Source organism: Hemicordylus capensis, chromosome 3 (assembly GCF_027244095.1).
Source record: "Hemicordylus capensis ecotype Gifberg chromosome 3, rHemCap1.1.pri, whole genome shotgun sequence".
Lineage (NCBI taxonomy): Eukaryota > Metazoa > Chordata > Lepidosauria > Squamata > Cordylidae > Hemicordylus > Hemicordylus capensis.
The window spans coordinates 4,880,778-5,122,849 of NC_069659.1; the positions used below are offsets into that span (position 1 = coordinate 4,880,778).

The 242,072-nt window shown below is 47.0% G+C and overlaps 5 protein-coding genes across 5 annotated transcripts; 3 read left to right on the forward strand and 2 right to left on the reverse strand.

The window, feature by feature from the left end:
* Positions 1–4,187: 4,187 nt before the first annotated feature.
* On the reverse strand, positions 4,188–51,423 carry CHRDL2 (chordin like 2). The gene is made up of 11 exons (XM_053309944.1): positions 51,172–51,423; positions 35,613–35,725; positions 34,415–34,508; positions 31,571–31,716; positions 26,540–26,633; positions 24,219–24,271; positions 21,668–21,833; positions 19,370–19,564; positions 16,645–16,812; positions 10,333–10,425; positions 4,188–7,278 (listed from the first exon to the last, which is right to left on the reverse strand). The coding sequence occupies exons 1-11, from the start codon at positions 51,245–51,247 to the stop codon at positions 7,199–7,201; spliced, it is 1,278 nt and encodes a 425-aa protein (XP_053165919.1). The 5' UTR covers positions 51,248–51,423; the 3' UTR covers positions 4,188–7,198.
* A 19,046-nt stretch (positions 51,424–70,469) lies between these two features.
* Positions 70,470–117,605, forward strand: RNF169 (ring finger protein 169). Its single transcript, XM_053310290.1, has 6 exons — positions 70,470–70,931; positions 89,988–90,064; positions 99,091–99,234; positions 112,458–112,570; positions 113,073–113,169; positions 114,311–117,605. The coding sequence occupies exons 1-6, from the start codon at positions 70,559–70,561 to the stop codon at positions 115,502–115,504; spliced, it is 1,998 nt and encodes a 665-aa protein (XP_053166265.1). The 5' UTR covers positions 70,470–70,558; the 3' UTR covers positions 115,505–117,605.
* Positions 117,606–126,584: 8,979 nt separating this feature from the next.
* On the reverse strand, positions 126,585–180,918 carry XRRA1 (X-ray radiation resistance associated 1). The gene is made up of 18 exons (XM_053307439.1): positions 180,905–180,918; positions 170,919–171,030; positions 166,232–166,389; positions 158,913–158,984; positions 158,385–158,457; positions 157,438–157,535; positions 152,180–152,313; positions 150,778–150,876; positions 148,819–149,048; positions 147,948–147,982; positions 146,533–146,643; positions 137,781–137,874; positions 137,003–137,121; positions 134,224–135,957; positions 132,002–132,167; positions 129,894–130,009; positions 129,065–129,170; positions 126,585–127,671 (listed from the first exon to the last, which is right to left on the reverse strand). The coding sequence occupies exons 2-18, from the start codon at positions 171,013–171,015 to the stop codon at positions 127,499–127,501; spliced, it is 3,615 nt and encodes a 1,204-aa protein (XP_053163414.1). The 5' UTR covers positions 171,016–171,030; positions 180,905–180,918; the 3' UTR covers positions 126,585–127,498.
* SPCS2 (signal peptidase complex subunit 2) lies at positions 180,919–203,676 on the forward strand. Its single transcript, XM_053307440.1, has 5 exons — positions 180,919–181,206; positions 185,836–185,919; positions 188,890–189,049; positions 199,766–199,901; positions 202,712–203,676. Exons 1-5 carry the CDS (start codon positions 180,934–180,936, stop codon positions 202,896–202,898), a joined length of 840 nt encoding a protein of 279 aa, XP_053163415.1. The 5' UTR covers positions 180,919–180,933; the 3' UTR covers positions 202,899–203,676.
* An 8,430-nt stretch (positions 203,677–212,106) lies between these two features.
* NEU3 (neuraminidase 3) lies at positions 212,107–224,016 on the forward strand. The gene is made up of 3 exons (XM_053310903.1): positions 212,107–212,176; positions 217,547–217,769; positions 222,975–224,016. The coding sequence occupies exons 2-3, from the start codon at positions 217,563–217,565 to the stop codon at positions 223,995–223,997; spliced, it is 1,230 nt and encodes a 409-aa protein (XP_053166878.1). The 5' UTR covers positions 212,107–212,176; positions 217,547–217,562; the 3' UTR covers positions 223,998–224,016.
* Positions 224,017–242,072: the final 18,056 nt, after the last annotated feature.

Consider the following 242,072-nt stretch of genomic DNA (forward strand, 5'->3'; position numbering starts at 1 on the left):
AACAAATCAACCCAGAATTTTCACTCTAGGCACAAATGACCAGGCTCATATTTTGGACACATTATGCAAAAACTCAGCTCCCTTGAGAAGTCCATAATGCTGGGGAAAGTGGAAGGAAAGAGAAGAAGAGGATGACCAGCGGCAAGGTGGATCGCATCGATTACGACAACAATGAATGCAACACTGAGAGACATTAAAGGCCAAGTTGAAGACAGATCATCCTGGAAAGAATCTGTCTATGTGGTCGCTAAGAGTTGACACCGACTTGACAGCACTTAACCAATCAATTAATCAATCAATCAGGGAGATTGGAGAGAAGCAGAATGAATTATTTCTGTTGGTCTTCAGTGCAGGAGATGCCGGACTACAGATCTCTGCTCCCAATCTGTTTTTTTCAAGGACTTCTGAAAACCCGAGTCAAAAAGAACTGGCAGCCGGCAGGGGATTAAGGTCTAGTACTATGGACCAGTTAAACCTTCACAGGTTACCAGGTGTTGATGGCATCCACCTGAAAGCCCTTAAAAGAATTTGTGGGAAACGGCTGGTTTTCTAACAAAAGCCTGCAAGTTGTCCCTAAAACCAGACTCTTTGTGAAGACTGGAACATCGCTAACATGAAACCAGTGTTTAAAAAGAGATTGGGGGTGGGGGCAGGAAATGTCAAGCCAGTTTGTGCATCATCTGCTTTGTGTAAACTGATGGAAAGTATTATTAAAGATACATACTACTCAAGGCACCATAGCTGGCTGGAGCACTCTGCGTGCAGCTGTTTCTGTGTAACCACCACTGATGGTGTCATGCAACAGCGTTGTTCCACTTTGGGGCAAAGTTGCATAAGTTCAGGTGCCAATGGGTGTGGCACTGTGTTCCACGGACGCTGCAGCACGGATAGTGCTCCAATTGCCCTCTTTGCATTGCACAGTGTGTGAGCCACAGTTATTAAGCACACAGAAGAACAAGTCTTGCAAAGGACGAATCAACACGGCCTCTCCAAAAGGAAGTCCTGCCTCACTGACCTTGTAGAATTCTTTGAGAGTATCACAAACAAATGGATACGGGTGATTCTATAGGAAGTATAAATCTGGACTTCCAAAAAGCTTTTGGCCTGATTTTGGCAAAGGGCTAGGCTGTGCATAAGAACTGCCAGGATCCGTGTGGATTCCGGCAGTGCCTCTGGGGCAAACCCTCCAAACAAGCCGGCCAGTTAGCTGAGGTTTAGGACACACTCACACCCTTAACCCCCTCTAACTGCCCATGGGTCAGCACCGGCTGCTTTCAGTTAGCGCTGAGACACTGCAGGGCTCCCCGCCAGCGCCAGGGTGTGTCTTCCCCACAATGCACCGTGCATTTGTGCAGTGCATTGTGGGATTTGGGGGGGGGGGCTGGGATGATGTGTCCTGGCCCCCAAATCTCTGCCCTGCCTGGGGCAGCCAGTGACCATCTGAGCGCACGATCAGCAACCCAGCAAGGACTGAGCAATTGTCTGTGTGGAAGGTGTGTTTAAGCAGCCTTCCTTGCCCCCTGCCCAGTAGCTCTCTCGTGGGATTGGGAGAAGGGCCTATCGTGTTGAACGTGTAGTTTAGAGTTTCATTTTTGTGTGCTTTTCCTCCCTAAACAACAGTGGTCAGGGGGTTGTCATCTCAGGATGGTCGTCGTGGCACCTGGGAGCAGGGCATTCACATCTTTGCTCCCAACAAAATTGGTGGTTGTTCCCCACCCTCCCCCGTGCACAGTCATGGGATAAGAAGATGGGTTTCCTTATGGACAGGCAAATGGTTAAAGGACAGGAACCAGAGCATAGGAATAAAATGACCATTTTCATGATGGAGGGAAGTAAGATCACGTCATCATGATCTGTACTTGAGATTGGAGCTTTTCAACTTGTTCGCAGATTATTTGGACTTAGTGGTGAGCAGTGAAGGAACCAAGTGAGAAGATGCAGAGATGCTCTCACCCCTGGATTTTGGGCCAAAGTCCAGGACCTCCCTGGGGCCCCCCGAATAGAGGTGCACCTAGATAATTTTGGAGCCTGGACTTAAAGTTAACCTGGACCTAAAGTTAAAGTTAACCCCTGCTAATTTGGCAAAGAGGCACCTTTTAACATGGTGATTCTCTTTACTGAGCAGGGGGAGAGTAACTGGCCCTCTCCACCCCCAGCACAGTACCTCCAGTGACTGTTGCTGGTGTCTATCTTATGTTTCTTTTTAGATTGTGAGCCCTTTGGGGACAGGGATCCATCTTATTTATTTATTTATTATTTTTCTATGTAAATGGCCCTGAGCCATATTTGGAAGGGCAGTATAGAAATTGAATAAATAAATAAACAAATAAAACAAAATAAAATAAAATAAAGGCTTTTGAAGGCCCCCCTCCCCTGCAAATTAAGCATCATCATGCTTGGCTGGTCAACCACACCGCTCAGGACAGACTAAAAAGGATTTGGGGGGGCCCAGGGGCTGTGGAGGCCCCGGACTTCTGCCCTGAAGTCCAGGGATAAGAGCACCTCTGGTCCCCAATCCAATATGGTCTGTCCTGGGTGGTGTGGTCTCTGGGCCACACCGCAGGCCTGTGCTGTGTCAGGCAGCTGAGTGTGATTTTGACCTGCGCGGGTGCTTTAGAGACAGAGTGGGGAGTGGGGAAAGAAATTCGTGGGATGGGAATATGTTAAGTTGCATGATGGAATGTTTCTTCTAATGCATATTTGCACAAATATACCTGATTTATATTCAAATAGGCTTATTGCAAGATAACTGTTTTTCTTAGATTAGTTTTTCACTTTTCCAAGTATATGTGAAAAAATTAAACATTTATTATTCCTATTTTTTAAATCCATGCTGTGAGAGGTTTTTTAAAAATTCTATGGGGCCTCAAGCTTCACATAGCTTAGGGCCTCAGCATGACTTTAATCCAGCCTTGGATGAGGCCAAACTATTCAGGGTAGTGAAAACCAAAATGGATTGTGAGGAGCTCCAAAAGGATCTCTCCAAACTGGGTGACAAAATGGCAAATGTGGTTGAGGGGAAGCAAAATGTAAAGTGGTGCACATTGGGCAAAATGCAAGTCCATCTGTACAGCAATGGAATCTGAACTGAGAGAGACGAATCAAGAGAGATCTCGGGGCCGTGGCAGAGAGCTCAGTTATAACTCTGAGTCAGAGTGCCACAAGCAGCTGTGGTGAAAAGGGCAAATTCCATGCTAGGGATGATTAGGAAAGGAATTGGAAATAAAATGTCTGATATCATCATGCTTTTTTTAATGAATCTGTGATGTGGCTGGTTAGGTCAATCCTGTATACGGTTCTGGTCATCCCAGCTCAAAAAAGAAATTGTAGATCTAGAAAAGGAGTGGGGAGGAATCCAAGGGATGAAAGGGTTCAGGCATCTTCCCTTCAAGGAAAGGCTAACCCATCGGGGGCTTTTTAGTTTAGACAGAAGGTGATAAAAGGGGAGACAGGATGGAAGTTTATAACAGGCTGCATGATGATGTGGAGAAAGTGGATAGGGAGGCATTGTTTACCTTCTCCCATAATCTTAGAATTCAGAGTGATGCAACTGATTGGCAACCGATGATGCAATTGACTGGGAGTAGATTCAGGGCAGACCTGGGTCATAGGAACATAGGAAGCTGCCATATACTGAGTCAGATCATAGGTCCATCTTGCTCAGCATTGTCTACACAGACTGGCAGTGGCTGGTCCCCAGATGTTGTTGGACTACAACTCTCATCAACCCCCCAGCTGTCAACCATTGTGACTGGGGATGATGGGAATTGTAGTCCAACAACATCTGGGGATCCACAGGTGGGAAAACTTGATGTAGTGCAGGCCTGCACAACTATGGCCCTCCTGCAAATGTTGGCCTACAACTCCCATAATCACTGGCTTTTGGCCACTGTTGCTGGGGACGATGGCAGGTATAGTCCAAAAACAGCTGGGAGGGGCAAGGTTGAGCAGGCCTGGTATAGTGGCTAGCATGCTAGACTTGAATCAGGGCTCCCACTCAGCCATGAAACTCACTGGTTGACTTTGAGCCTGTCACTCTCTCTCAGCCAAACGTGTTACTTGTGGCTCTGATGCAGGGGAAATTTGGCTATTGTCATGTGCACTACCCAGAAGATCTGGACAGAAGAATGAAATAAACATGTGGTATCAAGGAACGGAAAAAGGAAGACGGGAGAACCAAGTTTGGCTTCAGAAACCACTTTATTCCAATCTATCAGACTGAGATATGCATCTCCAAATAAATAGATTTAGGCAAACAACACCCCCAATTAAAACAAGGATATATACATGGATTGATCTACCACACACACACACACACACACACACACACACAGACACAACGCTCTTTCCAAAGGGTGTGAGTGCAGGTGCTATCAGCACACCCTCTTCTTGTATCAATGGAGAAAATGGTTCTTTGGAAGATGCATCCCTCATGTTAACTATAGTACAGTAGATATGAAGTGAGATACACAGATATGCCATAGCAAGGCGCTAAATCACTACCTCAGCGCATGGTTTAGATTCTCGGTGTCGTGCAACCATTTTGCTGCCAGGGGCTCCGTCACTGCAGACAGAGGTGAGTGGGGAAACACGTTTCTCCCCAAACTCGCAGAACATCAATGTGGAAAGAGCGGCCAGTTGCTCCCTTCCTTACTCGCTGCCTGAAGGGGCTAGGACATGTTCCATGTGCCTCCTGGGTGTCGTGGCTGGTAGTGGTCATGCCTCAGTTTTGGCCATCACCTTTGTGTACAGCGCATGTATGTCTAGTTGCCCTTGTGCTGGATCATAAACAAACCATAAACAAACCAGAAGGCAGGCAACATTGGAGTCCAGGCAGCCACCAGAAGCTACGGACAAAGTTACCAGCAAAGGCAGCTTGAAATCTGATGATTTTTCTACACAGACAGAAAAACAGTGATGTGTGGATTGCCATGCACAGCTATGCATATGCAGTTTGCACACCAGTTGGGAAGGATATCGGTCAGGTCGGAAGCAGCCCGGGAGACAGAGGCTAAATTGGCAGGTTAGAGATGGTTGGGGGGGGGGGGGTGGCGGCAGCAGTGGGAGGGGGTGTCAGTGGTATAGGGAGGCCAGCAGCAGCCCCAGTTCAGCCCACCACAAACGGCCCCCCAGCCACGGCCCCTGCGTCTGATGTCAGGTGCAGGGGGCATGATTTCGCTAGCAAACGGGGCCACACACCCAGTTTGCAAGCAAATTCCAGCCCGCACCACATTCGCAGCATAGCCAAGAGCGGCTCTCCCGGCTTTAAAAGGCAGGGAGACGTGTTCCCAGCCAGGCTGGGAAGCCGGTGTGGGCTAAGTTTCTCAAAAACGGAGCCGCTGTGGGGGCGTGGCTGGGGTACGAGGCAGAGCCTCTGAGCATGGCGGCCCGGGTTCTTTGAACCCTTCCGTGCAGTCGTGGCTCTGCCCCTGGGTGGAGTGCTGAAAGCCAGGCTCTACACATCCGAGGCAGGAAGCAGATAATCCACACATCGCTTGCAGGTGTATATTGAAAGGAAGGGGGAGGTAAATTCTGACTGGGTTCTGATGAGCCTCATGGGAGCTCCAGCTCCTGAGTTTGGTCAGATGCTGCACCCAAGGGTCCCCTCCAGCCCCCACGAGTGGGTTTTTGGAGTCCAGCTCCCCAAGTCCCAGTGGGCATGCTGAAGCTACTGTTCTCTGAGTCCCAGCCTCTCGCTTTCACCAGTGTTTAACCACCTTGGTTACAAAAATGACAGCTAAAGGATACTATGGAGAGAATCATGTACAGCAATGCCAAATGTGCTTAAGATAAAAACGTGATAGTGCAAAAGAACTGATTAATACAAACCAGAAAAAGAAAAAAAGGGGGGGAACCCCACCCCCATGCTCTTAACCCATTGCTCTTGAAATGTCAAAGAGCTTTCGCCCCAGGAACATTTCCCCTCTGAAACGTGTCATTAGCGAATTTGGAATGGTGGCAAAAGAACATCCGGGTCCAGGTGTTCTCAAACGTGGTTGCTCAGATGTTGTTGGACTCTGTCTCCTAGGGGGCTGTTTGCTTGCAGGCTGCAGCATCTCCAGGTAGGGCTGGGAAGAAAGACCCCTGCCTGAAATCCTGGAGGGTCACTGCCAGTCAGTGTAGACAATATTGAGCTAGATGAACCAAGGGCTTGACTCAGTAAAAAGCAGCTCCCTGTGTATTCTCCTCAGCCAGGCCATCCATTGTGGCTGGGGATGATGGGAGTCGTAGTCCAACAACATCTGGGGACCCATGTTTGGGGCAGAGGTGCACCTAGATGATTTTGGAGCCTGGACCTAAAGGCCTTTGTAGGGTGGCCCCCCACCCTACAAATTAAGCATCATCAGCTGGGTGATCACACCACCTGGGACAGACTGAAGAGGATTTGGGGGGCCCCAGGGGCTGTGTGTGGAGGCCCTGGACTTTGGCCCCGAAGCCCAGGGGTAAGAGAGCCTCTGGACTGGGGACCCCGCCGGTTCTAGTCAATGCGAGTTTTACATTCAGATTAGGGATACCAAAAATTAGGAAATGCAGCTTGTCAAAGCAGCCAGCTCTGCTAGACCCAAATCTAGTCCCCAAATTTGAATCATGAGGGCTGTCTATTTTTTAATTCTGAGGTTGAAGTTATCGGATTATAAAGCAACTACCCTACTAAGGAGCTCTCCTCTGCAAGCCCCCCTGAAATGGATGGGGGCTGCCTATCAGCTCAGCAGGAAGAATTTCCCTGTGAATTGTGCCCACAGTCTGAAAGCCTGAGATGGCATCGAGAGACTAGAGCAATACAGAAATCCGGCCCTCCTTCCATTTCGGTTTGTCCCTCATCAGCCCAGAATGGATGGCTTATTGGCAGAATAAAGATTTATCTGGAATCTTTCTGATGCTCTCCATAGGAAAACACAGTTTCATTCCCCCACCCCCCACATGAAAGGAGACCTGAAGCATTTGTCTGGTCTTCTCCTCCTTAACAAGACACAGCCAAAATAGCAATCCATTCCTTCTTGCAGTGTTGGGAAAACCTGGTTTGGCAGCAGGTATTAGAAGTGTGCATTCAAGTGGCCGTATTGTTGTTATCGGTGGTTTATGGGAGTTTTCATAAAGCTGGTGCTGGATCGTCTTTCCTGTGATAGTTTATTTGATATTGCAGCTTTTTCAGTATATATTAATATCAATATACTTTTCTTTCTTTCTTCTTTTCTTTTTACAAGTTCTTGGTTTCTTTGTCTGGACTCTCGGTGATCTTTGCTTCTGGCCCTTGCACCAGAAACATGTTCCAGTAAGCTAGAAGAAGACAGAATAACTATTCATCACTCATGATTCCCATGAAATGTATGCCCTATAAGGACAATAAACTATTTATAGAATACTATCCCTCCACCCACCGAAACGTCGCTAGCAAAAAAGAAGAGATCACATCTTGTGGCACTTCAAAAACTAATTCATTGCAATGAGAGTTTTTGTAAGCAAGAAGCTCCTTCTTCAGACAGATCTTTTAAAAAAAAATAACCTATTTCCCCACCACCACTATAGGAAAGACAAGCTGGAGAGGTATTGTCAGTAGAAAACAGATTCAGTACAGATAAAATGCACGCTTCATACAGTGCATAATTCACTTGTGGAACTGCCTGCCACAAGATGTTGTGATAGCCACTACCCCCAATGGCTTAAAGGCAATTAGATACAATCATGGAGGCGGAGAGGTCTATCAATAAGCTGCTTGCCAAGGAAACCTTCAGATTCAGAGGCAATATAAGTTTACTGGTCGTGTGTGGGGGGTAGGTGGGGGTGATGTAGAGCAAATTGCAGGCCATAGTCATTGTCTTCATTCCCTGGTGGGCTTTCCAGAAGCATCTGGCTGGCTATAAAAGGGATGCTGAAATAGATGGACTTTGGCCTGATCCAGCAGAGATCTTCTTATGTTCTAAAGCCACATTTTCAGGACAGAGATAAAGGGAGACCCTCTGTGTCTTTAGACTCCATGTTTTAAAAATTACAAGAAACTACGCCACTTCCTATCACTTGCACACATCATGCCCAGACTTATGGCCTCATTTGCAGCACTGAATGTGCAAATGTGTCCACACCCACGCTCTGTAATATTGCTTCTCAGAAGGGGACGTCAGACCTGTACGCAGCATTCTAAATGTGGCCTGACTGTGGACCTCTATAATGGCACATTAAATACCTGCCACTTTGTGTTAATGTGTAAGGAAGGCGCATCAAAGCAAGCCTGACTCCCTTACCGGTCATACAGAACTGGGCTTCTCAAACTTGGGTCCCCAGATATTGTTAGACTACAACTCCCATCAGCCCCAGCTGTAATGGTTGAAAGACACTTAAACAATTCCAGGTTGGCCTTGCTTTACCACCACCACCACCCCGCCCCTGAAGAAAGTGTGCCCTGTCCTTCTAGGTTCTGGTAACTGGTTTGCAAACTGACAGGAACACACAAGTAACTATTTTCAATATTTGGGGCAGAGGGGAGGAGAGGGGGGTTCCCCTCCATCCCTGTATCATCATCATTTTCTCAGAATGCCAGATGGATAAGTGTGTTAGGCACCAAAGAGCTGCTCAGACTTTGGAAAAGGCGCCTTGTGAGGGGCGTGGGTGGATTCATCACCCTGTGTTCCCTTTCAGCAAAAGGCAAGCAGACGTCACTGCCTCTAGAAGAAGTTCTGCTGTAAGGTGCGGGTGGGGGGACCTAATTTTTTTCAGCAGCTGACAAAGCAGATCACAGAAGTAATTGCGAGGGCAAGGCAGGGTATTTGCACCTTGTGAAGTCTGCAAAGGGCAGTTTGTTTAAAGCATGTTCCACACACCTTTCCAGGACTTGTCAGGCTGGGAAACCTCAGGGTGCGTTGGGAAGGTGGCAAGCGGGCCAAACTGGAGGCAGAGGGCAGGGGGAGAATACCTCCCCCCCATCGCCAAAAAGCCCCAAAAAACCATTTCTGCAATCGCATTCACATGAACAGAGCCAAGTATTTCTGCAAGAGTTACTCACATACACCTTATATATGTGAGTAAGTTCCTGAGTTCCTCCCCACAAGGAGGGTGAGATCTTCTGAAGTCGTTCTCTTGGTGGGCATGGGGGCAACCTCAGGAGGGGTGACAGAAACCTTTTTGGTCACAGTTGGCTCTATCTACACTTATGGTTCAGGGGTTCCCAACCTTGGATGCCTGGATGTTGTTGGACTACAACTCCCATCATCACCAGGCTATTGAGGCTGGAGATAACGGGAGTTGTAGTACAACAACATCTGGGGACCCAAAGTTGGGAACCCCTGTTATATACCAGTTGGTTTCCCCCAAAGAATCTTGGGAATTGTAGTCTGGGGAAGACTCTGACTACTTCCTCAGTGGGGAATCCTAAGCTCTAATGTTATTTTATTCTATTTATTGCATTTTTGCACTGCCAAATCATAAAATCTCATGGCAGTTTGCAATAAAACCATAATTAAGAACAAAAAGAATTGAGACCATTAAATTCAATTAAACAATTAAAAACTATTAAAACGAAACCTCAGCCAGAAACCTGGTTGGTGTGTGTTAAGGCCTTTCTCAAAGCTGCCAGAGAGGTTGAGGCTCTTCTTACAGCAGGGAGGGGGCACATTCCGTAGCTCAGGAGCAGCTATAAAGGAGACCCGACCCTGAGTCACCACCTGACCAGCCAGTGGTAACTGCAGGCAGACCTCCCCAGATGACCTTAATAAGTGGTGAAGAAGAATGCATCCTCTTAAATGCTTTCTTTGTTTCGAGAAAGTGAGAAAGACTTCTATTTATCCACATGCCCCCTCTTAGTCACCTTTTTTCCTAAACTAAAAAGCCCCAAAGGTTCCCTGAGGTGCTAGTTTTCTACATGCCAGGAGTTACCTCACACTGGGGACCATTCAGGCATGTAATCCCCCCACCTGCAGTCTGAAGTGGGCTGCAGATCACGACTCTTTTTACAAACAGCCTCCATACTGTGCTGTTAATCAGGTTAACTACTGTACCACAAAGTGAAAAAGTGTTTTGTTTTGTTTTGTTTTGTTTTGAATAGCCTCCCAGCCATTAGGAAAGCAAAGCATTTCAGTCAGCTTGCTGTTTTGCACTTTATTGCCTTGGAAAAGTGCGGTTTGTTTACATTGGCCCTGCGATTCCAGCTTCTCTTTCCTGCTGCAAGGAGGGGAAACATTCAAGATGATTTTGTGAAAGATTTTCTTTCCTTCTCATCCCAAGGAGTTAACAACATCTTTACAAAACTCTTTTGCTGTCTGGGGTCAGATATCAGCAAAGCCTGAAATGGACACAAGCCGGTTACAATTGTTTTGAAAGCTCCAGTTGTATTAATTATACCTTCATTTGTCCTGGAGACCAGCCGAAAGTGCTGCACTTCTTGCCTGAACTCCTGCTTCTTGACCTTCTTGATCTGAATCAGATGGAATATCCCTAAAAACAGACAAACGCCTCTTGTCATGCATAATTTAGCAAATGATGCTCGAAAACCCCCAAGGATCAAAACAGGGAGCAGCACCTAGACGACGGCAGTCATGACTACATCCCATTGAAATGAATGGGACTTAAGGCAGTCGTGAGACTAACCCGAACCATTAGATTTAGATTTCACTGGGGCTTAGTCATGACTAACTAGTCATGACTAATTCCACATGCTTGGAAACTAACTAGTCATGACTAACTAAGCTGCCCAAGGATTACAATCCAGTGCCCCTCGGGGTACAGCCTGGGGTTTCCAAGCATGGGGTGAGCATGGAAGCAAAGAGCCAGACCACATTATCTGTTGTTTACCAACCCCCCTTTTACACGGCCATTTATTCAGCAAGAGGAGTCAAGGGCCCCCAATAATTAGAGGCTCTTTTCTTCACTTGCTTCCATACTTGAGCATTGTCAACAAGCTGGAAATTGAGCAGAGACTGACCGTGGGGTGGGCCCAAACCGGCTCATCCAGGGCTCACAGTATTCTGTTAACGGAGGCCTGCACAATTTGTGACCCGCCAATCACGCCAGCCTTGGATGGTGGCATCCTCTATAATAAAAGCCCTGGGTGTGCGCCCGTGTCTCTGTGCCCGTGTCTCCCTTGGCCGTCAGAACATCCGAGGGAGATATGACCGCAGGCACCAGGTGGCCATGTTGGCTCCCGTCCGGGTGGAGAAGAAGCGGTGGCCGGGGAGAAGCGGCCGCTGCGAAGCCGGGCAGAGGAAAGAGGCAGCGGGGGAAGCTGGCCGAGGCGGCGGCCGAGGCGGCAGCGGAGCCACGGCCTCGGCCAGAGGATGCGGTGCGGCCAAGGCGGCAGCGGAGCCGTGGCCGGGGCCTGGCCGCACCACCGAAGCCGGGCGGGGGGAAGAGGCGGCGGGGGAAGCCGGGTGAGGTGGCGGCGGAGCTGCGGCCGAGGCCTGGCGCCGCCGCCAAAGCCAGGCGGGGGGAAGAGGACCCCCCACCCGAAACCACTGCGGAGGACCCCACCACCACCGCGAAGGCCAACTGTGGAGGCCCCACCACCACGGAGGCCCCCCCACCCAAAACCACCGTGGGAGGCGGAAGGCCTGGGCAGGAGGAGGCGGTGTGGGAGGGCGGAGAAGGCAACTAGCGCCCATTTTTTTTAACGGGCTGAAAAATACTAGTGAGGAATAGAACAGTTGGGCTGCCGGCTGTCGTGACCCATACTATCAGCTACAACTTGGACCCTGATGCAGAGAGAGAGAGTCGAGAAGGCCAGGAGCACAGGCCACAGAGGTGCTGGATCAGGGCATTGACACTAAACCAGAGCGTGACAGCCAGGGCCATCCTGAGCCAAGCCTCCCAAAGGCTGCAGCCCTGAGCTGGACACCCCCAAGGTGGGGGGGCTCATCGTTCTCTGCCTCACAAAGACTGCTCACCAGTAGGCAATGTATCCTGCTGAGGATAGGAGAGAGATAGAGGAGGAGTATATAAGACGGAGGCTGCTAAGAGGAGGATCCCCAGCTATGGTTGGACTACATTTCCCATCACTCACAATGTGCCACAATGTGGCAGGGCGAGTCATGGGAGATGTAGCCCAAGAGCCTCAGGAGAGCCTCAGCTTGGTCATCATCCCTGCCAAAAGGGCTCAGCTGGAGGCTGGAGCAAGTCGTCTGCCTCCTGGGACCTGTCCAGGGTCCTGAAAGGCCTATGCTGGACCAACCTTCCTTCCTGATTCCAAGTGGACAGGGAGTCACTGCCCAGGGGTCTCCTACGCTTGCTCTTTGCTCCAGAGTGCTGTTGCTCCTGCTTCCTCCAAACCCCTCTGTGGAATTTGGAGGAAGTCAGGGGGCAGACATTTGCCTGGGGCCGCTAAAACAAGGAGCAGCCAAGCTTCTGGTGAGGCATAATCCGTGGCTGGTGAACTGCATTCAGTACGGTGGGCCATAAGCTAAGCATAATGTGTGATTCCAGTCCTCGAGCACTCCTAACATCTCTGGCTATGAGGTGTAAAAAAGGGCCCACCACATTTTCCTCCTCAAAGTGCAGGAGAATCTGTCCAAGAGCAGGTCTTTGAGATTTGCTGTGAATCCTCTCCCCAAATCTTTTGGGGGCCCTCACTACTGGCACCTGAAATGTTGCCCCTGGTTTTACAGTCTTGTATGAAGTCACCTTAAGTGGCGCAGTGGAGAAATGCTTGACTAACAAGCAGAAGGTTGCCGGTTCGAATCCCTGCTGGTACTCTATCGGGCAGCAGCAATATAGGAAGATGCTGAGGGGCATCATCTCATGCTGTGTAGGAGGAGGCAATGGTAAACCCCTCCTGTATTCTACCAAAGACAACCACAGGGCTCGGTGGGCACCAGGAGTCGAAATCGACTTGATGGCACACTTTACCTTTACTTTATTAAGGTATATTGGTCTGAATCAATGGCCAAATCCTAAATTAATGTTTCTGCTCCCAGCCAACTATCCACTCCTGTCTTCACTGATGGACTATAAGGCTTGAGTCTGATAGACACAGGTAGAGGATGAAGTGGAAGGAGAGTCCTGAGATGGTAAAAAGGAAGCTGTTTCAGGATGGAGGGGAGGAGATGCATTTTTGAATGTTCCTCATGTTACAGGAAAAACAACCTGCAAGCAGAAAGCTAGCAACACAGGCAAAGGCTTGGGCTGGAGCCTTTCTCCCTAACATGCTAGTTTTCTAGTTGCAGGGAGATTTCAAATGGAGAGAAATGACAAAATTGCAAAAATGACACCCCACCCAGAGGTGCACCTAGGTAATTTTTGAGCCTGGATCTAAAGGTCTTTGGAGCCTACCCCCTGTCTCCCGCCCCCACTGCAAGTTAAGCACCATTTTTTAACATGTACTGTAGGTTCTTGAGGGCATAGCCCACACCACCCAGGACAGACTAAAGAGGATTGGGGGGGCAGGGTGTGTGGAGGCCCTGGACCTTGGCCCCAAAGTCCAGGGGTAAGAGCGCCTCTGACCCCACCGTCTGCAAACTGAATTGGTACCTTCCAGCCTGCCACCCCTTGCTGCTGCATTAGACCAAGCTTCAGCCTCCAAGATATGACTGGAAATGAACTTATGAGGTTACCAAGTGAAGAATTTGAGGCTCTGCTTTACCGTAACACAAAGCATGTCCGTGTCCAGCCCAGCCTTGGCCAGGTCATCCCCTCTTCCCCACCCTGCCTCTTCCTCAAGTAGCCTTTTGCAAACTTTTCTCTGCCTGGCCCACCTCCTTTTCCACAGCCCTGGCCAACACTGCTACATATTTCATCTGTCCCAGCAGACGCAGCAGCCTAGTTTTGGGTTTCTTTTAATCCCCCAACGTTCTGAAAGTTTGCACAAGCCGGAAATATAAAAATACTTGTCTGCAAGCTCCGTTTGTGCCAGCACTGTAACACAAGCAGGCCATCCGAGTCCATTGTTTAAAAGAAGGAGAGCAGAAACAGAGTCCGAGTGGCAGAGATGACTTTTCTGGCGGATTCTGGGCTTGCACATCAGCAAGGAGCCGCGGAGCTTCTTCCTATGAAACTGCCTCCCACCGAGTCAGACCTCACTCAGCACTGTCTGCACTGACCGGCAGCGGCTCCCCTAAGTTTCAGACAGGGGTCTTTCCCGGCCTTGGCTGGAGATGCTGCCAGGGACTGAGCCTGAGACCTTCTGCATGCCAAGCCCTCTTCATCACTAAGCTGTGGTCCCGCATTTTATATTCCACCCTTAGCACAGGAAGCTGCCATCTGCTGAGCCAGGCCCTTGGTCCATCTAACTCACGATTGTCTGCACGGACTGGCAGCAGCTCTCATAAGTTTCAGACAGGGGTCTTTCCCAGCCCTATCAGCAGATGCCTTCTGCCTGCAAAGCAGATGCTCTGCCACTGAGTGATGGCCCCCGTCCCCAAAGATCAAGAGAAGAGGGTGGTAGTAGGAGTGCAGCATGTAGGTACTGGAATCAACGTTGCGCACAAACCCCACTTGTGGCCCCGGTGATGACCCAGGCTGGTCGCCCATGGGACCAGGCACAGGCAGGCAGATCAAGGTCTGCTGGTCGATCTCTGGGTGATAGACAGCAGAGTGGCAAGAGTTTTTGACACAGGAACACAGCAAGCTGCCATATACTGAGTCCGACCTTTGGTCCACCTAGCTCATCTCCTATTAGTCTTTGGCTGTTGTGGCAAGGGATGATGGCAATTGTAGTCCAACATAATCTTGGAACTCAAGATCAAGAAACCCTGGTGTATCAACTCCAGCATTCTGTCTCCAAGAGTGTCTCACCTCTGTTAGCTCACAAGCAAGGTGATGGCTCTCCTCCCTTAGAAACATAGGAAGCTGCCATATACTGAGTCAGACCATTGGGCTACCTAGCTCAGTTTTGTCTACACTGACTGGCAGCAGTTTCTCCAAGGTTGCAGGCAGGAGTCTCTCTCAGCCCTATCTTGAAGTTGCTGCCAGGGAGGGAACTTGGAACCTAGTTGCTCTTCCCAGAGCATCTTCATCTCCGGAGGGGAATATTTTGCAGTGCTCATACTTCTAGTCTCCCATTCATATGCAACCAGGGTGGACCCTGCTTAGCTAAGGGGACAAGTCATGCTTGCTACCACCAGACCAGCTCTCCTCTGGCTCTGAACTATTTTGCAAAAGCAACATCCAAAAGGACCATTCGATGAACATGTTAAAAAAATGGGGTCGCAAATCTACTCTAATCTAAGAACTATTACTGGTCAAAAGAGATGAGGAGCTGGGTGACCTGGTTTGCCTGTCGGGAAAGGATCTGCTATTAAAGCGAGTGATTTATGAGGCCGTCATAAAAGCTGTGAGAGGCGACTCTCCCTCTGTTTGAATGGAATCCTAGCAAGAGGAGGATTCTCGGCTGCGGAGCGAAAGAGGAGAGGCTGCGTCCTGGGCAAAGGGTTGGCTCCTCTTCCCCTGCCTTGGATGAGGTTGGAGCTCAGCCCACACTAGATGAAGAGGAAGCCCACCTCAGCCCTTCCAAGCCCAGCCTTGAAACAATGGGTTGGAGCCCAGCTGTGCCTTCTGTGAAGGAAGGAACAAGGTCTACACATTCGCAACAGGTTTCCGTAGGAAGCTGGCCGGGTCGATCTAGCTCAGGATTGCCTGTACCAACTCCTCTCCTTTGAGAGGAGAGCAGGTCTTGTGGTCGCAAGCATGACTTGTCCCGTTAGCTAAGCAGGGTCCACCCTGGTTGCATATGAATGGGAGACTAAACGTGTGAGCACTGGAAGAGATTCCCCTCAGCAGGGGATGGAGCCGCTCTGGGAAGAGCAGAAGGTTCCAAGTTCCATCTTCAAGCTAGGGCTGGGAGAGACTCCTGCCTGCAACCTTGAAAAAGCCTTGGCCAGTCTGTGAAGACAACACTGAGCCAGATAGACCAATTGTCTGACTCAGTATATGGCAGCTTCCTAGCTTCCTAGGTTCCTAACTAGCTGTGGCTCTCCAGGGTCCAAGGCAGGGGTCTTTCTCAGCCCTTCATGGAGACGCTACCAGGGACTCAGCCGGGAACCTTCTGCATGCAAAGCATGCGGTCTGCTACCAAGCTACACTCCTTTCCCACTCCCTCTTCCCTCTGCAGCCCCTTGTGCCTTGAGGGTTGGGCAGTCCTCAGGAGCAGGTTTTCAGGGGGCACACGGGCTGCAGAGGGAGGCGGGGGGTCAGTGAAAAGCATCCTTCCCCCGTGTGCAAGTGGAACTTCTGTTTATGGGAGCTCCTACCCCCGTGACCCTAAATTCTCACTGAGAGAAGACTGGCCAAACATAGGTCAAGCTCTGCCTCCAAGAGAGCTCTGAACACCTGGGGCTATTTAGTCTAGAAAAAAGACCAACCAACGGAAGTACTTTTTCACACAACACATAATCCACTTGTGGAATCCTCTGCCACAAGATGTGGTGACAGCCAACAACCGGGATGGCTTTAAGAGGGGTTAGGATGACTTCATGGAGGAGAGGCCTATCAACAGCTACTCATCGGAGGGCTACAGGCCACCTCCAGCCTCAAAGGCAGGATGCCTCTGAGTACCAGTTGCAGGGCAACTGCCTGTGGCTTCCAGCAGCAACTGGTGGGCCACTGTGTGAAACAAGATGCTTGACTAGATGGGCCTCCTTGGGCCTGATCCAGCAGGGCAGCTCTTAAGTTCTTATGCTCTTATGATGTTCTGTTAAAGGCTCCCACAACACCTGGAGAAGGACTCACCTTTCACTAGTTTCCAAATGTAGATTTCCACATCTTCAGAGGATTCCCTCTCTATCGCAATTTTCCTCAGGTTGTCTTTTGGGTACTCGGAGCTGGACGGCACAAACATGTAGACAGACACTCCGCATCTGGTAGTGTCGACTTCGTCGGTCGGCTGCACCCTGTCCTCTAAAGGTACACACAACAGTATTGGTGGCTTCCCAGAAACACAATTACATTGGTCTCAGTGAAGCAGAGCAGCGGGAGGCACATAATCCATCCATCCATCCATTAATCACATTTATATTCCACCTCATATAAATGTCCGAAGGTGGTTTACAAATAAACAATAAAACCAGAATGAAAACCAGACATTTAAACAGTTAATTTTTTAAAAGCATTAAAACAAATTAAAAACAACCATTAAACAGCATTAACAGTAACCATAAAAAACTAACTTACAGCTGATCGAAGGCTTGATGAAATAAATGCATTTTGAGCACTCTTTTAAAACCCGCTAGAGCCGGTTTGAATCCCCGCTGGTATGTTCCCCAGACTATGGGAAACACCTCTATCGGGCAGCAGCGATATAGGAAGATGCTGAAAGGCATCATCTCATACTGCACAGGAGATGGCCATGGTCAACCCCTCCTGTATTCTGCCAAAGACAACCACAGGGCTCTGTGGGTGCCAAGAGTTGACACCAATCAACAGCACCGTTTACTTTATTTTTGAGACGGGGAAGCTCTTACAACCACAGGGAGCCTGTTCCAAAGCCTCGGGGTAGCTATAGAAAAGGCCCTGTCCTGAGTCATCACCAGATGAGTGGGGCGGGGGGCAGCCACAGGTGGACTTCTGCAGAAAATCTTAATAAGTGGTGGGCGTCCTGAAGAAGGGGGTACTCTCTTAAATACCATAGGCCTAAGCTATTTAGAGCTTTACAGGTTATCATCTATCGGTAATCAGACTTGTTAAAATGCACAGAGCTTTTTGGTTAGCAAAATTAATAGCTAACAGAGGGTCATAGGAGAGGGAATCACTTTAGGGGATCACTTTATAAAGTGATGTCCAAGGTGGAGAAAGTAGATAGAGAGAAGTTTCCCCCCTCTCACACGGCACTAGAACTTGGGGTCATCCAATGAATTTGGTTGGCAGGAGATTCAGGAGAGACCCAAGAAAGGTTCTTCTTTAAACAGGGCATAATCCAGGAGTACTCAATTTTGGCCCCCAGATGTCGTTGAACTACAAATCCCATCATCCTCAGCCACAATAGCTTTCAGGAACTGTAGCCCAACAACATCTGGCAACCCAAGGGTAAGGACCCTTGGCATAATTAGTCTGGAAACTGCAGTTGGTACAGAATGTGACAGCCAGGTTGGTCTCTCTGGGTCATCTTGGAGAGACGACATTACTCCTGTGTTGAAAGAACAACACTGGCTGCCGATACATTTCCGGGCAAAATACAAGGTGGTTGGTTATAACCCAAGCCCTAAATAGTTTCGGCCCTGGGTATTTAAGAGAACGTCAACTTCACCATGAGTTTCACTACCCACTGAGATCATCTGGAGAGGTTCACCTGCAGTTGCCACCAGCTTGTTGTCTCTGTTGCTGCCCCTAGGCACCAGAAGGTGCTCCCTGCTGAAAAAAGAACCTCCCCATCTCTGACAACTTTAAAAAAAGTCTCCAAAGACTTGTTTTTCCCCCCACCCAAGCTTTTAAAGTCCAAGCTAGACTGTGGTTTTAAATTGTTTTAAGGTCTTCGTTTTTAAATCTGTTTGATGTTGTTGTAAACCACCCAGAGACTGAAGTGTGGGGCAGTCTACAAATTTGAAAAATAAACAATTTACGGAGTTTACTGCCAGAAGATGTGGTGAGGTCACTAGCTTAGATTGCTAAAAAGGGATTAGACAAATTCATAGGAACATAGGAAGCTGCCATATACTGAGTCAGACCATTGGTCTATCTAGCTCAGTATTGTCTTCACAGATGCCAGCGGCTTCTCCAAGGTTGCAGGCAGGAATCTCTCTCAGCCCTATCTCGGAGATGCTGCCAGGGAGGGAACTTGGAACCTTCTGCTCTTCCCAGAGAGGCCCCATCCTCTGAAGAGAATATCTTACAGTGCTCACACTTCCAGTTTCCCTTTCACATGCAACCAGGGCAGACCCTGCTTAGCTATGGGGACAAGTCATGCTTGCTACCACAAGACCAGCTCTCCTCTCCTTTAGTTCACAGAGACAAGCAGTGTTCCCTCTAACAAAGATTCCCAGATGTTGTTCATTACAACGCCCAGCATCCCTAATTGCAGTGGCCTTTGGCTGGGGATTATGGGAGTTGTAGTCAACAACATCTGGGAATCCCTGTTAGAGGGGACACTGGAGACAAGTCCCATCAGCAGCTATTACCCATGATAGCTCAGTATTTCCTGTCCTGACTGGCTCTTGGGTAGAGATCTTCCCCATCACTTGCTACCTGATCCTTTGCTGGAGATGCCAGGGATTGAAAATGGGATCCTCCACATGGAAAGCACAGGGTCTACCACCGATCTATGGTCCTCCCATACTTACAGTGCAGCGAAAGACACTTTCTGCATCTAGAATCCACAGGTTATCAAGAGCCGCATCCCTTCCCATGTGAGAACATGTTCCATCCTGTGCCGAAGCAGCCAGGCATAGCTTCTGTTCTTCTTGACAGATCACTGTTTCTGCCGTGCTGAGTTTCATAACATAAAGATCAAAAAATAAATTACCTGGGCATATTTTACAGCATTTCCCTTCTACATTTTCAGGCTCCGCACAAGGGTACTCTTTGGGACAGGTAATCTTCTGGCAGTCCTGGCTCCCATCCCTGCAGGTGCACAGGATGCAAGGCAGGGGCACAAAGTAGCGGAGCGTGGGGTGCCACACGTCTCCGTGGGAGTAGGTCTTCCCATTGTACACGCACGCTGGAGGGAGAGAAAGGAAGGCCAGGCTGAAATGGCAGCAATCAAGGACGAGGGTTCAGAGAGTCCAAGACAGGTTTGGCAAGTTCATGAGCACAGACTCAGTTACAGTCAGTGGGACTTGGAGGGTAGGGAAGAAAGCAGCTTTCAGTTTTTAAAAAAGGTCAAGTTGCTAGTCCTTAAGATTAAAGGATAACTTCAGACAGGAATGCCTTTGAACTTTTCAACCCAGAAGCATACAGTTCTTCCTTGAGCTACACAGTCTTGTGACACTTTAAAGCCTAACACACTTATTTTAGCATAAGGTTTCATGGACTGGAGCCCATTTCATCAGATGCGTGGGGTGTGATCTGCAGTTGGCAGGTGTATATATAGAAGAGGACAGAGAATGGGAAAGAGGGGGAAACAACTGTAAACCGTGGAATCAAATGACTATGGAATGTAAGAGGTACCGTGTGTGGCAATTCTGGGTAAAGCTTAAATGTGGGAGGGAGGTACAGTGATGATTCACAAGAGCAGCCATAAGAGTAGCCACAGCAGCCTTCTAGAAACACAATTTGCTAATTAAGAAAAATGGATTGACATTTTGTTCAAAAATCTCAGGATAGTGAATCCCAGGCTGGATGCTGAGGCTGCAGCAACACACTGGGCCAATTTCAATGGCATCTGGAACCTTGTTTAAAGTTTGGTTTGCCACAATGTCCCCTCCCTTACCCATGCAAACCTCAGAAGAATTCTACATCAGATTTCAGTTAGAAATAAACCGAGGTTGGCTTTTATGTCCTATCCAATCGATCTTGGTTTATTCTAACCAACATCCCTAAAATAAACCAAGATATGAACCCGAGATTTGAAGTGGATTTCATATCTTGGTTTGTGTTAGGGAAGTTGATTAGAATAAACCAAGTTTGTTTGGTTCAGACATCACAACCAATCTTGGCTTGTTTCTAACCTAAATCAGAAGAGGAATATAGCCTATTCAGCCATTATGTTCAACAAGTGTGCACAGTGGGCGCAGGTACAGATCTGTACGCAAAATATACAGTTATTCACACATTATGAGGAAAACAGGTACAGAAAGAAGTATACTTCTTATCTGTACTACATATTTGAGGTTCCTGGCCCCAGGTTCACTGAACACAGGTACAATCATTGACACCAAAACATGTACAAGTATACACACATCTGTGCATTCATACAACGTAGCAGGGCAGTTTAAATAATTGACCTTAGGGTAGGAGAAGCCTTCTACCCTAATGTGGAAGCTCTGTGCACTCCCAGTTTCTGATTGTATGTCAGGTAAAAATAAGTTCCCTCCCTGGCAGCATCTCCAAGATAGGGCTGAGAGAGATTCCTGCCTGCAACCTTGGAGAAGCCGCTGCCAGTCTGTGAAGACAATACTGAGCTAGATGGACCAATGGTCTGACTCAGTATATGGCAGTTTCCTGTGTTTCCTAAGGTCAGAGGCAGGGAGCTTGATCGTGAGGTCAGCCCCAGCTGGGTAGGGCCATTCTTCTTCCTACCTCCTGAAATTGGGGATGGAACCCGGGTAGGGCCTGCTGGTTCTACCAGCTGGGGCTTAGCTCACAATCAAGCTCCCAGACTAGGGTTGCCAACTGTCCCTCATTATGCAGGATGTCCCTCATTTCAGGGATGAAATGTCGGTCCATATAGGGACAGCATTTGACCCTCATTTATCTAATAGCATATAATTCAGTTACATAGATGTCAATGATACTCAGGCTCTTGGTTACCACTGCAAACACCTCCCAGCCCCCCCGCCAGCCCCCCCCCCCCGCCAATAAAACTTGTGTCCCTCATTCTGGCCATGAAATGTTGGCAACCCTATCCCAGCCTCTGTCCTTGGTTTTAGCTGACATACGGCCGAAAACCAGGAACACACAGATCTCCCCCACACACCACCCCCTTCCCACACCCCTTTGCAATGGAGAAATGGTGCCCAGGGTTTGGAAATGCAACTTGGCCGTACAACATGAAATCCCAGCTTGAATTCTATATCCGCACGGTGAGCCTGTCAGTACAAGGAAGGTTTACGCGCCCCTCCCAGGAGAGACGGAGCCCTGCCTGTCCGAAGCCACAGGGTACCTTTTTTCTGCTTCTCTTTCAGGATGATTTTGACTGTTGTGCCGCCTCTCCCAGTCTGCTTGATGCTTTTAGGGAGGAACTCCAGCGAAGCACCAGTCGGCGCGTCAGCCACCGCCAGCGATCCTCTGCTGCTGATTCCCGCTGCACACTGGGACTGGGAGTGCCTCTGGAGAGCCAATACCGAGGAGAGACGCCGTCAGTCCAAAAGTTCACTTCTCAGGCCTGCTCGGCTTCAGCCCTCCTGCAGATGTTGGCCTACAACTCCCATAATCCCTGGCTGTTGGCTACTGGGTCTAGGGATTATGGGATTTGCAGTCCCAAAGCTGCTGGGTGGCGGTGGTGGGGGCTAAGTTGAGCAGGCCTGGTTTAGAATGATACCCTTCAGTTAAATCGGCAGATCTCATCCTTGAGCCCCCAGATGTTGTTGCTGGACTCCAGCTCCCGTCACCCCTTGCCAGAATGTCCTTTGGGCATTGTGGCTGGGGGTGATGGGAGCTGAGGGGAGCTGTAGCCCAACAAGGGCTGGGGACTCAAGACTGGGAACCCCTTGGTTGAATGAACAGGAAGTGTTCATAGCCCCACGTGCTGACCTGCTGACCTCGCTCAGACACCGGTGCCAGGCACCTGCTACTCCTGCCAGCTGCTGTTCCCCCAGCCCGGGCACCCATACTCCCTCATGGTACCACTCTTGCATGCTGGGATCGTCAGATCAGCCCTCCGGCCGAGAACTTAAAGAGTTGCAATTGCCACGTTGTACTGTGTGCATTCTCCACCGCCAGGAACGGCTACCCCTACAGTGTTTGGCAATGGCGCCACTACACAAGAGCATGTGGGCCGACACAGCCAATCAGATGCCACACTGCAAATGGAATGATGTGCCGGGATGTCACATGACATCACCAAGCTTCAGCCAATCAAATCATGTGAGTCAACAAGTGTCATATGTTCTGCAGCCAATGGCATGTAGTAATATAATTATGTGTGACATGCTGATAGCATTACAACTGAATGAAGTGCTGAAGAAAGCTGGACCAAGAGGACATTCCCTGCCCCCCTTTTTTGTTCATCTGAATGTCAATGTGTGGGTAACTGAGGCAAGGTCACCCCTAATATGAACACTTGAAGCTTCTACCGAGTTAGGCCATTGGTTCATCTCATTCGGGGGTGGCCAACCTGAGGCTCCCCAGCTGTTGCTGGACTACAACTCCCATAATCCCCTACTACAGTGATCATTGTGGTGGGAGATTATGGGAGTTGTAGTCCAACAGCAGCTGGAGAGCCTCAGGTCGGCCACTCCTGATCAAGCCCAATATTGTCTATTCTGACTGCCACAAGACTAGCTTAGATGACTTTAATAAGGAGTTAGACACACTTATTGCAAAGTAGAGATCTCTCAGTGGCTATTAGGCATATAATAAGTCCAACACAGAAATAAGCATGCCTAAGCCCATTAATTTCAGTGGGTTAGGCATGGTTTACAATCCATTGGATGGTGACCCTGGTGTTTTATTCCCACTCTTTCTGTTAGGAACATAGGAAGCTGCCATATACTGAGTCAGACTATTGGTCCATCTAGCTCAGTACTGTCTACTCAGACTGGCAGTGACTTCTCCAAGGTTGCAGGCAAGAGTCTCTCTCAGTCCTATCTTGGTGATGCCAGGGAGGGAACTTGGGACCTAGATGCTCTTCCCAGAGATTCTCCATCCCCTAAATCAGGGATTCTCAACATTGGGTCCCCAGATGTTATTGGACTTCAACTCCCATAATCCCCAACCAAAGGCCGCTGGGGCTGGGGATTATGGGAGTTGAAGTCCAAAAACATCTGGGGACCCAACGTTGAGAACCCCTGCCCTAAGGGATGGTGCTTCCAGTGCTCACACATCAAGTCTCCCATTCAAATGCAACCAGGGCAGACCCTGCTTAGCTAAGGGGACAAGTCATGCTTGCTACCATAAGACCAGCTCTCCTCTCTGTTCCCTGTTCCTGCTCTCTATTCCTGCTCCCTATTCCTTCCTTTTCTTATTTAGTGAATAATGAAGAAGGGAAGGGAAAGGAAAGAAGTGGGAAGGGGTTATGTTTCTGCACTGTATTGTGAAATCAGATCTCCAGATGTTTCCAGCAGGTTGTATGTATCTATGTTCCAATCTCTTCTTCCCATGCTGCCAGGAGACAAGCTGCATTTTTAGTGAATGGTGGCTTGTCTCTTTAGCAGTGGAAACTGCTCCAGTGACAGACAGCAAGACTTCAGCTGTACACAGAGGTTTCTGCTCAGCACCTTATGCTCCCCACATATCCATTTCTTGGCTCCTGGACAACAAATTTAGGCTCAGGGTCTCAAATAAACTTATTTTTTTTCTCCTTTTGTCCTGTCACTAAGATCAGTTTTAAGTGCCTGTGACCTCTGAACATAACACTTGAGATTATGTGCTTGTGTGATTGATACTGAAGTTCGAAACTCAGACATGTTTGTGAATGTCAGACTTTTTTAAAAAAGAAAGAAAAGAAATCTGGTTTTTAAAAAGTACTACTAGTAGTGGTGGTGGTCACTTACAACACCTCTGTTTAACTGCAGGGGCTCTTCTGTCAATGTTTCATAGGAACTATCTGCAAAAAGAAAAAAAAGAATAATACTTAACATTTGTATAGTGCTTTGGGGTGTTCAGAGCACTTCATCTTGTTGCAATCTTTACATTCCTATAAAGAAAGTGAGCTTTTATCCCCCTGTTGTGGCATGCCTACCAAGTGAGTTCATGGCAAAAGTAAGACTGCTGTTGGCCGGGGTGTCTTGGTAAGCTGCCGCCTCCCTCACCGTCTCCATGGCATGCAGAGCATACAGAACCACTCGATTTTCCTACTCACTATGATCTCTCCTGACTTGATGGTGGCGAAGGCAGAAGCCACAGTTACAGCTCCTGCTGAGCTCCCTCGTCTCCTGCTCTTCCTGTTTTTCAAAAGGCAGGAGGTGGGGAATGGAGCAGCAGGAAGTACAGACTCCACACACCACTGCCCGGTCAGGTAGGGGCAGGGGAACGCAGTGTGGTGGATAGCAGAGGCAGGCACAGGGTGGACAGCAGAGGTGGATAGTAGAGATGGCACCGGGTGCTGTTTCCACCAATCTGCCGCCTGAGGTGGCTAGCATACCAGGCCTCATTGGTAGGCTGGCCCTGGTGAGATTCAAACCAGGGAAGTCCTGATGATTTGCTGCTCAGTCATTCTTAGCTGCTGTATCTTGCCCCCATAGTCTAAAGTCTATAGAAGACCTAGCATGTATCATTATCCAGTGCCCACTGTATATGAAAGAGGGAATTACATCTGCAATTATCTCTTAAAGAAGTAGATAAGGATGACGGCCAGTAAAGCAGTGATCTATTTGCTGTTCGGACAAGGCAAATGCATACCATATTTACCCGAACAGAAGGCGACTCTGAATTTAAGATGATGCCTTAAAAGAGAGATTAAAACAAGTTATACCTGTATTTACCCCAATCAGAGAGGACTCCCAATTTAAGATGACCTCCCCCCCCCGTAATATTTAACAGGGGGAAAACTGAGTGTGGAGGGGACCTCGGTTAAATATGGTAACTTCAGACTGCTCATTTTCTATAGTGATCATGGTTAGAGAGAACCTTATGAAGCAAAATGCTGTGGCTTGTTGGGGGGAAATCTGAAGTTTCAGTTTCAGTTTCTTAATTTTTATTCAGGTTTGTGTGGCATTATTCTGCTTGTATGTTGTGTTGTGTAATTTGTTTTCATTGGATTTTACTGCATTTTATTATTGTTTTGCTATGTACTTAAGATTAAGGCAAATAAAATCTATATTTATTTATTAGAAAGATTTATAAAGTCTTATTTATTCCATACCTATCATAGCCACTACACTGGACATGACAGAGATGAGGATGGGAATTTCCCATGCCAGGCAAATATGGCATTCACTCCAGGGCAGGGTTCCCAACCTGCGGTACTCCAGATGTTGCTGAACTACAACTCCCATCATCCTCAGCCACAATAAATTGTAGCTGGGGATGCTGGGAGTTGTAGTGTAGCAGCATCTGGAATACCACTGGTTGAGAAATCCAACTCCAGGTGCTCACAGGAAATGACTGTGTCCTGTTTCTTTATTCTATACAGACCAGGGGGGAAAGGCATCGAACACCCTTAAGGGAGAGAAGATCATTCCTTCCCTGTCCCAAAACCTGCTGTCCCCTTGAGGAAGACACCACTGGGTGCCCATCAAACTGCAAGGGGGAGAAACATTTATTTTCCCCAAGGAAAATATCATTCATTCATCAATCAAACAATTTAAAACCACAAGTCTGGTCAAGAAGCTTGGGCGAATAGATGTTTCTTTAAAGGCTTTTAAAAAGTTGTCAGAGATGGGGAGGCTTTTATTTCAGCACGGAGCGCATTCCAGAGTCTCGGGGTGGCAACAGAGAAGGCCCGTCCCTTCATAGCCTCCAGATGAGCTGGTGGCAACTACAGACGAACCTCTCCAGATGATCCCAATGGGCAGTGAGGCTCATAGTGAAGACGGCGTTCTCTTACATACCCAGGGGCAGAGAGCTTTATAGGTTATAACCAGCACCTTGTATTTTGCCCGGAAACTTATTGGCAGCCAGTGTGGCTTTCTTAGCAATATGGTCTCTCCGAGATGACCCACAGACCAACCTGGCTGCTTCATTCTGGACCAGCTGCAAATAGCTTGAGCTGGTACTGGAAACACAACCAAGGATAGCAAAAGGAAGTTTTAGATGAGATCTTCTGGAAATGGGTCCTCTAGATAAACGGCAGGGGATTTCTCCATATTTCCAATCCATTGCAAGGTGCATGGGGTGTGTGTGCATGTGTGGGGAGGAATGGGCCCCTGTTTACCTCTGCAGACTTGGCAGCAAGAGTCTGGTCTTGTTTGCTGGGGGGCACACAACAGCTCCGGGCAGGTCACCAATCCGCAGTAAATCTGTCCTTCCTGTGAAACACAAGAAGTCCCGGCACATCATCAGAGGTGACAACCTCCCAACTAGCAGAGAGATTCTCTTGCTAAAGGCACTCCACCTGCTCCAAAGGGGAGATTCAGAAAATAGGTCCAGCACACGGGTGCCCCTCAGAAATGTCACAGCATGGACCTAAACTAAAAAGTATGTGGGTTGCACCATTTTACTGTTCCGGATCACCCCCTCTGCAAAGAATCCTGGGAATTGTAGTTTGGTGGAAATGTTAAGGATTTTCCACTAGGAGGTACCCTAGTGTTCCCCTCAGAACTTCAGTTCCCAGGCTGACGGGGGAGAGAGAATGACCATTAGCACCAAGCTGCACATTACATGAACAACATGTTTGGCCTTGTCATTCTTAACATGAGAACATAAGCACAGCTCTGCTGGATCAGGCCCAAGGAAGCCCATCTAGTCCAGCATCCTGTTTCACACAGTGGCCCAGCAGATGCCTCTGGGGAGCCCACAGGCATGAGGTATGTGCATGCCCTCTCTCCTGCTGTGCTCCCCTTCAACTGGTATTAAGAGGCATCTTGCCTCTGAGGCTGGAGGTGGCCCACAACCACCAGACTAGTAGCCACTGATAGACCTGTCTCCATGAATTGGTCTAAGCCGCTTTTAAAGCCATCCAGCCTAATGGCCATCACCACATCCCATGGTGATGGCTCAATAACCCCTGGTAGGTAATTGAGCAAAGAGGTTGACACTTTCAACAAGCTATGTACCACGATCCCAAGACTTCTCTTCTGGTCAGTCACTGACAGCTCAGACCCCATCAGCGTAGATGTGAAGTTGGAGTGTTTTGCCCCAATATGTATCACTTTACACTGGCTTACATTGAAGCACATTTGCCATTTTGTTGCCCACTCCCCCAATTTGGAGATATCCTTTTGGAGCACCTCACAATCTGTTTTGGATTTCACTTCCCTAAATAGTTTGGTGTCATCTGCAAATTTGGCCACCTCACTGCTTATGCCAACTTCTAGATCATTTATTTATTTGTTTGTTTGTTTATTTCATTTTATATCCCGCTCTTCCTCCAAGGAGCCCAGAGCGGTGTACTACATGCTTAGGTTTTACACCACACTGGCTCTGGTCCCAGTACAGATCCCTAAGGGAACCCACTTCTTTCTTCCCTCCATTGTGAAAACTCTCCATTTATTCCTACACCTGTCCTTCAACCAGTTACCGATCCACACACGAACCTGTCCTCTTATCCTATGACTGCTAAGTTTTCTCAAGAGTCTTTGATGAGGAACTTTGTCAAAAGCTTTTTGGAAGTCCAAGTATACGATGTCAACCAGATCACCTTGATCCAGATGCCTGTTGACACTCTCAAAGAACTCCAAATGGTTGGTGAGGCAAGCTTTAGCTTTGCAGAAGCCATGCTGGTTCACTCCCAGCAGGGCCTGTTCTTCTATGTGCTTTTATCTTTGAGAATGTTTTCCATCAATTTGCTCAGCACAGACATTAAGCTAACTGGCCTGTAATATCTTGGATCCCCCCAGATCCTTTTTTGAAAAATTGCGTTACATTTATCCTCTGGTTCAGAGCCTGATTGTAGGGTTGAGTTACATATTTTTGTAAAGAGGTAGGCGATTTCACATTTGAAACTCATGAAGGGCTCTCGGGTGGATACTCTCTGGCCCTGGTGATTTGTTAATTTTTAATTTTTCCATATGTTAATTTTGAATGTCATCTCTTGTCACCTCTATTTCACTCAGTTCTTTAGTCTCCGTCCCCAAAAAGCCTGGTTCAGGAACAGGTATATGCTTGGTATCCTCTGCTGGGAAGATAGATGCAAAAAGCTTCATTAGCTTCTCTGCAGTGTCCATATACTTCTAAATAATCCCTTTCACTCCTTCATCATCTAACAGACCAACCACCAACCTGGCAGGTTTCCTGCTTCTGATGTGATTAAATAATTTTTTGTTATTCCTCTTGATGCTTTTAGCTAAATGTTCCTCAAATTCTCTTTTCACCTTCCTTATTGTCTCCTTGCATTTCTTTTGTCAGAGCTTGTGTTCCTTTCTGTTCTCTTCATTTGGGCAGGCCTTCTAATTTCAGAAGGAATTCTTCTTCCCCTTTATAGCTTTCTTGACTTTACTTGTTAGCCATGCTGGCATCCATCTAGACTTGGCAATACCTTTCCTCCTTTTTGGTATACATTCTAACTGGGCTTCTAGTATTGTGTTTGCACACAGCTCTCTGGCATCTCCAGGTAGGACTGAGAAAGACCTCTGTCTGAAACTCCAGAAAGCTGCTGCCACTTTGATGGACCAATGGTCCACTTTGATGGACCAATGGTCTGACTCAGCATAAGGCAGCTTTCTGTGCAACTCTGCCATGCATGTGGCAGGCAGTGCCCAGCAGCAGAGACCCCAGCTGATGACATCAGCAACAGAGGCTCTAGGAGTTATCCTCGGCTGCACATCTGAATGACCAGAAGGCTGAACTCCTGTCTGTCGCAGGAGAACCTCCCCCACCTAGGTCAACAGTCTTGCCAACTCTAATACATTTTCCAGGATGTTTTTATTTGGAAGGTTTAAACCCCTCCTTTATAAAAATAATTTCCAAAGAGCTTACAAAGACAAGACCAATTAAATAAATTACTTAGGATTTGAACCTAGGACTTTTCTACATGTAAAGCATGTGCGATGCCAGTGTTCATCCAGATCAGAAAGCAGAGGAGAAGCATTTGTAATGCAGATGAGCACTCTGATCAATGCAGGTTTTATGTTTGTATTACAAAACAAAGCAAGGCTGGGAAATGAGCCACTAGGGTTGCGCATTTTGTATTTTTTTCTGTTTCAATTTGTACCAAATCCGAATCAACCCCATTTTGTATTTTGTCCTAAATTAAGCCTTCCGAATCATCCCAGTTTTGTTTTGTATCCAAATTAATCTGAATCTGAATCTGAATTAATTCAGATTTAAAAATTGGTCACATGGTCAAAAGAGTGGGTGGGGGTTATAGTGCTTAATGAGTGGAAGCTACCACAAACATTTCAAAGGAATTGGGCAAATTGCTGATTTTTGGTGAATTTTTGAAGTTTGCGCGTCTTTCAGTTTTTCCCCATAAGGTATGATGGAGGTTGCAGGAAAAGTATAGCTTCGCGTGGGCAGGGGGTGGTGGTGGCTCAGAGTGGAGTGTGGTTGGTGGTAGTGCCCAGTTGGTACAAGGAAGCTACCACAATTTTTTCAGAGGAATTTGGCAAAGGGCTGATTTTTAAAGAATTAATGAAGTTACGCATCTTTCAGATTTTCCTCATATGGTATAATGGAGGTTTCTGCAGTCCCATAACTCCACTTGAGGGGCACTGGGGTGGCCCAGAGCAAGTGGTGGTGTAGTATACATAGGGTGCCAACCACACATATGGGTTGCCAACCCATGAAGTACAGGGTTTTGTTGTTCTAGAAATGTTCTGAGAGTAGATTCTCTAGAAGCATATGAGAGTGGATTCATGGTTTTTCATTAAAAATCTCATTTGCTACCAGAGAATCTAAACTCAACACCTCAGAAACAACAAAGCCCAGTACCCCAATGGGTTAGCAATCAAGGGGGGTGGTTGGCACCCTCTGTGCACTACACCACCATTCGCTTCAGGCCATCCCAGTGCCCCCCAGGTGGAGTTATGGGGCTGCTGAAACCTCCATTATTCCCTATGGGGGGGAAATCTTAAAGACGCGTAAACCTCAAAAATTCCAAAGAAATCAGCCCTTTGCCCTATTTGGAATCTGAGTGCACCACCCTTGGGGCACTGCCACCCAATCCACTGTTTTGCCTCTGACGCCCCCCATGAACAAGTTGAAAGAGTGAAGAGAATGATGAACAACGACACTTAATTTTTTGGCACAGTTATTTGAGAATTTTGCAGCGGGTGTTAGCCTGTCCCTGTGGCACTGTGGCACTAGCACAGTCCCTGTCTCTGTGGCACTAGCACAGCAGCACAACCCATTTGTGGATTCAAGCAATCTTTCAATAGAAACACTCCCTCCCCATTGAACAGTGACCATAGGTCACTTGAGATAGCAAGATAGATCAATGAACTGCCTTGATACTATGGAAGAGCTTCAAATGTTCATTTAACTGAAGTGGAGTGAGCTGTAGCCCACCAAATTACATTGTGGCCTAAATTACATTAGACTGCTCAGCTTGGGCAACAAAACTTAGATGCCACTATAACTCATAAAAATCAGAAGAAAAACAAAATAGCTCTTCAAAAGACCCCTGAACAAGTCAAGAGATTCTTTCTAAACCTTTGGAAAGAAAAACCTGTGTAATTTCAGAACTTTCCTAACCAGCTTCTCAAAAAGCTTCTCCACACAATTTATACCATGGCTTTTAGCAAGAGCTTTGGAATTGTATTGAGCTCCCAAAGATATTTGGGTATTTCTGTCTCAAAATGCTGTCTTCCAAATCCCTTTGCAAGGTCAGTTTGCATTTCAATCACACTGAATACAACACATATGTAACTAAACCATTCAAGCTCAAAAGCTTTTTGCATATCTTATCTTCTGCTAATCACTCAGTGCCTCAGCTGGAGTGGAGAGAGTCAGAGAAGTCAATTTTAATTGCAATGCTTTCCCAAAGAACAAAGCATTCTGTCCAAAACACAGTCATTTCGATTGGGAAACAAAAATAGCTATTGGCTATTTTTATTAGCTAAAATAGCTGTAGCTATTTCTCTTTGGTTTAGATCTAGAAATCACACCTCTGCAACATTCCAGATGGTCTGCAGTGCTCTGGAGCAACTCCTGCTGATTTGCTCTAGGATTTCTCTTTGGTTTAGATCTAGAAATCACACCTCTGCAACATTCCAGATGGTCTGCAGCGCTCAGGAGCAACTCCTGCTGATTTGAATGGAAATAGTGCAGGAGAACTTTCTAGTGGGTTATGCCCTGAGTCTCTTACCGAGCAGCTGCACTGGGTGCATTGGTTTGGCTGCCTGGAAGGGAAAAGTTCGTTGTTGGTGAAAATGTCGCCGTCTTGGTACATTGTCCCGTTGTACTGGCAGGAGAAATTGACAGCAGTCTGGGATCCAGCTGGAACATGAAGTTCTGCCAAGGAAGAGGAGGAGAAAGCATAGAGAATGACCTGGATCTAGACTCCCTTTTCCACAGCAGTTTGCCCAGGAGGGTCCAGAGCTCTCTGGTGGGCCAGCCGCATGCTTTCTATGTTCTGCTTTCAAGGTCCCATAACCAGGTTGCATAATTAATTAAGGGAATTCGTGACCACAAGATATGGTGATGATGGTAAGTAGCTTAGATGGCTTTAACAGGGAATTAGATAAATATGCGGGAGTTGAGAGATTATAGGCCTGTTCACACAACCATCAATATCAGGGTAGGGGGACTTGTACCCTGGTTTGCTTGGTTGTGTGAACTCACAAAAATCCCCCCAACCCAGGGGGAGATTTTTAACCAAGGTAGGAGGAGAGGAGAGCTCTTCTACCTTACTTTTCTGGTTATTTGGATCCACTTACCATTTCTATCAGCAGCCGGCCTGAAACAATAGACAGCTGTGGCTACAGAGGCTGCCATCTGTGAACATACCATGCTGCAAAGCACACTTTATGATCCTATAGTGCAGCGGCTTCAACAGGGATCCGTGGACAAAGGTCAGCGACTGATTTTCCAATCTACTGGCAGTGCAAAGCATGCTGGGATGGCCTGGAAGGCCTTCAGTAGGCTTGCAGCTCCCAGTGTCAGCAATGGAAGCCTCTCCTGGCTTATGTGTTTCCTCAGTTTGTTGACCCAAATGGAGGTTCTGATCATCTGTTGCTACTAAGGAAAGAGTGCTCTAACCCCTCAATCCATCGTCATATGGCTGTGTGAAATGCCTTTCACATGGCCATATGATGATGGTTAACCTCATGGTAAAGTGGTGCATTTCAAGGGGAAATGCTTGACTAATAAGCAGAAGGTTGCCGGTTCGAATCCCCACTGCTACTATATCGGGCAGCAGCGATATAGGAAGATGCTGTAAGGCATCATCTCATACTATGTGGGAGGAGGCAACAGTAAACCCCTCCTGTATTCTACCAAAGAAAACCACAGGGCTCTGTGGTCACCATGAGTCGAAATTGACTTGATGGCACACTTTACTTTTAATCTCACTTTGTTCCTGTTCAGCACCCCTCACATCTCTTCTTTGTTGCTGAAAGTCACACATCCACCAGCAGACGGGGATAGCATGCAACACCGTCCTAGGCATGTTTATAGGTGTACGTGATGGGTGAACTGGAAATGTGACTGCCGCCATAGTGCCTGGCTCGGCCCTAAAGCACATTACCATCCAAGCCTCTGCCCCCCAGAAGGCAAAATAGGGAAAGAGCTTCAATCAGGCATAGGTAACGCCCCCCCCCCCAAATGGACAGTTAGAGCAAATGTATAAATGCTACATTATTGCCCCTGTTGTCAATTTCATGTGGTGACCATTCTGTGTACTTCTGTTTGCAATCGCCAGGAAGGCTGCAAGGACACAGAGGGACTGCTCACACAGGCAGGCAAGACCAGGCGAAGGTTTTGCCAGTGCATGTGAACGGCGGCAGTGTGGCGGCAAAACCACGTAGGGAGCCTGCTGCTTAGCCCGGGTTAAGGGTGCGATGGCCCATGCTTAGTGCTGGGCTTAGTGCTTGTGTGTCAGTGCTCTGCACAACACCTACATGCAGGTACCCTCCCGGCCAGTGCTGGGAGGATCCCTATAATGCACCGTGTTATAGGAGTTCTGGGGGCTGGGGCAGGGCATCCCAGCCCCCGACCCTCCCCATTGCCAGCAGCAGCCGAGAACTGTGTGGGTGGGCCATCCACCCATCCAGGAAGGAGCCCTCAATTGTCTGCCAGGGAGGTAAGCATTTTAAGGCTTCCTCCCCTGCAGATTGAAGCCCTTTCTCACTGATTGTGAGAAAGGGCTCAGTGTTACATAGGATGCTGCCTTTTCCTAGTCAGACCATTGGTCCATCTAGCTCAGTACTGCTCACTCTAGCTGTCTGCAAATGTCTGCAGCTCTCCAGAGTTTCGGATAGGCATTTCCCAGTCTTACCTGAAGACCCCAGGGATTAAGCTGGGGGCTTTCTGCATGCAAAACAGAAGCTCAGCCTTGGAAGCTAGTCCTTCCCCTAAGGAATCAGGTGCTGGAATGGAAACTAGTTAGACCTTCAGCTCATGGTGTGATACATTCACACCCCGATTGTGTTGCAACATGAAAAGCATGCTGATTCATCTGGCTTAGCCCCTGACAGTAACTAAATATACCATGAGCGGAGGAAGGAGATGCTACTAGTTTATCTATTTATGTCCCTTGGGTAGAACAGCCGTTCCCATCCTTGGGTCCCCAGATATCGTTGGCCTACAACTCCCAGCATCCCCTGTCACAATGGCCAAAGGTCATTGTGGCTTGAGTTGAGTTGTTGAGTTGTGAGCCCCTGGTGGCGCAGTGGTAAAACTGCCGCCCTGTAACCAGAAGGTTACAAGTTCGATCCTGACCAGGGGCTCAAGGTTGACTCAGCCTTCCATCCTTCCGAGGTCGGTAAAATGAGTACCCAGAATGTTGGGGGCAATATGCTAAATCATTGTAAACCGCTTAGAGAGCTCCAGCTATAGAGCGGTATATAAATGTAAGTGCTATTGCTATAGTGCTAGTGCTATTGTGATGGAAGCTGTAGTCCAACACCTGGGGACCCCAGGATGGGAACCCCTTGAGTAGGAAAAATAGAAACATAGAAAAAAACAGGGAGAGGCCTTCAAATGGGCTTACCTGGGCACTTGGGGCAGCACTGCTGAGGCTCACTGATGGGATTTGGGCACTGAAGAACGGGGCACTTGATGCGGCTGCAGCTTACGTTGGTATCCTGGGTGCAAAGAGGACAAGCATCAGTCACAATGAAAACCTCAGGCCCATTTACACGTTATGTTCGACATTTGCAGAAGTGTACAGTGTATAAAGGTACAGATCGGTAGGCAAGTACAGTCATTCACATGTTATTTTGAATGCAGGTACAGAAGTACACTTCCTATCTGTACCATGCATTTGAAGGGCCTGCATCCAAGTTCACTATTAAAACGAACACAGGTGCAGTCATTCACACAAACACATACATGGGTGCACAATCATCTGTACACTCGTACAGCATAATGTCTGGATCAGGCTCTTTTCTTTACTTCTGATTTGACCTGTTTTTCTTGCATCAAAACCAATTCCATCCAATTCTGCTTTCTGACATGTAATGGACTTCCCAAGAGTCTCCGCTTTTTCAAAAAGAAAAACAAGTATCACTGTGTCTAATAAGCATATTTCTCTTTATAAGCATATGAATTTTATACTGATTGGTCCATGGGAAATGTTCAAATGGGAAAAGAGGGCTGGGGGAGGGTTAAAAACAAATCACTCAGCATGTAAGCCATTGTAATTTCAATTTATTGATACTTGGTTGAATAAAACATTAATTAAAAAAAAAAGAAAAGAAAAATGAGTTGCCTAGACATTATCATTACAGAAGTCTGGAAACATCTCTGTGCCTTTCCCGACCCCCTCCACACCCCTGTCTTTTGCCAAATAAATAAATAAATAAATAAATCTTAGTACATTATTTTCCACCCTGAATAATGCCAGCAGACTAAGGCTGCAATACTATGCGCCTTTACATGGAAGTAAATCCCATGAAATACAGTAGGACTTACTTATGAGGGAACGTGCACAGGTCAGCACATATGCTGGAGTACATCCCAGTCAGCTGGGTGCCATATATAAAGAGATCCAAAGATTATCCTCTTTGGTTACAGAGAGTTGGTCAAGGTGACCCTTTGGGTGTTTTTCAGTCTTATGATTCCACAGACAATCACCGTCTAGTTTTGTCACTCAGTTTATTAATGCTTATAATATCCCATTGGAGATCCTGATAAAGGGATTGGGAAGTGATTGCTGTCACCAAACAATTAAGAGCTTCAAGAGATACCTCAGAACAGGTGCATCGGATGCAGTACATGACCCCTTGAGGCTCCAGGTAAGGGTGCCAGCTCTCTCCTGCTTTGTATTTCTTGCCATTAAACATACAGGAGGCATCTGGACCTGGAAATCAACACAGGAAGGTTATACAAGATACGGCCGTGTGTGTGAAAGGAGAGCAATAAGCTGAACTTCAAAGTGGTACCCTAAAATGAATTATCTGTTGCTCAGCACAGGGGAGCAGGCATGTCAGCTTTCAATGAGAATCAATGAGAATCATGAGAGCTAAAGTTGAGATTATCACAAGTCCAGATGACTATGTAGAATCTATATTCTCTAATGATAATTTACACCTGCTTAATAAGGTGGCAAACAAAATATGACCATGTTTCCTCATCCTCGTTCTCCTGCCTACAAGGGTGAACAGAAGGTAGTTGGCAATGCACCAGTGGGCCATTGATTGCTGGGATGCTTACAAAGCATGCAGGACAAAGTACATCTTGGTCAAAGCCAGCAACACATATCTTGTGTTTACATATACTTTGAGGTCATTCACACAGTCAAAAACTGTGTTCTACCCAGGTTTGGGAGCTGTGTGTGCTTCCAATTTCCGGTTGTGTGGAAGCAAGGTAGAAGGAAAACCTGGGAAGAAGTGATTGTGTGGAAGCAAGGTAGGGAAAAATGCTACCCAGGTCCTCCCCCCAGCTTGTTTCCACACCATCACTTCTACCCAGGTTTTCCTCCTACCTTGCTTCCACACAAGCAAAAATTGGGAGCACACACAGCTCCCAAAACTGGGTAGAACGCAATTTTTGACTGTGTGAGTGACCTCTTTGTATACTTCTTATACTCAGGATTACTTAACAGAGATTAGTCATGTCTAGACTGTTAAGAGATGCTGAGCATCAACTCTGGCTTTCTGTGCTGGGTGTTTGAGAATAAAAATGAAAAGATCTTTCAAGCTGATGCCAGCCTGAGCCTACACCTGCCATAGCCTTCTCCAGCTTTGGGACTCACACAGATCAGTGAAAGATGCCCATCTGCAGTTGCGAAGACAAATTACACCCATGTTTCTCAGCAAGCAAATATGTGTTTCCTCTCAGGGTGTGCCCTGCCTTCACATTCGTCAGGTGTGCATGCCTCACATTCTGTGAGCTTAGGTCTGGGCTGGCAGCTTCCACAGCCCACCAAAGAACTTTCACATGCTCCACCTCCAGGTTCAGGTTTCCAGGAAAACACCTGTTTTGATCAGGGCTGTAAACGTCCCTATTCCACAGACAGATCAAGCAGCTAAAGCTTTTAGCTCAATGGCTTTCCAGACTCTTCCAGGGAACCCTAAAGATTAAAGGGGCTCCTTCCTCAATTGGGAAGATCAATCATGGCAGACAAACGTCCTTGAAATAATCTGTCAAGCCCCAGTTGGGTAGGACAATTGTTCTGCCTACTTTGTTCAGAAGCAGCTGGGGACGGAATCTGGGATCTGGGTAAAGCATCCTCATCCCACCCAGCTGGGGCCTGGCAGACAATCAATCTCCCACCTCCAACCTTGCTTTAATCTAACACACGATCTCAAAATGGGAGCGCTTCCTGCATATGTGAGCTGACCTACTAGATTTCCATGGCAGAAGCAGCCATTGGATTAGCTATAGGAACATAGGAACCTAGGAAGCTGCCATATACTGAGTCAGACCATTGGTCCATCTAGCTCAGTATTGTCTTCACAGACTAGCAGCGGCTTCTCCAAGGTTGCAGGCAGGAATATCTCTCAGCCCTATCTTGGAGATGCCAGAGCACTGCAACATCCTCCCTTCTCCTGCTTATTCTTTGTTGAGGTGGGATGGATCATCCACATGACTAATCCAGGAAGGAATAAACAACAGCAGTTCGGCGGTGGGAGGGGAGGCAGAAACAGCAGCAATCAGCACTGGAAAAAGGTGGGATGCATTTCTGGAGGCGGGAGGGGTTCTGCACCACCACCATGGCTGGTCCTTAGCTGTAAACAGTAACCGGAGGATATCTGGCCCATCTCTAGAGTTCACTGGTACACTGAGAAATGCTCGCCTCTCTGTCAAGCAGACTTATTCTTACCCTCCTGAGACACTCGTCAAGAAACAAGCTTTATATTCTACCCTCAGTGGCAGCATTGTTAGCAGCCACCCCAAATCCCATGAAAACACAACCTGATGCTGGGTTAAGCCATGCTGCCTTTAAAGGATGGGGAGGCAATGCTTCTGAATGTACTCGGACCTCTTCCAGCCCATGGCTGTTGCTCCGCCAAATAAGCCAGCCTGCCAGTCCACAAGGCCCTTTGCACCACCACCCTTGCGTCAGTCTGCTGGAAACCCTTGAGAAGGCAGAATGGACATATGATGGGGGGAAACTGATGGATTCCCATTGAGAAGGATTCATCATCCAACAGAGGAATAGAAAGACAAGATTTCTGATATTTTTTTGAAGTACAACTGAACTTTGGGGACACTTGAAAAAGCACACTGAAACAGTGAACGTTACCGGAAAGCTGTTGTGTTTCTATAGTTTACATTATTATACGGTTCTACCACCTTAAATGGTGCAGCGGGGAAATGCTTGACTAACAAGCAGAAGGTTGCCGGTTCGAATCCCCGCTGCTATTATATTGGGCAGCAGCAATATAGGAAGATGCTGAAAGGCATCATCTCAGGCTGTGCGGGAGGTGGCCATGGGAAATCCCTCCTGTATTCTACCAAAGACAAGCACAGGGCTCTGTGGGCGCCAGGAGTTGAAATCGACTTGATGGCACACTTTTCTTACTTTATTGTTCTTATGCATATATTGCTGTAGAGGTTTTGTCATTACATTTCATCTGTATCTTTGATTCATCTATATCACTATATATCTTTGATTGTCTCACTTTCCATATAATTTATATTCATATATTTAGTGATTTCTGGTTACATTATTAGGATCTGTTTTTTCGTTTCATGTACTATATTTCAGATCTTTTATGTTGATTTGTTGTTGTTCATAAAAACTGCTAGTCTCCCGGCTTCTCCAGTGAGTTATTTCTTGGGGGGGGGGCGGTTTCCCCTGCACTGCTTTCAAAGCTTTCAATGGCCGATGGCAAAAGCCATAACCTATGGGCCCCCTCTGCATGGCACAGCTTTGCTAAGCTAAGAGGAGCAACCTCCATGTGGGCTGGCTCCAATAATCCGTCTGCACCATTCTTTCTTTCATCGCCAGGACCTTGGCTTGCTTCCAGCCCTACCAAGCAAATCTGACTCATGCCTGTGAAGCAGCCAGAGACGGAGCTGGAAAAGATCAGGAGCCGGCGTAGAGGCTCGTTCTGTTGCTCTGAACCGTACAGGCTTGGACTGGCCCACAGGGCAACAGGGCACATCCCCGGTGCGCCCCGCCTACTGGGCACCCCTGCACCCCGGCGCACTCGGCAGCAGTGAATACTCCCACTCTTAATGACCCGTTCTGCTCAAAACCCGGCACCCTCCCCACATACATTCCAACGCCCTCTCAGTGCCCCCAGACCAGTCCTGGAACTGTACATTCTCCAGCCTCTGTCAGAACGGAATAGTCACCCTTGCTTTATGGTGGCTGGAGGCAGGGGCCAGCCACACTTTTCGCGGGGAGTGTCTGGGAGGGCACATGGCTTGGTAGGCGAGGGCCTGCCGTGCATGCAGAAGGCCCCTGGTTCTATCCTCAGCATGCCTAGGAACATAGGAACATAGGGAACTGCCATATACTGAGTCAGACCATTGGTCTATCTAGCTCAGTATTGTCTTCACAGACTGGCAGCGGCTTCTCCAGGGTTGCAGGCAGGAATCTCTCTCAGCCCTATCTTGGAGATACTTCCAGGGAGGGAACTTGGAACCTAGAGGCTCTTCCCAGAGCAGCTCCATCCCCTACTAAGGGGAATATCTTCCAGTGCTCACACATCAAGTCTCCCTTTCATATGCAACCAGGGCAGACCATGCTTAGCTATGGGGACAAGTCATGCTTGCTACCACAAGACCACCTCTCCTCTCCTAGTCCCAAGGAGCTCAGACAGCACTGGGCTGCACAGAACTGGACTGGCAGACTTGCATGTCTGAGCAGTTTACAATAAAGCAATACCAAAAAAAAAGGGGGGGGGAGAAGAAGGTTAAACATTACAATAATTTAAAATTAAAATTTTAAAATAATTAATTAATACATAAATAAGATGGTCACCTGTCCCCAAAGGGCTCACAATCTAAAAAGAAACATAAGGTAGACACCAGCAACAGCCACTGGAGGGATGCTGTGCTGGGGTTGGATAGAGCCAGTTGCTCTCCCTATGCTAAATATAAGAGCAGCGCCACTTTGAAAGGTGCCTCTTTGCTCCGTTAGCAGGGTTATACTAACGGAGTTAGGGTGGACTGTTATGTAGCCTGAGCCTAGTCATGTTTACTTGGGGGAAGTCCCAATGTGTTCAAAGGAACTTACTCCCAGGTAAGTGTGCACAGGATGGCAGCCATATAACTTGATCCTACACATGTTACTGAGAAGTAAAGTCCCGTTGAGTTCAATGGGGCCTTCCATATGCCTCAGCTAGAAAGATCAGTTATGCTATGAGCACGGGCACGAGGGTAATTAACCCATTAACCAGAGGTCTGGGAAAATGTGAGAAATTGATGACTGCCCAAGTTTGCCCCTGAAAGTGGAAATGAAAGGCTTGCCATGATCGCGTCCTAGATGGACCTGACGCTAGTGACGGGGCGTATTGGTGGGCGGGTCAGTGGTTTCTCATGATGTGCTCAGTTAATAAATAACCCATTGGTACAAACATCACATAAGCTGTCTTTTAGGAGTTCATGATATGTCGTCAATGTATGATTAAGATCCATATGTAATTAAGAATAGTTATGAGGTTATATTATTAATGTACAGTATATAATACAGTATACATCCTTTAGTCAGACGAAAAGGTTAAGGTTTAAAGATAAATGCATGTTTTAGTTATAAAAGGAAAGGTTGTGCCGTTGAGTCAGTGTCGACTCCTGGTGACCACAGAGCCAAGTATTTTTCTTGGTAGGATACAGGAGGGGTTTCCCATTGCCTCCTCCTGCGAAGTATGAGATGATGCCTTTCAGCACCTGCCTATGTCGCTGCTGCCCGATAGAGGAGATTCCCATATTCTGGGAAACACACCAGCAGGGATTTGGACCAACAGCCTCCTGTTCTCTAGTCAGGTTGCATCCCCGCTGCGCCATTAGGTGGCTGTTAGGGGTAAACAAATGTACAAAATATAGCATATGTTCTTTGGTCAGACTAATAGGTTAATATTTAAAGATATATGCATGCCTTAGCAACGACCTTAGCTGGTCTGGTGAATGTGAACTGGTCTTGTGAATAAAGGTCCTACTTTGGTGGAATTATCTTCCTTCCAAAATCATACGGTGGGAAACAGCCCACAGCATCACCAGGGCTTCATGCCGCTGGACATTTCTTCAGAACTACAATGGAGACAGTATACTGGGTTACATGGATTGTTGGTCTGAACTTGCAGGGAGATCCTTATGGATCCTGGAGAAGAGGCAGGGATCAATCAGCATTGGGCTGGCCACATCTGTACAACAATTCTCAATGCTACATAAAAATCAATCATGTTAAGGTCATTTATTCACTCTGTAACTCCTGCCTAGACCCTCAAACCCTCTTAAAATTTGTCTGCCGCTTATGAACTGGCAACCAGCATATTAACAGGTGCAACAGCTGTACAGCTGTGTGTAAGAGAGACCCCTACTGGCTCAAAGAGGAACTACCGTATTGGCAGCTTTTCAAATTTCGCCTTGATCTGAAGCACAAAGGGGCGTTTTCACTCATTACATTCAAACCACTGTAATTAAACGTAAATTGTCTTTTGCACTCACCACGTGTGTAATTTGAATGCAATACTTGGTACTGGACATAATGTACTCTGATGTGAAAAACAACACTCTTCTGTTGGTTTTTTTTACTCCACACAAACAACACCTGGGGTTCGCAAATAACACAGAGCTGCTTTCTGCTTTCTGAATTCTGTCGGACTCCAAAGAAAACAGGTCACAAACACCTCATCTTTCTGGCAGCCAGCTTAACTACCTCCATGCTGGTTGAAAAACTGGCTATCAAAATTAGAGTTTTGTAACAAAGTTAACACTTAGTACGGTTGCAATGAAGGCCTTGGAAAGGATATTTAGATGTTGTGACGTGTCTACACATACAAAGATTAGAATCGTTTGGACAATGGTTTTCCTCGTGACACTCTATGGATGTGAAAGTTGGACTTTGAAGAAGCAAGCAAGAAAAAGCATTTACACTTTTGAACTTGGGTGCTGGAGAAGACTTTTGAGGAGACCATGGACAGCCAGGAATTCAAACAAATGGATCACAGAACAAATCAATCCAGAATTTTCACTCGAGGCACAAATGACCAGACTCAAACTATCATATTTTGGACACATTATGCAAAAACCCAACTCCCTTGAGAAGTCCATAATGCTGGGGAAAGTTGAAGGAAAGAGAAGAAGAGGACGACCAGCAGCAAGGTGGATGGACTCAATTACGAAAGTAATGAATGCACCACTGAGAGACCTTCAAGGCCAAGGTGAAGGCCGATCATCCTGGAGAGAATCTATCTATGTGGTTGCTAAGAGTTGACACCGACTTGACGGCACTTAATCAATCAATCAACAACGTTAGAGTTCTTATTTGGGTCTTATTTCTCTCAAACTTGGGTCCCTCAATGTTGCTGGACTAGAAATGCAACAGTTCCAGCTGTTCAGGGAATGATGGTAGTTGTAGTCCAACAACATCCAGGCACCCAAGTTTGAGAAACCCGGGCTAAATCCATTTTTAAACATGTGTTTTAGTTAGTGAGAGCCACCTAATGGCACAGCGGGAAATGACTTGACTAGCAAGCCAGAGGTTGCCAGTTCGAATCCCCGCTGGTATGTTCCCCAGACTATGGGAAACACCTATATTGGGCAGCAGCGATATAGGAAGATGCTGAAAGGCATCATCTCACACTGCACGGGAGATGGCAATGGTAAACCCCTCCTGTATTCTACCAAAGACAACCGCAGGGCTCTGTGGTCGCCAGGAGTCGACACCGACTCAATAGCATACTTTACTCTAGGCAAGGCCAGCTACAAGCCATACCTGTGCCAAAGAAGTAACCCATGCACATTTCCCTAGCTAGATGGGAAATGCCCATGTAAGTGAGTGCTGCAAATGCAATTTCCCACTCTGATCCAATATATAGCCTTTTTAAAAAGTGACATGAAATTCCACCCATCAGCTGTTCAGGAGGATAGGGGCTGGATTCAACCTTCTCCCTTCCCCACTGAACAGCTGATCAGCAGGATGTCAGCTTTTTAACAAGGGTTATGTGTGTGCTCTGTTGACCCAGCTTTCAGTTTAGGGAATTTTTAAAATAAGTGTCATTCAGTACTGTATTTCTAAGGAGGTCTTGAAAAAGTCTAACCGGAATGCTGACATTTTAACTGAACAGGACATTTGTCAGAAATTTCGCTTTGCTCTATTTGATATGTTCTGGTTTTCCTGAGCAGCAACAGTTGAGCTACAAGACCAGAAGTTCACCTCTTCTGTTTCGCTCGGCTTCCCCAGGTCTACAAGGGTTGCAAAGTTCATGTTCCGGAAGAGAGGGTTTCTCCTAAGCCTCCGGCACTGCTCCATTGACAGCAATGGAGCCAATGCTGACGCCAGCTAGATGTTCAGAGTCTTTTCCCTGAGGAAAGGAGGCGTTCTTTCTACCTACCCTCTTGGAGGAAGTACCTAATTTGCGTATGGCGCAATGACTTTGCTTCCCTCATCTTCATGTGTCAACCTCTGGCCTCCCTTCCCCCCATATTGTGCCCATCCAATGGTAAATCTTGAGGCTGGAAGGAGGTGGTCAAGTTCTGAGATGGTCAAATGGACAACAGTACCACTATATCATATGTTTGAATGCTCCTTTGCCTTACAAAAAATTCCAAGTAAAACAAAACAATAACAACAACATCAAGCAGAGTAAGGAGCTGGAGAGAACATTTCACCTTGATTCCCTAGTCTTTCTTTGCAGAGTAGAGCATTCTAAATTGGCAACCCTCACCTGTAGCCTGAAGTGGGTTAGGGTTAGGGTTTGGAGTCAGGCACCTTTGGAGTCAGGTGGTTAATTGATCAATCGATCGATTGATTAAAGTGGTACAGTCCATAAACTAGGCCAAAGACCCCAGGGAAAGAGCTAGGCCCTGAGTACGTCACCTAGCACATGCTTTGAGTCAATCAGGCTTATTCAACTTCACAACCCACAAACTAGCTTATGCGCCAAGCTAAACACAGTCCACACAAGCCATGTCCAATAAACCTGTTTGCGGGTCCAATGAACCTGACACATTGGGTGGGCTTGGGGATTCCTACTTGTGGTAATAATAAAGCCTTGCTGAGAAGATGCTAAAAGGACACTCAGCTCAGACTCTATGCAGAACAGAGCCCATTGGTGGCATTCCACACTTTGGCAGGAGAAGGAGAGGCAGTGAGGCCTTTCCATTTGGCCTGCTGAAACCAATTGTGTTGCAAACTGTGTGTGTGAGCTGCCCCATTGCCATACCTGGGCTTTGGGTGGTCTGAAAGAGATTGAGAGAGAAGCCATGAGTCATTCTGAAGTTCAGAGGCCTGTGTATGGGTATATTCAAGATTAATTGTAAGACGTGAACAATTGTTGTATAATAAACAGAAGTGGATGTAGTCCTGGATAATAATCGCATGTAGTCTGAAACTTGGGAGAGGGGTGATTACCCCCCCCCCCACACACACACACTCTAATCAGTGACCTTGTTAATCACCTTGGAGAGAGAGAAATACTTTGTGCTTCTATGCAGGGCTTTTTGAGTGTGTGAAGTGCTCCATATGTATAATCTTGATGTAAGGGGTTCCCAACCTTGGTCCCCAGATGGGATGGCAGTTGTGCTCCAGCAACATCTGGAGACCCAGGATTGAGAACCCCTGGGCTAAAGGGAGCCCATTAGCCCCTGTCAAAGTCCTCAGTGTTGTTTGCAGCTTAAATGCAAGATCAAAGTAACGGAAGCCATGGTGTTCTCACTTGGAAAGAGTAACTGACAGAAACATCGCCCAGAGATGGCGATCCCTCCGCATTTCCTATACCACCCCCCACCCCCATTCTCTTTCTGGAGTAGGAAAGGCAGTGTACCAACTCGAGGCTCTCAGGAATATCTGACTATATTTATGCTGGTGTACAGTGAGTAAGGAGGAGACTGGGCCACTGGCCATCCTAGTTGCTAGCCAAAACCAGCAGCACTTGCCTGAGAAAACATCTGTTTTGGGGAAAGCAGTTGGAAGGGCCAATTCTGCAGTACTGATACAGAGATCTCATCCCAGCCATTCTGAAGATGATGTGTTCTGGTATATTCCCCTAGATGCTTGACCAGTCCCCATGAAATGCCTTTTAATATTAACCCATTGGTCCGGCGGTTGGTGGGTGACCCACAACTGGGCTTCTGTACAAACTAAGCTGAACTGCAGGGGTGGTACTACCCACTGGCTTTGCTGTTCTCCTTATTTTTAGGGGCTGCCTTTCAAAAGTTTGAGCAAAACAGAGAGAGGAGGAAGAGGAGGAGGAAGAGAGACTCATGATCACCACTTGTGCAGGGCTTTTGGAGGGTGCAAAGCACTTCACCGGTATTATCTTGATGCCATATAATATAGGTATGATTATCCTCATCTTGCAGCGAAGGAAGAGAAGCTTGCTGAGGGTCTCAGAGTAAGTGCATGGCAGAGGCAAGATTCAAACAAGGGAAGCTCTGATTTCTCATAGGCCACTATGTTCCACCATCTCCCAGAAGAAAACTGGAGAGAATTATGGACAGGTATGGTAACAAGAAATAAAACAAAACTAGATCCCATGTTTTAGACTGGGCTCCAAAATGAGCCCAACGTCTGAAATTATTGAAACGAATGCTGTAACACAGGGGATGCCAACTGTGGGTCTCCAGATGATCACTGTGTGCCTGAGGATAATGGGAGTTGTAGTCCAACAACATCTGGTGTCCCAAGATTGAGAACCCCTGCTTTAACAGATGACCCTCTGGCTTTACTGGCAAGGACAAGTTCACAATATGAGATAAGATACAACAAATTAAAAGCCAGATAATAAAGCTAGAGCTATAGCAAACTGCCCATGAAAATATATCAACGCAACTGCACCTGGGGATCAAAACTGTCAAAGGCTGCCATACGCCCATATGTCTTTCACAAAACAAATCTTCCTCTCTGTTGCTGTATTGTATGAATTGCAAGAATCTGTTGCTGTATTGTATGGGCCAGGACAAATGAAAAAAGGACAAATGAAATCAACTCCAGGGATAACGCCTGGTAACCTCTGGCTTCATTAAGGCTCTGAGCCACAGAATATGAATTTCTGATCGTCGCAGGGTAACATCTATGCATTATTGATACTTGTCTCTTTTGCCTAACCGGGGATGGCGGGCGGTGGGGAGTTAGGGAGAAGCATTTTTACTACCACAAAGGGAAAGGTTTAAAAAGCTATTTTCCACGACAAACTGCAGTCTCAGTGGCTGAATGACATGTTTTCTTAAAGACCTCCAAAAGAACGATGTAATGTGTAGTTCCACCCTCAGGTGCATGTTTCAATAAACTGCCAACTTTTTGAACCCACCCTGCTCCTGTGCATTCAAGAGCGGCTTAAAATGAACAGATTAGCAGATGATTAATGAAAAGCTTCACTTTTTGGCGTCTCCCAAACTGCTTCTTTTAAGACACAAGAGCAGACTAGGCTGCTTATTTCTGGTCAGCTGGCAACTTTGCTCCAGCCAAAACCCCTGGAAGAACTGTGGCCTCGGGGCTGGGTTCAAGGCCAAGAGAGTTAAGCAGATTAAATGTGTCGTCTAGACGTTACCTACTCCACTTTCCCCTTGCACCTGCCACCATACAAAAAGTCCCAGCTTCTTCCACAACTGATTTGCCCGGCAGAGAACACCGTGTGCCAATGAAACAAGTTTCCACAGAGCTCACCCATTTGCATGCATCTCTAAGTAGCTGGCAAGGTCTGTGCCTTTTGGAAGGAAACATCGGCATGGCATGCACGCTTGTCTGCCAGTAAATATGGCATAATCTCTCTGAACATGGGAGCTGATCTGTTTCAGTCAAGGCTTATTCAGTCATAGGCAGGTGGGCAGCATGGCTCACTGTGGATGGTAAAATGAACTCGGCGGCACTTACTCTTGCATGAGAGTTGGCTGCAATATTATTTTAAAGTATAACAGTTGTCTTGGCACTTCCTGCTGCTCTCTCACTTGGGAAGATTCAGGAAGGTGTGGTGATGGTTCCCACCCTTTAATTAAGCTTAGGGGTGACGCGGGAGATTCAGACCAGCCTTAGTGACTGTAACAACAGAACCAGGAGTGGAGGATCTTCTGATTCATTCATGCAAGGGTGATCTTGTCAGGTGGCTTCACTAGAAGCAGCTGTGTGGTCCTTTCTGGACAGTTGTCTCGAAGCCAGAGATTTTGGGCTCCGGACAGTGACGTGGGGCAAGCCACTTCCATGCTTTCAGCCTCTGTTCCCAAGAGAAGGAGTTTACAATCTACTTCATAAGATCGAAACGTTCTGTGCAAATCTTAATAGAGCTAGAATAGAAGTTTAATGTGCTCCTGCATCGGTTGTTAACTGACTTGACACCTCTCTCTCTCTCTCTCTCTCTCTCTCTCTCTCTCTCTCTCTCTCTCTCTCTTCTCTCTCTCTCTCTCTCTCAGCTTTCCCAGACAGCAGGCTATAACACGGGTTTGCTGAGAGGCTTTACTGCCAGTTCAAAGTTGCCCCCGCAAAAAAGACCGATGCATAAAGTGGATTTTTTTTTAACCCTGGATATAAATTGGACTACACTCTAAGGCACAATGAAAAACTCGAATTGTGTCTGGAGAGATCCCCAATTGCTCACAGGGACTTTGAGGTAAATTTGGCCAATATATGAATGCATCCCTGGAGGAGATGCGAACTAAAAGCTGGGTGTGAAAACTTCCTGCTGACTGGGCTAAGAAGCATCTTTGAAAGCAGTGACTTTCCTGTATTGAGCAGAGGGAGAGCAAATGCCCTTATTCCAACCCAGCACAGCATCCCTCCACTGGCTGTTACGGGCATCTAGTTGTTTCTTTTTAGAATGTCATCCCTTTGGGGATAGGGAATCATTTTCTTATCTTTACTATTTTTGCTACATGTGAACCACTTCAAAAACTTTTATGTTGAAAACCAATATCATCATCATCATCATCATCATCAAACAAGGGAAGGTCTCATTTTTGCAGCCCAGGAACAATCACTATGAACAAATGCTATAAAAGCAAAAATTGATAAGACCCAGAAAGACAGTAAGTGTTGATTATGCAAGGAAGCGGAGGAGACGGTTGAGCACCTTGTAAGTTGTTGTAAGAAGATTGCGCAGACTGATTATAAAGAAAGACACAATAAAGTTGCTGCGATGATCCACTGGAACTTTTGCAAGAATTACAAACTGCCAGCAAGCAAGAATTGGTGGAATCATCCGATTGAGAAGGTCACAGAAAATGAAGAGGCAAAAATCCTGCGAGACTTTCAAATACAAACTGAGAGGCATTTAGCGCACAACATGCCAGATCTGACAGTCATCAAGAAGAATCGGGTTCTGATAATTGATATCACAATCCCAGAGGATAGACGAGTCAATGAAAAACAACTGGAGAAAATAACTAGATACAAGGACCTTCAGATTGAAACTGAGCAGCTCTGGGAAAAGAAAACAATAGTGGTGCCAACAGTTGTTGGTGCCCTTGGTGCAGTACCAAAAGAAATGAACACCATCTTGACACCTTGGGCATCAAGAAAATTACAACACATCAGCCACAGAAGGCCACACTACTTGGGAAAGCACGAATACTACGATGCTATTTTTAAGTTTTCTTTAGTTATCCTAGACCCTTGGAAAGGGCCCGATAATCAAAGTACCAAATCCAGTCAATAACATCTGGTAGACTGTGTGTAAATAGCAATAATAATAATAATAATATCCAAATAAACAAATGGACAGAGATGAATATATGTAGGCAATTCTTTATAAAAAGAAGCATATACCTTGGTTTGTGCCTGTTTACCTTCACTCATGATGTACAGGGGTTGGCTGGGATTCTGAACATTATGTGTTTGTTTCTTTGCTTATTTGATTTACAACATGCTTTTTGGGTCTGACCCATCGCCTGCAAGCTCTGAACTCAGTTCAAGAGGTCCTAGGTGCTAGGGTGGGAGTTGTACTCCAGCAACATCTGGAGACCCAGGTTTGAGAACTCCGGGGCTAAAGGGAGCCCTTTAGCCCCAGACAAAGTCAACACTTTGCAGCTTAAACTCAAGACCAAAATAACGGAAGCTTCCATGGTGTTCTCAATTGGAAAGGGTAACTGACAGAAACATCCCCCAGACCAGGGCTGCTCAACTTCGGCTCTCCTGCAGATGGTGGCCCACAGCTCCCATAATCCCTGGCTATTGGCCACTGTGGCTGGGGATTATGGGAGTTGTAGCCCCAAAACAGCTGGGGGGTGCAAGGTTGAGCAGACCTACGTGCTCAAGCCTTGGTAGAACCGAGGCTTGCTTCACATGCAGAAAGCCTCAGGTACAATTTCAAGCACCTCCACTTTTAAAGGGCTCTTCTCAGATAGCTAGAAGATAGAAGATAGATCTTCTTGTTTCAAGTTAAATAAATAAATAAATAAATAAATAAATAAATAAATAATAGCAGAAGGGGAGCCACAGACAGCAATGGGCTTGATGGCGAAAGAGCTCTTGGCAGTATAGGGCAGTTTCATAGGAAAATGGAGAGGGGTTTTCATCTTCCAATGCAAATCCCCCACATTCAGCCAAATAATCTTCATTTTTTATACCCCGCTCTTCCTCCAAGGAGCCCAGAGCGGTGTACTACATACTTAAGTTTCTCCTCACAACAACCCTGTGAAGTAGGTGAGGCTGAGAGAGAGAAGTGACTGGCCCAGAGTCGCCCAGCTAGTTTCATGGCTGAATGGGGATTTGAACTCGGGTCTCCCCATTCCTAGTCCAGCACTCTAACCACTACACCACGCTGGCTATTCTTTGGTAGAATGCAGGAGGGGTTTACCATTGCCATCTCCCACGCACTATGAAATAATGCCTTTCAGCATCTTCCTATATCATTGCTGCCCAATATAGGTGTTTACCAGCAGGGATTCGAACCGGCAACTTCTAGCTTGCTAGTCAAGTCATTTCCCCACTGTGCCATTAGGTGGCCTCAGAGGCATATGAACCTGAGAGTAAATCTCATAGATGTCAGTGAAATTTACTTCCAAATAAACATGCATAAAGGATTGGACACATGGTTGCTCCAAAGGAAGAGAAACAATCCCCCTATAGGGCAAGGGTTCCCAACCTTAGGTCCCCAGATGTTGTGGGACTTCAACTCCCATAATCCCCTGCTACTATGTTTGAAGGATGATGGGAGTTGTAGTACCACAGCATCTAGGGACTCAAGGTTGGAAATCCCTCTCCTATAGGAGAGATGAGAGAAGCAAAGTTTCTTGACCACAGTGGGTAGGAGCTCCAGAGAAAGCTGCAGAATAATCATTTCACAGCTAGTGAGGTCTCTTCCCCCCTCAGGTGTTCCTGGAAATCCCTAGAGGGCTACAGAAAACTATTTCACTACACCTCTTACCACCCTCTCTAACCACTTATTAGCAGAGCTATTCCACTGATAAAGCTACCAGGGTGAAAGAGATCGCCCCAGGCTGGGCTGGTCATCTGCATCGGGCTCTGCATCCGAAATCGACATCACTAACATTGGGCTTTAGATCTAGGAAGCTTAGATTGACATTGGGCAAGCCACTACCTGCCACCGTTCCTCCTACCCGCCACCTCTGCCACTAAAATGAGATGGCCATTACTATGCATGAAATGAGCAGCCCATGTTAGCACGCAGACCTGTTTTAGACGTGAGCTACCCTCTCATCCTCATGGAGTTGAGGGTGAGATTTTTAAAAAGATGATTTGACCAAGGCTGTTAATTAAAAATGGACAACGGAGCAAGCCTTAAAAACCCACATGCCAGTCGCAGGGCTGTCAATGGTGTCATGTTCATGACAGAGCTGTTGTGAGTCAAGGAGTGGAATACCTGTTGTTGCCAATTTAGGGTACAGTGCAGCAGCGGGGATATCTCCAGGGCAGTCCACCCTGCAATGAATGAGACCCGCATAAAAGTATTCATTCAAGCAGGTCTCACATCAGAGATGTCCTTGCTGAATTGTGGAATACTACAGAAATAAGACTGGGTATAGCTCAAGAGGTAATCCTTGCAGTCTCATCCATCAAGACAGTAATTCCACTGTATCTACTAATCTTTCTGCTGGGTTCAGAAGTCTAACTATATTAAGAACAATAACATTACTTGGGTAACCCAAAGTGACTCCCAGCTTTCCCTCCCTGCAGGCACTCCATCCTTCCAGTCCATCCACTTCCATCTTTCCATCATTCTTTCTATTCCGATTACTTACTGGCATCAGTTTCCAAAGTCAGATAAAAAAGCAATAATCCCAGGACTAAAATCATCTCTCGGACTTCTGCAATCATTCTTCCACTCAAGATGTGTGATGACAGAAGAGAAGGAGAGGTGGGGGGGGAAAGAATACGATTCCCAGACTTTTCTCTCTGGAGTGCCCAAGAGCTGATGTCTGAGAAGCCAGAGTGTCAGCCTTTAAAGAGGTCCACTTGTCCACCCGTTTGGGGAGCACACAGCTGGATCTCTAGAGGCGTCCTCCCACCCAGCCTGAAGCCAGAGCTCTCCAGAGACGCCTCCTGTAGGGAAAGTCAAGAACCAGGTTGCAATTTTTTAAAATCAGCCTTTTAACATCTCTCTCTCCCCCCACCCCACCCCTCCTTCCTAAGTTTTTATAAGCAAAGCAGCAGGAGGGGCTGAACATGGAAAAACTTTAACCCCTCTTTCCCTGGGATCTTTTCATCTCGTTCCTTCTTGCTTCTAAAAAAAAAAAGTTGTATTAATTAAGTGCCAGTCTTAAGAGCATTTCTTTCCTCCAACAATATTCTTATATTAATTCAATACCCATATTTATTGAGGGAATTAGTACACCTGCATCCTACCTTTTCTTTGAGAGCTCAAAACTGAGATGGCACAGGAACGTAAGAAGCGCCTTGCTGGGTCAGACCAAAGCATCCATGAAGTCCAGCATCCTGTTTCCAGCCCTCCGTGAACTCCACAAGCAGGTCATGGAGGCGACAGCACTCCCTTGCTGTTGCCTCTCCCTAGCAATTAGTATTCAGAGGTAGACTGCCTCAGACAGGAAGGCTCCATTCAGCAAATAAGGATTAATCGCCACTGTCAGAGCTCTCCTCTACTAATTTGTCTAATCCCCTGTACTTGCATAACAATGTAAAAAGAGCTCTGCTAGATCAGACTGGGAGGGTCTCTCTAGCCCAGTATCCTGTTTCTGAGAGTGGCTAGCAGGATGCTCTCTACTGCCTCCCTATCCCTCATCCAAATGGTGGCATGAATAGGAGTATCTCTCCTCTGAACCTGAAAGTCCCATTTATCTATCATGGTTAATACTCACTGATGATATTGATGATTGTTCCCAAAGCAGTTTTCATAGAAACACACAAACAAAATGGCTCCGTGTCCCCAAAGGGCTCACAATCTAAAAGAGAAACATAAGACAGACACCAGCAACGGTCACAGGAGGGATGCTGTGCTGGGGATGGAGAGGGCCAGTTGCTCTCCCCCTGCTAAATATAAGGAGAATCGCCATGTTAAAAAGGTGCCTCTTTGCCCAGTGAGCAGGGGTTCACGGAGCAAGCAAGCATAGCACAGGGAAGCCTCTTGCCCTCCTGTCCTGCTTCAGGCTCAGACTGGCCCACAGGGCAACAGGGCATAGTCCCGGTGCGCCCCACCCGCGGGGTGCCCCTGTGCCCCAACTCCCACCCTTAATTACCCATTCTGCTCAAAAACCGGCGCCCTCCCCACAAACATCCCACCACCCTCTCAGGGCCCCCAGTCCGGCCCTGTCCTGCTTATGAGCCACCTGGAGGCCTCTGGCAGGCTACTGCTGGCCAACATGGACCCAGCTTGGTCTGATCCAGCAGACACCACTTATATTCTGAGGAGGCTTCTCCTTGATGGGAGAAATAGGCAGTATTGGTGCCCCCCCCCCCCATATCATGGTACAAGAACAAGCCTTGCATTATAATGCTTAATCACTGCCATGAATGAAGTTGCTGGCAATTAAGATACTGGCATGCCACTTTGCTTGCCGCTCATTGCTCTTATGAAGGGAAAATGGTATGTGCCATAACCTGTCTTCTGCCTCCTTTCTTTGCAGTTGCTGGATGGTAACTAGACCCGCAGCTTTTCACGAGGCCAAGTCAAGCTTGCCTTCGCCTCACACCGCAGCTGAGGCTGGTTCTGCAACAATGCGGCTCTTTTGACAGTGAACCTGTTTGTTTTGAGGAGATCGCTATCAATCTTGAACCCAGGGCAATTCTGGCAGCCCTTCCCAATTTCTTCTCCCTCCGGCTGTACTACTTGCCTAATAGTGCTTGCCTGGCATCCACGAGCCCTAATTTGGACCAAGTTAAAGGATGTGGGAGGCCCTCAGGGGAGCATTAATGAAATTGTGGAACAGGCAAGTCTACACCCTGACCTGCTGCCCCAGTGGCCATCACTTGCCCCAGGGGCCATCACTTGCCCCAGGGGCCATCACTTGCCCCAGGGGCCATCACTTGCCCTATGCAACCCCATTTTAGCCACTGGGTTTCTTTATGATAACTAACAATGCATGCACATATCATAAGGAACAGGCTAGAAGTTTTAGTGGATTTAACTAGTAGAATAATTCATTAAAGTTTTCGTTGACTAACTGCTAGGGACTGATTTTAACTGGTGGCAGCTAATTTTAATATTAATCAGTGATGGTCTATTTTAACCAGTGAGGGCAGATTCTAATTGATGGGGTGTCAGCTTAACTTTGTGGGGGAGCTATTTTGATGCTGGTATGTTTTTGTAAAGGGGAATGGGGGGGGGGGAATATGGATCTCCTTTTTGGATTTCCCTCACAGTCCTGACTTGTTTCCCACTTTTAATTTCATTACAAAAATAGCAGATTAATATATACATACAATATAGAACACACTATTCTCTCTGCTTCCTTTTTTTAAGCAGTCTTCCTGACTATTCCTCAGGCTGACAGCACCTCTGCAAAGTGTTGCTGAGACAAGCCAGCAGCCGTGACTGAACTGTTCTCCCATCAAGCATGGATTCCTACAGTATAAGTTCTGGATGGGGTTCTGGATGGGGTCATGCTCCCCTGGAAGAAACAGGTATGCAGTCTGGGGGTGCTTCCGGATCTGAACCTCTCCCTGGTGTCCCAGGTTGAGGCAGTGGCCAGAGGTGCTTTTTATCAGCTTCAGTGGATACGCCAGCTACGTCTGTTTCTTGAGATGAATGACCTCAAAACGGTGGTACATCTGCTGGTAACTTCTAGGCTGGATTACGACAATGCACTCTATGTGGGGCTGCCTTTGTATGTAGTCTGGAAACTAAAGTTGGTTCAGAATGCAGCAGCTAGGTTGGTCTCTGGGTCATCTCGGAGAGACCATATTGCTCCTTTGTTGAAAGAACTACACTGGCTGCCGATATGTTTCTGGGCAAAATACAAGGTGCTGGTTATCCTCTATAATAAATGGCTTGAGCGTGATCCCGTGTCTTTCTTCGGCCCATGTCTTTCTTGGCCGTTCTGGGCATGCGCGGAGCGCATGCCCAGAACAGCTGAGAAAGATACGGCCGCAGGGACACGGGCGGCCACGTTGGCAAACTACGGGGAGGGAGACGCTGGGATCGGGGAGGGCAGAGGCAGCGGCGGTGGGTCCAGCCCAGCCGCCGCCGAAGCCGGGCGGGAGGAGGCGCCGCCGCCTCGGCCAGAGAACATAGTACGGCTGAGCAGCCGCGAGACTGGGCCCGCTGGCGGCGGGGGAACTGAGCCCGCTGGCGGCCGCTGGCGGGGAGACTGGCCCTGCTGGTGGCGGTGGCCGCTGCAGGGCGACTGGGGTCAATGGCGGCGGAGGTGGGGAGAGGATTGGGCCTGGCCTGCTGGTGGCCGCCGCCGCCACGGCGGGCTGGGCCCACTGGCGGTGGCGGCCACACTCGGCCCCGCCAGAGACGGAGGGAACGGGAGGTGAGGGGGGGAAACGCTAGCGCCCGTTATTTTAACGGGCTAAAAAACACTAGTTAACTATAAAGCTCTAAACAGCTTAAGCCCTGGTTATTTAAGAGAACATCTTCTTCACCATGAGCCCCACGTCCTGTTAACATCATCCGGAGAGGTTCATCTGTGGTTGCCACCAGCTCATTTGGCGGCTACTCGGGGACAGGTCTTCTCTGTGGCTGCCCCTGGACTTTGGAATGTGCTCCCTGTTGAAATAAGAGCCTCCCCATCTCTGGCAACTTTTAAAAAGGCGCTGAAGACACATTTATTCACCCAGGCTTTTAATTAGATTTATGGTTTTAAATTTTGAATGTTGGTTTTAAATGATTTAAATGTTTAAATGATTTCAATTGTTCAATTTAGTTTTGATTTTAATTGTTAAGTGATTTTAATTGTTTTTGTTTTGAAGATGTAAACCACCCTGAGCCATTTTTGGAAGGGTGGTATATAAATCAAATCAAATCAAATCAAATCAAATCAATCAATCAATCAATCAATCAATGTGTTTTAACTTTTGTTAACCTTGGAATTGTTTTTAATGAAAGGCAGTATATAAATCTAACAAGAATAAACAAACAAACAAACAAACAAATAAATAAATAAATAAGAAAGAGAGAACTGCAATGCATTGTGGGGTGTGGTTGATCCAAGCTCCTCCCCTTCCCCAGTCACTTCCCCAACACAACCATACTGTCAGAGAAAGCATCCCACCCTTGGGTCCCCAGCTGTTTTTGAACTGTAACTCCCATCATTCCCAGCCACAATGGTTGAAGGCAAGTGTGGCTGTAGGTATAGGTGATGGAAGCTGTAGTCCAGTCACATCTGGAGACCCAAGGTTGAGAAGAAGCCCTACTGAAAGACATACCACACAGACAAATTGATGGTATAGGTCAGGGGTGGGGAACCTTGGCCCTCCAGCTGTTGTTGAGCTACAACTCCCATCATCCCCAGCCACAATTATGGCTGGGGATGGTGGGAGTTGTAGATCAAAAACAGCTGGAGGGCCAAGGTTCCCCACCGCTGGTATAGGTGGTCACAGGCTGTCTAAGGCAGGGATGGGCAGTTTTGAGGTTTGCAGGATTGCTTTGTTTCCATTTCAGTGGCTAGTAGTCAGAGACGATGGGAGCTGTGGGCCAACATCTGCAGGATGTTGGACATCTGCAGGTCTAAGTTGTGCAGCCCTGATCTAGCACAAAACTAGCAGAATATGACAAACAATGTCATATTCCCTAGTCGACAGAAGCTTATGCTGCAAGACATTTGATAGTTTTTAAAGAATGACAGGGCTCTTTCTTCGTTGCGTTTGTTGCAACAGACTAAAACATCTGCCCTTCCAGAAGTTGTTACTGGGAGTCAGAAGTCCTTGCCAATCCACTGTACATCACTCAGGGACATACCAGTAGATTCTGATCCAACTTCTGCCCACCCCAGATCTCAGCTATGCCATGGGTGAGAGGGAAGCCATGACATAGGTGGTTTTTTCATATGCAATAAAAGAGAGTGTGTGTGTGTGTGTGTGTGTGTGTGTGTGATCTTAGCCTCTCTCTGCAAGTGAAATAAACCTTACACTGTGACAAAGCACATTATTGATATAACAGCCAACTGCTTGATTTGGTTAACAAGACTAACATGTAATTTCCCCTACATGGGCAGACCTAAATATATTAATATACTTAAATGACCTATTGTTTGGAGGCGGTTTCAGCCTCATGAGGGTTGGTGACATCACTTCACCATCAAAGGAATTCTTCCCTTGATGAGGAAAAAGTCATGCCTGATTCATGGGCAGTTTGACTAACCAGCACGAGACTACCTTGCTTGTAACATCCTGTCCGGCTGGGTGGGAGGCAGTCTTGTTTTCTTAGCTAACTTGGGCTGAGATGACTATAATGTTCAAGGGAGTAACCCTAACTCCTAAGAGACTTGTGACACACACACCCTAAGGCTAACACAAACACATTTATTACAGCATAAGCTTTCGTGAACTAAAGCCAACTTTATCAGATGTATGAAGTGTTATCCTCCAGTGGCAGGTATATTTATGAATCTAAACAAAATAATTGTAGAAAGTGAGGCTGGTTTTCTTTCTCTCTGCACCCCATCTACCTACGTATAGGCCAACCAAGGATAACGCTTCCGGCACCTGATGAAGTGGACTCTAGTCCACAAAAGCTTAAAAGTAAAGTGTGCCATTGAGTCAGTGTCGACTCCGGTCGCCCACAGAGCCCTGTGGTTTTTCTTTGGTAGAATACAGGAGGGGTTGACCATTGCCTCCTCCCACGCAGTATGAGAAGATGCCTTTCAGCATCTTCCTATATTGCTGCTGCCCGATATAGGTGTTTCCCATAGTCCCATAGTCTGGGAAACATATCAGCAGGAATTCAAACTGGCAACCTCTGGCTTGCTAATCAAGTCATTTCCCCATTTATGCTATAATAAATAAGTCAGTCTTTAAGGTGTCACAAGAGACTATGCTGATTCTCACAACACGAGCTGCTACTCCAAGCAGCTTGTGTCATCTGGAGCACCTAGAGCCCTCCACTCCTGAATGCTTGAGATCTGGGTAGCCCAGTTTTTCTACCCAGGGTTTTAACGAGGTAAAACTTTGGGTTTTCTACCCTGGGTTTTACCTATGGTTCATTTTACCTAGGTAGGAGATTATGTCATGAGCAACCTAACAGGCACAGCTTGGAAACCAGACCAGTCCGTAATAGTCGTAGCAACACCACTTTACAGTCCTTATGCCAATTTTTGTTTGCTGTTGGTAGGTTATTTTGTGTTTTACCTTTTAGTAGTATTGAAAGGAAAGGTCCTCAGTGTAAGTTCTTTGTACAGGTTTGTGATTTATATGGCTTAATTTCCAGACCTGATAAAGGATTATCTCAAGTAAATGCTACATAGAACTGCAGCCAGTTCTATACAGTTTATTCCAAGTTATTCCAAACAGCTTTGCAGTTTATTCCTTAATGAACTCATTGGGGCTTACTCCCAAGTAACTGCTGTGTGCACAGGATTGCAGTCCAAGGGCATATCGCAGAAATGTTTAGATTGTGAGAAAGGGAGAAAGAAAGCTTGCTTTTTAATAATAATTTTAAAGAAATATCCATGTGCATATTTGCGAGAAGAAAGGAAATACATTGTGGTATTTTCAAGGGGTGTGAAATGTGTGTATGCAAGTACTACCTGCAATGCCTACCTGACACTCACTAAGAACCACTAAGGGCTGGATTCCTTCACTCACAACGAAGGGATGAATTTAGCACTAAATTAGCAATAAATTGCCAACTGCCAAATGTTGGTGTGAATGATGGAGATTTTGTTTGAGACAAGTAAACAGCTTTACAGATGGAGAAAACCATGGGCTGGTTCTTTCTAATTTAGAGTTGGACCTGCTACTATTAGTCCCACCTATGGTTACCCCCGGCTCCCTCCTCTCCCCTTTGCCCCCTCAGCCCCAAGAAGCAGCAGTCGCCACTGGTCTATTGCAAGCTTTGGAATCTTGGACGGTACAAAAGTTAATGAACACCAAAAGATCCCATTATATCCAGAGCAAGTTTTGCCCAGGGACCATTGTGATACTCTACTGGTGTCAAGGGGGTGGGGAAAGTCTTCTGCGATTTGTCAGATACAGCACAAGCCATAAAGTGCCTAACTACATTTTCAATGTGTTTGACTCTACCTGGCCACCAAAAACGTTCTCTGATTCGCCTTTAGTCAAGCTCAAGCCCAGTTGACCTTCATCAGCAATTTTGATCACTTTTGCTTGTAAGGAGGTTGGCACCACCAAATGACCAGTCCTCAGCACCAGCTCATTGAGAAGAGACAGCTCACTCGCTATGTGCATGTATGGTTGAAGATGTTCCGGTACATTGTTTTTGCATGGCCATCTATTAATTATGTAAAGTTTAAGTTCAGTAAGCACTTGATCAGCACTGAGAGCTGCTTTCTATTCAGAAGAGGTGATCACTCCATGAGTGGATGAAGCTATTTGTGCAATTACTACTCCTTCATTCTCTTTTTCTGTGATCTCCTCTTGGCCTGGATGCAGAAGTCGAGATAAACCATTTGCAGTTGTATTCTGAATACCTGGTAGATATTCCACCTGGAAATCAAAGTCCATAAGTCTGGTGACCCATTTGGCTATTCTTGGGATCACTCGACTCGATCCCCGAGTAGTAAATAAAGCAGATACAGGTTTATGGTCTGACAGTAAAGTGAATGTTCTGTCCCACAAGTAAGTCCTTAAGTTCCTCACCACCCAGAATCATGCTAGATCTTCTTTTTCAATTACAGAATACATCTTCTCTGGAGCAGTAAGCATTCTGGAAGCAAAGGCAACTGTAACTTTCCGTTCCCCATTTCTGCTGGGTCAAGACAGCACCCAAACCATATTCAGAAGCATCAGTGGTTACAATAGTGTGCCTGTTGGTGTCAAAAGGTGAGAGCAGGCCTTTCAGCAATGGCTGATTTGATAGCCTGAGAACTAGCCTTGCGGGATGCATCCCAGTTAAATGCTACATTATTTTTAAAAAGAAGATGCAATACAGCAACTTTTGAGGGAAATTGTCTAACAAATTTAGAGTAATATTCACACAATCCTAAAAGTGATCGAAGTGCACCCTTGTTGTGTGGCTCTGGTGCTTCCTGAATAGCTTTCACTGTCTGTTTTGGGACGTACGCCACTCTGAGATACTGAGGCTATTCTCACGCGCAGTGGAAACTGAGCGAAGGAAGCCCTTCCACTGCGTGTGAGAACCATCGAGAACCACACGGTTCCTGGCGGCATGGTGGCAAACCCTCTTGGGTAGCCTGCTGCTTAACCCAGGTTTTGGGCACAAGAGCACCCGAAAAGTGGGTTAACTGCTTGTGTGTCTCCACGGCACAGCTCCGCAGCGCGCTGACTCACAAATAGCCTCTCAACAGGGAGGCTACAACCAGCCTCCTGGTGTCGGGGGCTCCCCAAAAGGCACCACGCTCTTGCATGGTGCCTTATGGGACTTCTGGGGGCCAGTAGGCCCCCGAACCCCACCGTCCCAACCAGCTCCGTGATGGTATTCAACCAGCTCCGCGCTGGTACTCAGCTGGGCGGCTGATTGAACCACCCAAAAAGGGCTAGGCAATCGTCTGTGGGGAGAGCTGGTTAAGACCCTCTTTCGGCTCTACACATGGACCATTGTGTGTCCCCAGTATGTCACTGAGTGTGTGCGGAACCAACATTTTTCTGCAGAGACGTGCTGTCAGAGTTTTCTTAAGACTTCTGTAAGTTTAGCATCATGCTTCTCAATAGTTTTGCCTCCAGGCTCAACTATTGCAATGCGTTCTACGTGGGGCTGCCTTTGTACATGGTTCAGAAACTTCAGTTAGTTCAAATTGCGGCAGCTAAATTGCTCTCCGGGGCAACCCAGAGAGACCATATTATGCCTGTTTTAAAACAGTTGCATTGGCTACTGATATGTTTCAGGGCAAAATACAAAGTGCTGTTTATTACCTTTAAAGCCCTGAACAACTTGGGTCCAGGCTATCTTATGATCCTCATCGGACATTGAAGTCATCTGGAGAGGTCCGTCTCCAGTTATCACCAGTGCTCCTGGTGGCAACTCGGAACTGGGCCCTCTCTGTAGCTGATCCTGGCATATGGAATGTACTCCCGGGAGACAGCCGCAGTTTGGGCTCACTGTTGGCCTTTAAGAGAGCCCTAAAGACTTACTTTTTGGCCTGTCCTTCCAAGGTTTTTAAATTGTTTTTAAGTATTTTAATTGGTTTTAAATTGTGTTAAGATTATTTTTAGATTGTTTTAAGTAGTGTGTTTTAAATAATGTTTGTTTTTATGTTTTTTAAACTAGTTGTACTCCACCCAGAGCCTCTGGATGGGGGTGGGGTTTATAAATGTAATACATACATACATACACTAAAATGTCATCCTGAAAGTAAGTGATGCTATCCATAGTCCCCAAAAATTGCATGCATCATTCTTTGAAATACCGAAGCTGTAGGGGCTAATCCAAAGGACAGACTTTTGAATTGAAAAAGACTCTCTGGGGTAATGAAGGCTGTGTAATTTGATGATAGGCCAAAGACAAGTCCAAAGCTGTGAACACTGAGGCCTCTTCCAGAGTAAGCAGCATTCATTGATATTTCATAATGGATGACCCAATAAAACAATGCTATGGGTACGTTCCTCACTTTGTGTTGTACAGGTATTGCATTTGCCTTCATCTGAATGTTATGTTTGAAATGTATGGCAGTGCCAGGAGTACCAGTAAAAACATCAGATAAATCAGCAGTCATATCAGCATATGGATGCTCCATCATGTGTAATACAGGTTCCGTGCTATTTGGGTCTAACACTATCCAAAGATCTTTCTGATATTTCTAGCCCAATATTGAGACTCCTTTTTGTGACATATACATTTCCTCTTCTGCAGGAAGTCCTTTGTACTCAAGGGCAGTAGTGAAAAATCAATTTGTGGAAATAGGGGAACCTCTATATCCCCATGGATGGATGTCTGAAGGCTGCGGGTGCAGATCTGATGTAGTAAGGAGTTTCTTGTAAAGTAGATGAGAAATGACAGCGTACACAGAACCAGAATCAGCCATCATCTGCACTTTTTGGCCGTTAGGTTTTCCTTGACAATGTAGAGAAGTAGGCTCTGAGTTTGCCACGCTTAAAACACTGTCAGGAAGTGGTTCATCTGCCTCATCCTTACCATATGGTGAAGCAGTAATGGAGCGGACAGCAGACTTGCAAACTTTAGCAAAGTGTCCTATTTTCTTGCACCTATTGCAAGTGACCTTCCATTCAGGACAGTCAGCAAAATTGGCTTTGGGGGCTGTAGCAGCTCATCCTTTCTTGTGTTGCACTTTCTGGGGCAGTGCCATATGAGAAGATTGGGAATAGAAGGATTTAGACTGGATTTCAGGAAGTTGGTTTGGGGGTACCAAAGAGAGTGATTTGGCACAGTGAGAAGCATTTTCTACCCTCCCAGCCATCTCTATAACTTTATCTGAGGTAGATTTCTGCTCCAGGAGCAGTTTTTCACACCATTTGAAACAGTTAGTTTTCATAACAATCTGATCCCTGATTATTTCATCAGCAAAGTTGGCAAACTCACACATTACACTTAAGGCACACAATGTTGTGACATACTGATCAATAAATTCAACAGGCAGCTGGATCCATAACAGAGCTTGTAAGGTTCAGCAATCACATTCAAAGTAGGGTTGAACTAATCTAAGGCTTGTAGAGTAGATTCATAAGGGTTGGCATCCCCTTCCAAGTTGGTAGAAAATGACAAATGAGTATATATTCTTTGGCCTTCAGGGCCCAGGCAGTGAAGCAATATAGCCTTCTGCTTTGCTGGAGTAAAATCAGGGGTCTGTATAGTGACTTATTGAGGAGGCAATTGCAGAAATAGGACCTCTATTGTTTCCAGAGAAGAGGTTCTCCTGAGGTGGACACAAAAAAGGTGGTGGTGGGTTATGAGCCATGCTGCAGTGGGCATTCAATGAACAACAGAGTCCAGGACTGACAAGGAAAAAGTAGCTTCAGGGGTTGTGCAGGTCAGTAAGCTAGAGAAACAATCCGCAGCAGCAATAGTAGAATGCAGCAGTTCGGAATGTAGACCTAGTAATAAAATGAAATGAAGTTGCAGGCACATTCACAAGCTTTGCAGGCTCACATGCTTAGCTGGTTCAAAACCTCATTGCCAAATGTTTTATAAGCTGCCTCGCTCATATACACAAAGTAATCATATATAGATTTAACTAAGAGTGTATTCAGAAACAATTCCATTTTCCCACACTCTCTGCAGGATACCCACTTGGACAAACTTCTAATCAACAAAACAAAAAGGACTGCTAGACGGAATACAACTTTTTGTCACTCAAAAGATATTGATCTTGTCAGTCATTGCAGATTATCTTGCAATTCATTTCAAACTCTGATTCATCCCTAGCAAAAATGTGTATTTTGGGAGATTTAATTCGGCTATTGTTAGTCCAGGATACTTTACTGAGCAAATAAAGTTGATTATTTTGCATTGCAGAAGTGTTGTCTTATATATGTGATGCGTGTGTACTAGTGCTAGCTCAGGCAATATCAGCTATGTTACCCCTCAATTCAGTATCTGACCATCTTAACCCAAATCACACACCATTGTACTTTGTGGTGTTAATTAACCTGGTATAACCACCACACTTGGTTATTCCAGATTACTCAGAGGCCCAGCTCTCACAGAAGTCTGGGCTATACCACTTCAGGCTGCAGCTGGAGATTCACATGACTGAAAGCTACTCCGATAAAAAAGATCCCTGCATATAAACTCTAGCATGTCAAGGAGAAGGCTAGACTAGAACTCATCCTCCTACTCTCCAGTGCAGAAGGGCATTTTGTATGACGGAGCATTCAGTCATGTGAGCCTCAATAATCTGCAGAGAGATGTGGTACAACCCAGACACAGGTATACCTCCTCAGTAAGAGCTAGGCCACAATCACAAGCGCAGATTAGAAGATACTGTACACTTCATCTTCACCCATAATCAGCATGCTTTAGAATGGAGGGGACCCTTTCACTTTCCTCACTCACCTTGACTGTGAATGTTACAGGGAGGCTAAAATTAAGTTATTATAGAGTAACAAAAATCTCATTATGTGATCTCCAGTCCTTTCTATCAGAGATCAATTCACACTGCAGCAGAAGGCCGCTTATCTCTGTGCCACAGGGACCTCTACTGGCGAGCAATGCTTGAATGAATTCAGTCTGATGAGGATTTGCCTTCACTTGAGTAAATTAAAATATACACTAGCTGGAGAAATCAGATTCTCCACTCTCTTCAGCAACTCATTGAACTTTTTTTGCACATTGCGGCAAAAAAACACCAACTTCACATATACGCTGATGGGATCTGAACTGTCGATGACTGACCAGGAGAGAGATCTTGGGGTTTTGGTGGACAGTTCATCAAAAGTGTTGACTCAGTGAGTGGCAGCTGTGAAAAAAGCTAATTCCATGCTAGGGATCATTAGGAAGGGGATTGAAAATAAAAATGCTAATATTATAATGCCCTTATACCAATCTATGGTGTGGCCACATCCGAGTACTGCATACAGCTTTGGTCTTAAGAAGGATATTGTAGACCTGGAAAAGGTGCAGACGAGGACAACCAATATGACATATAAATGTTATATAAAAGTGTTATCACATGATGAGAAGAGCCTGCATTTACCAAGCTAAAGACAACTTTAATCTTCAGCACTGAGCTCTAGTCAATACCTGCTCTCACCCAGGACTTGTTCAAACAACATATAGATGTGCAAATCATCCCACTGTGACATTATGGTATTTCAAGAAAAGGTATCGTGAGAATCAGGCCTTGGAATCATGGTGGTTCGCGGGGCGGTGGGGGCGGGAAATGAGGGACATAGAAGGGGCAAAGTGTATTGGGGGGGTGTTTTGCCCCCTCTCACCACTACGTTTCCCATTAATGCACCCAACCTAAACTTATTTTCTCTGAAGGAAAGTAAATTGAGGGAAAGCACAGGTGCAGATAACCTATAAAAGTTGAATCTGATGAAATTCTGCATTGGAAAGGCTTAAGAATAGCCTCAAGGCATCACTTTGAAGAATAACCTTTCTATTGCCAGTATTGACAATGTTGCTTAGGTGTTCATTAACTATACTGCTCCTTAATTGGAGACACAAAAATGTTCATTCACAGCCAACAACTTTCCTTTAGTTAGGGACCCCTTCCCAGAAATTGGAAGCAAGCTACTAGCCTCTGGAGAGCACTTTCCCCGCCTTGGGAGCCATCCAAACTTTTGAGTAGGGCCACTGGATGGAATCCAGCACATACTGGGTGGAATCCAGCCCATTTAGGAAGACCCTTAAGATGCACCTGTTTTCCCAAGTTTTTAACTGAAATTAATTTTAAACTGTTTGTTTTTCTCTTATGAAATTGTTTTTACTTTGTTTTGTGAAATTTTAACCGTTTTTACTCTTTTAAATTGTGTTTTAAATTTTGTACACACCTAGAGATGCACATATCAGGTGGTATAAAAATATGATAATAAATACAATAAAATAAGAATTTCCCAATGCTATAACCCAACAGAAATCAAGGAGAGTTTTACATATACTGTTTAGCTACACACTAGATCAATGATCTTCACTATTTTTCAAGCCAGGGCCACTTGGGCAAAACACTCCATTTTTAAAAAAAAAAACTCATTTTATATCCCGTTCTTCCTCCAAGGAGCCCAGAGCGGTGTACTACATACTTAAGTTTCTCCTCACAACAACCCTGTGAAGTAGGTTAGGCTGAGAGAGAAGTGACTAGCCCAGAGTCACCCAGCTAGTTTCATGGCTGAATGGAGATTTGAACTCAGGTCTCCCCAGTACTAGTCCAGCACTCTAACCACTACACCACACTGGCTCCAATGTGTGTGCCATTTCCCACTGTGCTGACCTCTGAGCAATACTGCACTTTTCTTGGTGCTGGGAGGGCCCATTAAAAGGGACAGAGCCCTCTGTTAAGAGCTCTAGGAGGAAAGAGGTAGGAAGGGCTACACTTCCCAGCACTCTGTGCATGCCTTCCAAGATGGTCCCGGGACTCAAGAAGGATCCGTTTCCCCTCTGGCACTGGACAAAGTACAGCACTATCACAGGGGGGATGGTTGGCTCTGCAGGTTGCCAGGGGGACAGTGCAGAATATTCAGCTTTTGGCCTTCAACAATTAAGTCAGGGGGGTGCACACTGGGTTGATGAGGGCTGCATCAGTGAAGAATACTGCACTAGATTTTGAATGCCAATAATGAGGGTTAGTGAAGGTCTGATGTTGGTGAAGGAGCTGGAGTTGATGAGTGCGCAGAGCATCCATGGGGCTGAAAGATGCTATTCAGGCTTGCTCTGACTTGAGAAGTCAATTTGAAGGGAGTGGCGTGCAAGACCTAGATAGATATTGCCAGCTTTAGCCTATAAAGTTGAGCCTGTCCTGCTACAAACACACTATTGACTCCAACAACCATGGGAGAATCAAAGTTTCTTCCTCTTGAAGGCAAGGCGTATAACTTCCAGAGTATGACTTTGAAGAAAGCCAATGTGGCTGCACAAAACATGTAGTGATGAGTTGGGGATAAGAAACTGAAGGAAGGGCCGATCACCAAGGACAAGCAGCCCAGATGTGTCAGGAGAGCTAAAGCTCTAAACAAGACAAGGCAGGTAAGGGATGCAAAGAATGATAAAAAGGGCTTTTTCAGTTATGCTTGCTGTAAGAGGAAGAAGAAGGGGAAAGTAGGATTGCCCACTGCTTGGTAAGGATGAGAACAGAGAAGGAAGACAGAGAACAAGAGAGAACAGGAGAGACAGAGAAGGAAGAACGGTTCAGTTCCTATTTTGCCTCTGTCTTCTCCCAAAAAGGTAACTTACTGTGTGCAGCTTCACCAAAATAGCATGAATGTAGGGTCAGGAAGGATTGCAGAGCAGTTCAAGACTGATAAGAAGTTGTTCAGGAAATACCTGTCTACCTTAAATCAGGGGTTCCCAGGGGGTTCCAGATGTTTCTGAACCACAACTCCTATCATCTCCAGCTGTAGTCCAGCAACATCTGGTGGAGTACCACAGGTTAGGAAAGGAAAGGAAAGGAAAGGAAAGGAAAAAGGAAAGGAAAGGAAAGGAAAGGTTGTGCCATCAAGTCAGTGTCGACTTCTGGTCACCACAGAGCCATGGTTTTTCTTGGTAGAATACAGGAGAGGTTTACCATTGCCTCCTCCCATGCGATATGAGATGATGCCTTTCAGCAACTTCCTATATCGTTGCTGCCTGATATAGGAGTTTCCCATATTCTGGGAAACACACCAGCAGGGATTCGAACCAACAGCTTCCTGCTCTCTAGGCAGGTTGCTTCCCCGCTGTGCCATTAGGAACCCCTGCCTTAAATCAATTCAGGTCTTTAGGTCTGGATAAATTGTATTCCAGAATATTAAAAAAATTGCTGAGATACTCTCAGAAACTCTATCTTCTTTGACATATCCTGGAAAACAGATAAGCTGCCACGAGATTTGAGACAGGCTGATGTTGTCCCAATTTTCAAAAGTGGGGTGGAGGGGTAGGGGGCGCAGGATCCAGGAAACAATAGATCAATCAGCCTGACTTCAATACCAGAGAAGATGTTAGAACATATTATAAAGCAGTCGGTCTGCAATCATCCTAATAACAGTGCAGTCATTAGTAGAAGCCAACATGGATATGTCAAGAAAAATTGCTGCCAGACTAGTTTTGTTTTGTTTTTTAAATCAGGTTACTAACTTAGTGGGTTGTGGGAATATTGTGAATGCAATTTATCTTGATTTCAGCAAAGCATCTTACAAAGTTCCCCATGATACGTTGGTTTGCAAACTGGTCATATGGGCTACATTTATTTATTTATTTGATTTGATTTGATTTGATTTGATTTCTATACCGCCCTTCCAAAAATGGCTCAGGGCTATTTACATAGAAATAAATAAATAAATAAATAAGATGGATCCCTGTCCCCAAAGGGCTCACAATGTAAAAAGAAACACAAGATAGACACCAGCAAGTCACTGGAGGTAATGTGCTGGGAGTGGATAGGGCCAGTTACTCTCCCCCTGCTAAATAAAGAGAATCACCATGGTAAAAGGTGCCTCTTTGCCAGGTAGCAGGGGTTTACTCTGCTAACTTACCATTAGCATTACATGATGGTAATTCCATGAGGTGCATTCACAACCGGTTGGAAAATCATACTCAAGTTGTGCTTGGCGGTGGGGGGCAGGATACCTGACTCGGTTGTACCTCCAAGTTCCCTTCCAGCTCTGAAATTCTATAAGGTTGTTAATACGTTTGGATTGGAGTGAGCAGGGGAAGGCAGACTCCTGCTTATCTTCCCACCACACTATCGGCACTTCTTCCTGAGTGGTGCCCATATGACCCCTGCCAGGCACACCAATGCAGGGGCTGGAGAAAAGAGCATCCCAGCCTCCAGGAACACCACAATATGCCGCACATTCAGCACAGCGCATTGTGACCATTCTAGAGGCTGGCAAGCTCTTTCCCCTGGCCTATATAGTAGCACGGACTGCTGGCAGCCGGGACAGGACTGCCAGCGGTTTGTTCTGCCACACAACTGGGCAGTGGGATAGGAAGGTGCGCATGCACCCTTCTACCTTACTTTTAGCCCAGGTAGGAAAACCCAGGCTACCTGGCAGGAGAGGATCGGTCATGTTCCTGGCACTCCACATGACCAGTCCTAGCCTGGTAGAGATGTGCAAGCCCAAATAGGGCTGGTCATGTGAACTGCCCTTATGATTCTATGTGTGAACTGCTGGAAATTCTCTGTGGTGAGAGAATCCCTTTCTCATTATAGCAGAGTGCACAGAGGCACAACACAGCGGAATTTACTTAGGCATGTGTGTATCCTGAGAGTAAAGTAACTTGGAGCCAATTCATAGTTTCAAATTAATATAAAAGGCATTTATTAAGGAACTCCATTCTAGATAGGAAAGTGAGGAGTTAGGATCTCTAATCTATCTATCTAGCTGGATGCAGATGGATTCTGCATCCTCTCTGCACATATGGTACAGGGAGAGAGGCTTGCCATGTTGCAAGGTAGAAAGACAGGTAGGAAGAGAGAAAGGAAGGAAGTTGAATCCCTGAGAGTAGCAATCTACATTTCAAAGGGATAGCATAAGAGCAGTGGAGAAGGGATGACCAATGTCTTGACCCTCTAGCCCTCTGACTCACTAGTCTGTCCTCCACTGTCTGAGACAAGAGACAGCGCAAAGTCCTTCAACTTCCAACATGAACATGATCTTGGTACAAAGATCCCCCAGCCCTCTAACCTGCTAAGTTTGAAGCAGGGGGGAAAGCCCCAAACCAGCAAGCTTTTCAATGAAACGCTGGCTGGGAAGGAAAATGGTGTCTCGTGCTCCTGGCTGGCGAACTAACCATCTGGCTCGCCAGCTGGTGAACTCAACTGGCTGTGGGCAGAGGTGCACCTAGGTAATTTTGGAGCCTGGACTGAAAGACCTTTGGAGGGCCCCCCTCCCCTGCAAATTAAGCATCATCATGCTCTACCAGGCAACCACAACACCTGGGACAGACTAAGGAGGATTTGGGGGGGGGAAGGGACTGTGAAGGCCCTGGACTTTGGCCCCAAATTCCAGGGGTAAGAGCACCTCTGGCTGTGGGAGGATCTGGAACAAAGGGGTACCCTGGGTGAGGGGGCTCGGCGGGCCCCCTGACCCTGGTGGCCGAGGGATGCTTGTCCTCCCTTGCTCCATTGCCCCCACATCCCTGCTGTCAAGCATTTCTTCTTGATGTCATTGATTGTTATCTGCGATTGTCTTGTGTGCTTGACTTGTGAGGACTTAAATTGTTCAATGTTGAAATCAATATTGGAAAATTATTGCGGGTAAAGATCTCTAGGAACATCTTCAGCCAAAGCGGGGAACCCAATATGTAAACCCAAGTGGTTTATGCTATACAGTGCCGACGTCCAGAGTGCCCAGTGCAATATGTAGGCAAAACATCCACAGACCTGAGGACACGTTTCAGGAACCACAAGTGTCCACCATCTTAATAAAGAAATTGGAGCCATTTCTTTCTATGGGTCTGAACATTTCCACTCAGGCAACCATAATCTCACAGATAGAGAACTATTTCCTGAATGTGCAACATTCACATCTTGAGACGCTGCACAAAGAACTGATTTTTTGAACGGATAGGCTCAAGACCCTCATACCTCGTTGACCGAACTTGGAGGACATGTCATGTTCACCTGCAACATTTTCCCATCATTCTTTTCCTGTCACCTGCCCTGGAGCTCTGCTAACAGCATTCTTAACAGCCACCTTGTGAGCTGTTTTTTGAAAAAATCCATCGGTCGCTTATGAAGGCCTAAGCCAAAACATTCAACTTAGATTTGGTTTCCTCTTACTCATTTATTATTTTATTTATTTTATTTTATTTTATTTCTAAACATTCAACTTAGATTTGGTTTCCTCTTATTCATTTATTATTTTTTATTTATCTATCATATTTATGATAGTATATATATCTCTATCTCTCTGCAGTGTATATAATCCAATTTACAATATAAAAATAAAACAAAAACACTTTCACAGAACAAAAACAACCTACAGAGTAAAACAAGACAATTTTTAAAAACATATTTATTTAACATATTTCACTGAGTAAAATAACGAAACACTTTGAAATTAATTTTAATGAAAAGCCTGAGAGAAAACTGGTATGTCTTAAAAGAGACTTTTAAAAAGACCCTCTGTTGTCAGTCTTATTTTTGTTACACACACATTTTGTACAGCATTTTGTGTATTCAAACATAGGAAAGAAAGTCAGTTTTTATTACGTAACGTAATGGGGGGGAAACAAATCAAAGCAAGTGAGCGGGAGAATTGGAAACAGAGAGAGGGCGGGGGTGGCGCTGATTAATATTCAGGAGGTAGAAAGGCGGGCTCCTCAGAAGGGGCGTGGCCTGGCGCGCGCCTGCCTTATATAAGGAGGCGGTGAGAGGGCGGGGCGCCCAAAGTGGCGTCACCCCCGGGATCGAAAAAGGCGCGCTCTGCCCGCCCAAACGCCTGTTGGCGCGCGGTTGAAGCAGCGGCGAAGACGCCGGCGGCTTATGAATATGGATGAGGTGGGCGTGGCCGGAGCCCGGTTTGTTTCCCTCCTTCCCTTCACGCCGTGACAAAATGGCGGCGGCCGCGGCAGCAGCCACCGCACGGCTCGGCGTCCGGGCCGCAGTGTCGCCGCTCCTTCGCCGAGGCCGGGGGAGGAGGCGGCAGCAGCAGCAGCAGCAGAGCCGGAGCGGGGCTGAAGAAAAAGAGGCGGTGGAGCCCGGAGTGCCGGAGGGCGGCCCCTGCCGATGTTCCTGCCCTCAGGGCCCCGGCCGCCCACTCTGCCGCAGCCGCCCGGACAGCCTCGCCTCTGCTTGGCCGGCGTCAGGAGCGGGGCCGCCTCCTCCTCCACCACCACCACCGCCGCCGTCCACCCAGGCAGAGCGAGGTGCGGCGCCGGCGGCGCTTGAAGGCGTGACACGTATCGTGTGAATGAGTCCGGGTTAGCGGGCGCGCGCGAGAAACATGCGCGCCTCTCGTCTGGGGGTGCTTCGTGGCGCGCTGTGTGTCTCCTTAAAGAAGAGGAGAGTGCAGGCCGGGCTCTGAAACTGCACGTGTGCAGGGGCTAACACGGATGTATGTGTGTGCTTTTGACAGGCGCGGGCGGCGCGGCCAACTGCGATGTGCGCGTGGTCCACGGAGCCCACCCATTGGCTGCTTGGAGTGGGAGGGGGCGTGACAAGGGCGTGCGTGTTCCCTTGGTCTTGTAGGGCTCTGCCCAGGGCTGTGCCTGCTGTTGGCTGGTTGGCGGCTGTGGGCGGCTGTGCGCGCTGCGCTGTGGAGGGAGCCCCCTGGTCTGGAGCCTAACTGAGACCTGTCTTGCAGTCAAGTGTCCTGGCTTGCTTTAAGAAGACCTGTTTCTTTGAAGGATAAGATTGGTGTAGTCATAAGAACACAAGAACAGCCCCGGTGGATCAGGCCCAAGGAGGCCCTTCTAGTCCAGCAACCTGTCTCACACAGTGGCCCACCAGATGCCACTGGAAGCCACAGAGGGCATGCCCTCTCTCCTGCCGTTACTCCCCTGCAACTGGTACTCGGAGGCATCCTGCCTTTGAGGCTGGAGGTGGCCTATAGCCCTCTGACTAGTGGCCGATGATAGACCTCCATTAAGTGATCCAAACCCCTCGTCAAGCCGTCCAGGTTGTCGGCTGTCACCACATCTTGTGGCAGAGAATTCCACAAGTGGATTATGTGTTGTGTGAAAAAGTACTTCCATTTATTGATTCTAGACCTCCTGGCAATCAATTTCATGGAGTGACCCCTGGTTCTAGTGTTGTGTGAGAGGGAAAATAATTTCTCTTTCTCCACACCATGCATGGTTTTATAGACCTCTATCATGTCTCCCCGCAGTCGTCTTTTTTCTAAACTGAAAAGCCCCAGGTGTAGGCTTGCCTCATAAGAAAGGTGCTCTAGGACCCTGGTCATAGGAACAGAGCAGGCTGCTTTCTACGCATTGGTCCATCTAGCTCAGTTTTGTCTACACCAGGGCTGCTAAGCTTTGGTCCTCCAGCTGTTCTTGGACTACAGTTCCCATTATTCCCAGCCACAGTGGCCTATAGTCGGGGATGATGGGAGTTGTAGGCCAACATCTGCAGGAGGGCCAAAGGTGAGCAGTCTTCCACAGAGACTGGCAGCGGCTTCTCCAAAGAGTCTCTTTGAGCCCTACTTGAGGATGCCAGAGAGGGAACCTGGGACCTTCTACAGCCCCATCCTGTAAGGGGTATATTTTTGTGTTCACACATACTCTTATTCAAATGCAAGGGGACAATTCATACTTGCTACCACAAAACCAACTTTCCTCCTTCTGTATGTTTACTCAGAAGTAAATCCCACTGTGTTTGATGGCCCTTCCTACTAAGTACAATTCTAGCTAGGATGCGATTCTGCCAGGGGTGGAAGCGGGGCAGCTGTCTGTGTGCATGCTACCTTGTAGGTGCATTAAGCAGGTGTGTTTTAGATATCCATCAGCTGTTTGCAAACACGTTAGGTGGGGATTGGTGCATTTCTGTTTGACACTTCCTTGAACAAACCTTTTGTTTTACCTCCACATAATGTTGGGAAAGCCTTGAGTTGGCCTGTGCATTGGCATCACATAAAATCATAGAAGTCGAAAGCCAGATGGGACCTTGGAGGCCTTGTCCAGCCCCCTGCTCAATACAAGCAATTTCCTGCTACAACAGTAATTTCAGTAGTTTCATAACACTGAAGCATGCACATATTTGTTGATGACCATTGAAAGCATTTGAAATGCAATGTTTTGAGAGAAAATGAGTGTAAGAGAGGGACATATGTGGTAATGAATGTGCTGGCAAGCACTAAGTGTGTGATTATTGCAGAGAGTTGGCTGCTATGTGTAACACTTTTCTTGGGAGGTAAGGTATGTGAGATACCTGAGATTGATAGTTTGCAGGGTAATAGAAATTTTGCATTAGAAACATTGCGTGTTGACAAGCACTGTGGGTGGCTCTGGCCTTGGTCTCAATGAGGTGGTTAACCCATTAGGCTACTCCAAGCTGCTTACATAACTTACATAAGAAGGAAAGGTACTACCAAGACCAGGAGAATGCCATCATGGCTAGCAGGTAATGGAGAGGAGAGTTGGTCTTGTGGTAGCAAGCATGACTTGTCCCCATAGCTAAGCAGCGTCTGCCCTGGTTGCATATTAATGGGAGACTTGATGTGTGAGCACTGCAAGATATTTCCCTCAGGGGATGAAGCTGCTCTGGGAAGAACAGAAGGTTTCAAGTTCCCTCCCTGGCTTCTCCAAGATAGGGCCGAGGGGGATTCCTGCCTGCAATCTTGGAGAAGCCACTGCCAGTTTTTGAAGATAATACTGAGCTGGATAGACCAATGGTCTGACTCAGGAAACTGCCATATACTATGTTCCTATGTCAAGTCAAGGAAGCTATAAAGGGGAAGAAGACTTCCTTCTGAAATTGGAAGGAAGAGAACAGAAAAGAACACAAACTCTGGCAAAAGAAATGCAAGGTGACCATAAGGGAGGTGAAAAGAGAGTTTAAGGAACATTTAGCTAAAAGCATCAAGGGGAATAACAAACTTCTTTAAACACGTCAGAAGCAGGAAACACGCCAGGGACACGGTTGGACCGTTAGATGATGAGGGAGTGAAAGGGATTATTAAGGAGGATCTGGAGGTTGCAGAGAAGCTAAATGAATTATTTGCACCTGTCTTCACAGCAGAGGATACTAAGCATATACCTGTTCCTGAACTGGGCTTCTCGGGGACAGAGGCTAAAGAACTGAGATAGAGGTGACGAGATGATCTAAACAGTCTGAAAAAGTTAAAAACTGGTATATCGCCGGGGCCAGACAGCATCCATCCAAGAGTCCTTAAAGAACTCAAATGTGAAATGGCTTATCCCTACAATCAGGCTCTGTATCGGAGGAATGGAAAGTACCCAATGTGACACTGATTTTACAGACTGGTTAGCTTAATGTCTGTTCCAGGCAAATTGATGGAAAGCATTCTCAAATTGTAAAGCACATAGAAGAGCAGGCTCTGCTGAGGGAGAAGCAGCATGGTTTCTGTGAAGGTAAATCTTCCTTCGCCAACCTTTTGGAGTTCTTTGAGAGTGTCAACAGGTGTGAGGATAAAGGTGATCTGGTTGACATAGTGTACCTGGACTTCCAAAAGGCTTTTGACAAAGTTCCTCATCAAAGACTCTTGAGAAAACTTAGCTGTCATCGGATAAGGGGACAGGTTCGTGTGTGGATTGGTAACTGATTGAAAGACAAGAAACAGAGTAGGTATAAATGGAGAGTTATCACAACGGATGGAAGTAAGAAGTGGAGTCCCCCAGAGATCTGGACTGGAACTGGTGCTCTTTCATTTATTCATAAATGATCTAGTAGTTGGGGTAAGCAGTGGTGGAGAGCTTGTTGAAAGTGTTGACTCAATGTACAGCAGCAGTGGTAAAAGGCCAATTCCATGCTAGAGATCCTTAGGAAGGGGATTGGAAATAAAACTGCTAATATTATAATGCTCTTATACAAAACTATGGTGCAGCCACACTTGGAGAACTGCGTACTAGGGATGTGCACAGAGCGGGAGGGGTGGCTTTAAGGGTGGGGGAGGATGCACTCCTTTGCCATGTTTCGCCTGCCGGCTCATGATTCCCTAAAAGCCCGTCAGTGTGGCAGCACACCTCCCTGCCGCCCCGTTCCTACGTTGTCCAGAAGTAGTAGCTGCGAATGTGAAGCTGTTACTTCCGGACTTCTGAATGAGGTGGCAGGGAGGTACACTGCTGCCCCGACGGGCTTTTAAGGAATCGTGCTTTCCTTCTTTAGGTATGGTGCCCAGAACTGTACACAGTAAGGATGTGCACGATCCAGTTCAGAGGCCCTTTTACAGGCCTCTGAACCACTTTGAACCCTGGCCAGCTTGAGGGTTCAACGGTGGGGTTGGTGGTGGCTTTAAGGGCAGGAGAGGATGCACTTACCCCCCACCACTGTGTTTCCCTACTGGCACACTATTCCCTAAAAGCCCGTCAGGGTGGCAGTCTACCTGAACAGGGTGGCAGGTAGGTACACTGCCACTCCGACTGGCTTTTAGGGAATCGTGCGCCAGTGGGGAAACGCAGTGTTGGGGGGGTTAAGTGCATCCTGCCCCGCTGTTAAAAACACCACCACCGTCAAACCCTCAAGCCGGCCAGGGTTCAAACCGGTTCGGAGGCCCTTAAAAGGGCCTCCGTACTGGTTCATGTACATCCTTACTGCATACTGTTCTGGGCACCATACCTGAAGAAGGGCAGTGTAGGGGGAAGTGCAGAAGAGAGCAACCAAGATGATCAGGGGACTAGAGCATCTTCCTTATGATCATCTTGTCTTCCTTTATCATGCATGATTAATAGAGAAATTTTTCTCCCTCTCACAACACTAGAACCAGGAGTCATCCCATGAAATTGATTGCCAAGAAATTTGGGGACAACAAAAGGAAGTACTCTTTCACACAACACCTTGTGAACCGCCCTGAGCCATTTTGGAAGGGCGGTATACAAATCAAACAAACAAACAAACAAACATAATCGACTTGTAGAATTCTGTGCCACAAGATGTGGTGACAGCCAACAACCTGGATGGCTTGAAGAGGGGTTTGGATAACTTCATAGAGGAGAGGTCTATCAATGGCTACTCGTCTGAGGGCTATAGGCCACCTCCAGCCTCAGGCAGAATGCTTCTGCATCAGGATGCCTCTGAATACCAGTTGCAGGGGAGTAAAAGCAGGAGAGAGGGCATGCCCTTAGCTCCTGCCTGTGGGCTTCCCACCGGCACCTTGTGGGCCACTGTGAAACAGGATGCTGGACTAGGTGGGCCTTGGGCCTGATCCAACAGGACTGTTCTTATGTTATGCTTGTGTGCATAAAAATTGTCCGCTACAGAGAAAACTAGCATGTCGGGCAGAAGGCTCAAACTTCAGGCATATACATGCTTTCACTGTACTGCCCTTACTATGCGTTTCCTTAGTTTGTGACAGAGCAATGACTATAAATCTAACAGCTGCTTGAGTGGAAGACTCTGATTTTTATTGTGAATGTTTGAGGCAGGCTTTGAGTTATGGTGATGGTGCTAGAGGAATAAGAAAAAATAGTCTTGTTTTATTTTTAGTCTCAAAGCTCAACAAATATATTGTGGTGCAAAGAAAAACAGGAGGTATGCATGTGCTACTTGTGTTTGTATGTATAAGGTGTGAAGTGCTGCAGTGTGCTTGGGTGTGACAATTGCAGATATTTTAAAAAGCCATCTGTACTGCTGATGGTGTGAGAACACAGTATGACTAGAATAGCATGATGCCACCTAGTATGAGTGAGGCTGTGTTTGTAAGAGGACAAGAAGTCAGGTGTGTGATGCAGACACAGTTGCATTTTTCTAACTTTACTAACTACCTGTTCTTAAATACCTTTTTCGGAATGATTACCACCCTCTATTCTTGTACACTGAATCACTGGCGGAGTCACAATTGTCAAATGATACACAAACATGCCTGGAAAGAAGATGGACAACTGTCCTTTTGAATATGCAAAAGGATTATGAAAAGTGTATTTAAAAGTAATTGATCATGTGTGGGTGATGCTCGGGGCTCAGTGTATGGGCGAGTGTAGTCATTTAGTGTGGAACTGTACCATGAAGTACATGTTCTGGGGATACTGGGTTCAGACGCAGGTGGAGTGTCAGCTGTTCTACTTGTATTGGCAATAAGTCTTGCCCTGCAATCCTAAGCAGACCAGAAGGTAACTGGAAGACTGCTGTGGGGTAAGGAGTTTTCTATCTGGCTGTTTCACTCCACTTTCCTTCTGAGTGGGAAAAGGGTCTGACTGATGCCTTTCTGTGCTTTCCCCCTTTTCTGTGCAGCCTATTTGTTGTTTTGAGCTCACTCTTAATTGTGTGTTTGATCATCTACACCTGGCCAAACTGCTCAATTGGTTGAGGGTGAGAGACACACCCATTGGGCTTTTGATCTGTTGGCCTTTATTAGAGTGGGCTGCAGCCGCTGGTGCAGGCGGCCTCTGAAGCCGACTGCCAAAGGGGCCTGGCCTTTGGTGGCGGCCTTCGGGGGTGTGAATGAGAGCTGGGGCTGACTTATTAACTTGAACGGCTGGAAGGAAGACTCTTGCTCACTTCATTGTTACCTAGTATTTAGTTAAGCCTGGTACAGATATGTGTTTTGGTCTGAACAGAGATGGGGAGGTGGGGGATGACCCTGGGGCAGCTATACCGGCAGGTGCTGGGGAATCAACGAAGATAAGGCGTTGGTAGGCCAGCAAGCTGTTATACGGAAGGGAATTAAGAAATTTAATTGCTATTTTCCCTTCGAGCAGGCCTACCACCTCCTTGATTCTGGAGAGCAATGCCACCCACCCACAGAACCTCACCTTATTACTCTGTAATGCCAGGTCGGTTCAAAATAAATCTGAGGTAGTCCATGACTTAATTATGGATGAAGGAGCTGACCTGGTATGTATTACAGAGACACGGTCGGGAGAGGCTAGTGGTCCAGTTTGGTCCCAGCTTCTCCCAGAGGGTTACTCCATGGTAGAACAGGTGAGAGGATGTAGTCGGGGAGGTGGGGTGGCTGTGGTCTATATAAATACCATCTCCCTTTCTGTCAGGAATTTGATCTATACTGAATGTGTGTACCTAAGCCTAGGGACCAGGGATAGACTGGGACTTAATGCTGGTGTACTGATCACCCTGCTGCCCAGTGGAGTCCTTAACTGAGCTGACAGACCTGGTTGCTGAATTGGCACTGGAGTCACCCAGGTTTTTGGTGGTGGGGGACTTTAATGTTCGTGTTGGGACCGGGTTGTCGGGGGTGGCTCAAGAGTTCATAGCGACCATGACGACTGTGGGCCTATCCCAATTGGTCTTGGGTCTGACACATGATGCTGGTCACATGCTCGATTTGATCTTTTGCTCCGATCAGGGAAGTGTTCCGTGGTTGGAGACTCCTGTCATTTCCCCATTGTTATGGACGGATCACCATCTGGTAGAACTTACAGCCTCGATCCACCTCTGCAGGGGTGAAGGACCTATTAGATTGGTCTGCCCAATCTAATAGGGCAGACCAATCCAATAGGATTCCAAGATTCCTTGGAGGGGTTTAGGGTTGGCTCTGCTAATGATTCTGTCGATATTCTGGTTCAAAGATGGAATAATGAACTCACTAGAGCAGTAGACACAATAGCTCCTAGGTATCCTCTCTGACTTGCTTTAAAGACAGCCCCATGGTATTTGGATATACTATGGGAACTGAAGCAGCGAGGTAGATGATTAGAGCGCAAGTGGAGGAAGACTCGGCTGGAGTCTGATCGGGCACAACACAGAGCACATTTGAAGACCTGTGCTCTGGCAGTATGGGTGGCAAAGAAGCAGTTCTTTTCTGCCCACATTGCTTCTGCAAATTCAAGTCCAGCTGAGTTGTCTAGGGTTGTGAGGAGGCTATTATGTACCCCCTCCCCCTTGAATTTAAACTTGGAACCATCAGTCACTCACTGTGACGTCTTTAACGACATTTTTGCGGATAAAATCTCTCAGATTCGGGCTGAGCTGGATTCCACCGTTAACCCAGAGTATACTGTTGAGGTGTCCAGCAACTCCTCTTATGAGATTAGATTTTTATCATTTTCAGTTTGTGACTCCTGAGGAAGTGGACAAACTGCTTTGGACTGTGTGTCTTACAATCTGTTCTCTTGACCCTTTCCCAGCTTGGCTTATCACATCTGATAATCATATTATCAGAGAGGGTCTGGTAAATGTTATAAATGCTTCTCTGAGGGAGGGCAGGATTCCTCCTTGTCTTAAGGAGACTATTAGACCACTTTTGAAGAAAGCTACACTGGATCCTGCAGAGTTAGCTAATTACAGACCTGTTTCTAATCTTTCATGGTTGGGCAAGGTGGTTGAGTGGACAGTGGCCTCTCAGCTCCAGGCAGTTTTGGATGATGAAGTTTATTTAGACCTATTTCAAACTGGCTTTCATGTGGGCTATGGGAGCGAGACTGCCTTGGTCGGCCTGATGTATGATCTCCAACTGGCTATCAACAGTGGCAGTGTGACTCTGCTGATCCTTTTGGATCTCTCTGTGGCTTTTGATACCATTGGCTATGGTATCCTTCTGGACCGCCTGAGGGAGGTGGAATTGGGTGGCACTGTTTTAAAGTGGTTCCGCTCCTACCTCTCTAGCAGATTCCAGATGGTGCCGCTTGGAGACTGTTATTCCACAAAGCGAGAACTGAAGTGTGGAGTTCCTCAAGGCTCCATACTGTTGCCAATGCTTTTTAACATCTACATGAAACCACTGGGAGAGATCATCAGGAGGTTTGGTGTAGGGTGTTAGCAATATGCTGATGATACCCAGATTTACTTTTCCATGCTGACCTCATCGGAAAATGGTGTATCCCTAAATGCTTGCCTGGAGGGAGTAATGGGCTGGATGAGGAATAACAAACTGAAGTTGAATCAAAATAAGACAGCGGTACTGACGGGGGGCGGGGGGTTAGGACCCAAGAGATGGTTTAGATCTGCCTGTTCTGGATGAGGTTACACTCCCCCTGAAAGATCAGGTACGTAGCTTTGGAGTGCTGCTAGACCCAAAGCTCTCCCTGGTTTCTCAGGTGGAGGTAGAGGTGGTGGCCAGGAGCACCTTTTATCGGCTTTGGTTGATACATCAGCTACATCCATTTCTAGAGGTGAATGACTTTAAAACAGTGGTACATATGCTGGTTAACCTCCAGGCTTGACTACTGTAATGCACTCTATGTGGGGCTGCCTTTGTACGTAGTCCAGAAACTACAATTGGTACAGAATGCGGCAGCCAGATTGGTCTCTGGGACAGCACGAAGGGACCACATAACACCGGATTTAAAAGAACTGTACTGGCTGCCAATATGTTTCTGGGTGAAATACAAAGTGCTGGTTATTACCTATAAAGCCCTTAATGGCTTAGGTCCAGGCTATTTAAGAGAGTGCCTCCTTTGTCATAAACCCTGCCACCTGTTACGATCTTCTGGAGAGGTCCCGTTATGGTTGCTACTAGCTCATTTGTGGCGACCCAGGACCGGGCTTTCTCTGTAGCTTCCCAGGGCTTTGGAATAAGCTTCCTGCTGAAATAAGAGCATCTCCTTCTCTGTTTTCAGAAAGACCCTCCTGTTCTCTCAAGCTTTTTATGAAAAATAAATTTTAATAATTTTAAAAACTTGTTTTAATAATTTTATTCTATTTTTATTATCATGTATTTTAATCTGTGTTGACTTTTAAATATTTTAAAATTTGTACACTGCCTAGAGATACACATATCAGATGGTATAAAGATATGATAGATAAGTAGAGGGAATAAAACTCATTGAACATAGTGGGACTTAACTTCTGGGACAAAACCTATACAGCAATTGCATGGTTAGTAGCATGGTTAGAGAAAGGCGGGGGGGGCGGGGGCGGGGGGCGAGAAAGGCGGCGGCAGGTGGCGGCTTGACTAGACTTCCACAAGGACACCCTACAACTCTAGGGAGAGGTCTTTCTGTGGTGGCATCCCATGTATGGAATAGGCTCATCTGGTATTGCCACTTTGTTCTTTTAGATACCAGGTGAAGGCCTTTCTGTTCAAAATCTCATTTTTAAAAGCCTGAGTGGTTTTTTAAATTCTGTATTATATTTTTAGTTGGATATTTTAATTGTGATGTAAACAGCCTGGAGATCAATTTGTTACAGAGTGGCTAAGAAAGTTTATTATGTATTATTAAACTCTGATTGTGCCTCTGATTGGCTGTAAAGGTTGTTAATAACTCAATGTTCTGCCACTTCTCTTTTCCCTTACCTGTCTAAGCTGGATCTCTATTAAACAACTTGTTTCTATTTTGCCTGGTTTGTGTTTCGAGGAGGTTCCAGTTTGTTGTTTCTTGCCACAGGGAGGCTTGTGCCACAGAATGTATGGTGCCATGGTCTAGATAGCATGGCACTATGCAATTCTGCTAACTGCCACCCTGCAAAGCTTTTCATCGCTGGAAGTGTTTCAATGCAACTAATTCTAGGCTTCCTTCATAAAGTGATAATTTTGTTGTGAGTCTGGTCTGTTGCACAACTACTGGAAAGAACTGAAGAATGAGTAGCTTCATGTTGTCTGGAGAATCTGGGTACTATATTGGGCAGCAGCGATATAGGAAGATGCTGAAAGGCATCATCTCATACTGCGTGGGAGGAGGCAATGGCAAACCCCTCCTGTATTCTACCAAAGACAACCACGGAGCTCTGTGGGCACCAGGAGTTGAAATCGACTTGATGGCACATCTTACCTTTATAGTACCCCAAATTTACTGATGGGGACTCTTGATAATTGATTACACTTCCGTTTATATCCTTTCAACACTGCTATGCAGGTGGCCCTCATTATCCACGGTTCTGTTATCTGTGGTTTCATGTATCTACAGTTGGGACCTCGTTATCCACGGTATGGTGGTTTCACGTATCCATGGTTTTTGGCATGTGGTTTTGTCCTTATATGGTCGTGTTTTTCCTGCATATGCTTGTGGATTGTGAAAGGAGTTTGGAGGAAAGCTTTGGTCTGCATGTTTGGTGCTTCAAAAATACATTAAGAGCATTTGGTATCCTTGGGTAGCCATTGGGAGACTTTAGGAGCTTTTTGAGCCTTTTTGGATATATTTCTGTGGAGCTTTGGGGAGCTGTTCCTTGAGACATTCCTATGGTGCTTTCTAGAGGACCCTCTTGCAGCATTGTGCAGCCCTGGTAAGATGCTGATTATCACTCATCAAAATTGAAATTAAATTAAGTTTTATCTTAATTTAAAAAATCAAATTAAAAAATCAATTTTAATCTTGATTAATTATGGTACAGTACTTTACTGTATAACTGTAGTTAAACATTCAATTGACTTTAAGTATCCATTAAAATTGCTTTTAAATACTGTAAAATGATTTCAAATAGTACATAGTATCCATAGAAAATTGCTTTTGAGTAGTACAGTACGGTATCCATTAAAATTGATTTTAAGTATATTACTGTATTTTATCAATGGGAGGTTGCCTTGCAAAATTACTGTACTGTACAGCATTGTACACTTTTCCCTTCCTTCACAGCCAAAATGAGCAAGCACACAGCTGAGGGGACTGGCAAAAGGTCTCGCAAAGTGTGCCTTTGAGCAAGAAGGTGAAGCTGCTGGACATGTTGGCTCATGGGGACAGCATGGCATCCATTGCATCCCGTTATAGCATCAGTAAGTCCATTGTCCACTCCCTCAAGAAAAGTGAAGCCATGTGAATGTGGTGTCTGGCATATCTCTGAGTCTTAAGGTGGTGGTCTGTCCATGCAATCCCCACATGGAATGGATGGAAAAGGCTCTCAGTTTGTGGATAGAGGTCCAAGCTTGGAGGAAGTGAACCAGTCATTTGAGAGAAAGCACTGAGGCTCTACAAGTGACTTGTGGCAGAAGGTGGTCAAGCAACAGAAACATCCGCAGGCACTGAGTGTGGTTTCCAGGCAAGCAAGGACTGGTTTGAAAGATTCAAGCACCGCTACAGCCTCTACAATGTCAAGCTAGTAGGGGAAGTAGCATCGGCGAACCATGAGGTGGCACAAGAGCTGGTTTTGTGGTAGAAAGCATGAATTGTCCCCTTTGCTAAGCAGGGCCTGCCCTGGTTGCATTTGAATGGGAGACTACATGTGTGTGCACTATGAGATATTCCCCTTAGGGGATGGTGCCGCTCTGGGAAGAACACCTGTGTCCTTGCATGCAGAAGGTTCCAAGTTCCCTCCATGGCATCTCCAGATAGGGCTGAGAGAGACTCTTGCCTATAATCTTGGAGAAGCTGCTGCCAGTCTAGATAGACAAGACTGAGCTGGATGTCTGATTTGGTATAAGGCAGCTTCCTGTATTCACAAAGTTTTCCAGTGGAGTTCCAGCACCTGATTGAGCCTGGAGGGTATAGGTCTGAGTAGTTCTTGAATACTAATGAGACAGCCTGTTCTAGAAGCAGATGCCAACCCACTCCATCAGCAAAGAAGAAAACTGCTACAGGTTTAAGGCAGCCAAGGACCGCCTGACTCTGCTGGTATGTGACAGTGCTTCAAGGGATTGCCTGATGAAGTGCAGAACCCTTGTGCCTTGAAAGGGAAGAATAAAAGCCACCTTCCCAACTTCTGGAAAGCCAACAGAGCAGGGTGACTGCAGTGCTTTTCTCTGACTGGGTCAACAACTGCTTTTGGCATGAGGTGCAGAGATATTTGGCCTACAGAATCTTCCTGGTGCTTGACAGTGCCTCTGGCCATCTTGAGACCCTGCAATTTGCACACCTGAACCTGGAGATTGCTGCACAACACCACCTCCTTGATTCAACCAATGGATCAAGGTCTGATCATGACTTTCAAGTCGTACTACACTCTCGCACCTTCAGGAGGATGTTGGATCTCATGGAAGCTGATCTATCAACAATTGCTGGAGGAGCTATAGCATTGCAGACTGAATTGAGAACATTGCAGCATCCCTTGCAGAGATCAGATTCCACCCATGGAATGCATTATGGAAAGGGTTGTGGCCTAGGGCAGTCACCTTTTCATCTGCTTCACCTGTTCCTTCAGCTGATGAAATGAAGCGGATCACCATTCTTGCATGCACTGTTGGCGGAGAAGGCCTGGAAGACATCGAGCCACATGAGGTGGAGGAACTCCTCCAATCCCAGCAGGAGTCATTGGCAGAGGAAGAATTGGAGGACATCATCTAGGCAGCTCCTGAGAGTGAGGAAGAAGAGGAGAAAGAGGAAGAGATGCTTCCCAAGTTCTTCACCACAATGGGGCTGCCTGAGATTCTGCAGCTGGGGGCTGCCTTCGCTGACAAAGTCTTTGAACTTGATCCCCTGATTGAGCACAGCATCCATTTCAAAAGGCTACTGGGGGCTGCTTTGTAACCCTGTTTTTCAGACACCTACCGGGCTCTGCAAAGCAAGGGGAAGCAAAGGACCATCACCAGCTACTTTGAAAAAGTAACTGCACCCACCACCACAGCTGTAGAGAACAGAAAGTCACACCTCCACTTTTCATGGCTTCACGGAGGAAGAGGATGATAATGACAATGCCGGCAGCAGGTCTGCCTCTGCAGGGCCTGCTTCTGCTACCATCCTGATCTGTACTCCAAACAGAAGAGTGGAGATAGAATGCTGCAAACTCCATCAGTGGAGTGAAGAAACTCCCCAGTGTGTGTTTACTTGAACTGGAGTCAATTCTGTGCTGCCTCTTTGGCCAGCCTACAAACCAGTCAGGCCAGTGGTTGGTGCTACTAAGTGTTGGACCGACTTTGGGCTGGGGAAACTTCACAATTACATGTTACTGGAGGAGCTGAGGCCACTCCTGGAGCATCTGGAGAGTGAGGGAGCTGAGGTGGCCAAGGTACAGTGCTGTGGTGATTGGCTAGTAAGGAACTTAAACTTAAGGGCCTCCTCTGGAGAGAATTCCTACTGGTGGGGCTTTGGAACAGATAAAATTCAGTTGGAGTTAACGGACAGATTCAGATAGGGCTGGAAGGAGACTGAGATAGGGAAGGTTAGGACTAGAGAGAGGATCTCTCTTTAGGACTCAGGTTGGTGGGTAGATTATACACACCTGAGAAAAGCCCTGCAAATCAAGCTTGACTAACATCTTGTGAATTCTGAGTGTGTTTGGTTTAATAAACAGGGAGGTTGTGTCCAAGGAAAGGGGTTGAAAGTCTAAAGCTTGTTTTACCTTAGTAGATACCTCAGTATCTTTACAGTAAAGCCTTTGTTGACACACTAATACAATCTTATGTAAGTACCAGAGTTTTGAATGCCAGATTGAAATATAAGAAGCGGTGTACTGCACTGTTCCCTTTAAGGCATGTGCACATGCCTGCACTCACAAGTTTCTGTCAGCTCAGTTAATTTTAGGTTTAATCAGGAAGGCCCCATTCTGAATGCATGTGTGCACACACTGCCTTGATACTCCCACCCAGAACAAAACTCATTCCGCACACAGATGAAATAATTAGAACACTGGTGTACTGACTAGCAAATAACTACAAAGGTTGTTGCTTTGTTTCAGGAAACCATTATGTTTGTGAAGCTATTGTACCACAATAAAATAGTTTTCTTTAGTTTAGAACTCTAAAACTGTTTCAACTGTGTCTACTTCTCCTCATGTTACCACTCGGGTGAAATACCAAAGTTAGTGCTGGAAACCCATATTAGGATTTAATTAGGAGTTGCGAAACTCCAATAGAAAACCGAAAGTTTTTCTGGGGAAACCTCATGATTACACATTGCTGGAGAGTGGGAGAGCTGAGATGGCCAAGGTACGGTGCTGGGCTCCCACTTTATTTCTGCCTTTCCCTTGCTTTTATGAAGATTTTTTTCAGGTTATTTTCCAGGGCTCCAGAACCTAATCCCCCAATTCCCATTGACTTAAGGTGTCATTCACGGTTTAATTACCCACAGTTGTAGGTTGGAATGGAACTTCTGCAAATGACGGCTACCTGCATTGTGATTTGCCCCACAAGCTACCCCTTCGCCACTCTTTGACCTCTCGCCAAAACCTGGGATGCACACATTGAAGGGTGGTTAGTGCCTGAGAGGCTCCACACTGGTTTTCTTCGCTTGTTGAATCCCTGGAGGTAGAAATACCTTGTGCACACCAGAATCAGTTAGTTGCATAATTGTCTAATAGCTTTCTACTTGTTGTTAGAAATCTTTTTGTTTGGAGAAATTGTCTTTTTGGGTTGTTTTTGTTTTGTTTGCTTGGTGGTTGTGTTGGAAGAAACTTGAATGGGGAAAAGAATTCCTGCCATTGTTTTGCTCCCTACCTAAATTAGTCTTAGTAAATGAAAAGATGGTTTCATTCTATGTCAAGATTGGACCTAATTCTGCAGTCATGGGACACAAGCATTTTTAAAGGTCATTAGCTTCTTCAAAGGGAGAACTGAGTCTTGTTTGGTCATTCTGGAAAACCCAGTCTTGTAGATGAGAAACTGGTTGGCAATTCTCACTTGGCCAACCATTGTGGCAGGTTCATGAAGTCCAGTGCTGAGTCGCTTTGGAGGCAGGTCTGTCTTGGTGACTGTTGAACCTCAGGGCAACCTTACAAATTGGCCACAAAAGCTGCTAGCCTGGTTTCAGTCATCACAACTTGCTACAAAGAAAACCTAACCTGTGTAGAAAATTAGGGAGAATGTGTTTTGTAACAATGTAGGTTCCTTGGGAGGAATTCCTTAGGTAGTCTCCATTAATCATGGCCACCCAAACATACTGGGCAGCATCCAGGCTAAGTTAGTCATGACTACATTCCATTGAAACTAATGGAATTTCCATTAGTTAGTTAGTTAAAATATTTATACCCTTTCCCTCCAGTGCAATATTGCTCGCGGCGGCTTACAACAATAAGATAGGCACAGATAAAAGTAATAGAATTATTATTATTATTATTATTATTTTAAAAAAATCAATTAAAAACAATTATTAGGTTCATATTAAAACTGAAAAGTATAAAAAGCTAAAGAACCTACCAGATATAACAAAATAATATTTAAAAGCCTCCTTTAAAAGGTGTGTTTTAAGATGTTTTTAAAAACACTGAGGGAGGGCGCATGGCGAAGCTCTTCAGGGAGGGCGTTCCAAGCCAAGGGGCCACAACTGAAATGGCTCATTGATTGCAGTAGCACTTAGCCATGACAGACTAATCTGTAGGGGTGTGCAATTCGGATTTTCGGTGTTTTGATTCGGATCCGAATCAAAACACCCCCGATTCATTTTGTATCCGAATCTGGCCCTTCCGAATCACCCCCGATTAGATTAGGATCCGAATCCGAATCTATTCGGATTTTAAAAAACGGGTCCTGGGGCCAAAAGAGTGGGGTGGGGTGGTAGTACCTAATGGGTGGAAGCTACCACCCAAATTGCAGAGGGATTGGCCAAAGGGCTGACTTTGGGTGAATTGTTGAAGTTTATGTGTCTTTAAGGTTTCCCCCCATTAGGTATAATGGAGGGTGTATCGCTTCACGTCAGGGGGAAAGGGGTGGCCTAGAGCAGTGTGGGGTTGGTGGTAGTGCCAGGTAGGGGCAAGGAAGCTACCTGAATTTTTTCAAAGGATTTGGGCAGAGGGCTGATTTTTGGTGAATTGTTGAAGTTTACGCGTCTTTAAGGTTTTTCCTCATAAGGTATAATGGAGCTTTCAGCAGCCCCATAAGTGCAATTGGGGGGTGATGGGATGGCCCAGAGCGAGTGGTGGTGTAGTGCACATAGGGTGCCAACCACCCCCATGGGTTTGATTCATTTGATTCGAATCACGGGGGTGATTCGTTTTGGCTCCGAAAAATTTCGGAGGGCTAGAAGGGTGATTCGGTTCGGATCCGAATCACCCAAAATTGGCTGTTTCGGGTACAGATCGTTCTGTACCCGAAACGTTTCGCACATCCCTACTAATCTGGATGTTGTTCACTGTCTCACTTTTTGCTCATCCCCTTCTCCAAGGGATAAGAGGTTCACTGTTCGCTTGCTTTTGTAGGGGGAAGAGAGCACGTATGTACTTGTGCTGTCTTTCTGCAAAATCCTCTTTATATACATATCTTCAGGTAGAGAAGGAATCATGAGCATAGCCCACCTAATCAACCAGAATTGCTGCCATGGGCCTCTATCTTTCATAACTAAAGTTCAACTAAGCAGCTGCCTTAGTCTCGGATGCTTCTCGATTGGCAGGAAGTTATGCATACCATGTGTATCATGAGTGGTGGAGATGTGTGTTTTGTGAAGGTATCTTAAGTTCATAACATCTCTTCCAGATCCCTCAACTTTCTTAACATGTGTTTACTGAGTTCACTTGTTGGACTCTGAGTCAGCAGTTGCATGTTTTGGTTCATCCCCCAAAGAGCAACTGAGTCAGACCAGTATTATATAGACCAGTATTAGACTGGGATTAGTGAGAACATTCCCTACTTAGCCACATGCTTCTTTTATTTTAAAATAACCATTCCCATGTCACCTTGGAATGGGTCCAGTATTACTTAAATACTGTGTGTGGAATGTTTCCTTAAAGCTGACTAGGGGTTGCACAAAATTTGGAATAGATATCCTGTCCTCTTCAGGCTCACACAAGAGGCAAAGGTGGATCTTGCCTCACCAACCTTTTGGAGTTCTTTGAGAGTGTCAACAAGTGTGTGGATCAAGGTGATCCAGTTGACATAGTCTACCTGGACTTCTAAAAAGCTTTTGACAAAGTTCCTCATCAAAGACTCCTGAGGAAACTTAGCAGTCATGGGATAAGGGGACAAGTACCTGTGTGGATTGCTAACTGGTTGAAGGACAGGAAACAGAGGGTAGGTATAAATGGAGAGTTTTCACAATGGAGGGAAGTAAGAAGTGGGGTCCCCCAGGGATCTGTACTGGGACCGGTGCTTTTTAATCTATTCATAAATGATCTAGAAGCAGGAGTAAGCAGCGAGGTGGCCAAATTTGCAGATGATACCAAACTCTTCCGGGTTGTGAGGAGCTCCAAAAGGATCTCTCCAAACTGGGGGAGTGGGCGACAAAACTGCAAATGCGGTTCAATGTTAGCAAGTGTAAGGTGATGCACATTGGGACGAAAAACCCCAACTTCAAGTATACGTTGATGGGATCTGAGCTGTTGGTGACTGACCAGGAGAAGGATCTTGGGGTCGTGGTGGACAGTTCATTGAAAGTGTCGACTCAATGTGCAGCAGCTGTGAAAAGGGCCAATTCCATGCTAGGGATCATTAGGAAGGTGGTTGAAAATAAAACTACTAATATTTTAATGTCCTTACACAAAACTGTGGTTCAGCCACACTTGAAGTACTGCATACAGTTCTGGTCACCACATCTAAAGGACACTGTAGAACTGGTGCAGAAGACGGCAACCAAGATGATCAGGGGCCTAGAGCACTTTCCTTATGAGGCAAGGCTACACCACCTGGGGCTATTTAATTTAGCAAAAAGATGACTGCGAGGAGACATGATAGAGACATGAAATCATGCATGGTGTAGAGAAAGTAGATAGATGTTTCCCACCCCCCTCCCCCACAACACTAGAACCAGGGATCATCCATGAAATTGATTGCCAAGAAATTTAGGACTAACAAACTGATGTACTCTTTCACACAATGCTTCATCAATTTGTGGAATTCTCTGCCACAAGATGTGACAGCCAACCACCTGGATGGCTTTAAGAGGGGTTTGGATAACTTCATGGGCTACTCATCGGAGGGCTATAGGCCGCCTCCGGCCTCAGAGGCAGGATGTCTCTGAGTACCAGTTGCAGAAGAGAGGGCATGCCCTCAACTCCTGGATATAGGCTTCCAGCTGCCTCTGGTGGGCCACTGTGTGAAACAGGATGCTGGACTATATGGGCCTCCTTGGGCCTGATCCAGCAGGGCTGTTCTTATGTTATTAGATAACCACTTCTGCAGTAAAAACAAAGTTTGATTGCTTTCAGATTGCTTTCAAGTTCTCTAAAAGATTTCTCTCATCCCAGAGAGTAACTTGCCCAGGCATGTATTTTACAGAAGTGGGTATGACTTTTGGAGCTTCTCTTAGTTGATTTACTAGAGATGGCACTGGAGGTAGAAAAACATCTTGCTACTGGATTTAGTGCTGCTGAAGGGCAACTATTGTAGCCCTTCTGAAACTAGCTTGGGAACTTCAATTTTCATGAGAGGCCAAGGGCTGCTTTGTGGACTGCTACTTTCACATGCAGCTGTCATGTGGAGCTGCATGCAGCTTTCAAGTACTTCCCTGGAGCAGGTATTTGTACGTGTCTGTGTGTGTGTGTGTGTGTGTGTGTGTGTTTGTATGTTTTCCTGGTGTACTGTACTAATAATCGTCCTGCTTTCTACATTTATGTTGCACTTTTGTACATGTTCAAAGTGCTGAACAAAGGTGTGTGTTTCTCTCTCTCTCTCTCTGCAGACTTTGTATTCAGAGCACCCATCACATTAAGCAAGCCTGGAGAGCTTCATGAGGAATACAGAAGTCGTCTGCGAAAGGTATGGTGTTGTATACTATTAAATCATTACTGCCACACTGTCTTCTAGAGCTGCAGCTCTCAACGTCTAAAGCAGTTGCTAGTGGCAGCTACTACATGTGTTCAGTATGTATTTGGCTACCTGCTGGAAGCAAGGGTCCACAAATTTGATGCTTGGCTTACGAAGTATGAGTCTCGGCTCCCCCCCCCCAATACCCCTTCCCACTTGAGTCCACATGCCCTACAACTTCCCAATCATATAAGCATTGCTGCTGCTGGCCCCAGCTGAAGCATACTCTCAAGATGCACACCCAGGTGTCTACAGCTGCGAACTTTCATTCCACCATGAGACTAAAGTTAAAGTGTGCCATCAAGTCGATTTCTACTGCTGGCGCCCATAGAGCCCTGTGGTTTTCTTTGGTAGAATACAGGAGGGGTTGCTCTGGCTAGCAAAGATAAGATAAATTCCACACCTGGCATCACTTTCCATATTTGCTGCAAAAGGTTATAGGATGGTATCGTTTGTGCACTGGATACCAAAGAGGGGAACTGAGCAGCATGTGCCATTCTGCAGAAGTAAAGCAGTGAAAGAGTTGACTCTGCCATTCTAAAGTCTGCAAGCATAGAGACTAAATCAACCTCACACGCTTCCCTCTTTCTAAATTGCAGTACGGCTTGCTGAGTGCTGTGGAAAGGTTGCTGAAGGGACCCTTAATTCATTTGTCATGTTGAGTGTTAATACTTGGGAAATCACTTACAGATGACTTCTTGGAAGTACTTCAAAAATGATAGGAAGTTATCAGGGGCATAGATTTCTGAGTTTCCTGCAGAGTGGGGCACGGGGCAAATGGGAGGAGAGCTAGTCTTCTGGTAGCAAGCATGAATTGTCGCCTTTGCTAAGCAGAGTCCACCCTGGATTGCATTTGAATGGGAGACTACATGTGTGAGCACTGCAAGATATTCCCCTTAGGAGATGGGGCCACTCTGGGAAGACCATCTGTATGCATGCATGCAGAAGGTTCTAAGTTCCCTCTCTGGCATCTCCAAAATAGGACTGAGAGAGACTTTTGAGAAGCCACTGCCAGTCTGTGTAAGCGATACTGAGCTAGATGGAGCACTAGTCTGATTTGGTATAAAGCAGCTTCCTATATTCCAGTGAGATGGCCTGGACTGAACCTGGGACGTTCTGCATGCAAGTATGAAGATGCTCTTCCACTAAGCTATGGCCTGATCCCCTAAGGAGATATCTTACAGTACTCACACATGGTCTCCCATTCAGTACAAACCAAGTTGGACCCCTCTTAGCAAAGGAGACAATTCATGCTTGCTACCACAAGACCAGCTCTCCTACCATCTTGAATCACTGCTTTTGTTTCAATTCACATCTGTATTTTCTCCACCTTTCAGTGGAGACCAGTTCTTATGCAGGAAGGGGTTTTATTTAATGAAATTACAGGGACTTGTGGACTCTAAGGGACTATTCTTAGATGTCTATGCTGGATTATCTGACTGAAGCCATGATGCCTTTATTTTTAGTTCCTCACCACTGTACCAAAGACTGGAGCCCAGTGTCCCCTCTAACAGGGATTCCCAGATGTTGTTCACTACAGCTTCCAGCATCCCCAGCTGCAGTGGCCCTTGACTGGGGATTATGGGAGTTGTAGTCAATATCTGAGAATCCCTGTTAGAGGGAACACTGTTGGAGTCTGGTAACTTTTGAAGTCTTACTTGAAAGGATTCCTGTAAAACCTGTAATGATTGCAAATGTTGCTTATCCACTGAAAACCTGGCTCAGTCAATGCTATTCAGTGCATCCAAAACTCTTGAAGAGAAGTATTACACCAAAAGACTCAGTTCGATATGGATGTGTGTGGAGAAAGCCTCTGGAAGACTTAAAGCACAATGGAGGAGCTTAAAATCGATTTTGGAAGTGGAGGATAACATTGTACCATATGTCATAATGTCCTCTTGTATATGCCACAGCTGAAGCACACTCTCAAGATTCACACCCAGGTGTCTACAATATATGCCAGTCTCGAGGAGAAGTATTAAAATGGGATGCTGAAGAATAGCAGCAGCTACTGCTTAATGTCAGCAGTGCTGTTCCACATTCTCAAACAGCCTTATGTAGAGAAGCTGAAAAAGTCAGAAATGCCTATAAACATTACTTTTGGAACAGGCAGACCACGTCCAAACCAAATCTTTATTGTTACGGTCATTCGACCAGCAAAATACAAAGTACAAAAACTTTACATAAAAGCAAACATGGTCAAGTAAGTAATAAACTGTTAAAACATAAAACAAAGCCATAACTCCTGGCGGTCTTGGAAGAAACTGATTATCTAGACCCATTTCAAACTGGTTTTCTGGCGGGCTACGGGGTGGAGATTGCCTTTGTTGGCCTGATGGATGATCTCCAATTAGGACTTGACGGAGGAAGTGTGACTCTGTTGGTCCTTTTGGCTCTCTCGGCGGCTTTCGATACTGTCAACCATAGTATCCTGGAACGTCTGAGGGAGTGGGGTGTAGGAGGCATTGCTTTGCAATGGTTCTGCTCCTATCTCTCGGGCAGATTCCAGATGGTGTATCTTGGAGACTGTTGCTCTTAAAAAATTGAAGCTTTTTTATGGGGTCCCTCAGGGCTCCATATTGTCTCCAATGCTTTTTAACATCTACATGAAACTGCTGGGAGAGATCATCCGGGGATTTGGTGCTGGGTGCTATCAGTACGCTGATGACACCCAAATCTATTTCTCCATGTCAACTTCATCAGGAGAAGGCATATCCTCCCTGAATGCCTGCCTGGAGGCGGTATTGGGCTGGATGAGGGATAGCATACTGAGACTGAATCCAGACAAGACGGAAATACTTGTGTGGAGTCGTTACTCGGGAAACAATATTGATCTGCCTGTTCTGGATGGGGTCACACTTCCTCAGAAGGAACAGGTACGCAGTCTGGGAGTGCTTCTGGATTCACGCCTCTCCCTGGTTTCTCAGGTTGAGGCGGTGGCCAGAGGTGCTTTTTATCAGCTTCGGTTGATATGCCAGCTGCGTCCGTTTCTTGAGATTGATGACCTCAGAACTGTAGTACATTTGCTGGTAACCTCCAGACTTGATTACTGCAATGTGATCTATGTGGGGCTTTTGTATGTAGTCCGGAAACTACAATAAGTACAGAACGTGGTGGCCAGGTTGGTCTCCGGGTCATCTTGAAAAGACCATATTACTCCTATATTACAGGAGTTGCACTGGCTGCCAATAAGTTTCCGGGCAAAATACAAAGTGCTGGTTATAACCTATAAAGCCTTAAACAGCTTAGCCCCACGGTATTTGAGAGCATCTTCTTCTGCACGATCCCCAGCGCGTCTCTGGCTGCCTTCAAGTCGTTTGGTGGCCATTCAGAGATGGGCCTTCTCAGTTGTTGCTCCGAGACTTTGGAATGCACTTCCCGTTGACATAAGACTTTCCCCATCTCTAGCGGTTTTTAAAAGAGTTTTGAAGACTCATCTTTTTAACCAGGCCTTTTAACTTTTAACTTTTGTAATTTTAAATACTGTAATTTGTTTTTGTTTTTAGGCAGCTTTTTGGCGTTTTAATTGATTTTAATGTTTTGTGCTTTTGTATTGTTTTATTATTGTGAACCGCCCCGAGACTTTGGTTTGGGGTGGTATAGAAAATAAATAAATAAAATAAAAATAACGCCCGAGTTCATCCATTACATAAAACAGAGAGCTCTATGCATTATAATAATCTAAAAATTAATTCAACCCAACCCCATATCTTGCTTCTCAACATTTCTTATCCTGTTAGCCAGAAAACAATACTTCACCATGTTATAAGATACTGCATCCCAATGGTCTGTTAAAAGTAATTCCAAATAGAACTGCTCAGAACAACTGGGGTATGCTGTTAAAAAAGGACTTTTATATCTCTCCTGAAAAGTTTGATAAAACTGATTTATTTAATTATGCATAAATACAGTAGTTGTTGCCACCTAACAGTACCATCTAATTTTTATTCTTTTCATCTATAAACTGTTAAAGAAAAACATGACTTGTTTCTTTTCCTTAAATAGATTTTAAAAACTTTTACTTTTCCTTAAAAAGTTCTGCTTTGGAATTGAAATGATCACTGTGCATGACTCTATCATTTTATGTACTTATATCTATGGGAAGGTGCTGTATTTGAAGCAGGAAATACAACAAAGGAAGCCTGGGAACCATAGAGAGAGGGGAGTGATGGGCCTGCATCTGTGAAAGGAAGGTACAGTAGCATTCTAAACACATGATTGGAAGAATAGCCTCATTGGTCTGTCCATCTGAATCTGTTTTCCAAGTGGGTATAAAAAAACCACAGACTTACTAAATGCGCACTTAAAAGTATCATCTGAACTGGCCCAGGATCTTTTTCCAGCCATTCAAACATAAGGATTCTCAGTCTCTCTTACCATTCTGCAACTAGGAAGCAAATTAAAACCTCCCACTCTCTCTCCCCACCACAACCCTATAAAAGAATACCCCGGATGGAATAACCCCTCCCCCCCTCCAATACCTAACAACCAGGGCGGCTGCTGGCTGAGACGAGAGCAGATGGTGCATCTGGTGCCTCTTTTGCCCCTTCTTTACATCTCCCTGTGCACCAGCTGAGAGGCAGGGAGAGTGGCTGCCTAAACTGTATACCAGTTTAGTTGGGGGGTGAGATAAAGTGAGCGATCGACTTGGTGTCGACTCCTGGCGCCCACAGAGCCCTGTGCTTGTCTCTAGTAGAATCCAGGAGGGGTTGACCATTGCCATCTCCCTTGCAGCATGAGATGATGCCTTTCAGCACCTTCCTGTATCGCTATTGCCCAATCTAGGTGTCCATAGTCTGGGAAACCTACCAGCAGGGATTCGAACCGGCAACCTCTGGCTTGTTAGTCAAGTCATTTCCCTGCTAGAAAACCACAAATAACCGAAATTACCTCTGGCAATAACTAAATTTGTATACAGGAAGGTGGCCCGCAAATGGGTGAAACCACTATTCAAGGGCCATTTTATGTAATAGAATCTAAACATATATTTATTTTTACATTTATATCCCGCTCTTCCTCTAAGGAGCCCAGAGCGGTGTACTACATACTTGAGTTTCTCCTCACAACAACCCTGTGAAGTAGGTTAGGCTGAGAGAGAAGTGACTGGCCCAGAGTCGCCCAGCTAGTTTCATGGCTGAATGGGGATTTGAACTCGGGTCTCCCCGGTCCTAGTCCAGCACTCTAACCACTACGCCACGCTTGCTCCAAATATAAAAGGCTATGGATGTATGTGGCAAGCCCTGCCCACATTGTGCTTTACCAATAGGTGGTAACAGAGCAGAAGCACCCTGGTGATTGGGCAGTAGAGATTCCATATGCAGATAGGGAGGAGGAGCCTGTGATCGTTAAGGTCAGTTAGAATGCAACTTACTAGTCAGAAGATGTGCTTGATTGTAGAGGAGAGTAGTGTGTGTGTGTGTATGTAAATAAATAAATAAATAAATAAATTTTAATTTAATTTAAATAATCAGCTAGAGAGAATAACAAAGGAAACAAAGTTTACACTTGCTGTCCCTGTGCCACTGCTCTTCCCCAATCATTCCTTTCTGTGAAAGCAGCTTCCTCTTACTTCTCCTGTCCTAGCTTCCTGCCATGTGACATGAGTTAGGGGGTCATGAGGGAGGAAAGAGCCCCTTCAGGAGAAGAAGGCTGCCAAATTAGATGAGGGAACAAGATCTGTTAACTCGGCAGGTGGGGGGAGAGAATAATAGGGGGAGAGTGACTGGAGGAGGCGGGGGGGGTGGAGAAAGAAAAAGTGAGGGGACAAGAGAAAGAAGGAAGGGTGAGGGATGGGCCCAGGCCTGTCAGCATCCTGAGGGGATTGAGCAGCCGTGGCAGCGAGGAAGGACTCGGCCAACCACTGCTGCTGCTCCTGCAGGGAGGAACAGGAGTGTGGTTCAGCTGAGGATGGAGAGGTATCTGCGGTTAGGGGGCTGTGGCTTGGCCAGTCTGTGTTGGCAATGCTGCAGCCACGACCAAGAGGGGTGAGGGGGATGGAGGAAGAGGAGCAGGAGCATGGCTCAGATGAGGGGGAGGAAAGCTCTCTGAAGTGAGGGGAGCAATCAAGTACTAGCACAGAGACACTCTACGTGGGTTAAGCTAGTTTTTAATTAATGTGCTTGCAAAAGAGAAACAGAGTTTGAATTTTGTCAGATTTTTACTTCAAACATTATTCATTTTATTGTATAACTCCCATATACAGAGGTACTTATTGTGCGGGGTCGGAACTCAGGAGACAGTTTTGATCTGCCAGTTCTGGATGGGGTCATGCTCCCCCAGAAGGAACAGGTATGCAGCCTTGGAGTGCTTCTGGATCTGAACCTCTCCCTGGTGTCCTAGGCTGAGGCAGTGGTCAGAAGTGCTTTTTATCAGCTTCAGCTGATAAAATATGCCAGCTGCACCTGTTTCTTGAGATGAAAGACCTCAAAATGGTGGTATATATGCTGGTAACCTCTAGGCTGGATTACTGCAATGCGCTCTCTGTGGAGCTGCCTTTGTTCGTAGTCTGGAAACTGCAGTTCGTCCAGGATGCAGCAGCCAGGTTGGTCTCTGGGTCATCTAGGAGAGACCATATTACTCCTGTGTTGAAAGAACTACACTGGCTACCGATATGTTTCCGGGCAAAATACAAGGTGTTGATTATTACCTATAAAGCCCTCAGTAGCTTAGGCCCTGGGTATTTAAGAGAACGTCGTCTTTGCCATGAGCCCCACTGCCTGTTAAGATCATCTAGAGAAGTTCGTCTGCGGTTGCTACCAACTTGTCTGGCGGCCACTCAGGAACGGGCCTTCTCCATTGCAGCCCCTAGATTTTGGAATGTGCTCCATATCTCTGGCAACTTTTTAAAAGGCACTGAAGACACATTTATTCACCCAGGCTTTTAATGACATTTATAGTTTTAATAATTTTAATACTGGATTTTAAATGTTTTTGTTAGTAGATTTGATATTTTAAATGATTTTAATTGTAAACCGCCTAGAGTCGCAAATTTTGGATGGTATAGAAATATCTTAAATAATTTAATGGTAACTTGAATCATAGTAAATTTGAATCTGAGAAAGAATCTACTTCTCTTGGAGATGTTTTGGAATTATTGATCTGTTTGAATGTTAAACTCTGCGAACAATAACAGTTAAAAACAATTATATTCAGAATTACTTTTTAAAAACCTTTCGCTCAGCATATTCCACTTTAAAAAGTAGTGCATTCAGCTAATATAAATGGCAGGATTGTATTTTTGGTATCTGTAGGTCAAGAGGTATGACTAGATTTTGCACAAACCAACCAACAAATCAAAATATATAACCGATATGTTGAAGGAGTTCATAATCAAATTCCACAAAGCACGGCTATACCATTGGCTTTCAGGCCAGATTCAAAGTATTGGCTTTGCCCTTTAAAGCCTTACACGGCTTGGGATTAGGGTATCTGCTGGACCATATTTGCCCTAAACAGCCCTGCCATTGACTGAGATTCAGTTGGTGGAGACTAGACAGGACCTCTTCAGTTGTGGCCCCTTGGCTTTGGGATGCCCCCTCAGAAGAGCTTTGCCATGCTCCCTCCCTGAGGGTCTTTAAGAAACCATTGAAACCCAACACTTTTAGAGAGGCTTTTTAGGTATTCTTTGTTCCAGTAAGTTTTAATCTTCAGTCTGATGTTTACTAGTCTAACTAGATTTTGTTAATTTTGTATTGATTTCTCTGTGGTTTGATTGTCATTGTGAGCCACCCTGAGCAGTTTCATACTAGAGGGGCAGGGTATGAATCTCCATTCTGAGGTGATTGAGGGATTGAAAACAGTGGTGTGATTGCAGGAGGAGATGGAGTTATAGTATGTAAGGCTAGAATATAAATAATTCTCCAGAAAGGAAACTTTGTTTCCACAGCATTTGATCCCATTTCAAAATTGGGATCTTGCATGACAAGGAAATAAATCAACCCCTGCTAGCTTTACAAAGAGGCACCTTTTAACGTGGCGATTCTCTTTATTGAGCAGGGGGAGAGTAACTGGCCCTCTCCACCCCCAGCACAGCATCCCTCCAGTGACTGTTGCTGGTGTCTATCTTAGGTTTCTTTTTAGATTGTGAGCCCTCTGGAGGACAGGGATCCATCTTATTTATTTGTTATTTCTCTGTGTAAACTGCCCTGAGCCATTTTTGGAAGGGCAGTATAGAAATTGAATAAATACAATAAAATAAATAAATAGTCAAACTCTCACCTGTCTCAAGGCTGTCATGTAGTTTTCTGATCATGTTGGTCAATGAAGTCTGTCTTAACACAATGCACCTTGAAGCTATAAAAACCTGAATAGATCTCGGCTTATCTCTGTTCTGGAGAAATATTTCTGAAGCTTCAGGGTCAAGGATTTGCCTGCACAGGATCTTCCTGTAATCCTGCTTCAACTTTTATTGCTAGAAGCAGGACAGTGTTTTACTTACTTCCCTGGTGCTGCTCTGAACAGCTACTATAAAAAGGCAGGCCCTTCCCATCCATCTCAGCTTGCTAGTTGTATCACCCTAAGCATTGGTCCCTATAATATCCAAGGTTGTCCTGGTCAAAGACCATGCAGTTAATGATCAGAGAGTCACAGCATGTCCTACCTCCTGCATGCATGTTCACATGCCTGCGCGTGTGCTCTCTGCATGACATCTCCAACCTCGGTAAAAGAGTTACAAAGGCTTCACATGGGGCTGTTCAGGCAGGGTTTCTTCTTTCCCCTCTCCCTAGTCTTTACTCCCAGCTCCTAGGAGCACAAATCATCAGCACTGAACAACCAAGATGTTTGTTTCCTCAAACATTGATTGTGATTGTTAAGGCTACAAGAACAAGAAGAAATTCGCCACTAGCTACTTGGTGAAGGTGAAGAAGAGGGATTCCATATTTATACACAAGCAGCAAAGAAGGATCCTGTGCTCTGCAGCATATTAATGTCTTGCAGTGGCTGCCATTTAAATTGCCTTCATTGTCACTTGTTTCTAGCTGAAAGATGAAAAACTGCAAGAAGAGAGAACTTCTGAGGATTTTATTCACAAGCTCATTATAGAGGATTCTGAAGCAGGGCGGAGAAAAATAGAAGACCAGAAAAAAGAGGAGACCTTAATAGTCAAAATGACTCCAGAACATGTGAGTAACTCATTGTTTGATAGGCATCTTTTGTTTGGGTCTCTCTTATTCCTCATGGCCCGGGTAAACAAGATCGGGATAAAAGTACACATTGTTTCTTTTAAATAATTGATTGATCCAGCGGTTCTCAAACTTGGGTCCCCAGGTGGTGTTGGACCAACTCCCATAATCCCCAGCTGCAATGGGCAAAGGCTGTTGTGGCTGGGGATTATGAGAGTTGAAGTCAAACAACATCTGGGGACTGGTGGTCCCTCTAAATTTTTTCATCTGTGTGTGGAATGAGTTTTGTTCTGGGTGGCAGTATCAAGGCAGTGTGTGTGCACCTGCATTCATAATGGGGCCTTCCTGATTCAACCTGAGCGGGACCTAAAATGAACTGAGTGGACATCCAAAAACTTGTGAGCACATGTGTACGCCTTAGAGGGGAGAGTGCTGGGGACCCAAGTTCAGGAACCCCTAGATTAATGTCCTGCATGTTCCTTCTAAAACTACTATGGAATATGCTGGCGACTATGCAGAATGACAGAGCTGATTGTGTTCTGAAGTCAAAGGGCTCATCTGAACTTTTTTTGGTATAGTGTTGTAGGAACGTCTTTTGGGACAGACAAGTACCCAGTCTGCTGTGGAACCAGCTCCATCCTGTCGGAAGCTGGCTTCACAGACTGCAGTTGGTCAGCTGTATGGATGATGCAGGCTAAAGGTCCTCTTATATTTATTTGGACTACAGAGTTTAGAAGCACTGTGGCAGAATGCACCCCTGCTAACTGAGCAAAGAGGCACTTTTTTAAAGTGGTGATTCTCTTTATTTAGCAGGGAGAGAGCAACTGGCCTTATACATCCCCAGAACCACATCCCTCCAGTAGCTGTTGCTGGTATCTAACTTACATTTGGTTTTTTTAAGATTGTGAGCCCTTTGGGGACAAGGAGCCTTTTAAAAATTTATTCAATCTATCTATGGGAACTCTTGTTGAAAAGCTGTATGTAAATATTCATTGTATTCGTATTTGCCTCAGCCATTGTTAGAACCATGTAAATGTGCCTGAAGATAGGTGGATTGGGTAAAGGTGAGAGAGACTGAATAGGGTGGGAGGAGAAACTGGGCATATCTAGCACAGCTCCAAGTCGGTGCTGTGGTGTCTCAGAAAAGCTTGGACTGAGCTTGTTCATAGGAGAATGCAAGTAACAGCTCTGAGTCTGGCCTTGGAACATATTTACCTGGCAGTGAGTCCCATTGATTTCAATAGGACCTGCTTTTGAGTAGCTATGTTCAGGATCACAGCCACAGGAAACATCACCTGTCCAAGCCTTCATTGTGCTGGATTGGTGTGCAAAGGTGGAAATAAAGTGCTTTCATGTTGGATATCAACCAAAGATTTCCAGACCCCGTCATAAGATCAAGTTGAGGCAGTTCTACATCCCTCCCTTTTAGTTTCTAACCTCCCCCTTCCCTCTGTTTTTGGCAGTATTCCATGAAAGTACTCACCATGCTTGTTCTGGTGACTGTCTCTTCCAGCTCTTCAGAGTAGAACTAATAGTACAGTCAATGAGAATGCCAAGGCACAGCAGGCAAGCTTTAAAGATTACTGCCCTAATCAGGCTTCCCGCCTCCAAGGCTTGCTCTGGGAAAGAGCTCTGTTAGCAAGCTATTCAGTGGCCAGAGGACCTGTTTCTGCCCCACTGACCTCCCCTCCTATGTGGGATTCAGGGCACAAGGACTCAGTGCAGGCCACTCCCGAGGCATCCGCCAACTCACCCACGCCTCCAGCTCCTGTACTGGCAACCATGCCGCCAACTCTAGCCATCCATGCCAGTTGCGTCGGGAAGTTTCTGTTCCTCCACCCCAAGCAGTCGATCCCTATTGTAACAGCTCTGCCTGTGGCTGCTCTGCTGACTCCTGGCTTGGGTGTGGAGCCCTACAAAAAGTGGATGGAGCATGCCTCAGCTCCAGCAAGTCAATAAAGCAGCCTGCTAATCCTTTGACGTAGGTCCCTGCCACCCCTGCAGGGGAGGTGCCTCAGGCACCAAAAAAGAAGGGAAAGGAGGCTAAAACAGCAGTACTGATCATGGGGAAAGCCAGCCTCTGTCTCCGTAACTTCAAAGAAGCTGGAAAATATGTATAGAATCGAACTGAAGGACACACTGTTTCTATCCAAACATCCCGTGCCAAATTTGGTGGTTGTACAATCCACCCAGTTCCATGATAGCACCAGTTGAGCACACCGGCTGACAGGGAGGGAAAGAAGTTGGACTCACTAGGCAAAAATGTTCTACCATGACCCACCAGGTCAGAGTGGCGAACCACCAAGCCTGCTGAGCATGTTACCAGCAATCCATCCTGGAGATGTTTGTTAACACTGTTTCTTCAATTTTAGCAGGACCAAAAGGACACTGCTCTGGTCTTCCTGAATGAGGGACTGCGTGTTGCCAAACAGCAGCTACACTCCTCCAGGCACTGTACCGACTGTGGATCATGCCCTATGGTATCGGCAGTTTCTTTGCATAGAAATGCATGGCTGAGGTTTTCCTCCCTGTCCTAGGAAGCCAGGGTGTGCATCGAGGATTTACCATTTGATGGTGAGGCCCGGGGCGGGGGTACAGACAATACACTCGAGAGGGCTCAAAAACTCAGAACGACAGCAGGGTCTTTGGGTTTCTCCAAGTCATCTACCTCTGCTTTGACGTCCTCGGGATGGAAGCCCTGGTCTTGCTTTTCATAGCCTAGGCAATTGTCTTTCCACTTAAGAGATTCCTTTCCTCAGCAACAGTGATTCCAGCACGGGATCAAGGCCCCAATCTGTGTTTAAGCCCAAGGCTTAAGAGACAATGATGCCTCTGTAAGGCCCCATTGTCAGCCTTCTACCAAGCCTGGGCAGCTATAACATCGGACGCTTGGGTACTAGCCATCATATGCAATGGCTAAAAAATAGAATTCCACTCATTGCCCCCTTATTCTGGAATCTGTACCACGGCCCCGTCTCAACATCTTCTGGAGAAGATCAACTCCCTCCTCTAGAAAGGAACAATTCAAAGAGTATGCCACAATGAAGACATGAGCTTCTATTCTCGTTAATTTACAGTTCCTAAGTGGGACGGAGGGCTATGGCCCATCTTTGATCAGAGGGGCATAAATCAATTGGTCATCTACAAGAGATTTTGCATGATCACCACCTTGTCCATCCTGCGCCTTTTGCTCCTAGGCGCATGGTTTGCATCCATAGATGTAAAGGTCACGTATTTCCATGTCTCCACAGTGCCACACCATCACAATTACCTAAGATTCTGTGAAGGGTCCCGAACTTACCAGTATTCTGTTCTCCTGTTTGGTTTGGCGTCCACCTCATGCATTTTTACAAAGTGCATGGCCATTGTGGCTGCCCATCTTTGCATTCAAGGCGTTACAGTCTTTATGTACAAGGATGATTGGCTCCTCAGCAACCCAACTGGCCAGGCTTGTGGAGTTGTCCCTCCAACTCTTCAATTCTCTTGGCTTACAAGTAAATTACAAAAAGTCGAAGTTAACCCCAGTACAGTCCATAGAGTCCCTGGGTGTGATTGGATTCCAGAAAGTCCCTTGAATTCCTTCTGGAACAGTGAACTCAATCCCTTTAACACACAGCTCAACACTTCTGCATCACACAACTACATATTGCAAGGTTTGTGCAAAGGTTGCTAGGTCTGCTGGCCTCATCCACGACTGTCTGGCTTGTCTTCGTCTCCTGACATTACGGGCCTGGTTCCTAGACAATTCCAGGCCCCAAATACATTCTCGGCAGAGGATCCTGATAGCCTCTCACTGGGTGCAAGAGTCGGTCTCATGATGGATGGGGGGGGAAACCCAACATCACCCAAGGGAACCTCTTCCAAAGGCCACCCCCCAAACTCACCATCCCCACAGATGATTCAAAGCAGCTGGAGAATGCACTTGAAGGATCCGGTGGTAGCCAGCAGCTGGTCCAGGAAACAGCATTACATCAACAGCCTGGAACTCTTGGCTATGTTCAAGGCGCTCAGGGTGTTCTGCCATCGCATACAAGGAATGTCAGTGCCGTTGCTCACGGACAACACTACAGCCTGGTCCTACCTAAATGGGCAAGGGGTACAGGGTCTCGCTCTCTGCTCCATCTGGCCCTGTGCCTGTGCCTGTGGTGCCTGAATTGGAAGATATGACCATTAGTGGTACATACAGAGGAAGAATAACATGCTGACAGATGCCTTAAGTCACCAGACCTCTTTCTCCCATGAGTGGCAGCTGAATCGGGATGTAGTGCATATGATTTTTTGGAGGTGGGGAGTGCCACCCAGAACAAGCAGTGTGCCAGGTTCTGCAGCATGGTGGGAGCGGACCTGAGATCGGAGGGTGCTGCGTTTCTGCTGCATTGGGGTACACAACTTCTATACATGTTTCCACCTCTTCCCCTGATTCTGAGGGTCCTCCAGAAAACAGTTATGGATAAGGCCAGGTTTATTTTGATTGCACCTTGGTGGCCCAGGCAACCCTGGTTCACCACTCTCCTCCTCCTGTTGCAGGGGACTTACCTGCATCTTCCTTTGGTCCCATACCTTCTGACAGGAGACCACAGTCACTGTCTTCATCCAGATGTGGAGTTGCTGCATCTCACCCCCTGGAAAGTAGAAATGTAACATCTTTCAGTGGACAGGTGCAAACAGTGTTGACAGAGGCGAAAAAACTGTCTACAATAAAAATCCTATGCTGCCAAGTTTTTCTAAGTTTGTAGAACCCAAGGGCGAGGTCCTGACTGAGGCCCCGTTGCAACTAATTTTCCAGTACCTATTGTCTCTTAAGGACAGCAGCCTCTCGCACTCTTTCCTCCATAGTCACTTGGCAGCCATTGCTTATACGCGTTCTACACCTGGTTTGTTTTCTGATAAGCTTGTTAAACTTCTTCATTGTAGAACGAGAAAAGGTGCAAAAGGGGGCAACCAAGATCATCAGGGGCCTAGAGCACCTTCCTTATGAGGAAAGACTGCAACACCTGGGGCTTTTTAGTTTAGGAAAAAAGACAACTGTGGGGAGACATGATAGAGGTCTATAAAATCATGCATGGAGTGGAGAAAGTGGATAGAGAGAAATTGGTCATCACCATTGCAATTGATAGCCATTTCCTGGCAAGTGGGTAAAAGAGGCAATTTCTCTGGTTTACCAACTGGCGTCAGCACCATTGCCTGCTCCTATCCAGGTGTACACTACTGCTACTGTGGTGAATATTTATATAATGCTCTTCAACCAAAGTTCACAAAGTGGTTTACAAATCAAAATACATAAATAAAATGGTCCCCTGTCCCCAGAGGGCTCACAATTTAAAAAGAAACGTAAGACAGATACCAGCAACAGCCACTGGAGGGATGCTGTGCTAGGGCTGGATAGGGCCAGTTGCTCTCCCCTTGCTAAATATAAGAGAATCACCACTTTAAAAGGTGTCTCTTTGCTCAGTTAGCTAGAGTTAGGGTTATTGTCTGCCCTTCACTTGTGTAATCCTACTACTTGGACTGGGAATTAGAATAAGCACCTCAGTGGCTGAAATTCGTGCTTTCCACACATTTTAGGTTTTTTTAACCAGAAAAAGTGTTCAATATCTGAGCCTTTAACACACTTTCTGAACATATTTAGGGTGGGAGGGAGGAGATGAGCCTAAAAAATATGGGGAAAGTCTGAATCCATGAAAATACAGATTATTTTTACTTTTAGTGTGTGTGCATTAAGCTTAAAAAGCCTGTAAATATGTAACTTGAGTCTTGATCTGTTTTGCAAAGACATATAAATATGCTGCAATATTATGGTGGGATTAGATTTCACAGCTGTGGACCCCTGGGGTGTGTGCAGGTCTAGGAGACCCATTTCAAATACTGGCTTTGGGGCAGGTTATGTGGCGGAGATTGCCTTGGTCAACCTGATGGATGATCTCCAAGGGGAAATTGACAGAGGGAGTGTGACTCTGTTAGTCCTTTTAGATCTCTCAGTGGCTTATGGTACCATCAACCATGGTATCCTTCTGGATCGCCTGTGCGGGGGACTGGGTGTACCTCCTCGGGCAGATTTCAGCAGGTGTTACTTTGAGACTGTTGCTCTACGAAGTGAGAACTTTTGTATGGTATCCCTCAGGTCTTTTATCTTGTCTCCAATGCTTTTTAACATCTACATGAAACCACTGGGAGGGATCATCAGGGGATTTGGTACAGGATGTTATCAGTACGCTGATGTCAACCAAATCTACCTCTCCATGTCAGGATCATCAGGCAATGGCATAACTCCCCTAAATGCCTGCCTTGATGCAGTAATGGGCTGGAAGAGGGATCACAAAAGGAGACTGTATCCAAATAAGAAGGGTGCTCATTGTAGGAAGCCACGGTTCAGGAAATGGGATAGTTCTGGATGAGGTTACTCCCCCGGAAAGAACAGGTTCTCAGTCTGGGAGTATTTCTGGACCCAATCCTCTCTCTTCTATCTCAGATGGAGGCAGTGGCCACGAGTGTTTTCTGTCAGCTTCAGCTGGTTTGCCAACTGTGCCCTTTCTTGGAAATGAGTGGCCTTAAGACCCTGGTTCACATGCTGGTAACCTCTGGGCTTGACTACTACAATGCTCTCTACGTGAGACTGCCTTTGTAGGTAGTCTGGCAGCTGCAGTTGGTGCAAAATGCTGCTGCCAAACTGGTCTCCGGGATGACCTGAAGAGATCGTGTTACTCTGGTTTTAAAAGAACTATGCTGGTTACCAATAGGTTTCTGGGCAAAATACAAAGTTCTGATTATTACACAGAAAGCCCTTAACACCTTGGGCCTACAGTATTTAAGAGAATGCCTTCTTTGTTATGAACCCCACCACCTATTAAGATCTTCAGGGGAGGTTTGTCTGAGGGTGCTGCTGGTTCATCTAGTGACTCAGAGGTGAGCCTTCTCTGTAGTTACCCCAGGATGGTGGAACGCACTTTCTGCTGAGATTAGAGCTGCTCCATCCCTGTTGGCTTTTAGGAAACAACTAAAGACATATCTCTTCCAGTGTTCTCTCACTTCTCCCTCAGAAGAGGATGGCATCCGAGATCATCATGGGTTGTCACGACCTCCTGCTCCGAGACAGGGCCAATCAGAGAGCTTTTCCTCCTGTAGCAGGAGGGAGAGGCAATCCCCTCAGGCCCCAGTCTTCGCCCTGTCTCGCTCCGGCAGGTGCTGTAGTCGTTGGCTCTGGCTATTAATCTTTCTTCTCCGTTATTTTCGCCTGCCCTTAGGCCCTAGCCCTATCTGTCTACTCCTGAGCTGTCCCAGTCAGGGTATTCTTTGTTTCTCCTCTGTCCTGAGCTGTGCCGGTCAGGTCAGTGTTGTTCTGGGCTAAGCAGGGCTTATAGGGGCGGTTTGTATTGCGCCAGCCGTCTGCGGCCCTTCTCCCGCAGCGGTCACTTACCTCTGGCCGGAATGGCAACCGAATCTGCCTGTCCCGAAGGGGGGGTCTCCCCCTCTCTTTCGGAGGATTCCGTGGCGCCATCAGTGTGTCGGGATGAGTGGGCGGCGGCAACCACTCCCGCGCCCGTCACTCATCAAGCCAAGCGCAGGAAGAAGGCAAAGAAAGCCTCCAAAGACAAGCAGGTGGCGGCTAAAACGGCCAAGGGAAGCTTGCCTATTGCTCCCGTTATGGCCGACGAACAGGGAAGTCGAGAGCCTGTTCTCCAGGAGATACCGTCGACTACGGGCACGCAAGTTACCCCCGCCCAGTCCTCTGCCCATGGAACCTCCCGCTAAACGCGCGTGCCCCTCCAGCGGCGCGGATGGCAGCGAGGAGGAGATTCCCCCGAGTTTTGCCGCACTCCTGCGGCGTGTAGTGGCTGAGGAGTTTGGGCGGTTGCTTCCCGCTCTGGCGGATCGTTTTCCCGCCCAATCTGCAGCGCCGGCCATTTTGAATGTGCATGGGGACGGACCTGCTGCCGCGGCCGCCATTTTAAGGTCGGGAGATATGGCTCCTGCAGGCGCTAACATTCCGCCCGCATCTGCTGTAGTGCAGCCTGCTGCGCTGCGCGATCTCGGTCCCCCCACTCTCAGCCCATGTGCGACAGCCAGGGCTTTCCCCCACAGTCTTCGTCCACTGGACTCTCCGACGGGGGGGGGGGCACCCTCAGAGGATTCCGACACCGACTCGGACCGGGAAGAGGGTGAACTTTCAGGGGATGAGGGGGATACTGCGCCTACCCCACAAGCCCCGTATCGACTGTTTTCTCCAGCCGACTTTCCTGTGCTCCTGCACAAGGTCCGCAGGACCTTGAGATTGGAGGGGGTGGTACCTCTCCCGCAAGATTCTTCTGAAGGGGTCTCCACAGTTTTACCCTCATTAAAAGCACCCGAGATTGTGGTGCCCTGCCCACAACTCTTCCAAGACATTATTCACTCAGAATGGGAGCACCCCACTGAGGCTAAGGGCCCCCCCCGGCATCAAGCGCCTTTATACCACAACCAAGGCGGTAATGGACACGCTACAGGTCCCCCCTGTGGACGCCGAGGTCGCCTCTCTGGTGACGGGTGCCGTTTTGCCTAGGGATGGGGACGAGGTCTTGCGCAACCATGATGACAAGCGATGTGATGCTGCACTGCGCAGATCCCATGAGGCCTCTTCGCTGGCCATGCGGGCTTCTATGGCCAATTCAATATTTGCCCGAGCCTCGGTACTATGGATTAAAGAACTCCTACCTCTAGTACCTCCCGAGCTGCTGGCTCTGAGGCAAGGGCTCAATAAATTACTCAAGGCTTCTGCCTTCATGGCCGATAGCTCCCTGGACGCTACACAACTGTCGGCCCGAGCTATGGCTTCTGATGTCACGGTTCGTAGACATCTGTGGCTAAAGCATTGGAGGGTCGACCAGAAGTCTAGGTCCAATTTGGCAAACTCAGCCTTCAAAGGGACCAAGCTGTTTGGGGACATTTTGGAGCCTGTACTGGTGGAAGGGAAAGACAAGAAGAAGGCGATGCCTTCAACTTCAGCACAGCGCCATGAGCGCAGGCAATACACTCCTAACTTCTCTTCCTCTTTCAGGGGTTTCCGGCCCTCCTTTCGAAACCGCCAAGATAGGCAGGACAAGTTTCCTTCCTGGAAAAGGTCACAGCCGTCCTTTCGGGACAACTCCCAGTCCAGGTTCCGGCAGCCCGGGCATCAGCAAAAATCCGGGTTCAGGCGTCCGGCAGCTCAATGACTGTCCTTCGGAGTCGCAGGTAGGGGGCAGGCTACAGTTTTTCGCCCAGGCTTGGGCGGAAACTTGCTCGGACGCCTGGGTTCTCCAGACCGTGAGCCAAGGCTACAGGCTGGATTTTCTTTCCCAGCCGCCCGACCGTTTTCTGAGGTCCCCCACCTCAGCCAAGTCGGGCAAACATTCCCTGATGTTGTCTGCCATCAGCCACCTGCTCAGGGTTCAGGCAGTCGAGCCGGTTCCCCCAAACGAGGTTGGGTGTGGCGTCTACTCCATTCTTTTTCTAGTGCCGAAAAGGAATGGAGAATCGAGAGCCATACTCGACCTGAAGTTTGTGAACCGGTTCCTGCGGGTCAAGCACTTCCGGATGGAGACCCTCCGCTCCATCCTGCTGGCTCTCCAAAAGGGAGACTTCTTGTCCTCAGTGGACTTGAAGGAGGCCTACCTCCATGTCCCCATTCACCCCCAGGACAGGAGGTTCCTCCGGTTCACCTATGCGGGGGATCACTTTCAATACCGTGCTCTCCCCTTCGGTCTGTCAACTGCACCACGGGTGTTCACCAAGGTTATGGTGGCACTGGTGGCGCACTTGAGAACGAAGGGGATTCACTTATACCCGTATCTGGACGATCTCTTGATCCGTTCGCCAACGTTCCAGAGGGCCCTGGGGGATGTTGGGGAGACAATCTCAGTTCTCCAGGCCCACGGGTTTCTCGTGAACTATCAGAAGAGTTCCCTCGTCCCCAAGAACCGGATTCAACATCTTGGGGCAATAATAGACTCAATGAAGGGAACGGTCTCCCTCTCCCTAGAGAGAAGACGAGGGTTGTCCACCGCGTGCCGAAAGGCGGGTCTCCGCAGTCGCCCGGATATTCTTTCCCTCAGCCAACTACAGGGGATGATGGTATCCACCATCGGGATAGTTCCCTGGGCTCGTCTTCATTCACGCCCACTCCAGTGGCTACTCCTGCTCCTCCAGGACTTGGTAGCTTCCCGGGCCCGGGACAGGGTTCTTCTAACCCCTCGGGTGAGGAAGTCCCTGCACTGGTGGCTGTCGCCAGCCCTCAACAAGGGGGTCTCCTTCCTCCCGGTCACAACAGACGCCAGTCTTCGGGGGTGGGGCGGTCACTGCCAAAGTCAGGTCGCTCAGGGTCTGTGGTCCCCTCAGGAACGGCTCCAGTCCATCAACTGGCTGGAGCTGAGGGCGATCCGCTATTCCCTGATTCGTTTCCTTCCCCTGATCGCCGGTCGGCATGTTCTGATTCAAACCGACAGCGCGATGGCAAAGGCGCATATCAATCGTCAAGGGGGGACCAGGGCTTGGCCGCTGAAGCACGAGGCCTCTGTGCTCCTACACTGGGCAGAAAGGCACCTGGGCTCGCTAGAAGCAGTGCACGTCAGCGGGGAGTCCAACACGCTGGCAGATTGGCTCAGCAGAACCAGGCTGGACCAGGCAGAATGGGTCCTGGACGAGCAAGCCTTTCGCGCCATCACGGCGAGCTTCGGCCACCCACAGGTGGACCTGTTTGCGGCTCCGGGGAACGCCAAGGTCCCCAGGTTCTTCTCAAGGTACCAAACACACGGAGCCGAGGGGGTGGACGCCCTATTGACACCTTGGCCACAGGGCCTTATGTACGCCTTTCCCCCCACGCCCATCCTGTCCCAGACGGTCAGATTGGTCCGCCAACAGCGGGCGGAACTCATTCTCGTGGCCCCGCATTGGCCGCACCGCCCGTGGTTTTCGGACCTCGTCGACATGTCCCTAGCCCCCCCAGTGCCCTTGGGCTGTCATCCCCAACTCCTTCGACAGGGTCCGCTCTTCCACCCGGACCCGCGCTGGTTGAACCTACACGCCTGGAGGTTGAGCGGGGCGCGCTAGACGCATGCGGTTACTCTCCTGCAGTCAAGGAGACTATCTTGGCATCCAAACGGCCCTCAACACTCAGGGTTTACCAAGCCACGTGGACTGCGTTCGTGGCATGGTGCGTGTCGGTTGGGGCCGACCCTCACTCCGCCTCGGTCAGTCAGGTACTGGGGTTCCTGCAATCCGGATTGGATAGGGGGCTCAAACCGGCCACCCTCAGGCGACAGATGTTTTCTATCTCCTCTACTCTGCAGGTTCCTGGGACATCTCCTTTGTCATGCCATTCCCACATTCGAAGGTTCCTTAAGGGTGCGGCAGCCCTTAGTCCTCCACCGGTCCATCGTTTCCCCACTTGGGACCTGAACTTGGTTCTTCGGGCCCTGGTTAAGCCTCCTTTCGAACCTTTAAGGACTGTGCCGCTGCGTATTCTTACCTTTAAAGTCCTATTTTTGGTAGCCATTACATCAGCCCGGCGGGTCTCAGACCTGGGCGCTTTGTCTGCCAGAAAGGAGTTGTGTTTAGTTTACTCCGATTACGTTGTTCTGCGTACAGACCCCACTTACCTGCCCAAGGTTAATTCTCTTTTTCACCGATCCCAGGAGCTCATGCTGCCTTCATTCTGCCCCCACCCTGCTAATCCCAGGGAGAAGGAGTGGCACACCCTAGATGTCCGCAGGGCATTAAGAATCTATTTGCGGCGCACTAAGGGCTTTAGGGTCTCTGATTCCCTGTTTGTATCATTCAGGGACTGCTCTCTGGGAAGGAAGGTCTCTTCCCCTACTTTGTCACGCTGGATCTGCGAGTGCATTCGCTTGGCCTATACAGCGGCTAAGGCGGTGCCTCCGGAGGGTATAACTGCCCACTCCACGCGCAGCGCCGCGGCTTCTGCAGCCCTCTCCACGAGGGCGCCTTTGATCGATATCTGCAGAGCTGCAACGTGGGCCTCCCTGTCCACGTTTGTTAAATTCTATAAAATACACGACTGGGCTTCTGCAGACGCTTCTTTTGGCAGACGAGTTCTGCAACAGGTGGTTCCGCCATAGGAGCACTCTCACGGTCTCCCACCCAGCTAGGATAGCGGCTATGGCATGTCCCATGATGATCTCGGATGCCATCCTCTTCTGAGGGAGAATGAGCCGTTGGCACTTACCTGAATGGTCATTCTCCTCAGAAGTATGGATGGCATCCGACCCACCCGACCGTTCGTGTTTCTGCTTCTGTTTGTTTCCAACTTATCCACCTTTCTGTTCCCTATATAGGTGTGGGGAGGCTCTATTCTTCCGCGTTGTACGTCTCATCCCATGGGTGGGGTTTTTCCGCAATGAGAATTCACAGCTCGTTTTCTTCTAAAGTTCTACTTTACTTGTTGTTCCATTCTGCTTGGTTCTTTCTCTGCGACTGTTTTTTCTCTAGCCGGAGCATCGGAGAGCTAGCTATAGACTGAAGCCTGAGGGGATTGCCCCTCCCTCCTGCTACAGGAGGAAAAGCTCTCTGATTGGCCCTGTCTCGGAGCAGGAGGTCGTGACAACCCATGATGATCTCGGATGCCATCCATACTTCTGAGGAGAATGACCATTCAGGTAAGTGCCAACGGCTCATTTTTTCCTCCAGTGTTCTCTCACTTTTTTCCATCTGTGTGCAAAATGAGTTTTGTTCTGGGCAGCAGTATCAAGTGTGTGTGCACATGTAATCAGAGTGAGACCTTCCTGATTCAACCTGAGTGGGATCTAGAATTAACTGAGTGAACATCAAAATACTTGTGTGTGAGCGCACGTGTGCAAGCCTTAGAGGAAACATTGATCTCTTCAACGAAGCCTTTTAGTTAGTCAGTAGTCTTTATAGGTATTTTAATTAATCTCTTATACATTTGTTGAAAAATATGTGGTTTTGTTTTGTTGCTGTAAACCACCTAGAGACTTTGGTAGTGGGTGGTCTGCAAATGTGTTAAATAAATAATATCCCTGTTATTTGCTCATTAAACTAAAATTACATGTTCAGTTGTAGTTCTTCTGTGCAAATGTTGAATAAAACCTGGTCGTACCCAGCAAATCACATTTGGTTCCAGTATGTGCTTCCTGTGTAACTACTCTAGATGCTTGAGACACCATTGGATGAAGAAATGCATAAGCAGACTGCCTGTAAAATGTCAGCTAACCTTTTTTCTTGACTAACTTCAGTTCCCTGAACGCCTCTCTGATTCCGAGAATGAGGAGCCATTCCAAGGCAGATCTGCACATCGGTCAGCTTTTGTCTCCAAAGGAAGCATCTACTCATTTGCATTGCTGGCAGGGTGAGTCCTGGGTCAGGCTCAAGTGTGATTGGAGAAGAGAGGAAGAAGTGGCAAGGGAGCTCTAGGACGTGTGCCAGAAAGGCCATTCTGCAATCTTAGAAACTGGGTGAAAGTGGTTCACGTGGATTTATACGAATATGCTGCAGAATTGGAACGCAGGTTGGGGAAGGTGAGGTGGTGACTCTCAGCTTTTGTGCAGCTGGTGGCATGAGGGCAGACTGGCTTGAAGGGGCTCTTCATTTATTTATTTTCTGTTCTCTAGAAGTTTAGCAGAATCTTGCTCACTTTGTTTCTAGAAATACTTAACAATTAGATGTATGGATCTGAAGATTTTTCTGCCATGACTTGCCTCTTTGCATTCAGGGGCTCTCTCTCCTCCCCACCCCCCTGCTCTCACTAAACTAGATGAAGACATAATCCACAAGACAACTTGTTTTGTAAAAATGCTATCATTAAACATCTTGTGTGTTTTATTTTGAACTTTTCTTTTTAATAATTGTAGAAATTTGACTTCCAAAGTAGAAAGGAGCCAAAGCTGCAATGACACCCTTCGGGACCGATCCAAGAGCAGACAGAGATCAGCTCCAATCAGAACAAAGGTACCTGACAACAGTTTTGGAAATGCAGCTGAAACCATGTTAGGCCTCCATGGCCTAAAAATGCCCTCAACCCTCCTGCAAAGTGCCTTTCATTTGACAACGTGGGGTGGGTGTGTATTTGCGTGTATACGTGTGTGTACACCTTACATGGGGAGGGCCATAGCTCTGTGGTGGTGTAACATGCTTTGCATGCAGTGGGGTCCAGGTTCAGTCTTTGGGGAGGCCTGGTAGGATCACCGTCTGAAATACTCAGTCACCACTAAGTTCCTCCCAATAGTCTGACTCTGTTTGGACCAATAGTCTGACTCAGCTTCATATGTTCAGTGGGTGTGTCTTAAGTTTTTACTACTGCAAAAGACACTATGTGGTCCTAGGTATTGTGAGATACCATTTTGTATTCTGGAGTGTGTGGCTGGTCTCCTTCCTATTCCCTGAACATTACAAGAGTGTGGAAGACATGGGAAAGTCGGAAGACTCTTTCAGATTTCCAGCCTCTTGCATGCGTCAGCAGAACATGTAATTTTATAGCAAATGTATCAAACACAGTTTAGAAAATCCAGCATCTTTCAGCAGAGAATTGCCATGTGGTGCTGGTAAATTGGTTTTGTCATTTCTGATTTTTAGAAGCTCTCCAGCACATCTGTAGTCCTTCTACAATATTTCCTTCTCTTTTCCTGGTATATGTCTTTAGGTTTGCGCATGACCACTAAAACTTGCATTTTGGGCGGTATACAAATGTTAAATAAATAATTAATAAATAGTGTTGGGATGAGGGTGGTTAAGGGCCATTGCCGTCAGGCTACTTTACCATGTGGCAGTGGCTCTCAAATTTGAGCCCCAGACATTGTTGGACTTCACTTCCCATAATCCCCAGCTACAATGGCTGGAGATTATGGGCGTTGAAGTCCAACAACATCTGGGGACCCAGGTTTGCGAACCCCTGCCATATAGCCAGATGTGGCTCTCCATAATACAGGAGCTTTGCCACAGGCTAATGCTTGCCACATGACCCTTAACTTGCATTTAATCCTACTGAAAGGGCTGAGTGAGTTGGTACTTACCCTTTATACTACCCTAAATCCTCTCTCTTATGTTTTGACCCAAGAGCAACAGTTCTGAACATAATTGCCTGTCTTTCCAGGTAAACCCCTTGACCAGTGCATCCACTCCCCTTGTTGGGGTTCTGTCATCCACGCAGAATAACCGCTGCCTCTCTGCCCCAGACTTGACAGCAGATAAGCGTCTCATTGTCAGTACGACTACTTCGCTCTCCGCCCTCCAGAAGCCAGAGCGGTCCATCAGCCCCGAGAGCAACGACAGCATCTCAGAAGAGCTCAATCACTTCAAACCCATTGTCTGCTCCCCATGTACTCCTCCAAAGCGACTCCCCGATGGGCGGGTTCTGAGTCCTCTCATTATCAAGTCTACTCCACGGAATCTGACCAGGAGCCTGCAGAAGCCTACCACCTACGAAGCAAGCCCCAGGATTCTGAAAAAATGGGAGCAAATATTCCAAGAGCGCCAGATAAAAAAAACACTCTCTAAAGCCACCTTGACATCGCTAGCCCCAGAAATGGGAGAGGATTCTCTTGTTCCTAGCGTGAACTCGCTGAATGTTGTCAAAGAGCCACGGCAAACATCCAGTGACTTGCTTCCGCCTGACACCATCACACGCACCCAGGCAGAGTTGGATGCTCTCCCTTCCATCTGCGTAGTGACAAGGCTGGAGGACTCTAGCACTATCAAGAGAGATGGGGAGGCCGCTGCAGTGGATGGTGGTCTGTTAGTGCCTGTGGCAAGATCAGGAAAGACCCCCCTGAATACTAGAGTTCCTGAGGTCTCCAGTACTAAATCAGCCCTGCCTCTGGCTGGTTCTTGTCTTAGCATTGATGCCAAAATGGTGACCCGGAAAGTAATGAGGGTCAACCCGGTGTTTCCAGAGAATAGTACCCTAGACCCGTCTGTCAAGGTGACAGGAAAGAAGCAGCTTAAATATCTAAATGAGAGTGAATTGAGCAACTTGCCGAACGGCATTGGTGTTGAGAGGGTCCTTGGTGAGGAGCCCCAACCTCTGAGGTGGGGCCGAAAGAGACAGTGCAAAACCAAGCACTTGGAACCGAGCAGCACTGCCAAGAGACGGAGGCAAGCGGCTTGCCAAGGGAGGATAGCCGCTGCCAATCCCCTGCGGAGCAGCGAACTGCAGCAGGAGGAGGACCGGAGGCTGGCCTTACAGCTCCAGCGGAAGTTTGATAGTGAGAACAGGACCATGGCCAGGCGGAAAGGGAGAGCAGACCAGTATTTCTTGAGGTCAAAGAATATCCTGGGTGCAAAGTAGCACTTAACAAACAATGTGGCCTTTTCTAGATAATGTGAGCTCGATGGGAATAAATCTCTAGCAAGGAGGAGGAAAAGCGCTCTTGTTACCTTCCACCCACCCCGTTGGTTTCTTCTTGATGGTAAGAGGCGTTAAACCCAGTTCATGCTGGAGCCAGGGTCGTGGCACAGAGGTCAGCCGCACCTGATCCCTCTTGCTGCTGCAGCTGCTTCTGGTCCTGTGAATGCCACTCACAGGAGCAACTCTGCCACTCATACTACCCAGAAGGACATAGACCTGCATCTACTGCCAAGTCTCACTGGTCTGCAGCCTGTTCCCAGGATTCTTGGTGTAGCCACTGTTTGACTTGGCCATAAGTGTGTCGTAGATGTCCTTTTGAAATGAACACTTTTATTGTAAGCCCTTTGCTATGAATGACCTTGTATAATCTTGGGAGCAGCCTTAAGGCAAGAGGAAGGCCGGCCCGCTGAAAGACAGCAATGTGCTTAAATATACAGTGTGTTTTTATATCTGAATGTTCAGTCTGGACAGCTGCTTAGACTAAATCCAAACTACTAACCATGTGCCAGAGCGAGAGAACATCTGCCCTTGCTAGTTGTACTGTCAGTCTTCTATGTCAGGCATATTTTGCACTAATGGATTCCCTGTTGGAGGATCTGCCACAGGTCACTCCTGTTAACCAGTGGCTCAAGTTTGCCTCAGCAGACCAGCCATGTAGGAAGCAAGGCACCCCACGTTGTGGTGAGACAGAATTGGGGAGTCGGGGGAATGCACCTGGTCCCATCTCACCAGCATAGTTGTCGCAAGATTGCCTCAGTCCTCTTTGTGGTGTTCTTCATGCTCTCTGAGGGGACATCCTTGGGGATATAAATGATGAGAGCAGGGAAGAGTAAGGACTCCCAGAATGACTTATGTGACTGGATGCATGTGCAAATATGTTGTGTGAATCAGCTGGCAGTGGAGCATGTGGATTCCTTCAAACCTCATTTAGTGTTTTGTGTTGGAAGACTGAACTGAAAGCTGCAGTGTTGATTCCTGAACAGTTCCATTCCAAGCAGAATTTGAATTGGAGACAGGCAGTGTTGCATGAAGGTGGAAAGGTCACCACAGGGTGACTTCTTCCTCACATGGAGAAATTGCTAAAAAAGGGGAGGGGGTGTTAAGCTGTCTCCCTCACCCCAGTTAATCTCTTGCAAAGGGGGCAGAATTACTCTTCAGCTTTGGTGGTATTGGTTCTCTTTCTAAAATTGTTTTAATTCCACTGATAGCATTCCTGAAGGCTGGCCACTGCAAACTGGCCACATCTCCCCCCTGCACCCAACTTGCACTCCCTATACCACTTGCTCAACAAAAATCCCAGGTTGCACTTGTGCATATGATTAGGGACAGAGCTGGTTAATCCAGAGGTCCCCAGATGATGTTGAATGGCCTTAGGCCATTGTGGCTGGGGATTATGGGAGTTCAACAACATCTGGGGGCCCAGGTTTGAGAACCCCTGGGTTAGTGTTCTCACATGGTTAATATGCAGTCTAGCAGCATTGAAAATCTGGTCATTTCTAAAGACAGGCTGCAGTTTTGAAATAAGTTGCCTGTAGGTGCAGGCTGCTTTGAGCGAGTGTGTTCCCCTTTTGAGAGGGGCACTGCTAAAACTACACCCATTTCTCAAGACCCTTCTTCTAGCTCATCCCTTCTGTGTGTGTTCCTTGGTCACCAGCAGGAAAGGCCCCCCTCACCCAGCCGGACTCCTTCATTCCAGCTCTGCCTTGTGGGGTTTCCATGGTGGACCTGGCAGCTTCTTGACTACAGCTGTCAGCTTGAAATATGCCTGCACCGTTCAGTGTCAACTCTGACCTGAATTGGAGCAAGTAAATCGGCCTGAAGCTGACTGAGCTATGAAGCCAAGAGAAGCTTGACTACTGCGGCCCTGCATTCAGGAGGCTTTGAACTGCAGCCCAGATGGTTGGGTGTTTCGGGTAATCAGCATGGAACCTGTTTTGGTTTCACTTCTGCTTTTTATTGCATGATATTGTGAGGACCCAGACAACTGGATTCTGTGGGGCTAGCTTCCTAATAAGTAAACATAGGATTGCTTCCTAAAGCATCTTCTTGACTTTAACTGCATTTTTTTTAAAAGAAGAGATTTGAAAGAGAAATTCTAAAATTCAGTTTTCCTTGGTGTTAACTTGCATAAAACTACTGTTAAGACCATTCATTATGGCAGGCAGGTGACTGCATCTGCCTCTCTGTTCTCATGCATGCTGTGCATTTGCTACGGAAGCTGTGTCGTTTGTGAGGGGAGAGAGTTGGGGGGGTGACTTTTGGACGTTAAAAACCTGTAGGATGACACTTTAGATGATGCTGAGCTTGAAGACACAAAGGCCTTCTAAAAACAAGTTTGGATTGTTTAAGGAGTTTTAAGTTGATCTGAGTGCCTCTTCTGCTGTAGTCTTTGAACACAACGTAAGTTGAAGTGATCTCATGAAGCATGCATGAAGGAAGGCTCTATCTTAAGTTATGCAATTTTGGATGACAGAATGTATTTCTGTCTTCTTATAGATACCATTCCCTTCCCCCCACTGTTCTGCAGTGTCATGTTGGCAGAATTGAGTATCTCTTAAGCCAGTGGGGGTCTGCCCTAAGAAATTGTACTCTCCCTCAAGATGTTATGTCATTTATTTCTGTTGCCCTTGCTGATGCATCCGTGGCACAGCTAGTGTCAGGTTCTGTTAGGAGTACAGAGGGACAAGAACAGCTTAAAGCACCTGAGATTTTAAAAAAATGTGATTTCCTCCTCGGGGAAGGCCATGATACCTCTGCTACAGTCATCAGGGTGGTCACCACCAATTCATTATTCACCAGGGCTTCTATTCTCTGAGCAAGGGTTCATTCACCTTGTTCCTCCAGACAATCTTAAGCTTCAACTGCATGAACAGACTCGACATGGCAGTGGCTCTTATGGCGGTTTCCATCCTGAATTACATTCAGCAGGCTTCCAGAGCCATGGTCTTGAGCATAGCAGTCCACAGTTGCCTTTGGCTCAAGAACTGGCTGGTCCAAGTTAAATCCCAACTAATCCTTGTTTCTTCCCCATCCACAGGCATCGAGCTTTTTGGATAGTGTCTAGATCCTATCCTGGTAGAGACCAGAGACTCCTAAAAAAGGCTATGCCATCAGGCTGTAAGGATTTTTGCAAGTCATTCGGACCTAACATGGCTTCCTTTTGCCCCAATAGGCCACTCATGAGAAATTCTGGGGGACAATTCAGGGACAATCACAATTCCAGCTTCAAGCCCCAAGGTCACAATTAGTGGACACAGCACAAGAGGACCTCCAAGTGCCCAATCTGGTAGGAAACTCTCGCCCCTCCCAGTCTGGTAGGAAACGTTAACTGGGCTGCAGTTGGGGGCAGACGCCTCCTCTTTGCCCCCAAATGGCCAACCACCACTCAGGACCACTGGGCGCTCCACACTGTGTCGAAGGGGTACTCGTGAGACGTATCCTCCATCCCACACAATCCCTCCACTGTCTCCCCCAGGTCCAAGAATCAACACTAGTGTGCTAGGCAACCACCTTGGCCCTGCTCGGCCTCTTCCTCTCCTTGAACCCCCACCTCTCCTCTTCCTCGTTGAGCAGCCACTCTGGAAACCTGTCCTGGCTGGGGTTGCAGACTGGAGGCCAGTGAGGGGCTCCTCTTCTTTTATCCATCACAGCATCTTTTTAGCTCCTGGCTAAGTTCTGGTGCACGCTGGGCATCTCGGTGGGGCCAGACCGTTGGGGCTGAGAACACAAAGGTTGTGGCTGGTGTGCCAGGCAACCAACTTGACCCTGCCAGACCTCTTCCTCTCACTGACCCCTCCTCTCCGCCCCAGCTATCCCCCTCATCCTCATCATCATACAGCCACTCTGGAAACCTGTCCTGGCTGGGGTTTTACATGTTCTGAGAAGAGCAAGCAGATTAAAAATTGCCATTCCCATGATAGTCAGTATGACCATCCTACCAAGATTCATTTGACCCTCCCTCAGGGGTGGGTGGGTATTGTTCATGGTCTGGGTCATTTGCCAGGGGTATGTTCTGTTTTTAGACTTCTCTTACTCTGGACACTTGGGGAAAGAACCCTTCGCAGTAAGAACCAATATTCCTTTTGAAGTTCTCCTCAACTTCCAAATGTCATCAGGATCCACCCCCAGCCAGATCTTTCCATGGTGCTACTATGGAGATGCTCTTCTGGCTCACCCTCTTCTTTTTCAGCTAATTTCATCTTTCTATCAGCTGCCCTCTGACAATTATCAAACTCAGTCTGAACCAAAGTTGCAGGGAGTTCCTCAGGCTCTTTTCTGTTTTCAAATTTTCGACTTTGGATTCTGGTAATGGAATACAGTTGTGTCTTGGGGCCCATAATGTCCCTGCCTAAAATAAATGGTACAAACTGATCTTCCATAACTCCTACTTCATATAATCCTCTGTCCCCTTGTCACTTTACCATCAAGCTAGCCATGGGGATGTCAAGCGGCTTTTTGCTCCCTAGCCCCTTCACACAGATGGTTCTGCGGGGAATTAGGTCTTTACTTTGAACAAGGAAAGGTCTCTTTACCCTATAAGGAGACTCTTCCCTGTTTAAAACAAATTGATCTGCTAACTCAGCAGCCTTTAATGTTGTCTTTCTTTGGGGACATGACCTTCACAGCTCATAAAGTAATTGAGTGAAAGAAATATCCATACCAATCAATTAAATCACTTTCCCTAAAGTACCCACTTCGGCACCCTCAACCCATTTCTTCAAATATTGGCTCAGCTCAGAACCAAATTCTCTATATATGATTTGCCAGCTTCGGGCTGCACAGTTCTGAATTTTTTCCTGAAATAATTTGGTCCTTTCTTAAAACATTTAAACACTGTTTCCCTGACTACTTCATAAGAGTCAGCATTCGTTAACGGTATAAGGTTGTGACACGCAAACTTCAAATACTGGCGTAGAAGTTGAACACCGTGAATTTGGAGCAGATAGTTTAATAAGACGGAAGTAGCCACAGTTTGATCGCGCCACACCTGTAGACTTGGATCCTGCCCTACCCAGACCCTCCCTGGAACCCCTCTAGTGGCTAGTGGTGTGCACGGAACCACTGCGGCGCGGTCTGGCACTGAGGGGGGTCTACCTTTAAGGGCGGGGGGTAGTACTTACCCCTCCCGCCGCTCTTCCCCCTCCGACGCTGCATTTAGGATTGAAGTTTGGGGGGCGGCAGCGTTCCTCCCTGCCGCCCCTGCCCCGTCGTTGCCCGGAAGTCACGTAAATACGAGCACGCATGCGCCCGTCGTGTGACGTATGCAGCGCACGGTGGCGACAGGCGCGTGCTGCGACGGGCACATGCGTGCTCGTATTTACGCGACTTCCGGGCAACGATGGGGGCAGGGGCGGCAGGGAGGAACGCAGCCACCCCCAAAACGTCAATCCTAAATGCAGCGCCGGAGGGGGAAGAGCGGCAGGAGGGGTAAGTACTACCCCCCCGCCCTTAAAGGTAGACCCCCCTCAGTGCTGGACCGGTCCGGTTCCGAACATGGCCAGCATGGCCTCCGAACCGGTTCGTGTACATCCCTACTAGTCGCAGTGCAGACTGACTGAACATCTGTTTTGACAGTTCTCTTAAATAGCCCCCCCCCCTCCATTCCCTTCCAAAGGCCCCCTCCCTTTGGAATCTCTACCAGAGGGCAGTTCCTTAGGCTTCAAAAGATGATTGACAATTCTGGTGCTTCTGCCAACGATCACAGATCTCTTCTGGGGAAATCCACATGGATGGCCCGTTTGGACATAGTGTATGTGTGAACAGTATGCCATCATGAGCACCACTCCAAAAACACTCCGTTGGAGGTAATATTGGAAAATATTCTGTTCAGTTTATTAAACTTCTGCTGACTAGTTGAGAGAGAATTCACTCCTAGAAGATAAGCTCTCTCTCGCAAGAAAAGCAGGAACTTGCATCCAGCCCATCAAAGGCAGCCACAGCTATGCTGCTCCTTGAGCTGATGGAGAGGTTGCTACCTTGGTGACCCACTTTCAAGTTGCTGGGGACCCCTTGGAGGGTCCTATCCCTAGGGATGTGTGAACCGGTTCAATTCAAACTGTGGTTTGAATTGAACCAACCCGGCTTGGCTGGTCAGAGTTCAAACTGGTCTGGGCCCCCAAAGCGGGGTGCCGATCTGAGTTCGAAGTACCAGTATGAACCGGTTCAGGAGAGATACTTGTAAAGGGGAATCCTCACTAGATTCCCCTTCACAAGTAAAGGGGCACTCCCTATACTAAGTCGGGGTGGGTGGGAGAGAAAGAGTACTTAGTTATTTCTGTTTTCAGGCAGGGGGGGCACTCATCCAACACCCCCACCCCCGACCTCTGGAAGAACAGCCCAAGCTGGCTGTTCCTTGCCATCCCTGCCAATAGAAGGTACTAAGTATCCTTTGTCCCCCCCACCTTTTTCAATAAGGAAGGCCCCTTTACTTGTGAAGGGGAATCCTCACCGGATTCCCCTTTACAAGTGTATCCCCTAAACTGATTTGGCCCAGTTCACTGACTGGACCCCATTTGGCTGGACCTGGAACCAGACTCGAGTAGTTCGAATTCAGTCTGCATTTGAACAGAATTGGCCAAGCCAGTTCCATGCATACCCCTACCTGAACCCCACTTCAGAAATCCCTATCCTAGGATGTACAGTGGAAAAGAGCTGGAGTTTTTGGTCTGAGGTGAACCACTGCTTATGGCTGCACTTCTTGTGTCTGATGGAAGAGATAGTAGGGAGTTTTCTCCCTGCAGGATGGCAGCAATTGTGGGCTGTGTCCAGATATACACTTGAAATGGAGTTGGAGCCAATCCTGGCTCTCTAATGGTACCTGTGTGATATGTTTGTCTCATTCATACATTCCACTTCTAGGTAAGCTTAGCACTCATGGTTAGGGATGTGTTTCAGCACTTCAGATTCAAGGCTCCAAAATGATTCAGCCTGAGATGGGCAGGCCCTTTAAATGGAGGGAGGCAGGTCTTTCTTGCTCCTCCATGCCCTCCCGCAGTCCTGCCACTTCCTAATGGCCACACCATCCATCTATTTGCAGTAATCCACGCCGGGGACTTCTTGCATGGGAACAGGAAGTTCCCTGTTCCCAGCATCCCCAGGCAGCGGCATTACGTAACTTGAGTGCTCAGCAACTTTCACGCTACTTGCCGCCCCCGTGGATGTGCACGAAATGCTTTGTCCACATCCCTACTTAAAGTGTTGTGTGAATTGACTCCAACATCCTCACAATGGGCAGGATCCAGAGAGCCCTTACCTATGCCCAGCAGAATGGTTTTACTTGGAAAGACAGTCTCCTCACCTCTGTTTCAAAAGAGCATTGCCCTGCAGTGGGAGGAGGAGTCCAGACCTCCCTTCAGCATACAAGAGCACTCGTGCAGTCATGGGATTCGGACCACAGTCTGAAGGGAGGTTTGGACTTCTCCTCACACTGCAGGGCAATGCTCTTTGGACACGAGGAACTCGGTTACCTCCAAGCTTGCTGCCTGGACTGGCCAGCTGCAACTGTGTTCTGAGTGAATACCCTCGTCTGCCGTTCCAAATGCCTGCTTGCCTTGTGTGAGTGAGAATGTGCATGCCAGGTGAGAGATGTGAAGAATGTTGGGGTCGGGGCTGCCACACAAGATGTTGCCAAACACAGAGCTGCTCCTGCCGCCCTGCGCCTTTCCTGTAACGTCTCCTACCAACCACATGAGATAGGATGTCCCTGCACTGACTGTGTACCTCCCATCTTTGGCTGTCGTGTTGAGGAGACATGGACTGTGATATCATCTCACAAGGAATAGTAAAGGGCACAGCACAAGCAGCTCTGCATCGCTGAGCCTCTGGATTGGCTCTGGGCAGGGCAGTTCAGTATGGCCAGCTGGTAATCTTTGTCTCTAATGCTGGGTGACATGTTCCAACACCAACCATTGAGCCCTTCCATCCTACAACTGGGTGTGAAGGCTGTTGAATGTATTTAAGGGGGGATATAGCCTCCATAGAAGGAATGAGGGCCTTCAACTACAAAAGCATTATCTAGTTGCCCACCTGCTCGCCTAAAAATATGCACAATATTTTGCCTCCCTTGCCCTTGTATGGTCTGTCCTCACGTTAACCCTTTTCCAGCTGCTTGATTAAATCGGGGAGGGTCTCCTCAGCCTCGCTGCCTTCCAAATAAAGAGCACAATTGGGTCTTGTTCCACAGCCCATTGAAGGAGAGTTTTGCCACTGGTTTCAGTACATGCAACCTTTTTGCATATCCACTCTTGTCTTTGTGAGACTACTTATTTGAGTTCTAGATTTTTTTAAAAGTACGGTTCTGCTTTTAGCCCTGTTGGCTGGTCAAATGGGTTGCGCCGCTTTAGGGCACTTCCTTGTGGCCCGGGAGGGGAGGGGAGGGGAGGTGGGTGGGCGGGATTTTGACAGTAATTGAATGAGTACAACTGCCAAAGACTCAATCGGACTCTGAAAAGCCACTCTGACCCTTGGGATGTTCCTTTATGGAAAAGGACATCTGGCAAGTTTTTCTTGGGTCAGTTGACTGTGGGTGTTGGTTGAAGGAAAAAGTGCCAAAAGATTGGTTTGTGTAAGATGATTGTATCACAATTTTCTTATGTAACTGTCAGTGTTTCCTTGTCAAATGCATTGTGGCGCATGTCCTGGAGTACAGGTCAAACAAGCACTTGGCTGAATTTCTCTCAATGAAAGAAAAGGAAGGCGAAGCCTTAAAGATTCTCATGCATTGATTTTTACAAAGCTTGCCTTTGGAGGATTGCTTCACCTGTGGCCTGCAATGCTTCCTGCTGGGCCCCTGGGATCATGCTGGCAACTTGGTTTTCAACTGCCAGGGGGACAAGGGACTTGGTCCTTCAGGATGATGGTATCTGAGCCCCGTTTCCATTCTCAGAGAGGCCTAGATGCAGTCTTTCTCCTGACATTCCCTGCCCAGGATCTGGAAGTGGATGTGTGTCAAGATATGACATTGCTCTGTGAGGTCTCCTGTGCTGGGTCTCTACAATAAGACTGATGAAAACTGCACTGTGTCCACTGAACTCTAAAGCTGACACCATCTTTCTAAATGTTGTATTATAGGAGTCCGATCGGAAATGACATTCCTACTCCAGCTATTTAAAACACTGCAAACAGGTATAGAATTAGCTATTCACTATGCAAACAACCCACCCTCCTTTTAGTTAAAATGGATGGGGTTTCATGTATGCCTGGTTTTCTGGTGTTTACTGTTGGACTGTTTCAAGCAAATCTATTTTTGCTGCATTTCTCTACTTCCTCTGCCCCCCACTGCCGGTATGCTTTAAATCATTTTGTGCTTTGATGTGTATCCTCAGTTTGGTACTTGAAAACCAGTGCAGTACAAGACATCATTATTGAGATTGCAACTGAATCACTGTGGCTTCATCAATATTTTTAATAAAACAAATCTGTTCACTGAGAAATGAATGTGTATGCCTTTGTAAGTAAAAGTCAAGTCTCCCCTCACCCCCCCCCCCCAAATGTAATGGATGAGTAAAATGAACCTACTCCTAACAACTTTCAGGTAAGAACAGTCCTGCTGGATCAGGCACAAGGCCCATCTTGTCCAGCATCCTGTTTCACACAGTGGCCCACAGGCAAGAAGTATGTGCATGCCTTCTCTCCTGTTGTTGTTGCTCCCCTGCAACAGGTATTGAGAGGCATCGTGCCTCTGAGGCTGGAGATGGCCCACAGCCACCAGACTAGTAGCCATTGATAGACCTATCCACCATGAATCTGTCTTAAACCCCTTTTAAAGCCATCCAAGCTGGTGGCCATCACCACATCCCATGGCAAATAATTCCACAGATTAATTATGTGCTGTGTGAAAATGTACTTCCTCTTGTCGGTCCTAAAGTTTCATGGGGTGACCCCTAGTTCAAGTGTTGTGAGAGAGGGAGAAAATTTTCTCTCTCTACTCCATGCATAATTCTATACACTTTGATCATGTCTCCCCTTAGTTGCCTCTTTTCCAAGGTAAAGAGCCCTAGATGCTGTAGCCTAGCCTCATAAGGAAGGTGCTCCAGGCCCCTGATCATTTTGGTTGCCCTCTTCTGCACCTTTTAGATTTCTACAATATCCTTCTTAAGATATGGTGGCCAAAGCTGTACGCAGTACTCCAGATGTCACCACACCATAGATTTAGTCACTTCCATTCCAAGACACACACTTCTCTAACCTCCCACAAGATGGAAAAGTTTAGAAAATTCAGACATGATGTGCATTCGCATTTTCCTCTAGAAAACAGCCATTCTAAAAGCTTTATTTATTTTATTATTTATTTATTCGAATTTTATACTGCCCTTCCAAGCTGGCTCAGGGTGGTTATGTGCCCTGATGTAATAAAATTGCCTTTCATTACACTTGAAGTCAGTGCCATTGAGGGCCAGGCCTCTGGAAAGGTGAGCAGCATCCTTCAAAAGGGCTCTGGGCTGCCCAGCCAGCAAGCTGACGCCTCACCCTACAGCCCCTTTTAAACACTGCAGAGGGGCGAGGTCTTCAGGCTAGGTCAAAGCAGTGCTTGGCACTTAAGCTCAGGTGCCCAATTTGTGGGGATGCCCCAGATGCTCTAGTTCTGGATTTGCTGCTTTGAGCAGAGGGAGTTGCTTCCTCCTAACTATAGTGCTCTCCCACTGTCCTCCCTGCAGCACTGAACTGGTTCAGACCTCATCCAAACAGGATTGGCGCAGAACCTCGGTTCGTGCACATCCCTACCTGATAGTGAGGGCTCTCCTAAGTTGGCCTTGTGATGCCTCACACTCATTGCTTGTATTTAGTTACTTCCTATAGGCCAGCAGTGGAGTGAGAGGTTCTTGCTAACTTTGGCCAACTTGCAGCTCAATGAGCTCTGCAAGCCTTATTTGGCTAAACTTGGGTTACACTGTAGGGTACAGCCTATGAATCACTACTGTGTGTCTTAGTGGTGATCTGAAAAGCTACCTGTGAGAAGTGCCCACTTTCCGGAGTTGAAACGGATGGAGAAGGCACACAAGTCCGCATATTAACTGCACAGTTAAGGATTAAATGTTTAATTACAGTAGCGTTCTAAAGTCACAACTTAAGGGATAAGGAAAACTCCCATGAATGTATATGGAAAGGGAGGTGAATACAACCGCAAAGTGGGAAAAGTTGTGTTTACAGGCTTGGTACAAAGTTGATTTGTGGCAGCCCTTTCACTCCCCTGAGACAACCTGAAAGGAAATTCCGCAGGTTCTAGCAAGCCACTTGGATGCATAGGGTGGGCACTGGAAAAAAGTGATGACCTGGAAGGATAAAGCCCTGGAGTGCCATTTAAGTGTTGCTATGGATGCCTTCCTGCAGCACCCAAACCAGAGATGGCTTTTTCTCACCATAGTGTCCTCCAGTGGATTCTATAGAGCTTTTTTTCCATTGGAATCTTTCCAAAGTAGGTTTCCTCTGGCTGTTGACATTTAAGAAGACCAGAGGCCCACCACTAGCACAGCTGTTTATTGCACTGTTGGAAGTTGCTGCATGGTTTCAAGAAACACGATTAGGGTAGAAAAACGTTTTCCACCTGCACCAAACAGGTTTCATCAGTCTGTGTAGTGCTTTCAAACTTGAGCACCGAACGAAACAATCCCAATGAGCCAATTCTGAGCATAGCTGCAAAACCAAAGAAGTCAATGTCCTGCATCTTAGAAGGAAAAGTCATCTCTGCCCTTACAGCTGCTGATCCTTCACACAATTGTTCTTAAGTCTTCTAGGACAGGACAGGTGCCTCTTCAAAGTCTACAAAAGAAGGGTCCCTTGTCTTCTAGAGCAGGTGGTTCTTCAGTCCTTCACTGTGTTTGGAATACTTTTCTCTGATAGAATGACTCAAACGCCTTTGTCTTCCTTGGTGACCCAAGATGGGGATTCTGCTAGCTTCTGTCCACCGAACTTGAGCCCAGCAAGGTCTCTGAACATCTAGCTTTGACTCTTCTTTCCTGCTCTAGTGGGCTGCTTACTAACTGTTCTAGCCTCACTGGCTTCATCACAGGTGGCCACTGCAGCCTGATAATCTTTCCGGAATTCCTCCAGCAGTACCAGGGCCTCCTGGTATTCACGCCAGTTGGACTCCTTCCTCTGCAGGACACGTGCTACAAGCAACAGAAGCCCAAGATCTCACCATCCTTCCTTGAGTTAAAAAAAACTGGTACAGGGCTGGCTCAAACAAGGCAAACTTTGTGATGTAACAGGTTATGCAAATAAAGCAAATATATTTAAAGTGCATTTGCATATTCTGCTTCTCCCAGCCATAGGAGGGGGGGGGGGCAAGAGAATTAAATGGAACATGTACCACACACGAAGGCCATTCACACAATCACTGAGTAGGACAGGCATCCTGCTCAGCTTTAGGAGCTGTGTGCAGGCCCAGTTCTTGAGCATGTGGAAGCAAAAGCCTAGGTAGGAGCAGCAGGGCCCTGTGAAAGAGGAGCTAGGTAAGATGGTTGGGGGGAAAACCAGCCAACCCAGCTCCTCTCTTGCAGACCCATGCTCCCCTCTCCTTCTCTAGGCTTTTGCTAGCACACCACTGAAAATCAGGAGTATGCACAGCTCCCGAAGCCGGGGGGGGGGGGGGACACACTAGTCCCACCCAATTAATGATTGTGTGAACTGCCTTACTGATTTCAGCAGCTGCTATTCACACATTGAGGCGATTCCCACAATCGGGCGAAATCGGGCTAAGGGAGCCTAGCCAGATTTCGCCTGCGCGTGAGAGCCACCGGGCTCGCAGCCCAGCCTGGTCTCACCAAAGGGGGTAACCCGCTAAAATTACCCTCCCTTAAGCCCAAGTTAGCGGAGCAAGTGCTCCACTAACCCGGGCTTTCCGATCGTGTGTTGCCGCACCACGGCAACTCATGCGTAGACCCCTGACCAGGAGGCTAAAAAGCAGCATCCCAGCTGGGGGGTCCCTCCAGCATAGGCACTCGGGGGTTTCTCCAGCACCGGCACTCACGCAGGGCATGCTGGAACTTCCGGGGGGCGGCATGGCCCCTGATCCCTGCAGCCCCCGCGGGCTTCGTGACAGAACCGGCAGTCGTGTGGGCGGCTGATCCAGCTGCCCAGGGCTCTGCAGACGCTCGTCTGCGGGGAGAGCGGGCTAAGCCCTCTCTCCCCGCTTAACCCCTCTGGCGGTTCCCACTGATTGTGGGAACCGCCTCATTATCTGACTTCTATCTAGAACCAAAAGGACTAGAAACTCTTTTCCCAGCTTCAGTTCCCAGATATACCTGATTTGCCCAGTTGGGGGTGGGTGGGAATCATGGTAAGCATGAGCAGCTGTGCCGCATAAGCTGGCTGCATGATTCACCCCACCCCACGCGTCTTCACCCGAGCACGGCCCCAGGACCCAAAGCTGCTTAGCCGTCTCTCTCCAAGGGCCCTGCAGCTCCCCCATCGTGCTGACCCTCAACAATCCACCTCTGCTCAATCTCAGGGCTTGGGATCACGTCTCGGCCAAGTGTTCTGGGTTTGTACGCTAGTACATACCGAGTGGGACCTCTAAGATGTTTGTTGGGGTCCTCATCTTCAGCAGGATTTCTTCCAGCTTCTGCACTTTGGTCTCTTGAGGCTGTGGAGCACGGACCCTCAAGACCTATAGGACAAGCAGATTAAAGCAGCTGGCCACTAACTGTCACTGCCTTTATTTTGAGGGGAAGGGCTCCCTCTCCCTCCCTCTCCTTTTTTTCACATGAGGTGTAAGATTCTCAGCTGCTTTTATCAGGGCCACATTTGCTCCTATGTAAAGTCCTTAGAATTTTATCAGAATTTTGCATTAGTTCCAGTACAAAACTGTGTTCATCTGACCAATCTGATCCAAACTCATCCAATATGTTCCACATCAGTTCAGACTATATTGGCCAATGGGGTGGCTCCCCCCACCCTGCCCCATTTTGTTTGTTCAAAACTTTGTCTCTCTTGAACTTTCCAGATATGGAAAATGCTGAGCAAGGAAGGAAAGGAGTTATCTGGCTGCCATCTCCCGCAGGCCTTTGAGGCAATGACTTTGTGGGTTTGCAGATGCTGAAAGCATGCAGCAATTGGCTCCTCTGCATCCCTGTACCCTTCCAGTTGCAGTGCTTTGGGGAAGGATGCAGAAATAGTCTTATTGGGCTCTCTTGCAGGTTCTGTATTGCCCTTTTGCTGGTGACTCATGCTAAGAATGCTTGAAAGATGCCACTAGAGGGCGAGGGAGAGAGAGAAGCTGTCTTATCATAGCCTTCTGTTCTGCTTGTGTTTGTCTCATCTGGTCTTGTGTCTCTCTTTTGGAATGCGGGCTATCCAGGCCTAGAATCCAGAGTCCCCCAGGCCCACTTACCTTCTTTTCCATAGGTACAAACGGCTTCTGCAGGCTGTCTAGCCTGGCCTTTGATTCACGGTACACGAGAGGGTGCTGGAGAGCGCTCCGCAGAGCTTTGACATTTTGCTGGATTCCTTGGTTTAAATACAAAAATGGAGGGAATCCGGTTTGTTGGTTTAAACTGTTTGCATCCTGCCTCTCCAGTACACTACTCTACTATTCTGTACCAACTGCAGTTTCCAGACTATGTACAAAGGCAGCCCCACACAGTGTGCATTGCAGCAGTCAAGTCTGGAGGTTACCAGCATATGTACAACTGCTCTAAGGTTGTTTATCTCAGGAAACAGATGCAGCTGGCATATCAGCCGAAGTTGATAAAATGCACCTCTGGCCACTGCCTCAACCTGGGACACCAGGGATAGCTTTGGATCCGGAAGCATCTCCAGACTGTGTACCTGTTCCCTCTGAGGAAGTGTGACCCCATCCAGAACCGGCGGATCAAAATCATCTCCTGAGTTCCCCTCTCTTGCCCTTAGAAACTGGGCTTTTAGGGGTCTACTGCTCCATGGCAAACTTCCAGGCACGTGGAGACATGCCTGGAGCTCCCATGTGAGTGCACGAGAGGGACAGGTCACTCCACGAATGGACCTGTCCCGGCAAAATGTGCCCATACAGTGGCATAGCAAGGTTGGAGTGGGCCCAGAGACAAGATTTTAAAATCCCCCCCCCATTTTATTTTATTTTAAATGGGATTTTAAAATGATTTTTAAAATGGGATTTTAAAAGTGAGTGGGGACTCACTGAACCTCAGCTCATGAAGAAATCTTAAATGAGGCTGAATAGTGGTAACAAAAAGCATAGTAAAAATTTATACATATATATACACATACACAACAGAACATCATCCTAGATTATTTTTTTGAAAAGGTTTTGTAAATTGTGGAGGATGCAAGTCATTTAAAGGTACTAGAGAAAGACATGCTGCTCTGGTAGCTCCCGGTCTTAACACCCACATCCATTTCGGAGGATGAATACAACCGAAGGAAGCCCGGGCGGGTGCGTGGCTGGGGGAGTCAGTCAGGTGACTTGCCTCTGGGGGGGCCCCCAGACAACTGTCTCCCCTTGCCTTATTATAGTTACGCCCCTGTGCATATAGATGGAGGTGAGTGTCCAGGCAGTGGAAATCATCAGATTGTCCTGGAGCAGGCACTCTGGTCTCCTCCAGTGCAGGAAACGCCTGCCGCCGATGCTCCAGAACTGTGTACCTGAGTGAACCCTCATCAGTGGTCCACGCCACCAGTTATCTCCACTTCAACAGTGCTGTTATTTCTTTATTTCTAATATTTATACCCTACCTTTCTATAAAAATAAAATATAGATGGCTAACAAATAAAATAAATCAGGGCTTATCCAAAATGGCATCATGTTTGCAGGCAGCCAAGCAAAAACAGGGAAGGAGTATTTTTTTAGTGTGATTTCTGGAGAATATGAAATAAGGCAAGAGGGAGGGCAGACCTTACTGGCTGCAGGCTGGCATGGACATTTTGAAAGTAGCCGTGTTCTTAGACTATTACACACTGCCCCGGGGTCCTAGGAAAAAATCCTAGAAACAAATCAGTCAATAAGACTGGAACACTGATTTAAGCCCAGAAACCATCTGGTGGCCGAGACAGATAGTGAAGGATTGGAGTGCGCTGATCTGCTGGTTCCAGTCAAATTCCTAGTGGCGGCATTTTGTACGACTTGGCATTTCCAAACCACCTGTAAAGGCAGCCCCAGGCAGAGTGCATGGCGGTGCTCTAATTGGAAATGACTACCAGGGTTTCTCAAGCTTGGGTCCCCAGAGGTTCTTGGTCTATGGCTCCCATCATCCCCTGCCATAATGGCCATGGGGTGATGGGAGCTGTAGTCCAGTCTCATCTGGGGACCCAAGTTTAAGAAACCATGCCTGGTTTCTCCAGAAAAGAGTGTGTCTGCAACCTGAAGCCAAGAGAGAGGAAAGCCCACTGCCTGATCCTCCCTCCGCCGAGTCCCAGCGATGGCTTTTCCTCACTTGGGCTGCGAAGGTCACAAAGAAACAAACAAGAAAACCACGTGAAATTTGCAATGACAAAGGTCCAACTCACCCACTGGCTCAAGAAAATCGGGGTCATTGGCCAAGACACCATCAAGCAGCTTCTCATAACCCTTGTATTTCTCAGGCAGCTGCTGGATTTTTCTCCTCTTTTTTTTGCTTGGCTGCTTTAGTGAGGATGACTCCTTTTCCAGCTGGGACCGGGAGGCCTCATCCACCTTCAGACCCAGGAAGGAAACCAGGGATGGTGTTCAGCACAATCTGTCTCAAAATGCTGTCCTTATAGCTGCAGGCCTCCCAAGAGCTAGGCTCTATTGGCAGGTATGACAAACATCTTAAGGAGGAAGGCATTTCCTCTTTCCTTCTCTGGGCTTGTTGCCTCCGGCATTTAACTACTGAAAGTACCAGTGGAGACGTGGGCTAAGACTAGGGATGCTTCCAGAATCCTACCCATCTGAATTTTTGCTTTGAGTGCTGAATTACCTGCTCTTGCTTCCAAAGCAGAATCCACACACTAGAAATCCTTCTCTATCCTGGTTTTTATTTCTGAATGTGTTACAGCAGGGGTTCTCAGTTTGGGTCCCCAAATGTTCTCCCCACCAAGAGTCTTTCCTCCACCCAGGGGGAAAAAATTAAGCAAGGAGTTGCTCCTCATGCTTTCCCACTTCACTGAGTTCCTCATGACTCACTTGTCCTATTAATTTCAATGGGATTCTATTGAGTAATTTAGACAAGATGTCAACCAAGAGGCCTGTTCACACAATCATCAGCATCAGAGTAGGAGGTGTTATACCCTGGTTTGCACAATTATGTGAACTAATGAAAATCCCTTTCAGCCCAGGTTGCTCAAAGAGATAGTCCAGATTTTGAACCCAGCTCTGAACCAAAGAAGGAGAGGAGAGCTCTCCTACCTGGTTTTTCTGGCTGTATGGATCCACTTGCCTTTTCTAGCAGCAGCTATCCTGGAAACTATAGAGAACTGTGGCTACAGAGGCTGCCAACATGGATGTGCTGCTCTGCAAAGCACACTCTATGGTCTGTAACTGCAGAAGCTTCAGCAGGGCTAGGCCCACCTCCTGCTCCTTTGTGGCCAATCAGAAGGAAGCCGCTGATGCAATGAGGCGTTCCAGTCTACTGGCAATGCAAAGCATGCTGGGAAGGCCTGCAAGGGCTTTGGATGAATTTCTATGCTTCCAATTTCAGCTATGGACACCTTGCCTGGCTTCATCGGGTGCTTCCTGAGTTGGCTGACCCAAACCGAGGTCTGTTGCTACTTGGATAGGCGCTCTCTTAACCATTCAGTCCACCTCCATATGGTTGTGTGGAATGCCCTGTAATCTCTCAATCATAGCCTACCTCACAGGGTCAATGTGTGCCGCCCTGTATGCTTTGGAAGAAGGGAGAGATACTAAATGTAAATAATGAAAAAATGTACCATTCAGTTTCTGGAGGCTTCAAAGCCAAATATTGCCCATTGAGAAATATCAGTCCTCTAACTGCCAACCCAGAGGCAAGAAAAGTTGATGGACTTCGGTGGTGGTCGTGGCAATAGTATTTGGTGGCAGTCCACTTTGGGGGACGGAGCAAGGTGGCGGAAACCTGGCCCACCACTCTCTATACCCTCCTCAGCAGCTTTTCTGTCAAACTAGGGAGGAGAGCTGGTCTTGTGGTAGCAAGCATGAAATGTCCCCTTTACTAAGCAGGGCCCACCCTGGTTTGCATTAGAATGGGAGACTACATGTGTGAGCATTGTAAAATATTCCCCTCAGGGGATGGGGCCGCTTTGAGAACAGCATTTGCATGCTTGCAAGCAAAAAGCTCCAATAAACCTCCCCCCCCGCCCACCCAGCATCTCCAGGTAGGACTAAGAGAGACTCCTGCCTGTAACCTTGGAGAAGCTGCTGCCAGTTTGTGTAGACAATACTGAGCTAGATGGACCAAGAGTCTGACTCAGTAGATAGAAGCTTCCTAAGGGATGGGGCCATAGCTCAGTGGCAGAACATCTGCTTTGCATGCAGAAGACCCCAGGTTCAATCCCTGACAGCATCTCCAAGATACGGCTGGGAGAGACTCCTGCCTGCAACCTTGGAGAAGCTTCTACCAATCTGTGTAGACTATACTGAGCTAGATGAACCAATGATCTGACAGTAGAAGGCAGCTTCCTATGTTTGTAGTTGCTGACTAGGCCTTTGAAGACAAACTCTAGAAGGGCCACGCAGCTCCACTTGCAAACAGCTCCAGCTTAACACTACAGCCTCTCACAAGCTGCCATACCTGTGTTATAAAAATGGATTCAGATGCCCTCTCCTCCACGGACTCCCCACTGCTGCTGAACACCCCAGCCTCACTAGGATGTTTACTCAATAATCCTGAAGTCTGGGAGCTTTGGGCAATTAATTTATAAAGGTCTCCGGAAGTTGATCGGGATGGTAGAAGGAGCTCTGAGGAAACCTTTCTTGCTATGGGGCTTTTGTCCACCATAAGAGGTCCATCCATAGAATATAATCTGGCTGGTAAAGAATGGCTGGGGAATGTCCGCTGCCCTGAAGGCGGCTTTATGGTTGGTTCCTTGGACGTCACCGTAGGAGATGAGATCGGCTGCAAGAGAGCTTGCTTCTCTGGAGGTGGCTTGGCTGGAGGGGAAGTCAGCTTGGCTGCAGGTGGAAGAGACTGGGTCAAGTCCTGCTCCTCAGCAAGAGGTCGAGTGGATGGGACAGCCCCTGGTTCCATCTGTTCTTGTAAGGGTGAGCTGGGTGATGGAACAGGTTCCAACTGAGCTTGTTCTGCTGAAGGTGACCCGATTGGTGGGACAGTCTCAGGCAGATCTTGTTCCTCTGCGGGTGATCTAGTTGGTGGGATGGGTTCGGCTAGATCCTGTGCTTGAGGAGGTGAGCTGTGTGGCAGGGCAGCTGATTCCAACTGATCTTGCTCTTCTTCTGGAGGACGAATGGTGAGCAAATTCGTTCCAGAGGAAACACGTGGTGAAACATATCCTTGAGAGGGTGAGCTCAAATGCAATGATGGAGCTGCTTCCAACTGATCAGGAGGTGGAATGGGTTCCAGCTGCTCTTCCCCCACGGTAGGTGAGCCAGTTGGTGGGCAAGTTGGCTCAAGTAGATTCTGTTCTTCTGAAGTTGATCTGACTGGCAGAAGAGGCTCAGCTAAATCCTGATTCCCTGAAGGAGGAGATCCAGATGATGCATCCGGCTCTGAAAGCGCCTGTTCTTGCAAAGGCGGGCTGGGTGGTGGAGCTGGTTGCTCCTGATCTTGCTCTGATGGAGAACTCACAAGGGGAAGAATGTCTGATATATCCTGCTCTGCGGCAGGGGGTGCAGTTTTTGGGACAAGTTCCTCCGGATCCTGCTCTGGCAAAGGTGAGTGGGGTGATGGAACAGGTTCTGATTGATTCCATTCTGCTGAAGGCAATGTAACCGGCTGAGGCCTTTCAGAGGGATCCTCTCCTGCTGAAGCGGTTTCAATCAAAGGGCCAGGTTCAGACGGACACTCCTCTTGGGAAGGCAACCCAACTTGTGGAAGAGGCTTGGACAGATCTTGTTCAACAGAAAATGACCCAGTCAGTGCTGCAGGTTCTGACCTGCTCTGCTCTGCTAAAAACGATTCACGTGGTGGAAGAGACTCCGTCACAAACAGAACCTGTTCCGCCGAGGACTGGACAGAAGGCATGTGTCCAAACAGGAACTCGTCACGTGAGGGCTGGGTTTCAGCAGCAATTCCAAGCACGTCCTCTTCAGAAAAAGAGCTCGCCAGAGAAACAGACATGGACTCGTACGAATCTTCCTCTGGAAGAGGCGATCCCACTGGAAGCAGAGGCCCAGATGGTCTCTTCTCTGAAAGCAACCCAATTGGTGGAAGCGGCTCAGGCTCATCCAGACTCAGCCTTTTATCCGGGTCTAGTTCTCTGCCAGTCCACAGCTGCCACAAGGTGATCCCATGAGGTGCTTCTAACAACGGAGGATGCTTTCGGACCTTGGGCAGCTGTGATTTCACCTGGAACAGACGTAAAAGAATGACTGTGCAATGCCGCCTGGACTTGAGAGGCTCCTAACGTTCAGAGCACCGGAAACTGAGTTTCTCCTCCCTCCCCCGCTGCAAACTGGAAAGGAGCTCAGATCATTCCTCAACCCACTTTGAAGATCCTGCCAGCTCTGCCTGCCAGCCTCCCCATCCTCAGAACATTCTCCATGCCGGACACCCAACCCCAAACCCCGCTCTTTACTTACCCGTTCATTGGCAACAGAAGCAGAAGTACACTTTCCCTCTTCCCTCCCACGCCCCTGAGCAGGGCACCAGGGAGAAAGTGGCCTTGGAGGCCTGTAATCTTCCCAAGGGCTATGGAAACGGAGGGGGGGGCGGGAAGAGACACCCTACTGCTGCTTCTTTCACCTACAAACAAGTAAGGGAAGGCCAGGGGAGAGGGAGGGAGGGAGGATTAGCAGGGTAGGTGCTGGATGATGGGGAGGGAGGTTGGCAGGGAGGGGAGAGGGAAGCCATCAATTCTTCTCCAAGAAGAATCTGAGGATTGGAAATCTTGCCTCTTTGAGGAGGGCTTCTATGATCCCATGCCCCACGCCAGTTATCAGGGAAGTTTGCCGGCCTCTCTAAAGGTGACTCTGCAGATCAACCAGTGGAGGGACTGTCTGTAGGGGCTGGCATCAGTGACCTAGCCACCATGAAGCAGGGGGGACAAATGTCCCTGGGCCGCCAGGGCCCCATGCTGGGAGGCAAAGGCAGTGGCAGGATGGGCTGCTGCCACCGCCACCACCTTTCCTACAGTCCTGACTGGCATCTTGGCCATCATCACCCAGTCTCTGAGTCCACTGGCAGCTCCTTCTGCTCCCTCCTTTCAGAGGGAAGAGCCTAGAACCTGGACTGGACCACCCACTACTGGAGGGGGGTGTCACAAGAGACTACATCCCACACCCACCACCAACATGGCCTCATTGTATTGCGCCTTTCTGTGGATTTTCACTGTAAGCAGCTTTGAAATCCAGCCTTGGCCAAAAAGCAGGGTAGTCATACAAGTAAGTAATACCATTCGGTTAGCTTTGACAGGAATAAAGATACGTGGTTTCTCCAGTTTGGAAATTTTCTTCCTAACCAATTTGATTTCCAGTTTGTTCTGAAGGAAACTGGTGAGTAAAGGTGGGTCACCTGTAGGAAGGAGGGGAAGGAAATTTTGTTTTTAAACAATCAGTTTCTAATCAGGTAATATATTATTTTTGTACCAGCAATGGTGAGAAGTAAGGATTCAAGATGTGCAAATCGATTAGAGACAAATCGCTTTGAGTTCAAATTGGGATGTTTCTAATGCAAACTCAAATTGAATCACCCCTAAAATAAAGGGCCCGATTCGAGTTTGAATTGAATCAATCTCCGATTTGAGCACTGTTCTCTCCCTGCAGTGCTTGCTGTTGGAGAGGCGGTTCTAGACTACTTTTCTTCCTGACATATGTTTCTGTGTGAACAGAGGCACACACACGCTTGCTCACTCACTCACTCGCTCACATACATGTGCAGCCCTCATCACCTGCATCATAAAGTGGTGAGGTCCCAAAGTAATCCCGTAGTACAGGCCCTGTCTAGTGCTGTTGCTGTTTTCCTACCATCTTTTCCCCAATAACAAACTGATTTGTATAAATTTCCCACTGTAAGCCTCCCGTGTTTTCTCTTCCAAAGGAACCTGAGCCCACAAAACATGTCTGGGACTTCCCCATCTCATGGGAAACAAAGCCCAAAGCATTCTACTGCTGAGCCTTCCACCTTGTGGTGACCCAGTCAGATCCCTAACATCTCTAGCAGGGGGAATCTACCGCTCCGGGAGATGGTGAAAGGGTTGCCGTAGAATGTCAACTCAGTCAGGGACGGGAAGAGAGCCACTGCCAGCAAATCTTCTTCATGTTCGATCTGCAAATCAGAACACAGTTGGGCTTTCAGGCTCAGTGCATGATCATGACAACATTCATTTATTTTTACATTTATATCCCACTCTTCCTCCAAGGAACCCAGAGTGGTGTGCATGGTTATCTTTATCCTCACAACAACCGTGTGGGGTAGGTTAGGCTGAGAGATTAGAGACTGGCCCAGAGTCACCCAGTGGGTTTCATGCCTGAACAGGGATTTGAATTTGGATCTCCCCAAACTTAGCCCAACGCTCTAACCACTACACCATGCTGGCTCACTACATTGGCTCTGAAAGTGAGCAGGCAGCAACCAGTACACTGAACAAGCATAAGAAGGTGCAGGCTTAACTCCCACTGAAGTGGAAATCTGGGCTGAACCTCTGCAAACTGCAGGCAGGGACTCACTTGACAGATATGCTCCTCCACACATGGATAATTCCCTGCATGTGGAAAACGGGTTTGTCAAAGAGAAAGGTTCTAGTCCAGCCTGATATATTAGTTTTGATGTGCTTGTAACTTTTTTGTATAGAGGAAAAGAGGTACAGTCAAGATGCAGGGATGTGGTTGTAGTGAGCACCAAAGGAGACATGATGTAAGAGATCCATAATTATAGGAACATCAGAACAACCCTGCTGGATCAGGCCCAAGGCCTATCCAGTCCAGCATCTTATTTCCCACACTGGCCCACCAGATGCCTCTGAGAAGCCCACAGGCAAGGGTGAGGGCATGCCCTCTCTCCTGCTGTTGCTCTCCTGTAACTGGTACTCAGAGGCATCGTGCCTCTGACGCTGGAAGCAGCCTATAGCCATCAGGATGGTAAAGTAAATTGTGCTGTCAAGTCAATTTTGACTCCTGGTGCCCACAGAGCCCTGTGGTTGTCTTTGGTAGAATACAGGAGGGGTTGACCATTGCCTCCTCCTGCGCAATATGAGATGATGCCTTTCAGCATCTTCCTATATCACTGCTGCCCAATATAGTAGCAGTGGGGATTCGAACCAGCAACCTTCTGCATATTAGTCAAGTATTTCCCTGCTAAGCAGCCAATAATAATAATAATAATAATAATAATAATAATAATAATAATTCAATTTCTAGACCGCCATTCCAAAAATGGCTCAGGGCGGTTTACATAGAGAAATAATAAATAAATAAATAAGATGGCTGCCTGTCCCCAAAGGGCTCACAATCTAAAAGAAACCTAAGATATACACCAGCAACAGTCACTGGAGGTACTGTGCTGGGGATAGATAGGGCCAGTTACTCTCCCCCTGCGCAATAAAGAGAATCACCACATTAAAAGGTGCCTCTTTGCCAAGTTAGCAGGGGGTTGTTGTTGTTGTTTATTTATTTACACAGTCAGACAGGTGTTATTGACTGGTTTGTTTTATCCAGACATCGAGTCCTTCCCAAGGACCTGGGATGGCTGAATTTTATTGTCAATGGTTATAGATATCGTTGCAGAATATAGGCTGTTCCCAGTAAAGCTGCTTTTTGTAATTGGCTGATGGTGATTTCTGTGGCCCCTATGGTGTTGAGGTGCTCTTCAAGGTCTTTTGGGACTGCACCCAGGGCGCCAATTACCACTGGGATTATTTGGGTCTTTTTCTGCCACAGCCTTTCAATTTCAATTTGTAGATCTTTGTATTTGGTGATTTTTTCTATTTCTTTTTCTTCTATTCTGCTATCCCCTGGTATTGCTATGTCGATTATTTTAACTTGTTTTTCTTTCTTCTCAACTACAGTTATATTTGGTGTATTGTGTGGCAGATGTTTGTCTGTTTGTAGTTGGAAGTCCCATAATATTTTTACATCTACATTTCTTCAACTTTTTCAATTTTATGGTCCCACCAATTCTTGGCTACAGGTAGCTTGTATTTTTTTGCAGATGTTCCAGTGTATCATCCCTGCTACCTTGTCATGCCTTTGTTTGTAGTCAGTCTGTGCGATCTTTTTACAACAGCTGATTAGGTGGTCCACTGTTTCATCTGCTTCTTTACAAAGGCGGCACTTGCTGTTTGTGGTTGATTTTTCGACTTTTGCTCTTATTGCATTTGTTCTTAGTGCCTGTTCTTGCACAGCCAGTATTAAACCCTCTGTTTCTTTCTTCAAGTTGCCATTCTTAAGCCATTGCCAGGTCTTGCTGAAGTCTGATTTTCCACTTATATTGTGCAAATATTGACCATGCAAGGGCTTATTTCTCAATTTTTCTGCTCGGTTCTTGACTTGTTCTTTCTTGTAGGCCTGTTTTGTTTCATTGGTGTTGAATAGTTTCGCATTATTGACCATTTGAAGTGCATCTTCTTCACTGTCCTTGATATATTCTTCAAGGCCTCTTTTCTCTTCCTCTACTGTTTGATGGACTTGCAGCATTCCTCTTCCACCTGAGCTGCGAGGGAGGTAAAGCCTATCTACATCACTGCGGGGGTGCAGAGCATGATTGATGGTCATGATTTTCCTGGTCTTACGATCTAGCGTCTCTAGCTCTGCCTGGGTCCAGTCTATTACTCCTGCAGTGTATCTGATAACAGGTATAGCCCAGGTGTTTATGGCTTGTATGGTGTTCCCGCCATTGAGTTTGGACTCGAGGATTTTTCTAACTCTCCTGATGTATTCACTTCCAATTTTTCTTTTAACTTCAGTGTCTGCAATGTTATCAGCCTGGAGAATGCCCAAGTATTTGTAATGTTCTTCCTCTTCCAGGTTCTTGATCTTGCTTCCATTAGGCAGTTCTATTCCTTCTGTTGTTCTTATTTTCTCTCTGTTCATTATTAATGCAGCACACTTGTCTAGTCCAAACTCCATTGCTATATCGCTACTGAATATATGGACAGTGTTTAGCAGTGATTCCATTTCTGACTGGGACTTTCCATACAATTTCAGATTGTCCATGTACAGCAGATGGCTGATTTTACTTGATGTTTTAGATGTTTGGTATCCGAGGCCTGTTTTGTTTAGTATTTGTGAAAGCGGGGTCATGGCGATTACAAACAACAGAGGGGATAGTGAGTCCCCTTGGAAAATGCCTCTTCTAATGCTAATCTGTCCAAGTGTCTCACCATTGATTGTTAACCGTGCACTCCACATGCTCATTGCTTTTTTAATAAATATCTGAATGTTTTTGCTGACACCAGTTGTTTCTAAACATTTTAGTATCCATGTGTGAGGCAATGAATCGAAGGCTTTCTTGTAGTCAATCCATGCAACATTTAGATTGGTTTTTCTTCTCTTGCAATTTTCTAAAATCATTTTGTCAATCAGCAGCTGGTCTTTGGTGCCTCTGGTGTTCGGGCAATTTCCTTTCTGTTCAACTGGAAGCTGTTGGTTAGTTAATAAGTGTTGCATCACTTCATCTGCTATTATTCCATTTAATAATTTGAACATGGTTGGCAGACAGGTTATCGGTCTATAATTACTTGGAAGTGCACCTTTTGCTGGGTCTTTCATGATGAGATGAGTTTTCCCAGTTGTTAGACATTGTTCAATATCACCTCCTTGCAAAATGTGATTGAGCTGTTTTGATAGTTGTTTAAAGGCATGCAGTTCATCGTCGCCTGGAGCAGTCCAATTTTTAATTTTCTTTGCTCTTTTGCTTATTAATTCTGGTGCTATTATTAGATCTTGCATTTGTTGGTTACATTTTTCGACCTCTTTCACCCAGCCTGCTTTTTTATTATAATCTATTGGATTGTCCCCTAATTTCCCCCAGAATTGCACTGTTTCTTCTTTATTTGGTGTTTCTAGGTTTCTTGCAGTTTCTCCTTCTATGCTTTGGTAGAAACGTCTCTGATTTGACTGGAATTGGAGATTCTGCCTGTGTTGTGTAATTCTGGCTTCGTATCTGCTAATCTTCTTTGACACTGCTGTTATTTGCTGCTTTATTATTTCCAGGACTTCTTTAATTTTCCTTGAATCTAGGTGGTATTTTTGGATCAGATACTGCTTGGTGTTTTCATTCGTCAGCTTCTTGTCTTTCATATCTTTCAATTTACTAGCATCTGATCTAAGTCTGGCGATTTTATTTTCTAATCTAATCTTCCATTTAGGTGATGTACTACTTTCTTTTTTTACAGGTCCACTGATCTTATATCCGAGCTCTTGTGTTGTTATTGTTGCTGCACTGTACATTAGTTGGTTTCTTGCAAATTCTTGGTTGTTATTTCTGCAAATGCAGCATTTATTATTATCATTATTATTATTTATTATTATATTTTATTTATTCAATTTCTATACTGCCCTTACTAAAGTGGTTCAGGGTGGTTTACATTAAAGAACATAAAGAACATAAGAACATAATACAACAATCATAATTTTTTTAAAAAAAGACATTCAAACTAGATTAAAACTCATTCACATTAAAATTAGATATAATTAAAAGTCAGGTAAAAAGACAGGGCCTTAAGGCTCTCCTGAAAGCCTCCACAGATGATAATCCTCTTATGTCCACAGGGAGCACATTCCACAACCTAGGGTCTACAACTGAGAAGTCCCGAAACCAGGTTGCCACAAAATGACCTGAAGACGGACTCCTCCTGATGATCTTAATGAGCAATCGGGAACCTTGTAGAGGAAGGCGCTCTCTCAGGTAACCTGGGCCTAAGCCATTCCAAGCTTTAAAGTTAATAACCAGCACTTTGTACTTGTTTGCCCCAAACATATCGGCAGCCAATCCAACTGTTTAAGAACAGGCATAATGTGGTCTCTCCAGGATACCCCAGAGACCAATCTGGCGGCTGCATTTTGGACTAATTGAAGTTTCCAAACTATGTACAAAGACAGCCCTTGGATGATGAGGGCATGGAAGGGATTATTAAGAAGAATAAGGAGATTGCAGAGAAGCTGAATTAGCTCTTTTCATCTGTCTTCATATACCTGCTCCGGAACTGAGCTTCTCAGGCTTGGAGGCTGAAGAACTGGGCTAATTTGAGGTGACAAGAGAGGATGTTCTAAACTGTCTTGAAAAACTAAAAATTAACAAAATGCTAGGGAAAATGTGAAATTTCAGATGTGAAATTGCTGATCTCCTAGCAAAAATATGTAACTATCCAGCTCTGTGATTATACAAAACCTTGTAGGATCTCAAAAAGTGTGTTGATATACAAAGAGCCCCCCTAAACACACACACACACACACACACACATTCTGCCTTTATGTTAATTTTAATTCTGAATATAAATGTATCAACTATCTGAAATCACAAATCTATCATCCTGCTTCACAGAAGGTAGCTAGCATATGGTCTAAAAGCGATCTGAATAAAAACTATACATTCAGATAAGACAACAAAATATGCTTTCCAAGTTAAAAAGTGGTTCTTGTTTAAAATAATTTAGAAAGCCTGCACCCAGCAGCTCCCTGCACCCTCCTTTTCCTTGCCATCTCCTCTTCCTGTATCCTTTACACACCCACACACCATGCTCGGTGTTTCAGGGCTTTTTTGTTAGGAAAAGAGGTTACTATGGGGAGACATGATGGTAGCGGTGTATAAAATTATGCATGGAGTGGACAGAGAGAAATTTTTCTCCCTCTCTCATAACACTAGAACCAGGGGTCATCCCATGAAACTGGGAACATTAGGGCCAACAAAAGGAAGTACCTTTTTACACAGCACATAATTAATCTATGGAATTCTCTGCTACAAGAATGTGGTGATGGCAACTAGCTTAGATGGCTTTAAAAGGGGCTTAGACAGATTCATGGAGGACAGGTCCATCCAATGGCTACTGCTCTCTCTGGTGGCTACAGGCCACCTCTAGCCTCAGAGGCAAGATGAAGTCCAGCTGCAGGGGAGCCACAGCAGGAGAGAGGGCATGCACAGACCTCTTGCCTGTGGGCTCCCCAGAGGCATCTGGTGGGCCACTGTGTAAAGCAGGACGCAGGACTGGATGGGCCTGATCCAGCAGGGCTGTTCTTATTCAGCAGAGCTGTTAATTCAGAGTAATCTACGATTTACTGTAGGCAGATACGGTATTAACAATGGAGGTTTCCAAAAGATTTCTCCTCTGTGGCTAATGGCAGCTTCAGGGGGCAATTCTGATCTAGCTACAGTTTGGAGGGAATATAGCCCCAATCCAAAGACATAAGAATTTGCATTCATGAAACTCCCACATCATGTCTAGTTTGCCCTGTGGTCCATGCCTTAGACGTGGTACAGATGTACTGCCATTGCATTTTTTCAGTGCTTTGGGTAGGACCTAGTATCATGATCACTCTGGTTTAGCTTAATGAAATATGCACTAATCCTGCTTAACGCAGTCACAGCCTGTTCCAATCATTCCAAATGGAGCTGATCAGCTGCTGAGGGAGAGGGAATTAACACCAGGCCCCTGCAGTGCTCCCTGTGCTCTACAGCTGATTGCTTCTATGGCAAATGATCAACCCAAGACCCTGAGTTCACAGCTTCAGTTTGGATAAATTCACTGGATAAATGCACAGAGGGGTTTGGATAAATTCACGGAGGAGAGGTCTACCAACAGCTACTAATTTGAGGGCTATAGGCCACGTCCAGCTTCAGAGGCAATAGGCCTCTAAATACCAGTTGCAGAGAAGTTATAGCATGTCCTCAGCTCTTGCCTGTGGACTTCCCAGCAGCACCTGGTGGGTCACTGTGTGAAACAGGATGCTGGACTTGATGGGCCTCGGGGCTCATCCAGCAGCGCTATTCTTATGTTCTTATATTCTTATGCTGGATCAGGCTAGAAACCACATCTGTACATAGGAAGCTGCCATATACTGAGTCAGATCATTGGTCCATCTAGCTCAGTATTGTCTACACAGACTGGCAGCGGCTTCTCCAAGGCTGCAGGCAGGAGTTTCTCTCAGCCCTATCTTGGAGATGCTGCCAGGGAGGGAACTTGGAACCTTCTGCTCTTCCCAGAGCGGCCCCATTATCCCCTGAGGGGAATCTCTTCCAGTGCTCACACTTCTAGTCTCCCATTCAGATGCAACCAGGGCAGACCCTGCTTAGCTAAGGGGACAAGTCCTGCTTGCTCCTACAAGACCAGCTCTCCTCTCTGTATGAACCATTTGAACCATGGTTCTCTGTAGGAAACATTTGAACACAAAGACAAAGTCCTCATTCAGCTAGCTCAAGGACTCCCAGGTGCTGTTGAACTACAACTCCCATCATCTCCAGCCACAATGGCCAAAGGGGTGATGGGAGTTGTAGTCCAACAACATTTCGAGACCCAAGGTTAGGAACCCCCTGAATTAGGGATATGGATAGGCATGTAGAAGCCTGCTTATGTGTGCATGTGCCCACACACACACACACATGTGCCCCCAAGCGGGGCAGGGATGTGATCTAGGGTGGGGTTTCACACATCATAGGGAACCTATCTGCAAGTGTTACCCATTTGTCAGCGACTCTGTGAGCCCAGGCCAAGGCAGAATCTCGAGGTTCCCTTGGGGACTCAAACCAAGATATGCAACCAAGATTTGAAGCTGGCTTGCCAAATGAAGTGCTGCTTCCATGGAGGTGGGTGTTATGTCTGAACCCATACTCTTCATGAACCTCTGGTTCGTGCCAGGCAAGTCCACCCCCTTTGCCATTGTGCGAGGCAGTGCAAGCCAGGCGGGGATAGCATCCAGGACCTCTCTGGGAGGCTAGGCTGTGCCTCTGGCTCAACTCATATACTCCTAAAAAACGCAGATATGTGACTGGCTGCAGTGGGTTCCCTTTAGGGGGAAAATTCAGACGTTTAGAAGAAAGGTTTAGAAAAAAGACGACTGCGGGGAGACATGATAGAGGTCTATAATGGTGTGGAGAAAGTGGATAGAGAGAAATTCTTCTCCCTCTCCCATCACACTAGAACCAGGGGTCATCCCATGAAATTGATTGCCAGGAAATCTAGGACCAGCAAACGGAAGTATTTTTTCACACAACGCAAATCCACTTGTGGAATTCTCTGCCACTAGATGTGGTGACAGCCAACAACCTGGATGGCTTTAAGAGGTGTTTGGATAACTTCATGGAGGAGAGGTCTATCAATGGCTACTAGCCGGAGGGCTATAGGCCAGCTCCAGCCTCAAAGGCAGGATGCCTCTGAGAACCAGTTGCAGGGGAGTAACAGCAGGAGAGAAGGCATCCTGTGTGAAACATGGATCGGCCATGGACCTGATCGGCCATGGATCGGCCATGGACCTGATCCAACAGGACTGTTCTTATGTTCATATCTATGACTGGAAGGACCTCAGGTTCTGCCTTATGTGAATATGGCCATAGGATATTACATGTAATAAACAAACACCAACGTTCATCCAGAGAAACCAGCTTCGAATATGGCAACGCAAGGTTATAGTGCTTTCCGGATATCCCACAGCCAACACCTGGGCCGTTCCCAGACTGCAGTTTTACTTTGGAAGAGAAGGTGTGCAGTCACATATTGGCCAGATACACGTCGAAGTCCCTGCGAGCTTTTGAGGAGCAGTCCGTACACAATTCAGGTTTTGCATTGTGCATTGGAGCTTAGCCCGATTTATGTCCTGGGTAAAAAAAAAATCCACTTTTTGCATCCGTTTTCTGGGCAAATTCAAAATATCCGTAACTCGCAGTATTAATTCATCCCTCTTGATCCCGCGGTAAAGCCTGCTGTTTGGGAAAGGCCCTGGCTGCCAAAGAGCAGCTCAGCTTGGAACACTGGGAAAGAAACAAGCCCATCATCACCTGGTTATTGGCCAGGCTGAGAAACCGCAGTTCTGGTAAGGGAGGAGTGAACTCTGGGTTGGAACTGGTGCTGGACACCTTGGACGCGACACGAGGGCAAGGAGAATGTTCCTGAAAGGAAGAGAAAGGCGGAGTGAAAAAGAGACGTCATGTCCCCAGCAACACATCCACACTTATCATTGTGGACTTAAAACAACAACAACAAGAAGATGACTGTTTAACCTTTCTTTCAGCGGTCATGCACAAGAGAATTTCCCTGCTAGTTGGACAAAGAGGCACCTTTTAAAGTGGTGGCTCTCTTATATTTAGCAGGGAGAGAGCAACTGGCCCAGCACAGCATCTTTCCATTAGCTCTTGCTGGTGTCAACCTTATGTTTGTTTTTAGACTTTGAACCTTTTGCAGGTGTTATTGACTGGTTTGTTTTATCCAGACATCGAGTCCTTCCCAAGGACCTGGGATGGCTGAATTTTATTGTCAATGTTGTTATAGATATCGTCGCAGAATATAGGCTGTTCCTAGTAAAGCTGCTTTTTGTAATTGGCTGATGGTGATTTCTGTGGCCCCTATGGTGTTGAGGTGCTCTTCAAGGTCTTTGGGAACAGCACCCAGGGCGCCAATGACCACTGGGATTATTTAGGTCTTTTTCTGCCACAGCCTTTCAATTTCAATTTGTAGATCTTTGTATTTGGTGATTTTTTCTATTTCTTTTTCTTCTATTCTGCTATCCCCTGGTATTGCTATGTCGATTATTTTAACTTGTTTTTCTTTCTTCTCGACTACAGTTATATTTGGTGTATTGTGTGGCAGATGGTTTGTCTGTTTGTAGTCGGAAGTCCCATAATATTTTTACATCTACATTTCTTCAACTTTTTCAATTTTATGGTCCCACCAATTCTTGGCTACAGGTAGCTTGTATTTTTTTGCAGATGTTCCAGTGTATCATCCCTGCTACCTTGTCATGCCTTTGTTTGTAGTCAGTCTGTGCAATCTTTTTACAACAGCTGATTAGGTGGTCCACTGTTTCATCTGCTTCTTTACAAAGGCGGCACTTGCTGTTTGTTGTTGACTTTTCTACTTTTGCTCTTATTGCATTTGTTCTTAGTGCCTGTTCTTGCGCAGCCAGTATTATTTTCTGCCACAGCCTTTCAATTTCAATTTGTAGATCTTTGTATTTGGTGATTTTTTTCTATTTCTTTTCTTCTATTCTGCTATCCCCTGGTATTACTATGTCGATTATTTTGACTTGTTTTTCGTTCTTCTTGATTACGGTTATATCTGGTGTATTGTGTGGCAGATGTTTGTCTGTTTGTACCCATAATATTTTTGCATTTTCATTTTCTACAACTATTATTATTATTAATTTATTTTTATATGGCCTAATACAGATGATCTGAAAGGCAAAAAGAAATCATACCTCTGTGGATGGTTCTGGTGCTGGAAAGATAACCTCTGTTTAAAAGAAGAAGATAAAACATCAGGGTGCTGGATATGGGTGAAGGTAGGCAGGCAGCATTGAATGCCAGCAAGGCTGAGCCTGTTCTGTCCATGGGTTTGAAACCAAAATGTACTTCTCCCTAGACCCTCACCACCACCACCACCACCTTTGGCCCAAGCCCTCCAGTGCCTTTGAGGAGTCAGGGGACTAATTCATGGGGTTGCCAGGGCTTCTTACTGCATCTAAATGGCCATTCCATCTGAATGGCCCCTGCCCTATAAACGAGATAGAGGTCATTCACACAATCAAAAACTCTGTTCTACCCAGTTTTGGGAGCTGTGTGTAAGCAAGGTAAGAGGAATATCTGTGTAGACATGGTGGTGTGGAAGCAAGGTAGGAGGAATTCTCTTCCTACCTTGCTTCCACCCAATCACTTCTACCCAGGTTTTCCTCTTCCCGTTGCTTCCACACAACCAAATATTGGGCGCACACAGCTCCCAAACCTGGGTAGAACAGAGTTTTTGATTGTGTGAACGACCTCACTATGTGGCTCATTATACACCTAAGAGATATATAGCTGGAAACCGGATCCTAGATTCAATAGGACTGGATCACAGATTCAATACTTAACCCTTTAGTCCTCATCTATATTTGTAACCAACCCTAAGTGCATGTAACTAAGATTTGCTTGCGTTATCTCCTGTTACCCTCGGCCTCTTGGTCTCTTCCCTTCCCATGGTCAAAGTTTAGACTGTAAGCTCCTTAGGGGGCAGGGACCAGTTACTTTTTCAAGATCCAAGCACATATTTGGAAAGGCATTAATAATCATCAGTATACACTTGGGACTCACCAGTCCTGTCTGGATCTTTTCTGTTTTCGATAACGATATAATCTGGTTGCTTTATAAGACCAGCAGGCCCATCCTTACGGAGGCGTTTACTTGCACTTTTCCGACTGCGCAGTCCTGCTCTGATGCCTGACTTTGCTGATAAAGGATGGATGGAGAAGCAGGAACTGCCCACGTGATGGAGGTATGGCACCTCTTTTATTCCGTTCTTGTCCAAGTTTAACTGCTTCAAGCTAGGGAGGAGAAATGACAAGGAAGCCCACTTTTTGGTTGACTCGTGCAGAGACGAGAGCAGGCGTCAAGACATTTTCCAAATCTGAGCTGACACTGCCATGCACATGCGTGTTGCTGGAATGGACTAATTCAGGGACTCCCAATATTGTTGGACTACAATCCCATCACCCTCAGCCACAATGGCCTACAATCCCATCACCCTCACCTTGTAGTCCATCAATCCCAATGGACTATAATCCCATCACCCGCAGCTACAATGGGGATGATGGGAGTTGTAGTCCAACAACATCTGTAGATCCCTATTTGGGAACCCCTCTGTAAATAATAGTGAGTAGTAACAAAAGGTTAGAAATGAACCTTGTCTTGAAACCATACTATAAGCCTTTTCTCACGCGCAGCCTAATCAAGCTAGGGCAGCACGGCCTGGGTTAGGCTGCTTGTCCAGTCTTTAGTCCAGTGCCGGGGTTACAAGCAGGGTTAGGTGGGCGGGGCTCGTCACGTGGTGCATCGTGGGATATCCAGAGGCCAGGCTGCATCGTCACAGCCTCCAAAGATCCGCGCTGCTTGGAGCATCGAGGGTCATCTGGGAGGGCAAGATGCGTGCCCAACAGCAGTCAGTTGATACTTTGCGGGGAGGTGGGGTAGGGTTGTCATATTTTGACTTTCCAAATCCGGGTGCCTAATTTGCATATTATGGAAATTGGCTTGAAAATAATTCTTGAGCAGAATGACAGCACATTTTACTCCATAACTCTGCTTCAACAAGGGGTAGAGCTTAGCTTTTTTTTAAAAAAAGAAAGAAACTTGAAATCCAGGTGAATCTGGGTGGCCTAAGCAAACTGGGTGAGATGCTTAAAATCCAGGTGAAACCCAAAATTCTGGGAGCATGGCAATTCTAAGTGGGGAGGCAAAGCCTTCCTGCCCGCCCACCTGCCCAGTCATGTGAATAACCTCTATTATCTCCTTATGTTTGTACGTTTCATTTAACATTGTTTTTCGTTGAAGTTGAACTTGTACAGAACAATTTGTACACGTTCTGTGAGGAAAGTAAATGTCTAATGGCTCCAACATCAAGTAATCTGTTTTGTTCAATCCATTAAACAAACGGACATTTTCAATTTAAGGGAGGGAAGTTTAAATTGTAAACCGCCCTGAGATTTTGTATAGGGCGGTCTATAAATGTGTTAAATAAATAAATAAATTGTTGTTTAAAAGTAGTTGAAATTACTTTACTTCCAAGTAATAACAAAAATAGTCCCATTTACTTTTCCTAAGGCTGCATTCACAGAATCACGATGGTCCTGGCTAAAGAGTTAACCCACTCTGAATGCACATGTGCACACACTGCCTTGATACTGCTACCCAGAACAAAACCCATTCCGCCAAAATTACACCGATTAAAATCATTTTTTAAAAAAATTAGAGGGAGCACTGGCAGGGACCACCTTGGATCTTTTGTATGGACATCAAGACACAAGTAGGCAAGTTGAGAGGATGGACCTCCTTAATGATATATGTGATACAAGTCTGACCCAGAGCTTTTATAAAGCTCCCCAGCCAGTCAGTCAGTTCTGTTTGCCAGAGACAGACAAACCTGCCTATGTGAAAATAATGGCATTGTGTGCCTTCATTCTTTTTTCCCCTACATCCCTATTTGCGTCCTTTGATAGGGGCTGGCTGGGAGGCCAAAACTATTACCAATGATGCAATATGGCCAGTCTTCTTTACCTTTGCAGATTGGCAAGGCTGACAAAGACGTTTGGGTGAGAAAGGTGATTGTCGTCCAGAAGCAAGACTTCCAGAACTGGAAACCTCAGGCATCCCTCACTATTAATGGAAAGAGAAAATGACTGTCATTCTCCAACGTAAATCTGGAAAAGGCAATGAGAAAGTGGGAGGGACATTATAGGCTAGTGCAGTGGTTCCCAAACTGGGAGCCCCCAGATGTTGCTGAACTACAGCTCCCATCAGCCCCAGCCACAATAAATTGTAGCTGGGGCTGATGGGAGTTGTAGTTCAGCAACATCTGGGGGCTTCCAGTTTGGGAACCACTGGGCTAGTGACAAAGACATGAACATATTCAATTCCCACCAATACAAGGTCTGAATGTTCCACAAACTACATGCAGCTTAATCCTATACACGTTCACTCTCATCTCACTGAATTCAATGGGTGCTCCTCTCATATAAGTCTGTATGGGATTGCAGCCTCAAACTGGTATGCAGCAAACATTTTAGTACATTTAGTAAGTTCTTATTTTCAGAACTAAATATACTGTGTATTTTGCAAGAAAAATATTCACATTCTACAGCCATAATGACGTTTTTTGGTTTATTTCAGGAAGGAGGATAATGGATAGAAATGCAGGAAGGGAAAGTGGATGGAGATATTCTGAAGATTTTCTTTAAAACCATGAGGACTAGAAAGTCTCAGCTCTATGGTCTGAAGGCACATGATGCAGCAGCTTAGCAGCTGGTCAGTTCCTGGATGAGAGACATTGCTTTGAGCTCCATAAAGAGGGAGAGAGAGAGAGATGTTTTGGAGGAGTCTTTATATAAATCAGATGGTTCTCAGGATGGCCAAGTCTGTGCTGGCATGGGAAACATTCAGTTTGCTGTTTCTTCCATCCAAACGGGTCCTGGAAATTCATTTAAGAGAGAGGTTCCCATGCTTGGGTCTCCAGATATTGTTGGACTGCAACCAGGGCTGTCCTTAGAGAGCCTTGGCGGGGCGTGGGGCCCGGGGCCAATCAGCCAGTGCGGGGCCCTCTTCGAGTTAATTCTAATGGGGGTTAAAAGAGCGGGGTCCGGGGCGGTCACCTTGCTTGCTATGCCCGAAGGACAGGCCTGACAGCAACACCCATCATCCCTGCTGCAATGGCCTCCCACCACTGCAGTCTAACAACATCTGGAGTTGTGACATCTGGAGACCCAGCTTGGGAGCTCCTGTCTTAAGCAATGCCTCCAGAGAAAGGATTCTGACAGCTGACTCAATATAGGGGCAATGTTGATATAAAGACAGAATCGTGTTGGTGTTCTGTCTTGCGAAGGCTGTAAGGCAGGACTTCTGTGTCCCCCCACCACCCAAAAACAGAATGCTGCTTGTCATGGAGATCTCCCCTTGGGCTTACCTCTCAGGGACTGCTAAGTCCAGAGGAAGTGAATGAAGACCATTGGCAGTAAGATGGAGAGCCTTAAGGTGGGACAAAACTCCCAGGATCCGGACATCCTCAGGAGACAAATTGTTGTAAGAAAGGTCCAGGACCTGCAGTGGGAGCAAAACAGACTGCTCAGTGGTATGGAAAGCACCCCCACTCTTACACAGCCACTGTTATAATAATTAGAACTGCCATTACAGCTCAGCCTACCTTAAGCGCAGCCAGTTTAAACAGGCAGCTTCTGTCTTTCAGCCTGATGAGATGTTTTTCGTGCAGCTGACTTTGGGAGGCAAGAATTAAGGTGGACGGATTTCATGACTGGTTATATATTTGAGTTATTTCACCGTATTTGAATGAAGTCTTAATGTAACAGTTTGGTGGTGGTGGTGAAATCTCAGTTGCAGGTTCTCCTGGGTGATATTAATTATTTGAACTTGTTAGAACATAAGAACATAAGAACAGCCCTGCTGGATCAGGCCCAAGGCCCATCTAGTCCAGCATCCCGTTTCTCACAGTGGCCCACCAGATGCCGCTGGAAGCCACAGGCAGGAGTTGAGGGCATGCCCTCTCTCCTGCCATTACTCCCCTGCAACTGGTACTCAGAGGCACCCTGCCCTTGAGGCTGGAGGTGGCCCACAGCCCTCCGACTAATAGCCATTGATAGACCTCTCCTCCATGAAGTCATCCAAACCCCTCTTAAAGCCATCCAGGTTGTCGGCTGTCACCACATCCTGTGGCAGAGAGTTCCACAAGTGGATCACGCGTTGTGTGAAAAAGTACTTCCGTTTGTTGGTCCTAGACCTCCTGGCAATCAATTTCATGGAGTGACCCCTGGTTCTAGTGTTGTGTGAGAGGGAAAAGAATCTCTCTCTCTCCACTTTCTCCATGCCATGCATGATTTTATAGACCTCTATCATGTCTCCCTGCAGACGTCTTTTTTCTAAACTAAAAAGCCCCAGGTGTTGTAGTCTTGCCTGATAAGAAAGGTGCTCTAGGCCCCTGATCATCTTGGTTGCCCTCTTCTGTACCTTCTCCAGTTCAACAATGTCCTTTTTAAGATGTGGTGACCAGAATTGTACGCAGTACTCCAAGTGTGGTCGCACCATAGTTTTGTATAAGGGCATTATAATGTTAGCCGTTTTATTTTCAATCCCCTTTCTAATGATTCCTAGCATGGAATTTGCCTTTTTCACAGCTGCCGCACATTGAGTCGACACTTTCAATGAGCTGTCAACCGAGCTGTTGAAGTCCAGCTTTTGACCATGTATTGGGACTGACAGTGCCTTGGTCATCCCAGGGGATGAGTTGTGTCAGAAGATGAACAGGAAGAGGATGAGTCCTGTAGATTCTCAGTAGCTTTCAACACCACTGTCCATAGCATCATTCTGGACTGCGGGACCTAAATAGGTAGCTACTCATGTTCCTAGAAGGTAAGACCCAGAATTTGGTGCTGGGGCTTTTTTGCTCTGCCCCGCCTGGCCAAGGTAGCCCTGTCTTAGACAATGAGGGAGTGAAAGGGATTATTAAGAAGGATATGGAGGTTGCAGAGAAGCTGAATAAGTTCTTTGCGTCTGACTTCACGGCAGAGGATACTGAGTATATACCTGTTCCTGAACCAGGCTTTTTAGGGATGGAGGCTAGAAAGCTGAGTCAGATAGAAGTGACAAGAGATGCTATTCTAAACTATTCTAGATGATGAGAGCAAGCGTAGTGTAGTGGTTAGAGTGCTGGACTAGGACCGGGGAGACCCGAGTTCAAATCCCCATTCAGCCATAATACTAGTTGGGTGACTCTGGGCCAGTCACTCCTCTCTCAGCCTAGCCTACTTCACAGGGTTGTTGTGAAAGAGAAACTCAAGTATGTAGTACACCGCTCTGGGCTCCTTGGAGGAAGAGCGGGATATAAATGTAAAAATAAATAAATAAAAATAAAAATAAAAAAATAAAAAAGTAAACTGTCTGGAAAAACTGAAAGCTAACAAATCACCAGGGCCAGATGACATCCATCCAAGAGTCCACAAAGAACTAAAGTACATAGAAGAACAAGCCCTGCTGGGAGTGAGCCAGCATGGCTTCCACAAAGGTAAATCTTGCCTCACAAACCTTTTGGACTTCTTTAATAGTGTCAACTAGTGTGTGGATCAAGGTGATCCAGTTGACATAGTATACCTGGACTTCCAAAAAGCTTTTGACAAAGTTCCTCATCAAAGACTCCTGAGGAAACTTAGCAGTCATGGGATAAGGGGACAAGTACGTGTGTGGATTGCTAACTGGTTGAAGGACAGGAAACAGAGGGTAGGTATAAATGGAGAGTTTTCACAATGGAGGGAAGTAAGAAGTGGGGTCCCCCAGGAATCTGTACAGGGCCTGGCACTTTTTAATTTATTCATAAATGATCTAGAAGCAGGGGTAAGCAGCGAGGTGGCCAGATCTGCAGATGATACCAAACTCTTCTGGATAGTGAAATCCAAAATGGATTGTGAGGAGCTCCAAAAGGATCTCTCCAGACTGGGGGAGTGGGCAACAAAATGGCAAATGCAGTTCAATGCTGGCAAGTGTAAAGTGATGCACATTGGGATGAAAAACCCCAACTTCAAGTATACGTTGATGGGATCTGAGCTGTAGGTGACGGACCAGGAGAGGGATCTTGGGGTCGTGGTGGACAGCTCGTTGAAAGTGTCGACTCAATGTACGGCAGCTGTGAAAAAGGCCAATTCCATGCTTGGGATCATTAGGAATGGGATTGAAAATAAAACGGCTAATATTATAATGCCCTTATACAAAACTATGGTGTGACCACACTTGGAGTACTGCATACAGTTCTAGTCACCACATCTTAAAAAGGACACTGTAGAACTGGAAAAAATACAGAAGAGGGCAACCAAGATGATCAGGGGCCTAGAGCACCTTTCTTATGAGGCAAGACTACAACACCTGAGGCTTTTTAGTTTAGAAAAAAAACAACTGTGGGGAGACATGATAGAGGTCTATAAAATCATGCATGATGTGGAGAAAGTGGAGAGAGAGAAATTCTTTTCCCTCTCACACAACACTAGAATCAGGGGTCACTCCATGAAATTGATTGCCAGGAGGTCTAGGACCAACAAACGGAAGTACTTTTTCACACAACGCGTGATCCACTTGTGGAACTCTGCCACAGGATGCGGTGACAGCCAACAACCTGGATGGCTTTAAGAGGGGTTTGGATGACTTCATGGAGGAGAGGTCTATCAATGGCTACTAGTCGGAGAGCTGTGGGCCACCTCCAGCCTCCAAGGCAGGATGCCTCTGAGTACCAGTTGCAGGGGAGTCACAGCAAGAGAGAGGGCATGCCCTCAACTCCTGCCTGTGGCTTCCAGCGGCATCTGGTGGGCCACTGTGCGAAACAGGATGCTGGACTAGATGGGCCTTGGGCCTGATCCAGCAGGGCTGTTCTTACGTCCTTATGTCTTGTTCACCGTGTTTTTCATATCTACATTAAATTGTGGGTGAAGCCATTTGAGGATTAGGGCTGTGGAGTCATCAGTCTGCTTAGGAGACTCAACTCTCATCCCCCATCTTCACTATATCCTAGGGAGGCAAGGAAAATCTGAGCTGTTGTATGACAGCTGTGCAGACAGCAGAGAACAACATGAAATTTAATCCAGAAAAGACAGATGTCCGTTCCACTTCCTCTAAATAGAGTCATGCACCTTTAAGGGAAGAGAGCTGGTCTTGTGGTAGCAAGCTTGAATTGTCCCCTTTGCTAAGTAGGGTCCAGGCTGGTTTGCATTTGAATGGGAGACTACATGTGTGAACACTGTAAGATATTTCCCTTAGGGGATAAGGCCGCTCTGGGAAAAGCATCTACATGCTTGTGTACAGAAGGTTGGTCACAAGTTCCCTCCCTGGCAGCATCTCCAAGATAGGGCTGGGAGAGACTCCTGCCTGCAACCTTGGAGAAGCAGCTGCCAGTGTAGAAATATCGAGCTAGATAGACCAATGTGGTCTGACTCAGAAGAAGACAACTTCCTATGTTCCTAAAAATTAGGTTTGTAGACTAGAGGTACTCTTTGATCCAGAAGGCTTCTTCTGGAGACCCAGGTGGTGGCAACAGCTAGGAGCACCTTTTATCAGTTTCGGCTGATACACCAGCTTAGGCTTCTTTCAAAAGACTGATCTGACCACAGTAGCCATAGAGTTGCAATGGCAGATTTCTCAGTTATAGCCTCCATTTTAAATTGTTTCATGTTTAAGCCCTGAAAGTGCCCACAATAAAAGGATAACACTGATCTGAAACACATCAGGCTCAATAAAGAATTCTGTGAAACCCCTGAAGGTCTCCTCTCCTTTGTGCTCTGTCAGTTGAGTGGACCAGCAACAGGAGCATGGTCCCAAAATGGCAAGGTAAAGACTGGGAAGGCAAACCAGGATGTGTGAGCCAGAGACAGGTGTGCAGACGAAGCCAGGAAGAAAATGAAATCCCAGAGTTGGGAAACAAAGATCAAGGGATCATACTCCACAGCAAAAGGGAGCAAAAAAATAGGCAGAGTCCTCATGCTTGTAGACCAAGGAGCAAACTCAAGCCTCATTGGCCCTTGGGGATCAGCTGACCAAATGATGTACAAGCAAGCTGATACTGCAGTCTAGATAAAGGGTTCGCACCTGGGGACCAGTGTGCCCTCTAACAGGGATTCCCAGATGTTATTGACTACAATTCCCATAATCCCCAACCAAAGGCCAAAGGCCATTGCAGCCAGGGATGCTGGGAGTTGGTGGACATGCTGGGAGCCCCTGTTTGAACACTCACACACTAGCCCCTTGCACCAACATCCAGGGTCATTACAGATTACAAGCAATGTGCATAAGTGAGGACATTCTTTGAAATGAAAAGCTGCTTTGGGAAGAAAACATTTAGAGTGGAGGTGCAGCAGGGGAAGGAGAGAGTGCTCAGCCCTTTCTCTGGTTGCAGCTTATCTGTTCCAGATCCCAATCCCTGGGAATCCCCACCTCCACTTGGTTCCAAAAGCAAGCTTACATCAAATGCGTTGTTAGTCCAGGGGTGGTCAAAACTGGGTCTCCAAATGTTGTTGGACTACAACTCCTATCATTCCCAACTACTTTGGCAATTATGGGAGTTATAGTCCAACATCCATTCTGGGGACCTAAGGTTGAGAACCTCTTAATTAGCTCCTTTAGCCTAGTGAATGTGTGAAAGTCCCTGTTAGGTATCATTTTTCATTTTGCTCTTACTTCCAAGTGTGGAAAATCTTCAGCATAGACTTGAAGATTTCGTAGGCCATTCAAGGAAAGTTCCAGTTCCCTTAGTCCAGGAAAGTTTCGAAAAACCTCTGAATACATGTTAAAAAAGAGAAGGGGGAACAATATTAATCATTGACCAGTGATGGCCAGCCTTTTGAGCTAGCAGACCAGAAGCCAAGCACAAGGCATGAGACAATACCAGTTCTACCCCCACCCCATCTAGCATTCGTCATGCCCTTTTGCCTTAAAGATTAGGCACGCATCCCCACTTGTCAAGTGGAGCTCACTGATTTGGGGCAGACCTACTATCCACGTTGGCCTTAGAGAGTCCATTTCCAAAGCTGGATCCATGAGCTAGGGCAGGAGTTCTCAAACTTGGGTCCCCAGGTGTTGTGGGACTTCAGTTCCCATAACCCCCAGCCACAATGGCCTTTGACCATTGTGGCTGGGAATTATGGGAATTGGTCCATCAACACCTGGGGACCCAAGTTTGAGAATCCCTGAGCTAGGGGACAGAGCTGTGGCTTGCCCTAAATTATCCATAATCACATATTATTAGAGAACCAAGCAAGCAAGAATCAAGAATTTAACCTACAGCAAAAGAAGCTCTGCTTAGCCAAATAATGTTCTGGGTTACTTAAGTCTTGTCCTTCAATAGGAAAATAGCTCAAAGTTTAGGGAAAGGGTGACCATCCACCACTTGTGCCATGGGCCAGTCAATGCCATGACTGGTTGTAAGAGACGTAAGTTTTGGGCGGTATAAAAATGTTTTAATAAATAATAATAATAAATAAATGATTTCCATGTCAATGAAAGTTAATTTGAATTAAGCACTCTCAATATTGCTAAATTCAGAGTCTAGAAAGCACAGAATCTCTGATTTATGCCTCTCTCCGAGTTCCTCCAAGCATTTAAGGACAATGGCACACCCTCCTTACCTAAGGTCAACAGATTCTCAGTGCCGTTGATATAGGCAACAGAATCGAACTGCTCAAAGTCTTCTTCTTTTGCCTGCAGAAAGAAAAGGAAGCAACGCAGTCCAGATCTTTTAAAAATCACAGGATTAAAAACCAACAAATTCATTCCTAGGACCTGAAGCTCTTTATAGTTCAGTGCTAACCTTGGCTAAGCCCAAAGAGTAGTACCAGCCAGTGCAGACAATACTGAGTTGGATGGACCAAGGGTCTGACTCTGTAGGAAGCAGCTTCCCATGTTCCTATGGGTGTCCACACTTGCTGCCCTGCAGTGCACTTCATTTCACATTGTGAAAAAGGTACTTCTGTTTATGTTACGAGGGCAGTCTTATAGCTACGGGGGGGGGGGGGTGTCTGTGTTTCTGGGGTGAGGCCATGAACCCATCCAGGGCAGCTCATGGTTGTGGGGCACAGTTTAATGGATCATCACTCCAACTCCGTTTGCTGGTCTGCTCTTCTTCCAGTGGATGCACATGGCAAAAGGCTACTCACCGAGGTGAAATTTTGGTTGCTTATGTCGACTGAGCACAGATGGGAAGGGCTTCTCACATGGTGAAGTGTCATCTGGAAACAAGAACATGCCAGAGAAGAGGGCTGTGTACACAGAACTAAACTCTGCCGGAAGAAAAGCCAAACTTTGGTCCCCTTCAGACAATGCTCACCTGTCTCCACCCTTCAAACAGGGCAACCCAAACAATCATTTGGAGCACCTTCCTTATGAGGTGATATGGCAAATGCAGATGATATGGCAATCATGTCCCAAACCCTAATTGGTTTGAGACGTGCTTTGGGTCTCCTCTCAAAATTTTGCTCCCAAGAGTCCATTGAGATTAATTATGGAAAAACCAAAGTCCTAGTCTTTGCCAAACGACCTAGGCAATATTGTTGGTCCATCAATGGCCACAGGATTGCACAGGTCAACTCCTTCAAATATTTAGGAGTGGTTTTTCAGTCATCAGGTTCACGCAATGCCCACCTCAAATCCACATTGCTGACGGCACAGTCAACCACGAACCTTATTACCTCTTTTCATTTCTCGAGGGGGGCTTCTTACATCCCCGCTGCAGTTAAACTGTTTGTATCTAAAGTCCACTCCCAAGTGCTGTACGGAGTCCAAATAGAACCTGTCAGCAACTTTATGGCTTTAGAAACCCTGCAGTCTAAATTTCTGAGATCTATATTGTTAGTCCCCCGATGCGTGCCCAATGCTGCGCTTAGACGAGAGGTGGGTATGATTAGATTGGAAACTTGCTATTGGAGGACTATCATATTATTTTGGTTAAAATTTGTCTTCTCTTGCGTAGGACTGGCTCCCCTTATTAAGACTGATTGTTTCCGATTTAAGTGGCAGACCCAAATTGCTGACAAATTGGCTCACTATGGTTTCTCTCAGGATGAGATTATAAAATTGGGATATGATCGTGCCAGGATTGAGATTAAACAACGTATCATGGACATAGAACTGCAGGAAGAAGTCGCTTCTCTGCCTAAGAATATCTTTCTAGGGGATCAAATCTTCAACACTAAACCAGCTAGCTATCTAAGTCTAGTTACCATCCCCAAATTTAGACGTGCTCTGACGCTCGCCTGTCTTAATGCGCTTCCATCTGCTGTCATGGAGGGAAGATTTAAAGGTACCCCTTTTTCTGCTCGACTTTGCCCTTGCGGGTCTGGTCAAGTGGAGACAATTGCGCATGCCATACTTTATTGTAACTTTTATAGGAACACCCGCTTAAGATTAGTGTCCCCTTTGTTGCAACGTTTTCCCGGGCACTTGGAAGACTTCTATTTGAAGTACTTATTATCCAGTTCTGATGACAACCTAATCATCAAAATGGCAAGGTATTGTCATATCATTTGCACCATCCGCTCAGGTTTTCAATAATGTTTTGTTCTTTTCTTTCCTTCCCCTGTGATTCCTGTTTCATGATTGCAATGGAGGTGCTCTGCTTAATAAGGTTTTCAGTCAGACCTATTTGGAGTTCACCATAACTGTTCTAATTTTAACTTGGTACTATTGTGTTATAATCTGTCCGTTTTATTATGCTGAGTCTCTTTTCTTATATGTAAGCATGTAAGTATGTATGTTTTAGCTATGCACTGGTCCATGATCGTAATAAAGGACTGACTGACTGAGGAAAGGTGGTAACATTGGGGGTGTTTGTTTATGTTTAGATGAAAGGGACATCATACAGATTATACCAGGGATTGTCAACTATTGTGCCTGGGGATGATGGGAGTTGTAGTCCAACAATATCTGTGTCTTCTTGACCCTTGCCCAATATGGCTTATACAATCCAGCAGGGAGGTTATTGGAGAGGGTCTTGTTAACATCATTAATGCTTCTCTGAGGGAGGCCAGGATGCCTCCTTATCTCAAGGAGGCATTTATTAGACCACTTTTGAAGAAACCTGCATTGGATCCCTCAGAATTAGGCAATTATAGGCCTGTCTCCAACCTCCCATGGCTGGGCAAGGTGACTGAGAGGGTGGTGGCGACTCAGCTCCATGTTGTCTTGAAGGAAACAGATTATCTGGGCCCATTTCAAGTTGGCTTTCAGGCAGGCTATGGGGATGATCTCCAATTAGGAATTGACATGGGGAGTATGACTCTGCTGATCCTTTTGGATCTCTCGGCAGCTTTCGATACCATTGACCATGATATCCTTCTGGGACACCTGAAGGAGTTGGGAGGCACGGCTTCGCAGTGGTTCCGCTCCTACCTCTCAGGTAGGTTCCAGATGGTGTCGCTTGGAGACTGTTGCTCTTCAAAACAAGAGCTCCAGTATAGACTCCCACAAGGCTCTAGGCCAGTGTTTCTCAACATTTTTGGAGTCATGGACTGGTACATTATTCGTGCGCAGTTTCCTGGACCAGTAGCCAGTTAGCAAGGGGGTCGCCCCTCTCACCGCCAACCCCACCCCCAGGCACCCCTCCCAAAAAAAATTTCAGGCAGCTCTCCGGAGCTCATTTCCAGGCAGCCCTCACTGCTGGATCATGTTCATTTTGAGGAAGCGAAATGAACATTATCCAGCAGCAAGTTCTGCCTGGAGATCAGCTCCAGAGAGCTCCGGCTGGCCCCTGCTGGCCCAAAATTGTTTTTTTGGGGGGGGTGATTTTTATTAGTGATGCCTCACTGACCAGTACTCAACGCCTTGCGGGCTGGCACCAGTTCACGGACCAGCGGTTGAAAAACACTGCTCTATACTGTCTCCAATGCTTTTTAACATCTACATGGAACTGCTGGAAGAGATAATCGGGGGAGTTAGTACAGGGTGTAATCAATGCTGATGACACCTAAATCTATTTTTCCATATCATCTTTATCAGGAAATGAACTCCCCTAACTTCCCTAAATGCCTCTCTGGAAGCAGTAATGGGCTGGATGAGGGAGAACAACAACAAATATTTATATACCGCTTTTCAACAAAAGTTTCCAAAGCGGTTTACATAGAGAAATAATAAATAAATAAGATGGCTCCCTGTCCCCAAAGGGCTCACAATCTAAAAAGAAACATAAGATAGACATCAGAAACAGCCACTGGAGGGATGCTGTGCTGGGGGTGGAGAGGGCCAGTTACTCTCCCCCCTACTAAATAAAGAGAATCACCACATCAAAAAAGTGCCTTTTTGCCCAGTTAGCAGGGGTCATGCCCAGTTAGCAGGTCATGCCCAGTTAGCCTCAGAACAAACTGAGGCTGAATCTAAGTAAGACAGAGGAACTAATTGTGGGAGGTCAAGACTTAGGAAGTGGTTTAGATCTACCTGTTCTGGACAGGGTTGCACTCCCCTGGAAAGAGTAGGTATGTAGCCTGGGAGTACTTCTGGACCTGAACCTCTCCCTGGTTTCTCAGGCTGAAGCAGTGGCCAGGAAGTAGCTTCAGCTGATTCACCAGCTACTTCCATTTCTGGAAATAAACAGCCTTAAAACAGTGGTGAATATGCTGGTAACATCCAGACTTCACTACTGCAATGCACTTTATGTTGGGCTGCCTTTGTACGTAGTTCGGAAACTGCAATTAGTACAGAATGCAGCAACCAGGTTGGTTACTCAAAAATATCATATTTTAAAAGAACTACACTGGCTGCCAATAAGTTTCTGGGCGAAATACAAAGTGCTGGTTATTACCTCTAAAGCCCTAAATGGCTTGGGTCTAAGGTATTTAAGAAAACACCTTCTCCTTCATCCCCGCCACCTATTAAGATCATCTGAGGAGGTCCGGTTGTGGTCACCACTGGCTCAGTTGGTGGCGACTCAAAACCGGGTGTTTTCTAGAGTTGCCCCGGGTCTCTGGAACATGCTTCCTAATGAAATTAGTTTCCCCTTCTCTGAATGTCTTTAAGTAAGACATGAAAACATACCTGTTTAGCCAGGCTTTTAGTTTATAGATTTAAAGCTTCGGTTTTTAGCATTTTTATTTGTATTTTTTAATTTATTTTAATTGTGTCAATGTTTTAATGGTTTTTAGGCTGTGAACTACCCAGGGACATTTTTGTATGGCTGCTCTGGGAAGAGCACTTGCATGCAGAAGGTTCCCAGTTCCCTCCGCAGCATCTCCAGATAGGGCTGAGAGAGACTCCTACCTTCAATCTTGGAGAAGCCACTGCCAGTCTGTGTAGACAATACTGAGCTAGATGGACCAAGGGTCTGACTCTGTATAACGCAGCTTCCTGTGTTCCTAACTTCTGGCGTATACAATTATGCATGGCATGGAGAAAGTGGATAGAGAGGAGTTTTTTCTTCCTTATTCATAACACTAAAACTTGGGGCCATCCAATGAAACTGATTAGCAGCAGATTCAGACTAATGCAAGAGAAGACTTCTTCACATAATACATTTATAGAATTCGCTGCCACAAGACGTGGTGATAGCCACCGTCTTAGCTGACTTAAAAGAGGGATCAGATTAATTCATGAGGTGGCGGTGGGGGAGAGGTCTATCATTCTTCAGGCGTGATGGTTATATGAAACCTCCATGATCAAAGGCACTATATAGTAGGCGCTGGGATGCACTGAGCAAGGAGGGCAATCACACCCTGCTTGTGAACTTCCCCAAACAATTTGCCCAGCTGCTGTCGGAGACAGGACATGGACGTGAGAGGCTCCTAGTCTGATCTGACAGGGCTCTTCAGCAGGGCTTATCTCAATGCATAATGGAAATCTCCAGAGTGGGCTTCGGTCTTGTGCAACACCTTCTCCCTTCAGCTGACTGCACACAAAACATCAAAGCCAGACAAAGGCCCTCTTCCCCCTGGACTTTTGGGAAGCAGTCCAGGGCCTCCACACGCCCGGGGGGGGGGGGCGGAATCCTCTTTAGTGTGTCCCGGGTGGTATGGTTGCCACGCGGCCGGCCCATGCTGAGCCAGGCAGCCGAGCGTGACCTCCGCTTTAGAGACATAGGGGGGAGTAGGGAAAGAAATATGTAGGATGGGAATATGTGAAGTTGCATGTTGAAATGTTTCTGCTCATGATGTTTGCATAAATATACTTGTTTTGTATTCTTACATAAAGTTGCTGTTTGCGCCCTCAAGAACCCAGTGATACTGAGTGTGTTACGGTATATGTGTGTGTGTGTGTAGGGCGGTGATATTTAACTTGCAGCGTGGGGTGGGGGGATCCAAAGGCCTTTAGGTCCAGGGGCTTCAAAATTACCTAGGTTCACCTCTGAAGCCAGGAAGATCCTGCATCCAGAGCATCAACTAGTCCATGCTTAGTGCTAGTCATGTCAAGGGAGGAGGACAGAAAAGAGGAGGACCCTCAAGACTTTCATTTTTTCACAAGCTTGCAATTAGAATTTTAATAATTTTAATAATTTGTTTTATATTGTTTTTATTGTGCTTTATATATTTTAACCTGTGATTTTAATGCTGGGATTTGTACACTGCCTAGCAATTTACATATCAGGCAGTATAAAAATATGATTGATAAATAAACAAATAAATAAATGGAAGCACATGAGCCTGAAACACACAACAAACATGCATGACCCAGTCTTATTGCTCACAGATGTTCTGGGATAGCAGGTATCATTTATAGGTTTGTGTAGGAGACAAGGCCTCCCTGATGATGGTACTGGGTTTTTTGGAATGCCCTCTCCTGGTGGGAGATCTACTTAGCCTAGAACTTCCCTGCATTGGAAAGACCCAGCTTTTCCCCCCTTTGTTACATGGGTGTGTGTGTGTGTGTGTGTACACACACACACACGTGTAAATGTGTGTGTGTGTGTGTGTGTGTGTGTGTGTGTGTGTGTGTGTGTGTACACACACACACACACACCAGGTAACTTGAGAGTTGAAGAATTTGCTGCTGGCATTTTGAATTCCACTGTGATTGGTGGGGGTGGTGTTCTACAGTTAATTCTGTACTTATTTTTGTGTCTGTATTGTAACTTCTTTTGTTAGCCACCGTGGGTTCTCTTTTAAAAGAGAAAGGTGAGAAGTATTTTAATAACTAAATTCATATGAGCAGCCCCTTCTGGGCTGATAAAGAGGAGAGGCCATAGCTCAATAGCAGAGCACATATCGTGCATGCAAAAGGTCCCAGGTTTAATTCCCAAAATCTCAAGTTAAAAGGATTCCAAGGAAACAGAGTTTGGAAAGATCCCCTGTCTGAGACCTGGGAGAGCCAGTGGGAGATCCAGTGGAAGGATGGGACTGTTGCTCATTGGTAGAGCATCTGCTTTGGATGCAGCAAGTCCCAGGTTCACTCCCTGACACTGGCAGCATCTCTGAGCAGAGCTGGAAGAGACTCCAGCCTGAAACCTTGGAAAGTTGCTGTGGACTACATTGAAGTAGTTGGACCATTGGTCCATCCTGGTAGAAGAGCTGGTCTTGTGGTAGTGTCACGCCCTCGATCTCCGGCAGCGAGGAGGAAGGGGAAGCTGTCAACTTTCCTGCCGATTCAGGAGTGTCTGAGGGACAGAGCCCGGCTGTCAGCGTTCAGGAAACGGCTGTGGTAGATCCAACTAACGATTTAGAGCAGGCACAACAACTTGAGTCAGCAGAAAGCATGAGGGACCAATCCGAAGGAGAGCTATGCAATGAAACACCACTGACTCCACAACAGCGCAGGATCACGAGACGTAGGACGTAATTAGAGGCTGTTAGGAGGAGAAAACGCCTGTTGCTGAGGGCTGACAAGCCTTGCATTCCTACTAGCTGGGAGCTCTCGGCTTGCTCTATAAATCACATCTCCAGCCTCCTACTCATTGCTGAGAATCAACGTTCGTCAACATTCCTTGTCGACAGCGTTCAGCCAAGCCATATCCGATTTCAGCAGCTCCGCTTGCTTCATGAACTTCCCTAGCAGCTGGCCAGACCTTGACATGTAGCAAGCATGAATTATCCCCTCTGCTAAGCAGGGTCTGCCCTGGTTGCATATGAATGGGAGCCGACAGGTATGAGCACTGTGAGATATTCCCTTCAGGGGATGGAGCCGCTCTGGGAAGAGCAGAAGCTTCCAAGTTCCCTCCCTGGCTTCTCCAAGATAGGGCTGAGAGAGATTCCTGCCTGCAACCTTGGAGAAGCCGCTGCCAGTCTGTGTAGACAATATTGAGCTAGATGGACCAAGAGTCTGACTCAGTATATGGCAGCTTCCTATGTTCCTAAGACAGCATCCAACGTACCAGAGAGTAGACAATAAATGGAACCAGATCAACCAATGGTAAGGAACCTTCATGTGTTTAGATCAAAAGCTGATATTTGTACTGATCCATTTGCATAAGGATCAGCACAAATCTGCACTTGCCTGGCCCTTTAGTAGAACTCAGTTCCCAGGTATAGGACAACAGCAGCATCCTGACGACCACACTCACCAGCTGCACACCATCCAGAGTTTTCTCATCCATCTGCTTGTGCGCTTTGCTTGACTGCTCTGGCTCCCTCCATTTGACCTGGGTGACCTTTGTGCCAAACAGCAATTCAATCTTGGTTTTCTCTGCAGTCTGTCGGGCCACCTGCCAGTGACCAGCACCTGGAAGGGACATTGGAAATGCGAAAACAGCATCACACCCAAATCAAATCAAATCAAATCAAATCAATTATTACAGTCCATGACCAAGAAAACAAGGAATAAAAACAATACAATACAGTAAAAATATACAACATCAAAAGAATAAATTAGATAAAACTGAGTTACAAAGATGGCAAGGTCATACACAGCTAAGTTTATCTCGTCTCATTTGACATGCCGCAGCACAAAATCTTGCAATCCTCTCTGTAACCTCTGCGTAGCGATCCAATAAAAAACAAGAAACATAATAATCATCAGAATAACCCGGTTTATCTTTTAAAAGAGCTTCTATCCATATAGGGTGAATAGTCCTATAAAAGGCACAGTGTCAAAGGACATGTGCTACTGATTCAACAACTCCCAGCACCACAAGGGCATAACCGATTCCTTAAGGGAATTCCCTTAAACCTCCTTCTAACACGGCAGAAGGTAACACATTAAAGCGTGCCTGTGAGAAAGCTCTTCTATGACTTAAAGTGTTCAGGCGTATATCAGGTATCCTGCTGGCTGGGGATAGTTTAAAAAACTGCCTAAGGTGTTCTTTGCAGTAATCAAGCTTAGGTGTCTTTGTTTCTCCATATCTAGCACTCTTTGCTTGAGTATTTTTTTAGCAGCATCAGGTGTTAAAGATGACAGATACTGCCATGAGAACCCACACTTACCAAGGATGACCTGTGAGTTCTTTCGCCAGGATGACTGGAAATCATCTTCCAACACTAATGGCCCAAGGCCCAAGGGGCGGGCGTGGAGTTTAAGCCAAAAATTAATCAAATATAACCACACCGGGGCTTCAACTCTAATCACTCCAGATTCAAGGCGTAAGGCGGCATTGGAAACACATTTAGGAAGATGAAAAATAGCCCGAAGGAAGCCCGCCTGAACAGCTTCCAATATAGAAAAGTTACCTGTAGGGAAGATCTGAATCCCATATAATATTTGGGCTAATATTTTGGCCTGGAGCACCTTGAGCATCACACCCAGAAAACCACATCAAGGAGTTGTCACACACAGGGATCATTCTCACGGTTATCATTAGGGTAGGAGAAGCCTCCTATCCCAGCCCAGGAGCTGTGCCCACTTCCATTTTGTGATCATCTGTGAATTTAAAACAAGGTCAGGAGTGGAAATCCTGCTCCTGTGCTAAGCCCAAGCTGGGTAAGAGGGTTTTCCCTCCTATTTCCTTCCAAAACTAGGGAAAGAATCCAAGTAGGGCGAGCTTGACCTGACCTACCCAGCTGGGGCTTAGCATGCGAGCAGGCTCCCTGCCCTTGCTTTTATCTAACACACAGTCAGCAAATGGGAGCTTACTCAGCTCCCGAATTAGAGTATAATTGTGAGAACAAGCTCACATCTCTTTTATATGATTGGCTGCAGTGCTCCCTCTAACCGGGATTCCCAGATGTTGTTGACTACAACTCCCAGCATCCCCTGCTGCAATAGCCTTTGCTTGGCGATTATGGGAGTTGTAGTCAACAACATCTGAGAATCCCTGTTAGAGGGGAATACTGATTGGTTGTCCTGAGATAATGGCCTCGCAACCTGGGTGAAGAGGACATGGCTGCAGGGATGGGGGTTGTAGCCCAGCTCCCAACCCTGGAAGGAGATTTTGTGTGTGTGTTTTGTTTCATTTTGTTTTTGCTTTTCTTTTTAAAATTGATCCTATGCATTTTAGTTGTATTACATATACATGAAGGAAATGAAAGAAAGGTCGGGGGGGAGTGGTGTTTTTTAAAAAAAAAACCTGAAAGGAGATTGCGGCTGCGGGGAAGGGGCACGGTGGTGTCTCAGTTGGTCAAGCAGCCCCAAGTAAGAGGACTATTGAGAAGCATCGGAAACACAGTGTGGTTCAGCCATGCGACAGAACACACTCCTGTTCCTAACCCAGGCTGTAAGGCTGAGGCCACTGGGAGAATGGATGTCCCACTCCAGTTGCAACAGATTAAAGGAGGTCATCGGCCAACCGATTCGATGAACGATGCCTCCGCCACCAGAGAGGCCGCTGGTGGCCATGAGCATTCTGTACCACCTCCTCAGTGAGAGGCACAGTCTGGCCAAATCTCTCACACAGGGGCTGGGAAGGCCCCTTCAGACCCTTCCCCTACATTGCTGCATCCATTCTGAGCTTCCAGGGAAAGCTGTCTGGATGGGATGACACCTGCTCCTAGCGCAACGTAAGAACACAAGAACAGCCCTGCTGGATCAGGCCCAAGGAGGCCCATCCAGTCCAGCATCCTGTTTCTCACAGTGGCCCACCAGATGCCCCTGAGAAGCCCACAGGCAGGGGATTGAGGGCATGCTGCTCTCTCCTGCTAGTTAGCTGAGACAGGGAAGACCAACGTGGCAAACAGCCCACCTTGACAGCCTTCTCCTTGGCCTTTGCCAGGTTTTACAGAACCATTAGTATAAACATATTATTAATGAATCTTGGAGAGCGGAACAGCATTCAGAAAGCAATTCAGTCTCTGGTTTGTTTCCACAAAGGCTTTGCCTGAAGGCCAAACCAGACATGACGTTAAAGAAGTATCCTGGCCTCACTTATCTTTTCGAAACAACAGTTGTGGTGGGGAGGGAATCTGAAAGCAGAGGGGGGCTGTAACATCTGGCCCCCACCATCACACCAATCTGAATCATTGCCTCCTCCCATGACTGTTGTATGTCCTGAGAGAGAAGGTCCCATCAGCGATAAGAACATAAGAACAGCCCTGCCAGATCAGGCCCAAAGCATCCTATTTCACACAGTGGCCCACCAGATGCCTCTGCGAAGAGCACAGACAGCGGGTGAGGGCAGGCCCTCTCTCCTACTGTTACTCCCCTGCAACTGGTATTTAGAGGCATCTTGCCTCTGAGGCTGGAGTTGGCCTACAGCCATCAGACTAGTAGCCACTGATAGACCTGTCCTCCATGAATTTGCCCAAGCCTCTTTTAAAGCCATCCAAGCTAGTGGCCATCATCACATCCCATGGCAGAGAATTCAATTCCATAGATTAATTATATGCTGTGTTAAAAAGTACTTCATTTTCTCGGTCCTAAATTTCCCGACCTTCAGCTTCATGGGATGACCCCTGGTTCTAGTGTTGTGAAAGAGAGAGAAAAATATATCTCTGTCCACTCTCTCTACTCCATGCATAACTTTATACACCTCTATCATGTCTTCCCGTAATCACCTCTTTTCCAAACTAAAAAGCTCCAGATGCTGAAGCCTTGCTTCGTAAGGAAGATACTCCAGGCCCCTGATCATCTTGGTTGCCCTCTTCTGCACCTTTTCCAGTTCTATAATGTCCTCCTTAAAATATGGTGACCAGAACTGCACACAATACTCCAAATGTGGTTGCACCATAGATCTGTATGAGGGCATTATAATATTAGCAGTTTTATTTTCAGTCCCCTTCCTAATGATACCTAGCATGGAATTGGCCTTTTTCACAGCTGTCACGCACTGAGACGTCACTTTCAATGAGCTGTCCACCACAACCCCAAGATCTCCGTGATGTGATGAGTTTGCAGTCATGACTGCTAGCTGGCCTACTCTTTTTTTAGGCAGATCACTGGCTTAATAATTCCAGAAGCCAGTCGATGTTTCTTAAGGTAAACCAACAAAGACTATCCAGGTCAAGTCCAGCCTGAACAGGAAGCCCTTACAGACCTTCCTTTTGAGGAGAGCCAATAGCCAGGCAGAGTGGGTGGTGTCAATTTGGTACCTGGGAACCCTTCACTGCCTAGGAGATGGATGCTCCTACCTAAAGCCCTGGGAGTGCACCATACAAAGCATCTGTGCACACAGCTGGAGAGCCCCAATTCTAGCCCTGAGAACTCCAGACAAGAACACTGACAATGAGAGAAAAGTTCTGGGAAGGTAGGAACCAAGTGAAAAAGAGGTCACTTTCCCTAAAAAATGCCAAATAAGAATAGAACAGAATAGAATAGAATAGAATTTCACTGATTAGTCAAACAGCCATATCAAACAACTACAGATTTAAAAATAAAACCAACGTAAAACAGTATGTTAAACCTAAAAATAACCATATCAAACCACTGCAGATCTAAAAACAGGGCAGAAATAAAACAAATTTAAATTATTTGGACCATTTCAAGTGGCCATGGGGCTAAAAACAAGGCAGAAGCCCAAATATGCAGAAATGTCCAGTTTTGAAAAAATAAATGATTTTTTAAATGTAAATCTATAGGTGGTGAAGGCAGCAGAGGTGGAATGAAAGGAGTTCCAAACTACAAGGTGGTCATCCTGATTGTGCCAGTCTGGTGCGCTGTTCATTTCCCTGTTTTAAACAAAAACTGAGACTAGTAGCACTTAGCATTAGGTACAGACTATGCAAGCAATTGCCATTAAATAAAGAGGAGCAATTATATGAAAACTGGCCTGTGTGGACTTATCCTCAAGCAGTAACGCATTTATGCGCTTGTTGGTCCAGATAATTACCCCAAAGTAAGCCCAACTTTATACTATTCACATAATATCAGCAGGATACTGTTACCTTCTTGGTATTTAGGCTGCAAAAGGCTTCTGGCTGGAAAGCAGTTGGTTGGGTAACAGTTTCCATCATCCAGTTTATACATTCCCTTGGTAGCCATGTTGTCATTCTGGCCCTGAAGGAGAGCAAAAAAGGCAGTAATGAATATTCCTGCAACAGTAAAACCAATGGTTTCCTTAGCACCAACAATATATTGTGAGTTGAAGGAGACAGTTAATTTCCACTATATAACTTAAAAATAATTTGAGTTTTTTTTTATTTATTTGCTTGTTTGTTTATTTATTCAATTTTTATACCACCCTTCCTGGCTCAAGGCAGTTTACAATTAAAACAAAACCATTAAAATCAGTTAACAATTAAAACAAAATTTATACAACAGTATAAAACAACAATTAAAAATTAAAACATCATAAAACAGCAATTAAACAATCACAACAATTAAAAAACACTGAAAACTAGGTTACAACATTAAAACCGATTACAACCATTTAAAAATAGTTGGAAGGCCAGGCCAAAAATGACATTAACATTAATTAACAGAACATTAACATTAATTAACCAAAACTTCCATCTATTTTTCTAGGGGTATTTTTATGCTGGTCAACTTTTGTAATAAGGAGGGGGGAAGAAAATATTAAAAATGACAATTTCTTCTAACAAATGGAAACCATGGTATAACACCACACTGTCCTCATGAAATAATCTGTACTGAGGTGTTGGAGATATACACATTTATATTACAGTGGGCCAATGTATTAAAAAGGCAAATGATTAATCAACAAAACAATTATCTAATTAGTTGGCCAATAATTAGATAACTAATTATCTAATTAATTAGATAATTAATTTAATTGTTAATTATAATTAGAGTCCACCATGCATGCGCTATGGGGTGGAGACTGCCTTGGTCAGCCTGATGGATGATCTCCAATTGGGAATTGACAAAGAGAATGTGACTCTGTTGGTCCTTTTGGACCTCTCGGCGGCTTTCAATACTATCAACCATAGTATCCTTCTGGAGCGTCTGAGGGGGTTAGGGGTGGGAGGCACTGCTTTGCGGTGGTTCCACTCCTATCTCTCAGGCAGATTCCAGATGGTGTCTCTCGGGGACTGTTGTTCTTCAAAAACTGAACTTCGGTATGGTGTCCCTCAGGGCTCCATATTGTCTCCGAAGTTCTTTAACATCTACATAAAACTGCTGGGAAAGATCATCAGGAGATTTGGTGCAGGGTGCTATCAGTCTGCTGATAACACCCAAATCTATTTCTCCATGTCAACATCATAAGGAGAAGGCATAACATCCCTAAATGCCTGCCTGGAGGCAGTAATGAGCTGGATGAGGAATAACAAACTGAGGCTGAATCCAGATAAGATGGAGGTACTTATTGTGCAGGGTCGGGACTTGGGAGGCAATTTTGATCTGCCAGTTCGGGATGGGGTCACGCTCCCCCAGAAGGAACAGGTAGGTACACAGTCTGGGGGTGCTTCTGGATCCGAGCCTCTCCCTAGTGTCCCAGGTTGAGGTGGTGGCCAGAGGTGCTTTTTATCAGCTTCAGCTGATATGCCAGCTGCATCTGTTTCTTGAGATGAACAACCTCAAAATGGTGATACATCTCCTGGTAACCTCTAGGCAGGATTACTGCAATGCACTCTATGTGGGGCTGCCCTTGTACATAGTCCGGAAACTGCAGTTGGTTCAGAATGTGGCGGCCAGGTTGGTCTCTGGGTCATCTAGGAGAAACCATATTACTCCTGTGCTGAAGGAACTACACTGGCTTCCAATACGTTTCCGGACAAAATACAAGGTGCTGGTTATTACTTATAAAGCCCTAAACAGCTTAGGCCCGGGGTATTTAAGAGAATGTCTTCTCCGCCATGAGCCACACCGCCTGTTACGATCATCTGGAGAGGTTCATCTGCAGTTGCCACCAACTCGTCTGGGAGTTATTCGGGACCGGGCCTTCTCCGTTGCTGCCCCTGGACTTTGGAATGTGCTCCCTGTTGAAATAGCCTCCCCATCTCTGGCAATCTTTAAAAAGGCATTGAAATGCATTTATTCACCCAGGCTTTTAATTAGATTTATAGTTTTAATGTTTTTAATATTGGGTTTTTAATGTTTTCAATGTTTTCAGTGATTTTAATTGTTAATTGATTTAACGTTTTCAATTATTTTAATTGTAAACTGCCCAGAGGCACAAGTTTGGGGCGGTATAGAAATATTTTAAGTAAGTAATTAGTTGGCCGATAGGGGTAGTACATACCCCTATCTGCATATGGTTTTCATGATGGAAGATGCATACAATCAGAGGGTGTGATTGTATGCACAAAATTCTTGTTTGGACTAGCTTCCTTGTGCTGCAATTATGTACACTGATTAAAGTGTCACGTATTACTAACAATCCAGACCCTAGGTATTATAATTTCCTGACAGCCAGGGCTCAGTCAATATTAGCGACATTGTTAGAGCCAATGCCCAGTCAAAACAGTCAGCATTTTTCAAGCCAAATAAGTTACATTTTAGGAAGGTCACCATGCAGGTCTACACATGACCTATGGTTTCCTTCTGCCGAGTTAGGCCATTAGGCCATTTAGCCCAGAAATTCTCAACCTTGACTCCCCCAAGGTTCTTGTTCCCAGATGCTGTTGGACTACAACTCCCATAATCTCCAGCCACCATAGCCAAAGGCCCAAATATGGTCTACAATGAGTTGTCACAACTTTCCAGTGAATCGGGCAAAGTTATCTCCCAATCCCTGCTAGCTAAGATTCATTTTTTAGCCGAAAATTACATTAAATTTCCCAGGCTGGAAATGCCAGGAATTCAATCTGGGATGTGTTCTATTGAGCTCCTCGTCTCCAACCACCTAGACCTCTGAGAAAAGCAGGACTGTACCTATTTAACAGTTATGCCCTGGAGTACTCCCCCTTTATTTATCTCATTTGTACCCTCCTTTCCTCCTGGGCTCAGATTTTGCCTCACTCTTATACTCTCCTTGGTGCTAGTATGTTTGGTCTTCTCACTTGGTCTGCTTGGCTGGACTCCTGGCTTCTGCTCGAACCTTTGGCCCATTCCTTGCTCTTGGTTCCTCTTTGGCTGGCTTTGGCAACATCCCTAAGGCATCTGACCCTTCAACCTCCCCACTCCTGACTTACTCTCCAGAGGCTAACCACACCCCAGCACTGACAGGCTGGGAGTGCCTTCACCAAGGTCTACAAGCCAGCTTTGTGGAGCAGGAAACTGAACCCAGATCTAGCCCCTCGTCCATTAGATTCCACTTTCGTATTTATTTCCATTTATTCCAAGATGGCAGGATGTCATGAGAACCCTTCCCCCACCACCACCAACAGTTCTAGGTGCTCCTTTAAGAGGCAGTGCTCTGAGGAATCCCAAATGATACTATTATGAATATGACCAATATTTATAAACTGCTTTTCAACAAAAGTTCCCAAAGTGGTTACCTAGATATAAAATAAATAAAATGGCTCCCTGTCCCCAAAGGGCTCACACTCTAAAAAAGAAACATAGGATAGAAACCAGCAACAGCCACTGGAGAGATGCTGTGCTGGGGACGGATAGGGCCAGTTGCTCTCCCCCGGCTCAATAAAGAGAATCGCCATTTTTAAAAAGGTGCCTCTTTGCTCAGTTAGCTGGGGACTGCTAATGATGTCTTTGCTTAGCAAAGTGGCAGTGCTTCTGTGACACAACACAAAGGCCACTTTCCCATCATCCCGGCCAGTGGGCAGACCAGAGAGCACCGCGGGAATGCAGCAGCACCAAGCAGATCAGCAATGCGGGTAACTTGTGGTGATGTGAAGGTCAACATCCAGCTGCGGCGATGCTGTGACACTCCCAAGCCATGTCCGCAAGGAGGAAACACCGGTCCCTCATCCGTAAGTGCCACAAGATCAGCACATACCTGTGCCCAGAACAAAGGAAGGGCGGTCAATGGCAGGGAATGGGGTGTATGTCCTGTCCTGACTGCAGGTGGGAGCCCAGGATGCTAGAGGAGGGTCTGGCGGGGACAGGGACCTACCCACAGTCAGTAAGTCAGGGGAGCAAGTAAAGGTTAAAAAGTGTGCCATCGAGTCAGTTTTGACTCCTGGTGCCCACAGAGCCCTGTGGTTTTTATTTATTTACTATTTTTCCATTTTATATCCTGCTCTTCCTCCAAGGAGCCCAGAGCAGTATACTATATACTTAGGTTTCTCCTCACAACAACCCTGTGAAGTAGGTTAGGCTGAGAGAGAGGTGACTGGCCCAGAGTCACCCAGCTAGTTTCATGGCTGAATGGGGATTTGAACTCGGGTCTCCCTGGTCCTAGTCCAGCACTCTAACCACTACACCACGCTGGCTTTCTTTGGTAGAATACAGGAGGGGTTGACCATTGCCTCCTCCCGCGCAGTATGAGATGATGATGCCTTTCAGCATCTTCCTACATCGCTGCTGCCCGATACAGCTGCAGGGATTCAAACTGGCAGCCTTCTGCTTGTTGCTAGTCAAGCATTTGCCCGCTGTGCATTAAGTGGCTTATAGGGAAGCAAGTAGGTCACAATTAATTGATTCAGGAGTGTGCTCAAGCTTGGATCCTCAGAAGTTGTTGGACTACAACGACCATCATCTTCAGCCACAAGAACTGAAGGCCATTTGGGACCCAAGCCTGAGGACCCCTGAATTAAAGAATACAATGCCATCAATGTGCCTGGCACTTTACAGAGCATAAGAGAACAGGTCCCTGCTCCAAAGAGCGAACAGTCTAAAGTTTGTCACAGGAAGGTCAGCAGAGGCAAGAGTAAACTGGGGTGTGTGTGTGTGTGTGTGTGTGTGTTGTATTTTCAGTTGCACACACTTACGCTTATTTACAAAGTCTGGAGCCCTCGTGGACTTACCGACTGCCCCTCCTAGATCATGCCCCCTTGCAGGAAAGCAGAGAGCCTTAAGGGCAGGGGCACTCCTTTCAGGAGACTGTCACCTCAAGCAACAGATTACTGGGGTACCAAAGGCATCCAATCCCCAAGATTATTGGGGAGGCAAGATGCCTCCATTGTTCCTCGCTGCCTCAAAAAAGGGGGAGGCGAAGGAGGTGATGAGAGGGAGGCAGCATTTGGCACCCTCCCTCAGGCGTAGGAAGGTACTGGGCTGCCATTGCTTCAAGGGTAGCGTTGCCATGTCCCCCAGAATTCTGGGTAGCACCCAGATTTGGGCTCCTCCTCCACCCAAGGGGCAGCCCCCGGCCTAGACCTCCATCTCCTCTTCACGAGTCTTTCTCACCAGATGAGTTGCCTGTATTGGGAGTGGGCACTCTGGTGCATGAGGCCTTTGGAGGAAAGGATTTCAGCCCTTCAGTGGAATCCGGCTCAGGGGCTGCAGTCTAGTCTCTGGGGGTCAGTATTCCCCCCTACATCAGGGATTCCCAGATGTAGTTGACTACAACTCCCAGAATCCCCAAGCAAAAGCCATTGCAGCTGGGGATTCTGGGAGTTGTAGTCAACCACACCTGGGAATCCCTCTTAGAGGGAACACTGCTGGGGGTTCCATTTTCGGAAGTTCAGAGGTCTCAGCTCTTGCTGGCTGGGGGTCTTGAGCTCAGTGTTGGGGGGGACCTAGGCTTCTTGCCTCCACCAGAGCCACAACACTGCATAAGTGGGGTGCATTGTGCCATTCCAACCCACTGTTTGAAAAACACAAGTCGGCCAGTAGAGATCACTGGATTTAAAACAGCATCCATTTATTAAACACTTTAGTATCCATCGTGCCTCACACCTTTCCTTCAAGGAGCTCAGGCTAGTGTCCTAATGGAAGGCTCCCTCCTCTCTGGCGCTGCTTCCCTTGCCTTTAAGGTTGTCTGGAACTGCAGCGCTTACTGACATACACATTCTTCCCCTCTTTATCCCCAATTCCATTTCCCTCCCTTTCCTCTCTTTTCTCCCTTGAGTTGTCTCCTAGAGAGAAAGCCCCTGGGGCAGGGACTCGTCTCCTCACACTAAAGCAACATGTTGCTAATTTTCTTTGTAAAGTAACAGTACAAATAATGTGCCTCTCTGCACACAACAGACTCACAGAAGCATTGCACATGTACTGGCCTCAGAGTGTGTGGAGTGAGAAAGACAAGACTTCCTCCTGTAGATACGCTGCTTGTCATAATGACAGACATTTGCTAACTGGGCAAAGAGGCACCTTTTAACGTGGTGGTTCTCTTTTATTGAGCAGGGGGAGAGTAACCGGCTAGTGTCTATCTTAGGTTTCTTTTGAGATTGTGAGCCCTTCGGGCACAGGGATCCATCTTATTTATTTATTTATTTATTTATTTAAGATAGATAGATAGATAGATAGATAGATAGATAGATAGATAGATAGATAGATAGATACTAGCAACAGTCACTGGAGGGATGCTGTGCTGGGGGTGGAGAGGGCCGGTTAAACCGCCCTGAGCCATTTTTGGAAGGGTGGTATAGAAATTGAAGAAGAAGAAGAAGAAGAAGAAGAAGTTGTTATTTCTTGTTTACACAGTCAGACAGGTGTTATTGACTGGTTTGTTTTATCCAGACATCGAGTCCTTCCCAAGGACCTGGGATGCCAGAATTTTATCATCAATACTGTTGCTTATTATAGATATTGTCGCAGAATACAGGCTGTTCCCAGTAAAGTTGCTTTTTGTAAATGGCTGATGGTGATTTCTGTGGCCCCTATGGTGTTGAGGTGCTCTTCAAGGTCTTTTGGAACTGCACCCAGGGCACCAATTACCACTGGGATTACTTTGGTCTTCTTCTGCCACAGCCTTTCAATTTCAATTTGTAGATCTTTGTATTTGGTGATTTTTTCTATTTCTTTTTCTTCTATTCTGCTATCCCCTGGTATTGCTATGTCGATTATTTTGACTTGTTTTTCTTTCTTCTCGACTACAGTGATATCTGGTGTATTGCGTGGCAGATGTTTGTCTGTTTGTAGTCGGAAGTCCCATAATATTTTTGCATCTTTATTTTCTACAACTTTTTCAATTTTATGGTCCCAACAATCTTTGGCTACAGGTAGCTTGTATTTTTTGCAGATGTTCCAGTGTATCATCCCTGCTACCTTGTCATGCCTTTGTTTGTAGTCAGTCTGTGCGATCTTTTTACAACAGCTGATGAGGTGGTCCACTGTTTCATCTGCTTCTTTACAAAGGCGGCATTTGCTGGTTGTTGTAGATTTTACACTTTGGCTCTTATTGCATTTGTTCTTAGTGCCTGTTCTTGAGCAGCCAGTATTAAACCCTCTGTTTCTTTCTTCAAGTTGCCATTCTTAAACCATTGCCAGGTCTTGGTGATCTCTGATTTTCCACTTATATTGTGCAAATATTGACCATGCAGGGGCTTATTTTTCCATTTTTCTGCTCGCTTCTTGACTTGTTCTTTCTTGTAGGCCTGCTTTGTTTCATTGGTGTTGAATAGTTTCTTGTTATTGACCATTTGAAGTGCATCTTCTTCACTGTCCTTGATATATTTTTCAAGGCCTCTTTTCTCCTCCTCTACTGTTTGATGGACTTGCAGCATTCCTCTTCCACCTGAGCTGCGAGGGAGGTATAGCCTATCGACATCACTGCAGGGGTGCAGAGCATGATTGATGGTCATGATTTTCCTGGTCTTACTATCTAGCGTCTCTAGCTCAGCCTGGGTCCAGTCTATTATTCCTGCAGTGTATCTGATAACAGGTATAGCCCAGGTGTTTATGGCTTGTATGGTGTTCCCGCCATTGAGTTTGGACTTGAGGATTTTTCTAACTCTCCTGATATATTCACTTCCCATTTTTCTTTTAACTTCAGTGTCTGCAATGTTATCAGCCTAGAGAATGCCCAAGTATTTATAATGTTCTTTCTCTTCCAGGTTCTTGAGCTTGCTTCCATTGGGCAGTTCTATTCCTCCTGTTTTTCTTATTTTTCCTCTGTTCATTATTAATGCAGCACACTTGTCTAGTCCAAAACTCCATTGCTATATCGCTACTGAATATACAGACAGTGTTTAGCAGTGATTCGATTTCGACTGGGACTTTCCATACAACTTCAGATCATCCATGTACAGCAGATGGTTGATTTTACTTGATGTTTTGTATCCGAGGCCTGTTCTGTTTAGTATTTGTGAAAGTGGAGTCAAGGCGATTACAAAGAACAGAGGGGATAGTAAGTCCCCTTGGAAAATACCTCTTCTAATGCTAACCTGTCCAAGTGTCTCACCATTGATTGTTAACTGTGTGCTCCACATTATTTTTATTTATATATGTCGCAGAATATAGGCTGTTCCCATATTATTATTATTATTATTTATTTACACAGTCAGACAAGTGTTATTGACTGGTTTGTTTTATCCAGAGATCGAGTCTTTCCCAAGGACCTGGGATGGCTGAATTTTATTGTCAATGTTGTTGCTGTTGTTATAGATATCGTCGCAGAATATAGGCTGTTCCCAGTAAAGTTGCTTTTTGTAATTGGCTGATGGTGATTTCTATCATCATTATTATTATTATTTGGCTAGTTATTACATTATTATTCTACTCCCCATTAAGGATGGTATGCACCGTTCATACACACCCTTCCTTTTACTAGGGATGTGCACAGAACCGGTTCGGAGGCCCTTTATGGGCCTCCAAACTGGTCCGAACGGCGAGTGGTTCCACTGGTTCGAAGGCAGGTGGTGCTGCTTTAAGGGCGGGGGAGGGGCACCTAGCCCTCCCGCCACTCTTCCCCTGCTGGCACTCTGTTTTTAGAAAATCCATTGGGGTGGCAGTGTACCTTCCTGCTGCCCCGTCTGCCCCCTTTACTGGAACTAACTAACCAGAAGTATCTGATGCGTCTGTGTGCGCACATACAGTGGGCACATGCACGGAGGGTGCAACATGCGCACGCGCCGACACATGTAGACACATCAGATACTTCTGGTTAGTAAGGGGGGCAGACTGGACAGCAGGGAGATAGGCTGCTGTCCTGATGGACTGTCTAAAAATGGAGCGCAGGAGAGGGAAGAACAGCGGGATGGATAAGTGCACCTCCCCCACCCCTAAAGCAGGGGGAAAAAATACCCTGCCTGCAAGCCTCCCCCCCCCCCCACGCCAGTTCCATGCACATCCCTGCCTTTTACCCTCACAGCAACCCTGTGATGTAGAGGAGACTGAAAGAGTCTCTTTTTTATATTGTGAACCGCCCAGGGACTTTTTTGTATGGGGCAGTATAGAAACATACTAACTAATAAACAAACACACAAAGAAACAAATAAAAGAAGAGGCTGGGCAGGCATTTGTCAGGGGTGCTGTAGGAGATAGGACTCCACTGAGTGAGGGGGTTGGACTAGGTAGAAGACCTCCAAGCAGGGGTGTCGCTAGGGGAGAGGGGGCCCGTGTCCGCCCCTTTGCCTGGCTGCCCCTTGGAGTGAGGGAGATAATGAAGAAAATAGGGAGGGGTGGAGGAGCAGGGGGAGAGGGAGGAGGCTCAGCAGCTGGGGGCCCAGGTTCTTTGAACCCATCTGCTCAATTCTAGCTACTACACCCCTGCCTCCTCTAAGGCTCCTTCCCAGCCTAACTTCCTATTATGCCTTCAAAGCCAGCCAGCAAGCTTTGCGACTGAGCGGGGATTCGAACTCAGCTCTCCCAGATCCCAGTCTGGGCATGTTAAGCAGTACACTATCCTGGCTCACTGGAGGGCCAGCTGGGCAGGGAAAGTGTGTCTGGGGGCATCTCTGGGGGTCTGTGAAGCAGTGCTGGAGTCCAAGGGGGAGACAGGAGAGAGAGAGAGAGAGAAAGCAAGAAAACCATAGAGTTCTAAATCCTCCAGTGGCTAGACAGGCGCCTCTCTCGCCTTAATTCTCTACCTCTGTTAGGACCAAACACACCACATTTTACCTGGGCTTTGCCCTGCGGGAGTCAGGCTCCTCCGGTCCTCGGGTGGCTGCCCTCCCGCCGCCACCACTCTCCCTTCCTCCTTATCTGCCACCTTCCAAGCGAACCCTGAGCCCCATAGTCTCACCTTGCCCCTCGGTAGCCATAGCAACAAGGATGCTAGGAGACCGAGCAGGCAGGGAACTACATCTCCCAGGATGCCACGGGGCGGCGAGACTCCGGCCATGCTCCCGGGCGTTCTCCCCCTGGTTCCCGACCGCGACCGCGGCCCCCGAACTACCAATCCCGTCGTCCCCTGCGCGCGCTTCCTACTCCCGACCAATCAGCGGCGAACAGGTCGCTAAGTGGGAAAGGGGAGAGAAGAAGATGGCGGCGAAAGGCGGCGGAGGAGGCGGCAGCGCGGGCAGCAAGAATGGGATCCTGGACAAGGTAGCCGGGACTTCAGCGGGTCCCATGAGGAAGGGCTGGAGGAGTAAGGGTGGCCCTCTCCGGAAACTGGGGGCCGCCTCATTGGATAGTGGCATGTGGGAGCCCCCACGACAGCGTGCGGAACTCGCTGCTACAAGACGTGGTGATAACTCTTGGCTTACATGGGTTTAAAAGGGGATTAGAGAAATGCGTGGAGCAGAAGGGATCTGCCACTACTGGCAGACGTGATGGCTTTGTAGAGCCTCCCTGTTCGGAGGCAGTCTGCCTCTGAATGCCTGGAGCACCTTCCTTATGAGGGAAGGCTACAGCATCTGGGATTCTTTACCTTGGAAAAGAGGCGACTAAGGGGAGACATGATTGAAGAATATAAAATTATGTCTGGAGTGGAGAGGATGGACAGAGAGAAATTTTTCTCCTTCTCTCAGAACACTAGAAACAGGGGTCACCTCATGAAACTGGGAAATTTATGACCGACAAGCGGAAGTACTCTTTCACATAGTGCATAATTAATCTATAGAATTCCTTGCCATGGGATGTGGTGATGGCCACCAGCTTGGGTGACTTTAAAAGGGGCTTGGACAGATTCATGGAGGACACGGCTCCTAGTCTGGTGGCTGTGGGCCACCTCCAGCCTCAGAGGCAGGATGCCTCTCAATACCAGTTGCAGGGGAGCCACAGCAGCAGGAGGGAGGGCAGGCACAGACCTCTTGCCTGTGGGTTCCCTAGAGGTATCTGGTGGGCCACTGTGTGAAACAGGATGCTAGACTAGATGGGTCTTCTTGGGCCTGATCCAGCTGGGCTGTTCTTGTGTGCTGGGGGCCTGCAACAGCAGGAGGAGAGAGCTGTTGGCTTCAAGGCTGGCTTTGGTCTTCCTTGTTGGCCCCTGTGAGAAGCAGGATGCTGGACTTCATGGCCCTTGAGTGCTCTCCAGCAAGGCACCAGCATCCATGTGCACAGACAGGATACCCCCTTGAGGGCCGCACATGCTGGGGGCAAAGAACAGGGGAAGACCAGGCCATCCACTTCACCACCCTGCTTGTACAGTGAAGAGAGCTGGTCTTGTGGTAGCAAGCATGACTTGTCCCCTTAAGCTAAGCAGGATCCGCCCTGGTTGCATACGAAAGGGAGACTAGAAGTGTGAGTGCTGTAAGATATTCCCCTCAGGGGACGGAGCTGCTCTGGGAAGAGCATCTAGGCTCCAAGTTCCCTCCCTGGCAGCATCTCCAAGAGAGGGATGAGAGAGACTCCTGCCTGCAACCTTGGAGAAGCCGCTGCCAGTCTGGGTAGACAATACTGAGCGAGATGGACCTATGGTCTGACTCAGTATATGGCAGCTTCCTATGTTCCTATGTACGTTTCCCATAGGCAGGGTAGTGGCTGACTGCTGTTGGAAAGAGAATGCTGGGCATGAGGCTCTTATAAATAGAAGCCATCCAGAGTCATTGCCGAGAGGTCCATCGACAGCAGTGAGCTGAATTGAGCTTCTGTATTTGGAAGCAGTCTATCTCTGAATCCTAATTGCCGAATGATGTTCCTGCCTTTCTGCAGGCTGCTGGTGGGGATGGGGTAGTAGCCCAAGGCCATTGTGGCTGGTGGGGATGGAAATTATAATGCAGCAGTATGTGGGAACCAGTGTTTTCTCTCTCTAATTTTTTTCCACCTGTGTGAAGAATTAGTTTTGTTCTGGGCAGCAGTCTCAAGGCAGTGTGCGCACATGCATTCAGAATGGGGCCTTCCTGATTCAACCTGAGTGGGATCTAAAATGAACTGAGCGGAAATTGAAAAACTTGTGAGCATGTACACATGCGCACGCCTTGGAGGGAACACTTCCAAGGTTTGAAGCCTCTCGGCTAGGCTATCTGAGCCCTTGGTTGCTTGCAGGAGAATGCTGATTTGCTGTTCGCAAGTGGTCACCCCTTCTCCCTTTACCTGTTCTGAATCAGTTTCAGAGCCTAGGAATATCAAAGAAATGGCTAGTAGTGTATTCTTGTTGTGTTATCCTATTCACATGTACACATACTTATTTCTGGTATTTGTGTTTTATTTATGCACAGTCCTGTCTGTGGTTAGGGGCAGGTTCCCTTAGCTTCCTGTGAATGGAATGGATTCTGTGTATAAAAAGAGTTGTTGAGGAGCAAGCACGTATGTCTGTAGTACATGCATTGGGCTTGCGTTAGGGTGTCCGTAGCAACTTCAGCCCAGAAATGGAACATGCATCAGGGTATTAGCTTGTAGGAGACTGGGGAGAGGGGGCAGGAAGAGATAGGGTGGTGGGGTTATCTTTGAAATCTTCAGGCACCACTATCAAATTCTTAAGCAGCTCTACAGTCATACCCTTTGGCTTTTTCTGGGCTTCCTCCTGCAGAGAGTGCCACCTTCTCTCAATTCCAGAAAGGGGATCTTTCCCTTCCTCTTGCCCCCTTTCCCAGACGAGAAATCCTTTGCACACACCCCTCCCTTGGAAACATTAGCTCAGACCTTCTGCCCATATAGCTCATGTTCCTTCTGAATGTTGCATGATGGTTTCTGAGTACAGAAACTGGAGTGGAGGCTCTCTTTTGGCTGGTTGTGTTTTTATAAAAAGAGGCTTTTAGCCCATATATTGTGTGGAGTTTGCTCTGCCCCCCCCCACCCCACCCCGTTCCCTTCTGCATTGAGAGAGACTTCCTGGCAGCCCTAAGGCATTTCTCCTCCTGCAAAATATCATATTCTGACCCACACAGAGCTTTATGTCTCCATGTTGGAAAAGGATGGATCCAGAATTCCACTTCATTGACAGGCAGTTAAAGTCCTCCTGCTGCTTTCCCCCTCCTGGCTCCTTTATGATGATGTGTCCCTATTTTAGGCACATAGCAGGTAGCAGGAAGTGAAAGACAGAAGTGCTGAGGTGGAAAGAGGCTGGGCCAAGACGAGGCCCTAATGTGAAGTGGCAGACTGCTGTGCACACAACAGTGCTTTAGTATTCATGCGCACACACTTATGCATGCATGAGCATGTTTTTTCCATCCTTTCCCACAAAGAGATTTTGCTTCTAGAGATTGCAGGGTAGGGGCAAAAACGCCAAGGATGGCAATTATCCTACTGCACCAACACATGCAAGTTGGTGATTCATCCCAGCATGTGGCACGAGGTGCAGTAGGTCACTGGCCCCACCCCGTGAGCCCTCCGTCTTGCTCCTGTTGGTGGATTAGGGGTTCCAGTAAAAAGGAACGTAGGACCCACCCACCCCCCCGCCTGCCCAGTCCTGAACTCTGTTGAATTCCATGTGTGTGTACAAAATTTGAAAGTGCATGCTTTTAAGGTGCTTCTCCAAACCTTATACAAGAGACAAAACAGAGGTAGTGATTTACCAAGAACATGTACTGGAAAATAAGCCTTTTGGAGCTTACAACTGAAATGGAGCTGATCACGAGAGGCAACATTGGAGACTGCTGCGGGGGCTCAAGTGGTCCGTAGAATCGGATCGTGTAAAACTGGCATCCCGTCCAGTCCACTTTTATATAGTGTAAGAGCACCTTCTTTTGCACTGTATAGTGATCTGTACAATAGCTCTGTGAGGTAGATCAGATTTTGTCAAAGAGGGAGTCCATGGCAGAGTTTGGCCTCTTAGCTCCACCATACACCTTCTGCTCTTTGCAGCAGAAGGTTCACATAGGTGAGGTGTATGGAACTTTCCTTCCTTCCCTGCAGTCGCTCTCACATGAAGCACTCCCCCCACCCGCCATCAGATGGGCAAGTGACGGAGCAGGGAGTGAGGTGAGGAAGGGGGAGGATCAGCTCCCGTTACTCACCCACCTCTTGTTATGAAAAGTGGACAGACATTCACGCTTCTGGCCTGCCACTTGAGACTGAGCCACTGAATGGCTAAACCCCATCATGTCTGGTTTGATATCTTAAAGGGTGGAGAACAATCTGTGGAAAATGTGCTAATGGCGATTAAAGATGGCTGGCACCAAAAAGCAATCTTGATACATTTTATGGAAGTCTGAGGAAGGTAGGTGTGGTTTCTTTAAAAAGGATATTTTGAGGCATCTGCTGATGCCTTTTATTTACCTTTTATATATACATGGTATACTGCTCCTCCTCCAGGGAGCCCAGAGCGCTGTACATGGTTATGTTGATCTTCACAACAATCTGTGAGGTAGGTTAGGCTGAGTGATAAGTGGCCCCAGTGAGTTTCATAGCTGGATGGGAATTTGAACTTGGGTCTCCCGAGCCCTAGTTTGACACCCTAACCACGACACCACGCTGTCTCTCAATGAAATAAAACATTCACTGAGACTTCTTGCCTTCTAAAATTTGGTTTAAATTTTTATGGGTTATTGTATGTATCTTTTCAACAATACAGTCAATATACATAGAGAGTGACTGTGAACAAGCTGCAAGAGGTACCATTTTATTCAGAATGTTTTTCTTCTGAGGAACATAACTGGAAGCAAAATCAATCTTCTATCACCATATAATATAAAATATAATATAAAATACATAATATAATATAAAAATGAATTAAGCAATGTTGCCCTTTTTGATTTGGTGAAAATAAACTGTGTACCAGTGTTAAAAGATATTAGATCTCAATTGTAATTTTCTTTTTTTTAACATGGCAACTCTTGTTGCTTTGCCTTGCAGTGGAAAATCGACGACAAACCTGTCAAAATAGACAAGTGGGATGGGTCAGCTGTGAAGAATTCATTGGATGATTCTGCCAAAAAGGTACCTTTCTAATCCCAGCCATCCTTGGAATCATTTTGGAATGGTTTGATGGTTAGCATTCCAGTTGCTTCTCATGTAGGTTAACTTCTCCAAGCTGGCCTCCTCTTCATTTCCAGTCAGCTTGGAATACCTTTACTAAATTGCTATTTCTCCCCCATTGGTATGCTTCTGCTTCTCTTTTTTCCCAGTGATAGGAGTTCCTCAGAACGGGTTACGGAGTGCGCATGCTCGAGACAGAACTGGACATGTGACTCTTTGTAGGCGTAGCTGCCTTCCAGTTCCAGTTCTGCTTCTGCTTCTCTTTCCCTTAAGCCCTTAAATTGCCCTTCCCAAGACCAAGCTTATTGTTCATGTTTTTAAGGCTCCCTAGAATTGACTTTCACAATTCATGTGGCCAAGAATCTACAAAGTTGCTTGCGATAGTGAACAGCCCTCCTCACTCTGGCAAATTTGGTTCTCAGAAATTGAATTACTCCGTGTTTTGTTTTTCATCCGAAGACCCGAGGGGTGGTTAACAACTAGGTAAAAGCAGTAATAAAACTTCAGTGAAAACAAATGGCTGAACCAAAACCACAGCTATGTTAAAAAGAGAGCCGGGGGCCACTTTGGCCAAATATCTGTTTAAAATAGGTCTTGGTTTAAAAGAGAGGGGGAGAAATCTGCTATATTCCAATTAAACACATCCTAACTTCCAGCTGTTCCTGGCTACAGACTTGGGCTCTTTACCATTTTCTTGTAAGCCCACAGTCCGATGCATGCTTGGCGAAGTTCCATTTAGCTCGGTGAGACTTCTGGGTAAATTATCCAGATTAGGTCTGTAAAACACTCTGAGCATTTGCTTAACAACTATTCTGCCTACTGTAATGCAATATTTATTTTTCTATTAAGTTAAATTATCTTACAAAGAACTTGATCTCTTCTAAAATAAATAAAATGCTTGGCCTGTTCTTCTAAAGTTTTATACTGCTAGACTTTGCACTCCCACTCCAACACATTGAGGCTTGTTGGATCAGGAGCAAGTGTGAGCACTCCATCTTTCTGTGCTTTATAGAAGACATCCTGGTTTGTTCAATCACAGTTTATTGTGGTGTCTGAACAGCAAAGCTATGGTTTGGGCACTCCCTTCAAACCAGAATTGCAAATTGTGTTTGATAGCCTGGTTTGTTGAGATCTCTATTGAGCTAGGAGCCCATCAGAGAGAGAGAGAGAAATCTCCAGCTCTGCCCTGCATTGTTTGTGCTCCCTCCAGCTCTCTCGCAGCCCAGCATGCCTGCCCTCTCCTTTATCTTTAGTGTGGAATTCCTGCTAGCTTCAGTTAGCAAAAGGAAAGGTGGTGCTGTCGAGTTGGTGTCGACTGCTTGCGATCACAGAGCCATGTGGTTTTCTTGGTAGAATACAGGAATCGTTTACCATTGCCTTCTCCTGTGCAGTATGAGATGATGCCTTTCAGCACCTTCCTATATCGCTGCTGACCAATATAGGTGTTTCCCAGAATACAGGAAACACACCAGCGGGGATTCGAACCCACAGGCTTCTGCTCTCTAGGCAGGTTGCTTCCCTGCTGCGCCATTAGGTAGCTCTGTTAGCAAAGATGACGTTTTTGGTCCAGCCCGCTTTGTAGACATGGCTTCAGAGTGATTTGCTCAGCTTTCTGCACAGTCTTCGTTCCATAAGAAGTTGTGGCAATAGTAAATGTTAAAGTCTGCCTGAGCTGTGTCCTTTTCAGTCTGTTTCAGTCCCATCAAAGAGGAGGAATGCGATGGTTGGCAGTTGCTATGAATTGTGAACCACAAGTTAGGAGTAGGAGTAAGTGTCTTCAGAGCACGATGTGTGTATTTTCTTGTGTATGTCACCCTCTTTAAGGAACCTCAAGGTGGCACACAACATACTTTAAAATATAATAAAAACAGAGCTAATTAAAGCATCATCATAATTCACAGTAATGCGAATAATTTGAATCGCAGCTTAAGAGCATTCCAGCATGACTCAACTTGGTATGCATCCCAGATCAGATCTATACTGAGTTTGCTCTTCCCTTTATCTGCATATGTGTACACAGATGTTGACACATCCCATGAAATTGAAGGTCGGGAAATTTAGGACTGACAAGAGGAAGTATTTTTTCACACAGCACATCATTAATCTATGGAATTCTCTGTCGCGGGATGTAGAGATGGCCACTAACTTGGATGGCTTTAAAAAGGGGCTTAGACAAATTTATGGAGGACAGGTCTATCAATGGCTAATAGTCGGGTGGTAGGGATGTGCACAGAACCGCGGCCGGGTAGTTCGAAGGCGGCGGGGGTGCCATTTTAAGGGCGCGGGAGGGTGCGCTTATCCCTCCTGCCCCTTCCCCCCCCCCATCCGTCGGCACTTGCTGCTGTTAAAGACAGCATACCTCCCTGTCGCCCTGTTGCCCTCCTCGGCATGTAATGGGAGCATGTGCACGCACAGCAGACGGGCCCACATGCATGCACATGGCGGGTGCACATGTACCTGGTACTTCCGTCCAAGGAGGGCAATGGGGCGGCAGGGAGGTACGCTGCTGCCCAGAAGGCTTTTAACAGAAACAAGGTGCCAGCAGGGGGGAGGGGGAGCAGTGGGAGGGGTAAGTGCATCCTCCCCCGCCCTTAAAGCAGCACACACACCCTCCATCCAACTTCGAATCGGCCCCATGTTCAACCTGTTCGTAGGCCTGTAAAAGGGCCTCCAAACAGGTTCGTGCACATCCCTATCTGGTAGCTATGGGCCACCTCCAGCCTCAGAGGCACAATGCTTCTAAATCCAGTTGCAGGTGAGTAGCAGCTGGAGAGAGAGCATGCCCTCAACTCCTGCCTGTAGGCTTCCCTCAGGGGCATCTGTTGGGCCACTGTGGGAAACAGGATGCTGGACTAGATGGGCCTCCTTGGGCCTGATCCAGCAGGGCTGTGCTTCTGTTCTCATGTAATCCTGTCACTCTTCTTTCTCTAGGTTCTCTTGGAAAAGTATAAGTATGTGGAGAACTTCTGCTTAATCGACGGCCGCCTCGTTATTTGCACGATCTCCTGCCTCTTCGCCATTGTGGCTTTAATATGGGATTACCTTCACCCCTTCCCTGAGTCCAAGCCGGTTCTTGCAGTTTGTGTTGTATCATATCCTTTTCTGTGGGCTCCAGATGGCTCAAGGTGTTGCTTTTGCCTTTGCCTTTGGCCAGCTTCATCATCAGAACTGCAGAACTGGCCCAGGACACATCCAGTCCCACAGTGGCCAGCCAGATGCTGTGGATCAAACTGCTGTGGAGTGTTGGCTAAGCACCCTGGACTAACCTTTGGGCTTGTGTAGGGAATCGGCCAATCTAGAGTGAGCAGTTTGCCACAGAAATAGTTTGTGCAAAGCTTTGGTCTTGGAAGTCAGTGACAGAGAGAGAATCAAAATTCTGTCTGGTTTATTTAAGGGTCATAGGGGTTAGGGTTAGGGAAGAATTTGATTAATCAGAATAAGCAATAAGCAACATAATATTAACTAATAAGACTAAGAAACTAAATTGAAGCTCACGAAGAGGCGTTTTAGCTTGAGATCCAAATTAAAATTAACTCAAGGCTACCCAGAGGAACTGGTCTTTAGAAAATAGCTTTAGACTTCAAAGAGGGAGCAAGAGAGTTTGGAGCAGAAGTTTGTTAGTATACCTGATTCCTACCGTTGGGGGCGTACGGACCCTTGTTGCTAAGGGACCTCTCACCAGGGGCCAGGCAGGAAAGCGGGAGGCAAGAGTGAAGGCATGTGTGCCGCTCGTGACCCTGGGAGCCAGTGATCGGCTGAAGATGTTCTGCCCTCAGGAGACCAGTTGCCTAATGCAGCCAAGCATGCTGCTCAGAATGGGCCTGAAGGCCGGTTCAAGTTGTAGGCTGGAAGTGAAATGGGGTGGAGGGAGCCAAGGCACAGCCAGGGGGAGAAGCCAAGACCCACAGGCATGCAGCTGGTGGTTCCAAAACAGAGCGAACACGGGCTTGCGAAGCTAGGGTGGAAATAGGCCAAGTTCTGCCCTAAGGGGGAACCATGACCACTCCTTCATGCTGATAGAAGTAGCATCCATGGTTGACAAAAGACTGCATGTTGCCTGATTCAGTTGGGATTAGGTGTGGCAAGGGGCACAGTGAAATCTAATGGTTTGATTAGCTGCATGGGCTATAGAATAATGAACTGACTCCAAGTTCATCTGCTCTACCAGGAAGATCCTCCTAGGTGTTAAGACAGTGATTCCTGTACCTCTAACCATCTTTTCCTGCCAACCTTAGGTCAGACCATTAGCGCTGTTGGTTGCATTAATCAGACCATGATGCTTAAAGGAACTTCTGAGCAACCTTTGGTCAGACCATTAGCGCTTTTGGAGGTAGAGGGACAGCTCAGTCTGTGCATTTGTAGGAGCCAGTAGCGCAGCTCAACAATGGAAATTCCAACTATTGCTTAAGAAATAGTGACTCTGCCCAGCCAGGCAACCTTTCTTGTGTTTTCCCACACACAATGAGGAGCTCGGAGTGCCATCCTTTCAGTCATGTTCCTATACTTTGACCTGGGGCTAGCCATCCCATGCTGCCTATGCCTTGTAGCGACTGGTGTGAGAAACTGCCAAGTATGGACAGGTGCAAAGGAATCACGCTCCCGTGGCTTCCATTCGAAATGGAGTCTGCAAGCCTGCAGATGCATAGTGAGGCCCCTTTAGGAGCCCTCAAACAAGCATGCCTCTGGGAAGCCCACAGGCAAGAGATGAGGGCATGCTCGCTCTCCTGTCTTTGCTCCCCTGCAGCTACTATTCAGAGGCATCTTGCTTTTGAACCTGGATTTATAGTCTCATTTGCCCTGGGAGGGGGTGATGTCAAAGGAGAACTGGGCTGATTTCTTGACATCTCTTGTCATTTTCTGCTATGTGCAGAAGGGTTTGCAGGAATGGTGGTTCTTTAAAATAATGTTTTAATGTCACTGGATCTAACAGGCAGCAAAACATAATTGAACATAGAGCATGTGCGAAGCACCTTACCACTGAGTGTTGGAGCCTTCAGCCCTTATATGTGAAGGTTTAATGGCTAATCAGTGGGGCTGGCCACAGGCATTTAGGAGCCTGAGAACATAAGAACAGACCTGCTGCATCAGGCATAAGGGCTTTCTAGTTCAGCATCCTGATTCACACAGTGGTCCACCAGATGCCTCTGAGAAGCCCACAGGCAAGTAGCTATTGATAGACCTGTCCTCCAAGAATATGTCTGAGCCCCTTTTAAAGCCATCCAAGCTTTTCTTTGCCACATCCCATGGCAAAGAATTCCACAGATTAATTATGTGCTGTGTGAAAATGTACTTCCTCTTGTCGGTCCTAAATTTCCCAACCTTCAGTTTCATGGGGTGACCCCCTGGTTCTTGGTTGCTGCAATCAAAGGCATCTCAATGGGTTATCCGTCACGTGCTCCTGGGCAGGACTATGTTAAATAGCTAAAGAAAAAGCCTTCAGAGCCTGACGGGGATGACCCTGCCCAGTTCTTACAGTCCTGCATCGCTCCTGGCAGGCTTTTTTCTCTCTCTACCGGATTTCTTCTTCTTAGCTTCCCTTGTTGGTTTAACCTTACCTTTTCCTCAGATTTTCAAATTCTTGTTTGTATCTTCATACCTCCCTGTCTGTCTGTCTGTCTATTTTAAAAGTCTGTCACTTTACTCTTTCTCCGTCCTCCCTCCCTTCCCGTTCCTTTGTTTTATGGAGCGCGTGGGGAGTGTCAGAGATATTTGTGTCCCCGCAGGACAACCAAAACCTTCATTCCCAAGGGCTTCTAGAGCACTTGGATCGCCACTGCCACTAGCGCCCATAGCGGCTGCTGTATTTCTCTGTCCACTCTCTCTACTCCCTGCATAACTTTACACACTATACTGTCTCCCTTTAGTCACCTCTTTTCCAAACTGAAATGCTCCAGATGCTGTAGCCTTGCCTCGTAAGGAAGGTGCTCCAAGCCCCCGATCATCCTGGTTGCCCTCTTCTGTACCTTTTCCAGTTCTACATTGTCTTCTTAAGTACATCAGAACTGTATGCAATACTCCAAATGTGGTCGCACCATAGATATTTATATTATTAGCATTTTTATTTTCAGTCCCCTTCTTTATGATCCCTAGCTTGAAATTGGCGTTTTCCTTCAGAGGAGGGTTGCATCCGCAGCTAGGATGGGTTGTCTCGACCTCCTGCTCCTAGACAGGGCCAATCAAGAGCTTCGGCTCACAGCAGGAGGGAGGGGCAATCCCCTGATCTAGTTCTTCGCCCTGTCTCGTTCCAGCAGGGCCGTTTCTTCGCTGCTCCTTCTTTTCGCTTGCTGTGGCCTTACTCTCTGCCTATATCTCGGCTGTGTACCTGTAAAGAGCAAGGGGAGAAGACAAAAAGGCTGATTATTACCCATTCCTCTCGTGGCTCCCTTCATACCCCTAGCGGAGATGGAGCTTCAACGCGAGGAGAGAGAGGTTTCTCCCTCTCTCTCTGAGGACTCGGTAGCACACTCTGTGTGTCAGGCTCAGTGGGCTGCGGCCTCTGCTCCCGCGCTCAATACCCGGGCCCAAGGATCGGCCAAGGCCGCAAAGAATGCCAAGAAGCTTTCAAAAGCCGCATCGGCGCCCCGTGCTTCCAGGGCCCGATCTCCTCTCCAGTCGCCCACTCACGCAAGTCCACTCGAAGGGGGCGAGGGCGATTCCTGCGGGGGCGATTCCTCCGTTCCCATACTGCAGCGGGGATCGGAGACTGTGGAAGATCTCTCTGGTGAGCCCGGGGTTGCGGCGCGTGGGGGATCGGGGCATGGGGACTCCCTTTCCGCCCCTCCCGCTAAACGTTTTTGCCCGGCCACTGGGCCCAGCGTTGCCGCCGCTGCGAGTAGCGTGGCCGCTTCTAAGGAGGAGGAGGACATCCCTCCCCGCTTTGCGGCACTCCTGCGGCACGTGGTGGCTGAGGAGCTCCAGAGGCTGTCCTAGCCCTTCCAGTCTGTTGCGGCGCAGCAGGTTCTCCCCGCCCAACCGCCTGCGGCGCCATTTTCGCTCCCTGCTCAGCCGCTTCCCGCCAATTCTCCAGGGGCGGCCATTTTGTCTGCGGCCCAGGGCCCGGCTCCTATTCCCGGTCCTTCCGCTCCCTCAGATGACGGTCCGCCTGCCCTATCCCCCTGTGGCCCGCCTCCTCCCCGTTTGGTCGCGCTGGTTCCCCGTCCAGCACCCCGCGACCTCCCTACTCCGCCGGAGGATTCAGGGTCAGATAGGGAGGAGGGGGAGCTCTCCGGGGATGAGGAAAACCCTTCCCCGTCTCACCAGCCTAATTATCGGCTGTTCTCACAGGCAGACTATCCTGTCCTGCTCCACAAGGTCAGGAAAACCCTTCGCTTGGGAGGAGTGACACCGTCCACCCCAATGGACACCGAGGGGGACCCTTCTGTGCTGCCTCCCCTGAAAGGTCAGGAGATTGCTGTTCCTTGTCCCCAGCTTTTCCTGGACCTCTTCCAGGCCGAATGGGACAAACCCATTGAGGGAAAAGGGCCCCCTCCTGCTGTCAGGCGCATGTACAACCCAAGCGCCTCGCTTTCTGATAAACTCAGGGTGCCTTTTGTAGATACGGAGGTGGCTTCCCTTGTCACGGGAGCGGTACTCCCTAAGGAAGGAAAAGACACATTAAAAAACATGGAAGACAAGAAATGCGACGCTGCGCTGCGCAGATCGCATGAGGCAAATGCCCTCTCCATCAAAGCCTCGGTTGCCAATTCTATTTTTGCAAGGGCGGCAGTTTTGTGGGTGCAGGAACTTGTCCCCATGGTCCCTCCTGAGCTGCCCGTGCTGCGCCAAGGTCTCAATAAATTAGGAAAAGCGGTCAGATTTCTGGCAGACTCTTCGTTAGATGCTGCCCAGTAGTCCGCCAGGGCGCTGGCTTCCGATATCACAGTTCGACGCCAATTGTGGCTCAAGAGCTGGAAGGTTGACCACAAGTCTCGTGCTAACCTTGCCAACTCTGCCTTCAAAGGAGGAAAGCTTTTTGGTGAAGCCTTGGAACCCGTCCTTATTCAGACCAAGGATAATAGGAAGGCCATGCCATCCATGCCTTCCTCTCAACGTCAGGACCGCAGGAGCTACTCATCTGGATTTAAGGGCTACAGGTCTTCCTTTCGCCCCAGGCATAGCAGGCCCGATAGGTCTAACTGGAATAAGGCACAATCTTCCTTCCGAGACAATGCCTTTCGCAGGTCCCAGCAGTCTGGCCAGTCAGCTAAGCCAGGCTTCAAACAAAGCCAATCCCAATGACTCCCCTCGGGGGCCCCGCCTCCTGGTTCCGGATTCCCCCACAGTGGGGGGCAGGTTGGGGGAATTTTCGCAGGTCTGGGCTCGGACCTGTTCCGATGCCTGGATATTGCAAACAATCTCTACAGGGTACTCTCTGGAGTTTTCAGCGCAACCGCCGGACCGGTTCCTTCCCTCACCCCGATCTCACAGGGTTTCCAAGCACCACCTGATGGAGGAGGCCATCTCTCATCTGCAGGACATTCGGGCAATCAAGCCTGTCCCACCCTGGGAACAAGAGAAGGGAGTTTATTCCATCCTTTTCTTGGTTCCCATGAGGAACGGGGAGTGGAGAGCCATTCTAGACTTAAAATTTGTCAACCGGTTCCTGCAGAGGAGGGGCTTCCACATGGAGACGCTCCGTTCCATCCTAGTGGCCCTGCAGCAGGGGGACTTCCTAGCCTCGGTAGATTTAAAGGAAGCCTACCTTCATGTGCCTATCCACAACCAGGACCGGCGCTTCCTCAGGTTTGCTTATTCGGCACGCCACTTCCAGTACCGGGCTCTCCCCTTCGGTCTGTTGACTGAGCCTCGAGTGTTTACCAAGATCATGGTGGCACTCGTGGCGCACTTGAGGACCAGGGGGGTCCACCTGTACCCGTACTTGGATGACCTGTTAATCAGGTCCCCCTCCCTCGACAGGGGCCACAAGGATGTCCAATTAACCCTCTCCGTGCTGGAGGCCCATGGGTTCATTGTCAACAAGCCCAAGAGTTCCCTGACCCCTCAGACCAGGGTTCTTCACCTGGGAGCTGTGATCGATACGGTACAGGGGACAGTCTGCTTGTCCGAGGAACGCAGGAATTCCCTGATTGCGTCCTGCCGCTCTCTAATTGCCTACCCCAGGACCAACGTTCTGGCCCTGTCCCAGTTGCAGGGCCGCATGGTGTCCACCCTGGGCATAGTGCCATGGAGCCGGTTTCACTCGCGCCCGCTTCATTGGTTCCTTCTCAGATATCAGTCCCAGGTGATGGACCGCTCCAGGCTCCCCATCACTCTTCCACCTCAGATTGTTCAATCCCTGCAGTGGTGGGTGTCCCCAGCCTTATCGAGGGGGACCAACTTCCTCCCACTGGAACGAATCCAGGTGACCTCGGATGCCAGCCTTCTGGGTTGGGGCGGTCACTGTCTGCAACATGTGGCGCAAGGACTTTGGTCCGAGACCGAACGCTCCCATTCCATCAACTGGCTCAAGTTGAGGGCGATCCGCCTGTCCCTCCTGGAATTCCTTCCATTAGTTCAGGGCCGTCATGTGTTGATACGTACGGACAACGCCACAGCCAAGGCACACGTAGCTCGGCAGGGCGGGTCAAAGTCCAAGGTTTTGATGAACGAAGCCTCCCTTCTCCTGACCTGGGCAGAACAACACCTCCTGTCGCTGGAAGCGGACCACGTCAGCGGAAAATTGAATGTGCTCGCGGATTGGCTAAGCCGCTCCCAGATAGACCCGGCGGAGTGGTCTCTGGATCCTCTGACCTTCAGGCACATAGTACAAAGCTTCGGTCAGCCGGACATAGACGTGTTCGCAAAGCCAGAAAATGCCAAAGTGGTTCGTTTTCTGTCCAGGTACCAATCTCCAGGAGCGGAGGGAGTGGACGCTCTGACCTTCCGGTGGCCTCAGGGGATGATCTATGCCTTCCCACCGTTCGCAATCCTCCCGCAGACAATTCAAAGGATCCGGATGCTGCAGGCGGAGGTCATTCTGGTGGCCCCTCACTGGCCACGCAGGCCCTGGTTTTCGGACCTGGTGGAGATGTCCATCCAACCGCCTCTCCAGCTGGGGTCGCACTGCCAGTTGCTCAGTCAGGGTCCAGTGTTTCATCCGGATCTGGCCTGGCTCAATCTATCCGCCTGGAGGTTGAGCGGGAGGCGCTAGTGGCCTGTGGTTACCCTCAATCTGTTCAGGCCACGATCCTGGCGTCCAGGAGGCCTTCCACGGTCAGAGTCTATCAATCGACTTGGAAGATCTTCTCAAGATGGTGCAGTGCTCAGGGTGCATCACCGAAATCCGCCTCTGTAGGCCTGGTTTTGCGCTTCCTCCAGCAAGGCCTGGACAAAGGGCTCCGCCCTAATATCCTGCGTCGTCAGCTCTTTGCCATTTCTTCTGTGATACCTCTGAAGGGCTCTTCGCTGGCTCAGCATCCTCATGTGCGAAGGTTCCTCAAGGGGGCCGCGATTATTAATCCTCCCCCAGTTCATAGGTTCCCTACCTGGGACCTTAATCTGGTCCTGAGAGCCCTTACCAAGGCTCCATTCGAACCTCTGAGGTCAATTTCTTTACGCCTTTTATCCCTTAAGGTTTTATTTCTGGTCGCCATGACTTCTGCAAGGAGGGTTTCGGACCTTCGTTCTCTGTCTGTGCGTAAGGAATTGTGCCTCGTTTACCCGGATTATGTGCTACTCCGCACAGATCCTTCCTTCATCCCTAAAGTGAACTCTGTGTTTCACAGGGCCCAGGAGATCATGCTGCCCTCCTTCTGTCCTAACCCCTCCTCTCCCAAGGAGCGGGAGTGGCATAAGCTGGACGTGCGCAGGGCAGTGAGGATCTACCTACGGCGCACCAAGTCCTTTCGGGTTTCGGACTCCCTCTTTGTTTCGTTTCGGGAGGGTTCCTTGGGAAAACAGGTTTCCACCACTACCTTGTCGCGCTGGATTTGCCAGTGCATTAGATTGGCATACATCAGTTCAGCAACTCCAGTCCCAGAGGGGATTACTGCGCATTCCACCAGGAGCGCAGCCTCTACAGCTGCCTTCACTACCTTGGCTCCCCTGGTTGACATTTGCCGCGCTGCCACTTGGGCCTCTATTTCCACCTTCGTGAGGCATTATAAGATCCACGATTGGACCTCGGCGGACGCGGCCTTTGGGAGAAGAGTATTGCAGCAGGTGGTTTCTCCCTGAGCCAGACCTCAAAGCTCCCACCCGGTATATCAGGGGCTTTGGTAGGTCCCATCCTAGCTGCGGATGCAACCCTCCTCTGAAGGAAAATGAAGCGTTGGCGCTTACCTGAAAGATCATTTTCTTCAGAGGTACGGGTTGCATCCGCCCCCACCTGCTTTGTCTTTTGTCTGGGCTGTTTAACCTGCTTTCCTGTTATCCACCTTCCCACCTGTTTCCTATGTATCTGTGGGGCGGTTTCGCTCTGGGGTGGCTGGTACCCCTTGCAGGGGTTGAGTTGGTCATGCCGAGTTTTTTTCAGCTGTTCTCGCTGGGTTTTTTCTGCCTGGGTATCTGTTTATTACTCTTTTTTATCTTGAATTCTGACTTGGTTTCTCTGGAGCAGTGCTAGAGCTGGCTATGAACTGGAGATCAGGGGATTGCCCCTCCCTCCTGCTGTGAGCCGAAGCTCTTGATTGGCCCTGTCTAGGAGCAGGAGGTCGAGACAACCCATCCTAGCTGCGGATGCAACCCGTACCTCTGAAGAAAATGATCTTTCAGGTAAGCGCCAACGCTTCATTTTTCACAGCTGTCGCACACCGAGTTGACATTTCAATGAGCATTTCAACCCCAAGATCTCTCTCTTGGTCCATCACCGACAGCTCAGACCCCATCAGTGTATATGTGAAGATGGGCTTTTTTTGCCTCACTATGCATCATGTTACACTTGCTTACTTTGAACTGTATTTGCCATTTTGTCACTCATTCCCAGTTTGGAGAGATCCTTTTTTAGCCCCTCACAATCTGCTTTGTATTTTGCTACCCTAAATAGTTCAGTGTCATCTACAAATTTGGCCACTTCATTGGTTACTCCAACTTCCAGATCATTTATGGACAAATAGAAGAGCAGTGGTCCTAGTACAGATACCTGGGGGACCCCATGTCTTGCTTCCCTCCACTGTGAAAACTGCCCATTTATTCCTATCCCCTGTTTCCTGTCCTTCAACTGGTAACCAATCCACACATGAACCTGTCCCCTTATTCCATGACTGCTAAGTTTTTGTAAGAGCCTTTTGTGGGGAACTTTGTCAAACGTTTTTTGGAAGTCTAAGTATACTTTGTTAACCAGATCACCTTGATTCACATGTCTGTTCATTCGATTTCTATACTGCCCTTCCAAAAATGGCTCAGGGCGGTTTACACTCTCAGAGAACTCCAAAAGGTTAGTGAGTCAAGACTTGCCCTTGCATAAGCTATGCAGATTCTCCTTCAGCAAGGCCTGTTCTTAACAATTTTGTCCTTAAATATGCTTTTCATCAATTTACCTGGCACAGAAGTTAATCTAACTGGCTTGTAATTTCCCAGATCCCGTGTTGAAAATCGGAGTTATATTAGTTACTTTCCAGTCCTCTGGGACAAAGCCTCATTGTAGGTACAAGTTACATATTTTTGCTAGGAAATCAGCAGTTGCACATTTGAGTTCCTTCAGAACTCTTGGGTAGATGCCATCTGGCCCTGGCAATTTGTTAATTTTTAGTTTTTCAAGAGAGTTTAGAACATCCTCTCTCATCATCTCAAATTGGCCCAGTTCTTCAGCCTCCTAGCCTGAGAAGCTCAGTTCTGGAGTGGGCATATGGTCAAGATCCTCTGTTGTGAAGACAGATGCAAAGAACTCATTCAGCTTCTCTACAATCTCTTTTTCAATTCTCTGAGCTGCAGAATTGAGCCAGGAAAGATGGGACTGTAGAGGTTAGCTCAGCAAAAACACAGTGACACATAGTGAAAACTCCATCTTATTCTTTTTGTTTGTGTAAACCACATTGAGAATGTCTGCCTTGGTTGAAAAAGCAAAATTAAGATGCTGAAAAGGAAACGGTAGTTGTAGCAGTGAAGAGAACCATCCCCAATGGCAATCTCCCCCACCCATCCCACAACAACTGATATTTAGAGAAATACCACTGCTGGATTTGGGATCCAGGATTAGATGATCAGATGTGCCGTGTGTCCTTAATCCAAATGTCATTGTCCCATAGTGCACACCCGATACTCCCTCCAAGTGTTGGTACCATGCCTCACTGTGAAACAAAGTGCAGTAATAAAATGATTTATTTTGTACTTTTAACACTTGTAAAATTGGTGGTCTAAGACAAATTGTATTGCATTTTACAGAATTTTTGACGTTATAATGGGGGGAGGGTTTATACTGACAATCTCCCTTTAGTGTTGTCTCCGATCTACCTCATGATAGAGCTGCCTTGTTGGACATTCTGCAGGTAAGCTTTCATTAGACTTGAATGCCTGTGGTTTTTAGGAGTCACTCTGTATCCCAGGCCCTGGTAACTGTGCTCTTGCTGCCTAGCCCTGGGCTGCAGAAAAGCCCCTCTCCAGTCTCCCCTTGCCACATCTTCAAATGTTCTATATTTGAACATATGAAGTTATCTTCTACCGAATCAGGCCATTGGCCCATCTAGTTTAGTGTTGTCTTCACTGACTGGCAGCAGCTCTCCCGGGTTTCAGATGGGCGTCTTTCCCAGTCCTACTTGGAGATGCTGCCAAGGAGCAAGCCTGGGACCCCCTTCCTGCTGAGCAGATAGTCTGCCATTAAGCTGTGGCCCACCCTTATCCGTTAAAAGTCCCTTTCTTTAACATTGCCAAACATATTTTGTAATGATGGGGATACTGACCATCTATACGTCGTATAAAGAGAAGAGCATCTTCCTCGTCGCCCATAGGAAAGATCCGGCCGGGATGGATGCTGACGACATCTGGCAGCTCTCCTCGAGCCTGAAAAGGTACAGGTGCCCCAGGAACCTCGCTGTTGGTTTTTGGCTGGGGAGGGGGGGGAGGTTCTGCATTTCTGTGATTGTACCTATCGACTCTGAAATACACAGTGCTGCCTCCTGAGTGCCTCGGCTTACCTTTGATGGTTTTGGTTTTTTAAAATGTCTGGCTCTGAAGACTGCAGACATAAACTTGAGAATGGATGAGCAATGTCAGCTGAAATCTCTCAGGCCAGAGAAAGGGATGTGGCTCCGGGTTTCCAGTGGCTCCGTGTGGGACTCCTAAACTTTGTATATTTCCCTTGGACTAGTGATGTGGGGGGAACTTTTCACTGCTATATTTTCCAGGGGGGAAATGTTCTTAAAATACACAGGCTGACATCCAGAGCAGCGGTGGTGGTGGTGGTGGTACTTCAGATGTGGGTGATTTACGCAACGGCAGCATGCCTCATTTGTTTCAGTGTGAAATTTTGTGCACGAGTGCTATGGCACAATTCTGCAAATCACTGGTTTTTAGCACAGCTTAACTAATGTCTTGCACTAGCACTGATTTGCACATTCCACAACTTGCTCTGCACTGGTGCTCTGGATGCTCTTGGTAATATAGGGACTGGATACAGTGTCAGTTGAATTGGGCCATTCCAAAGTTGGCGTCCACTTTTCAGGTGACCGTCGCCTTCAACATACTTTCCATCCACATATTCAATCAGTGAATGGGTAGCGGGTGGGATTGCAGTGGTTGACCCAGTCTCCTACCTCTGCACTTTCCGTGGAAGATGGGAACTGGCTCTGTGCATGCACTTAGGGCTTGTTCTCTTCCACTGCACACACAAAGATCAGGGACAACAATTGAATTCAAGGATGGAATGGGAGAAGAAGGAGAGGAGAGCTGGTCTGGTGGTAGCAAGCATGACTTGTCCCCATAGCTAAGCAGGGTCCACCCTGGTTGCATCTGAATGGGAGACTTGATGTGTGAGCACTGCAAGATCCTTCCCCTCAGGGGATGGAGCCGCTCTGGGAAGAGCATCTGGGCTCCAAGTTCCCTCCCTGCCTTCTCCAAGATAGGGCTGAGAGAGATTCCTGCCTGCAACCTTGGAGAAGCCGCTGCCAGTCTGTGAAGACCATACTGAGCTAGATAGACCAATGGTCTGACTCGGTATATGGCAGCTTCCTATGTTCCTAAGGGTTATGCAGGTAAATACTTGCCTATCTCATGTGCTATTCTCAGCTGGTGCTAAAACTAGCATGTTAAGAGTTTTCAGTTCCTTAATTTTTTAAATCAAAATTTAAACAATGTAAGGGAAGTGTATTCGATTGAGTTAAGAACATAAGAACAGCCCTGCTGGATCAGGCCCAAGGAGGCCCATCTAGTCCAGCATCCTGTTTCACACAGTGGCACAACAGAGTTGTCGTGTCTTAACATATTTACAGGGTGTTTCAGCCAAAGCAACGTCTGAGTAAAGCAAAGGTGTCAAACTATGGCCCTCTGGCTGTTTTCCTCCAACTCTCATCAGGCCAAGTAACAGTGGCCAGTAACCAGGGATGATATCTTGTAGGTCAACAAGAGCTGGACAGCTGCAGGTTGACATCTCTGGAGTGAAGCTTTGAATTATTTGCACAGTAGAACCGCATTAAGTATGCTTTATTGAAATACTTTTGGCTGCTGGAGAAACTATGCATACATTGCAGCTGGGGGTGATGGGAGTTGTAGTTCAGCAACAGTTGGAGAAAGAGAGCCACCAGTTGCAGGGTGGCAACAGCAGGAGAAGGGGCACGCCCTCAGCTCTTGCCTGCGGGCTTCCCAGAGGCATTTGGTGGGCCGCTGTGTGAAACAGGATGCTGGACTAGATGGGCCTCCTTAGGCCTGATCCAGCTGGGCTGTTCTTATGTTGCCTTACCCCTGTACTAAAGCCTGGTTCTCACTAAGTCAGTGGTTCTGTGTCTGCGCAACCACTTGAGATGGTAGAGAGGAGGGGGCTTCTGGGTTGGAATGCTCCTCTGTATGAAAAGAATTCCCTCCACCTAAAAATAGCCTTCTCTCTGACATGCTGTTTTCTAGGTGGGAGGAATTCTTTTTGTTGGAAGGTGCATTCCATCATGCCCGTTCATACTTCCCACAGCCTGCAGTGGCACCACCCAAACCTAGACCTAAATTCCTAAGTTGTGTGGGAGATGGAAACCGTGGGCTGATAGGCTGCAGCTGGAGGGGGCAGTGGAGGGCTGAGGCGGCGGCATCCCCCCCAGTTTCTCTTTCCTGCCCCTGCTACTCCATGGAGCCAAGTTTCCAAGGCGGCAGAGGGGTGTGCCCAATGGCTGCGTCCTCTGCCACAAAGGGCATCTATGACCAGAAGGGCCGGATGGCTCGTTCATCCACAAGGCCAGTGGCCACATTCCGAGCCTAGCACGTCCCTTGCAGTGTATGCCTCTAAGGTGTGTGCACACTCACGTGTTTTTGGCTTTCCACTCAGTTAATTTTAGATCCCGCTCAGGTTGCATCTGGAAGGCCCCGCTCTGCAGGCACATGTGCGCGCGCACTGCCTTGATGCTGCTGCCCAGAGCAAAACGCATTCCCCCAGAGAGGAGAGAGAACACCACTGGCCTCCCCTTTCCCTTGGTTCTTCCAGGGGCTCCTCTTAGTTCTGGGTCTGTGGTCTGTATGATGCAGCGGAGCCCTTCCCTGCGGCTGCCCCACAATCCTGCCGCAGAGTCCCAGCGGACGCACTGCGGAAAGCGCTGCCAGGTCCGGGGGGGCCGGCTGACCTTTGGTGGTGCCTAACCTGCCCCATCACGGGCTTCCTTTTCTGTCGCCACCGCCTCTCCAGGTTTGACGACAAATACACCTTGAGGATGACGTTCATCAGCGGCAGAAGCAAGCAGCAGAGGGAGGCAGAGTTCACCAAATCCATCGCCAAATTCTTCGACGGCCACGGCACGTTAGTCATGGAGGCCTTTGAGCCCGAAGTCTCCAAGCTCCACGACAGCCTGCTCCCGGAAAGGAAGAGCAAGTAGGCTGCATCCAAGGACCACCATCCCGCTGGGCTCGTGCTGCGTTTAAGCCAATAAAGCAAAATAGCAACGAATGATGTTAGCCTCTGTTCGTGTCCTGGAATCCTCTCTGCCCTTCCTCTTCCCCCGCCCTCCCCAAGAGTAAGGATTTGACATCTAGGACAAGTTGTTCAAGACTGGAGCCTGGCTTTGCCTGGCTTTGGGTCAGTGTCTTCAAGCTACCTTGTCGGATTGCTTGGTTTTGAAAGCTAGCCCGTCTTTCGAAGGCAGCTGTGCACCATGGCCCTGCTCAGCACTCGAGCGTGGCTGGGTTTTTCTTTTTTGTCCCAAGATGGCCGGGGGTGTGTGTGTTATTTTCAGGGCAAAACAAGCTTTATTAAACCAGCTCTGTTTATTGGCAAGTAAGTTTTCTTTACTTTTCTATTCATCAGGCAAGCCAAATGGTTCACATGTGTTGTTTTTTAAACAAAACGGTTTATTAGGTGGGATAAAAGCTTGTTTTTTGGGGGGGGGTTGATTTGATTTGATTTGATGTTTGTTTGTTTTTTAAAGGCAGGTTAGAAAGCTAGATAAACCTGCTGGGGTGTATTTCAGAACAAAGGCAACTGCAGAGCATATATAAGAAAAAAGCAAAGAGAATTTTACAATCCATTTCATCTGTTTTGTGTCTCACCTGGTGCATTTTTTTCATGCTGAACAGTCTCTTCCTTCTGTCCCGTATATAAACTGCCATTTTCTAAAATGATTTTTTTCCAATAAAAGGAATGAGCTTATGTGAAAATGGTGTGAAAGTGTTAATTGGGGTGGGGTTTGCGGCGGCAAAGAATTAAGAGTGCTGTCAGTTTTCTGCAAATTGCATTTCTTCCCAAGCAGGGATTGTATGACCCTGGCAATTATTAATTCGATTATACCTATTTAAAAGTTGAAGGGGTGAATGTGAGGGAGGAACTTCTTCTTAGGGCTACCTTATTGCATTGCAAAGGATGCTGTGAGCATCTTAAAAGCCAGATTTTGTGTGTGGCATACAATATATATACGGCCGGTGGTGAAGTGCTGGAGACAGACAAGGATCTAAGGAATAAACTATAGAAAACCTAAAATCAGTATAACCAGAAGTTTGAGCAGCCATGCCATGTTGCAAACAAGCGAAGAGAAAAACGATTGCAATCCACAGGCCTGCTATACCATCCAAATGGTTCTTTTACTGGGTCAGTGAGCCAAAGAACATCACCAGCGGAGAAGTTTAAAAGGCTTTATTATTTGCTCTGCAGAAGCAAAGGTTCTGGTCGGCTATTGCCTAAATTCCAGAACCCCCGAGCATCATTTACAACAGACTTTTATACTTTACAGATCACGTAGGCAAGTAATTACATGATGATTACATTATCTCACTTGTAGGTAAATAATAACAATAGAAATTGCTGAGGAGATTCCGATGATAACGGTTGAGCTACAGAGGAAGTCTCAGAGATAACAGTTGGGGCTAGAGAGGAAATTCCAGAGATAACCTTTAATTAAGTTCTTATCATATAGTGTGTTTTAAACCTCTCAGTATGAAATTGGTTTTCTGAGTATATCAGTTCCACCCTTTTCTTTTGTGGAAGCTAATTCCTTAGCCCCTTCTGGTGCGATGATATCTTACCCGGGGCACGGATTCCCTTTTTATACGTGTCATCGCCCGGTTGAAACAGTATGGGACCCATGGTATACAACAACAAGCAACTACCTGAATACAAATTATAGGCAAGAGAAACCACATCCAAAAAGCATCAGAGCACCAAAAGCTAAAAGTTAATGATTAACAGATTTCCCCATGGTTCAATCTCCTTTTTCCCTTTAGAACAAAGTTTTAACCCGTCAAGGGGTTCAACTCCCCAGGATTCTGGGTTCTCCTTTGTTGCAGCTGTTGCTGATGGTGGACTGCTGGTCCTTCTTCTGGGTCAGGGTTGACATCCTCTGGAGACTCCCTTTAGATTCTTCCCTTACATTTGACCACTGTTTGGGTCACCAACAGAACCTGGAGAGGAACCTGCTTACTGAGAGAAAAGATAGGCATACAAGACATCAGTTCCTCCCTCCACCCCCCAAGGGACAGCATCCTGGGATCAGGGTGTCCAACCAACATTCCCAAAGGAGGAAAGTCATAACCTTTCTTAGGTCTAGTTCTCAAAGCAAGCAACACAATAAGTAAAACCTGAGGCCACTTCAAATTGGTCTTTTGGCGATATTATTATTATTATTTCCAATAATGTTTTTGTTTCCTTGCTTTCCCTCACTTCCCCGCTTCCTAAAGTCCAAAACAGGGGATAATGTCCTCCATTGGGGCCTGCAATGGCCACTATGGCTTGTGGGCTGTAGAAAGGGCTTCAACCCAATGGGTCAGCTTGCAAGCAGCAATCCTGGGCAGGAGGCAAAAGTAATAAAAGTCAAAATAAAAAAATAATGATAATGATAATGTTCACGTTCACCCCACCCTCGTGGGTTTGTGACTTTGAAGAAACATTTTAAAACCTGGCAGGTCAAACATAGTCTTGTCACTTGAGAGGCCACAACATCAACTTCAGCACTTGAATCTCGCAAAGGCCCTTTTGGGTAGAACTGCTGATAAAGTCCTGTTCTCCTGTAGCCTCCTGCAGCTCTTCTTCCAAGATGTCCAGAGTGATGTACTACATACTTAAGTTTCCTCTCACAACAACCCTTCAAAGCAGGCCAGGCCGTTTAAGTGGCTGGCTCAATGTCACCCAGCAAGTGTCATGGTTGAATGAAGAACTGGACTCGAGTTTTCCCAGTCCTAGTACAGCACTCTAACCACTACACCACGCTGTGCCAGCATACTTACAGACTTCTGTTTGGGCAATCTGCCTCCATCCAGTGTACTCCAGTGTATCTGACTTCATTCTCCATAACAGGATGATTTGTCAGTGACACCTGGCTTTCGAGATCTTCACTGTCCCCACCTAAGCCACGTTTAGGTAGGGTTCCAACTCTCTGTCAGCAATGTCCTTATAACAACCTATATAAAGGAAACAGTCCTTGCCTCCAGGCAAAATTAATATACCTTGTAGAAATAGGATTGAAATCTCTTTCACAGGGCCTAGTGTCTCATGAAACAAACAGGCTTCTATGGTGAAATGTTATCAAGAAAATTGTCCATAATCTTGCAGAGGGGTGAAGCCTGTGACAAACACAAGTTATTATCAAGTCTCTAATCAGGAGCTGTGAAAACAGTATGGGTTTAACAGTAGCACACAGAAAGCTAGATCCTTTTAAGCTGAGAAGACCTTCAGGTGAATGCAAATGGGTACTTGGGAACTCCCTGCCACTTGGTATAACTGGCTACAGGAGTGGCATCTAGATTTCAAAAGTTCTTTGCGGAGGCAAAGCAAGGCTGGCTGTGAGGAAAAATTTAAATTTAAGCCTTAGACCATTTTATAGTGGCTCTCAGTGTACATGGTAACAAAAATATTACAAAGACATAAAAACCTCTAGTATTTACAACACATTATATCAGCTTGTGTTTGCAACTCCTTTTATCCATTCAGCTTAAAACCTTTCTTCCTTATTTATTTATTTATTTCCTCCCACAATTTACTGACATCCCTTCATAATATAAAAAAATCTTAAGCAAGGTTAACTGTAGAGGGGGGATCTAAGACCCCCTCCTGTACAAAAGGTGAGCATGGGACTGGGAAGGTGCTACCGTTCCCCTCTTTCTCATTACTTTATCGATAACTGAACAGACTAATGACATCTAATAAGACAATACAAAACCCCAAAATAAACAAGAGATCAATTTAAAGGGGTTCAGCTGAATTACAACATTGGGACCTTAGAATCCTTTCCTAATTTTTTACTATTACTATGAATCAAGAGTTAATTTGGCTTATTTCAACTTTAAGAGAAGCACAATCATTTACAGAAGAATCATTCAGTATATGACCAAGGTGTTACCCATCTTCAGAGCATAAAAGCTCCCTTTTGCTTCCTCATGAAAGTGTTTCCAAACAACAACTCCATCCACCAAATTCACCCAAGCTTCCCATAAGAGAATGTACAAAGACGTTACAAACATAACACACTTGGCACAGTATTAAACTATTTCCTGCAGCTAGTTATCGTATATATATAATATGAATGGTGAAATATGCTTTAAATCTCTTGATAAAAGTTCAATGAATTCCAATAGGTTGCAAACTGGAGTTCTCCACTAGCTATTCCTCTGGCTGGCATCTAACTAAAAGGTTGGCTGGGTTGGGTTCCCAAGAGATTTCACTGAAGCAGGGGGAGAGGAAAAGGCTCCAATTCTCCCCAAGACCCACATACAATGGTTAAAATGCAGGAATTACACTTTTTATATTTAGCTGCAATAAGAAGAAACATGGTGATCCCTTTTCCTTCCAATTTTCCAGAAAGGTAGGCTACTGGTCATGATGCTGGACCCAAATATTGGGTCACAACTGCAGCCATACATCCTTTGTCCTCTTTTACAAACAAGCAAAAGGGTTTCTCATAGATTGGAAATGCTAGTGCTGCTGCAGAAACTAATAAAGGCAGAGAGAGAAAGTACAGACGCAGCAATACCTTGTACATATTTATATACATTTTCCTCCCCCATCTGAGCTAAATCACAGTCATTCTTGGCTGTTCCATTAATTGTGCTAATGGGAGAGTAAGTCCACCTTCCATCTTCTGCTATTTTTTTCTTATATCCGGGGTGCTTTGGCTTACAAAAGCCAAAATTCGTTCTTGCTAATGTCTATCTGAGTATATTGCCCAAAAGCTTTTTCCAATCTTTCCAGGAATTCGCCAGGGTTTTCCTCAGGCTTTTGTGTAATTTGGTGCACTTTAGCCATATTAATTGGTTTGGGAATACAAGTTTTTAGAGCCTCTAAAAATAAATGTCCCAGTATTTCTTTAAAGCTTCTTATCCTCTAGTTCCGTGATCCCATGCGGGCTTTTCTGATGGGAACAGAAGTTGAGCTTGTAGCTCATTCTTATCAGTCCCCTCAAGGGCCAACTGGTGGCCGCGGCCTTCCACTAATCGCCTCTCCTCACTTGTTAGAAGACTGCGAGACATCTGTCTGATGTCTGACCATGTGGGGTTGTGAATCTCAAAAATGGATTCCCATAATCCAGCCATTTTTGTTGGATCTTCCCTAAGGGTGGGATAGTTATTTTTCCAATTTAATAAATCTGCTGAGGTGAAAGGCACATGTATCAAAGCCACCTCCCCTTCTGCCGTTATTTTTCCCACAATGGGCATTGCAAGGCTAGGCTTTGTGTCTGAGCCCTAGTATGTGTTGCTATTGGGGAATATTGAGCCGGGGTTTGGGAAGGGGGTAGATTTTGTGGCAAGGCCTGAGATGAGGAGAGTAAATCACGCTGCTCCTGTTTCCCAGTATCAACCAAACCTATGCCCTCCCCCTCCCGGTGTCCCGTATCCCCTAAACCGCACGGCCCACAACCTATGCCTTCCCCCACCCTGTCTGTTTCCCCCCTCTGAACCAAACCTATCCCCTCCCCCCGGGTCTGGACCGGGACGACGTGCTTGCATGTGGAGAATATACGGGTGCAGGGAAGGGATAAGACTCGCAAGGGTGCACATATGGAGGAGGTTTCCTTAGTGGTGGGGCTGCAGGGAACGTCTTCCCTACGGCGATCAAAGAAGTCTTCCGTAGCCCGCTTGCTTTTAACATATCCTCCTCTCTCCAAAGCTCCATAAAAGCCTGTGCATAGCTATGTTCTTCAAATTTTGAGGTTCTGGTGCAAAAGAGTAATAACTGCAAAATAGTTTGGTAATCAACAGAACCCTCTTCCGGCCATTTTAATCCATTTTCTAATTCGTAATATGGCCAACAATTTTGACAGAAATTGGTCATTTTCTTTTTCTAAGGGGATTTCCTCCCGTTAGAGCTATCCAATTCTTTAACACACATTGTAACGGAGTACAGTTTTCTCCTTTCTTCTTGCTCTGAGCAGTACCCATTCTTTCCTGGTAAGTAGCTTAGTAATTGGGGACTCTAACCCACACCAGGGGACTCTAACCCCTCTTGTTTAAGTCTACTTACCCGCTCCGGAGCGTCCATCCTCTCAGCACGCTTTCTGGGGACTCTAACCCCTCTTTTGCCTTAGTTCTCCGATTTCTGGCCCCTAGTTGTGGAAGGTCCCGGCGCGATGGTAGAGCCTTGCCCACTACTCAACAAAGGTGAGGTGCCAACTGGGCTGGTTAGTCTATCTGTCGCCGGGGGCCTCTCCACCCAGTGGGGGTTGCCTACGCTCGTGTAAGGAATGTGGCCCCAATCCGAGTCATGGCACCAATTTGCTATACCATCCAAATGGTTCTTTTACTGGGTCAGTGAGCCAAAGAACATCACCAGCGGAGAAGTTTAAAAGGCTTTATTATTTGCTCTGCAGAAGCAAAGGTTCTGGTCGGCTATTGCCTAAATTCCAGAACCCCCGAGCATCATTTACAACAGACTTTTATACTTTACAGATCACGTAGGCAAGTAATTACACGATGATTACATTATCTCACTTGTAGGTAAATAATAACAATAGAAATTGCTGAGGAGATTCCGATGATAACGGTTGAGCTACAGAGGAAGTCTCAGAGATAACAGTTGGGGCTAGAGAGGAAATTCCAGAGATAACCTTTAATTAAGTTCTTATCATATAGTGTGTTTTAAACCTCTCAGTATGAAATTGGTTTTCTGAGTATATCAGGCCCAGTATAAGGATGTCAACAGAATTGGCAGAATGCCTTCAGAGTGGAGGCCAGACAGGATCCCGGGGCAGGCAGCCAGCCTAGGTGCTACTACTAGAAAAGCTAGGACAGTGATGAGGCAAAAATCCCCCTTTAATTACCTTGGGGTCCCCAGATGTGGTTGTAGTCCAATGACAGCTGGGGGACCCAGTTGGGACGCCCTGGACTAGCAGGGTGGCCTTGCTCCATAGAGGCTTCATCTGCCTGGCTTGTTGAAGGAGCAGGGTGCTGGTGACAGAGAGAGAGAGAGAGAGAGAGAGAGAGAGAAGGCAGCCAAGATTGGCAGCAGAAGGTCTGGCTTGGAAGACACACACATGCAGCTGGGCACCTGACACATCTGTCCAAAACATTTCTGGCCGATCTCTTCCAGAGAGATGGCATCTACTTTTTCATGGTGCTCGTTGATCACTTGCTGGAATCGTACACATGAAGGGGGAGCCCTGGAAAACTGGGGCCCACCACATCAGTGGCAGGAAAGAAGACTTTGCCACTCTCAGTGCCACAGCGGAGTATTTCAAGTGGATTTGGGCTGGATTCTTGTGCCAAAAATCCTTGGCTCCTTAGTTGCGCTTTCAACTCTAATCCAAATTGGACTGGTCGCATTTTCCTAAAGGTCGCTTGTTTACTCACAAAAACTGGATGCTTGGGGAAATCTGGATGGGGTGAGGTGTGCATAAATATAGATTAGTAGATTTCCAACACTGACCAGGTAAAGTCATTTTGCATAGATTACACTTCTGGATCAGGCCCAAGGCCTAACTAGTCCAACACTCTGCTTCACACAGTGGCCCATCAGATGCCTCTGGGAAGCCCACAAGCAAGAGCTGAGGGCATGCCCTCCTGCTGTTGCTCCCCTGCAAATGGTATTTATTTACAGGTATCTTGCCTCTGGGGCTGGAGGTGGCCTATAGCCACCAGACTAGTAGCCATTGCCAGAGCTGTCCTGCATGGATTTTAAAGCCATCCAAGCAAGGGGTTATCATCACATCCTGTGGCAGAGAATTGCATTGATTAATCATGCACTGTGTGAAAAAGTTCTCCCTATTGTCAGTCCTAAATTTCCCGATCTCCAGTTCCCTGGGATGGCCCCTGCTTCTAGTGTTGTGAGAGAGGGAGAAAAATTTCTCGCTGCCTGCTCTCGCCACTCCATGCATAATTTTATACACCTTGATCATGTCTCCCTGGCCCAGAGAACCAGCATAGCATAGTGGTTAGAGTGCTGGACTAGGACCAAGAAGACCCAAGTTTGAATCCCCATGAAACTCACTGGGTGACTCTGGGCCAGTCATGTATCTCTTACCCTAACCTAAATCACAGGGTTGTTGTGAGGATAAAAATAACTATGTACACTGCTCTAATTACCTCGAAGAAAGAGTGGGATATAAGTGTTAAAATAAAATAAATGATACTATATCCTTGACTCATAAGGAAGGTTCTCCAGGCCCCTGAGCATCTTGGTTGCCCTCTTCTGCACCTTTTCCACTTATAGAATATCCTTCTTAAGATATGGCAACAAGAACTGCACACAGTACTTCAAATGTGGGTGCACCATAGATTTGTATGTTATAACACTAGCATTCCTATTTTCAATCCTCTTCCTAATGATCCCTAGCACAACAATGAGGCCCACCAGATGCCACTGGAAGCCTACAGGCAAGAGGTGAGGGGGCATGCCCTCTCCCTCCTGCTGTGACTCCCCTGCAACTGGTACTCAGAGGCATCCTGCCTCTGATCCTGGAGCTGGCCTATAGCCCTCCGGCTAGTAGCCCTTGATAGACCTCTCCTCCATGAAGTCATCCAAACCCCTCTTAAAGCCATCCAGGTTGTTGGCTGTCACTACGTCCTGTGGCAGAGAGTTCCACAAGTGGCTCACGTGTTGTGTGAAAAAAACTTCCATTTGTTGTTCCTAGATTTCCTGGCAATCAATTTCATGGGATGACCCCTGGTTCTAGTGTTACGTGAGAGGGAGAAGAATTTCTCTCTGTCCACTTTCTCCACACCATGCATGGTTTTATAGACCTCTATCATGTCTCCCTGCAGTCGTCTTTTTTCTAAACTAAAAAGCCTCAGGTGTTGTAGCCTTGCCTCCTAAGAAAGGTGCTCTAGTCCCCTGATCATCTTGGTTGCCCTTTTCTGTACCTTCTCCAGTTCAACAATGTCCTTTTTAAGATGTGGTGACCAGAATTGTACGCAGTACTCCAAGTGTGGTCGCACCATAGTTTTGTATGAGGGCATTATAAAGTTAGCCGTTTTATTTTCAATCCCCTTCCTAATGATCCCTAGCATGGAACTGGCCTTTTTCAGAGCTGCCGCACATTGAGTCGACACTTTCAACGAGCTGTCCACCACGACCCCAAGGAACCTGCCGAGCCGGTCTGCGGCTTCCTCGGGAGGAGGGAGAAAGCCCAAGCCAGCCCCTGCTGCCGCCGGAGAGGGCCTGAGCCGCTGCTCCAGAGCGCCCTCGACGCCAAATCCTTGCGGCTGCTCGGCTGCTGCGCTCCAGGGAAGCCGCTGCAAGGTGAGTGATGGAGGCGACGCGTGCCTTACTAAAGGCCGGCGAGGCGAGGAGCTCTGGGCTGGACGCAGCCGCTCCCCAGAGGGGAAACAGCGCGGGAGGGGGGGATCCCCGGTCATGGCACGAAGCGCTTCCCCATCGCGCCCTACCCCTCTGCCCAGCCTGCCCTCCCTTCCCCGGCCCCCACTTTCTCCCCTAGAAAAAGACAGCCCCCCCCCCGTGTAGAGGAGGGGTCTCCATAGAGCCCCATAGAGGAGACCAGCCAGGGACAATCGCCGCCCCCACCCCAGAGAGAGAGAGAAGAACCCTAGTTTCTCCTCCCAGCTCCCGGGTTGGAGCAGCCCCTCGAGAGACGGGCGCCTCCGCCTTCTTCTCCCTCCTTGCTGCACAGAAGCCTCTGAACTGCAAAGACGCTCTTCTCTTCGCACCCCCCCCCCAGTCGAATATGGAGCCGCACAGCCCCCCCCCCCGCCCTTCCTGGGCAGAGATGCGTGGGACCCATCCATCCATCCACCCATCCATCCATGGTCCCGAGCTCCCGCTGCCGAGGATCTCCTCGGTCTTCTTTGGGTCCTCTGCACACCCCTTCAGTGTCCACCCCTGCTCTGCCCAAGATGAGCCCTCAACGCCCCATTTCCGAGGCACTGGGCTGGAATTCGACGGGAATCAGGCAAAGCAAGCACCCAGGGAGTCCGCCAGCAATCTCCTGGAAGTCATCACGTGCCACTCCTGGGTGCTGGGCTGTAACTGGATTTGGCAGGGGTGGGGGACCTGTGAGCCGCTTTTTAAGAAATGGTTGCGGCAGCAGCTGGAGGGGGGCAGTTTCAAATCCAGACTGCAGTGCTGTCTGACTGAGGAAGAGCTAGAAGGGGGTGGGGTGGGGGGATGTCTCAAAATCGGGTCCCCAGCTGTGGTCGGACTCCAGCTCCCACCAATGGCCAAAAGCCAAGGTGGCTGGAAATTCTGGGAGCCGCAGTCCAGCCACATCTGGGTGCTGCCGCGATTGGGGAGCCCCTGCTGCGTTTCCGGGGTGCCATTTCCCTGATGAGCATGGTGTGGCCTCCGGAGTTATTGGCTCTGCAGGGTGAAACAGACCCATGTTCCATGTGTGCTACATTTCCCCCCAAGGGACAAGTAGGAGCAGCTTTTGCGGGGTGGCAGTTTAATCGGGGAGTGTGTGTGTGTGTGTGTGTGTGTGTAACATATGTTAGGCTTTTAATTAGATTTGTAGTTTTAATATGTTTAATATTGGGTTTTAAATGATTTAAAATGAATTTAATGGTTGATTTAATGTTTTAAATGATTTTAACCTGTAAACTGCTCAGAGACACAAGTTTGGGGCGGTATAGAAATAATATAAATAAATAAATAAATCTTTCTATGCAGCCCAACCAACACTTGTATCTCTGGGCAGTATAGAAGTATTAAGTATTCAATTGACTTAAGTCAAGTATGGAATCGACTGAACACAGGCACACAGGCATGTAAATAAATAACCACTTGCCTGGTTGTCTGGGTTGAGTTGGAAATGTGCCCAAGCAACTAGGCAGGGGAGCTTGACAAGAGCTGTTCTTTGAGACCACAATCAGGGGCAGCATTTCCACGGGGCAGAGTAAGGTGTGGATACAAGGAGGGGCTCGGGGTGTGTGTGATGTATTATGGTAGACTTGACCCAGTATGGTAGACTTGACCCAGAGGTTCTTTTCTGGGCAGATGGAGCCCAATAATCAGCCCAGATGAGAGGATTTAAAGATCAAAGCTTTTATTCTGCCTTAAGAAGAGAGGTGTTACTTTGGCTTATGCTCAAAGCAGGACAAAGAATTATTTCAAACAGCCTACCTTTATACAAGAAAAATTCAAAAGTCATCCACACACACAAAAAACAGCATATTGTTGCCAGAGTCCCGAGGCCAGGCACAAACCACAAACATGTACACAGGAAGACATCAACTTCTTCCTAGTCATATCAGCTTTTCTACATATCAGCTTTTCTACATTCCAGTCGGTCGCTGTAACCTATGGGGGATGGAAAACTACTAGAGGGACATAGTTTTGACAGTGCTTTGCACTGACAGGAAAAGCAACTTCTCCTGCAGAGAACTATAACTTCAAACTAATTCGAGCTGTGCAATTCTGTTACTATTTCACTATACATCAGGGGGGACAGGCGCACCCACCCCCACCAGGGTGAGCAACACCCACATTTATGGTTGCCGCCATTCCTCATCCCACTGGGACCTGCTGATCACTTTCCCTTCCTTGCCCCACTGGGGAACACCTTTTCTCCCCACTATTAGATATGTTTGGATCGTGTGGGCAATCTGCAGATAGGTTTCACTCGCCTGGAGTATGTGGAATCTCTGCTACCACTGTTCTGCTGCCTCTGCTAACTGAGCAAGGAGGCGCCTTTTCAAGTGGTGGTTCTCTTATCTTTAGCACGGGGAGAACAACTGGCCCTATCCAGCCCCAGCACAGCATCCCTCCAGTCAGTGGCTGTAGCTGGTGTCCACCTTATGTTTCTTTTTAGATTGTGAGCCTTTGGGGGACAGGGAACCATTTTATTTATTCATCTTATTTTTCTATGTAAACTGCTTTGGGGAGGACTTCTTTTGAAAAGTGTGTGTGTGTGTGTGTGTGTGTGTGTGGTAGTAGTAGTAGTAGTAGTAGTAGTAGTAGTAGTAGTAGTGAATCTGCCAAGGTATTGTAGGATCTTACACCCCCGCCACCCTCAACACAAGCTAGGAATGACCTGATGCCCCCGCCTGACTTGGTGGCCTAGTCTGAGAGCGCTAACCGGTTGCTGCTGCTGTCGCTGCTGTCTCAGAAGCATGACCTGAGATTGGTGAGCCTTGGGCCACCCTGGCCCCCATCGACCAGCCGAGGGCAAGCAAGCAACTCAAGGTGTTTGCGGGCTAGTCACTTCTGCGGACTTACTTGCAACAAAGTTGTGACGATCCTTATGGACTCGCCATCAGGGCAACGTAAGGGTGGTTGTGCTCATCATGTGAGTGGGACGGAGTGGGAATTCTAGTCTGCATCAGCAATTGAGGGTGGAGAGCCTGAGGGTGAAAGCTGTGGGTGGATTCATTCAAGCAAAGTAAAGACACCAGTTATGTTGAAGACGTCCCCACTCCCACCCCCACCCCCAGACACAGCAGGTCCTGCAGTGAGCTGGCCATACTGGAAATTCCTGCCGGTCTGCACAGCACCAGAGAGTTGCTTCACATTCATCAGAACTAGACATCCCCAGGGCACAGCTCTAGACCTGCTTAGTATCACTCAGTTGCATATATGCCCTGGTTGCGTATGAGTGGGAAACTAGAAATGTGAACACTGTAAGATATTCCCCTCAGGGGATGGAGCCGCTCTGGGAAGAGCAGAAGGTTCCCAGTTCCCTCCCTGACAGCATCTCCAAGAGAGAGCTGAGAGAGACTCCTGCCTGCAACCTTGGAGAAGCCGCTGCCAGTCTGTGAAGACAATACTGAGCTAGATAGACCAGTGGTCTGACTCAGTATATGGCAGCTTCCTATGTTCCTATGAGATTACATCCTGATGAAGAGCCCAACTTTTCTGTTTGTCCATATTTTTGTTGCTATCAGCAGCTTTTATTTATACAGTCACAAGAGAGGGCATTTCACCAGGAAGCAGCAAGTTTCCTAAGCAAAAATGTGCAGCTTGAGAGCTTGCACTGATTATTGTAAACATGAGTTGGTCCAGAAACAACTAAGAGTTTGCACCAACTTAAAGATGATATTTCATCTTTCTTGTGGGTGAGAGTTCTGTGGACTAGAAGAACCTGCTTTGTCAGATGCACAAACAGCTTCCACCACTATGAAGTCTTTCAAGTGCCAAAAGACTCTTGGTTTACCTCCAAGAGATTAAAAGATAGCACTCTGGAATGTTGTCACGATAGTTGCCCCTAATAAACTGCTTATACACAATCCCCCAGGAAGTTCTCCTGAACAAGCCCCAGTGAACAAAAGGTGATGTGTGACTTGAACAGGATAACATCCTGGTGGACTGTGTGTCCCAAATCTATATGCCATTGGCACAGTCAAGGCCATTGTGGTGTAGTGGTTAGAGTGCTGGACTAGGACTGGGGAGACCCGAGTTCAAATCCCCATTCAGCCATGAGAATTGCTGGGTGAATCTGGGCCAGTCACTTCTCTCTCAGCCTGACCTACTTCACAGGGTTGTTGTGAGGAGAAACTTAAGTATGTAGTACACCGCTTTGGGCTCCTTGGAGGAAGAGCGGGATATAAAATGTAAATAATAAATAAATAAATAAATAAAATCAACACTGCACAAAGCAATTACAAGTCTATCAATAAAATAGTATTACAAGAAGAAGAAGAAAGAAGGGGAAAGGTGGGGGGAGCGGGGCTTTGCAAAACTACTGTATAGACCGATCAACTTGACCATAGAGAACGGGCAAGATGCTAGAACAGATTATAAAGTGTTGGTCAGTAAGCACTTGGAAAAAAATGTGGTGATTAGTAACAGCCAGCACGGGTTTATCAAGATCAAGTCATGCCAAACTCATCTCATCTCCTTTTTTAGGGTACAGTTGCTCATTTAGTAGGCCATGGGAATTGTGTAGACAAAGTCTTTCCTTCCATGTACAAGCCTACACATGATGAGAAAACTGATAGCTTCTGACCATTTGAGGACATGATTGCCCCAGAGAAGTCCCCCTTCGTGCCCCCACTTGCCCAGAGTTAAGAACCAATTCAGAGAGGCTTGTAAAAAGAAAAGACTTTAAAACAGTTTTATTCAAGTACTACAGACTGCTTCCAGCAAAGACTGGCAGTGGCTTCTCCCAGGTTACAGTCAGGAGTCTCTATCAGCCCTGTCTTGGAGATGCTGCCAGGGAGGGAACCTAGAACCTTCTGCATGCAAGCAGGCAGGTGTTCTTCCCAGACTGGCCCCATCCCCTAAAGGGAAAATCTTACTGTGCTGCTCACACATGTAGTCTCCCATTCCAATGCAAACCAGGGCAGACCCTGCTTGGCAAAGGAGATAAGGCATGCTTGCTGCCACGAGACCAGCTCTCCCTTTCATTTTAAAAGCCAGCAATCACTCTGGATGGCAAACAGAAAGTAAAAGCCCTTGAAAACTTGAAAGCGTCGCATGTTAGAGACTTCAACTGTGAGATCCATGTATGGTCAAAATAGCACACCTGTCCTGTGTATCTTTCCATAGCTCAGGGGTTCCCAAGCATGAGCCCCTGTTGTTATTGTTATTGTTGTTGTTGTTGTTGTTGGCAGCTCCGAACCCACTCTCCCACTGCACAGGTTTTCTGGTTTCTCACAAATTCCTGACATACATATTCTCTCTCTCTCTCTCTCCCCACCCCACTCTGGCCCCCACCAGAACTCCCCCAGCAATCATGACTGAGGCTCACATCCGTTCTGAGAAGGTGACTCTTTTCCGCCAGGAAGCGCTCCAAGGCCTCACCTATCGCATCCCAGCCCTGCTGTACCTGCCCCTGGAGTCCACTTTCTTGGCTTTTGCGGAGGAGCGCTCATCGCCCAGAGATGAAGATGCCCTCTTCCTGGTGATGAGGCGAGGGCAGAAGCAAGGCACATCTGTCCAGGTGACACAGGCAGGGGAAGAAAGTAGCCGTGCTGGTCTTGGTTTTATTCTATTCCCCTTCACCTGCAGCATTTGAAATTAACCCCATATGAACCTGCCAGGGCCCTCCATTCGGCATCTCAGGCTCTGCTCATGGCCCCACCATCAAGAGAGATCTGGTTGTTGGGGACTACAGACTGGGACTTTTTGGTTGTGGCCCCTCGACTTTGGAACACCCTCCCAGAAGAGCTCCACCAAGCTCCTACCCTCAGTGCTTTAAAAAAAAGAAATAAAACCAATTAGAGGCACATCTTTTAGAGGAGCTTTTCAATGTTTTATCTGCTGTTAGTTCTTAGCAAGTGGACGGAGACTCTAAAACAGGGATTCTCAACGCTGGGTCCCCAGATGTTATTGGACTTCAACTCTCATAATCCCCAGCCCCAGTGGCCTTTGGTTGGGGATTATGGGAGTTGAAGTCCAATAACATCTGGGGACCCAACGTTGAGAATCTCTGCTCTAAAAGATGGTACAGAATTGAGCATCCATTCAGCTACACAAATAGATCCATTCTTGAGCATATGTATCTTCGTTGCAGTACTGCAGCACTAGACTGGATATCAGCCATTGTTACTCCAGGTATCTGGATGGACAGGAAAAGATAGTTTCCCAATAAACACTGAGCTTGTGGTTCTTCACCCAGAAGCAGAGTCTGGATGATCAGCCACAAGGGGTGGAGGATGCTCCTTGTAACAGGAGAGAGGGATATAAGAAGAGTCCTGCTGGATCAGGCCAAGGAGGCCCATCCAGTCCAGCATCCTGTTTCAGACAGTGACCCACCAGATGCCTCTGAGAAGCCCACAGGCATAGTTCTGTGCCTGCCCTCCCTCCTCCTGCTGTTGCTCCCCTACAACTGGTATTTAGAGGCATCGTGCCTCTAGGGCTGGAGGTGGCCCACAGCCACTCGACTAGTAGCTATTGATATACCTGTCCCCTATGAATTTGTCTAAGCCCCTTTTTAAAGCCATCCAAGCTAGTGGCTATCACCACATCCCATGGCAGAGATTCCATAGATTATGTGCTGTGTGAAAAAGTACTTCCTTCTGTTGGTCCTAAAATTCCAGGTCTTCACTTTCAGGGCTGGTTCTAGTGTTGTGAGAGAGGGAGAAGAATGTCTCTCTCTGTCCACTCTGTCTACTCCATTCATAATTTTATAGAACTCTGTCATGTCTCCCTTCAGTCCCTCTTTTCCAGACTAAAGAGCCCCAGGTGCCATAGCCTTCCTTCATAAGGAAGGTGCTCCAGGTCCCTGATCGTCTTGGTTGCCCTCTTCTGCACCTTTTCCCGTTCTACAATGTCCTTCTTAAGATACGGTGACCAGAACTGTACACAGTACTCCAAATGTGGCTGCACCATAGATTTGTATAAGCTCATTATACTATTGGCATTCTTTTTTTCAATCCCCTTCCTAATGATCCCTAGCATGGAATTTGCTTTGTCCACAGCTGCCGCACACTGAGTCGACACTTTCCACAAGCTGTCCACCACAACCCCAAGATCCCTCTCCTGGTCAGTCACTGACAGCTCAGATCACATTAGCATATATATTAAATTGGGGGGGAGCGGTTTGCCCCAATGTGCATCACGTTACACTTGCTTTCACTGAACTGCTTTTGACATTTTATTGCCCACTCACCCAGTTTGGAGAGATCCTTTTGGAGTTCCTCACAATCTGCTTTGGAATTCTCTGCCACAAGATGTGGTGGCAGCCAACAACCTGGATGGCTTTAAGAGGGGTTTGGATCACTTCATGGAGGAGAGGTCTATCAATGGCTACTAGTCAGAGGGATATAGGCCACCTCCAGCCTCAAAGGCAGGATGCCTCTGAGTACCAGTTGCAGGGGAGTCACAGCAGGAGAGAGGACATGGCCCTTTCAACTCCTGCCTGTAGGCTCCCAGTGGCATCTGGTGGGCCACTGTGTGAAATAGGATGCTGGACTAGATGGGCTTTCTTGGGCCTGATCCAGCAGGGCTGTTCTTAGGAGGAAAGACTAGAGAGCCTGGGGCATTTTCCTCTGTCAGTCATATGACTTAAGGAGGGTGTGATAATAAGGGTGCGTGAAATTGTTTAGGTTCCAGGGAAAGTGAATAGGGTGAAGTTTTCTCCCTCGCCCACAAGACTAGAACCTTCTGGATACATCCTCTCCTCGCATTCACTGAACAGGGGGAAGCAGGGAGCAGGGCCACACTGGCTGGCCATGCCCTCTGCACCAGTGCACTCCCTAGCCATGCCCCCCCCACCTACTCCACCTTTGTATTTGGCATTTGTCTGCAAGGGCAAGCACTGACCGTGGAAAGAGCCCCTCCCTGTGCTTGGGAACACAAAGTGGGGTCTCCTTTGGATCAGGATGGTGGGGTGGGAGGGATTGAAGGCTATGGCAGATTAATGGTAGTGGCAAATGTAGCATTTGCTACGGGCCCTGCGTTTTAAAGGGCCCCGCACGCCCAGCTTCCAACTGGGAATTAAAGTTAAAACCTTTTGCATTTTAAAACCTTGTATTCATTTTTACAATATCTTAGCAATCCAATTACATTTAATTAAGTAAATATTGACTTCCTGCTTACCTGTCTGCACGGTTCATGTTAGCTATACATATAAACCATTGCTATAATAATTCAAAACATATCTACTCCACATTGCAACTCAATTTTACCCTAGCCAACCTGCTGGGAATTAAAGTAAAAACTTTACCTGTTTTATTTGGTCCATGTTAGATAAAATATCCCTTTTCTGCTAAATGTGCCTTTGAAGAGAAGGCCCAGCACAGCATCTGTCCAGTGGCTGTTGCTGGTGCCTACTACATTTTTCTTTTTAGCGTGTGAGCCCTTTGGAAACAGACAATCATCTATCCACTCTTTATTTTTCTATGTAAACCACTTTGAGAATTTTGATTGGAAAATGGTATATAAATGTTCACTGTTGTTGTATTAAGCGTGAGTTTGTGGCTTGGTCCCCCATACTCCAAAATATAGCAAATGAAAAAAATTGAATTACTTTACTATGCAAGTAAATAATTTATATTTTAATATTTATGTGCATTTTTAAAAAAATTAGGGCCCCTTTATAACATATGCTACAGGCCCCACACTCGCTCAATCCAGCCCAGGAACTTGAAGCCCCCACCACCACTCAGGCCTGACACTACAAAGTATTAACATGCATGCCTCAGAAAGAAATGTACACAATCTTTGGTTCCATGTTACAGGATAAATGCACATGTGTCCAAAGAAAGAAATATAGGCAAACAGTGGCCCCGTGGCCAGACATTTCAAAAGGCACACTACAGAGGTGCTCTTACCCCTGGACTTCCGGGCCAAAGTCCAGGGCCTCCACACCCCCAGCCCCCCCTCCCAATCCTCCTTGGTCTGTCCTGGGTGGCACTGTGCCAGGCAGCTGAGTGCCACCTCTGCTTTAGAGACAGAGGGGGGAGTGGGGAAAGAAAGATGTGGGATGGGAATATGTGAAGTTGCGTGTGGAAATGTTTCTGCTCATGCAGATTTGCATAAATAGACCGGTTTTATATTCTTGCATTCTTCTCAGTTCAGTTGCTGTTTGTGCCCTCAAGAACCCTGTGCTAAAAATACTGCATGTGTCAAGGTGTGTGGGTGGGTGGGGGGCCTCCAAAGCAAGGTGGGGGCTCCAAAGGTCTTTAGGTCTAGGCTCCAAAATGACCTAGGTGCACCTCTGGGCACATCTTTCCCAAAGACATGCAGGCAATTGAAACGGTAACAGTCCTGAATAACTACAAACAAGTTAAGCAAAAGTGGTGTTTTCCCAGGATTCAGCAAGTTCCCGCATCGCTTTGAGATCTCTTGGCCAGGGTTTTTGCTTCACAAACAGGCCAATCAGCCATCTTGTGATAGATAAACATAAACCAGTCATCAACAATAATTATCAATGTAATTGCTTAGCTTGCAAAACCTATGAAAATTACCAATCAGTGATGACATAATTCTGGATTATTACGGGCTGTATTCATCAGTTAGATGTATATCATTAAAGACACTATTACAAAGCCCTTATGAAATATTAGGTAATAGCAATTCTGCTCACAATGCCAATTACAGGTAAGTATTGTCATTTACCTTTTTTAAAAAAATGTTTCTAAACATGAATTGAATATCAACAGCCAGGAAATTGTCTCAATCTGTCCTAAATGGGGAACTTGTGAATATCTCTTATCATAGCATACATAAGGCGATCCAATGTGCCTTAAAGAAACACTGCCATGTCGCATGATGAGTTCAAGCCATGGGGAAAAACTGTATTAAGTTTGAATATGAAAAAAGCTTCCATTTTTAAAAGGAAAGACTCAATATCCTCATGCTGGAATCTACGAGGCTGATATCTGAAAATAACACTAAACCTGATGTCTTCAGGAGAATGTAGAGAGGATAGAAAATGTTCCATTAAGGGAGCCTCCAAAACATTATGTTTGATTCTAGAACGATGTTCCAGAATCCTGGTTCTAATTGCCCTGGTACTTTTTCCTATATACTTGAGACCACAGGGGCACATAATCATGTAAATAATGTTCTTGCTACTACAGTTGGCAAAGAAGGATAATTTTACATTCTATTCTACCAGTCACTACTGCACGGTTTATGTTTATCAATCAGCCATCTTAGCAGTGAGCCTAATCATTCTTGGTACAGATGCCAGCTAAATTAGTTGGCGCACCACACAGGAAAAAAAAGCAAGCACCCAAGGGTAATGATAGAGTTAAAGTCCCCTCTGACTTGGTCCTTAGAATGGGGAGAGATAAGAACTGGTGATGACAATTGGGGGGGGGCAGGGGTGTGTGTTTGTTTGGGAGCAAAAAAATCCCAGAATGTGGGTTGGGACTACATTTCCCAGGCTGCATTCCTGTGGCCATGCCCCTCCTCACAATAATGCCTATCTTGTGATTTAGCTTCCTTGTTTGGAAGCCATGATGGTAAAGCATGTTTAATACCGATTGAAATGTGCAGTTTGGCTATTAATGTTCCCTATGACAGGAGTTCTCAAGCTTAAGTCCCCATATGTTGGTTGAAAGCCACTGCGGCTGGGGGTGATGGGAGTTGTAGTCCAATATCATCTGGGGACCCAAGTTTGAGAACTGCTGCCCTATGAAATGCAGAATCAAAAGCCAATTGAGTCACCATTTTGGCTCTCTCTGTCTTGCTCTAGTGGGGTCCTCAGGAGTCTATGATGACCGCGACACTGCCGAAACACCGGACCATGAATCCTTGCCCAGTGTATGAGAAAAGCAGTGGCACTGTTTTTCTCTTCTTCATCTGTGTGCAGACCCACATTTCAGAGGGTCACCAGATCAGGACGGGGAAGAACGCTGCCCGGCTGTGCTACGTCTTTAGCCAAGATGGAGGCCGCACCTGGAGTCAGACGACAGACCTGACGGAGGAGGTGATTGGAGAGGACTTGGTCAACTGGGCCACCTTTGCTGTTGGGCCTGGCCATGGCGTGCAGTTGAGCTCGGGGCGTCTGGTGATTCCCGCATACACCTACTACATCCACAGGCGCTGTTTTGGCCACTCGGTCCCATGCTGGACCAACCCTCATAGCTTCATGTTTTACAGTGATGACTTGGGACAGAGCTGGGTCCGGGGCCAGCTCCTTGAGAATTTGCAGACCTCGGAGTGCCAGGTTGCTGAGCTGACCCGCGAGGATCGTAGCCCAGTGTTATACTGCAGTGCTCGCAGTCAAAAGAGGTACCGAGCGGAGGCCTTCAGCATGGACCAAGGGGACCGTTTTGAAGATGCTTCCCTATGCAAGGAGTTGTATGAGCCACCAAATGGTTGTCAAGGCAGCGTAGTGAGTTTCAGCCCTGTGCTGGATCCAGGCACCCATCCCTCTTCGTCCTCCCTAGGTAATACCAAGCAATGGCTGATGTTCTCCCATCCCACCCACAGACACAGGCGCCTGGATCTGGGCATCTACCTTAATGATTCCCCACTGGAGAAGGGTTCTTGGAGAGCTCCCCAGGTGATATATGAGGGGCCCAGTGCCTACTCGGATCTGGTGGTGTGTGAGGAAGGGAGATCACTGCAGTTTGCCTGTTTGTTTGAGTGTGGGATGCACCACCCTAACGAAGAGATCGCCTTCCAGTTTGTCAACAACCCTGAACTCCTGAGGAATGGAAGAAACGCAGGCTTGGACCAGGGAAACCTGCTGGGGTATGCGAAAAGCAAGTAAAACCGCACATGCAGAAGCACTCTTCAAGCACATTTCGCTGCTTTCTGGAAACATCCTATCTAAAGCTCAACACTGGATGAACCATAGGGAGCTGCCTTCTACTGAGCCAGACCATTGGTCCATCTAGCTCAGTATTGTCTACACCAGGATGTAGACAATATCTGTGGTCGTCTAGATGTTGCTAAATTACAATTCCCACCATCCTCAGCCACAATAAATTATAACTGGGGATGATGGGGTTTGTAGTTCAGCAACATCTGGACGACCACAGGTTGGGAACCCCTGGTCTACACTGATTGGCAGCAGCTTCTCCAAGGTTTCAGGAAGGAATCTTGCCCTGCCCTGCCCTGCCCCGCCTGGAGAGGCTGCCAGGGAATGAACCAGGGACCTTTTGCATGCAAAGGGCAGATGCTCTGCCACAGCTTAATGACATCCCAGAAAGCAGGAGGTCGGCTGAGGGGGACTTCTGTGGTCAGCACACAGTGCCTTGTTCAGAACAGCAGTGGGGGTTATCCGGTTCCTGCCCTTTCATCTTCCCTGTCACTATATGTGGCACTGGAAACCTTCTGGGCACCCCAATCTTTCATGCTTGGGGCATCTTCCCCCTGTTCTTGGAGACCTTAGCAAACATTCCAAGAGCCTTGGAGGAGATGGGGGGGGGTCAGGGAAGGGATTTTGGTGCCACCCTCAAATTTGGGGGCAAATAGCCATCTGGGGTGTCTCCAGCCTTCTCTGTCTTGGTACCAAAATATTTATAATGAAATTCATGGTATCCATTGGGGCCACCAGTATAGGAGCACTTCTGCCGCCATCTTGGATGCCATGAGCCTGGCTCATATGGATGATGCTCCCTTAAGGGCCTATCCGCACTACAAACTGATATTGGGTTGAGATCACGTTTAAATGCCACTCCCCGCCCCGCCCCAAATCCTGGGAATTCCACCTTCATGAGATTGCTGAGAATTCTCTTTGTCCACGAGTCCCCTCACAGAACTCCAGTTTTCAGATTTCTCTGGAAGCGAGGGATGGCTGTCAAACCGGATTAAGTCCAGGGCATGTATTTTCCCCTGAAGCCAGACGCCAAGGAGTCTGTCTCTGTCTCTGGGTTAGTTGTTATTAATGATGTGTAATAAGAAATTGCATGAACTTATATGTAACTAGTGTTTTTAAGCCCGTTAGAATAACGGGTGCTAGACTATTCTCCCTCTTTTCATGCATTGTGTGTGTGTGTGTGTGTGTGTGTGTGTGTGTTTGTTCGTGTCGTTTTTTTATTTATCCTGTCTGTCAGGCTTTCTCTCTGTGTCTGCTTGTTTCTCATTTTCTCTTTGTTTTTGTTGCCCTCTCCTTTGTCCCTGTGTTTCTCGTTTGTTGTTGTGTTTTTTTTTAATCTCCCTTATTTTGTGCTTACATACTACTCAGTTTTTGGTTTGTGTAATTAATAGTTTTTATTTTTCTTGGTTTCCCCTCCTCCGACCTCAGAGTATTTCGTTATACACTACATTCTTGGTGAATATTTGTTCCGAGCCTGCTATTAGTCTTCCTTGTTCTGGGCCTTCCAGCACCTTGACCACGACGTCTTTAAAGCTTTGCACTCTTGACAGCGCAACATATAATTGTCCGTGGCTGAACACTGGTTTTGGCAAATAGATTCCGACTTTCTCAAGGGTTTGTCCTTGTGACTTGTTAATTGTCATTGCGAATGCTAATTTTATGGGGTATTGTCGTCTTCGCAAGGTGAATGGTAGGTCGGTGCATGTTGGTGCTAAATCTATTCTTGGGATGAAGACCATGTTTCCTTGTGCTGAACCTGTGATTACTTGTCCTATGATGATATTCTTTTCTAGGCTTGTTACAATTAGGCGGGTTCCATTGCATAATCCTTTTCTTGTGTTTAGGTTTCTTAGAAGCATTATTATTGCTCCCACTTTCAGAGAGAGTGTATGTTTTGGCATTCCTGCGGGTGTTTGGTTATTCAGGAACTCTGTTGGGTAGTTTTTGGCATCTTCCTCAGTGGTGTCATCTATTGAGTCTGCACTGTGATAAGTTATTTCTTCACCCTCCAATATGCTGAGTACCTGGTCATTGATGGTGTCTACATCACTGATCTTGGGGCATAGGATGGATCTTCTTGCTATGTGTTGGATGTTTTGGACTTGTATTTGTTCTCCGAAAATTTCTTTCACGATGTTTGTTCTGCATATGATGTTTGATGGGATCTCAATGATGTTTTCTGGTAATCCCTCAATGCGTGGTGTATCTCCGCTGCCTACTGCGATTAGCCATTTGCTGAAGTCTGGGTCTTTGGATCTTACATTGTTGTGTAGTCTTAGGATCTTGAATGTGTGCCATAGTGTACTGAATTTTATGCAGGCCTCGACAATATGGGTTTGGGTTCTGTGTGGCACTACTGGTAGTGTCTGTCGGAAATCCCCTCCCAGTAAAAATAATTTTCCACCCATGGGCTTGTTGTTCTCCATGATCTCCTTCATTAGTTTGTCTACTGCTGTTATTGCTTGAGTGGGTGCCATTGTTGACTCATCCCAAATGATTATTCTGGCTTTCTTTATGTTTTTTTGCATCTTGGGAATTGAGGCGCATGTTAGACACGGAGGTTTCAAGTATTGGTACTGGCAGTTTGAATTGTGAGTGATATGTCCTGCCGCCTTGCAGAAGGTTTGCTGCTATTCCTGTGGAGGCTACAGGGAGCGCGATTTCATTCTGGCTGTGAATTGTGCTGAGTATGGTTCTGTATAAGTATGTCTTTCCACTCCCTCCTGGGCCGTCCAAGAAAAAGCATCGGTGTTGTAGCTCATCGTTTTGGCTAGCTGTTATAATTTCTTCCATGGCTGTTCTTTGTTCATCATTGAGGGTGTTTGACATCTGTTCTGCGGTTTGTTGTTCATAGGCTTGGTTGTACGCATCGTTAAGGTGTTCTATATTATGTATGTTGTATGTAAAGCCGTAGTCTGTGCATTTCTTTCCATGGATTGTTAATATTTTTGAAATGTCTTGGAGGGCAAGGTCACAACAGACTGTGCATTCTTTATTGTGCTGTTGGTGTTTATGGACATAATCTTCAATGAGGTATGGTTCATATTTTGTGAATAGCTCCTGCATGTTCTGGAGGGATGCAAAGACGCAGATGTAGGCAAAGAGTTCTCTGATTTGCGTGGGCATGTTGTATTGTGCTGCATCTTCAAGTGTACTATCCCAGATCTTTTCATCGTTTATGAGGCCTCTCGTTTTTGCTGCTTCTTGGAAAGTTGGATATTCAATGCCATCCACGCTTCTGAGGTTTCCATAGGATGTGGCTCCTGACACATGTAGCAGTAGGAGGCGTAGGCAATAGCGTTCTTGGTCTGTTTGCAAATGCACTGAATACATTCTGCCAATCACTTTTTCAGCCCCACGTTGCCTAATTTTCCATGTGTTGTTTGCTTTGTCGAAGACATAATATACTGGGATGTCTGCGTATAATATGTGTCTTGCCTTCTCGTCTTGCTGATTTAATTTGAACCATGCTGTTAATTGTGTTTCACGGCTTGCTGCTCTGTCCGTTTGCTGCGCCAATGTCTTCTGGGTTGAAGATTACTGCTTGTTCGTCTGGGAGATGCACTGCCAGTCTATGTACTGTATGGGATTGGTAATGCATCTCGAAGCCATTTAGTCGCCATGCTGCTTCTGGGGCGCTGACGTAATGTGAATCCATGTAGGTCTTGATTTCATCATGGGTCAAAGTGTTTGGTTCTTGGATTAGGACATTTGCGCAATCATGGCCCTTGTAGACATATTTGAAAAGGTATTTCACACTCTTAATTGATGCGCAGACTTCGACATTGATGTGGCAGTTGTATTTAAGCGCTAGAAAGGGGTTATAGGGTACAACCCATCTGTTATCAATTGGTTTTCCTCTGTGTATTTTGCTCTCTCCAGTGTTTCTTCTTCTGTATTTGGGGTATCCGTTGATGTTTGAAATAGTCTGATCTTGGTAATCTTTTGGGAAATCTTTGGTGCATTTTTCATTTGACATACATGGTGATTGCCTATTGTGAGTTCCGCATGGGCCATGAATCATATGCTTTGTGACGATTTCATGAAGTTGTGGTGTTTTGACAATGTCTGGGATTTCTGCAGAAACTATACTGTCTATGCACGCGTCAGTTTTTGGTTTGTGGTTTTCTGTCAGGATTAGCAGTATGTGTGCATGTGGCAGTCCTCTTTTCTGGAACTCGATGACATACACCATGGCTGTGGGTGTTCCAAATATATGCTGTTTGCAGATGTCATTAATCAATGATTTTAGTTTTAGGTGGAAGACTCTTGCCACTAAATCTGGTCGTGATGCAGCTGTTTGGCCATGTTCAAGGTTTTCTACAATTTCACTCCAATTGGGGTTGCATGTCATTGTTATGAAGAGATCTGGTTTGCCGTACTTTCTTACAATCGCCAGGGCATCCTGATAGTTCTGGAGCATGTTTCTAGGGCTACCTGCAAATGAGGATGGCAAGATAAATGTCTTCCCGGGAATGAGGCCTGTTGCAGTGGCTGTTTCATTTAAGTGGTCCATCAATCCAGAGTATTTCTCCACTCTCAATTTTGGCTGATTTTGTCGGACGAAATTGAGTCTATTGGCCTCTGTCTTCACATAAGCATCTACGATGTATTGCTGTGTTAGGCGTCCAGCATTTAGGAAGGGGTTTATATTGTCTCTGATGGATAGACGGTAGCCATAGTATTGCATCTGGGTGACTCGGACTCTTGGTGTACGCGGCTGCTTTGTTAAATCCTTTAAGGCTTGTGGTTGAAGTTGCAAAGGTATGTCTATCCCCCAGCTTTACTCTCCGTGGGGGAATAGCAATGGGTAAACCATGGCCTCTAGATTGGGGTCTAGGACACTTATTCGCTGTGTTATTTTGTGGTCTGCTTTGCCCATACTTGGTTTGCAGTGGATGAGTAGATCCCTTTCTAGAGGTGGTTCTCCGTCATTGTTTTTGAAAATAAATGCGACCTCATTGTGTTGTGGTGCATTATAACGTCTTGGATCATGCTGATGGTCTTGGACTATTGTTAAGGTCACTTCGTTAATACCATCGTCTGTCTGGTTTGCATCCCTTTGGCACTCTGTTTCTACTTCGTGCAGCATTTTGCAAGCTTCTGCAAATGGATTGTTATTTGCCATTAGTGTACTTAGTGCTTGCATGAGTTGTGGGTTTATATTTGTGCTGGCTTTATTTTGCAATCTAATTTCTGTGGCCTCAGTGGGGTCTAAGATGTATAATTGGGCAAATTGTCGGTCTTGGCCCTGCTGTGGGTGCAGCGTGCCTGTTCTGTGGCAAATGGAGCCATGTATCCTGAAGCAGTACGGCCCATGGCCTGGTGGTGTTACTATGTTTGCTCCCATGGAGGCAAATGCTAGTGAACTATTTATGGATCTGACATTCTCCATGAAGTTTTTGCTGTGTTGATGTTGTCCAGTCATAAGCTGCTTGATGAATGGGTCTGTTGTAATGGGGGGCAGGTTTACTTTCCCCTTTGAGCAGCATTGTGAAAATTTGCGATCTGTGGGTCTTTCTCCTGCAAAGTGTTTTGCATTGCAAAAGTCACATATCTGGTTCAAGTTTCCACATGTGTGTGGTTGGATGTTGTGTTCCCAAATGTCAGCGATGTTATTAATCATTGCTGTTGTGTGTTTTGCCGCACAGGTCATTTTTTCCTGTTGTGTATGTGGTGTTTGTGAAGTCTGTTTTCGTCTTCTGGCTTTTTTCATGTCTGCATCTCGCCTGCGTTGTAATTGCTGCTTCTATTGTGTTTGGTTTGCTCTTTTTTTCCCCCTTTTTTGCACGTTCTTCTGATGTTCTTCTTTCTTCTCGTCTTCTGTTTTATTGGCTCGTCTACGTTTCTCTGCTGCTGCTTTTTTCTTGAGCAGCTGTTCATGGTGTTCTGTTGTCTGTTTTTGTTTGTTGGGTGTCAGCGTTTTCATGTTTTTGCCTTGTTGGTTTTGTTTGTTTGTCATTTTTTGTGCCTTGGCAATGTCTATGTTAGGTTGTAAGTTGAGACATGTGGGTGCAGTAATGTTTTTTTCCGTATTAATTGATATTTCATTGAGAGATGTTGTTGTATGTGTGGTAGCGCTTGTTTCCTTGTTCTGGTCTCTCTTTTTTTTTTTTCTTGTCGTTGTAATTGTTGTTTTGTAGCAGTTTTTCCTCTTCTTTTGGCTCTCTCTGTTTCTGCGTGTTGCTTGTGCTTTAATAGTTGTTCCTCTGGGCTTTGCTTTTCTCTTCTTTCAGTGCGTCTTTGCTTGGCTCTGTCATGTTCTCTTTTTTTATCTTCAATTGTTCGCTGTGCTCGTTTTTGTTTTTCTCCGGCGGCTCTTGTTTTCTTAAGCTGCATCTTGTGTGCTAGTATTTCGTCCTCTATCTCTTTTTTTGTTGTGTTTTGTTTTTTTTGTCCTCTGGGTGTGGCATGTGTGTTCTGGTTTTGGCCTGGGTTGGCCATATCTGTGTTTTTGTTCTGGCTTATGTGGTTTGGTTTTTTGGGGGGTGGGTGGGTATTTTTTTATGCTGTTTATGTGAGTGCCTCTGTCTTGTTCCCCCCCCCCCCGCCCTTGGTATAGTATAGGGTGGTGAACCCTTCTGAGTTCTCTCTTGATCATAGGCGAGGTGTACTTAGTATAGCAGTTTCAATTGTTTTATGTATCTTGTTGTGGGGTTGATTTTTTCATGGGTTTTTTAATTTTTATCTTTTTGGTATTAAAGTTGTTAGGTATGCAATTTCTATAATTAGTCTGGTTTGCAGGGCTGGTATTTTGAATCAGTAGAAATGTAAGGGAGGAATGGGTTTTGAAATTCCCTCCTTGTCAAAGCCTGACTTTGCTCTGTATACTCTTGCTGGCCTAACCTGAGTGTGTCCAGAGTGCCTTCTCCTCAGCCTTGTCAATTATGGGCTTTAGTGTGGTGAAGGTCTATTCTCCAGAGTCTGCAGGTGTTGGGCTTTTGAAGTTTCTGCAGTGTCTCTCTTTAGAAGTTTTTTGTGCTCCGTAGCTGCTTTCTGCCTGTGGCACTAAAGCAGTCCTCCGCTGGTGGCAGTTGGAATGACAGGTGTTGGGGGGGAGCGTAGATAACGGGGTTTTTTTTTTGTGGGTGGGGTTTTTTATGCTGTGCTGTTGGGGGGGGTCAGTGACCACCTCACCCTGGCCCTTTTCAGCTGGCTGAAGGAAAACTGGCATAGAAGAGGGAGAGAGAAGAGGGAGAGAGAAGATTGCAAGCAGTGCTTCTCTCTCTGCAATGCCTCTTCCTGAACTGGCACTTTGGACGGAAAGGACGCCTCTTGCGTCCTTTCCGCCCAAAGCGGCAGTTCGGTTAGAGTCTGTGCAGAGAGAGGAGCACTGCCTGCGTGTTCCTCACTTCCTCTTCAATGCCGGTATTTCATCATCCAGCTGATATGGGACAGGGTAAGGTGGTTTTGGAAGTTGGGAGGGAGGGTGGGAGTTTTGCGGCGGCGGCGGGGGCAGCATTCTCCCTGTCAGGCTTTTTCGGAACGGCCTCCACTCGGCCCCCGGAGTTTGCTTCGGGGTTTGTTTCGTTTGGGTCCTGCTGGTTGGTCCTCGTTTTCCCGGTGGCCTTGTTGGTGTTCGTTTTCCCGGTGCTCGTGTTCCTGGCTCGTTTTCCTTGTTGCTGTTAGTTTTCCCGGTGGTCTGTCGTTCCTGTGGCCGAGGCGGCGGCTCTGCCGCCGCCTCGGCCAGTTTCCCCCTCCGTTTTTTCCCTGCTTTTTCCCTGGTACCGGCAAGCGTGTCTCCCTTGCCCTGTTCTGCGCCTGCGCAAAGCGCAGGCGCAGAACAGGGCAGGGAGGCACGGACACACACTTGGTGTCCGTCCACGGACGGACACCAAGCGTTTTATTAGAGAGGATGACTTTTATACATAATCATCTTTTCAACAAAAAGTTCCCAACACCATTTGCATCACAAAAGGAATGAGAAGGAGATTCCCTGCTCGCTCTCTCCCACACAGAGTCCTGGTCTAAAGAGAGACAGAAGGAAGACCCCAGCAGCCCCAGGGAAGGACTCTGTGTTCGCTTTTTCCCCTGGCAGCTCGCTTGCGAACTCTCACAAGAACTGCCACACATGGGATTAGCGTCGGGTACATTTCAGAGAATTATAAAGAGAGATGATTCCCTCTGGAACTTCTCTCCCTAAAGCCAGAGTTCTCTGCTAGCCCATGCAGGCCGCTTTGTGCTGGATCTCTGATGCCCTTGACCTATCAAGAGATAAGGAAGAGAGCTGGTCTAGGGAAGAGAGCTGGTCTTGTGGTCACAAGCACAACTTGTCCCCTTAGCTAAGCAGGGTCCGCCCTGGTTGCATACAAATGGGAGACTAGAAGTGTGAGCTCTATTAAGATATTCCCCTTAGGGGATGGAGCCGCTCTGGGAAGAGCAGGCGGTTGCAAGTTCCCTCCCTGGCAGCATCTCCAAGAGAGGGCTGAGAGAGATTCCTGCCTGCAACCTTGGAGAAGCTGCTGCCAGTCTGTGTAGACGATGCTGAGTGGGATGGACCTATGGTCTGACTCAGTATATGCAGCTTCCTATGTTCCTATCCCGTTCTCTGAAATTATGGCTGTACCTTTTATATTTCTGTGCCTTCTATAACTGCATGACAGGCAGAATCTCAACAGATGCAGCTTACACAACATACCCTCATGCTGGGGAACGATATTCATGAGAGGGTCAAAATCTAAACACGTGCTTACAGGAGAAGGGATGTAGACTCCCAAAGTTCTGTGGCAGAAGACTTATCTATTTATTTTATTTATCAAAGATATAGTCCTCTTTTCTGCCAGGTGCTCAGACTAACACACACAAGAGGTCTATTGGACTGCACACTGCAAAATCAAGTAGGCTAGGCCACCGCTGTACAACAAAGCAGGGATGCTTGCTTGGCTTCCCCGCTTCCCCATGTTTAAGTGCACGTTAGTGGTCTCTTTGAACAAGCCAACACTGCAGCCAACAAAGTGACCTTTGGGTGCCTGAGTACAGACGTGTCTTAAGAACATAAGAACAGCCCTGCTGGATCAGGCCCAAGGCAGGCCATCTAGTCCAGCATCCTGTTTCACACAGTGGCCCACCAGATGCTGCTGGAAGCCACAGGCAGGAGCTGAGGCCCTGCCCTCTCTCCTGCTGTTACTCCCCTGCAACTGGTATTTAGAGGCATCCTGCCTTTGAGGCTGGAGGTGGCCTATAGCCCTCTGACAAGTGGGCTTAAGTCTTGTAGGGGCTCTAATATCAGCCCCTGGTGGTACAGTGGTAAAACTGCTGCCCTGTAACCAGAAGGTTACAAGTTTGATCCTGACCAGGGGCACAAGGTTGACTCGGCCTTCCATCCTTCCGAGGTCGGTAAAATGAGTACCCAGAATGTTGGGGGCAATATGCTAAATCATTGTAAACCGCTTAGAGAGCTCTGGCTATAGAGCTCTGGCTCTTAGAGAGCTCTGGCTATAGAGCGGTATATAAATGTAAGTGCTATTGCTATTGTGCCTGTAATGAAGGATGCAAGCACATTTCAGATGCAACTTTTCCTTTTTGCACAAAAGCATCAACAGCGTAGGGGTTAAGCCCATGCTTGGACATGCTAAAGACCTGAGCTGCATTTGAATCAAGCCTGCCTCATTTTCACTAGCTGGTTGTTACCCAAGTACACTGCAGCTAAGCACAAAATGTCTTTTCTAAGAGGTATTTGTTTGTTTGTTTGTTCATTACACTTATATAGCACCCTATATAAAATATCAGGGTGGTTTACAATCCAATCAAACAACCACCAAAACCTAAAAATAATATAAACAGATTAAAATTACCATAAATAAAACTGTAAAACTTCATAAACTAAAAGCCAGCTAAAACAGGTGTGTTTTCAAATGTCATTTAAAAACAACCAGAGACGGGGAGATTCTGGTTTCATTTGGGAGTGTGTTCCAGAGTCTTGGGCAACCCTAGAGAAGGCCCAGTTTGGGGTCGGCATGAAGGAGCTCTGTTTGGGGCCTGGAAGTCCATTACTCATTCTGGGTGAGCTGGCACCCTGTGTGCTGTTGAATTGTGTTGGTCAGTGGTGGTCGCAAATGCTGGAGCCTCTCATATATATTTTAATGTGATGTTGTGTTGTTTGTGCTGATACATGCACTGCCGTAGAGTCGTTCAAGGCTGGCCAAGCTGAGGCGGTTGGACTACAACTCCTATCACCCCCTGCTGAAATCTGAGGGGAAATTGCAAACCTGTAGTCCGTGAAAGGAAAACACTTGAATCCTGTGGACTTTTGCTCCGTGTTGCCATGCTCTATCTGTGCTCAAATCTGGCTCTTTGGACAGCTGCATTGTCCAAAGTTGTGACACTGGTGCTGGCAAAATCCTAGGAAACTGCACTCAGTGTGAGCGCCAGGTTTCCCGAGCCCTTTCCCAACAAGGCTCCTAATACTGTACTTGCTTCTCCCGGGCGCACTGGAGCCTGGCACAGTAGTAGCTCCTATTCCAGCCATCCTCCCGACTGGCCAGTGAGAGTGTCCCCGAGAGGCCCTACCCTGCTAACGAAGCAAAGAGGCACCTTCTAAAGTGGCTCTCTTCTCTTTAGCAGGGGGAGAGCAACGGGCCCTATCCATCCCCAGCACAGCATCCCTCCAGTGGCTGTTGCTGGTGTCTACCTTACGTTTCCTTTTAGATTGCGAGTCCTTTTGGGGACAGGGGGCCATCTGATTTGTGTATTCTTTTTCTTTATAAACGGCTTTGAGAACTTTGGTCGACGAGCGGGATATAAATATCCATAGTACTCCTGTATTCTACCAAAGAAAACCACAGGGCTCTGTGGGCGCCAGGAGTCGAAATCGACTTGACGGCACACTTTACCTTTAGTAGCAGTAGTAGGCTCCACATGGGGACCCCTGTCTTTGTAGCTGGGGGTGCCAGGCGGCAGGAGTCTCTTGAGTGACTGAGTCTCCACCAGTCCTGGGCGGGGGGGGGGGCTCAGGGGACAGGCAGGCTGGGCGGGCGGGCCCTAAGGGCCCTTGGCCTGTGCTTAACCTGCCCCTGACACCACAACCCTTGGCTGCACTGGTCATGCACCATGCATCTCTTGGCACTGCAATGGTGCCATCCATGTCTGTGCCCACTACTTACTGCCATTGCAAAGAGGATAATATTTTCATTTTCTCCCATGGTAAAACAAACACACAAGCCCTTCTCCCTGTATTTAGAAGAGGGCTGAACTAACCCTCTCTCTCTGACGTGCTGATTGACTGTGTACAGGGAGGAAGGTTTTTTTTTAAAAGCACACCTGGGAGTATCCCAGCCATGATACCCCCAGGGCACGAAGCTTTGCCATCTCAAGAGGGGCGACCTGGGATTCCTACCTCATGCTGCATAACAAAACCGCCCCAGAGCTTAGTGGCTCTGGTCTGACTCCCTGCAGAGCATAGCCCTCTAATTTGCCGGAAATGCTGACATGTTGAATGTAGACGCCAGCTGAATGCTGCCCTGGCTGTCAGGGCAAATGTAGAAGCCATTGTGCCTGTTCACAGCTGCGCTTGAGCCTAGTGCTGCGGTCAACACGCCCCAAGGTCCAGTGGGTTGGTCTTTCACAGAACTCAATCCACCCTGAGCCATTTTGGAAGGGCGGTATAGAAATTGAACGAACAAACAAACAAACACTCGGGGTTTGTCTGAATGTATTTGGTGCACCCAGGCCCAGCGGAAGGCCTGTAGCTGCCCCCAGTGGTTGCTGCACAGTTTCCCAGGGTCTCTTGAAGAGGACGTGGGATTCCCCCACGGACGGCCTTGCGCATGGCTTCACTAGTGCCCTTAAAAATATTTGTATATTATCTGGCCTCTGAACACAGTGAGACGCAGTGGTTAGAGCAGGGGAGTTCTCAGCCTTGGGTCCCCAGTTGTTGTTGGACTACAACTCCCATCATCCCTTTCCACTCAAGGCAATTGTGGCTGGGGACGATGGGAGTTGGGGCGGCTCTTCTATGAGGCGAGGTGAGGCAATTGCCTTAGGTGCAGGTGCGCTAAGGGGCAGTGAGTGTGGAGCATCCTGCCCCACCCCACCGGATGCCTCCGAAGCGGCTGTGAAGGAATCAGGCTGAAACTGCTAGGGAAGCTAGCAGTGAGGGAGCTGGTCCTCCTGAAGCCTGCTTGTGACAGAAGGTTAACAAATTGGCTTGTTAGTGTTCTGTGACTTTTGTCCTCTTGCCAACCTCGTCTTGCATCTGTTCCTGTACTCTTGTGTGTGCCAACATAAGAAGAACATAAGAGCAGCCCTGCTGGATCAGGCCCAAGGCGGCCCATCTAGTCGAGCATCCTGTTTCACACAGTGGCCCACCAGAGTCTGTGTGTCTGCGCGTGCACACGCATTTTTGAAACCTTTTTATCTCCAGTAAACCTGTTCTTGTTTTCAGTATATTTTCTGGTGTCTCTGTCAGTTATTTTTGGGCCACCTCACGCCTCCCTGCCCTTTTTACCCCACAACTATGTTTTGCTCTTATTTTTCAGTGACCGAGGGTTGAAAAGGGACTGTGTAAGCCGAAGCAGTCACACCAGTTTCAGTCTTTTTGGTGGCAGTAGATGGGCAGACGGAGAGCCGGCTACAGCCAAGCCCTCACACTGGCCTTCTGCTCCTGGCTGATCTGCCGCCCTTCCCCACCCACACAGGGATGGGTTTTTAATTACCAGCTGGGCAGCAAGAGAGGAGCTTCTTCCTCCCTCACTGTCCAACCTGGAGTTTAAAATTCATCCGGGGGGGGGGGGTCAGGAAGGCTAGAAGGAGTGTGTGGGGAGGAGGCACTGCCCCCACCCCGTCACACGTGCCCAGCTTGCCCCCTCAAAGTCAGGGGCATGGCCAGGGCCTCATCATGGTCCCGGGCTTCAAGCTGGCACCAAGTGGAGTTTACAGTCCCAAAATACCTGTGGACCCAAGGTTGCAACCCACATCCCCACCCCTGCTTTGTCCAGGTGCCAACTGGAGGATATTATTTAATCTTGAACAGACATCGTGCCACTTGGGACAAAGCTAGTTTTATTCCCCAAATACTCTGCCTTATGATACTGTTTTGATTGTCTTTTAATGTTGTTTTAGAATATTGTTTTAAAAAATTTAAAATTGTTGTTTTAAATTTCTTGTTTTGTTTTAAACTAATGTTTTAATGTTGTTTTATCTTGTAAACTGCCCAGAGACATAAGTTTTGGGCGGTATAAAAATATGTTAGATAAATAGATAAATAAATAGATAAATGAATGAATGAATAAATAAATAAATAAATAAAACGTGGCTCGGGTGCTTGAAATGAAACATAATATGGAAACGGTGGTACCAATCAAATAAAGTTCTCCCATCACTTCCATTATCCGCTTGCTTCTTTTCTGAAGAGGTTTGTGTGTGTCAGATATTTATTGTATGATATTCATTAATCAGCCCAGCCTCAGGTTTGGGGGGGTGTTTACTTGGAAAATAGTGCTTTGCCTGGATCAGCTGGTGCTGTGTTTGCATTTTGGAAGGAAGGAAAGAAAGATGCCGCAGATGGAGGGAACCACTCTCAAGGTTTTCAGCCGGTCTTTTGAGGTCTGAAAAAAATACAACATGGGGAAACCACCCAGCCAAAACTGGAACGCAATCATTTGCTAATGTTATCATCTAGAAATTCTTGTCTTCCAATTTCTGGTAACTATGCAGCCACGGAGAATTGGGGGGATTCCCTAAGAGATTCATAATTTGATAATAAACTTCCACCTGCTTTGGACGACTAACTTCAGATGGAAGTACATGGCTCGCATGGTTGCTGTATTGCTTTGGCTAAGGCCAGGCATTTCTCAGCCCTGTTTGGGGAATCTTCTGCCTGCAGGACACATGCCTTTCACTCAGCTACAACCTTTCCCCTTATTTCCCCTCTTAAGGACTGTACAAGGGAAATATGTTCACCCCAGCAGACCCCAGTCCACAATCCCACAGTATGTTGGACCAGAATAAGTTTCCTAACGCTTTTCAGGGGCAGCCTCGGAGCCTGCCCCACACCCCACCACAATTACCTACGCACGGCATATAAACCGAAACCCCATTCACAGCTTGTATCCAACACTTGTGCAACAAGCAAACAGCCTAGACAGGTACAGTTATGCACACGTTTATGCTGAACACAGGTACAGCACTACACTTCCTGCTTGGACCATGTATTTGGAGGGCCTGTCCCTTTTAACATGAGCACAAGTACCACCATTCATACCAACCCATGTATGCGTGTGCAGACATCTGTGCACCTGTACCACATGGTGTGTGAACAGGACTCTAGATGTCCACAGACATTTCTTTGCCACGAAACTGGCCAAATCGTGACTTTCCAGCAGGGGGTACAGAGGTCACACCAAGCAACATGGTTGAAAGGTGCTTCCTGCCTGCAACCCAAGCTGTTTGTGTTGTCCTGTGAAATGTCCTTATTTGTGAAACTTCCCTTTCCAGTACAACTTTCTCGCAGACTGCACAGCAAGTGGTTCTAATCTGTGAGATTTGCTTTTTCCAGTACTGTTTCCTCGTGTGATTTTCTGAACCCCATACTGGACAGACTAGAGGGTACTTTTTTATTCCGGTGATCACTGTTGCCTCATGCACAGGACATGATTGTCCCACACTTGTAAGACATCATCACCTACTGGAAAAGAGCTCTGGCAATCAGAGGTATCCTTTGGCTTTCTCAATTACCCAGTGTGCATCAGCAATGATGTCTCTTGTTCCTCGGCCTTTTCTGAAACCAGCTTGAACATCCAGCATTTCCCTTTCCACGGAGGGCTCTAATCTGTGTTGGATGATCCTGAGCATTATTTTGCTAGCATGTGAAATTAAGGATATTGTGTGATGGTTTGCACAATCTGTTATATCTCCTTTCTTTGGTATAGGTATGCAGACTTACCTTTCCAATCTCTTGGTCACTGTGGCATTCTCCAAATTTGCTGGCATTGTTTGGTTAGAGCCTTGACTAATTCTTCTTCTGTTGCCTGCCATATTTCTGTAGCTATTCCATCCATTCCTGAAGCCTTCCAACTTGGTGCTGACCGAAGTGCTGATCTAATTTCATCTTCCCATACTAGAGGATCTTGCAAGTAGAGAATATCTTCTAGAGTATCTTGGATGTTGATGTCCCTGCTGTACAGATTTTCAGTATACTCCTTCCTAGGGGCGTATCTAGGGTAGGGAAGGCAGGGCATGTGCCCCAGGCGCCACTTGAAGGGGGCGCCATTTTCTAAAATTAATTTTTTTAAAAGAAGTTTGCTGCTGAAAACAAAATGGCCACCATGCATGCTCAAATGGCCTCTGTGATGCCCCAGGCCAAGCCAGGACACGGAGAGGCCATTTGAGCATGCATGGTGGCCATTTTGTTTCAGCGGCCATTTAAAAAAAAATTAAAAATGGCCACGACACATGCTCAGATGGTCCCTGTGAGGCCCTAGAGGCCAGCAGGGGGAGGGGGAACCTTTGCAGACCCCCCCCCCACGGCCTTTAGGAAGCCCCCCAAAGGGGCTACAGATAAAATAATAATAATAATTTAATATAATATAAGTCACTGTACACATATTCAGTTTGGTACTATGTACAGAGAATCAGGGCTTGTGAATACTGAGCTGAAACATATGAGCTAGGATTGTATCTAGGAGCTAGGATTTGCTCTTCCTTTGCTTCTTGTGATAAGTGAGTTAAATGTGATGTCTTAATAATATGACTATTTATGGTGAATTTGTCTTTGAATCAGTGTGAAATCCTTAGTATTAAGGCCCACTGGGAGTTTCTTGCTCTCTTTCTCTCATTTTAACTGTCTTTCTGAAAGACTAGAATATATTCCAAGCAGTGACACAGTTTACTCTGCATATCCTTTAATTATTTTCAGAGTATCTTGGAAAAGTCAAATTCTCCATTTATTTTTAAAATTTATGTAATAGTGATGCAACAATGCATAGTAGAGAATTAGACAGACACTTCTGTTTAGTTTTCCAAGTATACCTCCACATAGTTTGGGGGTATTTCATGAGCCCCAGCATACTGAAATTTGTAGTTTTCCAGCATTTTTGGTCTGGCTATGTCCACTGCTAAATAGTTTTTGAAATATTAAAAGATTTTAAAGCTTGACTTGTATTTTTGAGCTGATATTATGGTAAAGTTATCTGAAAGATGGGTGTCAGATGTTTGGACAGGGGGTGCAATTTCAGTGCTTGCCCTAGGCACTATTTTCCCTAGCTACGCCTCTGCTCCTTCCATCTGTTTGATCTTCTCTGAATCACTTATTATCTGTCCTTTAGCATCCTTTAACATAACAATTTAAAGGTGGAACCTCCTTCTGATTTCAGAGATCTTTTGGAAAACTTGTCTTGTTTTTCCATTTCTATCTCCATCAATGTCTTTACAGATGTCATTGTAGTACTGCTCCTTGTCTCGTCTAACAGCTTTCTCAAATTCCCTATTAAGTTCCCTCCTGAGGTCTTTATCTTTCTTGACTTTGGCTTCTCTCCTCTTCTTGGCAATTGCCACTGTCTGTTCCGACATCCATTTTGCTTTCTTCTGTTTCTTGGTCTTTGGCAGTCTCTTTCCCCATTCGTCCTCAACAACTTCTTTGATTTCATTCCACAGTTCCTAGTTTCCTATCAATGAGGTTCAGAACGTCAAAGCAGTTCCTGATGCTCTCCTTGAAAATGGTGGCTACATTCTCAAGATCATATCATGGGCGCTGGATAGCTCAGCTCTTTCTCAGTAGCATGTTGAGTACCATCCGACCTGAGGGGCCCATCATCTGGCACTACATTGCCAATCATTCCGTTTTGTCTATCCATGTGGTTTTCTTGGTAAAATACAGGAGTGGTTCACCATTGCCTTCTCCAGCGCAGCATGAAACGATGCCTTTGTCGTCGTCACTGATCATCCACCTCCAGCACCTTCCTATATCGCTGCTGCCCAATATAGGTGCCTGCTCGCTTTAGCTGGGCAGCTGGGATGACCTTCCTGCTTTGGGTGACCCTACTGGGAGTACACCTCCTGGCATACTTCACTCATCCCTCCCAGGAATACCACCCCCCTCTGCCACTATAAGGCAGCATAGCAGGACTTGTCTCCCCTTGTTGCCTCTTTTCCGAGGTAAAGAGCCCCAGGTGCTGTCTCCTAGCCTCATAAGGAAGGTGCTCCAGGCCCCTGATCATTTTGGTTGCTTGCATGTGGAAAGTCCCAGGTTCAGTCCCTGGCGGCATCTCCAGAGGGGGCTGGGAGAGATTCCTGCCTGGAACTCAGGAGGGACACGGAGAGGGAGAGCACCAGCCCCTCCCCTGCCCAGAGCTCCCTCCTGCCAAGGGGCTCTCTCTGATCATCTGCCTCCTCCTGGCCCAGGAGCGCAACACAGAAAGGACACCTACAGCCCCCTCCTCAATCACCCTTAATCGGAGACGCTGAAGCGACCCCATCTGGCTCCTCTCCCCGCCCCTCCTTCCCGTTTCCCGCCGCAGCGGGCTCTCCTCCTGCTTGCGCCTAGGGCCTCTGCGGGGCTCTTCTGGGCTGCGCGCACCAGCCCCGGCCGGGCGTCCTCCAGGCTCGCCGTGCACGTGCCGGCGGCGGCGGCTCAGCGCCTCGTCCTCGCCCTCTCTCTTTGGGCGGGCGCGGGAGAGACACGTGCCCCCGCAATGCGCAGGCGCAAGCACGGAAGCAGCCAGCCAGCCAGCCAGCCGGCGCTGCAGCAGGCTGCCGAGCTCGCCCGGCGGCCAGCGCGCCCGAGGAGGGCGAGCCGCAGGAGACTCCCTGGCTGGCTCTCTCCTCTCGCCAGGCCCCTGCCAGTCCCCAGAACTAAGGCCGAGTAGGTGCACCTGGAACCCCAGCCCGTTCCAGCGTGAAAAGAGAGCCTTGGGCTCCTTGGAGGAAGAGCGGGATAGAAATGTAAAAATAAAAATAATACATTCCTCCTTGCCCTGCTGCTGCTGCTGCTGCTGCAACCCAATCTTCCCTTCCTCCCCTTCCCCTCCTTGGCTGCCGTCTCTTGAAAACCGTAAGCCTCGTCTTGCGGGGACAGCACGCAGCCACGTG

Bases quoted from the DNA above. Each gene is read 5' to 3' on its own strand.
- NEU3 (XM_053310903.1), top strand. From the start codon at position 217,563: ATGACTGAGGCTCACATCCGTTCTGAGAAGGTGACTCTTTTCCGCCAG. The intron at 217,770-222,974 runs GTGACACAGGCA...GTCTTGCTCTAG, and splicing joins AGCAAGGCACATCTGTCCAG to TGGGGTCCTCAGGAGTCTAT.
- XRRA1 (XM_053307439.1), bottom strand. From the start codon at position 171,015: ATGGCTACCAAGGGAATGTATAAACTGGATGATGGAAACTGTTACCCA. The intron at 147,983-148,818 runs GTGAGTCCCAAG...TCTTTTAAACAG, and splicing joins AAAAGATCCAGACAGGACTG to AGGTTATCTTTCCAGCACCA. The intron at 135,958-137,002 runs GTATTACTTACT...CGTCTGTTCCAG, and splicing joins CTGTCAAAGCTAACCGAATG to GTGAAATCACAGCTGCCCAA.
- SPCS2 (XM_053307440.1), top strand. From the start codon at position 180,934: ATGCTAGGAGACCGAGCAGGCAGGGAACTACATCTCCCAGGATGCCAC. The intron at 181,207-185,835 runs GTAGCCGGGACT...TTTGCCTTGCAG, and splicing joins AGAATGGGATCCTGGACAAG to TGGAAAATCGACGACAAACC. The intron at 199,902-202,711 runs GTACAGGTGCCC...CCGCCTCTCCAG, and splicing joins CTCTCCTCGAGCCTGAAAAG to GTTTGACGACAAATACACCT.
- CHRDL2 (XM_053309944.1), bottom strand. From the start codon at position 51,247: ATGATTGCAGAAGTCCGAGAGATGATTTTAGTCCTGGGATTATTGCTT. The intron at 34,509-35,612 runs GTATCTCTTGAA...CTTTGCACCCAG, and splicing joins TCCGATGCACCTGTTCTGAG to GATACCAACGTAAGCTGCAG. The intron at 31,717-34,414 runs GTAAGCCCATTT...CTTCCTTGGCAG, and splicing joins GTGCTGCCCCAAGTGCCCAG to AACTTCATGTTCCAGCTGGA.
- RNF169 (XM_053310290.1), top strand. From the start codon at position 70,559: ATGAGGTGGGCGTGGCCGGAGCCCGGTTTGTTTCCCTCCTTCCCTTCA. The intron at 90,065-99,090 runs GTATGGTGTTGT...ACTTGTTTCTAG, and splicing joins ACAGAAGTCGTCTGCGAAAG to CTGAAAGATGAAAAACTGCA. The intron at 112,571-113,072 runs GTGAGTCCTGGG...TAATAATTGTAG, and splicing joins TCATTTGCATTGCTGGCAGG to AAATTTGACTTCCAAAGTAG.